Raw genomic sequence first — 288,358 nt, 5'->3', positions numbered from 1 at the left:
ACAAGCACGATTCCTGCTCTGGTTTACATGGGTTTTACAGCTATTTTATTGTGAGAAAGCAATTGACCCTGCCCTTAAAGTCGCACTGCCAAAAGAATGTCCTTTTGCTGTTTCACGATGTGTTCGCGTGACAACATCACACAGTCATGACTGTAGAGTCAATTTTCAAGTGCATGTAAACCAAGCCAATGTCAGGCAATTCTATGGCACATGAAATTATAAAAGTAACTCTCGTCTAAAATGTTTGTATAGGCAAGCTGTTTTGTTTTTGTTTTTTTTAAATGGGAAAATTTTAAAAATGGTCTGTCAAGCTTTAATTCAATGCCATTTTGACTACTCTTGTTCATCTAGGTATTCAGACCTTACCCAAAAACTGAAGAATAAGTTACAAGTGGCACAAAACAAAGTAATTCGTTTTATAAAAGGCAGGGACTCTAGGTCACATATTGGACAGAAAGAATTAATTAGTATTGGAATTCTCAATGTCAACGACAGATTCAATCAGTTAAAACTAAATCATGTTTTCAAAATTTGTAATTTATCGTAGTCATTTACACTTCTACTAGGAATAGTATTTATAACTTTATTGTGCCAATGGTAAATAGCTCAGCTATGGATACTTTTTATTTCACTGGCATACACATATAGAATTCACTTCCAAACCATATTAAGAGTTTGAACAGCATGAATATTTACGGAGGTAAGAAATGTTTATCTAATCGGAGACCTCAGATGGAAGAAACATTCCTGAATGCACATGCGACCCACATTATAACATTTTCATTTTAATATGTAATTTATTTTTTATATACAGTTTCCACCCTTTTCATTTCAACAGGACCCCAATGGAAATAAGTCAACTTAGTTGACTTTTTGAGTTATCCTGGGTATGAGGTCGACATATTATCTATCTATGTTTATGATTTGTATGTATAGTGAGCATCAAAAGAAACGTATCACTTATATTTGAGCATCAAAAGTAAGTTATCACTTATATTTGGATAAAATTTTCTAGATGTGATCGAAAAATGACAAACTGTTTTAGAGCAGGTGCAGTGACTTTTTATTGTGCTGATTAACAATTGATATCACGAAGATGCTGCAAAATGATCTGTCGATCTTGGGCAGGTGTTGTGACTCTTGGTCTCCCAGTTCGTGGCCTGTCATTCTCGGAGTGTGTCTGGTTATACCGTCTCTCCAGGTTTGAAATTGCTAGCTGTGAGCACCCAAGACGGCGAGCCACAGTACGCTGGCCCTAGTTCAGCCTCCAACATTCCGATTGCACGAAGGCGCTACTCTTGACAGACGTGGCATTTTACTTTGTTTTTTCTGTGATTTTCTTCATTGCTTTTATTAAAGCTTCCAATTCAACAGCTGAAAGTATCCAATCATCTGTCTCACTAATTAGGTGATTAAGTGCATATGCATAGTCACTCAAGCGTGTCATGGTCAAGGATGAATGACCGAGTGATTTAAAAAGAAATCAAAAACAATTCGTCAATGTCCATCATTGAATACCTTATTTTCTTCAAAATAAATGGTGTTATAATAGTGATACGTTTCTTTTGATACTCGGTATACATTTTTGAACTGTAAGAATTGTCTCACTGCTGATCAATTTGGACTTTTTACCTTTTATTCAATATTCTGCTTAATTTATGAACATTGTATGTCGACTTTTACCAAATAAAAACAAACAATGTGACTGGAGAAAATACGACCGATCACTATATTTAGCTTCAGAATCACACATTAAACGAAAGGCTACTACAGAGACCGCTAAACAGAATGTAAAACAAGTAACAGCTTTCAGAAAATAAACTTGGAAGTCAGCGCATATAAAAAGTATTCCTGTCGGTTGTATCAAAGTTAAATCAGTACTACAGATACGACCTAGCACAGTCACATCGGTTCAAACAACCTGCGGTGCAGTCTCGATGTATGGGCAAGTCTTCACAACACAGAGACAGATAATGTCGGCAGCAACTACTTGGGATGTTGCATGCTTGCCTTTAGCTCTCCGTTTTAATAAAGAAGCAAGTACCACTATTTTAGGCTTTTACAGTGCTCTGAAATAGTATGTGCTTAGGTTTATTTAATGTTTAAACAGGTCCGCAAAATAATAATTTTGTTCCATAACCTACCCGCGAAAAATATGTAAAATATCCGCAACTTAAGTAACTTAGAGCCCTAACCATGACATTTCAACCACTGCTCGAATTAATGTTTTTCTTATGCGACTGTTACCTTTGGAAGACTGCATAACAGTTTGTCTCTGGTTAATTAACTCTTGTAATTTTGCTATTTAAAAAATTCCCCCCCTGCAGGTTTTGCATGTCTTTTTCATTGTGCATTATGGGTTGGATCCGATATGATCAAGACAAAGATCAGTAATACAAGCAAGAAAATTAATATATTAAATTAAATCAATGGAATTAGTAATACAATATTTACTGTAAGAGTCTATTAGCTAAGATAAGTTTAAATCACACAATGCATCAAAAATACAAGAACCATAATACTTTAAACCACCTTTTCTAAGCAACCTTAGTATACTTTCAATATTCAGTCGCAATTGCTTTTCAAAGTTTGACACTTGAGCGTCATCGAGTATTTGTGATTGCAAACTGCGAGGGTGACCGATTTTTTTCATGCATCTTATGTTTGTTCAAACCTGCGTTTTTTAGCATTGAAAACAGTTATTTGCGACCTAACAGGAAAATATATGACGTTTAAAAGTATAATGTCTGTTTTTCTTCAATTTAATAAAGCTAGATATTTCACGTTACCTATGTATGATACGATTTACTTGAAAAGTAAAATAAATAAATAAATAAATAAAAAAATAAATAAATAAATAAATAAATAAATAAACACAAGCATAAATAAATCAAGCAGGACAAATATGTTGATTTCCTATTAATAGCCATTGTCATTGAACGTTATACATTGCGATTTAGTATACTTGAAGTCTGAGAGGAAAAGGATTGTAAGTTAGTAGTACAGATTTGACACAAATTGGTCACTCACACTCCGACTGTCTACCACGGTATCTCGGATAATTAAGGTGAGGATATGGTGTTGCACAGTGTAGTTATTTATTTATTGAGGCATTTTGCATCATTTAAAACAAAAACACCACACTACATACAGTTGCCCTAACTTACCCGGTAAATTACCGTGATCTGCTGTTGATGCATGTGTTACAGTATTAACAAAGAGTCTTCTTATACCCAAACTTTATTGCTTATTTTTCAAAATTGAAAAAACAAAACAAAAACAAACGTACCTTTTGTTCCGGCGCCCATGGTTCACAAACTCACTTCAATCAGATTAATATTTAATTTTATTCAAACAATTCATAAACAATTTCTTCTCCTAAATAAACCACTTCTACAATGTGTTTTTAAAAAATGGCGGAGTTTCTAAATTGGCGCTTATCTAACCTGAAGTTACCCTATTGCAAGAGAACAGGCAGTCCTCTATCACGTGTAAAGACTGTCTGTGATTGGCCAGAACCTTGGCTTCAAAAATACGCACTTCCCACAAACCCACGTCCCAGAGAAACAAACAACACTAATGAAATGAAAGCCCCTTCGGTTATCCAACCAATAAGCTGTACAAGTGTGACGTCACGTTCCCAAGGCAATGAGGACTGTGGTTTTACAGAAACCGGGTATTTTCAACGGCGTAAGTCTACTGCAGTAATTCATGTCAGCATAATACGTTATTCACACTTTTTCTTAATATTAAACATTCATTATGGTACAGTGTTTTGCCACCGACTGCAACCATCAAAGTGAGAGAGAGACGTGTAAATTTTTCCGTTTTCCGAAGGATCCGAGACTATTAAGAATTTGGCGAGAACGATGCAGGTTTGTATGTTTTTTTTAAACTGTATTACGATTGCTGTATGATATTTGCTTTGTAAAATAACTAGATTTTGTGTTTCTTTGTACGTACTTATTTTAATGCATTATAATGGCAGCAACGTTTATGTATGTTCTGTATTTATGTACCGTTAGACTGTTCGACACCTCTGACTAAAGCCCTGGACAGACAGACAGGAGCGGCGCGGCACCGCTGGGCATTTACAAACCACAAATGTAATAACTGCCCACAAATGTAATAACCACCTGCCCACTAATGTAATATCTACCACAACTGTTACAACCACCTGCCCACAAATACCTTCCACAAATGTAATAACCACCTGTCCACAAATGTAATAACTACCCACAAATGTAATAATCTCTACCCAAAAATGTTATACACATCTACCAACTTTCAGTTATTATTCATTACAAAAAAAGTCATAATTAACTAGAAGGGTATACACTTTAATCATTGGGCAGTCATTGCGGGTATATGAAGTGCTTTTTTTAAACCTTTATATCCAAAACCGGCACAAATGAATATTATTAATTATAAGTTAAACTGTTATTTAAATACATTAATAAATATGTGCTAAGTAATTCACAGGCATTATCATGGATGCAACATTTGTGGGAGATATTACATTTGTGGGCAGGTGGTTATTACATTTGTGGGCAGTTATTACATTTGTGGGCAGGTGGTTATTACATTTGTGGGCAGTTATTACATTTGTGGTTTGTACACTTTTCACTGTGCGATACCGCTAGTCTGCACCTGGACACACTGGCGCGGTATGCACTACGCGACTGACTTTTCTTCCTGGTAGTGGTACAGTACAGTAGTTGTCAATACCACATCGTAGGCTATGTACTCAAATATAATTTACATTGTGGCCAAAAGTTTTGGCATCACCTAGTAGAATATTAGGATGCAGACATAATTTAAAAAAAAAACAAAAAAAAAACTTATATATACACAATTTCGATATTTTATTTAACATCATGCAATCTAAGCAACTATAAAATGGTATCTCAAAAGTCTACCAGAAACTATGAAATGAGCGATCAACTTAGCAAAGAAACATACAATATGTTGCTGACAGCAAGTAGCCTACTACTAAAGTGTTAGAAAATATATCCTTTTACAGCCAGTTATTTAGTAAAAATAGTAGTGAACTACAGAAATAATAATAAAAAAGGCAAAACGTGATAACAATATCAAATTGGCTACAGGAAGGATGCTTATCAGGGGCGATGTATAACTGACTTGTCTGTCCTTGTATGAAATATGGGAGGGATGAAAGACTTCAGGGTTCTTGGACACCTCCGTAGACAACCATTTTATTCATGATTTTTCCTGTCAGCACTTGGCTGTGATTGGTTAATCCACCGACGATACCGCGCGGCAGTCAGAAAAAGTCGCTCTGGATTAGTTTTGAGCAGTATCGTCCCGCGCTGATCTGTCCAAAACCATATGAAAGCAATGGCAGCAATACAGGCGGCAACATGTCTTGCATGCCACGCCACGCCGCCCCTGTCTGTCCCGGGCTTTAGTCGAACACAATATCCACTTGCATTATGAATGTCTAGTGTTTTTCTTTATTACACACTGTGTGACTACAGCTTCTCAATGTGTTCATCTAATTTATTTACATGATTTATTGTAGGCTTTGTTTAAAATAAACAATAATAATAAAAAAATGAAAATATGTGAAATGTGTTTTTTTACTTTTTTAGACGCCAAGACAAGGAATCAAATCAACATTCAAGACTTTGCAGCTGTCACTTTGCGGAAGAAAATAAAGTCAACGGTCCTTCACTTTTCAAGAGGAATGCATCAAAGCTGTTTATTTACAAATCACCTGAGAGAAAAAAAGCTAAAATGAAGTAATAATCATAGTAATATTAAGAAGTACCGGTGTAGTGTTAGAAAGTGGTACATCATCAGAATGTGATACTCATACTAAAACTTGATCCATGTAATGTCAAAAAGTGCTACGCTGTCACACTGATAGTGGTACGCACTCAGATTTTGGTACAGGTGTGATCAGTTGTGATCTGATGGGTGTTTTGCTGTTGTCAAACAGAGGTACATTTACCATTAATTATACATTATTTTTTTGCAAACTTAAACTGGAAACAGACCATCAATTTCTCCAAAAAAAAAAAAACAATTCACGATGAAGACAAAATGAGAAGTCCACCGCAAAGTTACACAAGTAAAAAATGTACAAGACCCAATGTATTGCAAATTATAAATATTGCATACTATTTTCTTAATGGTGGAAAAATATGATTCATTACGTTAAAACGATATAAAAGACTGGAAAATGTGATAAATTCAATTTAAAAAAGATGGAAAAGACCGAAAACAGCATAACGTACCAGATTTGAATGGGCGCTTCCCTGCTTTCTTGGCTGAAGTTGTTTAGGCATGCACAAGCAAATGCAGTGCATTGCGTAGCACTTTTTAGTGCTTACCTGAAAATAACACTACACTGGTAGTAATGCAGTGTTAAATCTATAGGCCCTCCAGCAGTTTACTTTTCTGTCAGTACTCCTTTAAAATGTTTGTGTGTGTATATATATATATATATATATAAATAATTTAAACTATTTGAAATGGTCATTTAAGAGTATACATTTGTTTTTAGTATTTAAGTGACTCCAAACTGTGTGTCTACTACATAGGTTATAATAATCCCTCCCCTTGTTACTCTGCTATTATTATTATTATTATTATTATTATTATTATTATTATTATTATTATTATTATTATTATTATTATTTTGTAACGTGAAAACATGTATGCACTTTCCTTTCTAGAGTCCTTGCTGCTGTTATTACAGAATCCACTACATCAACCGATGCTGCTGAGCATGCACAGCCTTTGACATCTGAACCCAAGTTTCCTCAGGAATCAGAAACTTTTATTTTGTCATGTAAAAATGACACACTAAAAGAGGAAAGCTGACACCTGGAAAAAAATCTTGCTTACAAAGCTAAGAGGCTAACCTTTTCAGATATTGAAGGACATTATTAAAAAAGCAAACTCTCTCCAGAAGTTCAGTGAGGATCTCTGAATGATCCAATGTTGACCTAAATGACTAATGATGATAAATAGAATCCACCTGTGTGTAATCAAGTCTCCGTATAAATGCACCTGCACTGTGATAGTCTCAGAGGTCCGTTTAAAGCGCAGAGAGCATCATGAAGAACAAGGAACACACCAGGCAGGTCCGAGATACTGTTGTGGAGAAGTTTAAAGCCGGATTTGGATACAAAAAGATTTCCCAAGCTTTAAACATCCCAAGGAGCACTGTGCAAGCGATAATATTGAAATGGAAGGAGTATCAGACCACTGCAAATCTACCAAGACCTGGCCGTCCCTCTAAACTTTCAGCTCATACAAGGAGAAGACTGATCAGAGATGCAGCCAAGAGGCCCATGATCACTCTGGATGAACTGCAGAGATCTACAGCTGATGTGGGAGACTCTGTCCATAGGACAACAATCAGTCGTATACTGCACAAATCTGGCCTTTATGGAAGAGTGGCAAGAAGAAAGCCATTTCTTAAAGATATCCATAAAAAGTGTCGTTTACAGTTTGCCACAAGCCACCTGGGAGACACACCAAACATGTGGAAGAAGGTGCTCTGGTCAGATGAAACCAAAATCGAACTTTTTGGCAACAATGCAAAACGTTATGTTTGGCGTAAAAGCAACACAGCTCATCTCCCTGAACACACCATCCCCACTGTCAAACATGGTGGTGGCAGCATCATGGTTTGGGCCTGCTTTTCTTCAGCAGGGACAGGGAAGATGGTTAAAATTGATGGGAAGATGGATGGAGCCAAATACAGGACCATTCTGGAAGAAAACCTGATGGAGTCTGCAAAAGACCTGAGACTGGGACGGAGATTTGTCTTCCAACAAGACAATGATCCAAAACATAAAGCAAAATGGTTCACAAATAAACATATCCAGGTGTTAGAATGGCCAAGTCAAAGTCCAGACCTGAATCCAATCGAGAATCTGTGGAAAGAACTGAAAACTGCTGTTCACAAATGCTCTCCATCCACCTCACTGAGCTCGAGCTGTTTTGCAAGGAGGAATGGGCAAAAATTTCAGTCTCTCGATGTGCAAAACTGATAGAGACATACCCCAAGCGACTTACAGCTGTAATCGCAGCAAAAGGTGGCGCTACAAAGTATTAACTTAAGGGGGCTGAATAATTTTGCACGCCCAATTTTTCAGTTTTTTATTTGTTAAAAAAGTTTGAAATATCCAATAAATTTCGTTCCACTTCATGATTGTGTCCCACTTGTTGTTGATTCTTCACAAAAAATTACAGTTTCATATCTTTATGTTTGAAGCCTGAAATGTGGCAAAAGGTCGCAAAGTTCAAGGGGGCCGAATACTTTCGCAAGGCACTGTACATCTGATAAGGAGATTGTGAAGGCATCTGAAATCCTAAGTAAACTTTCACCAGGAGATATCTTATTGGCTGACAAGGCATTCAACATGCATGACATTCTACCTCAAGGAGTCTCTTCAAACATTCCACCAGTCCTTACACATTCTCGATTTACACCCCAACAATGTGAAGTTACCACAAGAATAGCACAAGCAGGAATCCATGTAGAGAGAGCAATAACAAGAATGAAAGGTTGCACCATGCTAATCTCTGCACCATATAGGAAACTGTCTTCAAAAATATTTAAACTGTGTGCCTCACTTGTAAACCTTCAAAGTCCTCTCATAAAAGAGATTTATTTCTATCTTGCATAAAATTATATTTCATTTAATTTGTAGTAGATTTACTAAGCTTTTGCCCCAATGTAGAGCCCCCCCCCCCCCTCGTTTTTTTCATTTGTAATAATACTGTAAAAGTTTAATGTAAACATCTTATATTTTGGGGGAAGAATAACACAAATATGTAGTTGTACTGTGTAGTTTTCTAATCCATTATGTGTTCACATAAAATTTCATAATACTACAATTCTTTTACATATAAACCATCTTCCATAAAGATACTGCTTTCTTTGGACAGTTGATCATTAATCCCACTCATATTTTCCCAGTGCTCTGTGTGATTCCAGAACAAACAAGTGTTCTTTAAAACTTGGGCCTCTATTTACTAACAGTGCCTTTAGAAAGTCTACACCCCTTGAACGTTTTTCACATTTTGCTGTGTCAGTGCCTCAGAGTTTCATGCATTTAAATGAGGATTTTTTTCCACTTATCTACACACCATACTCCACACTGTTGAGAAAAAATATATATATTAAAAATACAAAAGTGAAAGATCATGATTGGATAAGTCTCCACCCCCCCTGAGTTAATACTTATTATTATTATTATTATTCATTTCTTAGCAGACACCCTTATCCAGGGCGACTTACAATTGTTACAAGATATCACATTATACATTATTTCACATTATACAGTTATCACATTATTTTTACATACAATTGCCCATTTATACAGTTGGGTTTTTACTGGAGCAATCTAGGTAAAGTACCTTGCTCAAGGGTACAACAGCAGTGTCCCCCACTGGGGATTGAACCCACAACCCTCCGGTCAAGAGTCCAGTGCCCTAACCACTACTCCACACTGCTGGTGTACTTGGTGGAAGCACCTTTGGCAGCAATTACAGCTGTGAGTCTGTTGGGGTAGGTCTCTACCAACTTTGCACACCAGATTTGGCAATATTTGACCATTCTTCTTTACAAAACTGTTCAAGCTCTGTCAAGCTTACCTCTGCCATTACTCTCTCTGTATGAACATCAAATTGCCAATTAACCATGTTCTTCAGAGATTTCCTGCAAGTGTGTATTGGGGATCCAAGAATCTTGGGAAGTTTTTGAAGCCTTCATCGTCAACAATTGAAAAAGGCTGGCAGTTCCTTATCTCAAATCAACCAGTGCATCATCTAACTTTATTTTTCTCAAGGCTGTTACTGCATAGAAAAATAAAAATAAATGTTTTTGTACAAAATAAAGGTAATGTATTGAGAATGCCATTGCACCAAATACCATACTTTTATAAAGTGATCAAGTTGGACACTTTGTAACAAACCACTTTAAAAAATACACATGCAAATATTCCTTGAATTAGGATCAATAACATTGCCAACTTTCACGACATGACGCCAGTGTGAAGTAGTGATTTCAATTTGCATGCAATTTACCAGGGTGTTGATTGCATTTGTAGCACTGCCACTTGTATGTTCTGCAGAGTATGCTTCGATCACAAGTGTCAGACCATTCCTGAAGCGTTTCTGTTGCAAGATAGCACACTCCCATACCAGAAACATTTAACCTCGTTAATGTCAAACAAGGTAAATGTATCCCACACTCTGGAGTGTTTTGGCTCATTGCAGACCAAAGGCAATTTGAAGGGCTGAAATAAAATACACTATATATAAAAAAAGTTCTGAATGATACTCTGAAATGTTATCCTTTTTTATAGGAACACATTAAAACTGTAGTCTGGGGATGGGGAGTGTTGTTGGTTTGATCAAGCCCTGGTCAGATTCAATTCTAATTCTGCTCTGAAGCAAGATCGGAATTTGAGATTTTGAACAAAAATAGAGCTCAGGATCAAGTTTTATCAAATAAGCACAAGCACGGAAACAAAAGTTTTGTTTATTAATGAATAAAGCACATAACCAAAGATATTAATATAATATATTTAATTGGCTGTGCTGTTTATAAGCTGTATTTCTGCGCATGCACCACACCATGAGACTGTGCTCAGAAAAAAGCATTTTTCATAATGTATGTACTCATAATTTGCCAATGTTGCTGATTTCTTAAAGCGACCTTGGGAAAACTTGAAATTCACTTCAAAAGTTTAATTCATTTTGTAAACAGCGAAATTCTGCAAAAATCTGGAAATATGACACGGGTCCATTGACTCTCAATAGAAAAAAAAAACACCCCGCCTCTCTATCTGTTGCGCGCAGTCGAGTACAGTATTTTGTATCGTGTGGTCTTTAAGTTCGTTGCTAAGGAAATGACGCATTGACTTTCCCAGGGTACGTAAGTTGCAAACAAAGCGGTCAAAGTAGAGCCGCGCTACATTGGTAGACTATTAAAATACCGTCCATTTCCTGTTGTGTTGGTATTTACAGAAGAATTTAGGAATGAGTAGGAAATGTAATGTGTCATGGGTAAAGCCTGGAGAGCCGGCTTTTCTGACGAAATTTAAAAATGACGTTGGTTACAAAGAAGGACCGACTGTGGATACGAAGGTATGGACGCAACACGAACAAACCATTTTGATTTTGCATTCTGTGTTAACTTCAGATCATAAATTAAGTGTCGCGATGCAAAGGGTTTTTTACAATTTTATTTCATAGTGTAATCGTATTTTACACTTTTAATTGTGTAGTCTTATTTCCTGACCTATCACATTGAATTTTATCAGTCCAATACATCATTACACTCACTAGACATCTACACAGTAGTATACATGCATCACTTCATTAAGATAGTCTGAGGTACAGTTACTTAAGTGTTTTAGAATCTTAAAAAACAAAGCACATACGTTGTCTTGAAAACATTAAAATGAACACTGGTATTGGTGTTTTACACGAGTTTCAGCAAAGGGGGTCTCATATCTTTATATCTAATATTATTCTGGTTGTGTCGGTGGTCTGTTCATAGGCATGAACAAATAGTACGGTAATCTGGCAGCAGGAAGACGGGCTTAAGTTACACTGGCGCAGAAAGGCCTTCTTCCAGCGCGTAAACAAAGTGGCAATAGGACCCTTGGTGCCCACACATGGCCAGCGCAGGTAACGCCTCTACGCGTTTCTTTAAGATTCTCGGTTTATGGTATCAGTATCAGTGGTGGGTCAAATTTTTTTTAACAGTCATAGCACCAAATCCTTTCGTTTTATGGGTGTCAGCCAGCTTTATTGTGGTACTCTATGACATCTATTGACTTCAGTCTGGTCGGTAGGGCATTCTTCAATTACTTTACTTACAGGTTAATCACAGTACTATGTCAATATATATGTGCACTTTACAATCATTTAGAAATCATTAAAAATAAAAAAGGCCTATATGGCAGATGTTACTACCAGAGTAAGATGTTTACCAGTGCTAAGGCTGCAGATTTTGCAACTGTGCTGTCACTAGCAGTGAAACATATTTTTGTGCAAACTACCCATTTTTGCTTTCTGTAAACTTTAGGCCAATAAAATACACATATGTATCTTTCTTAAAGCTACTGCAGCAGTCTCTTTGGAGTTTCCTACTGGCTGTTTTTACTGGTAACAAGAACCCCCCCCCAAAAAAGGCTTACTTGTAGATTTTTCAGCTGTCTCTGGTCATTCTGTAAATATATGTAAACTATTATAACAGTTTTATTTAGAGCTCAGTCACTGATTTAACTTATGACATTGTTAGACTGATGTTTGAGTTGATTGTGTGTCTCTCTCTCTCTCAATCTCCAGAGACAGGACCTGCCTGTTGTAGATGACAGTGGAGACAGCGATCGGGAGGACGAACTGCCCCAGGTGGTGGTTTTGAAGAAGGGAGATCTGTCTGCAGAGGAATTAATGAAGATTAAAACTGACACAGAAGGAAGCTCAAAAGAGGGCAAGTGTATTTAATCCATCAGCAGGGCCGGCGTTAGGTTGACTAGCACCATAGGCAGAGTTTGAGGTGGCGCCCCCTCCGAGTTAAAACTAAAGAACTACTGACAGTTGTGTATAGTATGGTTAAACTCTCATTTGTTACTGGTAGATCTTAGTGAATAGCTTTAAACTATAACAATCTAAATATTATTTTTCATATTGATGTAAAATATTAAGTGGTGTAAATAATGATCCTACTGAGGTTGTTGGGCTCTTAAAACTCTTTACTGGACAATTCATGCAGATCTCTACACAGCTAAACAGCAGGTACAGTCACCTCCTTTGCTCTCACACCCTTGCACTCTCTCTAGCCTAAACTAATGAAAACATACTAAACATTTCCCATAATAATTCTTTAATGTAGTTTCCCTACTCTCAGACGCATTTCAGTCCCACCCCCCCATTTATCCAATTATCCAGCCAGGCACAATAACAGAGAAACATAATAGATATTACCATACAGGCTGCCAATTAATTGCAGTTAACTTCCGCAATTAACACGTTCGTTTTTGGAGTGATACATTTTTTTAATGCACTCCTGTCTTGTCCCTCTTAGCATAGCATAATTAGTTTATGGCGGAACGATTTTAGTGCATGCCAGGGTTGAATGAGTGTAGTCGCTGTTTGAATATAAAATTAGTCACAGAACTACATTATGTAGCAAAGCACTCAAACTAAACGACTTGTGAATGGGATGTTTATTTTTTTAAACTTTCTGACAGTTCATTGGATAGAAAAAGGGTATTTGTATCTACTGTCAGAGTGAGTTCCAGTATCACAGAAGTGCATCTAGTCTGCTGTACCGCCTGCGTGCTAACATGCTTTGACTTCTCAAAATACACTCTAGCTACCCGTTAACATTGTAGCTTTGTTTTATTTCAATAACCACATTTTTAAACTATTATTTACAATTATGGAGGATATTACCGTTACTCTGTGAATGTTTTATTTAGGCAATTTTAAGTTACTGTATTAATAAGAGAATTTAACATTTATTATTATTAACTAATTGGAATGTTTGCCTGATATTATAAAAATATACTGAAATAAATATAGTAATAATAAACTGGCAATGCAGTCTGTCTTACTAATGTATTTATTTTAATAACCTAAGCAACCAGAAGCAGCACTCTACCCCACCCTATCTGTCTGATTTTCATTGTGCGTTTCCCCTGGACTGTTGCAGAAGTAGACGCCCCTGCAGGTGGTAAGATCATGTTCAGGAAGCCTGTCAAGCGCTCTGCAAACACATTTCAAGGCATCACAGCGACTTCAAGCAAAAAGAAAAAGGGTATTGAAAAGGACAGCGGCAACTCCAAAACCACCACGGAGAACCCACAGAAGAAAGTGAAAAATAGCAGCCTGCTTTCCTTCGGGGACGAAGAGGAGGAAGACTAGCTCACCATCAAGACTGGTGTCTTGCCCTGTAGCATTTTGATGAGCTTGACTATTGAAAGTTAATGTGTTTTTTGGCGGAATTAGTGAATAATTGGGCCTAGTCACTCGCTGATAACTGGTTTCACAAACCCTGATTGATATGTAGGGGGTTTTGAAACCAGCCCTTTAAAGGTGTAGTAACTAAGGTTTTAATATAATTTTGTCACCCTTAATTAACACCAGTATCTGTCACTGCTTCCTTATCAGTTTTAATTGCACTATTCATGTCTCAATAAGTTTCCTTAACTCTGAAAGTACCAAATGTGATAAAACTTTTATTAGAAATGAAGGGAGAGGCAGAAAAATGATCTTCTGCCTAATAATAGCAGTACATTTTATAGTACTGTTGTAGAATGTGGACCACTTGTACACTAATTTTGCCAGATAAGTTAAGACACTGCAGTCGATGGGAATGTGTGCTGACATGCAGGTTGGTGTCAGACGGACATTTTTATGAAAGAGGTGCATTTTATAAATTGTCCCTTTGGAAACATAGTTGCAAACAGTAAACTGAAAAAATGATAAGATTCTGTTAACGTACCATGCATAGGCACATCTTCAAGGTTAGTGAGGAGGGCTTTTTATATTCAGCTCATCAGATGTAAATACATGTAAAGCTTCTAAAGGCACTGGGGAGGTATTATACTTGATGAATTATGCAACATATCAAATTAATGTTTAAATATGTTTTTTTGTATTGTTTTAAAAATCTTGATTTTGTGATGCGTGTTTTATTTTTTTTATGTTGTTGCGACATGAATAAAGAAGCCTAATATTACAATACTGAATTTGGAATTGGAGAAATAGGAGCAAATGTCATTGGCAAGCATCTCCGTGGGTCTAACAGAACATAACGGGTTGATGTTTCTGTGTCAGGTAAAATGCCCTCAGGTTACTAGACAAACTGACATTTAATAGTTGCAGGTGTATGTTGAAATATATTATATTAACTTATTTTTTAGGGCATATGATTAATTTAACTTTTGAATACATTTGTAAGTTGTTATCTCTGGAATGTGGTTTGGAGTGGGCCAAGGATGGCATAATATCAACTAGTAGTTGTTAGGGTTATAGAAAGTTCGTGAACATTCAAGAACAAGTAGGACATATATAAAAAAAGGCTGAATAAGAGCTTGTGAGCAGAACTTATGAGCTGCCTGTGGAAATGCTGGCCTAGGTCATCCTGCTATTGGATATTTAGGTGAGGATCTTGCATCTTCTCTTATCTGTAATCACTGGTTGCTTTAATAAACAATACAATGTATTTGATTATCTCTGAAACCTTCCCTTCAAATGTATTAATGATAAATTAAGACTGACTTAGTGAGTGATCCCTGGTATCTATTTGTGTTTTGCAACATAGCTCATTAGGTAACAGGTCTGCATGTATGGAACCCCTAAAGGGACATGGTGTCAAAAAAAAAAAAAGGTTAGTATCTCGTGAGCACAAGTTACTGTTGTTGACAGCAGCAGACACCTGGTGTTCTCGGTGGATAGGTTAGGAGACAATCACCGTATTTTCCTCATTGCATAACAACTATGCAAAACTGGCGTGCTTTTAGCATCAAATTGTATTGTCTTACTGTCTGGAACATTTCACCCGGTTACAAAAACATATGCAAAAGGAGTAATATAATTTGAGTCATGTTTTAGAATTTGCAGTAGGCTACGTCATGCAACAGTTTAGGTCCTGAAGACTTACTCGCAAGAAAAAGCTATTTTACCCCCATTCAAATCTTCAGGTTAAGGAGTAAATTGAGTCGTGTGTCTCAGTAATTTGTGAGTTATTGTTGGGACCGACACATAGATGATCAAGCCCAATCCTACTGTTCTCAGAAAGTGGGTGCAACTGCAACCAAAATGATGGCTCATCTACCAAAATGACAATATTATTATTATTATTATTTATTTCTTAGCAGACACCCTTATCCAGGGCGACTTACAATTGTTACAAGATATTTTTACATACAATTACCCATTTATACAGTTGGGTTTTTACAGGAGCAATCTAGGTAAAGTACCTTGCTCAAGGGTACAACAGCAGTGTCCCCACTGGGGATTGAACCCACAACCCTCCAGTCAAGAGTCCAGAGCCCTAACCACTACTCCACACTGCTATAATATTGCAAAGACAGAGAAATTACAAAAGAAGAGAAAATCAAATGAGGCTACCACAATCTCTTACAAGTATTTAGATACTGACCTTTTTTTAATTTGAGGGTTCTGTATGAATCATGCCTGTAATAGCGAGGACATGGTTAAAACTGATCCAAAAGATGACTTTGAGTGCCATCTAGTGGATATTATACAACATATACATATCATTCTCCTCATCTCTGATGAAGAATTTGTTGCAACCATGGTCTTATTTGTTTAAATTAGTCAATTACATCATTGGGCCTGTTAAACCTCCAGGACCACGGGTTGCCCATCTTTCATTATTAAAGTGTACAGAAATGTAAGATACATCCATATGCGAGTATGGACAGATAAGATATATTTGGAAAGAGAGACCACCAGACGCCTCACAATGACCATTGTTCCCCTTGAAACTAGCAAACTCAATCCCTGCTAACCCTAAGAACATTTGTTTCTGGCAAAAATCATATTAATAGGACTATTACACACACAATAGACAGGCAAGGGAGTAACTGAGCTTTTATTGCAACAAAAAAATAAGTGTTTCATATTAACAGTAAGTATTAGTTTAACAAAATCGTTAAACCACATTTATTATGCATTGAAAAATGTAGAATATATCTAAATACTATAATGGTGCGCAACCTTGACCTTTCCAGCACAGATTTGTAATACAGCCATGTTGATAATTATTATATTGACTCGATTAAAACCTATGACCAAGTTCTAAAAAAACAATACAAATCATTTGATGGTATTTACTAAAACAGTAAAGAAATGGCCCTCCGGACCTCAGTTGCCTCCCACTATAGTAGATTATATTCAGTATCAAATCGGATGCCATGATATTAAAGTAACGTTAGTTCACAGCACTACCAGGAAAGTGGTCTGTGCCGTCTGAAGATTATATCAAAAATTAACTTTCTAAGTAAAATACAGTCACATCGAGGAGTATGACTTGCAACACTTATATAATAACATACCCATATATCTACAAAGGATAAAAATGGTACATAACTTGATGCTAGAAGATGTGATAGGACAGGCATAATTATTTGTAAATTTTGCTAAAAACTAGATATGACTAAAGATAAACCTATCTTTCTATTGTACGAGAAGTATTTACAAACCTTATTAAAAACAAAAACAAAAAAAGAATATCACGTCTAATATTAGCACTTTTCCTATATACAACAAAAATGCATTGGCTTTTTTAATTAGTTTTTTACCTTTTGTTTCAGTATACTGAAGTTAAACAGTGCCCTTTCAGAGTCAGATGTTTTCTGTGAAAGCTCTTTACCTGTGTGGTCTAGTGGTTAAAGAAAAGGGCTTGTAACTAGGAGGTCCCCGGTTCAAATCCCAGCTCAGCCACTGACTCACTGAGTGACCCTGAGCAAGTCACTTAACCTTCTTGTGCTCCATCTTTCGGGTGAGACGTAATTGTAAGTGACTCTGCAGCTGATGCATAGTTCACACACCCTAGTCTTTGTAAGTCGCCTTGGATAAAGGCATCTGCTAAATAAACAAATAATCATGATTCAAGATAAGGTTGTTTGGATTTTCAGAAACCTGGATGACCTCAGCAGCCTACTTTGTGGGAGGAAACCAAGGGGAGGGTGCAGTTTCTTTGATCCTGCATTAAAATGGTCATTTATGGGGCTAAAGTCGACAGAGGATGAAATTAGAAAACTACAAAAAAAACTTCCAGAAGGTCAAAACTGTGTGCCAATTTAAATGTTAATAATGACACTGTGGCCCTCAACTAATATTCACATGACCTATATAATCCACAATCATTACGTAACGTGATTGTGAATGGAGTAAATGGCAGTCACGGGGTTTCAACGTGTGTTGATCGTGCTTTATCATCAGGTAGTCGGGACAGGACATAATAAAATGCTTTGTTTGAGATGGCAGAACCAACTGAGAACAGGTTCTCGCCAGCAGTTGTGGACGAGGGAACATGAGACCTGTATAAGAAAATAGTGGAAAATTAGCCAACCAAGAGTTTATTGAACTGAATTAGCAATGGTTAATAACTCTAATTTCCATGACATATATTTCACCTTAGTTATGGGGCATTGATTGAACATCGATTTAAGAAGATTGCCCCATAATAAGGTACTACAGTTTGACCACTTCCTTAAGTAACCTGATTGTTCTTGGGGGTCCAAATACAGACGAAGTTCAATCTAGCACAGAGGGAAAAAAAAGGTTTCTCCCTGCCAGGCCCTATTTTACTTAACTGTGATGACAATAAACAAACAAATAAATAAATAAATAAATCATATGACAATGCAATATTATGAACTATCCCCACAGCATGAATTACCACAGCTCTTTCCGGAATTTTTTATTTTTTTTTGTATTTGTTTCTTTTAAATTATTATTATTACCGCATTAGCAACAACGGGGTGTCTCAGCAACAATACTTGAAACGAATACAATCATACAGTGAGCAGGCCCTCTACAGAGATTGCAACAGATTCCCACACAAGCCAAATTACTGTAAAGTAACGAATGTACATATGCTTACTTTCAACTGCCTATTCAATACTGAATATAAAGTAGACGCTTGAGTAAACAATCCGACAAGGCGGCACTACGATGGGGTTTCCAAAAACCAGAAGCAACTAGACATTTTATTATTATTATTATTATTATTATTATTATTATTATTATTATTATTAATGTACTTTGCTTTGCTTTACTTTAATTTGATTTGATTAAAAGCCATATCTGTGCTCCAGTCGAGCGGACAGTCTGTAATTGGCTCTCGGCAGTTGCAGGTAGAGTATTGGCTGCTTTCGTCGATGCAAAGTATTGATTTGCTGGTTTTGGTGGATAATAATTTGGACCAATTGTGTCTTTGTTTAGTATTTACTGTCCAATAGTGAACTACGCTTAAAAATACAGCAAGTCAAAAAGAAAAAGCCAGCACATGCGCAGATTGATTTTTAATTTGATTCACAGCTGGTGCTGATACATTCCAACGGGCATCTACCGCTAGAACTGGAAGCTGATGGTACTGAATCAATTTAGAATCTGAAACTGGGGGGTGGGAGGGGCACTGGACCTAAACTGGACGGGCCAGGCCCCCAAAGGCCTGCCCCTTAACATCGGGACTGCTCCCCGCCTTCCAAAAGTTTCTTCTCCTTTCCCAATTCTTCCTTCTAAGCAGGCATTTCATTTTTGATAGAGTTTTTATGACACAAGATTTATAAATTCACAGCTGTTCAGAATGAGCTGAAATGCTGGTTGTAAATGGGTATCTCTTGTGCACAAAGAAATACAGCCTCAGGCAATCATTCACGCTATTCAGCATCTCTAATGACAGAAGAAACCAGAGTTTCTGACAAAGGCATTTTAAAAACCTGGAAACTGGTGACAGGAACCCTCAAAGACAAGCAAATAAAATACAGAGTGGTGCGTTTGTAACTTTGATTCATTCAGGAAATAAGCTTTGAAGGTTAGTGTTTACTGTGTTTGTTCTACCCTCTGAAGAGAAGCTGCTAGTCTGCTGTCCTCTACTCTGTGCTGTTAATGCATTTGTCATGAATCATGAAACATGCAGGTAAAACATTCTTATATTTTTTTGTGTGCTTTATCGTGCGTATATGGAGTGCAACTGTCAGGGTGCAACTAGTAGTTAATGGTTGTTCTCTATTGAGTACCCCCATTCGTATGAAAGTGATCCTCCTTTCAAGACCCTCATTTATATGACCATGGATCTATGATAGCAGTAGCTAGGATATTCTACCTTGTAAAAGGGGTCTGTGATAAACTCTGAACTCTAGAAGCTGATAATTAGTCCAATACACACCTCTAAGTAAGCTGAGGTGGGTCATGGAAGCGCCCTATTATTTGCTACACAGTATTATGACTGCTCCGATTGTGCAGCTTTGTTATTAAATAATGTTTCTATGTCGTAGTAATCACATGTTGCAAAACAATGAAAGTGGACTGTTTTACAAAAACACATTACAAATAAAACATTATTTAACCGAATCTGGTCACATTATCTAAAATAAAAAGTCAACTATGGTACAAATATTTAAGGATAAACTGATAAAAAAAAGATGTCAATGCTGGGATACTGTGATCTACAGATGTTATGCTTAGCTATCACTGCCAAAAACAAATTCTGATGAAGTAACCTGTTTAATTCTTTTCACAACACTGCTATCACATAACTTATCTGATTCTACTGAACATTCTTTACTGTAAGAGCAGAACTAGAATTGTGGCAGTTATTCAAGATGGCAGGTCACATGTGTTCAGGGTGACTCTGCAGACAGGAAATCATTTCTTGGACTGGAAACCTAGAAGCACAAAGAGAATGAGACAGCATTATTACTGTTCCAGTTTTAAAACACCTCCAGGGATGGACAAAAAATTTAAATGCCTGCCATAGCACTGTCAGTAGGGTGTAGGCCAGGGTTTAAATTTGCATGGTTTAGAGTTACAATTGTTTGTTAAGTTTGTTCAGTTTGGATATCGATACACCTGGTAACCGAAAGCCTCTTCTCAGACATATATCAACTCTGTCAGAGATGGCGTCTTGTTCATTGTGGCCGAAACTAATTGGCAACAGGGAGATGCAACTTACATAAATACATTACATAATAAATGTAATTTAAATGACCAATTAATCAATCTTGGTGGTCAATCCATTGACACAAATGTCCAGTATGTGCTGTAAATAGCATGTGTTTCTGTAACCCCTCTCCCCTCTAAAAACATGGGTTTGACAGCGGGGTCATACTAAAAGAAATGTAAACAATGTAATCACACATATCTTTACGGAGGACATTGAAAAACACTTCAAGCCGAAACATAGTTGTCATTGAATTTATTACATTTCTCTTAGTCTAAATTTGACCATGATAACCCGCCCCCCCCCCAAAACAAACATTCTACTCTCACAAAGGAAAAGCTTAGCCCATGAGCACAAACTGACTCCAGCTGAAACACTTTTCAATGCAATGAAGAGCACATGAAAACAGATACTCACTTGTCAACCAGGCCCTTTTGTTTCAGAATGTTATACACCTCTGCAGAGGTCTGCGGTCCCTGGAGCTTCTGGCCATTCAGAATCTCCTGCTCAAGCTCCTCGATACTCTGCGAGTTGATCAAAATGACACAGCACACTCAAAAGTATTCAACAGCTGTTTTATTTAACTGCTGACAGTCCTAGGTTTCAATATGCCAACAGGGCAGCCAGTAAATAATTTAATAAACGTGTTGCGTAGGGGTGTGCTTTTGGTACATTTTAATGAACGTTGTCAAGAGCCACCAGAAAGTAGGGGAGGAGGCAGACACGGCCCTGGGGGAAAAGAAGTTCAGACGCCAACCGGCTGCACGGTCACCTCAAGGCGCGGCCATATCCCCATAGAGATAAGTAGCAGTTTCTGCTGGAAGGCAGTGCGTTATGGGGATATAGGCCAATAAAAGGGTGATGCGTGGATGCTTAATACAGGCGAAAAAACTATTGCTGATGCACTCAGGGTCGTGTTTGTTTTCCTTCCTTCTTTTTAGGAGGGGAGAGTAAGAGTGGGTCGAGCGAGGACATCGGATACAGTGCAGTGCCAGGAGCAAGGGTAGGAAGAACCATCTTTGTTTGGTGGGAGTTAGAACTGGGACAGTGCCCGGCGCAGTTGCTTGCAGGAAGCCATCTATAAACAAAAAAACTAGAAGCCAGCGGCATCGGGTAGAGACTGAGGGGATTGGGGGGTTATGGGACAGCTGGGGAGTGAAAAAAAAAAGGTGTGTTTCATCTAATATATATATAATATTTTTATGGGAAATTGGAGTCACTTTTGTAAGGGACAATTGCCCTTTCTGATATATATATATATATATATATATATATATATACACACACATACACATACGTGCTCAAATTTGTTGGTACCCCTCCATAAAAAACGAAGAATGCACAATTTTCTCTGAAATAACTTGAAACTGACAAAAGTAATTGGCATCCACCATTGTTTATTCCATATTTAATAGAAATCAGACTTTGCTTTTGATTTTTTATTCAACATAATATTGTAAATAATAAAACAAATGAAAATGACATGGACAAAAATCGTGGGACCGCTAAAGCGAATCACTGCAATCAAACGTTTTCTGTAGCTCTCAATGAGACTTCTGCACCTGTTAACAGGTAGTTTGGCCCACTCTTCCTGAGCAAACTGCTCCAGCTGTCTCAGGTTTGATGGGTGCCTTCTCCAGACTGCAAGTTTCAGCTCTTTCCATAGATGTTCGATAGGATTCAGATCAGGACTCATAGAAGGCCACTTCAGAATAGTCCAATGTTTTGTTCTTATCCATTCTTGGGTGCTTTTAGCTGTGTGTTTTGGGTCATTATCCTGTTGGAGGACCCATGACCTGCAACTGAGACAGAGCTTTCTGACATTGGGCAGTATGTTTCGCTCCAGAATGCCTTGATAGTCTTGAGATTTCATTGTGCCCTGCACAGATGCCAGGCGCAGCAAAGCAGCCCCAAAACATAACCAAGCCTCCTCCATGTTTCACTGTAGGTATGGTGTTCTTTTCTTTGAAACCTTCATTTTTTCGTCTGTGAACATAGAGCTGATGTGACTTGCCAAAAAGCTCCAGTTATGACTCATCTGTCCAAAGGACATTCTCCCAGAAGGATTGTGGCTTGTCAATATGCATTTTAGCAAATTCCAGTCTGGCTTTTTTATGTTTTTCTTTCAAAAGTGGAGTCCTCCTGGGTCTTCTTCCATGGAGCCCACTTTCGCTCAAAAAGTGACGGATGATGCGATCAGAAACTGACGTACCTTCACCTTGGAGTTCAGCTTGTATCTCTTTTTCTACCATTCGCACTATCCTTCTGTTCAAACTGGGGTCGATTTTCCTCTTGCGGCCGCGCCCAGGGAGGTTGGCTACAGTTCCATGGACCTTAAACTTCTTAATATTTGCAACTGTTATCACAGGAACATCAAGCTGCTTGGAGATGGTCTTGTAGCCTTTACCTTTACCATGCTTGTCTATTATTTTCTTTCTGATCTCCTCAGACAACTCTCTCCTTTGCTTTCTCTGGTCCATGTTCAGTGTGGTGCACACAATGATACCAAACAGCACAGTGACTACTTTTCTCCATTTAAATAGGCTGAATGACTGATTACAAGATTGGAGACATGTGTGATACTAATTAAAGAAACTAATTAGTTTGAAATATCACTATAATCCAATTATTTATTATCTTTTCTAAGGGGTACCAACAAATGTGTCCAGGCCATTTTAGAATATCTTTGTAGAATAAGCAATAATTCATCTCTTTTCACAGCTTCTTTGCTTTATTCTATGACATACCAAAGGCATGCAAGTATACATGATAAAATAGCTTTTAATTTCATCACTTTTCAGGAGGAATTAAGCATTATTTCAATGAGCTGTAAGGGTACCAACAAATTTGAGCACGTCTGTATATAGGGGCATTAGTTGATTAATCAGTAGATTCATCCGTGCACATTTTTAATAAAGCCACCGATTTTATAGCGGCTGTCCTGCATATAATAATAAAAAAATCAATAGAATCTAAAAACAATAAATAAAAAATAAGCCCAATGGGAATTTAGTCTTTTTAAAAGTATTTGTATTATTATTTCTTAGTAAATGTCTCTTTGTATTTGTGGGCACAAAGTCAATAAACAAACCAAACTTTCTTTTTTTTATATTATATTCAAAGAACAAAACTAAACCAATAATAATAATACAAAATTAATTTAAAAAAAAGCACAGCTGCATATGTTACAAAATCAAATGCACAGATTTCAATACATTGTTATATTAACTCTACTGTTCAGGGATTTTTTTTAATATCCCCTACTGTTGACAAATTACATAAAGGACTTTTAAAAAACAAACAAACAAACAAAAAAACGTATGCGTTCTTTGAATTAATATTGAAACAAACAAAAACACAACTTCAGTTTAAAATCATGCTATATGTATTCACAGGGATGTAAGGGCTAAATAAATGTCAACCGCCATGTGCAGCCTTCTGTTTATTAGGGTTGTTTGCTTTTTATTGCCATCACTAACTCCATCCACAGTCATTTTTTAATATTTTCATTTCAAATAGTGAAGCATTTAACATGTTTTTGTGGTACGGCAGTTTTGTTTGGCAATTATTTACATACAACGGTTTTCTCGTCCGGTTCCTCAAAATATTTCCAAACGTGACTTTGCTTCGTTGCTTTGTTTAGAGATACCATTTAAATTTTTTTTTTTAAAAAACACTTAAACTTCAGAAAAAAAACGCTTGTCATTAACTTTATTACACCTTGGGGTTGATGCCATACACGCCTACTACAGCATGAAAAACAGTGCACCAATGAAGTGCCAGATAGACTGATAATAAAACCCGCCCCAGTGTCACTCTTTCTGTTGCACCAATTAGAAAAGCTACTTGGAGGCAGTTGCCAAACCCCTTCGTTTTTGTATTATCTGTCCTTACTCTGGCATCACAGCAGTTGGCTACACGACGGACTGGTGTATAGGACAGTAAATTACTAAAATTAAGACATTAAAAAATCTGCATTTAGTGAAATTTGTCACGTGACGGATTATACGTCAACATATTATTCAATGTTTAACCACTTCTATGGAGTTTATATACATTTAAACGTTTAAAATTCCCCATCCCTAGTGTTTAGTGGCGGCTACAATCCACTTTGTGTGCACACGTATAGTGTCAATGTTTCGATATCTCGCAAAACTGTCTCACTAACCTCACTGGGGGCGGATCATTTGTAATCACACCAACCCAGGGCTCACGCAGCATGTATGATGATATTTATTTAAACACTTTAGTCTTCATACACTCTGAAGTTTCTGCTAGCTCTGGAAATCAGATCTATTCTATGGAGTCATTTGGTAATAAGTTTGATGCTAATAGTAGTCCCAGTCCTTCATTTGACATTTTCTATTAATTTTTAAATTGGGTTTTTAAGCATACAGATTTAAAAGCAGCAAACTGGATACATGTATGCTGTTTGTTTAAGTCTGGTTTGGTACACAGTTATATACAAAGTTGCAATTTTCAACTATGGTATTTTTGCATTGCTGCGTGTTGCAATTATACAAAAGCGTTGCAAAGATGTAAAATCTTACAGACAATGTAACTTAACAAAACTGGCCAATTTCTTTGATAGAGAACTAGCAGGAACACTAGTTTGCTATCTATATTTGATTACATGTTTTAGTTATGGGAAAATACATCTGAAGAACATTTTGTTAAAGATGTGGTTGCAGGTAGTTTTCAAACCTTGACTTTTCACTGCACAGGGGAATCGTTAAGGCAAATACATTGATTGAGCATCTTTTTCATCCTGTATTGAAAAGCTTGTTGCCTTTTGAACTGTCTCTGTCGTATCACTTTTACTGCCCACTTACGTCGCACATTGTATCAATGTTGAAATAAAACCTTAAAACACAAGTGACAGACATAATAAAAAAATCCCCAAACTCCATTATTATTCGCCATTTTCTACACACATCAGTGTAGAAAAATACAGTGCAGCATAAAAATCATCTAATCTCAGACACAGGGCAAGATCTGTAACAGCAGTGTATCACACAACACTGCCCGATACACTAATAAAATAAGCAGTCACAAAGTGGACAAACAACTGGAACATTTATAGGTTATATTTCAACGTTTAAGCAAGTGGGTAAAAGTTGAAATAATTAGAAACTTTAAATAACATTGATTGTTAACAATAGAAAATGAATGGCTGCTTTGTGTTATCTCCAGAGCGGAGCCCGTCGCAAAACCCAGCTCCAATAGCCACTATATTATATATATATATTTAAAAAAAAAAAAAAAAAAAAAAAAAAAAAGGGAAGAATATTTTTCTGATTTAACTCAAGTGGCCTGAACACCATCAGATCACCTGCCGCTGTGCTTTCAGGTACGAAGTTCAAGTGCCTCGATTGAGAAATGGCCATGCAGCTGAATGCGGTCTCTATTTCAAACTTAATATGCAACCGAAACTACCCAAGACATTGTCTGCTAAAGATATTTGCATTGTTCACATAGCACAGCTGTGTGTAAAATCTGTTATTGTAGCATGCTCAAAGAGGGCAATATACTGTATTTAAAGCTACATTTCACTCATAATCATAAAAGAAGATTGGCAAACAGTATGTATGTAACAGTATCAGATCTGAAATGGAATTACTTTTATTCTGATTCCAGGCTGTTATTTTTAGTGCTGAACCACACAACTGTAGATTAGTCATTGCCACCAACACATGCATGTAAACCAGTGAAAAATGTACAACGCTAGGGGATTTTGCAGGTAAACTGACATTCAAGTTTTCCTAACCATAGAACAAATATTAATCTCCAAATGGCTCACTTTCTTCTGCAAATATTTTGAACTGATTAACTTTGTACACAAAGGCTCCTCAGAGTAATGCAGCATATTGCTCTTCTCAGTGCACTGCATTTAAATACAGCCAGGATCCTGTGACCTAAAAGTCAGAAACAGAGGAGGCTGTGTGCAGAAGATCAGTACAATGCAGTCTTCTTATCAAGGTGGCAGTCAAATAGGCAGAAGCTATATCGAGTGTGTGAACATCAAAGATTTGTTTAGCTCAGATCTGCCTAGGTGTCCTCGGCTTACCGCACACCAGCGACCCCTCTAGACTGGCCGGGCGCCTGCAGGCTTGCCTGTAAGCTGCGTTGTCCTCTGACGCTGTAGCTCTGGGTTGGCTGCATGGCGGCCTGCAGACTGAAAAAAAGCGGTCGGCTGACGGCACACGTTTTGGAGGACAGCATGTGTTTGTCTTCGCTGCTCCCGAGTCAGTGCAGGGGTGGTAGCGATGAGCCGAGCCTAAATACAATTGGCCATTTCAAACTGGTAGAAAAAAAAAAAAAACAGGGTAAAAATCAATTGGCGACAGTAAATTTAACAAAAAAAAAAAAATGTATTGCCATTTGTTAACTTGGTGTGGCTGTCGCGACCTCTTCTACTTAACTGTACAGGTCGCTATCCAAACTACGCCATCTATAGTTTAACGTGGATGAGAACCTCCAATAACCTTATCTATATACCACCAATATTTAGGTACCCCACAGAGCCCCTCTCAAATAATTGAAAAGACAAAAGAATGGAAATTGCTTGTGCTCTTTGAGCACAATCTTTTATACAAAAAATAAGAAAACTAATTTGCTACAGTGCAACATAATAAAAACACAATCTTAACCATACATCTTGCAGTAAAAATAACTTTTTACTTATTGTCCCCAGAGACACCTAGAGAAACGTCAATCCAATTGATAAATAAATAATGTTGGGCTACTCCACCCACCAAAGCCCAGAAGGTCAGTTATTTGTTTATTTAGCAGTTAAGCACCACCTGTGATAAAATAAACAAAAAGAAACCACCCGTAAATAATTAAGTAAATATATTAAAGTGTACCTACAAAACAAATCTCCACACCAGACTTAATGCACAATACAAAAGAAACACAACCCAGCACCCGACTGAACGTCCAATGCTCTGTAGAGCAGCCACAACAGCGACGCTCTCCCTCGCAGCTCCTATAGACACACACATACTAAAAGCTAGCTAAACGCCACACTGTACTATTAAAACTATAAAGACAAATAAAACCGTGCATATACACAAACTAAAACGAAGGGGACAATAATTACAAAAGCAGTGTGGACGATATAAACACAGGGAAAGAAAACTACCAGAAACAGTGGCTGGCGGCGTTCCACTTCCTACAACAAATAAAAGAAACCCGGTAATGCCGCACCACCACAACACATTTAACACAGCAATTACATTAAAACACTGTTTACATTACCTCGGGAGAGTCTGGAATACTGAAATCCAGAGTATGTCTGCCCACTCGCCCTGCAAAATACCAATAAACAATACAATAAAACTAGGAACACAAAAATGGTAGCGCATTCAACAACCGTTCCGGTGCCGGCCTTTATAATGCTGGCAATTCACACTTCCTAGTTTCCACGGTCCCACCCGCTACATTCGGTTTGCCTGTAGTCTGATATTGATGACTTATCAGTTTAACAAACATTTTCATAGATTGGCCCTCCATGGAAAACTGCAAACCGGTAACCTAATCTCATCTATATCCAAAACACCTCGTAACTGCAAAGTCTGAATGTTTATTCATGAGAACATAAAGCAGCAGGAGTGAAGATGGATGTAAAAATAGCTGTAAATGCAGGGCCACTTACTAACCAAAAGGGAATCTTTCTATAAAGCTACGTAGTTCTGAATTATAAGAATTCACTTAATGATGTCTCAACTAATTATTCACAGTTCATAACGAGATCCAATCTTGAAAAATGTACTGACACAGAGATAATTAACAGGGAATGTGACGAGCATTACCAAACTGTCCTGCATTTACAGCTATTTTTATAACATCCATCTTCATTCCTGCTGCTTTATGTTCTCATGAATAAACATTCAGACTTTGCAGTCACGAGGTGAAAGCCATTAGTATTCATCTACAGCCTTGCAGATTTCCTATCTGTTTAGTTTACTTGTTATTTCAGAGAGAGAGCTGTGCACGTGAATAACAGAGTGCTCCCATCAACGTGGAATCACAAATCAGCCGGACTTTAAGCCAACTCCAAAACATTATTTACTGCAAACAGATATTATGGTGAAAACCTTTTAAAGTAATAATATTCATAAACATTCAATTTGATAAAGACGTTTTATATTGGTTTAATAGCAAATGGAATTTCTGATTAAAATATGCGGTCGATTCAATGAACAAGTAACCCTATTTAGTAGTTTTCACTGTATGAGGGGAAAGCATCCTTTATTTATATCTAGTAAGTGCCCTTTTAGAGATTAGACATTAAAATGACTTGTCGTAGCTCTTGTTAATATGTACAATGTAGGTGACAGCTACAAAACTATTAAAGAGTCTTTGAAAGCTGCATTGCCCCTCAGCCATTCTCACTTCAACACTCCAATCAAACTCATTTGTCTATTACATTATTCAACAGCTCAGAACAGGGCTTTAGAATCGTGAATCTCACTTTAAACGGTGACATACATTTCAAGCAGACTTAAGAGACAGTGGCAGGGTGAAGCCGTGCCGGTGCACAGGTGTGGGTGTTGTGTGGGGGGAATATTGGGTTGGCAGGGAGGGGACTAAATTCCTCCATGCAGAAACACATGAGAATGTGGCTGGAGCCGTAAATTGAATAAGTGATGATTAGGCTCCAGTTACAGGTGTATAAAAAAGGTCATCACAGGTGCTAACGTTAGATTTAATGTTGATGAAGCGGAAGCTGAAGCTGTGTGTTGCTGTGGTGGTTGTTCGTTATGTCTGTAAGTTTTTTGTAGACCTTTTATTTTTGCCACTGCGTCTGTTTATTTGTTAATGTGTTTTGTTTGTCTTTTGTTATTAAAAGAGCGCACTAGTGCATAAACTTGAAGCTTCTGTGTCCAAGTCTCTCTTCCTGCCGGGAACAACTTGGGCCATGATACTACCCTGTCACAGTGACCCAGACCGAAATCACTTTGAAAACAGTTTACATATACAAAAACTTCAGTTTATAATAGCATTAATATCCTCTGTAGCAGTCATTACCTGTATATAATTGACCTTTCATTAAGTTGCATCGCCTTGGGCTCGGGATACCTAAACCCCACCTCTCCGTCACATTCATTCACGGCCTTGAGCCTGACTGTCCGATTGGTTATAATCCATATTGAATTTGCATCACATTAGAATACATTATCCACAGACGGTGGCTGTACTGAGGACTAGCTCAATTGAGGTTTTTGGGCTGATCAGCCAGTTTAGGGCAAAACTGATAACATACAACAGCCCATGCATGTGAGGTCTAATGACTGGTGTGTGTTTAATAGTACTGAATTTCTATCGTCAATAAATATGCTGTCGTACTGTAGGAGCTGTGAAATACTAACGGTGTGCAAACGGAAATATCAATCACGCAAATAAACTTCAGAGAACACAAAACCAGTGGGAGATGCTAGCTTTCGTTTTTCTTTTTCAAATTAAAATAATAATAAAAAATAAAAAATAAATCTGTAGCAGTGTGTTTCTCCATATAGACCACAGTATGATTGCATTTGAAAAAGACTCATGATGAATAATACATTTATTAATAAAGATAGTGGTCCAATATTGGCCCCTAGGTCCTTACGTAATTACTTCTGAGGACCATTTATGCAATTTTAATTTCTACAAATGAGGGCCATGTTAAACAAGTTAATCTACAGTACAACATCCTATTACCTTTATGTAGAGTAGGATTAACCTTAAGAATATCAAAAAAGCTCAGCAGAATGTTTAAACTGTTACTATATTTGACTAAACTGGCCCAATTTTCAAAGTGTTTACTCCAGGCTTTAACTCCTAGGGCCCGATTTTGACAGGGCACACCTGTAACGCGTGGAGCAAATGCATTTGCCCCCCATTTTGGGGCCCTGCAAAGCAATTTTGGTGACATTTTTTGCCCCGTCCTTTTTCTGTCTGACGGCACAGACAGGGCCGACCGCATCTCAAACTAACCAGGTAAGCGGAGTTTTGAGAAGCAGTCACTGTCGATTCATTACGGAACAGCAAGCGGTGAAGGAGCGAGTGAGAGAGAAAACACACTTTATCCAAACAATTTTCTATGTTATATATTTCTTATATTTAAAAATAAACAATACATAATATAGATGTGATGTGGAACATGCCTTTGTTAACTTTAGGGCTGCTCTGAAAAAATATAGATTCATATGAAAAAATTAATACACATTTATATCATACTTCAGAATGACTGGAAGTAATTAATTCCAAAGTGTTTTACATTTGAATATGCACGTAATCATTAGCTGTGCGGCATCTTTCGAAATGTACATGTTTCAAACTCCACACAAAACCAAAAATATTCTCTAAAAAAAAAATACACAATCTGGAATACATTATTTCACACAGCTACAGAGTATTATTCAAGGAAACAGTTTTTGTTTGCCAGAATTTTCCAGCTCAGAATATTTTCTTCTTGAGTGTAGTTTAAAGCTTGCAAATTCAGAAAAAGACAATGTGAAGTAATTTACCCTAGATAATCAATATTAAGTTATAAATATCCACCACAGCTAATGACTGGAAGAAATGACTTCCCGTCATTATGAAGTATGATATATATATATATATATATATATATATATATATATATATATATATATATATATATATATATATATATATATTTATATTTATTTTTTCTTTTTTCTTTTATTTTTTTCTCCATCAGTCACTTTCTCCTTCACCACTTGCTGTTCCCTTTTTGTAATGGGATAGACCTTGTCTGCATTTCAAATAGGCCTCCCCTTGCCTGGTTAGTTTGAGATGCAGTTGCCCTCCGTGTGTGCTGTCATCAAAATCGCTCACATATAACAAGCAAATGAGGCCACACCAAGAAAGTTATGCCAACCAATGGCACTAATGCAGACGGGAAAGGAAGGGGCACCACGTTTTCTTCATTGGTCAGCGCTAACAGAATTGCATCAGTGCCCAGCTGAAGCTTCCTTCAAAATCACAACATGAAGGGGATGGCAAAATCCAGTGCAAAAGTAAAGCTACTCAATCAGGCCCCTAGTTTTTTGAAAGGAGAAAAATTGACTTTAAAGCTACATGAGAAACAAACAATGTGTTGGTACCTGTGTTGATTGGTTCCAGGTTTGTAAAATTAAAAGGTTTTTTTTTCCTAAAAAAAAAAAAAACGGGTTAATTCAAATAAAATCTTCAAAGTATTTCCCTATAGGAATTCAAGGGTTATGAAATGTAATCTATGACGTACTAGCACTTAAGAAGCAAACCAGGCACACAGGGTATTGAGTGAAAAATCTAAAATACAAAAAAAAAAACAATGAACCTTTTCATTTCAAACCAATTATCTCAGAAATCCCAGTACAACAGCACAATTAAATGTTAAGATGTATTCTAATTTCGTCTGGCTTAATAATAGGTTGTTGAAGCCAGTTATTTGTGGAAGAAATTGGCCCAGAGGCCAATGTCTTACAGTAATCTCTGGCTAAGAGATAACCCCTTGGGATGCATGCAAAGTGTTCTCTTAGGTGAAGTGTTCTCTAAGACGGAGTTGACCACCAGACACAATATGAATCAATAAATAAATACATATTTATTACTGATCATGACACAAGTGCATCAACATATGAAATGAACTGAATAAGTAAGAGAATAGGCAAGTGTATGTTAAACTTTTAGACCAAGTGTTCTCTTAGGTGTTCCAAAATGCAGAGCCTACTGTACCCCCTGATTTCCTCCAACAGTTGTCAAGTGATCTTTGCCCATCCTGGGCGAGCTCAGCTGGGAGGCAGCTTCTCATTCCAGAGGGGGCCTGCTTCAAGACAATTGGAGAGTTGACGGGCAGACGAAGGGTGGTGCCTAATGTACATCCGCCAAATCACACAGAGGATCCCTGACTGACAATATCCAGAAAACAGGCTCAAAAGTCAGGTGGGATTGTATTCAATGGCCAGGTGGGATTGTATTCAATGGTCAGGTGGGATTGTATTCAATGGCCAGGTGGGATTGTATTCAATGGCCAGGTGGGATTGTATTCAAAAATTTGTCCCACACATTTTTTTGCTGAATGGCTGCCTCTTAAATTACTAATTTCAGAGAATAGACTTGACTGCAAATCTCAAACTCCCAGAAACATCCACGAATTTGATGCTGTGATCATTGAGGCTTTATTATTCCTCCTAAACAATATTAAAGCCTAACAGACTTGATTAGTCCTAGCTGTCTAATGTTTTGTTCAACAATTACACTAAATTCATTTATAATTCTTCCATAGTCTTATGTGCACTTATTTATAAAACAGACCCATAGGGAAACCAGCTCCCCCCATTGAAACCTACTTGCCCCCGTCACTTTGAAATCCAAATAGACACAATCCTGACATCTCCAAGCTCTATTATAACTCAGGAAAGCAACAAACTATCTGGTAAAAATAAAGAATATGAATTTGAATATAAAATTCTGAGCAACTTATTTTTTATGCTTGAACTAACACTGCAAGCAGTTTCCATTAAATTAAAACGATTTGTGCCAGTGCCGAACATAATAATGGGGTGAACTGAAGTGTGACATTCTAGATTACAAAAGTGCTTTTGTGACTGATCTCTTTTCAGGATAATATCAGTTATCCATTCCAATGGATGGAAATGAATTGCTGCTGTTTTGTATCTAAATAATAATTGTCTGACACATAGGCTTTGTTTAGTAGGTAGTATGATTAAAACTCACATAATATCTCATACAGCATGGTTAAAAATAATACATTATTTAGTACTTAAAATCAATTAAAATTGTGGAGAATATATCTGTTGTTTGTATTGTCATCATTTATACTTGGATTGTGGCCAGCTCGGTTAGTTTAGCTCACTCGGAACTTGCTACTAGGTCTGCAACAAGAGAAACGTTTCCACAACGTCCTAGGATGCATTAGCAGGCAGATGCATGCAGGTGGCGTAGCTTTAAACTAGGGATGCAAGTCGGTTATGATCGGTTTGGTTTTTTATCAACTCTTTCAGTTGTTTTTGACATCCAATTACTTTTTTGTAAAACCGAAATGAAAAACGGACTGAATTTGGGCAGCCAAGGGAACAGGGCACACCATTATTACACAGCAAAGAAGCTGAATACAGTGTTTTAACACCACTCCTACCAATGTATTATACAATTAGACACAATGCAGAAATAATAAAATAATGTGTTAATAGACATTTAACTTTTGAATTTATTATTTTCCTGTCGTGGTTTGTTGTAAGTGGCAAATCACATAGAATTGCAGCGCATGCTTTTCAAAATGAAAATTATTTAATCAATGTTGGCTTAAAAGCAACTGAAATGTTTGTCAGCTTTTTAAAATAGTTTCTAATGAAGAAAAACATCAAATTTAAAATGTGACAGTGACAGGGAGGACTCTGTCGCTGGTTCAGCTACCCTGCTGCTTTAGCTACCTTGCTGCTTTAGTAAACAGGAAGGCTTGCCTAGAGCTCAGCTAATTAGGAGGTCCTGATTTCCTGGGGGTCGTGCCCGGGGAGATTACGTCTGTTTAAGAAGACAGCAGTGCCAACGTTTGAGGCTACTGCAACGCCATGGCTACACAGATGGGCACTGAGAGAAAGCTTGCTCTGTGTACATTGAGGAGGAGAGCATTCCGCTCCAGAGGAGAGAACTACCTACAGAACCCTTCCACTCCAAGACGGTGCTCGTGAAGGCATTGCCCAGCCGAGGCCGTCAGGAAGAAGCCGGAGTCGCCAGGAGGGTGCCGGGACTTCACTAGGTTAGTTTAGGGGATTTGATCCCAAACAAGTTGGGACCCGGATGGCTTGTGGGTGATGTCAGACCAGGAAGTAGACAGACAACAATACTGGGGTATGGATGCGCTGATGCATTTTAACCCCATCCAGGCTGTAAAACAATAATAATAAACCAGTGTTTTTAACACACCAAACCATACATTTCAATAATAAGAATACAACACAAATACAAAATAATACATATACACACAGGGGCGGGGTGTACCCCGTCACACAAGTATAGAGAGCTTTCGTAGTGTAGTAGGTTCCTGGAGTGGGATGTTTCTTTTATTGAGGCTAGCGCTTGCCTTGTGTGGCAAACTTTTATTTTTAGGTTTGTTTTGTTTTGTTGTCTTTATTAAATTTGACACTAGGACTAACATTGCTGGTACCCTAGCGTCAGGCCTGTGTCGTTACTAAATCTGTGTGTCTAGTTTGCTAGTCTCCTGGGGAGGCCTGCTTGTCGTCGCCTGGGGAAGCCTGCTCACCGTCGCCTGGGGGAGCTTGCTCACCGTCGCCTGGGGAGGCTAGTTCGCCGTTGCCTGGGAAGGCCTGCTTGCCGTCACCTGGAGTCGCCTGCTCGCCGTCACCAGAGGTCGCCTCTTCACCTGGGGCTGCCCGCTCTGCAACGTCTGGGGTTGCCCGTGCGCTGTTGCCCGGAGATGCCTGCCCTGGAGGTCGTTTGCTGCTGTCTTTTTCTGGGGCTGGAGGATCCAGCCTGGGAGCCGTTGATGGCTCCGCTGACAGCATTTCCGCTGTCAGCTGAGAAGCTGCCGGCATTGCCACCAGCAGCCGATCAGTGGCAGGAGTGTGCCACCTCGCTGTCAGCATTACCGCTGACAGCATTGCCACAGACAACATTGCCGCACATGGGCCCCTTAAAGCCTCTGTTCTTGGCCCAGGACTTTGAGTAGGACTTTTGGGATTTTAAGGGGGGAGGTGGCCTTTGAGGCCATGTGTGCTGTGCACATAGGAGGAGATATGTGGCAGGGTGCCCTGCCCCTGTGCGTATTTTTGTGTTTTTTGCGTTTTTTCATTGTACAAAAAGTTTTATCTTTCGTTTGTATCATTTGGTTTGGAATTTTATGAAACTGTTAGTTTCGCTAAAGTTTCGCTATGGGAAAATCATAACCATCTCTACTTTAAAATTTGAGCAGGCTCTGTAAAAAATCACTTACCTTTAGCCAGTGGCGTACGTTTGGGCAGTTTCTGTAGCTGATGCATGCATAAAGATTATTCTATCTGAAATAATGAAAAAAGTAAGGGGGTGTTGTCCCCTGTGTAAATTACGCCTATGCCTTTAGTGCTCCGCAAAGTTCCACAGTGTCTGCATCATCCACCACGGTGATGCGGAAGTTTGGTGTCTGCAGGAGTTCTTTGAACAGAAGGCCATGCTCCGTGTTTTTGCTGCCTGTGAAGAAGAGGCCATTAATAATTCACATGTTGTTTTTTTTTAAAATTTATATTTAATTTGCCAAACTGCAATTAATGCAGGGTTGCCCAAATACTCTACAGGGGAGTGCAGACTGAGTGTGCATTCTTTATGAAATAAATACTTTCTGACATAAATATAAACTGTAAACAGCACTGCAGTCAACATTTTTTGTATGGAAGTGTCATTTCACACCATTAATGCACTGACCTCCTCCACGTGGAAGACAAACTGGTATAGCCACACATTTCAATTAGGTATTGGTGAATATAAAACATCACTTTTTTGTCAAAAGCCATTAAAAACTAAAAGTTTTGGATTGCATATCAATGCAAAAAAAAAAAAAAAAAAAAAGGTTTAACTCCTTTAACTTGACAGCAGCAGACAACCCCACAAAACATAGACTGCTTACAAATTAAAGGGCTGGATAATTTGTATTTTGTTCCAGGCGATCTTTGTTTCACAGGCAGCAACGCCCCCACCGCTCCCCGGGTACAAGAATTAATTTGAGTGACATGCGAAATTCTTTAGTCAATCAAAAAATCTTTGTTGTAGTTAGGAAACAATTGATCCTTACAGTAGTTAGTAACTAGCGCTTACTTTTAATAAGACTTTGAGTATTATTAAGGAGGGTGTGTGGTCCAGTGGTTAAAGAAAAGGGCTTGTAACTAGGAGGTCCCCGGTTCAAATCCCACCTCAGCCACTGAATCATTGTGTGACCCTGAGCAAGTCACTTAACCTCCTTGTCTTTCGGGTGAGACCTAATTGTAAGTGACTCTGCAGCTGATGCATAGTTCACACACCCTAGTCTCTGTAAGTCACCTTGGATAAAGGCATCTGCTAAATAAACAAATAATAATAAAATACATATTATATAATAACATTTTCCTGTTGCACACCAGTTTCAGTCACAATGGGCAAGATAGGACTGCAAGTATGTGCTCAGTTGGCAGGTTCTTGCTTATGTGTGGAGGCTGTGTGGTCCAGTGGTTAAAGAAAAGGGCTTGTAACCAGGAGGTCCCTGGTTCAAATCCCACCTCAGCCACTGACTCATTGTGTGACCCTGAGCAAGTCACTTAACCTCCTTGTGCTCCGTCTTTCGGGTGAGACGTAATTGTAAGTGACTCTGCAGCTAATGCATAGTTCACACGCCCTAGTCTCTGTAAGTCGCCTTGGATAAAGGCGTCTGCTAAATAAACTAATAATATTCACAACATCAAAAAACACAGTGGTGTGGCTATCGCTTTCAGCACATGGCATCTCTAATCCAGGCTAAGAATACTGCTTTAGCTTTCCCACACTTCCCTGATGGAAGAATCACGTATCCCTCTAGAACAACTTAAACACCTTAGTGTTTTAACACCCGTACCTCTAGGAGGACTGAGAGGATTTCAAGTCACTTTCACCCAGCTGGTGAATCCTATTTTTTGCGATTTCTTCACCTGACAACTAGGGTACTGAGCAATAAGAGAACAGCTCCAATGCACCTGGTCCAGGGTGAAGCAGTATCCAAAATGACAAAGGAAAAATACCCAGTTCTTTATGACAAAGATAATCGCAATTATAAAGATACAGAGATGAAAACAATACATGGGAGTCCACTCATAATTTCAATAATAATCATAGCTAGCACAGAAGACATGCAGACACTGCATCAGTCTTTATTGTATACTGCCCAGGTATACTGCAGTCAATTTTGGTAAAATTAACAAGAGAGGCTTCTTGCAAAATTGGCCTGGATTTCCCCTAAGTAAGTTGAGTTTAAAATGGCTCTTCGTTGAAATGAAACGTCCCAGATTAAAGGAAATGTCATATGAACAACATTCATTTAAAAGCAAAAATAAAATAAGAAACAGGTTTAATTCCAGAAAGTGTGAGTCACAAAATTATTACCTTACAAATTAAACATCATATCTTATCATTAGAGCGCAATGGAGAATGAGGTTTGTTGTTGTTGAAGATACTGCAGCAGTACTTTGTACTTTGCTAGGATATTCAGTACATACAACAGTTAAATAATATTTTTTGATGTAGGTTGTTGTGTTATGCCTATTACCCATTACCAAATAGTATTAGTTTGATTTTCAGTTGGGCTGCAGTACATTTGCATTTGACAATATGTTACAGCTTGAAAGTTTAATTAGTCAATTGTTTAGAAAATAAATGCACACAAAAGGACACAAAAATGCCCTTGGATGAAGTTTACCTATGGTAGTTTCACAAAACTTCTCTGCTGCCACTTCAGTGTCGATATTGGCTCCCATTAACACGCTTACGTCAATTCCCATTTTCTCTTGGATTATCTCAGAAATCAATTTGACTCACTTTGGTTCTTCATCTATTCCCTGGCGTGAAAAGAAAATTGACTACTTTGTTTTTCTCCCCCCCAACACAAACAGGCAAATCAGTCAAAACATGATGCAGAAAAACAATCACTGTTTCATCTCTCCAATCATGTAAAATACAATTGTTTTATCAATCACAACCTGACTGCTGTAAAATACCTTCGCGCCCTGGGAAATATTTTCGCATAGCAGAATAGAAAAGCATGTTCGATTTTTCTCAAACTTTATATGAATCAAGTGGGATAACAATAGCCAAAAAGGTGCTACTAAAAGAAAGAGAGTCCAGTAAAGGAACTCGATACGAGTATGAACGATCTCAGTTATCCTAACCAATGCATTCTTATTTTTGTTTTTTGAATGACTTTGTATGGGACTTTCTATTTCAGTCATCGCATCCTGGTGACTTTTTAAAATTTGCAACCCTGGTCCACAATAGAGCTCTCGAAGCTCTCGTCCATTTGGTGCAACACTCTGCCCCTAGTTGGTGTAAGACATACAAATGTGGTAGAGTTGCAGGGTTAAGATTAATGGTTTTGTCTGCTCTCCGAGTACCAGATGTACTCTGAGAAGAAACAAAACATTTGATTTTTAAAAGGTCAGTGGGATGTGATGACTGAAAGCAAATTGCTTCAACAACAAAAAGAAAAACACATTAAAGATAGTTGGGATAATTTATACCCACACAAAGTAGCTCTTTGAGGATTGAAACCATCCCAGTAGACCACAACAGATCTTGATAAAATAATGGTTTGTATGTATGAAACATTTCTAATTATTCCAAAAAAAAAAAAAAAAAAAAAGTCTAGTGGAATTTCATGAGTATCAAACTTTGTTTATATCGATCAAAACTTTGTGAACATAGCTTAAGACAGTGTGCATCCTGACTAGAGAATAACAGCTTATCAGTGTGCAATGTTATTATCACCTCATTTGCAAGCACATACTGGCGCCAGCACTTATGTATAGACAGGAAACATGAGACAATGCACAAAAAGCATTATCATCACTAAAGTACAATACAAAGCTTTCCGCTCACTCCAGACCAGAGACAGACACAAGAAATACAAATCTAAATCAAACGTTCCTGAATTATTGTCCCGGTTATCACATGCTCAGCAGTGCAGGATAATCAAATTGAACTGATAAGGTAGCTAGAGTACCTAGTGGAAATTAACACATACTTGTACTGCCGATTGTAAAAGCGCCACGGTAAATGTCAGACTCGGTGGACCTCCAGGATGATTGATTCAATCAACTACCCAGGCAGGGATCATGTCTAATCTAACCAATCCCCGTCCACAGAGCTTGTGTCGTTTCAAACCTATCGCAGCTCAGCAGCGGGTTTTAATATCGAATACATTTTGTTCACAAATAATAATAATAATAATAATAATAATAATAATAATAATAATAATAATAATAATAATAAAAAACTAGATTTAGATACACCTGCAGTTTATATACGGGGGGGTGGGGGGTCTTAGCTTTCAGTTTAATTTACGGGTTTTGCTGCAGAATGTAGAAAACAGACAAACAAGGGTGCAACATTTTATTAAATAAATCTTTCATAAAGTTATAATAAAAAAAATTCACCTGGACAAATATTATAATTACTATCCGTAATTGCAATAACATTAATAAAAAGACTAGTCACTTATTAAAATGTTGCACCCTCGTTTTTTCCCAGTGGGCAAAGTTGGTTGCAGTGATGTCGTATTGACGTCAGATTCCGACGTTGGATATTGATCAGAATAAGGTTGTATATGGAAGTTTTTCTGACATCTGAACCACAGCGTTGTATCAACGTTGCAATCTGAACATTATACCGATGTCTGAATCACAACGTTTTATCAACGTCGCAATTTGAACGTTATAACAACGTCAGAATCATGACGTTTTATCAACGTTGCAATTTGAGCGTTATGACAACATCAGAATCATAACGTTGTGATTAGGTCAGAATCTGACCTAAAAAATATTATTAATTAATTAATTAATTAATTAATTAATTAATAATAATGACCTAAAATAGCTTTCATATGCATTAATTATCCAACCATAATCCAATGTCCGATTCCTAACCTATATATGAATATATCAATATTGACAGTTTGGAAACTGATTGGTTTTTAAATCACACTCAAAGTACATCATGTTGACCAGCCGCATAAACTACAAATAGAATTTAGGTAGTTATTTCCTCTTCTAGGAAAACAAATCTTTGTACCCCTATAAACACTTAAGTGACTATAACAAAATACCTTTAAAAGGTGGCTCATATGTATTAAGCATAAATTATATTACCCACACTTTGTATAGGAATTTTAAGCTTTATGTAAACAATAAATAAAGAAATAAGCAAACGATAGACACTGGTTTGCTTGCAGTGCAGTTAGGAGCAGCAGTAATATTCAGAACATCCTTTGCTTTGCATTGAAACATGCACCAGATCTGTTTTCCCTGAAGCAGACAAAGTAAAAGAGATAAACATTGAAACCAAAATGTATACATTGTTTTTACAGCATATAACTAGTAAAGAATAATTTGAATAATTCTAAGAATTGCAGCCCTTAAACATTTAGCAAGAAATTAGTTAAAACAGGATAGACCATGCACATAAATGTGAAGAGAACTAGTAAATTAAATGTATTAGATAGAAAGAAAAGCTTAATTAAGAATAGGTGGGTAAGATGGGCGCTATGTGTAAAACCATTCTGTCCTGAGTTTGTGCTGAAAGTCTTGCCATAATAATTATGTACATTAAAGATAAGTAGTACTGAATAACTATTCTGTTATGACTGTAATATTTGCTGATATATGCAATATAAGCAAGTATTAAAAAAAGGGATACATCTAGACCAGTCTAGTCAGATTTAAGGTGAGCCGTCTGCAGTAAATGTAGAACTTGAAACGTTCTGTGGATGAGAAGATAATCACAGGTCAGAGACATTCATTTTGTGGAGTTTTACCATTACTGAGCAGTTTTCAGCGAGACCCCTACTTGTGATAATGCGACTGAGGAAAATTACAGGGTTTCGCTTCCCTCACCACATTTTCTGGTAGTTTGTATCCTGGCAGGTACTTCACATTCTCATGGTCTGTGTTGATGACTTCAGTCAGCTTCCTCCCATTAACAGTCTCCTCAAAGACCCACATCTTTATGGTGGACGCAAACTTCTGCATGCTCTGAACATTGCTGCCTATAATCCTGGCAATAGCAGAACCCCTGGTAAAATGCAACAACAAGATGTGTAAATCATTATCGACCAGAACAACACACTTGTTTTGTTTTGTTATAATATTGCTTGATTAGAGGGGGAGTCCAAGTTTTTGCATGGATGCTGCTTGCTGAAATACTGGTACTGCAACAACACCTACACAAGTATATACTTTAGATTTGCAACTGCTAAATTAGCTGTTTTCATCCCTGTGTACATCTGTCGTTTCATGGCCATTCATCTGAGAAGAATTCAATTTGCAACTCTATAATATAGCAGGAAATCTGATTGTAGCTCTCCATGGGGAGAACCTAAAAAACCTCATTCCAATGGTGTTAATTTATGATTATCCCATTTAGACCATTAGACCCTATCATATCACCTGACTTTGAATGACCTTGTATTCTCAAACATTCTCTGCATTAGGGTCTGTACGGAGCTATTCTCACTGAACATTTCATAACAGTCACAATTTCGTAGAATGCAACACAGTAGGATGGGATCAAGATGGGCGTCATTGGAAAATCAATTGACCAGTCTAGCCAGCCTGCCTGCCCTTCGTCAATGCGAGGCAGAGTACCTCAATGTCTCTGTGGATGGGCAGAGATACTAATAATACTTTTTTTTGTTGAAATTATACAGGAAACCTGTTATTTCCATACAATTAACACATTCAAGAATGGCCTTTTATGTTAAGTGTATTGTAGACTCTTTGTATGCTTACATGACAATATTTTTCTCCCAAATCATATTTTACTGTTACAGTGACTAAAATATAACTTCCCAAGCCTCACAGTAATAATACACTCTGTCATTATACTGTAATAATAAACTCCCTGATATTGATGTGATAGATACAGTCATCTGAAATTTGTGTCAGATAGGTTGTTATCAGACAGATTGTATCTGGTACAAATGACTTCACATTAAGATTAGCTATACTGTTTTTTTTTTTTTATTATTATTTTGGTAGCATATTTTGATTTTATAATCAAAAAACAACCAAAAAAACCCAAACATACAGTATTGAACACAAGCTGATTTTGACCCTATCAAGGTCAGAGCTATCAATCATGGTGTATTTTATTTTTACCGCTATGTCATATTCATATAGACAATTTGCCACAGTAGGTGTAGCAAATCCCATGCAATGATTACAATTAAAATTAAACTTTTGATAATGACGTACATTTGCAGCGTCACCTTAGTTGGTCAATTCAAACACTGGCTTCCAGAAAAATCATTTCCTGTACAGCATTTTAAACCCTGGAAGCCACATGGTGCATTTGTTTGTACTGGGATTTTTAAATGATGAGTTCATCTTCTTATCCCATATTGAGTGACAACAGAATCTCAAACAACAACACAACAGAGATTACAAATCCACGCTGTGTGCCGACTCTGTACAGAGAAGCCCCTCTACACCAGTTGTTGAAAAAGGGGGAGGCCTTTCTATGGACGGCTGCACATCAGACTGCCTTCAACGCTCTGAAGAAGGCACTGACCCAGTCTCCCATGCTTTCTCCCCCAGACACACGCCGGCCTTTCGTACTGGACACTAACGCCAGTAATGAGGGGACAGACCAGGCAGCACTGCAATGGCTCCTGAGCTTCAAGGAGCCGGAGGGACAGGTCGCCTGCTGGATTGAACAGCTCCAGTCCTTTGACTTCAAGATCCAGCTCAGGGCTGGAGTTCGCCCTAACTAGCAGTTTCCAGTCAGTGGCCAATGGAAAGGGTAGGGGTCGATGTCCTGGGCCCCTTTCCCCCGCTCAGAAAAAGGAAACCGGTTTGTCTTGGTGGTGCTGGATTACTTTACTAAGTGGCCAGAAGCATACGCCAGTCCCAACCAAGAAGCCAAGACGGTGGCAGAAGCACTGCTGGAGGGGTTCATCAGCCGGTTTGGGGTCCCTGAAGAGCGCCATTCTGATCAGAGGAGGAACTTTGAGTCCCACGTATTCGCACAGATGTGTCGGCGTCTGGGGATACTCAAGACCTGAATGACTCCCCTTTACCCCCACAGTGATGGACCCATAGAGCAGTTCAACCGCACACTCGCTGTCCAGCTGGCCATTACCACTACGGCGTGATTGGGACGTCCAACTCCCACTCATTTTGCTGGCCTTGCCGCTCCGTGGTCCAAGAGTCCACTGCCTGCACACCTGCCCTCCTAATGCTGGGGAGTGAACTTCGCACTCCTCCAGAACTGGTTTTCAGCCGGCCACCAGAGCAAGACCCCAGACCAGCTGACCCTGAATATGCCACGAGACTTCAAGAGCGCATGGAGGTCGCATGGGGAGACACTTTGAAGCGGCCGAGCTGGTCTGGTCTAGAGGCCGGCGAGTGGCCCTACACAGGGATCACCTGGCCCCTTACCAAGGTAACACACCGATCCAGCACAGTCCAGCGATTCCTGTCACGCCCTTACCTGGACCATCCACTCAAGGATCCGATCCTCCTTCCCCTGCTACACCAGAACCGGCTCACCCTGGGCCCGAACCTTCCACCCCCAGCAGCGCTGTTAACACAGGATCTGATTCACCACATGGGCGTGAGGGGCCCCGACTTGTCCGTTCGGCCAAGACGCCACCACTGTCGACCTCGCCGGTTTCTTGACTTTATCAGTCCCCTCGGGACGCTGGGACTTGAGGGGGGAGCTGTGTAGTGGCGCCGGAACTAGAGAGCCAATCCTGTCCGGGGGTGGCAGCAGCACCCTCCCAAATAGAGGGTCACGGAGTAAGAGAGCAGCAGGGATTGGAGGGGTGCTGGAGGAGAGGAGGAGTCAGCTCTTCTTAATGAATTGACCATTTTTGAGAAATGACAGGCTTCATTCCAGGATGATGCCAATGATCTGACAAACACTGTAGGAAGTGGCAACATATACCATTTTTGCCGAAATGTAAAAACAAACTGGAGGTGTTGAACAACTTTAAATAAAAACTTCAGTGCATTAATTCAAAGGCTGTCATGGACATTTGTTATTTCTTGTTTAATTACCAGTTGTTTATCTTTTTAGTTTTTAAGTTTTTTTTTTGTTCAACTGTACCACTGTCTCATTTTCATAGTTTTTGCAATGATTACGCGTGTTCCATATTACCTACAGATCTTCTGTTCTAGTTGCCTGACATGCACATATGTAACTCAGAGCCAGCACCATCTAGTATGATCAGGTACAGTACTAGGATCAAGTATCTCTTTGTACTGTTGTCAATACACAGCTGACACTAGAAGGTGTATTACAAATATAGAGGTATCTGGTTGAATGACTGCAAACAAAGCAAAAAATATCAACAATGGACAACAATGGTTTTAGACCAAGCTGGTTTGACTAGTTTTTAGCCAGGTTACTGTACGTATTCAGGAACCGGTTATGCAACGTTTAAGGTTTTGTCTTAAGGTTAACTGACTTACACCAACGTCCTCTGATGAGTACAAGACAATAAAGTCATTTCTCAACGGCATACTCTTTTTGCCCAGCAAATCAGTGGATTGCTCCGGATAAGCGGCCTTTGAATCGCCGTGGACAGTCTCAAATTCTCCAAGCTCCTGGACATACACTGTGCCAGGGCTATTCCAAGCAGTTACCAGATACATGTTGTAAAACTGTAATGTATTACATTTCCTAGATTTTTGATAATTTCTAGATTTCAATATTTTTTTTCCAACATTTATAATCTCTTGCTTGCAAAAAAAATAAAAAATAAAAATAGAAAAACAACAAATTGTCTTCAAAGTTATTTTTCCTATCCAGACTTACTGTCCAGGTTCACTTCCAATGTGGCAGGATGGCTGAGGCAGGTAACGTCAGACCAGAAAATGAAACCACAACAAAGGCAGTACTTGAACAACACAAGCTGCAGGTTTTTTTTCCCTGTGACCATCTCCGAAGTAACACTAAATGATTCAATTCGGAGATGGTCACATTCTACATGAGTTTACCGGGATAGAGATTTTAACCCCATCCACGCTGCCAAACAACAAAGAAAAACATTGTATTTTTACAAACTAAACAATACGTTTTAAATAAAACGTCACAAGCAGATACTATTATGACCTAACCTGATCCCATATCATATTCATAGCCCTATTCATGATGCATTACCACATGAGTTCGTTTAAAGGTAAGTAGCTTCAAATGTCATTTTAATTGCTTGTGTATGTTTCCCTTTATATTTGAAGATATTTGCAATCATTCTGAGTTGATTTGGGTTCTGTTGCTCTGTTGAGTTATTATGCCATGAATCTGCCTTTACCTGGCTTTCAGCTTGCCTGGATAATCCTTTGTGTTGGGACTGAGCAAGATTCCTCATTCCATTCAGATGATGAGACCATGTGACTTTTCAACTCTGCCAGCTCACCTACATAAATATATAGACAGTGAGAGAAGGTAGGGGTTGTATAGTTGATCAGTGATTTTAGTATAAACAATAGGAAGGAAGACCCTCGCGCTTATATAGATAAACCACCCGAAGAAAGAAAACAACAGGTTGTGTGTGTCTGCTTCATTTATCTTCCCTTCGGACCCTGATCTGAAGCCCATAACTCTAGTAGAATTGAAAGGTTAGATTTTCACATATTATTAGTTCTGGCACATCTCCAGACAATTACACTTGAAGCTACTTACTTTGGTTTTGACCAATTCAATAAAGTTTGATATTCATGAACATATACTGTGTAGTCGCAGCCCTTTGTGTCCATTCCACTGTTTTCACCAAAACAGACAATTTTGAGTCCCAATGTGCAGCACAGAAAGAGAATTTGAGGGTCAAAACCTGTATAGGAAACAAACTTGTGTTGCAGGGAAATGGGTGTCACTTGAGGCAAATTGAAATCTAAGCAGTCTACAGTACATTCAGCCTAAGGCAGGGGTTCCCAAACTTTTTTTTTACCTGAGGCCCACCTGTTCAGCTGCATTAGGCACTGCGGCCCACTATTAGCACTCCTTGGGAAAATGTCAAATTAAAAAACATTTTATATGTTTAAACCTGTAACATTATAAATAAATCTAATCTAAACGGTCCTTTATTCATTTGAATACATATTGTGAAAGATAGACATCACATAGAATATGCACTGAGTGAAAATAAAACACAATTGAAACACTTTAATTTTAGTAAATAAAATGAATTGCAAAAACTAAAAAGACATGTTTTTTTTTTTTTTTTTTTTAATCAAACCTTTAAATTAGGTACCTTTGTATAATTTAACATTTTAGAAATGTAGTTATTTTTCTTGGTCATAAAACAAGAAAGAAGTGCAGGTCTCTTATTATTCTCATTTATAAATACCTGAACAGGAATCACTTTTGAGTAAAACCAGTAGAACGTGCACAAAAACATAACTTAGATCCTAATTTCTGAACACTGTTTAATTAAAAAAGTCCAGCAGTTACCTCTCATGCACAAAAAAATGAACGCGCACAATACAGAGGGAAACGAGAGCCTTGCATGTTAGTTTTTTCGCCACTACTCTGTACAACCAAATACAACTTGCAAAAGCACATTCAGTTGGTTCGCAACATCACCCTCACCCACACAAAAAACGTTATTATTATTATTATTATTATTATTATTTTCCAACAAAACGTATTCTAGCGTTATTTTAAGACGACTGTGAACGAGCCAGTAATCAATTAAATAGCAGTATATCCAAACATTTTAATAAATCAATTACCGGTATGTAACAAGATTTATTAGTTTGATTAATAACTTGATTTAGTTAATATTGAAACATACATCAAATACTCAATAGTTTGTTAATAGCTAATTAGTCACAACAACGTATTAATCATAGCACCAATTTAATTTTTAAATTAATGTTATCAAGTACAAAAGTTAGTATGAAAACGTTTCTACAAAATAAAAATAAAACATTCCAGCACCGCAAAACTGAGCCCACGGTACAAATGCATTCAAACTCCTGTAGCTGCCTTTTTTGTTCTTTATACTTTGCAAAACGTATTATTTGGCAGCGGATTTAATTTTACTAATACTGAACACACTTTTTACATATGCCAGCAGAGCACATGACCTTAACACTGCCCTACTGTCAGAGGGTGCGTTCACGGAGATCATTCTGCGCAGATTCTGTGCAGAATCTGATCAATTTAGCCAATGATCTTCTAAGAATGATCTCCGTGAACGTACCCATTGGCTAAATTGGTCAGATTCTGCACAGAATGATCTCTGTATACGCACCCCGAGCTATCGCTCTACATCCGGCCTACAGGTAGGCAATCTGTTAGCTCTGATTTGTGAATTTCTGCTTTGATTGACAGTCGCCAATACTCCCTTGCTACACTTTGTTTTTCTACAGTTACAGCTGCCGCAGGCGCCTGCTTTTCATTGTTAATAGAAAAAACACCATAGAATGTCATTGCTCCCGCGGCCCACCCGGGACTGTGTCGCGGTCCACCTTTGGGCCCGGTGCCACAGTTTGGGAACCCCTGGCCTAAGGTACATAAGGGGTAACGTTATTATAAGGTTAGAAGGTATTGGTTGGAAATTGCTGGAACAACGTGAAATACATATAAATTAACCTTTAATTAGTATAGGGTTTTGTATAGACTTATATACTGCAGTGAGATTAACCTACTGCTTGTGCACTGTGCTTTATCGCTTAGTACAATTAATAATGTATGGCGTCTCCTCGGGGGTTGTGGAAAATAGCTTGGGATGCAATAACACAGTGCAGTGCCAATTGATTAATTGTTGACACAACTAGATTGACTCGCAAGCAGTGATGACTGAGAAGCTGATTGAGAGACATGGCATGCCAGCGTAATTTAGTGTATCTGTTTTCACAGTATATGTTCTGTGTGTATATGTGTCTTGTCTGTGTACCTAGCTAGTGCAAAAATTAAAAGGCACCAATAGTCTAGTAAATCTGTGCAAAATTTCAAATTGCTGCATTGTCTACAGCACCTCTAGAAAGAGAATATGGGGTGGTGGAATTATATGGTTGGGACGCTGCAGTTTGGGTGATAAAGGAAGTGTTGAATTATTATGATATTACATTAGTGTATTAACAAAGCACACAGTCAAATGTTTGGGATTCCAATGCATTTACTGGCACACTATTGGTTTACATATACTGATATACTGCTATTGAAAGTATGAAAAGAGATATGGAAATACACAGTAATTGCACAAGGCAATTCCTTATTCAATCATTCTCTTGTTGATGGCGTATAAATAATGCATTTAAAAAATTACTTTTACAGTACGGTACTGTTGTCAATGTTACTGGTATGTCTAATTTCAAGGGCACACTATTAGCATGTTTTTCTGGCTGTAAAGTTGCATGGCAAATAGAATGGCGAGATAGATGTCCCGCTGCTGGTTTGGTTGAGATTTGTGAATAAGATGTTTCTGTTACAGCAGCCAGTAAGTTACAGCATGCTCGATTGACAGCGTATGTGCAGGTTCCAAGAGCTGCTGTACTCAGTGATGATGTGTATGTATTCGTTTTGTGAAATCCAGTTCAACTTTCTCAAGGCCGTACTGTTTACCATGGTCCAGGGGCTCAGGTGATGGCACTCCCCAGGCATAAAGGCTCGACTTCAGGAGCACTAGTTCTGATGAAGTAGGACACAACTGTCGCCATTGGTGGCCAATCTGAGGGCGAAAAACCACTGAAAAGGAAGATTCTTGATGAAGATAATTACATTGAGGTGGGTAGTCCTAAAAAAAAACAAAAAAAACTACAGGAAGTCAAAGAAGGATAATTGTTAATTTATTTTACATTTGTAATTTTGGCAATGAATGCAAGTAGTGAAATATAGTTCCTAATTAATAGGCAAAAGTAAGTAATAATAATAAACAGATATAAGATAATAGACCTTAATATGCTTGGACATTTAACTATTAACACCGTGTGCTACTGTAAATACAGTGAATGACCAATAAGAATCAGAGGGCCATTTACTTAAAAGGTTATTTTCACTACAGAAGGTAGGAGTGTTTATTGACTGCAGCACCCAGTGCATAGTGTACATTGTACGCACACTGAATGCATCACTTCACTGCAACATTTACCAAATTGATCTTGTTGAGTACATTTTTATATTCAAACAGAGCCTGGAAAACATTATTCAGAGGGATTTCTTCCCAGATGTGGAGAAACTACAGGCTCAGAAGGAGTATTTAGAGGTTGAAGAAAATGGAGACCTGGAAAGGATGAGGGAAATAGCAATAACATTTGGTTCATCACTGGGAAAATCCTCTGCTTGTTCCTCTGCATCGTGTAAGCAACAATAACCCTGTTTTTCTATTTTTTTGTTAAACACAGATGAAAAAGCAATTTGGAAAAAATAGTTTCCATTGCTGTCTATCACGGTCTGATGAATAAATGAATGACACAATAAATTAAGTCTGTATTCATATAACAATTTAGATTTTTAGTCAGATTTTACACTTTGTTATATCCTTCATCATTTGTCAACACAATGTGAGAACAGAAAGAATTAAAAGAAAAATCATTAGCATAACATTCTTCCTTACAAATTCCTGGTAAGCACTAAATACATGTTTCCTAACTTCTTAGAAATTATAATTTATTACTGAACCCTAGATACTATAAATATACTAATAGAATTAAGCAGTCTTTGTTTTTTTTCTACAACTGGTATGTTGATATGCTCTTTTTATCTTCATCTATCAGATGTCACTCCAGCTACTTTTGAAACTCCAGAGGGTCATCTAGGTTCACCATCCTCAAAAGCCAGACACAGAGCAAGAGTTACAGAAGAAAGTACATTTATAAGATTTCTACTCATTTGGTTTTGTTATTCAAAGGCTGCATATGCAGTTGACCCATAGAATGTTTTACTAAGCACACATTTACCATCATTGTCATAATTGCAGCGCCTGCCAAAGCCAAAATCTGAGAGTGAGGTTGAAGTCCTTGTCCAGGATCAAGTTCTCACACTTCAGGCCCTTGTGGACAATTTCCAAGTCATGGATGTATTTAATTGCCGGTGATAGGTGTCGTAACAGAGTCTGGCAAACTTCTTCAGGCAAAGCCCCCCTAAACTTAATGAACTCGAGCAGGTCTCCTTGAACTCCGAGTTTCATGATTATCTAGACCTTTCTGTCCGAAGTTTCAAATATTTCGTAAGTATTCACAATGTTGCTGTGATTCAGGACTGCAAGGATCTCCATTTCCTGTGCAAAAAATCTGTCTAAGAAATCGGTGGGAGCTTTCCTTCTGTTAATGATTTTCACAGCGACGTTGAAATCGATGAGAGCTTTCCATCTGTAGATGATTATCACAGCGACGTTGAAATCGGTGAGAGCTTTCCATCTGTAGATGATTATCACAGCGACGTTGAAATCGGTGGGAGCTTTCCATCTGTAGATGATTATCACAGCGACGTTGAAATCGGTGAGAGCTTTCCATCTGTTGATGATTATCACAGCGACGTTGAAATCGGTGGGAGCTTTCCATCTGTAGATGATTATCACAGCGACGTTGAAATCGGTGGGAGCTTTCCATCTGTAGATGATTATCACAGCGACGTTGAAATCGGTGAGAGCTTTCCATCTGTAGATGATTATCACAGCGACGTTGAAATCAGTGGGAGCTTTCCATCTGTAGATGATTATCACAGCGACGTTGAAATCGGTGGGAGCTTTCCATCTGTAGATGATTATCACAGCGACGTTGAAATCGGTGGGAGCTTTCCATCTGTAGATGATTATCACAGCGACGTTGAAATCGGTGAGAGCTTTCCATCTGTAGATGATTATCACAGCGACGTTGAAATCGGTGGGAGCTTTCCATCTGTAGATGATTATCACAGCGACGTTGAAATCGGTGGGAGCTTTCCATCTGTAGATGATTATCACAGCGACGTTGAAATCGGTGAGAGCTTTCCATCTGTAGATGATTATCACAGCGACGTTGAAATCGGTGGGAGCTTTCCATCTGTAGATGATTATCACAGCGACGTTGAAATCGGTGAGAGCTTTCCTTCTGTAGATGATTATCACAGCGACGTTGAAATCGGTGAGAGCTTTCCATCTGTAGATGATTATCACAGCGACGTTGAAATCGGTGGGAGCTTTCCATCTGTAGATGATTATCACAGCGACGTTGAAATCAGTGAGAGCTTTCCATCTGTAGATGATTATCACAGCGACGTTGAAATCGGTGAGAGCTTTCCATCTGTAGATGATTATCACAGCGACGTTGAAATCGGTGAGAGCTTTCCATCTGTAGATGATTATCACAGCGACGTTGAAATCGGTGAGAGCTTTCCATCTGTAGATGATTATCACAGCGACGTTGAAATCGGTGAGAGCTTTCCATCTGTAGATGATTATCACAGCGACGTTGAAATCGGTGAGAGCTTTCCATCTGTAGATGATTATCACAGCGACGTTGAAATCGGTGAGAGCTTTCCATCTGTAGATGATTATCACAGCGACGTTGAAATCGGTGGGAGCTTTCCATCTGTAGATGATTATCACAGCGACGTTGAAATCGGTGAGAGCTTTCCATCTGTAGATGATTATCACAGCGACGTTGAAATCGGTGAGAGCTTTCCATCTGTAGATGATTATCACAGCGACGTTGAAATCGGTGGGAGCTTTCCATCTGTAGATGATTATCACAGCGACGTTGGGTTAAAGGCAGTCATAGCGTAAGCAGATTTGACTCTGGCAAGGACCCCTCTCCCAAATTGGTACCCAACTTGCAGCCGGTGCAGGGGGGTGGGGAGGGGGGGTCATACGCATCATACACATGGGAGGAGTCATATGCAAAAAAGCACTCATTATAGATGTATCCCCCGCAACTCAACACGACTATCATGACAGTAAAAATAGACATAATGAAGCGTTCTTACCTTTGTATAAGTTATTGATCAGCAGACAGCCGCACGAAGAGCACAGCGTGTGGTTTTCACTAACTCTGCTGTGCAGAATAATTTTTTTTTCTATGGGTAAATATCAGGACTTTCTTCCTATGCATCGGGACACGGGATATTTTCTAGGAAATCGGGACTGTCCCGACCATATAGGGACTATTGGCATGTATGGGCTACTATATATACAATATTTAACCAAGCATTTTTAGATCAAACACAGAAGTAAAACAAATGACACCAGTCTAGAGTGTCATGTGAGTTTTCTTTTCATGTAAAATTCCTCACAGATGCGCTGGAATCTTCTGAAATGACGCTCGTTTTAGTGAATCAGGAAACTGAACTAATGATGTGCATTTGAGGAAAGTTTTGGAATCGGGTCCGAACCGGGTATCTGTCATTGGAACCGGGTAAAAAAAACCTGTCTGTATGTCAATACACATATAAGCACTAGTGCTACAGGTCTACGTCAGCATAAACATTAGAAAGACCACAACAATCACAGAGCAAAGAATAAGTCAAACTAAACTCATCACAGCCAGGGTCAGAGAGTAGTCCAAAACAAGGACAACAAAACGCAAATATATAGTCTAGTTAGTGCGTGTTTATCTTTTTTTTCTAAATATAAACGTGTCAATTCTAGTTATCAAATGTTTTTCTTTTTTATCATTTTAATGTTTTGATTTTTTTTAATACTGAGTTTTATTAAAAACATACTTGTACTCAGTGGAACCGGATCCTTGATATTTGAACACATCAGGGTCATCGGTTCCAAAGCAAGAACCGATTCGCACATCTGCTTCCACAAATATTTTATACCCCGCCGCAGCTCCTCCTCTCTGGTTTCAGCGGATTGACTGAGTGGCGTGTTTGGAAGTGTTGGAGATTTTACTCTAATATCCGGGTTATCGGAATTATCCCTGGTTAGCATAGAAGACGAGGGAGTGACCTTACGGAGATTTTCACAGTAACGCAGAACAGTGCAGCAGCACCAGCACGAAAGTGGCTATGCAGTTTCTCTGGCTGTAACTATGGAAATATGACAGTGAGGAACCGACGGTGACAGAGAGGCAGAAGGACGAAGAGATATGGATACAGCATAGTTCACATTTTGTTTATTCTGGTTTTAATTCAAGAAATACATTTGACGTCCAGTGTAAATAATGGAGAAGAGGGCGTTCAGAAGCTCTCACCCCGTGAATAGTAAAACAAGCTCGGGGTCCTCGTCTTCCTCAGAGCGGGGAAATTCTACGAGGAAGACCGGGAGAAGCGGCTCTCAGAGCCCCGGCTCGGGATCGGCTGGTAGCCCTGTTGGAGGTACTGGGAGACGCGCTGGGGGATTGGGGAACAGCGGCGTTGTCCAGCACCAACACAGGCAGCAGCTGGAAGGAGTGTTGAGTAAATACACAAACCTGCTTCAGGGATGGCAGAACAGGTAATAATATCTGATATTAATGCATAATAAGAATACAAAGTGTATTTAACTTAGTCGCATGGCACTATAATTCAAACATAGCGATGTTAAAACAACATTGGTAAATCACATTTTCTTTTTGGATGTGTGTGTGTGTTTTTCTTGGACTGTGTTATCAGTTATACTAGAAAATACCATGGATGGTTGTTACATGATGTGTGTGTGTGTGTGTGTGTGTGTGTGTAGTGGTGGGATTTGATTCCAAAACTAGGGATAACGCATACATTTCATAGTCATACATTTTAAGTAGATTGAAAGGTAATGTTATTAATACAGTAGGCATCCATTCCTAACACGTTTTTTGGGCAACAGATCATCGCTGTATTTGCAGGATTGCAAAAACAAACAACAAAAATAATAAATGCAAGTTCATAGCACAAAATAATTGCAGGTGAAATTAAGTTATTATTAATTTAGATTGTCTTAAAAACATTAAGTAAAAGCTTTCGAAAAACACATAACCTTGGGAGCTATTGTACCGACATTCATTTGAATTTAGCTGTAATATTATCTTCAGGGTTTACCGATCGCGTGAGCCACAAAGTTCACCATCTCTGCACTCGCTGGGGAGGTGTCCTGTTTTTCCCATTACATTTACTGGAATATTACGTGGTGCACACAATTGTGGCCTAAGCAGGACACCTTGCTTCTAATACATTAAAAATGATGGATATTGTATTTTGAAAACAAGTCTTACTGTACTGTACATGGGAGGTGTACCTAGTGCAATGTAGTGATTTGAGAAAACCACTTGTAGTAGTAAATAATAATAATAATAATAATAATAATAATAATAATAATAATAATAATAATACATATACCTGCCATTTACAACACATACTTTTGTGTAACTAGACTGCCCCTCCTCAGACTGATTAACTTTTTGCAAACATTGGACCGGATTTGTTTAGTCTCGCCACAATTACAATTTGCTCAGTTTTTTTTTTATATTAAAATAAAAATAAACTGTTAACGTTACATTACTCCTAACAAACAATGTCGGCATCCATTTGAGTCCACAATTTAACCTGCAGAGTTGTTTGTGAGAATAACCGTTTTGTTTTACTTGGCCCACGGATTCCAGACGTGTTCTGCAATATGAAAATAACGAGGGGTGTGTTAGCGTACTCGAAATAATTATAATTACTCGAGCACTAATCTATTGATCTAGTACTTTAAAAATTAAATAATAATAATATCTCTTCATGAATGTAAGTTCAATATATTGTAGCGACCCGGTCGGTTCAGGTCGGCAAGACTTCTGTTTTGTCGTTTGTTGATCTTGTTTCGTCTGGTCCTGTGCATTTACGTTATCTGTATTGTTCCGGGGAGGGACCATACCACTGGTTTCGGTAGTGTGGGTGGGGGTGTGTGTGTGTGAGCCGCTGTTAGGTGCGGACCATGTCTATAGCCCTTGCACTGCCCCCCCATGAAAGTAGTGGTCCGCTCTCTTCTCTGTGTGTGAGGGGACTGATAGCCCTATGTTGAATAGAGCGAGCGAGATAAAAAGTGAGCGAGTTTTTAGCATAGACAGGAGAAAGGATTTATTGTTTTTGTGGTGTGGTCCTGACCCAAACACGTACCCTGTTTAACGAAGTAGTTTTGTTGGCGCCTGAATCCCGTCTCCGTCTCCGTCTCCTGCTTTGAGCTTCAAGACCAGGGGTCGCGTTACAATATTTTATTCACGTGTACCACCTTAGCCACGGAAGTAATTTTGACGGTTCAAGGTTTTCTCTGCGTGTCTGAAGTTATGTAGTTGTCCGTTTGAGACTTTTCCTAAATAAATACAATGTGCAAGGTATCCACCAGGTGAAATATCCGTAGGAGAGATTTAATCTTGAAGCTAGCGAGAGTGCTTCGGCAGAAGCATTTCGATCAGAAAACTGCAAAGCAGTGCTGCAGCTCAACCTGTATTCTGTGCTGCACCGAATGACACACGCAAGAGCTGACATGTTACTTTCGTTTTAAATAATAATAAACTACTTTTGTTTTTACAACTGTGTATGTACATATACCTGTTTACACACTAGTTTATTTTTAAACGCTTTTTTAAAATTATATTTGTTTTCATTTTTTCAAGTAGTGCTATATGTGGTAAGTTAGAAAATAAACCCTTTTATGTTTAAACATTGTTCATTTAAATACGGCGTTTCAGCTATGCAGATGTTTGATATGATGTGCTTGAATAAAACTTTGGAGTTGTATCGGATAGTTGTCTTTCATTTTAATGTTGATGGTGTTTAAATAAATTAAAATATACCGTCGTAATGACTGCGTGCGGCGGTTTTACTAGGTATAAGTATAACCTCTGCGGTTCTAGTGTTAACGTGTGGTAATTTTTGTGGCGAATATGTACAATAATTGTCTGACTGATGGAGGTGTGGTTGCAAGCACTCAGATTGCAGGTGCTTCTGTATCTGCCAGAACTAAAGACTGAATCCCGATTTCAGTGGTGGGAAAATACACAAGTTCTGCAAATGAAATGTGTTTTTCTACAATTACCATGTACTGTGTTCAAGTCGCCGATTTTACATAGAATAGGCCAAGCTTTTTATGATATGGAAAAAAAGTTATTCCAATAACAATGTTGTATTTTTCTTTTCTGAATGTTTGAAACGACTTTTCAAATCAGAATTACTTTTTCAGAAAACTACGATAATTTTTGTTTTCATGTAACTCCACCCTGAAATAAATTTCAGAAATGACCAGACCTGAGGAAATAGGTCCATTAAATTCCTTTACTGTAAGTTCTAAAGCCAGTGGTTTGTTCACTGCACTCTATAAGCTCTGACTTGGATCTTATATACCCACTGGGTGCCATGCAATTCATAACACTTTGCTGGTCAACAGCTCGGCAACAGTGGCTGGTATTTTCAGCAGGGCAGTGATTGTAGGTCTGTAGATGAGTGACTCGAGTGAGACTTTTTACTGGTTGGATGCCACATCCACTTTTTTTTTTCAATGAGAACACACGCTGTCCTACGAAACGTGTGCCGTCAGCCGACCGCTTCTTTTTACTCTGCAGGCCCGCCATGCAGCCAATCCAGAGCTACAGCGTTGGAGGACAACACAGCTCTGGGCAGCAAGCCCGCAGGAGCTGGGCCAGTCTACAGGGGTTGCTGGCGCGTGGTGAGCCGAGTACACCATGGCCAACCTCAGCCCCCCCGGCGGCGCTCGGCCAAATGTGCGCCGCCCATTGGGAGCTGCCGTCCACGGTCGGCAGTGGAATAGCCTGGGCTCGAACCGTCGACCTCCACACTATAGGGTGCATCCTGCACTCCATATGGAGCGCCTTTACTGGATGCGCCACTCGGGAGCCCCATCATCCACGTTTAACTTGTGATAATTGTGTATTATTTTGGTAGTGTGAATAAGTTTTAGTCTCAACAAGATATTTATAACATAACTGGAAACTGGACCAGTGTATTTCTACACCCCTGCTGGTTTACAGTAGAAATCTACAATTATTAAAACTTCATACATGTTTTTATACATCTGTACTGTTCAATTTGTAACATTATGCAGCATACCGATTAGCACATTCAAATTGTGTTTTTAAAAGTCTCAGAAATCATGGTAGGTATCTCAGTTTTTGGATGCAAAAGCAATTATTGGACCTGTTAGTACAGCACTCTAATTTTATACATAACGTACCTGTACTGTGCTTTCAATCACTTTGATATACAATTAGGAGCATTTGCTGATTGTGGACTGTTTCAAGTGATGTAAGTGTAAATGCACCTAGCTATGTAGAACGTATTATCATTTATCTACTGTATGTGTGTATATATATATATATATATATATATATATATATATATATATAAATATATAAATATATAAATATATATATATATATATATATATATATATATATAATTTATATTTATTGGCAGTGGGTGGTTGTACATTTCATTGTACACACTTTATAATATGTTGTTTTGTAGCTAGAGTAAAGCAATTTACAATACTGATTCTTTAGCATCAAAAGTGAATGTATAGTCTGGTGGCTGGAGAAGAGAAAGTAAAGTTTGGAAAGCTAAACAAAAACTACAAAAGGACAAGGTGAGGAAATGTATTCAGAGTGCTCGTTATAATATCTTTTTAATCAGTCTTACAATTTTAGACATTGTTAATTTAAACAGAACCATAATATAATCTGATCCATAGAGTCAGTATTTCTGTACCACGTTAAACACTTGGATTTACATCAACAACATCATCATTGCACCAAGGTCAAAACCAAGGTCCTCTCAAAGCACAGAACAAATAAGATAAAAAAACAAATAGTTTAAAATGAATAAGAAATATGTTAGTTGTTTGTCAGCTATTTAAAATCAACTCACAAACTTAAGGCAATGAACCAAGAAATGCCTTTTCAGAGAGATTTGGTTTTAAACGAGATTTAAAAACAGGGACAGGCTCTTGTCAGATGAAAGGGAGTAAGGAATTCCAAAGCCTATGGGCGAGGTAAGAGAATGTCCTTCACCCCTGGTATGCATTTCAGACCTTGGAAGTCACAGCAAACTGGCATAGTATACAACCTGGGATGTAATTCTGTGAGATATAATGGATCAAGACCATGTAACCCCTTATACTGTTGGTAATGAGTAAGATCTTAAAATCAGCTGCACTTGCTTTAGAAGTAGATGAAAACATTAGAAATGGATGTGGAGGTTATTCAGCCCATCAGTGCTCGTCTGGTTCCTAGTAGTTGATTGATGTTAAAACATTTTCACATGGGGCCTTAAAAAAGCTCAGCATAAACAACAAGCTAAACTCCCATAGCTATTTACTCCAGTTTGTCATTAGCATTTTTTATTTTTTTTTTTCGTTCAGAAAGCAGAATTGCACTCAATAAAGTTATCAAACCAAAAAAAAAAATCAGGGGCTTGAATGAAGTATTAAGTTGTTTCTTATTTATTTATTTTTTCAACTTTTTTATCAGTGTTTTGTCTATATTCAGAATAAAACTGAGCGCATGACGATTTAGAGTAAATAGCTTTGCGAATCTAGCCCAATGTGGCTTTGTAACCCATCCTGAATGCTCAAGTACTATGGAAAGTCACAGTTAGTAACAACAATAACTCTTTTTTTTTCAAAGCATGTTCTGCGCTAAGCGTCAAGTCCCAGAACAGTGATGGCACAGCTATATGTCCCCCTGTGTTCTTGTGGCACATAGATCTGTTCATCTTGTCTCAGAGTCAGTCTGCAAGTGATGTATGTGCAATGGAAAACAATGCCTGTTTAAAAAGGAGTATTTAGTTCCAGGTCCAGGGTTGAAAACAAACAGCATATTGGTCTCCTCAGTCAATCAGATGACCTGGAAAGTTGGCATCTGAGTTGATGTTTATTTTATCCACTGGTTTTGTGGCAAAGCAGGGAGTTTTCTATCTTGAAGTGACACAATAGCTGTGGTATGAATGATGGAACCCAAGGAATAAGCAATCTAATGTTGTTTGACAGCCTGTGTTATAGTTAGAAAATCAATCCATGTCGGTAGTCTTAACAAACAAGGCTTAAAGGCTGGTCAGCCCCAGGGTAGGAATACTATTATCTAAAAAATATTAACATTCATGAGACTTTCACAGAAGATTAGTTTCCTATGCCTAGTTGGTTAGTTAGCACTGATTATACATCTTTCTAGATTTAGTTACATTATTGAAATCTAGCCTTTTTTCATTTCAGATTTTCATTGAGAAATAAGCTATTCATCAAAGACTCCCATCTTTTCCATTAAAAAAATCCTATATTTTTTATTTTCATGTATTTTTCTATTTACCTATAGAATAGTGTATGGGTCAGAAGCACGGTAAATAAGGGAAGTAATAATACATTAAATATAAAGACATTGTTCAAAGTCTTACCCATTTTTCTTTTTTTACTGATAAGATGAAATTCGAAAGGAGTTTGTCTGCACGTGGACATTAAACAAAGGTCAAAGATTGCCAATTGGTAGATACAAATATCCCTGATACAGTATCCCCTGCCAGTAGAAACATTGATTTCAAGTCGTCACTTGGTCCCAAAGTCTTATGAAAAACCTCAAGACATGATATACAGTGATAGCACTGACCAACGTAGGAAAAAAGAAGAAGTTGTATTTTTCAGTGTTATTCCGCAGCAAACAGATTCCTAGGATCTCTGGTGACTTGCGTAAATTCGTTGAACTCTTGAAGGAGCCGAGTCTCCTGTGGTTTCGCAGGCTGCTGTTGCAAAAAAAGCTGGCGTGTCAACATCGCAGGTGCCTCACCTTGTGATAAGATGTGATTTAATTAGTTTTCATTTCATGTAGAAATAAAAAACAGCGATTCATTTTGTTTAGGAATAAAACTAAAAAAATTGACTAGAATTTTAAATTATGTATTTAACATTTAATCATAATGTGATGTGATGTGATTTCATTCTTTTTCTTTTCATTTCAAAACAAAAAAGTGTGACTAAGGTCATCTCAAATGCCTCTTGTTTAATTGGGGCAGCTGCTTATTCTGGATATTTCTACTTCTTCCAAGGCGTCCCAATAATAAAATGGCGCTGACTGTACCATGGTCTTCAATATATATATATATATATATATATATATAATATATATATATATATATATTAGGGCTGTCACTCAGTTAATCTATGGGCATTAATTGATTAATCGGTAGATTAATCTGTCCACATTTTTAATAAAGGTAATGATCTTTCAGCGGCTGTCCTGCATAGTAATTACTTGTGTCTTTTTGTAGGTGAACAAGCAAACGAAAACTGCAATTTAACTAATTAAACACTTCAAATAAAACAAAAGTGGAAAGGCCATTGTAAAATTAAGGCGGAAAAAAACTCAGTTTTATTACATTCCACATAACAGAAAGTTGCAACAAAAAATATATAATATATCACTAAAGAACATTTCCAGCAAGTTGGGCACTGTTTAAGCGAGGCATTTCAAAATGACGTGCTTGCCTTTTTTCTCTAAGCAGCACAACGCTTGTTTGACCTAGATGACTTTCCATAGAGATCACTATGCAAGCGTGCGCATAATCTGGTTTGTTTACTTTTTGCTGTCTAAAACTTTGAAATAGAGGCTCAAGAGCTAATGATCTTGTGTGTTTTTTTTAATATAATATTCTCACATATCACACAGAGCTTTTTTTCATTTGCCATTTATTTTTAATTGTCGCACAATTTTTGGTGAGGTGGTAAATAAGTGCAAGGTATTTTTGTCATTTCTAGTGAATACGAACCTCTGATTTTTGTATCCGAATACATGTAAAAAAATATTCGTTTGAATATTCGGATATTTGTCCAAGCACAAATAGAATCTAAAAAAAAGCCTTTTTAAAAGCATGTTTAGTCTTTTATTTATTTATTTTATTTAGTATCAAATGTAACAGATTTTCACAGAACAGCCACAACCGTTCATTCGGGCCATTGTTAGTCACATACCTGAAAACAAAAGACAGCTGAGCTGCGTTTCTCATTACAGCTACAACTTGACTCCCTGTACTTCTCCTTTTTATTGCATCTAGCAAAACCTGCGACACGAACAGATTAAGTCATTTTGTGTCTTGTTAGAGGTACCTGAGAATACTGTCGCTATTGACAAGTGATTGCTTAACAGGCTGTCATAGAAAGTATCAGAGAAAGTAATTCCACAGAATTACCTCTGAGGAATTGGGTGCCTTCATCGTGCCCTCTGAAAGCTAGTTCTTGCTTGCTCATTGTGATGTATTGTATCACTTCTGCTTATCCATTTTGAACATCAATCCAAAAGTTTTGAGTGTAACAGTGGCTCGCAAGTGACTTTGGGAACGCTCATGTTTTTGTGCTGACTTTGTTAGAGATCCTAAATTGGTGTAGCCAGTGCAGTTCCATATCACATTTTCTGTACTGAACAAAAGAGTATTCTTTAATTGACAGCTTCTGGTAAGCCACGGATACCTTTAATAATTAAAATTTTGGAAGTGGCGAGTATATCCCTTCCCTTCCTGTGTCGGTTCGGGCATTTGTGGTATATACTGTACTTCCCTTGTAACAGTCTCCATTTTAGGAGAAAGTTCTTTAAAATTGATTTATAACCAAATCAACTACGATGCCTCTGTTGTCTGACTACTTTTATTTTTTTATTTGTAAAGTAAATCTAAATATTACATCAACATTCTCAATATAATTCTCAATAACGCTCTATAATAAGCACTATTGCACAAAATTCAGCTATCGTTACAATGCTTAGGGCCTAGTATATTTGTCCCACCTCTGCTCACTCATTATTGGACAGCTGCAAAACCAGGGCAGATCTTTGACTATCTGTGACAGGATTGAAAGGAGTCCCTGTTGTAATTTGCCCTCCCGACCATCTTGGCCCAAGGTGGAACCATGTGGCCGCCGAATCCCATCATTGCAATCAGCTGTGCTGTGCTCGTCGATTGGCTGATGTGGGGCAGCGTGCTGATTGCAGGGGTGGGACTTGGCAGTATTTAAGCAGCGTGGTTTTGCCATTCGGTCTCCCTGTCCTGAACTGAAAACACGGAAGAGACGCGCTGTGCTTTGTTGTTTTGCTTTTACAAACCTGCTGTAATTCACAGAATCCTGAAGCTTTGGAAAACCCTGGTGGATTACCGCGGTGGAAAAAACCCAGGACTATTCTTTATTCCTCGGAAAGGAGCCAAGAGGCAGTGAGAGGTAACCCACTGCAGCAGCACGGAGAAACCCTGTGCTTCCTTTGTTGTTGTTTTTTTGTAACCGCGATGGTTTTGTTTACTCGTTTTATTTGAAACCTGAGTTTACCATTGCTGGTATTCCAGGTAGTTTTCTTGTTTATTTTCTGCAATACTGGACTGTTTATTTTCGTTGTGTGTTAACACTAGAAGGACCGGAGATATACTTATACCTAGAAGCCCCGCAGCCGTCTTTCTGAAGACTGTATTCAAAGCACTGTAAATAGTATAACGAAAGGAGAAACAGTTGGATGTAATTAGTTTTTTTTTATTCAGTACATCATAAACATCTGAACAACTGAAGTGCTTATATATATATATATATATATATATATATATATATATATATATATATATATAATATATATATATATTATATACACAGACGTGCTCAAATTTGTTGGTACCCCTCCACAAAAAACGAAGAATGCACAATTTTCTCTGTTATGAATTATAATGGGTACAAGTAAAGAGTTGACTAATATGAAGTGAACTGGATGTAATATCTAAATATGCATTCTTATTTTAATGTGTTCTATGTAATATATATATATATATATATATATATATATATATATATATATATATATATATATATATATATATATATATATATATATATATATATATTATATATATATACACACACAGTACTGTGCAAAAGTTTTAGGCAGGTGTGAAAAAATGCTGTAAAGTAAGAATGCTTTCAAAAATAGACATGTTAATAGATTATATTTATCAATTAACTAAATGCAAAGTGAGTGAACAGAAGAAAAATCTACATCAAATCCATATTTGGTGTGACCACCCTTTGCCTTCAAAACAGCATCAATTCTTCTAGGTACACTTGCACAAAGTCAGGGATTTTGTAGGCATATAGTCAGGTGTATGATTAAACAATTATACCAAACAGGTGCTAATGATCATCAATTCAATATGTAGGTTGAAACACAATCATTAACTGAAACAGAAACAGCTGTGTGGGAGGAATAAAACTGGGTGAGGAACAGCCAAACTCATCTAACAAGGTGAGGTTGCTGAAGACAGTTTACTGTCAAAAGTCATACACCATGGCAAGACTGAGCACAGTAACAAGACACAAGGTAGTTATACTGCATCAGCAAGGTCTCTCCCAGGCAGAAATTTCAAGGCAGACAGTGGTTTCCAGATGTGCTGTCCAAGCTCTTTTGAAGAAGCACAAAGAAACGGGCAACGTTGAGGACCGTAGACGCAGTGGTCGGCCAAGGAGACTTACTGCAGCAGATGAAAGACACATCATGCTTACTTCCCTTCGCAATCGGAAGATGTCCAGAAGAGCCATCAGCTCAGAATTGGCAGAAAACAGTGGGACCCTGGTACACCCATCTACTGTCCGGAGAAGTCTGGTCAGAAGTGGCCTTCATGGAAGACTTGCGGCCAAAAAGCCATACCTCCGACGTGGAAACAAGGCCAAGCGACTCAACTATGCACGAAAACACAGGAACTGGGGTGCAGAAAAATGGCAGCAGGTGCTCTGGACGGATGAGTCAAAATTTGAAATATTTGGCTGTAGCAGAAGGCAGTTTGTTCGCCGAAGGGCTGGAGAGCGGTACACGAATGAGTGTCTGCAGGCAACAGTGAAGCATGGTGGAGGTTCCTTGCAAGTTTGGGGCTGCATTTCTGCAAATGGAGTTGGGGATTTGGTCAGAATTAATGGTCTCCTCAATGCTGAGAAGCACAGGCAGATACTTCTCCATAATGCAATACCATCAGGGAGGCATCTAATTGGCCCCAAATTTATTCTGCAGCATGACAACGACCCCAAACATACAGCGAAAGTCATTAAGAACTATCTTCAGCGTAAAGAAGAACTAGGAGTCCTGGAAGTGATGGTATGGCCCTCACAGAGCCCTGATCTCAACATCATCGAGTCTGTCTGGGATTACATGAAGAGAGAGAAGCAACTGAGGGTGCCGAAATCCACAGAAGAACTGTGGTTAGTTCTCCAAGATGTTTGGGCCAACCTACCTGCCGAGTTCCTTCAAAAACTGTGTGCAAGTGTACCTAGAAGAATTGATGCTGTTTTGAAGGCAAAGGGTGGTCGCACCAAATATTGATTTGATGTAGATTTTTCTTCTGTTCACTCACTTTGCATTTTGTTAATTGATAAATATAATCGATTAACATGTCTATTTTTGAAAGCATTCTTACTTTACAGCATTTTTTCACACCTGCCTAAAACTTTTGCACAGTACTGTATATTTATATATATTTATGTGTATATATATATATATATATATATATATATATATATATATATATATATATATATATATATATATATATATAAATAATATGAACATTTATTTTACAAGTCAAAACAAGAAAATGTAAATAAATAAACATCTAAACAGACATCGGTTTACAACATACCTATTTATAAAACTGAAACGATAGGAATACATTTTTAACTTTAACAGCAATCGGTTTATTATCAGATGAGCAAAAGCAACTGAACAACGTAGATACATAAACTTAAAAAAAACATTTTACAGAAGCGCACAACACAAGAAGTTATAAAAAAAAGAATCTGATTTATTTCTTTTTTTCGACAAAAGGGTATTCATTTACCTTGAGTCTAAGGCTGTTCACAATCAACACAGATAATGTGCTTCTCCACGCCGCCTTTCTGCACAGGGAACAGCTGTCCAAAGTTTTATTTTTATTGCACTTGCCAACCTGGCATTGGCGTCTCTTGCGGCTCTCAGCGGGGATTGCCAGCTTCAGCTGTGGGTACTCGCTTGGCAGTCTCCCTCTGTTCCAAATGCTTCTTGCGAAGTTCCTGTGCTAACTGTAAAATATATTCTCTCCTTGGTAAATTCTTCTCCGTGCTTTCTTTGTAAAGTACACAGGCATTGATGGCTGCTAGGTCCAATACATTCTAAAACACCTGAACAGAACACCGTCGGGAGCCAGCTTTCACGGAATACTTCCATATCATCTGATCCAAAACATCAACTCCATATTTTGTTACTTTGTAAAACTCCAGTCTTTGGTGTTTATTTTCACTAGTCCCGATGCTAACTGAATGACCAAAGCAGTGCAGCTGGCAAACAGGCGCCAAAAGGCGATTGAAAAACAATAGACTGTCAGAACGAATGCACACCCCCATATGTTACACGACTGGAGAAAATTACTTTTTAAAACCAAAAACCGCCAAAATGACCGCTGCAGGGCTTCTAGTGTTAAAATAAAATCCTGTCCAGATACCATTGTTGGTAAAGGGCTCCAGGACTAAACGTCACTTCCGGCTCCTGTGTGCTGCGGCTTTCTGGTCCTTCCCTAAGCTCCGCCCACTATCCTCCCGCCCACTACCCTCCTACACTATCCCATTGGTTAAACTTACTCAAGACTGTCAGCCGAGGCAGAGAATACCTTCAATAGTTTATGGCCCTCCTCCACTCACTTATGATTGGACTGCCGCAGAGAAAATGCAGATCTTAATTCTGCACGATTAAATTGTAAAAAAAAAAAAAAAAAAAAATCTGCAACTCTTCAGTTGATTAATACATTATATATATATATATATATATATATATAATATATATTAGGGATGTAACGGTTTTACGGTAAACCACAGTATAAATTGCCACGGTTTTGAAACCGCAACCATTTTTCTATACCATGATTACCGAGTTCACACAGTTTAAGGTGATATGGGCGCGTTTTTTTATTCACTGTTTGTCCGTCGATGAGCCACTGTGTTCATTAGAACTAACTAATGAACACAGACATCTCAAGTCCTGAAAACTGCCATGCATGAGATTATTCGAGTAGGCTATTAAATAAGTGACGTCATATTTAATATAAACCGTCCTACTAAACAATGATCGCTAGCAAACGTGATTGTCAGTAAATGAAACACAAATACTCGAGAATATCAGCAAGAACAAGGCACTGTAACTTTTCATCACTGCCTTCCTATGAATTTACCAAACCAAATAAGTAACAGTAGCTATTATCTAGCGTATCGGTCAAGTGAAACGCAGTAAGCACACACCAATGCAGATAATCAAAAGTTCCCTAGATGCTGCTTAACTTTGCAATGGTGTCATACTCACCTTAACTTTTCATTTGTGGTCGTTGCTGTCTTCTCATCATTACATTTTACACTCTGCTGAGAGATCAGTGGGCGGGCACTGCATGTCTTAAAACGCATTCGATTGGCTATTGCTAGGTAACACTTTGCTTCTGCCATCCAAACTGATAAAGATGAAGAGGGTATTCAGTTGCAGTGGTCACATCCTTACCCCCTGTTCCAGACTGAGCCCAGAAAATGTTAATATTTTGGTGTTTCTCCACAGTAATTTGAAATAAAGCAGCATTATTTTGCTGAGCCTGTGTGAGCTGTTGTGAACACTACTTTAAGTTAGGTAGTGCCTGATAGAACTGTAGTACCAGTGTGTTGCATTTTTTTTAAAATATTAAATTAAAGTTATTTTTCTTGTTAAAAAAAAAAGACTTGACGAGTGTATTTCTTTAAATAGCCATTTAAAAACGGATTACAAAAAAATGACATTATACCGCGGTACGACGATAACCGTGGTATATTTTTTGACGGTTACCATACAGTCAAAATTTGATACTGTGACATCCCTATATTAGTACAGCTCTATATCCAAGGAGAATCTGGATCGTACTCATTAATCACCAGAAATACTTCCTGAAGAAGAAAAGCAATTGAGTACATTTATAACTCACTATTTTAATAATTAGCCACCATGTTTCAGCTTCCTCCTTCTTCAGGTAGAATGGTAGAAATACTGGTGGAAGCTAAAACATCGTAGCTAATTATTAAAATAATTGTATCAATTATATATAAATAGGTAACGCATGAACAGAAAAAGACGATCAGTGAATGCTGGTATACATAATAGCCATAATAGCCATCCAACTGTGTATGTACTGTATACTGCAGCTCACTGCACTTTGGTCTATTATGGAATATAAAGGAGCTAATCCTTGATGTATAGGAAGCTCCATTGCAAGGAACACACGCGGTAGATGACCATGGAATATTCGGATAGAAAAAAAGTGGCATGGAAGGAAATGAAAACATTTACATTTTTTGGAAAATTAGAGATTTTAAATGTTTAAAACAACAGCAAAGGCACTATTTTCCAGAATCCCAAATATAACCTTATTTGTCGGGTATTACTGTACCTTGGTGGTTGACCTGGTCCGTACATAACTTCCAGATGCAGTCAACTAATGCCCTCTAATCAGGGTTCTATTGCTTAAGTAATACTAGAAGAACTTATGGGGTTATGCATGAAACCTTATATTTTAATTGTAATGTTACTTTGAACTACTGTACAAAAACTTGGTCTTACAATAACAACTTCCCTCTCCTTATTTTCCCACCTGAAAATTATCCAACAATGTCTTTTTTGCACCCATTTAGTCCTGCATTAATAATATTATTGTCCAGGAAGTTTCAACTCTCAAGGCAGTTACCTACTGCGTTCACTGAGTCTCCTCCCAATAGTACTAGGCAGTTAGTTTTTATAGCTGTTTTGTGCAAATGTTCCTTTCTCAGTCTCTTGTGCTGCCCCTTTCCAAGTTGACAGACATACTCCCTAAAATAAAAAAAATAAAAAATAAATATTAAAGCATCCGTTTTACACCTCTCTGGATAGTTTACCCTACTTCATTGAGATCCTTTAAGACCCAACTTGACAAATCAGCTACTAGGAATTGGATGGCTGAATGGTCTCCTCTCATTCGTAAATGTTCTTTATGTTCTTAGCTGCTTCAGTGCACTCCAATGTGCGCCACAGCCTCATAACTCTCTTCCTATCACTGCACCAACCACTCCTTCGACCAGCCAATACACACATGCATACTTGTGGGTGCTAGGCCCCCAGCTCAAAGAAACACAAACCAGTGATCTCCAGTATGCACCCCCAAGTGACTTCACCCAAAACAAACCACTAAAACCACAACCACCCACATGGGACTGGCGTGAGACTCCATCCAAGTATAGCTAATGTATCCACAAAGAGTGAAGCAAGTGATGTCAGTCACAGCACCAAGCTTCAATATTGGTTTATTTAGCAGACACCTTTATCCAAGGCGACTTACAGAGACTAGGGTGTGTGAACTATGCACCAGCTGCAGAGTCTCTTACAATTACGTCTCACCCGAAAGACGGAGCACAAGGAGGTTAAGTGACTTGCTCAGGGTCACACAATGAGTCAGTGGCTGAGGTGGGATTTGAACCAGGGACCTTCTGGTTACAAGCCCTTTTTCTTTAACCACTGGACCACACAGCCTCCTATAGAAACACTGCTTCCGCAGTCAGTCAGCACTTATACCTTAAATGTCAATATAAGCCCAAATGTGGACATGATCCCAATGTCTACCGAATGGTGTATGTAACTTTTTTTGCAGCTTTTCTATATTTTTTCTCCTTTCTCCTTATCTGCTATTTTGATACATGCATGAATACTAGCGTATGTCTTTGCTTGGAAGAGAGAAAGTGTATGGGGGGGGGACTACTTTATTTTTCCACCCACTCTTTTAGTTCTTGGCAGTTCAACGCAATAAAATGCATTCAGCCATAGGCAGCAAGCTGCTACAGATTAAAAAGTAATTAGTTTGACTACAAGAAAAAAAAAGGAATTTTTTGGACTGAATTTAAGAATGTTTTTGGGGTGACTGATCCTGTGGTCATGAGAGAATCAAGATTTTTCAAAAGCAAGAACTGTGTGGGGGTTGGATTAAGCTGTGTACATGGGCATGTCCACGTCATTTTGACCATGATGGCACTACTCCAGTGGTCCTGAAAGTTTGTTCACTACAGGCACATTTGTGTTTTTGTTCGAGGTTCGAAGTTCGAGGGCACAATCATTTTTCTCTAGTATCTAAATGTGACCTTCCAAAGTAGGGGGCAGGGTTCTACTTGAGTGTTCGGAATGGGTTACCAAGCCACCTTGAGCTAGATTCTCAAAGCTGTTTACTCCAAGTCGACGTTAGTGAAGGGGGGAAAAACACCAATTAAACGTACTCCAAAATGAAAAAATAAAATGACAGTCAATTATCAAATGGCACAAAGGCAGAGTTGGAGAATACAGGGTAGTTGATTGTAATGGCTTCAGTTCTACTAATAAACTGTCAACATTGCAGATTATGTTGGTTTATTTGAGTGGCTACTAATATTCCAAATATGTTAAAAGTTTAAACCCTTAAGTGTGTTTAAACGTAAAGTTTTGTATTTATCTATGGAAGATAACAAGCAGTTTTTTGTGAAAAGCAGTCTAATCTAGTCTAGTGAATAGTGCTGAAGGAAGTTGGCTGCAGTTGCAAAACAAATAAGGCTCTGACTAACAACAAATGCAATGTTCAAACTGTAAAGGAAATTACTCAAATGTTCCTATGGCTGACCAAACTCACATTTGAATTGCACCCCCCCGACACACACCGAATCGTACTAAGGGTGAGTTGTGTTAGTCATTGAAATGTTGCCCTCACTCTTCACATCTTATTTGGAACTATAAAGTTTTGTTCAATTCAGCAGGATCTTCATTCCTGAACTTACTGATGTTGAATTACACTTTTCCTGCATATTGCTGACTCTTGACACTTGTCAGCACCTTTCTTAGATGTACATTAGTCCTGTTTTGCCAGCAGTGTTAAAACAATAGAAAAAAATTATTGCTCTCTTTTGGCTGGCCAACTGTGTGAGTTATTTGTGTAAACAGTGCTTGCCAATAGTGCGGGCGTGCAGTGGATAGAGCTTCACGGCAATACAGGGAGCCAAGTGTTTAGAGTTGAGAACTGTAATCCCACATGGAGCATACCCAGTGCATAGGATTGTGCCATTGAAAGTCATTAAAGGGATGGGGTGTTTTAAAGATTAATAATAAATGAAATATCTGAAATGCATGCTTGCTTTGTTATAGTTATCAGCATGTCCTGACTGCTGCGCTGTTGCATGTTGTGCCATTAAGCTCTCACGATATAAGCAAAATGACTTTGCAGTGCGATAGAAATCTGGAAAGCTCCATAGGAGCGCTAAGATGTTTTTTTCTCATTCTTGAAACTTGTGTGGACGATTGAACTCTCACCAAACCAACCCGTTTTATCTAATTCATGAATTTGATATTGTCAGCTTTTTCTGGACTCTGACCTCAAACATAATGATTGAGAACAGACAAGTCAACAACGGCTGTTTATGCCAAACAACTGCATGGCTTTGTTGAGTAGATTTATAGGGCAAGAACCAACATTCCTACCCAATCTGACGAAAAACACGATGATGATGATGACGACGAGGATAGTTTATCAGTAATCCTATTTTCCTTAGTAATTGGGGCAGCAGTGTGGAGTAGTGGTTAAGGCTCTGGACTCTTGACCGGAGGGTTGTGGGTTCAATCCCCAGTGGGAGACACTGCTGCTGTACCCTTGAGCAAGGTACTTTATCTAGATTGCTCCAGTAAAAACCCAACTGTATAAATGGGTCATTGTATGTAAAAAAAATAATAATGTAATTGTATGTAAAAATAATGTGGTATATTGTAAGTCGCCCTGGATAAGGGCGTCTGCTAAGAAATAAATAATAATAATAATAATAATAATTGTGTGATCCGCATTAGAAAGGAAGGTGTCATATCTTTCAAAATGTAATTTTAAAATATATTTCCTGTTGTTACTCAGGTACTTTTCAATGTAGTATCCCCTGTAAACACCCATAGCTGACTAATAACTAATACTAACCTACAACCAAGAATCTTGCCTTAGAATATTCCTTTTTTTTAAAGCATACCTGTGAGGGGAGTTTGTATGAATATGCAAGTCTGCATCCACCGCCCTACCTGCTGTTCATCTCATAAACCATTAATATCTCATAAAACATTTCAGCTAACAGCTTCACATTTTGAGTGCTATGGAAACTCCTATGGCAAAATCTAATGGCACCTTCACAATGACCTGTGACCTAAGATGGTCGTCGTATTGGGGTCAAATGACTTTTTGGGTAGTGGCTTCATACTCCATATAAAGCTGTATTTTAAACCTTTCATGCCAGTTATTTTATAAAACTGCCACAGCCACAGTGTTAAGCCCTTGTATCTCAGAAACCATCCGAGGTAGTGACCTCATATGTGGAGTGTTGTATAAACTCTATATCAATGTGCTGGTGACCATGACCTCTGATCTAATCTGGCTAACATATTGACTTTCTGCTCTGCAGAGTATTTTGAGTTGTCATTTTATTTCGGGTTCACAAACCAATTTGTCGGATATGAGATTCCCTGTTGAATATGCCCCCGGGGATCTTTGTTCTAATAAAACATCACAATAAATTAACCTTTAAAGACCTCTGAATTTCCACTGTATTAAATGGCTTGCAACCAGTCATGTCAATCCAAATTTGGTTTTGCAATTGAAACTTGGCACATTTTTTTTTTCTTCAACACCTGCTTAGCTTTGGGTTTTATTTATTAAATTATTACCATTAAACTACTTTTGGATACATTACTTTAACCCAGGGTGGCCAGATAAAACCGTTCATGGAAGGATTTACAAGTCGTTTTGCAGTCTATGTTCTTAACTTTGGTCTGAAGCAATTTGTGATGTTTCCAGTCACATAAAACATCAAACAAGTGGTTTGGCCATTTTCTGGCACAAAAAACAAAATACTATAGTGTAAACAGAATTATACTTTTTGTGTGGGTGATCCAAACCGTAATCATCATATTTTAATGACCACACAGAAAGGCAGTCACAAGAATGGCTTAATTCAGACCTCCCCACAGCAACTGCAATTTTTAATCTGTAACACAAAAATACATTCCATAAATTATTATGTAACCATTTTATTATATTATTATTATTATTATTATTATTATTATTATTATTATTATTATTATTATTATTAATAATAATAATAATAATAATAATAATAATAATAATAATAATAATAATAATAATAATAATAATAATAATCTATTTTTATATAGCACCTTTCATAGTGGACCACCATCACAAAGCACTTTACAAGATACGAGACTAGGGCGTGTGAACTATGCATCAACTGCAGAGTCACTTTTACAACAACGTCTCACCCGAAAGGTGGAGCATTATTCCATCGATTTGGCGTTTTTCTTTTTCTAAGAACCCGATTTTAATAAATGTCAATAGCTATAAATCAAGAAACAACACTATATCCTGTTTTCATAAAGTGCATGCATCATCTAATTAAGAAACAGGGCCGTCTTTAAAGGGATACACACCTAAAAACAAGCTTAACACACACACAAAAAACATAACGAACAGGAACATCAGCTTATATAATTTGATATATGATTATATCTGTTTTTTTGTCTTCCATTCAGAACATGCTTACAAGGTACCAAACGCTATTTGCATGCTGTATTAAGCACTATTGGGATTATTTTGAGATATACGCATGTGACAGTGTGGTTAATTTAAAACATCAAAACACATCAACATTCAGCATGACACTGTATTTTAATAGTTTTAGATGTGTCGTGCATTTACACGCAGAGAAGATTAAACTACTTCCGGATTGGCTAGCCTGCGCAGTGAAGTATAGAAATATTTTGGTTCTGAGGTGACTGATGATGGAATAGTAAAACAATATAACGACATTGTTTTTCTCCATGGATATTGTGAAGCTAAGTTCAAGTAAGTTTTTTTCATATGTAAATATCTTTTAACATCTATATGTTTCATATTGCAAAGTGTTATTATATTTACCTGTGTTATTATATTTACCTTTGATATTATCGATATTGATTTTGGAATACGTTCACGATATCGATATACAATTTTCATATCGATACCCACCCTTAACGTAAATGGTTAATTACGTGTGGTATAAGCAGACAGCACAGTGGTTCTTTGTGGGTAACTAAAAAAATAATACATTCCTGAGTAAAGACAAAAACAACACAGGTCTTGGTCCCTCTGTATTTGTGTCTTCCCTCACTAATTGTTTATTTTTAAAATTCATTGATACCTGCAAGGGTTTTCACTACACCCTGTAGACCTGGAGAAAAGAGAACAGCAGGCAGCTTAATCCATGCAGATACAGGTCTTTTGGTGTCTCCAGTATCTCTCCCGTTGTCTCTCTAAACCCCAGGCCAGTTAATCCTTAACTAATAAGTAGCATTCCACAGTGACAGTTTGTCAATCAGTTCACCAGTGGTCACAAGATCTTTAGACCGACTTCCACTCCTCAAACGTCCAGTTTCTGTGTTTTTTGGCCCAGGCAAGTCTCTTCCTCTTATTCTGCACTCTTAACAATGGTTTCTTTGCAGCAATTCTTCCAGTTAGGCCAGCTTCACGCAATCTCCTCTGAACAGTTGATGTTGAAACACTTGTACTTCAAGTAGCATTTAGCTGAGCTTGTATTTCAGGGGCAGTTAATCGCTGGTTTCGCAGACTTGTGACACGAATTAACTTGTTCTCTGATTCTGAGGTCACCTTTGGCCTGCCTGACCTTGTTCGGTCCTCATGAGTGCCAGTTTCTTCAAATCGTTTGATGGTCTTGGCCACAGCAGTTACAGACACTTGCAAAGTTCTTGCGATTTGTCTTAAAGATTGACCTTCATTTCTTAAAGTAATTACAGTCTTTTTTCTTTGCTTAACTGAGTGTATTTTGCCATTTTCTGCTCCCTTACATTCAGGAATGACAAACTTGTGCCTATGCTACCTATATTTATAGTAATCATGGACCCTCACCTGTTAACAATAATTGGTGACAAAAGGTTAATTATGTAACATGCTAGTTTACTCGGAGAACATCTAACAAAGACACTTTTATACTTAGGCCAGTGTTCTAACACCGTGTTATTCACATTACAGACTTTTAACTGACTTGGGCTTCAGACTGAAATCCCCTTGCTTTGGGGGACCATTTCATTGAAATTGACAAGATTTACATTTTAATTTAAAAATAAAATTTTTGAATGCAATTCACTTATGATTATCAGCTTTTATAAGTACACGTATCATATAATGAAATATTAAGTGTTTATAGACAAGTTTATGCAGTTAAAAGCATAGGATAATCATGAAAAACCTGGTTTCAAGCAGGTGTACTCAAACTTTTGACTGGTACTGTATGTATGTGTATATATATATATATATATATATATATATATATATATATATATATATACACATACATATACAGTGCCGTGAAAGTATTTGCCCCCTGTCTGATTTTCTGCATTTTTGCATATTTTTAACACTGAATGTTATCAGATCTTCAACCAAAACCTAATATTAGATAAAAGGGACCCTGAGTGAACAAATAACACAAAAATTTGATACATATTTCATTTATTTATTAAAGTTATGCAACACCCAATGCCCCAGTGTGAAAAAGTAATCGCCCCCTTAGACTCAATAACTGGTTACGCCACCTTTAGCAGCAATAACTGCAACCAAACGCTTCCTGTAGTTATTGATTAGTCTCTCTCAGTGCCGTGGAGGAATTTTGGCCCACTCCTCCATGCAGAACTGCTTCAACTCAGTGACATTTGTGGGTTTTCGAGCATGAACTGCTCGTTTCAGGTCCTGCCACAACATCTCAGTGGGGTTTAGGTCTGGACTTGTTCTTCAACCATTCTGATGTAGACTTGCTGTGTGTTTCAGATCATTGTCTTGCTGCATGACCCAGCTGCGCTTCAGCTTCAGCTCACGGACGGATGGCCTGACATTCTCCTGTAGAACTCTGATACAGAGCAGAATTCATGGTTCCTTAAGTGATGGCAAGGCGTCCAGGTCCTGATGCAGCAAAGCATCCCCAAACCATGACACTACCACCACCATGCTTGACCGTTGGTATGAGGTTCTTACTGTGGAATGCAGTGTTTGGTTTTCGCCAGACATAACGGGGCCCATGTTGGCCAAAAAGTTCCACTTTTGACTCATCTGTCCATAGAACATTGTTCCAGAACTCTTGAGGATCATCCAGGTGCTTTTTGGCAAACTTGAGACGAGCATTCATGTTCTTCTTAGTGAGGAATGGTTTCCGCCTTGCTACTCTGCCATGAATCCCATTTTTGCCCAGTGTCTTTCTGATGGTGGAGTCATGAACACTGACCTTAGCCGAGGCGAGAGAGGCCTGCAGATCCCTGGATGTTGTTCTAGGGTTCTTTGTGACTTCCTGGACGATTTTATGCATTGCTCTTGGAAAGATTTTGGCAGGACGGCCACTCCTGGGAAGAGTCACTACTGTCCCAAACTTTCTCCATTTGGACAATATGGCTCTGACTGTGGTTCGGTGGAGCCCCAGAGCATTAGAAATGGCTTTGTAACTCTTTCCAGACTGATAGGCATCAACAACTTTTTTCCGGAGGTCTTCAGGAATTTCTTTTGTTCGTGGCATGATGGGCCTCTAGAACCTGTGTGCTGACAACTTCACTCTGATGGTAAGGACCAAAGTTAGTCAGATTTATATTGGGTAGGGCTGGCCCAAATCTGGCCTGGTTGTTAACCAAAGTACTCAAACAGCTGACCCTAATTATCCCTTTAATTGGGTTGAGTTAACTAGGGGGGATAATAACATTTTCACACTGAAGATTGCATGTTTGATTACCTTGCACACCAAACAAATGAAGGAAGCACCAAACTTTGGTGTCATTTTTTCTCTCAGACTCTGCACTTGCACTTAGGCAATTGTTGACTCTAACAACTTTACCCTTCTTATAAGGTGCAAACCATTGTAGAAGCAAGTAATTAAGAGCTGTATAAAACCACACACCTTCAGAAACCTGTCATTGGCTTCAGGGTGGCTGCTGTGGTACACTTTCTGATGTGGCGACACTTGGCTCTTGTTGAGGAGAGGCAAGAATACGTTCGGAGGAGAAGGGCAAGACGAAGAAGACCCTGTATATTCAATCCCAGGATCACTTTGTTTGGGATTCCAGAGGCGTTATCGTCTTACTCTGCTGGTAATCCAAGACCTAATAGCTGAATTGAGGGATGTGCTAGACCACAGCTATCCTTACACATGTGTTCTCTGCACTACTTACCCTCTGGTTCCTTTCAGACCACAGTTGGAATGTCTGGAAGGAAAGCCCAATCCTCCTTTTACAGAATGTTAGGCACATTTCTGGATGTCATGCTGAAAAGGGCAGGCCAATACACATCATTTCCTAGGGATACTAGCAAAACTGATGTTGGCTGAGGCTTTTCCAAACAACTCTGTTTCATGCTGTGTGACCTCAGCCGGAAGGACTCTCAGCTCCTCAGAAAATTTTTCTTTTGTTTTCCTTGCGCCATAAGGACTTTGCTGTCCTTACTCTGACATTTTTTTTCGTTTGTATTTTCGTGCTCCACAAATGTCATACAGCGACTACTGCTCTCTGTACTCCTAACTCTGTCACCTCGGGGCTGCAAGTGCAGCCGCTAAATAGACCGATGCGCTCATTGAGACCCTCGTTATCATACTTGTGGATCATTATTTGTGCGTGTTGGGTAATTTGCATTGCTCTTAAGCTTACATAGGGCACAGTGCAAAATAATTTGAATTTTGCATCCGCATTTATTTGCACTGCACCTATACTTACTTCGACCCCTAAGTGTATCCCCTTAAAAGGGTATCAAAGTACTGCACGTGAGTGATCATTCTACTATCTTGGAGAGGACAGAGTCAGAAATGCACTGAGGAGTTTGATTTTAATAACATTGGTACACAAATTTAAATCATCTGTTTAGATCAATTGAGGATGGTTGAAGAACCAGCATCCATTCCTTTAAATTGGGTTTTCCATTTACAGTATGATTTTCAGTAGCAAAATCTGGAATGTCTCAATAGAGCATGTTCCAGCTATATACTGATATTGGTAAAAACAGCAGCCACATGTAAATCGGGTAACTGTTACTCAGTCCTGTGCTAACTGTGCTTGTGTCTTTGCTCTGTAGGTACTTTGTGTTGGATATGGAGTCCGGGCTGCTGCAGTATTTTGTGAATGAGCCCAGCAAGAACCAGAAGCCAAGAGGAGTCCTGCCGTTAACTGGGGCCACTGTCTCTCTCAGTGATGAAGCCCCTCACATGTTTGTAGTGTACTCTACCAACGGCGAGCTCTACAAACTCAGAGGTACAGTGCTGAACATTTTTTTATACTCATTTGGTACAGTGTTTATCTAGTAAGTTTATCTAGTAAGATCCAAAATAGAAAATTACCTATATGGTAACAATATCCTGGGAGACAGTCAGCATGGTTTTAGGAAAGGGAGATCGTGTCTAACTAACCTACTTGACTTTTTTGAGGATGCAACATTGAAAATGGATAATTGCAAAGCATACGACATGGTTTATTTAGATTTCCAGAAAGCTTTTGACAAAGTCCCGCATAAAAGATTAATTCTCAAACTGAACGCAGTAGGGATTCAAGGAAATGCATGCACATGGATTAGGGAGTGGTTAACATCTAGAAAACAGAAAGTACTGATTAGAGGAGAAACCTCAAAATGGAGCAAGGTAACCAGTGGTGTACCACAGGGATCGGTATTAGGTCCTCTGCTATTCCTAATCTACATTAATGATTTAGATTCTGGTATAGTAAGCAAACTCGTTAAATTTGCAGACGACACAAAAATAGTAGGAGTGGCAAACACTGTTGCAGCATTCAGAACTGGGCAGACACATAGCAAATGAAATTTAATAGAGAAAAGTGTAAAGTATTGAATGCAGGCAATAAAAATGTGCATTATAAATATCATATGGGAGATACTGAAATTGAAGAAGGGATCTATGAAAAAGACCTAGGAGTTTATGTTGACTCAGAAATGTCTTCATCTAGACAATGTGGGGAAGCTATAAAAAACCCTGTGCAGGTATGCTGACCCCATCCTGTAGCTTCACCTGGGATTCTGGTCATTGTAGTTCTCCCGGGTGACCATTTTGTCTTTTGTAGGCACTCTGGTGTTGGACATTTTGTGCGAGGCCACAGTCTCCCGTTGATCAACCTGCCCCTTGGTCTGTCACATATCTTCCCCCTCAGCTTTGACCCCAATGGGTTTAGCGACAGCTGCAAAAAAAACCATGAACACTGGATAGCCAATCTGCATTCCCCATGTCCTTTGTTCTAAATTAAAATGAAAGGGTTGTAGGCTCAATAACCACATTACCCTAGCATTCTTTTCTTTTGATATTTATCCATGTAAGCGGGGCATGATCACTGATCAATGTAAAATGGTGGCCTAGCAAATAATATTTTAAACTTTCCAGGGCCCACTTCACTGGCAGGCATTCCTTCTCTACTACTGCGTAGTTGACTTCCTGGGGCTCTAACTTCCTACTTAAAAAGAGAACGGGTTGCTCTGTTCCCTCTGTCTCTTGCGATAGGACAGCTACAATAAACAATAAACTCTTTGTTGAAGTCAGGGACTGTCAGAACCGTGTTACTACCCAGCACTTCTTGAAGCATCTTAAATGTGTGTGTGTGTGTGTGTGTGTGTGTATATATATATATATATATATATATATATATATATATATATATATATATATATATATATATATATATATATATATATATATATATGTGTGTGTATGTATAAATAGTACAATGTTTATTTTAAACAGTATTTTGTTTTTAAATCAAAAGACAAGGTAAATCGTAAATTGCTGGCAAGCGCTTTGTTAATGAAAGCTGTATATTTCAGCATAACACCTCATGTTAAGTTTTAAAGACAATGGGAGGTGGGGGGTGTGGCAGCAGCAGCAGCAGTTGACGCTGACTTGAAAATGTTCCTGTCAGCTCCAAAAAATAGCTTGAAGAATATCTTTGGGTCTTGACCAAATCCTGCGGCGCACGTTGTGCGCATGTGCACAACTATTTTGCAGCCTTGCTGGCAGGTATGCAGTGGGAGAGGTATTGCATAAATGAAGAGAATAAATACTTTGCATGTACACTACTGATCCAGTTAAAGGGGGCAGGGAAGTAAGGGAATGCAGCCATCCATTGCATTTAAATAATTCATGTTGAACATAACCATTTTTCCTTGGTGTCCATATGTTGCATATATTTTCTGCTATTCCTAATATATTCTTACTGATTTCTACTGACGTGAGCTGGAAGCCTTCACAACTTTATTGCATGTTCACATGCATGTCACTTTTTCTACCCGTCTTTTCTGTAAAGACAGACTTTGTTTTAATACCCAGATGAAACTATGAATAGTTGTATTCTTTCCTAAAAACTTAATTATATTTATTCAGAGGGACATTCACTTGAGGTTGTTGTCTATAAACAAAGGTTTTGGTTGCCATAGCGACATCAAGTACAGTAGTACTATCAGTAAGTGCATTTCCACTTTATTTCTATATAAAATAAAATAAAAAAAACTACAACTGTAAACAAAAAATAGATAGGTGACATTTTAGTCAACAAAAAACACGTAGTTTGAGACCTACAGTATATTCATATACCATCAAATGACTGCCGCAGATCTATTTAGTTTGTCCACAAGAGAATCCAGCCATAACATATGACTGTATAGAACCTTGTTTATTGTGTGTTTTTCTTTTTAGATAACCTAAAATGAAATGATAAAATATTTAGTTAGGTTTTTGGATTAATTGCTTACCTTTGGGACAGTATATGGTAGGAAGAGAACTGTTAGTATTTGCACTCTACAGTAATTTGGGTTTCATGTAGTTATCTGAAATAGAAATGATAGTTTGATTTGTATAAAATGAAAATTAAGTCATTAGGGTTAACAACTTTGGAGTAAGCCAGCCTCTAACTCAAACCGTAAGAGAAAAAAAAGTAATAAAATAAATAAATAAATAAATAAATAAATAAACTGCAAAAGAAATGAACAAAAAAGAAAAACAACCTGAAAGATTCATACCAAGATGTTACACACCATGTTACAAGATATCACATTATTTTTACATACAATTACATTATTTTTACATACAATTACCCATTTATACAGTTGGGTTTTTTACGACCCTCCGGTCAAGAGTCCAGAGCCCTAACCACTACTCCACACTGCTGCCCCTAAACTAAATTGTTATAGTAGTACAGTACATATTACTATATACATGTAGTAGCTGGAAGGACCTGTAAAATGCTTAAATTCTGCTGACATTTTTGCTGGCTTTTTCGTGATTCAGTGCTGTTTGTGGTGCTGCAGGATGTGGCTCCCTGCCCTCCCGTGGCTGTTGGCTAAATAAAGTGGAGACACAGCTGGTTTGTAGGGATGATGTAATGCACACTGTCTGACTGGAATATGTTACCACTGGCAGCTTCATCAAAATGTTGCTATGTATAAGTGGAAGATACCATGTGTTGGGCAGGTGTGTTAATAGTTTACACATTTAAATGTTATCCATATGTCTAAACATTTAAACGTTATCAGAAATCTGATTGTGAAAGATTGGCATTAGTGTTTTATACAGTAGTAAGTATACTGTTTTTTTTAATTTTTTTATTGAATGTTCAGTCCTTATTCATAGTTTATTCCATGTATACTACACACACACACACAATCTTAAAGTGTAAGCATTTAGGAAATTATATGTTTCAAACTTAGAGTACAGTTATCAAAAAATTCCATGAAATGAGAAGCCCGCAGACAATAATAAAATAAGGTTGTACAGATCTTTTGTTACCGTATATATAAACAGTTTCTTATGCCACATTGGTACATGACTCACAGCTACTGTAAGAGCTGTCTGGAATTTGGACTGATAAAGCATCACCAGGTTTTACTGCATTTACTCCTTCTGTCATTATGTCCTCCCTTTCAATTTTTCCCAGTTTGGAACAGGGAGGGTGTGTGGTCCGGTGGTTAAAGAAAAGGGCTTGTAACCAGGGGGTCCCCGGTTCAAATCACGACTCACTCACTGACTCACTGTGTGAACCTGAGCAAGTCACTTAACCACCTTGTGCTCCGTCTTTCGGCTGAGACGTAGTTGTAAGTGACTCTGCAGCTGATGTATAGTTCACACACCCTAGTCTCTGTAAGTCACCTTGGATAAAGGCGCCTGCTAAATAAACAAATAATAATGATAATGATAGAATTCATACGTCATTAAAATGTTGCTGGGTCTGTTTTTAAGCACCGTCAGGAAAAATTTCCATGGAAACCAAGCTTAAAATACATGAAAGTGCAGTTCAAGGTTCAATGACAAGGCGTTTATTTTTTATTTTTGGTAAATTACTTTTAGTGGCAGGATTCCAAAATACTCTTAGTTGGTAATCTGTAAAGCAACTTTGCATACGGGCTCATTTGTTATCGTTTTTACCTTTTTATTTGTAGCAGTAGTAGTATTGTCATAGTATAGTATAGTTAATATAAGTGTTTTTATTATGCACATTCAATTATGTGACCAGCTTTTCAAAGAAATCATACTACAGACATTGAAGACGTCAGCAAAATCAACAAAAGGCCTTGATTTCATTTTTTTTTCTGAGAAGGAAAGGGAGAAATTGTTAGAGGTGAAAAATGATACTGTGTGTGTGTTAAAACATGCAACAACTATGAATAAAAAGCTGTACAGTAATTGCAAGCCCTATTCACAAAACTTTAAGGACAGTACTGTATTGTGTATAAGGGTGTACATGGTTACAAGGTTATAGTAAAATTTATAATTCACTCTCTTCTCATTTGTGTCTATTCTTGTCACCAGAACCCCACCATAGAAATGCAGGCCTTATTATCTACACTTCTGTGTTCATTGTTCCTTACAGTATATTATAATTACTAATATTTAGCAGTATTACTGCACATCATCCTTATGAGTATGGCAATAACTATATTGCTTCTTGCTCAGAATGTAATGAGTGAAGCTAAACATGTGTGCTGTGCAGTTGTATAACTGTTGGGGCCTGTATAGTTACCTGCTGTGCTGGTTTTGTTTACATATGCACATGCATGTTTTCATAGCCCTCTGTGAAAAGTGAAAAGGACTTTAGACCCTAGAGAAAGCCCGAACTATGAAATACACATTACATTACACAATTAGCAGCCATTGAAATAGTGATTTTTAATTCAATATTGCAAAATTAGATAAAAATACTGACACAAATACAATGGGAATTACAGTACTTAAAACTAATTTCTGAGTTGATATGTTTTACCTTAATAGTCAGTACCCAGACTGGTTACATACTGTTGGAAGATCTGGTTTATATGGTGAAACAAAATTTCTATTTTTTTTTTTTTTTGGTGGCAAAGTTGAGTTATACAATGCAGTGATACAGCACCTACACATACGCTACAGTGGCCCCAACTGGACTGGCACCTGGTGAGCTCGAGTGGATACCTCCAGGGCTGGTCTTTGTCCTCCAATGTCTGGTAGCGCTCCTGGGTGTAAATCTTGAGGGAACATAATTGGACATGAGAAAGACGGGTAAAATAACGATTCATAAAATAAAACCCTGCACAATGTCATGAGGTATATTCCCTATGTGATGCCCTGCAAAACATAAACAAATGTGGGTGTATCTAACACTAAAACAACTGTAAAATACATGTTAACACTTTGACATTAAAACATTTGGGTGGCCTGCACCTAAAATAATTGCAGTTTTATATGATGTTGTGTTGTTCTTTTATGAAGATTCCAGCAGCAATAAAAGCATAAGTGTATAAAATGGAGCCAAGTCACCTGGAGAAGAATAATTGTCTGGTTTGTCATTTCAACTATTTGTATTGACGTTGTTTTTTTCCTTCCTCAGCTGCTGATGCCAAGGAGCAGCAGTACTGGATAAACCAGCTGCAAGCCTGTGTGAAGTCCCACTCTGAAGGGAATGCTAAGGTACAGTATGCATTCCCATACATTATAACCACACATTCCTGGAAAATGTACAAAGGGGATAAATGCTAGAATGGAGTAACTCACGGCACTCAAGTTGTTACAGAATACTGATTTTTTTTTTTAAGCAGTCCAGAGGAAAAAAAATGCTGCAATTAATTAGGTGTTTTAATGTGTGTGTGGTAGTGGTTTCTTTAAACATGACTTAGCGCTGAATATCATGAGTTTACACGGACCGTCTCTTCTATTTGTGAATTCACCTTCTTATCAGCCCGTAAAGTTAACAAATCCTTAACTTATTCCAGACTCCAATTACTACCACATTCTTGATCTTGATGGCGATGTGGTTCAGAGACGGCATAAAATATGACGGCTCTGTGACGGTATAAGCAATTCACACAGACCAAAATGTCACTTCAGTGCCGGTTCTGAGCCGTCATAACTCGTCTGTGTGAAAGGGGTTATAGTTTCCTAAGGACAAATCAAATTGTACTGGACGCAATTAGATTAACAAAAGAAGTACCTTAATTAGTTTTTAAACTAACATTTAGACGGTAAGATATTTGTTATTTAATCACATACACGTATAGATTTAAACTCTACAGTATATCATGGCTCACCTCTCTTATTTGATAACCTGAATAAGCATGAATCTTAAGAATACTTGCGTGAAATCTCAGTTGTGTAATTAGCATCCTCTCAGGTAAAGCAGTAAGGCAACAAGACTGGGTTCCTCCGTACAGCAGTTTGAAGGCCGTGGTGCAGCAATAACAGCTTGAAGGCCATTTTGAAGACACATTTTAGTGGCTAAAGCTCTTGTTTGTGATTTTGGAACAAAGGAGACTAGAGGAAATTTCTTTTTGGCTAGTTTATATCAGAGTTTACATGTCCAAGTGGTGACAGTGTTAAGCACTGTCTCCTTTGTCTGTATGAATTTCAGAATGATTTTCTTAAAATCAGTGCTTATAACTTATAACTTTTAAATAAAACTTGCCTTATCACAACTAGTTGTATATGAGGTCTTATGTATATCTTCCTATAAAATATATATTTTTTATGTTTTATTAGCCGTAAATGTTTCTCCATCATAGATCATTTAAAACATTTGTAAATAGACACATGAAGAATTTTTAAATACTGCCACTGTATAATACTTTTTACTTGCTAGCTCACACAAAATAATAATAGTACATTTAAATAGTCTTCACTCATAAACACTAGAAGCTTGTTTGAGCTTTGCTCTCCATTGCTTCCTGTTTCAGGGGATTTTTCCAGTCTTTTCTTTCTGGGTGTGTGAGCCAGACATTTGTGCTAAATTATCTCCTGAGGTCTGTTTTTAATAATAAAGTAAATTGAAAATTGATGTCACTGATGTCAGTAAGCAAGCAAATATACTGTACAGCCTTCATTTCCAAACACCTGTATTGATTGCTTACACTGATTGCAATACAATGTATTGATTACTTATGGAAATGAGCTTGAAAGATATTTGTTTTAATAACAGTTGTACCAGTATTTACCCATATACAGTAACTGATCCATGGCCATGCTGTTGATTTTTCTGTTTTAAATAAGCCCTTTGTATTTGCATTCTGTTTGAATGTGGAGTTTAGTGTGTTGTTGGTTCATTAATGGTGATTTAAAAATCCAATTTATACAGTGGCTTATCAGTGGCATTGCCCAATCTGTACCCGCTTTTAATTACCTCTGTTTTACACCAGTGTCCTAGCATGTTGTGTATTGGGGATGCCATATTTTTAAGGAGTACAAGCTAGACAGGTAGATGGTCACCCAAGGTCTTCATTCACCTCAACATTCACTGTTGTGCATTCACTATTGTGCAAAAGCAGATTAAAATGGTACATATACATGTCACTCCCTGGCACTTTGGCGAAGGCATAGGAACAACTTGATGGCGATCTGGGGATTGTACTTGTCAAGGAAGATGGAATTATGTGTCTTCTGTTGCAAATCAATACCAGGGAAGGACACTGTCATCTTGAGGCGATCAGTCCGGTGGGGCAGATATTTAGCATTGTTGGATCAGCAACCAGGGATGTTATTTGACTTTCCAGAAGAGTCGATGGACCAGTGTATATCAGGAAATAAATAACATTACAAACTACTTGAGAAAATGGACAAGGCAGTCTATCAGCAGGATGTTGAGTGTTGTGTCAATCTACAAACCATGACCTTTCCAGCATGGAGACTCACAGTACAGACTGGACCTGGGCAGGAGTCGACATAAGTGTTTTTGTGTCTTGTTTGCGTTGGGACTTCTATGTTGCCAACAAAAAAAAACAAAAAGATGAGAAACACTGACCCGTGTCTGGTCCTGATGATTCATGAAATGAGGATGCCTATACTGCCACAAATGTCCTGTGTGCTTGATCTTAATGGAGAAAAAACTGTTCAGCAAATTGAAAATGAGAAATGCATTACAAATGAATGTGTTGTCTGCAGTGTTTTGTTATTGTATTAATTTAAGCATGTGTGTGCTATAGCATGTAGCATATAATCAGATAGTTTTAATGCACTTGTCTTTGGATTCAGATAAGAAAATTGAAGGAATCAGATGAAAACCTCTGTGTGGAGAAGACTGGTAGCAGCCAAGATGGGCTGGTGAGTTTTCATCTTAATCAGATATTGAAAGTGAGCAGCGGTCTCACCTTTCTAAACATTTAATTTACAAAAAGCATTTAAATAATGAGACTTTGGCTATGGATTGGGTGCCCCTCCCCTCAACCAAATTGTTTTGTTATTCACTGCACATATATATGTATGACCCACATACATTTTTACATCCTGGAGAACCAGTGAAACTTGATTAGGACATTTGTTCTGAATATCAAAATCTGGGAGATGCCTGTCCATCTGTATTCAGACATATATTTTTACTAAGGTTGTCAAACGATTAAAAAAAATTAATCTCGATTAATCGTGCGATTAAAAAAAAAAAAAAAACTATATTACACACTTTTAATCGCATTTTTAAACAACAAACTCCCCTTTTAAATAAACGTTTTGTTTAGAAAGAGTTCATTATGAAGTAAAAACCTCCCAAGAAAGGACCATCCCAGCTCTTTTCCACGTTGCTCTTTATTACATTAGGATGTATAGAAAGATTTTTGCTTAGCTTGGAGTTGTTGGGTTTTTTTTGGGTTTTTTTTGTTTACCATTTTAAATATATTGGTTTCAGTAGCGATACAGAATACAAGGTATACAATGCTCAATTTACTTTTGATCACAAATGTTTGCATTGTCAAAACCCTTATTTTTTCCAATTCACTTTATATATGCCAACTGGATTTTGCTTGTATCTCATGTAAACACAGCGGACATCCGATAATTCGTGCTGATAGGGATCGAAGTGTGCCAGAATAGGTGAAAAATACAAATTAGTATGCGTAACAATATATCCCTGTGCCGACAGCCAAAAAAGTTACATTACGTACCTACCGATATATTATATACATTGTTCAGAGGTGGAGGGAGCTGGTTTAAAAAAGTCACTGATCTTAATTTGAGAGTTGAGCCTGCTTTTTTTTTTTTTTTTTTTAATTTAGCCGTTGCCAATTATTTTTTATTATTTTCTCCCCAATTTGAAATGGCCAATTATTTTTAGGCTCAGCTCACCGCTACCACCGCTGCGCTGACTCGGGACGGCGAAAACAAACACACGCTGTCCTCCGAAGCGTGTGCCGTCAGCTGACTGCTTTTTTTCACACTGTGGACTCACCATGCAGCCACCCAAGAGCTACCACGTCGGAGGACAACGCAGCTCTGGGCAGCTTACAGGCAAGCCCGCAGGCGCCCGGCCAGACTACAGGGGTCGCTGGTGCACGGTGAACCGAGGACACCCTGGCCGACCTAACCCTCCCTCCCCTGGGCGGCGCGTGGCCAATTGAGCGCCGCCCCCTGGAAGCTCCCGTCCTGGGTCGGCAAAGGAATAGCCTGGACTCAAACTCGCGACGTCCAGACTATAGGGCACATCCTGCACTCCATGTGGAGCGCCACTTGGGAGCCCCTTAAGTCTGCTTTCTGATCGCTTGTCACTGGTTTCCAAAGCAGTGGCAGTGTCCATGAGTTGATGAACTCCACGAAGATCACTGCTGCCTACTTTGATCTAGTACCGGTGCCTGTGGAATAAATAGACCAGGGAAAAAGTGCATCGCTGTCTAGAATTTAAAAGGGAGGTTCCATTGTTTGTAAGGTTTACGCCTACTAGTGCTACGTCTGGCGAATTAGTAGATCGAGCCCAGGGAATAAGTTGATCGGATATAAACTAAAAATAAATCATTTAAAATGAATTTAAGTGTCATTTATATGTCTGTTTGTTTAACAAACGTTATAGCAACTTGAGATGTTTTTCTTACATATTTAACGTGCAAGCAGCACTGCAAGGATAGGTATGCAAGCGATTATAAGTTAAAACACGATTTTCAGTCATGGACAAAATTGAGCTCCATGCTGCGGTTCCTAACTCATTTATTTTTACAGACAGTACTCGTTTTTATTTTCCAACCTAAGTACATATGCTACATGACAAAACTCCTGTTCCTGTTCAAACAAAAAAAAAAAAAACGAAACGTGTTTACTAATTTAGCTATCATGTTTGATGTCTTTTTTTTTGACTAGGATGTTAACATTTCGTCTTTGTAAACTGTGATAGTTAACGCTAGGCCTACTGACAAAATAATAGACCTTGCAATACCTCAATAATATTGTATGATTGTATGTCATTAGAATATATTACTAAAACATTTTAATTTTGATTAAAGATTGACATTTTGACGTGTGAAACCTTTTAATATACAGTAAATAAATCTTTGCGATCACACATCAACTACATCTGATTAACAACATTTTTACAGGCAGAAAAAAGCTGACAAGCGTTTAACACAAGGCCTAGTATAAAGAGAGACGTAAGTTACAGTATAACTGAACACTTTGCATCGCACATATATTTTACAGATCGAAAATAAATAAATAAAAAATAAAGTGGTGTGTGAACACATTTCCATACGATCTGGCAAATAAAATAACCAGATAGAAAATGTTGATTCATGTAGTTAACCTCCCCTTTAATCAAACTGCTGCCGCACCTTTCTTTTGCCTTACTGCGCTTGTGCGATCCACTTTTTCCTCGGTCTACTAATTCCCTACGACAGCGGTACAGTACAGTACACTGTTTTAAAAGTAACCTACTGTAATAAAGTGTGCATATATCCACTCAACAGGCGTGGATTATAGAAAATCCAATAGACAAATGTAACTAATACATAAACACATTCACTTGTGAAATGGCACACTTAATTGGTGCATCATCCCCTTCTGTTTCATTACCACCGATAATGTGATTTTCATAAACAGATGCATAAAGCTACAGTAGCTATACAGGAGCCTTATGTTGGCGATACCTCATTTGTTAGGGGTGTCGGTGGAATTATAACTTCAGCAATTACCAGTTCAAGGATTAGTTGCTTGCTGATTGATGCAGAGCACTATTGTCCATGACCAAAAATATGACCAGAATATTTTCAACAATTAAGTGATATTAGAGATAATGAAAAACAAAATGTAAGGCAGGCTGAAGATTCCATTGCACATGTGCATCACGCAAAGCAAGAAAACATGTTTTTCAGCAACTAGAAAATAAAAATGGCACATTTTTAAAATGTTTCACAGCTCAGTTGCTGAATGTAATGATGATCAAAGCATCAAGGAATAGGAGTCACCTATTTTTCATGGCTATTACCGTATTCCTTCGCATTTAAGACGCAGCCCATATTTCCCATCCTAAATCTGAGGAAAAAATAAACATAAAATAAATATGCATCTACAGATACACCCTCAATTACGCATATGGAGGCAGTCCGCTATCACACAGAGCATTACAGTATGTGCTGCTTCTCATTTCCAGTCGTGATTACTCACACCTGTTTTTCTCCCAGTTTGAACTGTGGTATTGCTTGGCATGTCTCAAAATATCGGGGTCTGATCAGCATTTCTGATCTGTCCAAGATGGTACAGTTTGTTAGAAATGCTGAAATTGTAAAAGTTATCTGTGAATTCCACAGGAAGCTAATGACACTTCTTTGAAAATGGTTACCTGTATGTCATAGATGATTTGAGATCGGGCAGTAACGTTTTGGTTCGTCTTTTCTCGGCAGTAAGTCATGTTACTGTTTGTGTACTGGGGTAGTCACGTCTTTTGTTGGCGATTTTTAATACACACATCACTGCTGTACTTGAATTTAAGATGCAGGCAATTTTTGAGAAGCAAACAATGGTTAGTCTTAAACTCGAAGAAATACGGTAATTTGTGAGAGGCAGCATTTCCTCAGGGCATAGCAGTAAAGGAGTGTACGATGCATGGAAACGCACAAAAAAATAACACTTCTTCCAAAGACACCTGATGCCCCCCAACCACAACTTTTAACCCCTGGTTCCTTCAAAGCTTCCATTAGAGGTTACATCTTCTGCTTAATCTGCTAAATTGTCTTTGCGTGACTTTTTGCAGCTTTCTAACTGTTAACAACATTTTTCTATTTTTTTTTTTTATGTTTCTGGGTGTTAACTTTATCAATGTGCTGTTTTTTTTTTTAAAGCAACCACACAAAAGGGGCTATGTTGTTCTTGTACAGTACTGGGACACATTGGCTGTCTTTGACCCTTTTTATTATTATGTGGTTGTAAAAGATATTATAACCTACATTTATATAAAAAAAAAGCCATGCTTAATCACTACAGCATAGTGGGGAAAAGGGGGACTAAGAAAATATAAGTTATTATCGAAGTTGTCCCAGGTTCTTAAAACCGAAAGAACACTACTGCAAGTGAACAGCTGAATGATAATGGACAGGTCTACTGTAGCTTACCTCACACTGCTGTGTACTAAAACAGGGACATTAAGTGACCTTCAGCATTGCAGTGTGCAGAGAACTGAAGTGAAAGAAAAATGAGAGTGTGTGACGGAGTGCATTCAAAAGGGAAACACACTCCATCACTCCGATCGTACGTCATTGTATAACAGAAGGACAATTTGATAAAATCCATTTTAAAGCTCAGACTTAGTTTTTTTAAAGAACATTCTTTGTTTTGAGTTAGTGATGTTCTCATTCAGGTTTTTAAATAAGAAAAAGAAAAAAACAAACAAGATTGCAACCTTAACTTCTGTTGTGCGTCTGCTTCCCTGCAATTGCATCTATGACCAATGTGGCGAACCTCGGTTCCTGCAGGCAGGGGCTTCTCACAGGCAGAGGTTGGACGTGAACCTGGGGCCTCCCATTTTGAAGCACAGCACTGATACCGCTGTACAAAAGAGCCAGGCTCCCTTGCAGGAGTAGATATCGGGCTTATGTCTTCATGTTTGATTGCGTCATCTACGAGCCCTGACCCCCTACCCCTGTGCACACTACACTTTCCCCTGCCAGCCTCAAGTCTGCCCTCGGACTTGTTCACCAGGCTACAGGCTTCCCAGTGCATGCCGGGTTACCTGCGTCCACTTCTGACACCAGGCCCTGAGCCATCACCACATTTGTTGGCAGCGGTGGGATCATTCTTGTACCACTCCCACAGTTACTAGAAAGGTTTGATCTTGTATAACCAAATACACATCTGCTGTGGGGTAAGCTCATTCTTCTCCATGGGAACACCTAATGCCAATAGTAACCCCTTCATTAAAACATTCTCTTGGAACAAAGGTATCCCTCACTAATGTCTGAGAGCTTCCAGTTCAATTTTTCCTGGCAGACTGGGCCTGCGCACATAGGTAAAATCAGCTGGCTTAGGTTTCCTCAAAGGGCAGTTAGGGTTACTATTACACTTATAACACACTATTTTGCTCTTACTAGGTTTACCAGTTGCATTGGGATACTTTCAGATTCCACATACTTGTTGTATGCTCTGAGCACTCAGGGAAGATGTTTAAGGAGGACACAGATGTTTTGGACTCCTGTAAGTGGATTGTTCATGCACTGGCTTACAATATATCCAGACAACTTTTAAGTAATTAAGTTAATCACACAGACCCATTCAGGTTTGGAGATTTAATGAATCAGAGCAGTAGTATTGCTCCTTCAGGTTATTAAATGCTTAAAAATGGATCGATTGGTTACAGACCACGTCGGGTCCCAGCTAATAGGCAATCTGGGCGATCCAGTGCCTTTACAATTTTAGCAGCATTAAGACTTGAATACAATTATGCTTCTCACATGTTTCACCCTTAGGCCAGACATGCGAAGCGCCCACCGATAAATCCTAAAGCATTCAATATGCCACACTCTAAAGCTAAAATATAATTTCTATCCCTTAGCAATGCTTCAATATAAGTGAGATATAAATTCAAGATTATGCGTGCCTCCCAATATATGGAAGTGTAGTGTAGGATATAAGTAATGACAAGAGTTGTCTTCGAAGGCAGAGGGATCTGAATACGACCAAACAGCACTCAGCTTTTTAAATTTAATTGCATATGATCTCTTGTCTGTTACTTCTAATCTCCAAAATATGTGAGGTAATCTTCAAACTGATGATATATTACCGGTACCACAGTGTCCTTATTAGAGAGAGAGGGAGAGAGATTTTTTAATATATAACACCAGCTCATTTCATGTATAAATGTGCTTCAACGAAATGACACTGGACAAAGACTGTCAGAAATTTGACATGAGCTTTTGTTTATAACCACTAAGTCTTCTAGTCGCATGTCTAATTATTTTCATTTAAGTCCAAGCTAATATTCAAATCAAAATAAAACAAAAGATGAGATCTCTCTCAGTTAGCTGCTGGAACATCAAGGGCCTGTATTCCTCAGCTTTCGGGCTGAAGAGCACAGACCCTGAGTTTATCAACAAAAATGGCTAAAAATAAACAAATACCTAGCCCTGAGATAACGACATATACCTGTGTGCAGCCTACATGCCCCCCCCCCCCCCCCCCCGAATCCCCATACTATAATGAGGAATCCCTTCACAACCTCCACATAGAGATCGGCCATTTCCAGGCCCTGGGGAAAGTGCTGTTCTGTGGGGATTTCAGTGCCAGGACAGGCACGCAGCCTGACTGCATTAACACTCATGGAAACAACCATGTACAGACTCCTCTGTACGTCACACCTACCACAGTACAGAGAAATAACTCAGACTTAGGTCTGTACATCATTAATGGCAGGATCAGAGGAGACTCTTTGGGTAGATTCACCTACTGCTCATCTCTTGGAACTAGTGTAGTTGACTATGCCATCACTGACCTGGACCCCTCCTCTGTTAATGTATTCACTGTCAGGACACAAACCCCCCTGTCAGACCACAGTCAAATCAACTGTGTTCCTGAAAAGAACAGACCAGCCCAGCAACACACTGATACAACCCAGCAAGCTGTACAATCTAAACCACACAGATAGATGGGCTCCAAACAGCACAGATGAATTCAACAAAGCAATTGGATCTATTGAAATTAGTAATCTTATTAACGCCTTCCACAACACACAGTACCAACCTAATGGGAGAGGAGTAAATCTGGCTGTTAAACACATAAATGAAATATTTGAAAAAGCAGCAAAAAAGACAAATCTCAAAAAAAGAAACCCAAAGAAATGGTTTGATGATGAATGTAAAAAACTGTAAGGAAAAAACAAAGACAAATATCCAATCAGAAACATCATCAACCACACAACCCTAGACCCTAAAACAATGCAAACACACCCTAAAACAGAAAAAAAGAAAAACACATTCACAAAACCCTCACAGACATTGAAGAATCCATATATTGAATCAATATGTAGCTGCCTGTCACAGCCTGCGGGACACGCAGTGAGCACTCTGCACTGCTTTGGGGGATTAACCAAAGTTCAGTGTTAAGTTTTATTTACCAATGGTCATTGTTATGTTATTTATTATTTTTATTTATTTACTTATTAACAATTTATTTTATTTAGTAAATGAATGTTCATAATGTTTACATGATATATTGTTTAATGTATTATGTAATTGCTTTGGCAACACTGCTAATTGTTAGTCATGCCAATAAAACACCATTGAATTGAAAAAAAAATTGAGAGCGAGAGAGAGATATTAAATATATAATACCAGCTCTATTTCATGTATAAATATGCTTCAAGAAAATGACACTGGACAAAAACTGTCAAAAAATTTGACATGAGCCTTTGTTTAAAACCACTAAGTCTTACAGTCGCACGTCCATTTATTTTCACCAGAAAGAGATGTTAGCTCGTTATTGTTCAGCTTTTTGTCTTCTCTCTCTACCTAAAAAATCCTGCTTCAACAGTTTTCAGACAACCTGTAGACAAGAATTCAAGGGGCCCTGCTTGCTAGCCGTAGTTACTTTTTTAATTAATAGGAAACTACATCATAAGCACTTTTCCAAATCAATTGCATGAAGTCATGATTTGGCCAGACTTAAGAAACTACCAACACGTTATCTTCACTGATAAGAAAAAGGCGTACATGCTTATTTTATAACTAAGCGCTCATTAATTTTATAGATACTTTATCATAGTGAGGTAATGGACATCAGCTCATTAACTTGGTTTTTTAGTATCATGAGGTACTTTTTGTTAGTGGATATAAAGATTATACATAGTGGCTTACCAATAAATTCAGTTTGGATGTAAAAAAATATTCCACTTATCTCCAAATTAGAATACCTGTGTTTAGCTTAAAGACTGCTTCCAAATCAAGCTTACCTCTTCTTCTAAATAAGAAACTCTGAACACACTCTCAAGCCAATTAAATTAGATGCTCGTTTTCTTCCTTTACAGTTTTTCTGTTACAATACTTGTTTTCTATTACGGTAAAACTTAAATAGGTGCACCACTTTAAAATGTAATTCTGCCAAAGATTGCTTTCTCTTTGCAGTACCTAAGAGACTTTGTGTTTTTGGCTTACAAACTTCTTCCCAATAAAAGTTACTGCTTTTCTGATATGAACTTTCACTGTGAACACTTTTCTAATTTAATTAAATGAAATACACGTGTCTGCTTTTCTCTCACCTCTATGCAAATTTAGCAGAGAGAGGGAGAGGGTTATGCTGTTGCTTTAAGTCAGGTTATCCTGCATTAGGAAGTTTCATTTTCTTTTGTAAATAGTGCTTGAATGTGTTTATTTTGTTTGTGCACTGATTATTTGCTTAATAATAAAACAAGTATTTTGGATTGCAATCGACAACTTCTGTTCCTGTCTGCTTCCTGCTTACATCTATCACCAGGCCCTGGGCCATCACCACATTTCCAGAGAGACCCTTTTATGATTAGGCCTAATATGTGGTTGTAAAATATATTATAACCTAGTTTAAAAAAAAAAAAGCCATGCCTAATCACTACAGCACAGTGGGGAAAAGGGACACTATGAAAATAGGCATTATTATCGAAGGTGTCCCAGGTACTTAAAACAGAAAGAACACTACTGCAAGTGAACAGCTGAATGATAACGGACAGGTCTACTGTAGCTTACCTCACACTGCTGTGTACTAAAACAGGGACCTCAAGTGACCGTTATTGGTATTGCAGTGTGCAGAGAACTAAAGCGAAAGAAAAATGAAAGTGCATGCATTATGGTACTGTAAACTGAACCCTAAATAACCTGGAGATGTTAATTGCGGACTTTACAGAAACCGATAACGGAAGAATTAAATCTAATTTAGTGATGTTCACTTTGCATCTGAACTGCTGGAAAGAAGCCTTCGGACAGCGCCGTATTCACGAGAAACATTTATAACCACGGCACAGTCGTGATCCAGGGGAATGAGGACAGTCTGCTCAGATATGAGCACTCATTCACCGCTATTAAACGGTGCACCCAGCAAATAACCACCGAACGAACCAATGTTCCTGAGCCAACCAAGGCACAAACACTGAGCTCAAAGTCCACAGATAGGCTCCAACACAACACTCTCCCAGCGGACTACGATACCTACCGCCCACACCAACCACAAACCACCTGAGTCCCCCTCAAGAGCAAGAGCCATCAACATTGTTAAAGACTGTGGCAGTGCGGTCGAAACAGAAGAGGAGATTAACTCCCAAATGACACATTTTGAGCAGCTCAAACAAATAAAAGGCAAAGTACAGAAAATAAAAAATGAACAAAAAGTAGTAACCCAGGAGCAGCGTGATGAAATCCACAACAAAACAAGCCCCATCGATGTAGCTGTATTAATATACTCAAACGGAAAATATCTTAACGAAAATGCCTTTTCGCTAATCAAAATAAAAATACGACACCCTACCATGACCTATAGAGCGGGATGCCTACATCGTCAAGCAGTTACATCAAATAGCGGAGACGGCAACACACAAATTCCCATCAGCAAAAATGATAATATCTGTCGTGCTTCCCAGGCATGACACGCCTACCCGAGTCATTGAGAGGATCAACGACTCATCAGTGCATGGTTGAACTTCCCCAATGTCCATGTGGTCCAGTTCCACACCATCGTACCTGAGAATCACCTGTACGACAGCTGGACATCAATGATATAAATGCACTGACAGTAAAACCTATCAGACCACTGTCAGACTGTCCTCTACCTAAACAAATCCCAAAACCACAACACAATAACCCCTCTGCAAACCTCCACAGTACAGCTGGAATCAGGACAGCAGAGAAAAATACCAACAAGCCCTAAACACTCCAAAGTAAAAGACACGATTAATACTTTCCTGAACAAAAACAGCAATCAGACCCAAAATAAAAAACAAATCTTGCAGCTACTGATTTAAACACCATATTGAAAGCAACTGAAGAAAAAAAACCCCAAAAAGTCTTAAGAAAAATGAAAAGAATCCAGAATAGCAAATCTGGACAGAACATTTCCAGTGCCTGTATAAAGGAATCCAAACTGACACCCTCACACCCCAACAAATTGACATTCTAAACAAACTGAGCTCCCTGGAGGCAGCCATTTAAAGACTACCAAATCCCCTTAGACAACCTGTGGCAAGGATGGCGTTGTGGTGCAAAATAACCAAGGCAGTCCAAACAATAATAGGTTTTGTTAGTAACCTGGCTGTTTATTTAAATCAAAGCAACAAAAGGTGTGTTAACTAATAACAAACGCTGCCGGTTACCAGCAGTGGTAACTTGGTAGCAAAACAATGCTCAGTCCCAAAATAACAATAATAAATAATCCTGCTGCTGTGCAGCTCTGCTCCTGTTCCGCGATCACAGCTGTGCTGGTGCAGTCCAGGTTTAATGCCACAGGGTCTGACCATACTGTGCAGTGAGGTGCTGTGCTGTGTTGGGCTGTGCAGGGGAAAGTGCAGTGGATCCTCTGCTGGCTCCGTGGCGTCAGCGTACCATTCCTAATCCTCTGCAATACACAAATCAACCTGTGCTCCGGCGAATTAACACACAGCCTCAAGTCAGTGTAACTGCCCCCCTCTTGAAACACAAAACTCCCTGCAATCAGACTGGAGCCACGCTGTATCCAATCGGCACGCAGCACCCAGCTGATTACAATAGACATGTTCGGTGTTACTGCAGCTACGGCCCGCCTCTGAGATGACCGACTTCCGGTTCCCCCCCAGCCTTGAGTTTGGCCATCTTCAGGAAAGCGCAACAATGACTTTATCAATGCCCCTTCTGGTTGGGAAGTAGTCTTACAGCTCGGATCCCTTCGCTCTCTGTTACACCCCCCCATTACCACTGATGAGATCAGAGAACACATTTCCAAATTGAAATCCAGACAAGCAAGTGGCCCCGATCAGATCCTCAATGAGATGCTGAAGCATGGCAACTCTGACCTGCAGGCAGCTCTGCTGAGGCGGTTTAACCTTGTTTTGCTCTCTGGACACTTCTCTAAGCAGTGGGGAGAGGGGCTCATCACCCCCATCTACAAGAGTGGAGACCCTCAATCCACACAACTACAGAGGGGTCTGTGTGGGGAGTAACCTCAGCAAACTATTCTGTAGCATCCTAAATCCCAGAATATCCCAGTTTCTAATGAGTCAAGATATTATAAATAAGAGCCAGATTGGATTCCTTCCAAAACCCCACACTACTGACCACATCTCTACTCTAAACACACTGATCAACAAACACGTACACAACATCAACAAAGGCAAGATATTCGTCTGCTTTATTGATTTCAAGAAAGCGTTTGATTCTATTTGGCACCTGTACCTCAAACTGTTAGTCAGGGATTGGTGGAAAAGTGTACGACACAATTCAATCTATGTACTCAGCGATACAGTGTAAAGTAAAGACTAATGGAAAGCAGACAGGTCCCTTTAGGCAGGAGAGAGGAGTGAGACAGGGCTGTAACCTCAGCCCCACCACAGCCCTGTTCCTCGGCCACACTGAGGTGAAGTGCCTGCTGTACGCAGATGACCTGGTCCTCCTGTCCCCCACACAGGAGGGTTTGCAGCACAACCTGACACAGCTGGAGACCTATTGTAAAACATGGGCTCTAAGCTCAACCTGAACAAGACCAAAATCATGGTGTTCCAAAAAAAGCCCAAAACAACCAGAAATTGACTACAGCCTCTTATACAGCTACCTTAAGCGCATCAGGAGGTTATAATCAAAGCACTAAAAGAGACAGCTCTCAGAGCATACTACACCATTAAAATAACACTGGCTGCAATTAATCTTTCGACACAATTATTACTCCAGCTGTTTGACAGCATAATTCAGCCAATCCTGCTCTATGGGAGTGAAGTCTGAGGTACAACCATGAGTGCAGATTACTCAGAGTGGGATGAAACCCCCACAGAAATCACACACCTTCTGTAAAGGAGAATCCCCAAACAACTGGGGAGAGTCCCTCTGCTAATCCCCATACAGAAAAGAACTCTTACATGACATCCCTCTCCTCCAAAACTGGCATTAATATCCAGAAGAGCCCTGGCACTGAGCCCATCACACATAAGGCACTGAAAAAAACACTAGGCTGTGCCCTGGTAGAAAACTACACCTTCTACTGGAGAGAACAAATTATCTCTGCAGTTTTCTCAACAGAGAATACACCCTGGCAAAGTATCTAATTATCATCACGAACCCCCAAAACAAACACCTATTAACTAAATACAGAATCAGTGACCACAAAATGGCTATTGAAACAGGAAGGCACAGAGCACAGTGGAGACCCAGAGAGGAGCGACTCTGTACCCAGTGCCACAGTGGAGAGATTGAGACTGACCCACTTCATCCTCCACTGTGAGAGATACAGAGAGCCGAGAGAGAGATACTCCCTCAGGCTGGCAGGCATAATACAGGGCTTCAGCTCCAGAGCCAAGAGGAGAAACTGCAGTTCTTTCTAAGGGAGAGGAGAGATGGAGCAGTAATAGCTACAGAGTTTGTAGTGTCCTGCCACAGGGCCAGAGACACATAAGACAAGCCTGACACATATATAATTGTTTATTTCATGTCTGTTCCTTTGTGTTCATGCATTGTATCTTTGGCAATACTTGTTGAACTTGTCATGCCAATAATGTATTTGAACTTAGAGAGAGAGAGATGTTTGGCTTATACATTTATTATTATTATTATTATTTATTTCTTAGCAGACAACCTTATCCTGGGCAACTTACAGTCGTAAACAACAGTTAGATTACTTTACACATTTTGTGTTGAGAGAGAGAGAGAGTAAATTATAAAACAAACCAAAAACTCCTATCTGGAACACTGGGACACAGAAATAAAATCCCAAAATAAACTTGATTGCTATCGGGCCCTAAAAAGAAACTACAGCCTAGCAGAGTATCTCTCCACTGTCAGAGATACGAAGCAGAGACAGATCCTGACCAAGTACAGGCTCAGTGACCACAGCCTGGCCATAGAGACAGGCAGACACAGGCAGACCTGGCTGCCCAGAGAAGATCGGCTCTGTGGTCACTGCGAGACAGGAGAGGTTGAAACTGAGATGCACTTTCTCCTACACTGTATAAAATACAGCCATATCAGAGAATCATTCTTCATTAAAATACAAGAAAAATATCCTCTTTTCAGACAAATGGCAGACTCTGAGAAACTTGCTGTCCTCCTAGGGGAGGGACACACAGCTCCACTGGCTGCCAAATATGTAGCCACCTGCCACAACCTGAGGGGCACGCAGTGACACGCCACAATTTAATAGTTTCAATATTATTATTTTAATATTTCAATTTCTGTATTATTATTATTTATCTTCTATTTTATTTATTATTATTTTGTTACCATTGTTCCTTGTTTGTATATATATGCATCTGTTCATAATATGTATGTATTTGCTTTGGCAACACTGTGGAAAATAAGTCATGCCAATAAAGCACTTTGAATTGAATTGAATTGAATTGAGAGAGAGAGAGAGAGAGAGAGAGAGAGAGAGAGAGAGAGAGAGAGAGAGAGAGAGAGAGAGAGAGAGAGAGAGAGAGAGAGAGAGAATAATTGCATGTGCAATGCTGTCAGGCATCCAGCCAGGAGTATAAACAACTATGCCTGAGTTACACAAGATCAATACAACAGTTTGTTTTTTTTTTACAGCAAAACTTGAAATGGAAGTTAATTTGTTTAGCTGAGTATGTTTTTATTTTGGGGGCTTCTTGTTTGATTCGTTTCTGTGGCATGGTTCAAATTTATATCAGTATCATTTTGTTTTTTCACCTGAAATGTCCTATTTTGTAAACAGATTTTCCAGGCCCAGACATTAAAGGCACTGTCTATATTGTGGACATTATAGATCTCAAGCCAATGTAAATTCCTTCCTTTACTGATCCGCCTCCATTTCCCTGCCATGTTCCCCAGGTCAGCAAAGACAATGAGAACCTGTTCCCTGTAGTTTCCAAAAGGTAAAATTTGATATTGAAATTCTTTGGTTCAAAGTAAACAATTAAAATGACTGTGCAGGAAAGAGGGGTCTTTGGGGTAATGTGCTGCTAAAAGTATTCAGATTAACGTGCAAATCAGCTAATTATTATTATTATTTGTTTCTTAGCAGACACCCTTATCTAGGGCAACTTACAATTGTTACAATATATCACATATCACATTATTTTTTACATACAATTACCCATTTATACAATTGGGTTTTTACTGGAGCAGTCTAGGTAAAGTACCTTGCTCAAGGGTACAGCAGCAGCGTCCCCCACCTGGGATTGAACCCATGACCCTTCAGTCAAGAGTCCAGAGCCCTAACCACTACTCCACACTGCTGCTTGAGTTAAAACACTCAGATATAAATACCAAAAAACAACAGTGGTCTTGTGGTTCATGGTATTTTATTTTGTTCATCTGTCAGTGTGCAAGGTTTGTTGTACAATCAGGCCTAGTAAAATGCAACATTACCTTGAAGTCATGAGTACTTAAAAAAATACTGTACATGCTAACTTATGGGGTTATGCATTAACTACAACCTTTTATTTAACTGTAATGTTACTTTGAATTACTGTACAAAAACACGGTCTTACAAAAACAACAATAATTATTTTTTGATTTTTTAACCACAAACAATACATAAGAACATAAGAAACGAGAGGAAGCCATTCAGCCCATCTTGCTCATTTGGTTGTTAGTAGCTTATTGATCCCAGAATCTCATCAAGCAGCTTCTTGAAGGATCCCTGGGTGTCAGCTTCAACAACATTACAGGGTTCCATACCCTCACAATTCTTTGTGTAAAAAAAGTGCCTCCTATTTTCTGTTCTGAATGCCTCTTTATCTAATCTCCATTTGTGACCCCTGGTCCTTGTTTCTTTTTTCTGGTCAAAAAAGTCCCCTGGGTCGACATTGTCTATACCTTTTAGGATTTTGACTGCTTGAATCAGATAACCGCGTAGTCTTCTTTGTTCAGGACTGAATAGATTCATTTCTTTTAGCCTGTCTGTATACGACATGCCTTTTAAACCCGGGATAATTCTGGTCGTTCTTCTTTGCACTCTTTCTAGAGCAGCAATATCCTTTTTGTAACGAAGTGACCAGAACTGAACACAATATTCTAGGTGAGGTCTTACTAATGCATTGTAAAGTTTTAACATTACTTCCCTTGATTTAAATTCAACACTTCTCACAATATATCCGAGCATCTTGTTGGCCTTTTTTATAGCTTCCCCACATTGTCTAGATGCAGACATTTCTGAGTCAACATAAACTCCTAGGTCTTTTTCATAGATCCCTTCTTCAATTTCAGTATCTCCCATATGATATTTATAATGCACATTTGTATTGCCTGCGTGCAATACTTTACACTTTTCTCTATTAAATGTCATTGCCATGTGTCTGCCCAGTTCTGAATGCTGTCTAGATCATTTTGAATGACCTTTGCTGCTGCAACAGTGTTTGCCACTCCTCCTATTTTTGTGCTGTCTGCAAATTTAGCAAGTTTGCTTACTATACCAGAATCTACATCACTAATGTAGATTAGGAATAGCAGAGGACCTAATACTGATCCCTGTGGTACACCCCTGGTTACCTTGCTCCATTTTGAGGTTTCTCCTCTAATCAGTACATTCTGTTTTCTACATGTTAACCACTCCCTAATCCATGTGCATGCATTTCCTTGAATCCCTACTGTGTTCAGTTTGAGAATTAATCTTTTATGCGGGACTTTGTCAAAGGCTTTCTGGAAATCTAAACAAACCATGTCATATGTTTTGCAATTATCCATTGTCGATGTTGCATCCTCAAAAATATCAAGCAGGTTAGTTAGACACAATCTCCCTTTCCTAAAACCATGCTGACCATACAACCCCTGTGTCAAGAGACTGTTGCATGATCTTGGTTAGCGGTTTGTAAATAACTTCTTTCATTTCTTTGAGTACTATTGGGAGGATCTCATCCGGATTTGTTTATTTTAAGAGCTCCTAGTCCCTTTAACACTTCTGCCTCTGTTATGCTAAAGTTATTTAAAACTGGATAGGAACAGATCGATATGTGGGGCATGTTGTCCGTATCCTCCTTTGTAAAAACCTGTGCAAAGTAATGATTTAATATATTTACTATTTTTTTTTTCTTTGTCTATGATTTTGCCATTTGTGTCTCTTAGACATTTAACCTCCTCTTTGAATGTTCTATTGCTGTTATAATATTGGAAAAACATTTTGGAATTGGTTTTGGCCCCCTTAGCAATGTTCATTTCTATCGCTCTCTTGGCCTTTTTGACTTATGATTGCAGTTCCAAGTACTCTTTCTGTGTTTTTGGTCCCTTTTAAACACCCTTTTAAATACGGCTGAAGCAAATATACACAGAAAGACATTTATTTTTAATGACAATGTTGCAGATGGAATATACTAACAAAAGGCCTGTATTCATATTCTATATATTTATAAAGAAAGAAGCATGTTGTATTCCTTATTGATCACCTTGCTATAGCAATATAAAGCATCCCGACTCTCCAAACACAGAATATTGTATTTATTATATAGATTTATCTTCCAAAAGTTCGGTTGACAGATAGGTAAATTGTAGGTTAGTTGAGGGGCACAAAGAAATCCAAAATCCAGAATTCAGTCGCTTATTCATCATTCACAAACACGCATTGCAAGTGAGTGAATTTGTACGTTTTTTTTTTTTTTTTTTATAAACCTGGATTTAATTTCTGTCAATTAACCCGCAAGCTGCAATTAGCAGTCACAGCATTTCTATGATCTAGTCTCTAGCTATTGCATGCATTATATTCACAATTGACCATTGAGATGACGGGAACCAACAAAGTACAAGAAGCTTGATAACATGTGAACTCAAACTGTTCATGTGCAGCAAAACCTGCCTCTGTACATTTTTAATTGTATGAACTGTCCTACTAACTTGTTGGCATGAGGTTGACTTTTGTGCCCACAGGGTCAGAAAATAATTTTTTTGGAAAAAACTTCACTGTTCGGAGGAACACAGCCGTCCTCACCAAGACCGTAAAAGAACAATTGAGCGATTGTCAGACAGGAGGTAGCTATGCACCCGAGAGGCGGCGAGATCCCTGACCGGGAAATTAAACCTCCCCATCGGCAATCTAGCCAATTGCCACTGGGCAGCCGGCCAGCCCATCAACCAGCAGCATAGATTCGATTCGAGCCTGTGAGGACGTAGCTCCCTGCACAGAAGGCATTGGCTTTTACCTCTATGCCATGGGACAATTTTCTTAAATTTTAATAGCACACATTCTACACAGTTTAACATAGCCTAAACTCTTAAATGTCATTCCCAAGTGTAACATACAAAATGTCGAGGCACTGTGTTGCATTTATGGATGAACTGAAAAAATATACCTTATTTATTTATTTTTTTAATTTAGTAGTCGCCAATTGTTTTTTTATCTTTTTCTCCCAATTTGGAATAGCCAATTATTTTTAGGCTCAGCTCACCGCTTCCACCCCCGCACTGACTCGGGAGCAGTGAAGATGAACACACGCTGTCCTCCAAAGCGTGTGCCGTCAGCCGACTGCTTCTTTTTCACACTGCAGGCCCACCATGCAGCCACCTCAGAGCTACAACGTCGGAGGACAACGCAGCTCTGGGCAGCTTACAGGCAGGCCCGCAGGCGCCCGGCCAGACCACAGGGGTCGCTGGTGCACAGTGAGCCAAGGACACCCTAGCTGACCTAAGCCCTCCCCCTCCCGGATGGCGCTCGACCAATTGTGCCCTGCCCCCTGGGAGCTCCCATCCACGGTCGGCAGTGGAATAGCCTGGACTCGAACCAGTGATGTCCAGGCTATAGAGCACATCCCACACTCCACGTGGAGCGCGTTCACCGGATGCACCACTCGGGAGCCCTCTAGTATACATTATTTTTTATCATAATAAAGACAAGTAATGATAATAAACATGGTACTGCAATGTAGAAAAGTATTTAAATAAGGGGATAATGGCAATTGAACCATATTCAAGTGAGTTACAGTAAATATATATATATATATATATATATATATATATATATATATATATATATATATATATATATATATACAGATGTGCTCAAATTTGTTGGTACCCCTCCACAAAAAACGAAGAATGCACAATTTTCTCTGAAATAACTTGAAACTGACAAAAGTAATTGGCATCCACCGTTGTTTATTCCATATTTAATAGAAATCAGACTTTGCTTTTGATTTTTTATTCAACATAATATTGTAAATAATAAAACAAATGAAAATGCATGGACAAAAATCGTGGGACCGCTAACCTAATATTTTGTTGCACAACCTTTAAAGCGAATCACTGCAATCAAACGTTTTCTGTAGCTCTCAATGAGACTTCTGCACCTGTTAACAGGTAGTTTGGCCCACTCTTCCTGAGCAAACCGCTCCAGCTGTCTCAGGTTTGATGGGTGCCTTCTCCAGACTGCAAGTTTCAGCTCTTTCCATAGATGTTCGATAGGATTCAGATCAGGACTCATAGAAGGCCACTTCAGAATAGTCCAATGTTTTGTTCTTATCCATTCTTGGGTGCTTTTAGCTGTGTGTTTTGGGTCATTATCCTATTGGAGGACCCATGACCTGCGACTGAGACAGAGCTTTCTGACACTGGGCAGTACGTTTCGCTCCAGAATGCCTTGATAGTCTTGAGATTTCATTGTGCCCTGCACAGATGCCAGGCGCAGCAAAGCAGACCCAAAACATAACCGAGCCTCCTCCATGTTTCACTGTAGGTATGGTGTTCTTTTCTTTGAAAGCTTCATTTTTTCGTCTGTGAACATAGAGCTGATGTGACTTGCCAAAAAGCTCCAGTTTTGACTCATCTGTCCAAAGGACATTCTCCCAGAAGGATTGTGGCTTGTCAATATGCATTTTAGCAAATTCCAGTCTGGCTTTTTTATGTTATTCTGTCAAAAGTGGAGTCCTCCTGGGTCTTCTTCCATGGAGCCCACTTTCGCTCAAAAAGCGACGGATGGTGCGATCAGAAACTGACATACCTTCACCTTGGAGTTCAGCTTGTATCTCTTTGGCAGTTATCCTTGGTTCTTTTTCTACCATTCGCACTATCCTTCTGTTCAATCTGGGGTCGATTTTCCTCTTGCGGCCGCGCCCAGGGAGGTTGGCTACAGTTCCATGGACCTTAAACTTCTTAATAATATTTGCAACTGTTGTCACAGGAACATCAAGCTGCTTGGAGATGGTCTTGTAGCCTTTACCTTTACCATGCTTGTCTATTATTTTCTTTCTGATCTCCTCAGACAACTCTCTCCTTTGCTTTCTCTGGTCCATGTTCAGTGTGGTGCGCACAATGATACCAAACAGCACATTGACTACTTTTCTCCATTTAAATAGGCTGAATGACTGATTACAAGATTGGAGACATGTGTGATACTAATTAAAGAAACTAATTAGTTTGAAATATCACTATAATCCAATTATTTATTATCTTTTCTAAGGGGTACCAACAAATGTGCCCAGGCCATTTTTGAATGTCTTTGTAGAATAAGCAATAATTCATCTCTTTTCACAGCTTCTTTGCTTTATTCTATGACATACCAAAGGCATGCAAGTATACATGATAAAATAGCTTTTAATTTCATCACTTTTCAGGAGGAATGAAGCATTATTTCAATGAGCTGTAAGGGTACCAACAAATTTGAGCACGTCTGTATGTATATATATATATATATATATATATATATATATATATATATATATATATATATACAGTGCCTTGCAAAAGTATTCAGACCCCTGACCAATTCTCTCATATTACTGAATTACAAATGGTACACTGAAATTTCGTTCTGTTTGATATTTTATTTTAAAACACTGAAACTCAAAATCAATTATTGTAAGGTGACATTGGTTTTATGTTGGGAAATATTTTTAAGAAAAATAAAAAACTGAAATATCTTGCTTGCATAAGTATTCAGCCCCTGTGCTGTGGAAGCTCCCAGTTTACACCGATGAAAGAAATTGCCCTAACGAGGACACAATTACCTTACCATTGGCCTCCACCTGTGAACCATTAAAGTTGCTGTCACATTTTCTGGATAAAAACCCCACTGTTGAAGGATCATTGGTCAGACTGTGAATCTGAAGGAAAATGAAGACCAAAGAGCATTCTACAGAAGTTAGAGATAAAGTAATACAAATGCATAGATTAGGGAAAGGGTACAAAATAATATCCAAGTGTTTGGATATCCCAGTGAGCACAGTTGGATCAATAATCAGGAAGTGGAAGCTGCATCACACCACCCAGGCACCGCCAAGAAAAAGCTGTCCCTCAAAACTCAGCGCTCAAACAAGAAGGAGACTTGTGAGAGAAGCCACAGAGAGGCCAACAATCACTTTGAAGGAGCTACAGAGTTCAGTGGCTGGGAGTGGAGTAATGGTGCACCAGTCAACCATATCAAGAGTTCTGCATAACACTGGCCTGTATGGGAGGGTGGCAAGAAAGAAGCCGTTACTCAAAAAGTACCATCTGAAAGCACATCTGGAGTTTGCCAGAAAGCATGAGAGTGACCCAGCTGCGATGTGGGACAAGGTTTTGTGGTCAGATGAGACCAAGATAGAGCTTTTTGGGCAAAACTCAAAGCGCTATGTGTGGCGCAAACCTAACATTGCCCATGCCTCAAGACACACCATTCCTACAGTGAAGTATGGTGGTGGCAGCATCATGCTGTGGGGATGCTTCTTATCAGCAGGGACTGGGCATCTTGTTAAAATTGAAGGAAGAATGGATGGAGCAAAATACAGGGAAATACTGCAAGAGAACCTGCTTCAGTCCGCTAAAAAACTGAAGCTTGGGAGGAAATTCACCTTTCAGCAGGACAATGATCCCAAGCACAAGGCCAAAGCAACATTGGAGTGGCTCACGAACAAAAAGGTGAATGTCCTACAGTGGCCCAGTCAAAGTCCTGATCTCAATCCCATTGAGAATCTGTGGCACTGTTTGAAAATTGCGGTCCACAAGCGTCGTCCAACCAACCTGAACAACCTGGAGCAAATCTGCCAAGAAGAATGGGCCAAAATCACTCTGACACTGTGTGCAAAGCTGGTACATACTTACCCCAAAAGACTTAAAGCTGTTATTGCAGCGAAAGGTGGCTCTACCAAATATTAATGTGTGGGGGTTGAATACTTATGCAAGCAAGATATTTCAGTTTTTTATTTTTCTTAAAAATATTTCCCAACATAAAACCAATGTCACCTTACAATAATTGATTTTGAGTTTCAGTGTTTTAAAATAAAATATCAAACAGAACGAAATTTCAATGTACCATTTGTAATTCAGTAATATGAGAGAATTGGTCAGGGGTCTGAATACTTTTGCAAGGCACTGTATATATATATATATATATATATATATATATATATTAAACCTGAAAAGGTTACTTACAAGTGGTTATTTTAAACATTTTCCATAAAAAAAATAAAATTTTAAAAAATTGCAGAGTGCAAAACCGTCTACTTTTTTTTTCAGGAGTCTTCTGAGATGGCATAATTACACGTGGTGGAAATCCATGTGCTTGAAGGGTAGTGTTCGTTGTTTGTTTGTTGTTTTTTTCTTGCTGATGCGACTTAACCACACAAATCACGTAATCATGGTTTTGTTTTGATCCAAACACTTCCTAATTTGGTATGTGCAGGCCTCTCGAGTTGCTGTAGCAAAAAAGGGCACTGCGGCCATAATTGCCGTGAATCAACATACATTTTGATGGGCATTATGGCAATTGCCGCATGGCCGGTGCTAATTTCTTGCCCTGCAATAGTATCTGGTATTATATAAGATGTTTGTAGTTCTGACCGCACCTTGTGATTTCCACCTCCCCCTATGTAGGATGAGGTTGGCATTACAGTATTTCTGGGATACAACCGTTATATTAAACACATGTGGGGGTCTCAAAATAAAAAAGTGACAAAATCTGACCTAAAGAAAAGGCTCAGCACACTGTACACCTATGACCTGACAGAACGTACAGATAGATTGCAACCACGAAAAGGCGGCTGCATTTTATTATTATTATTATTATTATTATTATTATTATTATTATTATTATTATTAGCAGAGGTTACAGTTCTAGCCCTGCATTCTATCGTCTGCTGCTGTTGTGTGCTTTTGCTTGCGTCAGCTATTTATTCTTTTTCTAATCTTGGACACAGTTTGTATCTTATCTGTCTCTTCAGTTAATGTTTTGTAACTCAAAAGATAACTGTATGGGGTGAAGGGATGGGTGCCTGAAGAAACAAAACACACATATTCTTCGTTCCTATATTGATCACTGCCCGTGCGCAGAAAGCAAGTACTACTTAGATTTACATATTTTTCATAGCATTCCATCTACTGAGAGAGGCAGCTCAAGTAATTAAGGTAAATTATATATTATTTTAAGTCCCCCAACACATACGTGTTTTTACTATTTATACCGAAAAATACATATTTGTGTCAAATGGGATTGTATTCTTGCAGGCTTAGTTAGTTCAAGAGGTTGTATTTTAACAACTACAAATAAATTGCAAGAAATATGTTCCTATTTTTTAATCCGATTTTGCAGTGAAACTGAGCAGTATTGCATGACAGGCATGATTTTCCAGTCTAGCTGCATTTATTTTTTTAGTTTAAAATAATCTTTTTTTACGGTAGAGTGTACTGTTTGAGAAACCGATTTTTGACATATTATTATTCTGTGTATTTGAATGAAGTGTGCACATATTTGCACACTGGCGAAATACAGTAGCAAATAATAACAAAAAATCTGCCACTTAACAATAAATTGTATTTTAATTTAACTGTGCTGTCTTTCTGTACCATTTGACATTTAACCAATTGCCCTTGTATTACTAACCACATTGGTATCAGAAAATAACTTTATAGGCCCAAGAAAAGTTTTAAACATATGAGAAAAATAACTGTAGCTTGCTGACACTCCATTTCCTTCTCTTCACTGCTGTGCACCGCAAAGGAAACATATGTTAACATAAAGAGGATCCTTTTTCTCAACCAGAAGTAAAATACCATGAACTGTTTCATCTCGGCTCTCTACAGTACTTTTGTATAAATGCATGCGAATATTTCAAGCTATATAGAAATGTCATACATTTTGTTATCAAAAAGCGTACACTGCCCTTGACCACCCCCCTCCACCCCAGCACAAGTTTTGTACGCTTTCAGAAAATGTCAGTCATTTTCAATGGCCCCTAAGGTCACCAGACAATTGAATCATCATGCCTTGGATTTTAAAGTGTTATATTATGCAGCTTTTTTAGATTCATAGCTAGCTGCTAAACGTGTCTTTTTGTGATTTATGATGGGGGACACTGACTCGTTTCAAGATGCACTTGCTCTAAATAACTATAAATTTGGAAAAACAGCAGTGTTTTTCACATTGGTGGCCTGTGATAAATTGGTCTAATTCCCATGCTCTGATCTAGCTTGATTTCAATATTGTTTCCATTACACACCAGCGATAAAACAAATCAACTGTAGATAACCAGAAGTAGGGCTGGTCTTGGGCACAAGTAGTTGGCCTGGAGTCCAGGAGTAACGAGTGAAGGTCAGAGTCAGATAGTTGAAAGTTGAGAATTGGGGGGGGGGGGGGGGGGGTTAGTGGGGGCAGGAAGGCAGGGTGTGTTCAGGTGGGGAGGGGCTAGTGTAAGCTGGCCTGGTATGATACATTACTGCACAGCACTGATGACCTTGAAAAAGCCATCAGAACTAAATAACTAAATCGGGTAAATATAGGACCCGACTCAATTCTATTTCTAGCTTGAGGCACACATCCTGATGGAAATTATAAGTCCAATTTTGAAATGACTTGGCAAGAAAGCAGTTTTGTGATTGTTGTTTAATGTTGTTTAAATTCAAGAACATCCTTTTGTAATGCATTTTTTGTGAAATATCCAAGAATCTTTGGTCATAAATAACTGTAGGCAGATTAGTTTCAGGCATACATACCATTTACGCATATCCCTTTCCTGCTTCCTTTAGTGGCCTTCGAATACAATGGCTGCTGCCTAACTCTCACACATAAGTCCAACTCCCTCTCTCGCAGTATGTCATAGAGGGTGCTGCAACAGTAACTACTTAATATAACATTGGGCCTCATTTACAAAAGGCTCTTAAAACTATCCGGCCGTTAGTTTGTCAATTTGTTTGTCAATTCGTGAATTTGTCAATTTGTTTGTCAATTCGTGAATTGGTCAATTTGTCCAGAAATTCGTCCATAAATTTGTCAATTCATACAGTAATTCATAAACGTATTTGTTAATTCATCTAATAATTCATTAATTAATTTGTCAATTCATTAATACGAAAGGCTGTACGGACCTGCAAATTTCCAATCAACCAGACAAACTTCCCAACAAACAGACAAACTTCCAACTGTCAATCTCGCACTGTGCCGAAAACACTGCAACCTTTCTAGCCAATGGGAGCACACACTGATATTTTAATCAATGAAAATCCAGCCTCACTCAAAACTGCTTCAGCCAATAATATTTAGAAGGGCGTTTCAAAAGATATTCTATTTAACAAGATACTCGACTCTGCTGATTTTCAATGGAGACTTCCGTCACACTGCGCGCAAAGCATTGTGGTATATAGAGAGTTAGGCAAAAAAAATGATATGTAGAGTTAATGCAGGCGTACAAAATGTATATTGAATGTCTGTGCTAAATGAGTACACAGATTTGTGAAATCCAGCAGCACCACTGGATGCTGTCTCTGTATACATGTTATTCAATAGCAGAAATCGTTTTTCAAGGAACTCTTCTTTTAGATGAGTCATAGGATTTGAAAGAGCATCCTGCAGGACACTTTTGAAAATACTATTGAAAATAATACTATTGAAAATAAAGCAATTACATGACATTTCTTTAGCCTATACTGAAGCATACATTTCAAAGTTACAGTGCCAGCAATCATTTTTTTAAAGTGGTATGCTAAAAAATGTTGGTGTCTGTTTGAAACATTCTTCCACTTTATTATAAAGCAAGCCTTTTTGACATGACAGTTTGCATATGTAATGGGCAATGTTGTGTAACACACTGTCGTTACGGATTCTTCCCCTGAGATGAGATGAGGATAAAAGCTCTTTAACCACGAATGCAGTTGATCCTGGCTCTTCTGCATATTGATTAGTGTAAGATGCTCGCTTGTGGTGTGTGGGGTCTCCGCTTTGTTACGTATATACGACCAACAGAAATACAGTAGTTTTAAGTGGGGAAACAAGCTACCTTGAAGATATGCTCGCCTCCATGTTGTGTCACTCTCTGATTAAAATACAGTCAGTGCAGTACTTCTTTACCCAATCCCTCCTGTCACCTACCAAAGTGACGGACAAATGAAATTTGTTTAGCATCACCAGTACTGAACCGGTCCTGAACTAGTAAATACACCGACCCGGTACCGTCCAGGGAGCGACCTGGTTTCAGCCTGTTACTGACCGGTGCCAAGGTCACTGGTCCGGTACCGAGGTAACCAGTCCGGTACCGAATCGGTCCCGCTTGGTCGATATCTATAAGCAGATTGAGGCAGCAACTGTTCAGCTGCATACTGCATTGTTTGCGCCTTGCATCATGCGCAGGTCCTATCCCTGTGAGACATCCAAGGCCAGTCTGCCTATTGAGGACAAGCATGGTAGGTGGCCTTCCTGCCTGGGACCAGAGCATGCCAAGGAGCACTGGCTAATCGCAGCTTCTGCAAGTTTTGTTCCCCTTTCTCCAAGGACAAGCTTGAGAAAAGGTTATCCTACCACTCCAGAGCACACGTTTGGTCCCCCGGTGGACGAGATGCTGCAGCACTCTCACTGCGCGTGGGAATCCACCAAGGAGCTGGTTCGCCTGCTTCCCAAGCGACAACCTCCAGTACATAAACCAGCAGAAAACTGGTGCCCTAGGTACCAGCAGCCGCAAATACCGGCACAGCTGGCTGTGCCTGCTGCCAGAGGTGATGTTCAAGACTGGCACGCAGCTGCTCGCCGCAGAGGCTTTAATAGGTTCTCTGTGCAGGCTCAGCCAAAGGCTAAGTAGCAGCTCTAGACATTTGCTGCCACAGGTCCAGGGCCCTTCACAGGGAGCCATCTGGACTATTGGTGTCAGTGCACCACAGACATTTGGGTGCTTACTACCGTTCAGATTGCTGCAGTTCAAGCACGGCCCTCCCCTTTCGGAGCATGACTACAACATCAGTCACGGACCCACAGCTCTGCTGCAAGAACTGGCTATTTGGATGATAGACCCCCTCCCAGTTGGAGGAAGGGTTGTACTCCAGGTACTTCCTAGTGCCAAGACAGGATTGTGGCCTCAGACCTCAGGCAGGTCAACCTGTATCTGAGCCAAAGGAGGGTTATAATATTAACAATGCAACAGCTGTTGCAGTCCATCAGGCCAGGTGACTGATTCACCATGGTGGACTTCAAAGACACCTATTTCCACATCCCCATAGAACCAGCGCACAGGAAGTACCTGTGGTTCACCTTTCAGAGAAGAGTGCACAGAATAGCTGCCTGTTTGGAGCTCTTTTACCTCAACAGAGCACTCACGGTAGTAATGTTCCAGAAACTTCTTGGCCTGATGGCAGCAGTTTCCCAGACCCAGTCTGACAGGGAGCGGCAGCTCCATATGCTCTGTCCAGTGTGGGCCCTTGTGTATTATGTTGACCGGACAAAAAGTTGGAGGCAGTCCAAACTGTTTTTTGTCTGTTACGGGCGAAGTCCCATGGTCAAGCCCTGTCTAAACAGAGGCTGTCCAAATGGATAACAGATAAAGTCAGGACTTCCTATTAGTGAGCCAACTTGCTCTATCAAGAAAAGCTCACTGCCCATTCCACCAGGGACTACTTTGTGGGCTTTATACTAGGGTGCATCTGTTACAGACATCTGCAATGTAGCGGTGTGGGCTACTCCCAATAACTTTGCGAGGTTCTATAGACAATGTCGTGGATCCACAAAACCCTGGCTTTGGAACTAGAGTAATAAGGGCGGCTTCCTGGTCTACCCTTGCAACATAGATATAAAGGTTAGTTTCTCCCTCATTTTTTTAGTCCTAGCTACTTGTACTGGGGTTCCTAATGGTAATGTGCAAGGTAGCCTTTCCAGTCATTCTGCAATATTGCCTTGCGACGGCTTGGGTATACTCACCCATTAGGTAATGGTTAGATTTCATACTTGATAGGGAACGTTAGGTTGTTATCAGTGGCGACGCGTAACTGTTGATAGTGGGGGGGCACAATTTAAAGTTCCTGGTGGTATGCAGTGTTCAGGGTTAGTAGACAAAGTAGTTTTAATTACCCCAAATCTCTTGGGTATTTGTTAACCACATAGCAAGTTTTCCAAAAAATAACACAGCGATGACTGCACCACAGTAATGAGACGACTAGCGGGTGTGATTAATCAGAAAGAAAACAGAGCGACTTCCTGGGTTGTCGTGTGCTAACTTTCCATTCATAATAAACATAGCCATGCCACCTTGCGGCTCCCAATACGAAATGCTTTAACAAACATATGACCTAATCCTATTTTTGTGACAACTAACCATTATCTAAAAAATAACAAATGTAAATGACAATAACAAATTCAATAACAAATGTACATGCTTTAAAAACTTTACCTTGTCAAAAGAATTGTAGGAGTCGGTCCTTTCTGTTTGCAAACCTTGTTACAACATCCAGTATGTTAACAGCGTGTCCTCCTTTTTCAATCTGTAGTATTGCCAGGTTAGAAACACGAGCATCTGTCATTGTCGTCCTCAGGTAAGTTTTCAGTTGCCGCAAAGAAGAAAAGCTTCTCTCAGCCGATGCTGTCGTCACTGGGATAGTTAAGTAAAGCACGCAGAGTTTGGACAGATTTGGAAGGGTGTCACGCAGTGCCATTTCACGAAAGAATCGCAGTCTTTTTTCCAGCTGGGTGCGCTCCTCTTCCTCATTACTCTTGTCAGCAATGCCATCTTTGAACATCCGGGAAAACAAATTGATTTCAGAGTTCAGATCTTCTTGATCGATACTGTAAGTGGTGGAAACAGCGCCAACACTTTCATCTGATGGGCTTTCAGAAGAGAGAACGTCTGCAAGGGACTTGAAAATGAACAGGTCATTCTCGGAAAAGCGGTCTTCTACCTCCTCAATAAGGGTATCCAGAGTGCTGTACAGTATTTCAGCCCTGTAGTAGTCCTCGGGCTTTTCAAAAGAGGACTTTACCCCTCCTCCAAGTTTTGTGGGAATAACCCATTTGCGTGGCACACAAGGGCCAGAATAACTGTTTTTCTGGCACAGTTCATTGACGTGATTAAAGGTTTGGGATGCAAAATCATCACTTCTTATTTCCTTTAGTACAGACACTGTGGATTTAGCCATCGCCATTGCTGTTTGATATGTAAAGTCTTTTGATTGAAGAAATTTGGACAGGTGGTTTGTTTGCATTAGCACTCTCCGCATAAAAAACATGCAGTACAGAAAGTTGAAGTCTTGCACATTTCTGAGAAGTGCATAAGCTTCAGTTCAAGCTTTTGAACCCCCATGTGCAATTTCGTTCAGAGCTTGAACCATTTCATCAAAATTTTCCAATACAGCTCTGATAGCCTCGACTCGACAGTTCCAACGAGTGTCGCTGAGTGATTTAAGAGTAATTGGCCCCGCAGAATACGTTTTTTGTGACGTAATTTTTTCAAACACAGCATGTCTCTTTGAGCTTACTTCAATGAAATTTCATAGAGCCTGGAGAATTCCAAAAGAATTTCGGACAACTGGAATGCAGGAAACCATGTCCACTACGCACAGATTTAATATATGAGAATAACAGTGAACATAGTAAGCTAGAGGATTTTCGCTAAGTATCTGTGTGGCCACACCTTTGTAGGGTCCTCTCATGTTGGCGGCTCCATCATAACATTGACCTCTTAGAGCTGAAATATCAAGTCCCAAGGCTGATAATGTACTCTTGATCAGTGTGGCAAGTGAAGCCCCGTCCGTCTGCAGCGTCCTGTAGAAGCCAATAAACCGCTTCTGTATTTCAAATGACTGGTTTACGTAGCGCACTATGAGAGCAACTTGCTCGTGTCTTGACAGATCCATTGTTTCGTCTGCAATGATGGAAAACACTTCAGCTTTTTTTACTTCATTTACGATTGAATCTATTACTTGTGAAGCCATGATTTCGATTATTTCATTCTGACACGGGCTGTGTAGGTAGGTGTAGTATTTCTCTCGGTTAACCATAAATCGTTGAATCAGTTTGTTGTCTGTACTACGCAGTTTCATCAATTCCCGCAAATTGCCTTGATTTGTGGAATCCATTCCCTCTTCGTGTCCCCTCAAAGGTATACCCTGGCGAGCGCAAAATAAAGTACTCTCTATTACAGTTTGTAAATATGCTCGGTTGTCCGCCACTCTTTTTTTCTTTTGACTATCAAGCTGGGACGCAACACTCCCTGTTTTACAGGACTGCAGCCTACCCTTCCATTTAGCAACGGCTTCTAGATGAGCTTCACACTTTGAATGTTCCCGAAATCTTTCATTTGCTTTCTTCCATGTTTTGAAAAACCAGTAACTCGAAATGCCAGGTCGCTGTTTGGCCCATTGCCAAATGCTCGACAGCAAAAGCGGAAAGCTCTGTCATCATGTACACTGTATTCAAGCAATTTATACTCATTGTACCACACTTGCCTGAATTTTCTGGTTTTGATCCCACAGGCACTGGCTGGAAAATCAATTACTGGCTGATACGGACCTTCTTCGATATATTCCAAAGCTGCATCCGGTCCAAGGCAAGGGTCTCCCTTATCGACAGACTCGACAGTTGCTGCACCCGCACTAACCTGAGCGTTTGAAATTGTATCGTCACTCTCGTTGCTGCTAACATTCTGAACTACAGAAGAGTCAGGTTCGGTTTCTGTTGATGTCTCTGGCGTTGGTGGTTTAGATTTTTTGCTGTAGAAAAACTCCAAACTTAGCTGTCTTTTTGCCATTTTAACATATTTTCAAATGCCGCGCTGACTGAAAAAGTGTCTCACACGAGAACAAGTATAACGGTGAACGATCAGACACTCGTTCTCGCGAGAACAAATATAACGGTGTGGTTATGTTAAGGTTTGAAAGTTTGAAATAAACTACTGCGCGCTCACATATTCTCTACCCACTTATGAAAAACATTAAAACAAAACAAAAAAAATAATATATTATAATATATATAATTTTTTATTTTTTTTAAATAATAAAACCTGGCAGAAGTCTGGAAATCTGGGGGGGCACGTGACCAGGCGTGCCCCCCCCTACGCGTCGCCACTGGTTATTATCATAACTAGTTCCCTGAAATAAAAATGTAACCATTAACCTTCAAGGTCGCTGCGTCCATTATTGCAGCAGGCTTGAAGCAAAAATGATGACGAGATCTGTGCGTGCAGTCCTTATATGCCCTTGGGGGCAGACATGACTGCGTCAGAGGCTCTGAGGAGCAGCTTTGATATATTTAGTCAGGTTTCAGGGTCTTTAGGAGGTAAACACCCATTCGGTAATGGTTACATTTCTATTTCAGGGAACCAGGGTTATGAGAATAACCTAACGTCTAATGCTTGTGTTCCAGAGCAACACTGCTGCCAGAACCAGAAGCTTCTCTCTGCTCCCACACGGCGGCTCCAACTCTGCATCGCCGAGCAGCCAGAGGCACCTGTCTCACAGTGGCGGGCAGAGCATTGTCACCATCACTCACCACAAGTCTCCCGCGGCGGCAAGGAGAGCCAAGAACCAGTATCCGGGAGGGCTCATCGAAGTCAAAGAGGTAGGAGATGCACTGTTTCCTGGACTCTCAACACTGGTGAACATGACTGCAGCAAATGGGCTGCATTGAATAAAATGTACATCTATTTTTGAAAAGTAAGTTACTGAATCATAGGCTTGGGATCATTTATTTAGTCAGTTTTACCATTACACAGTAAAAATCAAAAGAGGTTATAATGAACGAAAGAGTTATTTGCATATTTCCAATTACAGTGTTATCCAGAAAGGCGTATGCTCTCGGGAAAACTTATTTTCAGGAGGTTTGCTAGGGGGATGTGTGGCAAGGTAGCTTGGCTGTCAAGACAGAGAAGCGGCCTGAATAACAGATGAAAGACAGACTCAGGGGTGGTTAAATGTTGGGGAGCACACTTTTTATTTTCCAAAATAAACAAATTAAACAAAATCCAAAACCAAAGGTACTGCCTGGTTAGGCAGGGTGAGGAGCTTGTAGCAACAGATAGCTACCACAGTGACCAGGACAGAGCACAGACACCTTCTCTCCTTCAATCCCAGGTTAAATGAGGAGCTGTCTGTCTAGTTCCACCTTTTATATAAGAACCTAAGAAAGTTTACAAACGAGAGGAGGCCATTCGGCCCATCTTGCTCGTTTGGTTGTTAGTAGCTTATTGATCCCAGAATCTTATCAAGCAGCTTCTTGAAGGATCCCAGGGTGTCAGCTTCAACAACATTACTGTGGAGCTGGATCCAGACCCTCACAATTCTCTGTGTGAAAAAGTGGCTCCTATTTTCTGTTCTGAATGCCCCTTTATCTAATCTCCATTTGTGACCCCTGGTCCTTGTTTCTTTTTTCAGGTCGAAAAAGTCCCCTGGGTCGACATTGTCAATACCTTTTAGAATTTGGAATGCTTGAATCAGATCACCGCGTAGTCTTCTTTGTTCAAGACTGAATAGATTCAATTCTTTTAGTCTGTCTGAATACGACATGCCTTTTAAACCTGGGATAATTCTGGTCGCTCTTCTTTGCACTCTTTCTAGAGCAGCAATATTATTTTTGTAACGAGGTGACCAGAACTGAACACAATATTCTAGATGAGGTCTTACTAATGCATTGTAACATTACTTCCCTTGATTTAAATTCAACACTTTTCACAATATAACCGAGCATCTTGTTGGCCTTTTTTATAGCTTCCCCTCATTGTCTAGATGAAGATATTATTGAGTCAACATAAACTCTTAGGTCCTTTTCATAGATTCCTTCTTCAATTTCAATATCTCCCATATGATATTTATAATGCACATTTTTATTGCAGTACCTTACACTTTTCTCTATTAAATGTCATTGCCATGTGTCTGCCCAGTTCTGAATGCTGTCTAGATCATTTTACTGCTGCAACTATTATTGTGTCATCTGCAAATTTAACAAGTTTGCTTACTATACCAGAATCTTATTATAGTTTTGGATCTTATTATTGTTTCCATAAGTTTACATATAATAGAAGTCAGGTTTATTGGTCTGTAGTTACCTGGTTCGGTTTTGTCTCCCTTTTTGTGGAACGGTATTACGTTTGCAATTCTCCAGTCTGTTGGTACAACCCCTGTGTCAAGAGACTGTTGCATGATCTTGGTTAGTGGTTTGTAAATAACTTTTCATTTCTTTAAGTACTATTGGGAGAATCCCATCCAGCCCAGGGGATTAGTTTATTTTAAGAGCTCCTAGTCCCTTTAACACTTTTGCCTCTGTTATGCTAAAGTTATTTAAAACTGGATAGGAACAGGTCGACATGTGGGGCATGTTGTCCGTATCCTCCTTTGTAAAAACTTGTGAAAAGTAATCATTTAATATATTTGCTATTTTTTGTTCTTCGTCTATGATTTTGCAATTTTTGTATCTCTTAGACATTTAACCTCCTCTTGAATGTTCTCTTGCTGTTATAATATTGGAAAAACATTTTGGAATTGGTTTTAGCCCCCTTAGCAATGCTCATTTCTATCTCTCTCTTGGCCATTCTAACTTCCTTTTTGACTTGTGTTTGCAGTTCAGGGTACTCTTTCTGTGTACTTTGTTTTTGGTCCCTTTTAAACGCTCTGTAAAGTGCCTTTTTTCGCTGAATATTTTTTTCAATTGATCTATTAAACCATTTTGGCCATTTTGTTTTAGACTTAGATTTGTCTGCTTTTGGGATGTAATTGTTTTGCACCTCTAGTACTACATTCTTTTAAAAACAGCCATCCTTTTTCTGTGGATGTTTTCTCTATTTTACTCCAATCTTCTTCTGTTAGTCTCTTTTTCATACCTTCATAGTTTGCTTTTCTAAAATTGTAAACCTTAGCTTTAGTCATTAAAATATGTGGCAAGGCTAAATTGGTAATCAATTATCCAATTTAGCCTGACCACATTCTCATTTGTTTAGGGAAAGGAGTCGGAGTTTTGACACTATTCCTGCCGAATAAAACAAAGAAAATGCTTGTTAATGTTTTGAGAAATACAGCAACAAAACAGGCTTACGAGTTTTAGGCTGGCATTTAATAGGATTCACTGTAATTATGATAAAGTGGATCAACAGGTCAGCCTTTCTGCATTGCAATCTGCTGGAGTTTACAGTTGCATTACATCAAAGTGCCATCAAAATTCTTAAATGGGATGATTAGTACTTTGTCAGTAATTCACATTGTCAGGAGTTATGATTGACAAGGGGTTCAAGAGTCCTGACACATGACTGTTAAAATTAGAGAAGTCAGTCCCCTGGGCACGTTGAATTCCAAACAAAAAAAAAAAAAATACTGTACATGGTTAGCATTATAAGGTGGTCATTTGAAGCTGTTGCCAAATAGATCGCTTTTTAGATCTGAGAACTTTTTTTGAGGCTGCTGTATTAGATTTAATGGAAAAATAACTTTTAAAATTGCAAAAATGTAAAACAAAATCTTGAAATTTATTTTAAAAAATGGTCTTGAATTGGTGAAGGGAAAACTGCAGCTGAGCTGCAATGATCAGATTCAGGTACCTATTATATAAGAGTGAGGTCTTCAAAATATACAAGAATTTGTCAGACCACATTGTTAGTCTTTTTGTCCCTCTGTAAAAGCAGTTTGTGACTACAAACACTAATGATGTTATTACATTTCTGTAATTTGTTAGGTTAACAGTACATCAGCCCTTCAAGAAACATTGGGCCACTCTGGTTGTGTAGAATGTGCTTTATCTCATCGGAGACAGGCCCATATACAAAAGTGCAATTGCTTTGCAACCTTTTGTGACAGATATTGACTTACAAGTCACCCTCTATACATTATGCTGATTGCTTGTCTCTGGCACAGTCCTCAAGCAGGATATTTATTGTTATAGTCCCTTGGCCAGTACTGACAGTGATGCATCTGTCCAAGTGTTCGGCCTCATTTTGGGGATATCTGAAATGATCTGTCATCCAAGTTCTTTACTGTCTTTTTTTACCAGGTGGTTTAGACTTGTTCTTAGTTTCCCTGATCCTATTCATTTAATAAATTTGGCAATAAAACTGGGAGACAATAACCTTTCTTTTCACTCTGGGGATCCTGTAACCCTTAAGATGGGTGTCCGTCAAATCATTCTGTTTTAATTTACCTATAAAGGGGAAAGTGATAAAGTGTTCACAGTTTCTGCTCAGGAAGTTAATAAAAAATCCTAAACTGCTTTCTCAGAAACATGCTCAGTGGGTACAGTGAACCCATTTGGGAAATGGTATTGGTATTCTATAAAATGACTTGGCTGAATTGGTAGTAAATTCTGGACCTTTTATTTGACCAGCAAAAAAATAAAATAAAATACACAAGCCAACGATTTCCTATATACTAAATATTGTGTATTTTATTACAGAGTTAGTAAAAAGAATCAAACTGCACATCACTAGTTTTCATCCCAGAAAAAGAGGTTTAAATAGCGCACCTATCAGTGGTTAAAGCCTGGTTTCCAGAAAAACTAATTATCGCTCACTTTAAGGTGCACACTACAGTTGTCGCCCTTTAGTAAATACGGTGTGAATGAAGCTCATCTCATTATTTAGATTGGGGTGTCTCATTTAAATATATTATCATGCATTACCATACACATCACTATTCATTCTGATTACCATACTGTGGTACAATAAATTTAGTGTGCGCCATAATATGCCCACTATTTCACGCGATAATGAACACAATTGCAATGGTAAAGACCGCAATCATAAACGTGCACACTAATTTAAATTATCACGCAGCATAAACTTTAGTACCCTTTCGTAAATGAGGCCAAATGAGTGTTTATTACATTTGCTAAGATGAAAAAAAGACAGCTTTTAGAGTAGACTGGATATGACAGTTCAAGTGAAGAATCACAGTAGCTGTTCATCTCACAAAGGCTGCCTATAAAATGAAGGAGAACATTAACTTTTGGGACATCAACACCTGAGGCTCTTGTGCTGTGTAACGTCAACTGCTGCAGGGATTGTGGGAAGCAAATTTTACATATGATGCAATTACTAAGCCAAAGCTTGTGATTGGATCAGAAGTGGATCATATAGTGATCTCTTCCAAATATAAAACCAGCAGTTTCACCGTCCTTGTGAGAAAACAGACTGAACATTGGGGTATTTGAATATGAAACTGCTTTTAGAATGGTAAAACCCCTTGAGGTGCCTTGGAATAAATTCTAGATAAGGCAGTTAGCAAAGAGCCAAGGCAAAGGGTCAGGCATCTGGCAGAAATACAGCATGCTGATTATACACACAGGGTAGGGTGTTACACAATCTAGATTTTTAAAAGTTTCTTGATTGCATGAAAATATTCATTTCACATGGTATTGCCCAGAACACAACACTAAAATCAAAATGCCGTGGTCGGGGCCATGTTTCATTGGGAAAGTGAAGTAAAGAAAAGTGCACAGCAGCTTGTTTCTGTTTCAGTACTCGGGTATTATTTTTCACAGAGAGAAGTGATGAGTCACTGTTCAACAAAGACCATCTTTGTGAGAGGCCAGGATAATGGTCTCATTTAAATTCACTGTGCCTGATGTAATGTAGAGGGTTCTTCAGAAAAAAAACAGGTGTGTTTGTGGAGCTGAAACAAAGCACCGCAGGGTGTTAAAAGTTCTATAAACTGTGATTTTTACATGATTTATAATAAGATTGTAAGGAAACTAATATGGTGTCTGTAAATGAGTGAGCACAATACAGATTCATGTGCTTCCTTTATTGATTCCAATACACAAAAGTTACACACATACTGTATAGCTTAAACTTGCACCAGGTCAGGTCAAGGTCAAGGTTAAGGTCAGTTTGCTCTGTTTATTGCCACTTTCTCAGGCAATAAAACATCTTCTTCTGACTTTGCACAGATAACAGCATACTTTGCACAGCTGCCTGTAGAATGTGAAAATATATTCTCATTAATCCTTTGCTAGCCTTACAATGTTAATCAGGAGCATTTGGTCAGAGCTACTGTATGACAAGTAAAAATAGCACTTTTTCTGTTTTGTTTCTTTGATATGAGAACTTCAGCACATTTGAGGCTGTTAGTAATAACTCGTATAACTCACTGTCTTTTATTTTATCAAATAAAATTGGAAAATTGGATTCTCCACTCTGGCACGCACTTGCCGATTCTTCCTGAGCAACATCCGATTCTTCCTGAGCAACATCCGAAGAATCCGACCCTTCCTCACCAACTACGCTACCCAGCTCCTGGTCCAGGCCCTGGTACTCTCCCGCCTAGACTACTGCAACTCCCTCCTGGCTGGCCTCCCTGCGTCCGCCACCCGTCCGCTCCAGCTCATCCAGAACTCTGCTGCCCGCCTGGTGTTCTCTCTGCCTCGCTTCGCCCACGCTACTCCACTACGCCACTCGCTCCACTGGCTCCCGATCACCGCTCGCATCCAGTTCAAGACTCTTGTACTAGCCTACAGATGCCTTGACCAGACTGCACCCAGCTACCTCCAGACCCTCATCTCTCCCTACACCCCCACTCGACCTCTCCGCTCCGCCTGCACTAGAAGACTGGCTCTACCTCCGCTACGCTCCCCTGCCTCCAGAGCCCGCTCCTTCTCCACCCTTGCTCCGCAGTGGTGGAATGACCTTCCTACAGATGTCAGGACTGCCCAGTCCCTGACCACATTCCGGCGCCTCCTTAAGACTCACCTCTTCAAACAGCACCTGTAGAACTCCTCTGTTTGTATCCTGGGACACTATCACCCTTCATTTAAATGTGCTTTATTTTGCTCTTATCTACCCCCTATTTTACTGCATTTAATCCTGTACTTCAGAATACTGTAATCTGCCTGTAAAGTGTTTAACCTGTAGTATTTTGTATTTAATCATATCCTGATGTAACTATCACTATTTAATCATATCCTGATGTAACTATCACTATTATCTGCTGTATTATTGAATTGTGGTTTGTCACACTTGAACAAAAGTTATTGTATTTCTTGCTCTTATTGTATTACTTGTATTGTAACACTTGAAATGTATTTGCTTACGATTGTAAGTCGCCCTGGATAAGGGCGTCTGCTAAGAAATAAATAATAATAATAATAATAATAATAATAATAATAATAATAATAATAATTCATAGAAACAGAAGAGCCTGTCCATGCATGAAGAACAATCCTTATTAGATGAAAGTCTTCACAATGGCTCATAAACAATTACAGCATTTATGTTTTTTTTTTTTTGTTTTTTTTTAACACTGGAGTTAACATTTACGATCTTTTGTAAATCCTGCCCTGTATGTCTTACCACACACTCTAGAGTGGGATATTGCACGTCTAAAATGACTGTGTTTGTTTTATAAAAAGAAAACAAGAAATGTTGAACTATGTAGTGTATCCTTCCGCCAGTACAAAATAGTTTGTGTACTTTTGCTTTAAAGCCACAAATTTGCTGGAAAAACATATTTGTTACATTTTTTAATTTTTTTAAATAGATATTTAAGGTTTGTAAAACAGTATATAAAATATATAACTGATTTTTCTATATATTTTATACACTTTAAGTTAAATTTACGTTAACATAATCGTACTCTGCATCTTTATTTTATTTTATACATAGTGTTCTGCATTTCCAGTTTATACTGAGAGACAAGCAGTTCATTTATGCGGGTTTTACACGTGCTTTAATAAAAAGAAAGCTTTGCTGGACAGCCACTGTTTATTGCAGAGAGGTATGTATTAGTGACTTTGTGCAACAGTACTGTCTGTCCATCAGCTAAAACACTGCCTAACGCCGACAATCTTAATCGAAAAATATTTGACAGAAAATGGTGATGTTTTAGTTGGTAAACTTATGGAACGCATTGATGGAAATGTCCAGTGTGATTTTTGACGCATCTCCTGATGGCTGGCACTGCCTAGTTCTGTCAGTGTTCTTTTCTATTTATGCTTGTTTTGTGCTGATGTCATGTTCATATTTGCTGTAAGTACTATTTCCGTCAGCACAGTGTTTGCACAAGTGTTCGCAAAGTACCAGCTAACTTTGGAAAATGTGGCTTCGACTTTCACAGATTATGATTCATCATACATGCCAGGGACATTATAATCAGAAACCAGAATATTCCAAATGGAAAGTGTGTATACTGAGATTTTTTCATCCCTATTTTAATATATGTAAAACAAACTCAATTTTGTAAAAATGTTTTTTTTTTTTTTTAAGATTAAAAACCAAGACCGAGGAACACTATTTATACACCAGTTTAACTTCTCCAGAATCTGCCAGACAGTCAACCTAAACAAAACTGTTCACTGCCTTATAATTAGGCTTGCTACTAGTTTTATTTTTTTGCCAAATCGACGATTAATATCGACGTTTATTTTAGAAAGAATTTACCGTTATTGTTCGATCTTATTTTTCAATTCAAGCAGAGAATGTGTGAAATCGACCTTTGTGCTTTAAAAAAAAAAAAAAAAAAAAAACTTTTTATGCCGTTGGAAAACGTCTCATTTAGCGAAACCCCTACATGCAACAAAACCATGGTTACCAACATTCTAATTGAAATAACGTTTGGTCACAGCTGAGCTACACATTTAAAAAATGTCTCAAATAAACCGTAGTAAACGCAGCATATAAAAGTGTATTACACACACCTTTATAGAATAGCTTTATGAGTACAAATAATATGCACAGAACAAAATATTAGATAGTTGAACAAAACTAATATTATTTGGAGTCTGAGCTCCCCTCCTGCTTGAGCACATCTGGAGTCACAGTCAAGGCAGATGGGCCCACTACGTCCTGCCGCGGAGACTTCAGCCATCGTTCAGGGTATTGTGCACAATATTCATTAACTGTTTTTCTCTTGTGCCCAATTTTCAAATCAAACTAGTAACTGTCACCGTATACCTAAGCAAAAGTTTACATACATTAACCTGCTAATTTCAAAGTAGGCGCTTTGAATGACAGGCGCTGTAGCTGGCAAATGAGAATATTCTAACACTGCTTCAGTCAACGAGATCTGTCAGAACAGGGTAAAACTACAGTACTAACGGACCACTGAGATGACTTACAGCAACCCCCAGGCATTCAGAGCGGAATGGAGACGGGACAGACAGCAAGTATAAAAACTACACAAACTAGAGATGATTTCTAAATTATTATTTTTGGTAAGAAAATAAAAAATAGCGAGTGGTTTTACCGACGTTTATCGTATATAAATTTATTTCAGTCGAACTCATATTTTTGGGGAATTCGACGTTTAACGAGCTTTACCGATTAATATCGAAAAGTAGCAAGACTACTTATAATACACACAGATGTCTGCAGTTGCCATAATTTAGTTAACTTTTTATATCATATTCTTGAAAATATGAACCTTGTGTTTTTTTTGTCATACGCTGTTCCTTTGTTGTTAAGGTCCTATGCAACCGATCTCCACCCCAATTTCAAATCCTGCAGTCTGCCAGAATTTAGTACTCCAACCTGGGGCTTTACAGGAACTGTCATTGTGGCCAGAGATCAAGATTTTGAGGTTTTAAATAAAATAAATTCAAGAAAATGGATTGATCTTCAGAGGTGATGTTCCCCTAGCCATGTGCATAAGACAATTCTTTCTGCATGGTCATGTGATCTTGTTCAGCCAATCATGGTGTTTAATTTAACCACGCCATTTTATAATACAGTAATCCGTCGTGTATCCGCCCGTCACATATCTGCCCAAACCGTTTATCCGCCATGATCAGCCTCTTCAGCAGCGTTAGTTTATTATTGAACAGAGAAAATTAGTTCAGATATTGCAGATCCTACCAGAGTTTTCGTACACTGTGTTGTATGTGATCTGTGCGCTGCCATTGCTGGTAGTGTCACGTGAGCTGTTCAGTGTATTGATATGTAAATAAATCCTGTTTGCCTGCGGGGCATATCAACTTCAATCTCCGTCTCAATCTCCTGCCTGTCACTCAGCAGCAAATGCACGCACCCACCCAGCAGACTGCTACCCTGTCACAAGCATTAATACCCTGTATCTTTCTAAACAAGGGATTTAGGGGCGCTCCCTAATAAAATCTGAATCTCAAAACAATAATTGTGTGAATATAGTAATTGTTACAGCTGTGTATAATGGTATTTAAAACAGAATTCATTCATCTGCCTTTTTACATATCCGCCCTTACTGTGGTCCCATCCTTATTGTATGGCATATATAATAAGTTGCTTCATGTTGACGCTCGCACTGAATCCCGCCACACTTCTCACTGCTCCACAGATAGTGTTTATGCGCTACTCTAGTACCGCCTAATAGCAGTAGTTGGAACGCCTGAAGAAAAATTCACAACTTTTCAGTTTGTTTGCTGTGCATTGAAAATTCTGCAAGTAGTGGCTAATTCCGTGTTTTTTCCACAATCACTGAATTACATTTTCTGGAGGGACTAATCAGTGTACAATAATAAGAGCTCATTTCAGTATCTTATTATTTTGATTAGTTTTTTTTTTCTAGTGCCATGTAGCACAGCTTCCAAACCTTTAGTGATTTTTTCTATTGATATGTATACATAATCTAGTAGTCAAAATTAGAAACCATGCCAAGCAAGTTTACAATAATGTCCTCACTGTAATTTTTCCGGGTCATGGGATGCTGTGATATTTCAACTTCATCTGCTCGTTTGTTATATTTTAATGCTAAAATCTTGAGCCTTGTAAGGGGTGATTCTCATTAGGCTCATGCTAAAAAGCTGGAATTGCTCAAAGTCCTAATATTATCCCTGTTGGAAGCTATTTACTTTGCTTTCTTTTCAGGGGCATAAGTAAGTTGCCAAAGCCATTAAATCACCAGCGTATTCCGAATTAATTATTGTGAGTGTATCAATATCGGTGCACACATTATAGATGCAGTCATTATTTCTAGAGGTTCGCTTCATTTGTTTTTTGAAAAGTTCAATGAATTGCGAGCAGAGGCCAGTTTTGGGTGTTCTGTCAAGGGAGAAAGCAGGCCTGGGCTGTGCTCCTTGTGTAGCAGTTAACTTTGGTTTTAAAGCCATGGACAAGTGTCAGCCTCTAACAAACAGTTTTTTACATGCTGAAAGCGAAATAAAAGTATCAGCTTTGACCGGCAATCAAAACAATCTGAATATCTATTTTTTAAACTGCTGTGATGTGGACAGCACCGGATACAGCAATGGTAAAATAGTGCATGTCTTGTAAACCCTCCTGGGTGTTCTGTAACACTCCAGCCAGTACAAATCCGATACTAATCTGGAACATCTGAACATGCAGGGTGTTCTGTAACACTCCAGCCAGTACAAATCTGATACTAATCTGGAACATCTGAACATGCAGGGTGTTCTGTAACACTCCAGCCAGTACAAATCCGATACTAATCTGGAACATCTGAACGTGCAGGGTGTTCTGTAACACTCCAGCCAGTACAAATCCGTTACTAATCTGGAACATCTAAACGCCTGTCCTCTGCAATAAGAAATTAATTAGATCATTAAAAAGCAATCAAAGAATCACAATGATATATTGCTTTTTAATCCGTTAAAATTGAGAATGGCATTGCCAACTGAAAAAAAGGCCCCATGACCCCAGATGCCCCGGCATGTCCCTTCTTTAATTTCAAAGAAAGAAAGGGGAAAAAACTATATGCAGCACCTACAATTATTTAAGGATCGAATGTCACAAATGTGACAAGGACAATGCTTTTGAAACCTATTAATGGTTTTTATTGTAAAAAAAACCAAAAATAAAACGCTGACCTTGAGTTGTTTTCTATCTGCTTGCTAATGGGTCAGGAGTGTATAGTTGAATATTATAAGCAACCCAGAAAATCCTTCAAGGATATAATTAAAAAACATCACAGGCACCAGGTGGTAGAACCTCTGACCCCAGTGCACCTGCATTTAAGCTCAAGTACTTTAATATACAGTGAAGGGAACACAAACTAATTTTATTCACTAAAGTATTATTTAGACTGGAGCTGAACTTTCTAGTTAATTACTGTAGTTGAAACCACATCAATTGATTCTGTTATAATGCATTCACTAGTTTGTACCAGATAGTTTGTTCAGTTCAATTACATTGTATTTATTTAACCAGAACAACAGTGACAATGACAGCAGGAAGAATGATATATTGTATAAACACAAGGAAACACAAATATCAGGCGTTCGTTAATAAAGAAACTTAATGTGACTGAGTCATGTCAAAAGTTATACCACGTGCCTCCCAGCAGTTCTCATCCGTCAAAAGCTGAAGTGGAGTAATGCAAATCTTAATAAAGTAAATTGCCAATGAATTATTCATTTTTAATTTATCTTAATGAACAACGGGGTTGAAAGTAGAGAATATAGGAGGAAAATGTCTCAGCAATGTTAGCAACAAGATTCAAACTATTGCACACGTATTGGCAGTGCAGTGGGGGACTTAACTCCTAGTCCCGGGGACAGGTTTAAAAAATATTTGCAATATGTTTGCTGCTAATATATGCTGTTCATTCCGATTTGCTGTTTTCTGTTCAAGACAATTGCTATCACTTAACTTGCTTCATAGAAAAACCCTTAGTGCTGTTTTCGGTGTATCCAGATCTCACTTAATAGAAAACAGGCTGTTTTGATAGGTCTCTTACCAGGAACTCACTGGTTGTATTGAGTTACAGTATGTTAACATGTACCACAATAGATATTATAGTAATATTTACACATTTTTTCCATAACATTTCAGTTTCTTTCTCCTACACCCATACATTTACCTACTCCCCAAATGTACCTCAATATTCACCATGGTCAGCTACTTTATGGTAATGCTTGCTCACCAGAATTGTATTGCTTAAGTATTGGTTTTCTATAGAAATGTTTGTTTTATACAGTATTTCTCAGATCTTGGCAGCAGTTCTCAAAATAGAGGAAACACAGAGCCTGTTTGTGATTTCCGAAGGCGTCTTCACGGCTTTCCTTGAACTGCAAACCAACAAGATAAATCCAGATTGAAAGAGATGTGTAGTTCAGCACCGCACAGCAGTATGATAAGTCACATCTCAGTGTGCTTTCTTATCTTTTCAGTTGATGTTGTTATAAAAAATGATTTGTAGCAGCAAAACTTTCAAGTCATGCACGCACACACACACACACACACACCCACACACACACACACACACACACACACACACACACACACACTTACAAATCAATGGTTTAAGTCCAGATGAAAAAAATCTCTTGTAGCATTTCACTCCTCAAGGTTTTAAAAAGTTTAGTTTTTTTCATAAACCGTTCAAAGAAGGATAAACTTGAAATTACCTTTTTTTTGACAATTTCTGAAGAACATTTCAAGGTCGTATAACATGACTTATCTTAGATTGTAATTGATCAACATTACTAAAAGAACAGACTTCATATGCAGAACATCTGCAGAACTGTATGGTGCAGGCTTTTACACATGGTAATTGTTTTTGATAACCTACAAAAACAATTACCATGAAACTTTAACAATGACAAGGAGAGCCAGTGAAAGCTGTACATAATAAAAGGAAATGCTCAATAGCAAGCACTGTTTTGTTTTTTTTACGTTATCATGCATGAACTTTTGCAGTTCTTTATATTCATGGCCCTTCTGATAATAGAGTTATTAAAAAAAAAAAAAAAAAATTAGAACTTTGTTCCAACAATATATATTTTAGAGTGGCTCAAATATTTTCCCTTTAATTGTTAATTAGGTTTTACCTGTTATGCATAGCGCTACCTGGCAGCATAGCATTATTTGTTTAAGATAATTAACTTCAAATCAAATGAAAGTGGAACCTGCTTTTTTGTGAGTTGTAATTCTGATTCTTCATTGTCTGCAGTAGATGGTGTTGCTAGTCCTGAACTTGACCTCATTTACAATAGTGAAATGTTATACCATACAGTAGCTTCAGTCCATGGCCGTCACTAGCTATGAGGACACTGAGGTCGTGTCCTCGGTTGTCTGTTTGCATCATCAATGCTGATGCTCATGTAAAAATTCTGGTAAAGTACAAAAGACACCGTGTAACATAGATTTGGAGGTTGAATAGTAAATACCAAGCAGTCATATAAATACTGCCAGCTAGAGCTTGAAACCTAAGTGTGACCTCGGTAGAATGTCAGCTCTGGTTACAACGCTGCTTCAGTCATGTAGTTGATGGGGCATTCTTGTCCCACAAGAACATCCAGTCAGAATTGTGAGCTATAGATAATGATGATCAATGTGATTTTGCATTGCTGACTTAGAAATGATCTTTTCATCATCCAGTTTTAAAGTGCTGTATCTCCCTTAAGAAATCAAAGTGGGTGTTGGAATTTGTTCAGTATTATTCACGTATGGTTTGTGATTAATGTGTGATAAATAAGTAGGTCAAAGACATGTCTTATGTACTGTACCTCCCTGTTGCTGCTTATTTGCAAATGTTTTAACCTGGGAACATCATTCACTATGACTAAGACATCAAGTCTTCTGAATTTTCAATCTTTTAAAACTAAAGTGTTTAAGGAACATGGGGTAGTTATTTACTGGAAATACATTCGCTCTCACAGAATACTGCTGATCATGTTCAGATTCTCTTTTGTTCAGGAGGTTCCTTGATGACTCAAACCGTTCCAAACACATTCATTGGTTGAAACAATTTAAAAGACAAAAACAAAAAAAAGTAAAAAAAAATGTGTTGTAAGACGAAAGCTTTGAGGTATTGCATATAGACTTTTTTAAATGTATCCTAACAAGTTCTGACGCATGCAGATGACTGCAGATTTCCTGTTTGTTTTAAAGTGCTGACGCACGAATGACTCAGGATTAGGTTGTTCCAGTTCTTGATTGTTCTACGGGAACTGGTTCATGGAGTGAACTGTCAAACACCCTTATCTGAGTAATCATTTCCTTTCAAGTACGACAAGTCACCATTTTATATCTGTATATATTGAGTATTTTATGTGTTTTTACACATTTTTTATGTGATATTAAGCGAATAGTTAAAATATTTTTTCTATTTTTGCATGTTTGTGTGCACTACTGCCTTTTGCTGTTTACGTCCTGCTGCGGCCTTGTGCCCCGCGTGAAGCCAGTGGCTTGAGTCGCTCCTTCCCAGGGACCCAGCATCATAGGTCGGCTGACTTTGTGCTCTACCCCCAGGCTGCATAGCTCCCGCTGGTGCTTTTTCTTTGTCCCGTTTTTGTTGCTTTTGCCAATACGAGACGGTTATATATATTTAATATAATTGTAATTGTTTAAACTACTGTTTTTTGAAACAGAGAAAAAAATAATTCTCATTGTTTATTTCTGCTTTACAGATATTACGTGCAGGCCTGTCTGTAACATGGTGCTTGACATGCGTACAGTAATAGCAGTTGCTGGACCGAGATAGTAGCTTCGGCTTTTTTGTTGGTTGTATTACACCCACAGTATCTCGATTGCCGCTTTGTTGAACAGCTATTAGCATCACCATTGCGAAGGCGGTTAGTTTATTCTGACAAACAGGCTTCTCTCAGTCTCATGTTGGTACTGACTGAGTGGTTTTGCCATTGGCTTTTACAGTGCATTGCCACCTGCGGTAACTGCAACCAGCTTGACCCGTACCACCGTTACCGAGGTCACCGACCCGCTTCCGCTTCCTACCCGGTACCGTACCGGAACCGAAGTTACCACACCGGTACCAGTACCGACCCGGTGCTAAAGCCAACAAACCAGTACTGACCCAGCGCTATCCCAGTTCTGACCCGATGGTAAAGTCACCGAACCGACCTGGGACCGTCCCTGTACCGACTCGGTGCTAAAGTCACCGAATCGACCCGGTACCGACCCTGTGCTAAAGTCACCAAACCAACCCGGTACCGACCTGCCTCTAAAGTCACCGAACCTGTACCGATCCGGTTCTGAATGGTGCCAAAGCCATCGATCTGGTACCAAACCGACCTGGTGCCAATCAGGTTCTGAACTGGTACTGAACTGGTTCTGAACCAGTACCGATCCGGTGTTAAATACACCAAACCGGTACAGACACGGTACCATCCCGGTACCAACCCTCTACTGACCCGGTGTCGATGTCACCAGTTCCGCTCGGGTCTTGAGGTTGTCCCGCAGCTCTAAAGAGTGCTCTGCGTCTCTGATTCCTGCACAACGTTGTTCTCCATCACCCTCTCATAGAGAGGTTGCTGCATCCTCACCCCATGGATCTGCGCCAAGGGAGACCAGACGACACACCTGGATGATGAAGCTGTTTCCCGTTGGGGAACAATCCTCATGCAGTTGCTGCAGGAGGACATACTGTCCATCGCCTCTGAGGAGGTGGGTGATCAGGAGCTGATGTTCCGTCTGAGGATGTGGAGTCAGACAGCACGTCCGCAGTGGTAAAGCTCTCCCTGTCAGCAGAGCTCATTCCACTACTCAGGAGGGCCACAGCAACTTTGCAAATGCCTTGGCCTACAGCAGGGGAAACAAGGCAATCCATCTGTGATGAGGAGCCTACTGCTTCCGCTGTTGGACACCGCAGATACATTTTTAGCCGTCTAGGACTTTCCAACAAGGTTATTGACACCCTGCAGAATGCCAGGGCAGCATCCATGCGTTCCCAGTACGGGTACAAGTGGGATGTTTTCAAGACAAGGTGTCTGCCTCGTGGGTTCGACCCCACGACTTGTCCCATGGCAGTAATACTGCAGTTTTGCAGGACCTATTTGACGAGGGGAAATCCCCCTCCACATTAAAGGTCTTTTGAAAGGGGCTCAGCGGCTTCGGTCGCCTATAAAAGAACATTGTCCCTCACTGAAGGTTAATGTGGTGCAAAATGCACTCATGAAGCCTTCATCTGAGCCCCTGCATTCAGCTGAGCTGAAATTTGTATAATTTAAAGCAGCTTTCTTGCTTGCTATCACCTCCACAAAGCAAGTGAGTGAGATGCAAGCATTCTCTATTGCGAAAGCCTGCTTAATTCTTAGAGGCCAGGACAAAGTTCATGCTCTGCACCAATCCTGCCTTCTTGCCGAAGACTATCTCGGTGTTCCATGTAAACCAGTGTGGAATTTGAGGCTTTCCAGTTTCCAGTTCGGGCCCTGACGTATTATGTTGACAGGACGAAAAGTTGGAGGCAGTCTGAACTATTTTTTGTCTGCTATAGGGCGAAGTCCCTTGGTCAAGCCTTGACTAAGCAGTGGCTGTCCAAGTGGATAGCAGACACGGTCACGATTACTTATGAACTGGCCGACTTGCCCCCTCCAGAAAAGCTCATTGCCTATTCCACCAAGGGCCTTGCAACTTCGTGGGCTTTATTCCAGAGCGGTGGTGTGGGCTATTCCCCATACCTTGACTAGGTTCTATAGACTGAATGTTGTGGATCCTCAAAACCCTGGTTTTGGAACTAGTGTATTAAGGGCGGCTTCCCAGTTGACCCTTACAACACAGACATGGAGATGAAATTCTCCCTCAATTTTTTCACCCTAGCTACTTGTTACTGGGGTTCCAAATGGTAATGCAAAGGGCAGCCTCTCGGCTTAGCCTTGTAGCATTCCAGTCGTTCTGCAATCTTGCCCTTGTGGCGGCTTTGGTATACTGACCCATTCGGTAATGGTTACATTTTGTATTTGAAAAGTAACGTTAGGTGTAACTTATTATCATAACCCTGGTTCCCTGAAATAGAAATGTAACCATTAACCTTCAAGATCGCTGCGTCCATATTGCAGCAGGCTTGAAAGAAAAATTACGCTGAGATCTGTGAGCGCAGTTCTTTTTATCCCTCGGGGGCGGGGTCACGACTCCATCACAGGCTCAAAGAGCAGCTTTGGTATACAATACTTATTATTCAGGTCTTTTTAAGAGGTAAATACCCATTCGGTAATGGTTACATTTCTATTTCAGGCAAATCATGGTAATAACCTAACGTTCCATTATATTCACATTATATGTGTTATCAGACCCCATAGTGCAGTGAATAAAGCGAAGAACTTCAGCTAGAACTTCTGAAGCAAGTGCCAGATTAGATATTAAGTAATTTATCAGAAATGGTACATTAGCAGTTCCCAGAAGGTAATTTTAAACTAAAGTACCTTACACAAGCTGAGGTGAATTAGTGGAAGTAAAATAATGAGAAGATTTAAGAAGATCCACCATCAATTTTATTTACATTAACTGTTTATGAAAGAGTCAAAAGGCAAGAAAATGTGCCGCAATAAAGGCTGTACTCTGTAAAACAGGATATAAATTTGTGGGCTATACAGTAGTCTGATTTAAACATATTTAAAACAAAAGCAAAAATGGGAGACAAAACTACAGTAAGCGTTTAGGACCAGAAGCCATCGCTGTTCAAACTACCTATTTGTTATGACATACCCTAAACTACAATGGCCTAGAATCTTGCCTACAAAAATAAAATATTTTCTATAGAAGTGGTTTCATCTTTAATTTAACTACCACAGGGATTACTTGCATCTTTAATAACTTCAATCTTCAGTATGTTGTTTGGAATTATGTGATAAAAACTGCACAAGGGGGCCTACATTGGATTTGATACACATGGGGAAAGAATTGTTCATTTTTTAATTTTGTTTTTAAAAATATATATATACACTGCTGTGCAAAAGTCTCAGACATGTTGCATTTTTCTACTCTGAAGCATCATGAGCATCAACAATTTACTCAACGCCTCCACTAGTGTTTTCTACTATTATAACCACCTTGACTTGCATAAAGAAGGAAAAACATTGAGTGAAATAGCTTGCATCACTCAATTTTCTATTTTCACCACAAGGGTGTTTAGGCAAAGTGTTCTCTTAGGAAGTGTTCCTATACGCAGAGACTACTGTATGTATATGTGCGTGTGTGTGTGTATATATATATATATATATATATATATATATTTATAATGTGTGCATATACAGTGGTTTGCAGAAGTATTCACCCCCCTGCAAAGTTTTCAAATTTTGTTGGCACCTGAGCGTACTCCACAACGCTTTCAAATTAGACTTTACATGTAGAATCTACAAAGTTAAAAAATGAATATAGAATATAAATAAGTAAGATTTACAGAGAAAAACAGATTAATCTCAGTTGCATAAGTATTCAACCCCTTTGCTACTGCAGCCCTAAATCAGCTCAGGTGCAAATGATTTGTTTGAAAGGTCACAGAATTTGTGAAATGGTTGCAGCCTGTGTGTACTCAAAGTGGTTTAACTTGTAGATAATTTCCCTCAGGTATAGAAAGACTTTCAAGCTTCAACTCACACAGTGATCCAACAAAGCAACCATGAAGACCGAGGAGCTTTTGAAACAAGTCAGGGATAAAGTGGTACAGAGGCACAGAGCAGGAGAAGGGTACAAGAAAAGGCGCTGAGAGCAGGCTTATCTTTCGGATACAAATTGAACATTTGTGAAACTGCAAGAAATATTGTAATGACTGTAATGTATTTTAAAGAATATAAAGTCAGCAGAAATATTAAACAAATTGTTAAAACACACTATTCAAAAAACATGTTATAATGTATTTGTCTTTGTCTATGAGAATATTGTAGGATTCCATATTCCTGTTTATTCTAGTATAACAGTAGAACAAATATTATTAGTGAATGTGCAAGGTCAGGCTGACCTGATGAAAGTTCTAAACCTCCCTTATCAGGCAAAAGCATCTTTTTTTAATTAGATTCAGAACCTAAAACATTCTGATCCAGTGAGAACAGAATAGCAAACTCTATTGAGCACAGTTAATATGCCAGAAATAATTGAACTAAAATAGGTTTGTGTTTCTACTATAGTAAGAAAAAACGAAAAAATAAATAAGAAAACTGAGATTTTAAAATAAGAAACTTAATATAATAACTTTAGTAAATGGATAAGGATGTTAGTTTGTATGAAAGTTTGTATCCGTGTGCCCTGGACCCCCTCCCCACTCACCTCTTTCAAGCTGCTGCTAATTCTCTTCATCTCCTCCCTTCTCAACACCTCTCTCCTTTCTGGTCTCTTTCCCTCTACCTTCAAACAAGCCTCTATCACTCCCCACCTCAAAAAACCTCGACCCCACCTCCCTCCAGAGCTACTGTCTTGTCTCCCTCCTACCCTTCCTCTCCAAAACCCTTGAGCAGGCTGTACACCACCAGCTCTGTGCTTTTCTGTCCAACCAGTCTGTGCTCGATCCTCTCCAATCTGGCTTCCGCTCTGCTCACTCCACTGAAACCGCCCTCCTGTCTGTCACTAACTCTGCCCGAGCTGCCTCTCTCTCCTCTGTTCTAATTCTCCTCGACCTCTCTGCTGCCTTTGACACTGTCGATCACTGTATTCTACTATACTCTCTTGCTGACCTGGGAATCTCTGGCAGTACTCTGGCCTGCTTCTCCTCCTACCTCTCCAACTGCACTTACCAGGTAACCTGGCGTGGAGCAACCTCCACACCTCGCCCTCTCTCAACAGGAGTCCCCCAAGGGTCAGTCTTGGGTCCTCTCCTGTTCTCTCTCTACACCCGCTCCCTGGGCCCCCTCATCGCATCCTATGGTTTCTCATACCATTTCTATGCTGATGACGCTCAGATTTTCCTCTCCTTCTCCACCTCTGACTCCACCATCCTCTCCCGTATCTCGACCTGTCTGTCTGCTAGCTCCTCCTGGATGGGTCCGACATTGGCAGGGTCCGACATTGGACCGGATAGGAATAATTGCAATGTCGGACCAGGTCCGACATAGGACCGCAAAGGGTTAAACTGTTATACAAATAAAATAAATATTGTTGAAAGAACATATTACAGTTAAAAATAAGAGAAGTTCATAAACTAATTGACACTGTCAGAATACTGTAATAAATTTACTGTGTTTTAAAGAATATAAAACCAGTATAAATAATATTGCAGCAAATTATGAACTGGTTACAAGGATTTGAACTAAGAAAACTGAACAAGTGTCATTGTTAAATTAATAAGCACTACTGCTCGCAGAAGCCTGTGTTAGAAGCAGGAATCTGGTTTAATTAGCTTGGAAATGAAGTCATAATTTTTGGGGAACTAAACACAGAGGCTAGGTATTACAAATTAACAAAAAGAAAAAGCAACCCTTTCTAGACAGAACAATGTTTATACCTATTTGATTTTATTACAACTAAGCACAGGGGTTTTAAAAAGTATTTTGATATAATAAGGAACAGAATATTTGAACTAACAAGTGTTTTTGCCTGTTTGGGGCTTTAGTCTAATCAAAAATAGTAATAACTACAGAAGTCTTAATAATGCTGCTATATTTCTCAATATTAACAAGCCTATAGTTTAATGGATTCACAGTTAAGTTCCTTATTCAGAAAAGAAGTAAGCTTGATCTGAAAGTAGTCTTTAAGCTAAGCAGAGGTATTCCAGAATAATTCAAACAGAATAGAAGTGTAAATGTTTTATTACAACAGAGGAAGTGTTATGTTTGAATATAAGATAATAAAGTGTAAATTGTATTTGATAACCTTTAGTACACAGTGGACCTACTGAAGGAAAATAACTAATTTGTGACCTCTTCTTTACCTGCCCATAGCAAGGTTGTGCTGGGCATGAAAAAATAGGTTTTGGCAGTTGAAGCGGGATTCGTTGGTAATAAGCAGTTTTGAATCCAAGGTCTTTCTATAATGAGCAGAATTAACTAATGAAATACCTTTTGGTGCCAGAATAAGAGTGTATTATGGTGTAATGTCCATTCTCTATATTATATTATAGAAATTAATGAAAACTTGGCAGCCGAAGCGAGCATTTCATTTAAATTAGGAAAGTTGTCTACAGTATCGGTTCTTATCAGGATGGTAGCGACTTTAATTGGGATGATTTTTGTGAGCCAAAAATAAGGAGGCTTTTGTATTACAAAAGAAAAAGCAACTGTTGGACAGAATTACATTTAAAACTAAAAAGCCACAGTGTTGCATTTATTTAAGTTTTACTGCAGTAGTATACAGAGGTATTTATTTACAGGGAAACTGTAGAGCGTAAAAGTAAAAGAATTAAAAGTTTGTCTCAGACACACAATATAATTCTGGAAGGGCATTAGACCTTCAAAATATAAGGCTTAGTCTTTGGCACCTCAAAGCAGAATTCGTTGTTGGCTCTTAACACTAGCACCGCCATAGCCGCTTTTTGAACGGCTTTTGCAATTCAAATTTAAATATCTCCGCGTATGTGAATATCTCGTGCATGTCCGTTCTTAAGTGTTACTAAATATTTGAATTAAATACCCATACAGTGTTTCAGCTGCAGAATCGTAAAAATGAATGTTATAAGCACTTGCTTCTTCAACCGCCAGACCCGTAGTTTATGCGGCATATTGAAATCAATACAATATAGCCGACAATTTAGTCTGGGCTTTGTAATAAAATCAAAGTCATTGTGAAAGAATATATTATATACCGTCGAGTGCTGGAGTAGTGGTTAGGGCTCTGGACTCCTGACCGGAGGGTCGTGGGTTCAATCCCAGGTGGGGGACACTGCTGCTGTACCCTTGAGCAAGGTACTTTACCTAGATTGCTCCAGTAAAAACCCAGCTGTATAAATGGGTAATTATATGTAAAAATAATGTGTAAAAAAATAATGTAATTGTATGTAAAAAAAAATAATGTGATATCTTGTAACAATTGTAAGTCACCCTGGATAAGGGCATCTGCTAAGAAATAAAATAATAATAATTCTACACATCATATATTATTATTATTTATTTTATTAGCAATTGTCACAAAATATACACATTGAATCACAGTACAGTGTGATATAGCTGCGCTACTTTATTCTCGTCTGCCTGTCCTCTGAATCAGCTCAGTAAGTTTGTAGTGTCCTTTGTAATTCAATCTCGAGAATGTTGCAAACACCTTGATCAGTCACCTATATGCTAATTATTTTGTATTAGGTTTAGGGCTGGTGACAGGCTGGCTGGTGTTAGCATTTATTAGACTCTGCTGTGGGCACTCCAATTCATTATTATCTGTGTACTGACTGAGAAGATGGTTCAAAGAAGAGTACGAGGACGAGATGAATACGGAAGAAGTGCTTGAACTTTTACATGATTTGGCTGAAGGAGATTCTGATGGCGGGGCGAGTGATAACGACAGTGACACATCCTGGTCTGTCGAAACCAGCAGTTCCAACAGTGAAAGTGAGGACACCGAGCCGGATTTACCTGCAGGTCAAACACAACAAGTGCCGACTAGGGATAGAGGGAGAGGTCGTGGCCGTGGCAGATCCAGATCCAGATCCAGTACTGGAGAAACAGCTGCTGTCCCTGCGGCTCCTCCTGCATCTGCTGCTTCAGCACCACCAGCACCAAGGACAACTACACCTGCTGCATCAGCTTCTCCAAGCGTAATTCAGGAGACAGGCAAAGACAGGACAGTTTGGAAAATTATAAATCCCGGTGATGAGGCTTTAAGAAAACGCACATCAGAAAATGTTTTGTCTGAAGCTTCAGGCCCAACGCTGCACACAAAACAAAACATAGATACCCCACTCAGTGCATTTCTGTTTTTGATCTCTATGCAACTGCAGCTTCATATTCAGCACTACCGTGGCAGAGGCACAGTGGGTACTGAATGTTAACCCCTGGGAACTGTCTTTGGAGGAATTACAAGCTTTCATTGCAATCCTGTATGTGCATGGCGCATATGCGGGCAAAACCATTTATGTGGAGAGCTACTGGTCACAAGAGTGGGGTCTTCCCTTCTTCAAGGAAACAATGTCACAGAATCGCTTTCGGTAAATCCTGATATTCATACATTTTGATTTGAGAACAACAAGAGCAGCCCGACTTATTACAAACAAATTTGCCAGGGACAGCTTCATCACAAACAGCATTACCTGCTATAAGCCTGAACCTAACATCACCGTGGATGAGCAGCTGTTTCCCACAAAGGCACGCTGTCGCTGGACACAGTACATGGCCAACAAACCAGATAAGTTTGGCATCAGATTCTGGCTTGCAGCTGACGTGGATTCCAAATACCTTGTAAATGGTTTCCCCTACCTGGGAAAGGACGAAACGCACCCTGCTGGTGAGAGACTGGGAGACAGTGTTGTTCTGAGGCTGATGGAGCCATACTTGGGCAAAGGACGAAATGTCTCCCCATTTGGCCAGGGAGTTGAAGAAAAAAAAAACCTTGGTAGGGACTGTGAACAAGGCAAGATGAGAGTTCACAGCTCAAGCCGTGCGAGCCCCCCTGCACTCCACTATACTCCTCAGGCAGAACGACTTTGCCACCCTGAGTGTCTGCACAAATCAGTGACCATCGGGACTGATGCTAAACGAAAGCCAGAGACAGTTGCATTTTACAATGAAACGAAGTACAGTGTGGATATACTGGATCAAATGGCACGGCTGTATTCTGTCAAAGGTGGTACTCGCAGGTGGCCTGCGGCTGTTTTTTATAATGTTTTGAACCTGGCAGCCATCAATGCTTTGGTTTTTTTACAAGGAGTGCACTTGAAGGGACTTCATTTTGCGGCTAGCTCTGGAGCTACGGCAGAAACATTTTGATAAGAGACATGAAAGCCGGCTGGCAAATGCCCCTCAACTTTCAGCCAGCGCTGCGCCCACTGACACATGGAATAAAAGACAATGCCAGGTTGCAATGAAAACAGAACTTTTGATGTCTTTTGATGTCTCCGCCCATTGTGAAAAGGCAGTCTGTGCAAATGCACTGGTACAGTTGAAAAGTGTGTTTTCTGCGTAGATTGTACTTAGAAAGCTGTAGTAGAACTCGGAACAGACAGACAGAACTCTGTTTCACTCAAAGCACTTTTTATTATTATTATTTGTTTATTTAGCAGACGCCTTTATCCAAGGCGACTTACAGAGACTAGGGTGTGTGAACTACGCATCAACTGCAGAGTCACTTACAATTACATCTCACCCGAAAGACGGAGCACAAGGAGGTTAAGTGACTTGCTCAGGGTCACACAATGAGTCAGTGGCTGAGGTGGGATTTGAACCGGGGACCTCCTGGTTACAAGTCTTTGTCTTTAACCACTGGACCACACAGCTTTCATGTTGCATAAGTTATGATATATTTTTGTTTTATGCTATTTTCATAACTAGTTATTTATGTTTTATAATTTGATATGTGCATACCCCTTTCTACACCTGTTTACACAGAAGTTTATTGCGTAAAGTTTATTTAATTGCAGTTTTTCATGTTTATGTATATGTGCTCTTTTTGAAGAAAATAAGAAAAATTTCAATGTAAATATGGAGTTTCTGCTCTGAAAATGTTATGTATGATGTTCATAAATAAAAATATTAAATTGTATCCGATTGTTTGTTTTTCATTTTCATATCGACGCCGTTTTAAAATGGAGCCGCACATTTTGTGGGTGCGTCGGTAGTAGTCCGAAATCTCGGCGGTTCTAGTGTTAAAAGTGGGATTTGTATTTGCTATGTATCAACTGTGAATGATAACCAATGGAAGGTGCTTTAAGAAAGACAGGAGTATGTACCTCATTATATTAAGAAAATAATGAGAGCTTAGTTATAAAAATTGGGATGTAAGCTTTTTGCTTAACCGAAAAGATACCGGTTCGAGGCTCTCTTGAATCTGGCAAAAAATGACTTCATGCGGAGAATTTGAAAAAGCGCTTTCAGTAGAGTTTCATATTAATTAAAAAACTAGCCTTGGCAGGTAAATAGGGTCTGAAACCTGCTTGTGCAGGGGGAATTTTTAGAAACAGAGAGAGGTCAGGCTTAGTCCAAGCATGGTACAGTTAATATGAGACTATTAGCATGTCCATTATGGCCTGAATTTAAATGGAAATAACTGAACTGGCCACTGTATGCTTAGTGGTTTTATTCAAAGGCTCAGTGATAAACCCATACAGTCTTTGTCCAATATTTTGTTAAAACACATCTATACTTGAAGCAAATCTAACCTAATGAGGGAAATATATTTTAAACCCGGGTTGGAATGATTAAACAGAGTGGGTGTTGTATATTAGAAAACATCTCTCTATATGTATTCTCTATATATTCATACATATACTTTAGCGGTTTGCATTTTTACATTCCCCTAACTGTTATGGTGTTTGCAGGCATTTGAGTGGTTGGGCTGGTAGAAAGGCTATTTAGTGCCAGAACTCAGGCAAGCTCAAAGCCAGGTAGAGAGAGATTATTACAAAATAATTAAATCATAAACCAGTAAGGCAAACAACAAATAAAAAGGAATTTTAAAGTTGAGATGAGTAATAAAAGGTATGAACATTGCAAGTCAGGTTTTTAGCAGAATTCTTTTGGATTATGTGTAAAATTGATTTTGATTGGATATTTCTGTTTTCCTCTAAACTCTTGCTGCTGGGTTTCTGCTTCCATGGTTGTACCCATCTGCACTAACTGGAGTCGGCAGTATGTATTCAGGTCTGTTCATACTCATTACTTTCCCTGTTCAGTGTAGCAGAATATATTTCATTGTGGATTTCCTTATGCTGCAAGAGGCAACGATGCTTGTGACTCCTTCAGCTTTTAAAAGGAGGCTCTTAAGGCCAATTATCCGTATATTACAGAAATTGGGCAGACGGCCTTCTGTTTCTTTGATTTATTATCAGTGCCCTGGTTAAGTGTCAATTAATCAAGCAGTGGTACATTATCTGCTACTTTACACCTCCAGCCATGAGATTGTTTTCACAACTATGGGACGCATATATTTTGAGGCAATGCATTTATATTCATGCAAGTTTGATTGGCATCAAGCTTCCACTCGGTTTGCTGTACATTCAAGGATACAAAAACCTGAAGACAATGCTACCAAAGCAGTGATCTGGACACCCAGCCTGTCAGTTTGGAAAGGCACAGGTATATTACTTTCTAACTAATACAAATATGTATCTGAAGGTAAGATACTGTGGGCTGGGCTTTCCACTTTCCATGTATTCATTTCTGTTGAAATGCCCCTTGATTTGAGTTAAATATAAATGTTTAAGGGGCATTCAATATGAAAATAAATATAATTTAAGAGTAAAATGAAAATGTCATGTCTCATCATTAAAACAGTGGAAACTGGGGCCTATTATCTTAAAGTATATCCAAGGAGACCCAATATTGATATTTATATAGTATGTTCCTATATGGAAAAACCCCAGTTGACGTACCTTAGAACGAAGGACATTGTTCATTTGTATTTTTTGTAACAGTAAATCAATGGTAAAAGACTCGGCTGATTTGAAATGTGACTGGCGGATTGTAAGTGAACACTTCATCATTAAGATAAAGTAAAAAAGCGTGCCCTTTTTTCCATACTTAGAACTCAGAATGCCATCTTCATATTATGTCATATGGAATGCTCTGATTGACGGAACATAAAGCAGCCATTTGAAATGCAAAACATTGACCTGTCTGGTCGCCTGTAAACACCAGAGGCATAAATAATAACGGCAGTGAAAATATGCAGTGGCGCTGTGAGGTTTTGCAGTCTGGTGCAGTGGATCAGAGAGGCTTCATCCAGTTCTGTATTATCTCAGGATCATTTTTGGGCCTTACTAAATTTAATAAATAATACCTCATCTTTCCGGCCCACTGGAAAATTGGGGCCAAAATATTTAAATGCTATTATAAATCATTACAGTAAATTACTATCAGCCAATCAATCTATATTCACTGAAAGTGACATTAAACAAACATTTCCAAGAGGTGGTGGGAGAGTAAGGTAAAACTTTAAACAAAAAATGCCTGCTCTTCCAAAACGCCTTCAATATTTTCCTACTATATGGCGAGTCCTTCTATTTGACTATTGTGACACCTGTATAATTCCAGTAATGCTACTCACTGGCAGAAGTGCTTTGAAAATTGTTTTAAAAACTGAAATGGTCCTTGTAGCAGGATAGTGTCAGAAAGGAGACTCAGAGGCTTGGAAAGCTGCAGTGAAGCGCCTTTTGCGCACGTTTATTATATAAACAACAAAGACAAACAAACACGGCACGAGAGCCAAAATAAAGATTTTAGCAAAAGAACAAAACACTTGCAAGCTGGGCATTAGCCTTCACTAACAAGTTATCAAATAGTGCAAACGCACACTCACACACAAAGGATTTGCCCCCCTTATATACATGTGGCCATTCTCCAATTAGCATTCAGTTACCTAATTGGGGAATGGCCAGAACTGTGATTGTTGGCAGGGACATATTTAACCCCACCCCTGCCAACCTTGCATTCCCCAAAAACTTTTTACAGCAGCAGGGCTTCTGCCCTGTCACAGTCCTTGGGAAAATGTGCTTGTTGTTTTACAGTATCAAAAATGGCTTTTGAAATTACTTTGCTTTCTTCCTTTTTTCTTCTCAGGCAAAGATATACAGTACTCTGTCTCTCCTGTCAACAAGATAAAGCACAGAGCAGGGGTCTCCAACCCTGGTCCTGGATAGCTACTGTGGCTGCTGGTTTTCGTTTCAACCAATCTCTGTTACTTAATTGCATCAATTATTGGCGTAATTAGTCCAGATTAACAGGTGTTCCAGATCTTTATCCACTGATGATGTAAAGACACCTATAAAACCTGCTGGATAGGGGCTTTCCAGGAACAGTGTTGGAGACCCCTGGCATAGAGGGTTTCTTTTATAACACATGACACTGGAACATTTAAAAAAAATGAATGAACATGTATTTGGATAAGTCATGCAGAAGAATTATAAATAGACTCCTGGCACCTTTTGCATGGTTTTTTTTTTTTTTAATTTGTAATTACTTCAGTAGTGTACATTGATGTTTGTATTTAAGAAGGCAGTAGCATTTGTGTGAAATATCTTACTAAGAGTTTCTTCAAACAGGAACCACTCGGGGGGACTCCAGGTTTAACAAAATCCTATTAGCAATTTACCAATGTACACTAATTGTCATGTTAACACTCGCTACCTGATCTACAGGGCGAGTACTGAGAAACTCATTGCATTTCCAGCTTAAAGAAGTTGTAGTTTTTTATTTTTTTTACTTATGCATCTATATGCTTTTTTGTTGTACAGATAATGAGCCAGGCAGAGGGCCAGCAGAAGAACCTTGTGCACTCTATTGAGTCTCTCCCAACTAGAGGGTCTCTGTCAGCCTTGGATCAGGACCTGCTGCTCCTCAAAGCTACCTCAGCTGCTACACTGAGCTGCCTTGGGGAATGCCTGAATATCCTGCAGCAGAACGTGAGCCGAGTGACCCAGCAGAGCAAGCCACTGCCTACAGGTGAGTGGGAAAAGAGCTGCAGAACTGACTGGACAGCAGAGGCTATGGGAAGGATGGCAAAGCAATGAATCGTTAAGAGCGTGGTCCGTTTACACTGAGCAACTCTTTCTGAAATAAGGTTGGAAAAAATGGTATTAAAATTGTGTTTTATAATTTTAATTAAAAGGGGGAGCATCATAATCCTATGCTAACTATAATATTCAGGAGTACCTCTTAAGTAGACTGGTTGCAAAACTAATTTGTTTTACACTGGGTACCACATTACAACCCCTGTGTCACAGGATCAGCCGGCACAATTGAGATACCGCTGCTAGTCTACCTGCTGCTTCTGATGAGAGATGTTATGCTAATTAATGCACATTCTCGCATTTAACTCTTTACTGGCAAGTTGATAATGTACCTGTGGTCCTCACTTGTGACTTTTAATCCATTCCAGTCCAGGACCTCGTTCCAACTAGCTCCTTAATTATTGAATGGAGAAGTCCAGAGGCTTGTTTCATACAGGTCTTTACTTGTTTAATTGAACCTAGGTATTCAAATACAAAATTAAGGACCTGATTAGAACACAGTCCTGGATTGGAATGAACTGTAAAAGCCACAAATGAGTGTCACTATATATTATATAGTAAAAGATGTGCAGATCATGAAGCTTCCTTTTTAAATAAAAATAATAAAAATAATAATAATAATAATAATAATAATAATAATAAACTTAAGCTATAAATGCCTTTTTCATTAATCATTAGTAAAGGAATTGATTTTTTTTTTAACCCAGTTTTGCTATTGTATTTTTATGTGTGTTTTTTAAAAAAAATTCTTCTTCAGGTCATGTCTGGTTTTCTTTTATGTTCTGCAGTTACAAAGTGTTGCAACACACACAAGTAGTCTGTCCAGAAGACTACTGTCCAGCAAGTATAAAAACACCTCCCTGCACACCCTTAAACATACTGAACACAAAGAGTTTAGCAATGCCTGCTTTTTCAGCATGTTTCATTACAGTTACAGTTTGCTGTAGATGATCAGATGAAGACATTGCTTTTTTTCTCAAAATAACAGAAGCTCTGAATTAGCTCTGCTAACTGCCACACAGAGTGATGAAGAGTAACTTACCTGTTGTGCAGATATGCCAAATACTCACAATCAGGTGCTGGATCTGACGAAGAGGAAAGACGTTGCACCTGCAGTGCATGTGTCTCCCAAAGTCATCCCCCACATGGGTTCAATTAGATGACTGGTCATAGCTTGGGCTGGCCATGGCAGGACGTTGTTTGTTTAGATCTGATGCTGTTCCTGGTTACGATCAATGGTTGGTGGACTTTTCCTTCGTGGCATGATGATTTTAAATCTGGATGTATTTCATCTGTCCTTCCATTCAAAGACAGTTCCTTATTCTTTCATAGCCTTAAAATGCCTGCTCAAAGATGACTGGTCAGCATCTGTGTAATGATACCTTACTCTGCATGGGTAGAGTGTCACAGAACCCATTGGGATCACAGATCTGACTGGATGTTAGCTCCGCCATCTACTTTAATGCATTTGCCTACTTCAGTAATATACCAAATCCTTAAAGATGTTGCTAAACTTTTTTTTTGTTCAGTATATATGTAAAGAAATATATACAGGGACTGTGAACAAATATTGCATTTTATTACCATTTGCGTTCCATGTGGTTAAACTGTTACAATTTAAGGCATTTGTGTGTGATAGAATTCCCTCAAGTTAATGATGAGTTGTAATTAAGAGTTAACAAGTTGTTACTCTGACAAGGGGCTTGATACTGTAACAGTATCTGCTGAATGCCACTTACTTACAAGTGAATGTGGCCTATTTACGTAACTGTTTAAAGAAATGTTTTGTTAAGAACTTTTTTTTTCAAGCCCATTTTGAATAATTAAATCCCTTCATGAAACCTTTTTTCCATGCACAGTTTAATTCAATGTTAATAAATACTCTTCAAAAAAGTCCTTAAAGTTCTGTGAATAGAGACCATTATAACTGAAGATATGATGTAAGGGCAGTGATGGCTTCAGGTGTGCAGAGTAGTTTTCATAGAAACTTGTATTATGCAATGTGTTAATAGAAAGCATTAACTGTGATAATGAAGACAAATCTATCAAACACCATACAAGAAAGGTACCGAACAGATAACTGTTTTCAATAGACAGCTATTCAAGTCTGTGGAGCTTTACATATAATTTGTAACAGTTCAACCAAATAAAACATTCAAAAGTTTAAGAATTATAAAAACTAGTAGATAGTTCAATGTCATGCAATTGCATACAGTGGTGGCCTTGAATATTGCATGACCTTGAACTATCTACTAATTCTTATAATTCTTAAATATTTGAATTAGATTGTGATTTAGAGCATGGGCTAAATCAATGTAATCTTGCCCACATTTTTTTAATAGATTGTCTCCCCAGCTACTCTAATGAATGTTGTGTTACTGTTGTCCCAGCTCCCACTTTGAAATTGTAAGCTGAAACAGGTATGTTCTTCACCAAGGAGAGCTCTGGTGTGCTGTGTAGCTTACAAAAACCACAGCAGTCAGTTTTAGTTAGTATGACTCTTTTAGACTGTGGGGGACTGGTTCGGACTATCTGATTTTATTAAAGCTCTTTGTCAGTGCGGAACCGCTCTGGCAATTCTCCAGTTGGGTGTTTCAGTAGATTCACCCATTAGCATGTAATGAAACCCTCAGATAGTGGGTGGTAATCTGATGCACAGGACTGCACTGCACTTACTGTCACACTGATTAATTATTAATGCATACAGTCTACTAAGCTGTAAATTGGTAATTGAACAAGAAAGAAGAAAAGAAACAAGTTGATATAATACAGTCAAACCCGCTTAATATCACACTCTGCTTATTATCATCAATGTCCCGACCAAAATATAATGGGTGTCAATGGAAACAAGCTCCTGATGATATCACTTTGGTTACTATCACACTCTGCTTAATATCAAGGAAATGTCACTTCAAAATGCCTGCATCAACTGTACTGTATTTTGACACATTCTGTATACAGTTACATGATCACCCAGTTTTACTCATGGAGATCAGAAGTGTGTGTTTAGTGTTTTATGTAAACATAGCCACGTAGGCTGAAATAATTGCTCTATCCAAAAAAAAAAAAAAAAAAAACGCACCCGTCACTGATCTCAAAGATTCCTAAAAACAAGAATGCAATTTGGAGTGCTTCTCACAACCCTCAAGTGGCTTCTACTACTAAAATAATCCGTAAAGGGAAGTACAATGGCTTAGAAGTAGGGCTGCAATGAAGGGTACATTTTGACCTTCAAAGGTTCGGAACACATTACCGACAGATAGCCAACTTTTCAGATCTGAAAGTTGCCAGATCGGCCTCAGAAAGTCAATACTTTAAAGCAAAAGTCACCAAACAATCATAGCACATAGACACACCAACAACTACACATAGTAATGCAGTGGTGTAATTGGTGTAATCCTAAATCAAGAAGTACTGGAACGCTGGGGGGAGGGGGGGGGGGGGGGGGGGGGGTGATAGAAGAGCGAGCATAAACATGGATAAGTTCATGTAATATCATAACTACTTCAAATATCGAAGCATATATTTATAATAATAATAATATGTTTATATTTATATAGCGCTTTTCATAGTGGACCACCATCACAAAGCGCTTTACAAAGGTAGGCTGTGAACTGTGCATTATAGGCACTTACAGTAGTCTTAACGTGAATGACAACAACAACAATAAACAACAATATTTTTAGATTTTTCTTAAAGAAGTCATTCCATGTCTTGTGTACAAAAACAGCTAACAAAAATTAAAAACGGTAGCCTGATATTTACAGAAAATAAAACAATAACGGAAGCACCGTCTTTAAAATATTACATTACAAGATTTTCACAAATTATTCATAGAATGTACAGTTAAAGGAAAGGTTAGCCACTCAGCTTCACATTTAAAGTTGGTTTGAAATGTCTAGGTGATATGGTTTCGAATATCAAATGAATGTCGAACTTCAAACCAACTTTATCACTGGCGACGCCATGTTGCTGGTTTGTTTAGAACCAGATTTGTGGTTGTTAAGCCCGTTGCTAAGCAAATGACGCATTGACTTTCCTTATGTATTCTAAAAGGATGTTGCTAATACAGGATAATCTAAACATTTTGGCGATTTTATATCTCTGAAATTCTCCGATGACTGTCCTGGAAATCGCTAGATTTGTAGCTAGTCACTTTTGACAAAAATTGTCGCCAAGTCAGCCCTTAAAGTCGCTAGATTTAGCAACAAATTTGCTAAGTTGGCAACACTGACGAAGGAAGGTTCTAACCTTCGATGGTACTAATTTGCATAATTTACTGATGACATCACCATAGCTACTTGTTTATATTTGGTTTGTTGGGTCATTGATGAACTCTTGATAATGTCACTTCACTTATTGCCACAATGTATGCTCATTCCCTTTGAAGTGATATTAAGCAGGGTTGACTGTATTTTCATTTATAAGCAATATATTCTATTCAAATCATGTGACAATGTGGCCTTTCAACTCTTGTCAGCTCCACCTATGCCTACTCCCTACTATCTACTGTATATAGATGTAGAGTACGAAGGACTAGCGAAGTTGAAAGCTCACATTTTCATATGATTTGAATGGTGCTACAGCTGAGGATTCTCTAGACCAGATCAAAGCCAGGTAAAGGCAGATTTAAAGATAAATGATAAGTCAGTATCGATGCACCCTAACACAGAATGATTTCAAACACCATAAAATTGAAAGGAAATGCAATAAGAGAATTTGAAATGGCTTGAAGCTACCAACTCTTTTTCAGACTGAACTTCAGTACTAGCATGAACAATGCTAAGCAGACCCCACAAGTCAGTGAAAAACAAAGTTCCCTAACACTCTCCTCCCCAAACACTCAAACCCCTGGCTATTGCTAATGCATTAGGATTAGAAATGTCTAATCAATGTGCAATGGCCCTTTTAGGAATAACTCAATACTCAATGTCCCTGGCTGATTAAAATGGCCAATTTCCTTTTTTGGTATTTGTATTATTGGTTGTAAAATAAAATAAAAATGAATATATATTTTTTTATTATGATTAGTCGTCCTTCGCCAGTCTGTGAAAGCAATGTGTGAAATGTTGGTCACTGTAAGAATTAAAACTGTTGCCCTGACCTCCTCCTTCTCGCATGATTTAGAATTGCATGCCTACAGACACACACAATGCATTTAGCTGTGCTTCCAGCGCATTCTGCGTGCTTACCATACATTCTCCTGCTGCTTCGCATGAGCAAAAAAAAAAAAAAAAAAATAGATAGTCTGAACAAATAATCAAATGCAGGTGCATTGTTGTCAAGAATTTGTTATTGACAGTCATTTTAACACTCAACTCTCTCTGAAGATTTCTAGATATCATACTCAAAGCGCTAACTATATATACAGTATATGCAGCCATAATAATAATGATAATAACAATGTAGTTGTTTGTCACTTGCACTTGTGCATTGAAACTCATGTGGAACATTGAGGGACTGTGAGGTACTGTACTGTGCTGTTTAGATTGGGTACATAATTATGGCCCACCCTTTACCTGTCGCGATACTGTCGCAGCACGATAATGCAAAAATGTTTTCTGACTATTTTAAATCAGCTGCACTTCATTAGTCCTGTATATAAAAAGTGTCAAACAGGGCGTAATACTGGTCTAATGATTAAAGCCATAAAAAGAGCAGTACGTACAGTATATGTACTATTGCAGATTTTAGATACCATTATTATGATGTACTGCAATACGTAGAACAAGGAGTTCAATATACCAGTTTCACCTTTCCTTAAAAGTAAAACTTTGATATTCTCTTTAAAAAAAAAGTGCCTTTGGCCTTATATCGAAACAAAGATCAGTAACACCTTTAAAGGGCAGGTGATATTAGGTACAGTATTTTCATTTGTACTCAGCCCAACCCTCTCGGTATGATCCAGGTATACTGTTTGTAAAACACTGTTATTTTAAAATGTGCCCTCAAAACTAGTACAGGTTTGGCTAATAAAAGTTTATTTGACTTATTTCAGAAATTGTTCCAGGATGGCCTGGACCAAAGTCCAGCTCTGCTGAGCAGCTAAAGAATGGCGGCTTGACTCCTTTACCTTCTACCAGTGCCAACCTGTCCTGGTCGACTGAACCTTCCCCTTCTCAGAGCAACAAAGGACTAAAGCACAGCTTAGAGGTGAGTGTCTGCCCACATTAACTTGCATTTCTAGTACTCTATGGACAGTACATGGTATCCAACGTCTATGGGTGATCTAGATAAACTGAAAAGAAAACTTAGTGCTTGTCTTCTATATAAACAAAGTCAGTTTTCAGAATAAGTGTTAAAATGTAATTCCTTATTGTCTTTTTATTACATTTTTCCTCATAGCCTTCCATGTCAGTCCACCCTACCAGTTTGATTGCATCCTCCATTCTGTGGACAAAGGTTTACTATTCACACCAGTGTAACAATTACATTGTAGAAGTTACGTAGAAATACAATATTGCTTTGATGTTTTTGTTGTACAGTACTTGTGTATGTATGTATGAAAAAGAAAAAAATGAGTAGTCTAACCTCCCTTGAGATCTTGAAGATGAGCTTGGCACTTCTCCAGGAGATCACTTCAAAACGCTTTTAAGAAAAGTGCTTCATGAGGCATGTAAAATAGGTTACACTAGATTACAAAATTCTGCTGTTTACCGGCTTTCCAGTGAACTGGATATTTGTGAACAGATCCCTGCGAACAGATTCTTACAGCTGCAGTGGAGAAACCCTTCAGGGTTACATCATTTCATAATGAGGAAACTTGCACTTTCTCAGAAACAAATACGTTATGTAAAAAAGGAACAATATGAACATATGAAAAGACTTAAAAGCAGTTGATAATTTTTTCCTTTTTTTATAACTGTCCCCTCCTCTTTTTATGATTTCTGCAATCATAAATTTTGCTCTGCGATGTCTTATCGTGGCAGATTTTTCGATTACTTTATTATTAAAGTCAGTAATGTCAGCCAACATGGCTTTTTCAGTTGATAACATGGCTAAAGCATATAATCGTTCGGTTTTCATACTGTTTCTTAAGAAGGTTTTTATCCGCTTCAGTGTTCAGAAACACCTTTCTGCCTCTGCTGTAGTCATGGCACTGGTAATAACTATCTTAAGTAGTTTTGTAATCTCTGGAAATGCTCTGTCCAAGTTGTTATGGATCATCAGTTCAAGTATACTTAATGCATTTTCAGCATTTTTAAAATCTTCTGTTTCATACACTGTTTGTAAGTCAATGCATAAGGAAGTCTTACTAAGCATTGGATATGCTTGAACTGTTTCCTCTAGTACACCGTCCAGGAAAGCTACCTGATATTCATCAAAACAGTCACTCTGCAGCAAGTTTACAGAGACAAGGTTCTTTCTGAAGGCACACCGTTCCTTTGCGTGAGAGATGATGATGTCACAAATTTGCAAGGCAGCTGTGTCATAGTCTTCTGTGGTATTTGGGCCCCTTCATCTTGTTGGCATTGGTGGCAGGTTCTCAGGGAGGCTGGATTCCAGTGTTCTAACAGATGCTCGGATGTCCTGAATGCTTTGAACAAATTGAGTTACCGCTTCATTTGCATCAACAGATGTAATATTCCTTGCCTGGAGTTTCCCATACAAAATATCCACCTTCACCATTATCTTTTGGAACAGGTAAAGGAAGTACAGAAACTCTCTGTCCATGAGGCTATGGCAAAAACCATTAGCTTCTCTAACTGACACTGTCAAAGTCTCCTGAATCACTAATTGTTTGAAAACACTCTAACAGGTGATTGCGCTGTTCAAACACTGTCCTCACTGCTGCACTATGAAACTTCCACCTTGTTTGAGGAGCAGTTGGTTGTCTTTTCTTTACAATTTCATCCAAAACAGCAGTTTTCTTTGGAGAGCGAGAGAAAACAGTTGAAAAACCAGAGAGGGTCTGGAAATAAAAATCAAACCTCATAAACTTGGCTCACTGCTTGTCCCATTATTAGATTTAGTTGATGGGCACAGCAAATGACAATAATGTGCATTTGGATATTTTTCCCTTACAAACTTCTGGACCCCACCAGTCTCGCCACGTATTACACAAGCTCTATCGTAGCTCTGTGCAATTATTTTAGCCTTTTCACTTTCTTCTGTGAATATGGCATCTAGCTGTTGCATTTCCACGTTGCAACTCAGTAAACCCCAAAATTAGCTCAACAACACATCCAACATTGTGAACAATGTACCTAAAAACTACTACACTTTGGGAAATATTTGTAATGTCACTGGTTTCATCAACTTGAATAGCGACATAATCAGTCTGTTTCAGTTCATTCACAATATTTTCCCTGCAAACCTCTAACATGCAGCCTAGAAGTTAATTTTGAACTGTCTTAGAGGTGCCTTTTAAAGACTGTGGCCTTCCTCAAGTCAATCAATCAATCAATCTTTATTTTATATAGCACCTTTCATAGTGGATCACCATCACAAAGCACTTTACAAGATGCAGTAACAACAAGAAAATTCATAATACTTTAAATACAGAGACATGCATAATACATGATATACAGTAAACAAATGATGCATAATACAATACAGTGAAAATGCATAATACATGATAAAGTAGAATAATACATTAAATAGAAGCAACAACACAGCAGCTAATAGCAGATATCAGGCTTAAAGTGTGTTTCCATTGCCTGATCAAGCTTTGAAACAAAGCTTGATCTACCAGTCCAAGAAACACAACAGAATTGGAAGATGTTGATGATTCAAAAGCTCCATATAACTTTATGCATTCACTGATGTGTGTAAGTATGTGTCGGTTTTTAGACACTTCTTCATTGTGCTTCTTTATGGCGTTTTGGTAAGCAGTGCTGAGCTGGACAGCAATATTCACTCTCCCTAACATACCTAGACGCATTAACTGTATAATGTTGCAGGTCTGTAACTCTGGTTCTTGACCATGCGGCATCACTGTCACCCCGAGCTTTAGCAAAAGGGAGGCAAGGAAAGCAAAACAGTGCATTGTTTTTTTCACTTGCACAACCCCATGGCCTAAGCTTATACCCCGACTCGTTAAAGGTTCGAGTGTATGCCCATCCTCTGTCACTATTCACCTGCACTAATGTTATTGGAGGTCTGCTGGGTCCCAACCTTTTGATCTGCAGTTTCTGCACTTCTTCCATTGCAGCAAAATTATTAGCAAGCAAAAATTCTACTGTATGCATGTCTTTTTTTGATTAACTTAGAATATTAAAACCTGGCAATATACCAACAGAAAAAAGATTAAAAAACTAAGACACACCGAATGTACTTAAATTTAAATGTGTATTTATTTAAAGTTAAGTTGTCCCTGAATCTAAATCAATCCCAAGTTCAAAGACCAAGAACAGGAAAAAAAAAAATAAGACCTTAAATGGAAGTCACAATTAAGGCCAAAGGGAAAAAAACACTGTAATTAACGACATAGATTTTTTTTTTATTTTCAGGAACCAGCAGATTATTTTATATAGACCTAATAAAAGACTGATCAGCTACAAGCAAACAGTAAAAAAAATAGTAATTTAAAAACACCTAGAAAAAAAAGCATGACACGGCTATCAACAAAAACAAAGAAAAACTGCCTAACACAGCAAGATATTACTGAGCTTAAGTTAAACACTGCTGAAGAGCAGCAGCCTCGGCAGAAAAAGGGACAGACGGCGCAAAATAAAAGCAGATTAAAACTGTGAAAAGAACGAAGTTGAACAAATAAGAGTATTCATAAACATTCATTTAAAGTTAGACATTTAGACTTGTGAAGATTTAAATATTTAAACAGCTTAAACATTTTCTGTCTTTCTGCAAAGTAACACACCATGCAATACTGAGAAGAGAAGAAGTTGTGCTGCTCATATTTATAGCCTTTGTTGTCTTGGCACATGCGCGTTGATCGCCTGATCATCGTTCGCTAACCGGCTGTGTTCCAGCCAGACATTTTTAAACCAATCACAGTAAGTCCTGACTGACGGCTGGCTGCTACTGCGCATGTGCACACCGGATTTGGGTGCTCGCATTTCTGAGCGAGCACAGCCTGACTTCAGGTCATTAAACAGATGGCATGAACAGCATTGTTGATGTGCCAGTGTCACGTGAGAGGGAGGAAATGAAACGCACATCACCCAGAAGTGCAATTCATTAATAAGAGAACAAAGTTAACCTGTCGCCCCTGCCACTCCATAGTAAATGCATGATATTGGCAATTGTCCCACAGTGGAAAATTGGACTTAATGAGTTTTATTGATATTGTCGTATAGCGTGAATAATGAGCATCTAGTGCTTATGAAACTGTGCAAGCTGCTGGAGATCCATCTTAGACACGCTTACTGGTAGTCATGGAGGCAGTCTTGTACAACACTTACCAGAATAGGGTAGGACAGTAACTTCTGGTATCTTGAGCTGTGTGATTCAAAACAGCTAAAAGCACTTTAGTGGGGCTAAAATATTAATAAAACTATTTATTTGAGAAACAACACTCAGACATACTCAGGGCGATCGCAAACATCAAAAAGTAAGCGGTCAGGAAAATATATCTGTGGTATTTCAAGCTGTTCCCACAGTCGAAATCCTGTAGAGTAGACAAATGAATGAACATTGTTTTTTTTATTCTACACACTCTTCATATACCTTTACTTTTTCTCTGTAGCGTGCTTTTATTCGGGGTTGACGTGTTATCAGATAAGGTATCCTGCTGCACTTGTTTCATTTGTTCTGCTTCTCGGTTCTGGTAGGCTCAGGCACTTATTTATTTTTATTTGCCGTCGCCCAATAAAATATTTTTCATTGGATTTATATCATGGCTTTGAAAAGCGCACGAACTTGCTGCTGTATAAATATTGGAAAGGGGCATCAGATTGCTGGTTTACATGTACAAGGTTTGACTTGGGCTCAGTTAATAAACATTCAACTTGTGCTCAAGTTGCTGAAAAATCCTTCTGCAAATTTTGCTATGTAACATTGGTTTATCTTTTGTCGAATAGGACTTTTGTGTTATCGATATACTGTACAGTATATGGCACAAAACAAGATCATTACACTTGTGGAATTTTCTATTATTGTTCTAATGTGTTCATTAAGGTTTCTTAGAAGCTAGGTTGCAGTTCATTGCCTGCAAATGGCTTGCAGTTACCATAAATAGAGCAGAGATTTTAATAATGATAGATTTAGAATGGACGACAAGATTTTATACTGCTGTAAGTCACAGGCCACAAACCTTGTCACAATAAAGAGGTGCATTGAAATAGTCTTTGTCTGCAGTTCTGCTCTACCGAGTGCACAATTACGATGCAGTGTTTGGGTGTAGTTTCTGATGAAGTTACCTTTTTAGCAAACTCAAGGCACTTAATGAGCTCCAGTGCTGTTTGAAATAATGTGTTTCAGCACATACAGTTTTAAGAAAGTAACTTCCTCTAGTTATTTTGTGCAGGGAGAGACTGCTGTAGGGCTGTACCAGAGAAAGAGACACATTTTTCAATGTTTTCTACAACCATTTCTTAAAGTACAAAAATAACAACCGATTTAGAAGGTTAAGGATGCAAAAATCTGATTGCATTGTTTGTTTCTAGTTTTGTTAAATTAAAAAAGACTTGAAAAAGAAATCCTGTTGATATGTGTTGTGTATTACACTAAATTTAGCCTAGCCTATATATCAATGTGTCTGTGTTTATTGCAACTTGCTGCCCCTTGCCCAAAGACTTACACACGTAGCACATCTATACTAAAATATAATCCACTGGTTCTGTTTACTGCATTCCTTCATGCAGTTACTACCATGTGCTCAACTACAGTACATTTGTGTGTGTGTTTTTTTTTTAATGTGCAGGAGCTTAGCATGTATTTGGTATGTTAAAATGTCAGTCCTGCTCTTAAATAATTATGATTTGGTTATGATGAGAAACATGCTAAAACAGGGCAGGGTTTCTCAGATTTAGGGTATCTCTCTGATTGATTTATTAAGTCTCTGGCTGCGGCTTGTTTGGCAAACCCTTTCATCTCAGGCTAATGGTTATTGTTGAGGACTGAAGCCAAATAATGCTTTATTCGAAATAATCCTCTGAGAGGGGGAAAAAGATTTGAACAGTGGGTGAAATTCCTTAAATTTGTCACCAGGTGGTGCTGGAATTCACAAGTTGTAATTGCAATTTATCCTGCTTGGGATTTAGTACAGGCTGGTGATACAGTCCTGCATCAGGTCAGGTACCCTCGGTTATGATCAGATTTGGGTTTGGGTCGGAATGTTAACTTTTGAGCGATTCGGGTGCTGGTCAAAAAACGTAATATTTGGGTCAGGCTCGGGTCTGAATTTGATCCTTTTATCACGTGTGCCTGGTGATATTAAAAATGCATGTGGACGAGGTGAAACAAAAGATAGCACAGGGTTTATATCATGTGGTGGATAATAGTTTGAGAGGTAAATCAGAGGTGTGGAATTATTTTGGAATCATGAAAATAATAAACATGTGATTGGATTCGTTGCTTGTAAAACCTATGACAGCCACAAAACTGGTTCATCATCTCTGTGAAAGCACAGGTGTAGCTCCCTTTCAACTGGTGGCACGACAGGAATAGACAGGTATTTTATAGTAAACTAAGTAGGATAGTTAATATGTTACAATGTTAAAATGTACCCAGACTGTGTTGTCCTGTATACCTTTAGAAACCTAGGGTTCATTAACAACTTCACAATGAATGAAAAGAAATAACTTTTATTAACGTGTTAAGTAACACGCTGTTTCAAACACTCCAACATACTCGGGAAGCCATCTTCAATGTCTGCTCTTAAAACCAGGGCTCCTCTATAAACTCCTAGATACATGCAATACGTCCACAATGGACTATCTACAAATGATCATATCATTACACAGACCACTAGAGAAAGCTACCATGCGGTATATCCTATTGTATAATCTGTGTAGAACGGTAGAGATATCTCTGTGTGAATGTGAGCGCATGAGGCGACGCAGGCAGTAGGTAAAAGGACAAACACTTGGGGTTTGGGTCGGGTTGCACTTACTTCTTAATTAGCTGGTCACTAAAGGGGCTGCTTATTCAAGATGCATGTATTCCGTTAGCTGGCTGATAATAATAGGTGACATTTTAGTTCAGATAGATGCAGTTCAAAATGTAGGCTTATAAGGTTACTGTATGCTAGCCTCTGTGGGAATACTTTAATTTACTTCAGTCTGCACTGGGGATTCCACTGATGTATTTCTAGAGGAAATGAAGTCATTTACCACTGATCTAAAAATTACTATTGTGCTTTACAACAACTTGAACTTACAGTGCATAGCGCTGTTTACAGTTTCTGTTTAATTGTATTTGCACTACAGAGTTTAAATATGCTGGTGGCCATTTCTTGTAAATTTGAATTGGAGTTTGGGTGACACTTATTGCAGCTGTTGAGTTTGTTCATTTTGAAATTTTAAAACGTTTAAGCCATTTAAACTGTTTAGAAATGCAGAATCAAAACCCTTGTGGCTGTAAGTTAATCATCCACTGTACCAACGTTTTTAATAAGAAATTGCCAGCAGTCTAATAATCTGAATATGTTATTCTCCCCATGTGTTTGACACATTGGTAGTAATGCAGCGTTTCTTCCTGTATTTTGAAGGTTGACAGTTAAATGACAGCTAGGCCTAATTATCTTGATCATTTTGAAATTACGCTTATTAAAACAATTTGTAATGCCAGCATCAAGCAGTTTTTTTTTTTTTACTTACTGGTATATCCCAGTTTTATTTTTTTAAGATTACAGGATTCAGGGTAATTATTTAGTAATTTTCAGAACAATCTCACTGGGGAGTGTACTTTAGGTAGGAATCAACAACTCACTCAGCTTACTCCACTCGTTCCCCGAGTGAGCATCTTGGCCGATGCCAGACATGAATGCACAAACAATTATAGAGCTTGTCTAATCTGCAGGGCTCAGAATCTACAACAGCAGTGGATCACATGTATAAAGGTCTAAACTAATGGGAAGATAAAGACTGTGTTCTATACCATACCCAGCTGCAATAGTCAATACTCATCTTTTAAGGGATAGAGATCATTGGTGATTTGTTCAGCTGGGAATCCTAATAAAGGCAGTTTGCATGTCTTATGACCTATTGCACACGCCTGTGTCTTTTATTTCCATTTTGTCTGATTCAGCACCTCAATCCCTGCCTACCAGGGAACCGTTTAAATAAATAATACACAGACATTGACTGATACACAGTAATAAAACTCCATTTGACATATGATAAAAATCACTTTTATTAGGTCTGGATATTACATTGTTAAAGTGAGAGGTTCTAGATAACATTAGAAAACCAGGTTATGAAAAGCATTTTTTATGCTGGACCCAGCAGCAATTGCTTTAGTTCCACCCGCTTGTATTGACCCTACTGTATTCAGGGCTTTGTTGAAGCACTTCTTTAACAAGTCTCATTCATTATCTTGGGCCTCATGATCTCATTTTTTTTATGTTTGTGTCTTTCAAGAAAACCCCTTGCATTTAAAATGTTTTATTATTTAATTTTTAAGCTTTGGGAAGTTTATTTATTTCGGAAAATAAAATCATAACTGTGTTAATGGCAATTTGGAGAACGTAGGTTGGATAATCTAGCCCTATTTTTCATACCATAAAAACAGAATTAAAAAAAAATGCTGTCTCTCTAGCGCTAGTTTTTAGGGTGATTTTGCTGTTTATTTGGGGGATACAGAGACCCAAAATGGGCACTGATGTCACTTAAATACCTAGACATTGTGACTGAAACTGGCTTGGAAAAAGGGAGATGCATCTTTTATATTTTCCAGAATAAATATTGGCATTACCACAGGAAGGTTAACAATGAAAATGTTAGGTTGTGGTATATACTGTAGTAAACAAGGTAGATGTGTTCTTGCAAATGAACTGCACTTGGCTAATGTTCACTAAATGCTTGTATTTAACATGTTTTCTTGAATTATTTTATGTTAAGTTTAGGGTGCCAATACTTTTGTCTGTGACTTGTATATATACTGATCTGGTGTTCTATAAATTATGAACTATGCATCAGCTGCAGAGTCACTTACAACTACGTCTCACCCGAAAGACAGAGCACAAGAAGGTTAAGTGACTTGGTCAGGGTCACACAATGAATCAGTGGCTGAGGTGGGATTTGAACCGGGGACCTCCTGGTTACAAGCCCTTTTCTTTAACCACTGGACCACACAGCCTCCATATGCTGGGTTTCAGTGCATTTGTCATGTTGGGTTTCTCACGAGTAAAAGAGGCAGTGTCGTATTGGTGAAACCAGGTCAGAGAAGTGCGAGAACATAGTAGAACTGAGTGGAATGTTTTCTTTATAAACAGCAATGCAGAGCAGGAATAGAACTATAGTGAGGATGCTTACTATTTTCTGAGTCAAGCACCTTCTGTATTCAGTTTGCTTGATATGCCTTCCGGCAGCCTCTGTCATCCGCAGCAGTTGATGGTTTCTAGCACACTTTGGTCATCTAAGTACTGTTGGAATGGCATAAATCACAACCCTGATAGCAACCTGTCATCAACTCTAGTGCCTTTACCTTCCCACTAAGAAAGGTTACCCTAAATAAGCAACTACATTCTTTCAATGTCTTATTTAAAGTTCTTACAAGATTAGTTTACTTGTATGTGCTGTTTTGTAGGTACTACAAGTGCACTCCACTTATAACAGACTCCAAGGGACAATGGAAATCAGTACTTTATAAAAAGTCTGTGGTAAACACAATTCAAAATGCTGTATGCGAACAGAAGTACATTAAATATAAACAATACAAGAAAGCTTAACTGCCAAAGAACGGGAGTTTATTATTTTTACAAAAGATGCCCCGGTGGGCCGTACAGTGTAATAAGTAGTACCATTTTACTAATTTATATTTTTGCTAAATGTAATTAAAATTGTATATGTTGTTTTAAACCGTACAAGAAAAACAGAATAAAATTAAACAGCAACTTCCTGCCCGATGTCACAAATGCTGCCGTGACTGTCACTTACTGTCCTGGATGTACCTTACTTGCCCAAAATATCTACCTGTGGAACAGGAAAACTGTATCTAATAAAAAGGTACTGTATGCATTAAACTGTACGTATTAAACACAGAAGACCTCCCTGTGGAACATGAAAACTGTACATATTAAATGCAAAACACCTGCCTGTGGAACAGGAAAACTGTACCGAATAAAAAAAAAAACGGTACTGTATATATATTATATACAGTAGCATTTTAAATACAAAAGACATGCCTGTGGAACAGGAAATGGGATGCATGGATTACTGCAGAGAGATATCTTTGTGGGTAAGCAGATTGGATTGGATTGCTGGGAGAAGAAAAGTGACTGCTGGCAACTCTCTAGGAGCTGTTACTTTCTGTTCTTCATTAGTATTCCAGCTCCAAAAAAACAAAACCCTGTGGGAGCTGAGGGGGATTTCGCTGTGAGCCTGGCTTCACACACACCAGTCAGGCAACTCTGAAGAGGTGACGCTCCACTTCTTTTGACAGCCAGTTCCTCCACTTCTTTTCACTACCATTACAACTGCACAAACACACACACACACACACGTCACACTCTTCGGATTGCTGCTTTCAGAGGATTACTAGACCTCTTCTTTTTTTCCCCTTTGTTTCCATCCAACAGTTTTATAAAGGTTTATGCTAGCCATACTACCACTACCATTACAACAGCACACACAGCTGTGGGGACTCTCACTGTATTTTTATTTACTATTTCTAACTCCAGTCAGACAAAACTTCTCACAGGGTGAAAGTCGACAACAAACTAAATATTTTGGCACTTTTTTTTTTTTTTTTTTTAAAGGCATCTTTAATTCTTAAAAAAAGGTGTTTTACAAAGTGTGGACGTCCCCACAACGTCGTTTTTTCAGGGGTTACTGTCTTTTTGGGGACATTTTCTCAAATTTTGTCCGCACATTGATAGTAATACCTACACACACAGACACAGACACACGCACACACACATCACTCTCCCGATTGCAGCTTTACAGGATTGCTAGACCTTTTCTTTTTTTCCCATTGTTTCCATCCAGCAGTTGTTGTTTTATAAAGATTTATGCTGTCCTTACTGGTAAGTGCAACAGAACAAAAGGGGAATAAAACGAACAGCTGGGGATCCATTAAGTATGTGCTTTTGTGATCTTTGCATCTCCCTTTTAAAAGTAGAAGCGACTGGGACATAATGTGATTCCTGTGTAATTGATTTGCTCCAGCCTCCAAGGATTATTTCTTTTATTTATGAAAGGACCCGGGGAGTCATCTGTGTACTTTTTAGTCCTTTCTTACAGATGCTTTTTTGATTGATGCTCATATTGATTTTATTTTTTTTTTCAAATGGACAAAACATTTCTCCTCTCTCCATTATAACTGTAATATCTTGAGGGAAGATGTGCTTTCAGCAGCCAAAGAAACAGTGTTTTAAATGTCTGATTTAGAGTTAGCATGAGAAAGACCCCCTGGAAGATGAAGGCTTTAAAATAACTGCACATTGTTGCAGATATGTGTTGTCGGTGAATAGCGTGGACAGAATTTTAGGAAGTGAGCCAAAAAGAACTGCTTTCACCTGGTTAATGGAGTCTGTGAAGTTGAGAAGCTGACCTAGAAATAGAAGCCTCAGTCTCAAGATTACTGCCTGACGAGATCAGAAATCTTAATTCAAAATATATATTTTAATGCAGTCGGGGAGTGAAGTTTTATGATAATGCTTTGAAAGCAAATGATAAGTGATAAAAATGATAAAACACAATGATAAGCCTTTTTGATACTGTTACCTTGGCATTTGCCATTTGGGTTCTGGTTGGACTCTTGGGATGCTACAGTGTTTTTTCTGCAACATGTGCAGACAAAGTTATTAACAAATATTGCCAGGTAGCCAAAAAAGCTGTTAACTTTTATACCTGGCAAACAAACATGCAGTTGCTGCTTTTGACTGCTCCCGAGTTCAGAAAGAAAACCTGTAACAGCACATGCAATTAGCTGCCATATCTGTAGGGGTGGCTTTTTGTATTTATTGCAGGGGTTTCTTGGTGAGGAAAGGGTTAGTCTTGATTAGGAGACATTTGGGAATATTGCTGCCTTCGCTCTTTCTGCTTCAACACCGTTTATTGTGGCGTAGTGTTGATTAAAGGAGGTAGCAGCCCCATGAATTTTAGACATTTGTGTTTTGTGTGTGGTTTTACAGACCGACATTAGCAAACCTTTTGGAACAGGATGGGGAAAATACAATGGCGTGGGGCAGTTTTACTGCTTTTTGAACTGAAAAAATGAGTAGACTTTCCTCCACTATGCCATCCACCCACGTGGATAGCCTACATGAGTAAAAATTTGTTTGAAAGCCACCCACCAGGACAGGTTTCAGAAGAGATGGTATCTTCTGCGGTAGTAGGCTTGTTGTAATTAAGCTGACTGATCCTGGCTGTCACATGACCTGAGGCCGGGGGTGGAAGGGGGGTGGGGGCAATTTAGGTTTGGGAATAGGCAGCATCACTAGTTTTCAGCCCACGTGAAGAGGAACAGCCAGCATCCAGCTTCAAGCAGCACACTCTCTCTCACTGTCTCACACACATGCTGGATGACTCTCCCTGCACTGACTATCGCAGGCAGACAGCACTGGCAATGAGGTCAAGCTGGATGAAAGGGAAGCCCGTTGTTACTCAGGCATATCATGTAAGTTTTACAAAAAGTGGGGATGCAACTTGGCAGTAACTGCAAGGGGATGAAAAGCAGCTCTGTAAGGGGATGAAAAGCAGCTCTGCAAGGGGGTGAAAAGCAGCTCTGTAAGGGGGTGAAAAGCAGCTCTGTAAGGGGATGAAAAGCAGCTCTGCAAGGGGGTGAAAAGCAGCTCTGCAAGGGGGTGAAAAGCAGCTCTGTAAGGGGATGAAAAGCAGCTCTGTAAGGGGATGAAAAGCAGCTCTGTAAGGGGGTGAAAAGCAGCTATGTAAGGGGGTGAAAAGCAGCTCTGTAAGGGGATGAAAAGCAGCTCTGTAAGGGGATGAAAAGCAGCTCTGCAAGGGGGTGAAAAGCAGCTCTGCAAGGGGGTGATTTGGTTATACTGTAGGAGGTTCCATTTAAGCCAAAAGGGCAAGTTAACTTAAGGTTGGAGTAAACTTTTATTTTGTGTTAGTTTTATAGGGTTTTTATTAGAAATTGCACTGTGATAGGGGAAATTATATTGATTGCACATGTTCTGTGTAGTTATATTGTGGAACAATCTTTTTATATGTATATATATATACTTTTTTTTTTGGAGTGTATCTCTGTACAGTATATAGGTAGTACTAAAGGTGTGTGTACAACTCTGTCAGTTTTTAGTCAAGCACTTGCAAATATCCACACAAAAAGGTAGACCTGCCAGTGTGGCGGCTTACTTTTATTTCTTGATACCATACGCTGGTGGTATGAAAGTTTAGATAAAGATTGTCTGTATGTCCCACATTTTTAAATGTATCTAGAAAACTGCTTGTCCAATTCTGATGAATATTGCTAAGGACATTCTTTAGCACACACTATTGAGTGAATCATAATCTGGGGATGTACACTATGAATGTTTACATGTGCGTATAGTGGATGGTGATCATGGTAATCTTCTTTTTCATGTTACTGATAGATCTAATTTTGTATTTACAGCGGTGGTGGAGAATGAATGGCTCTGACACGCTTGTTTTCACAAAGTTCCTCAGTAGTTGAGCAGGGCATGATAACCCTTTTAAAATCAGCAGAATTCAATTTAATATACAGGAACAAACCGATGTGATGGTGTATTGCCTGGGGATAAATTGATATGAACAGTGTGTGTTGGTATCCTAATGAAGGAGCTATCCTTAGGACAAGACAAGAAAGTCTCCTCTGCTTTGTGGATAGTTAAAATCTCACAGCACTTGTTGCAAGAGTCACAGTTTGGATCATAGGAAAATAAAACTACCCAATATAAAATCTGTAAGATTTTTTATTTCCTAAAAGAGATTTAAATTGATTGATAACAGCTGGGCTGTTTAACTGTGTTTGGCTGCACAGTACTGTAGTGTATTTATCTCTCATCCCGTTCATACTGACCTGTCCTTTCTCCCTGCTCCAGGCCCCAGGTTCAGAGGTGATTAATCTGAATGAGGAGGTGACTGACACAGAGGACAATGAAGAGGAGGATCTAGGAGTCATGGATGACCAGCGAAGCATCATCCTTCATCTCCTCTCCCAGCTCAAGCTGGGGATGGACCTCACCAGGGTAGGTTCAGCACAGCATTAGAGGAAGTGCAGTAGCAACACCATACAGGCCACAGCAGAACTACTCTCCCTTACAGAGTTAAAATTGGAATACCTTTAAAATACAGTTAGCATTGCCTTAATGGAAAACTGATCCTCATCGTAAATAGCCTACAAAGTGAAGTAATGACATCTAAAAGACTAAAAACATTAAAAAAAACCCCAGTAAATTCTGTCCTTTTAAATTAGATCCCCTTAGTAGGGGATGACACTCCAGATAAGCTTTTGGGTGAGTGAGTAATTTATTCTCCAATTTAAACACCATGGGGCTGATCTAAGAATACGTGCAACGTGATCTGCGGCTGCAAAAAACCCATATTGTTGCCAAAATCTGTGTTTTGCACCCGCAGTGTTTAGCACCCGTAAAGTGGGAGTTTAGCAGCCACTAAAAGTGTGGTGTATGTAAAGAATGGTTTTCACCTGGCGTTCTACACCCACTATCAAATTAGCAGTTTGCCATCATTAATCTGTTTAAAATGATATTCAAATGAAGAAAAGAGCATGGAATTGTGTGGGTATCTGGAATACTAACCGGTGCAAACATTATACAGTCACACCGCTTTATCGGGATGCTTCGGGAGAAGTAAAAAATATCCTGAATAAGTGTCTGTCCCAATTAAACGAGGCATTTGAGACAACCTTAGTCACACTAAATAAAAGAAAAATAATTAAATTACATCAACTTATGATTAAATGTTAAATACATAATTTTAAATACGAGTCAATTGTTTTTTTTTTTTTATTCCTAAACAAAATAAATCGCTGTTTTCTGTTTCTACCTGAAATGAAAAAGAATGAAATCACATCTTATCACAAGGCGAGGCACCTGCAATGTTGACACGTCAACTTTCTTTGTAACAGCAGCCTGAGAAACCACAGGAGACTCAGCACCTTCAAGAGTTCAACGTGGTTTACACAATTTACACAAGTCACAGAGTAATCATGTACTCACTGCATTGTGCTATGAGACCTGTCTTGCTCTGAAAAACGATCTCCGTTCATCAATCTCAATGAAACTGTATCCCAATTAAACGACATAAATAGCATTGAGAAGAACTGTCTCCGAGAGTTGTATCCCATTTAAGAACAAATCCTGATTATCAGTATCTCCATTAGGATGCGCTGACTGTAATGAGATGTAAGAATTTAACTTGCACTTGGGCAGTTGATGACCTTCCAAAAACTATGCACCTCCTCTTACAAGCAGAGCTGTATAAAAACACACACCTACAGAGACCTGTCAATGGTTGCTAGGCAATTTGGATTTTGCACTATTTCTGTAAATCTTCCTTTCTCAGTCTCTTGTGCTCTCCCTTTCCAAGGCGACAGACATGCTCCCTAAAAACTTTAAAACAAACAAAAAAAATGACAAAAAACATTTTTAACTGTACCGATATTGCACTAATGCAAATAAAGAAAACGAATAATATAGTGCACTCCGTTTATAAGAATTACTGATATAAGAATCAACCTCATATAGTGATCAGAACCACTGGGATCAAATCATTCCTATACTAACCATGCTAAAATATTCCACTTGTAAGAATCAAGCAAGTCGCTTACATGAATCATTTCGGGGGAAAACTGACTGCATGTAATACGATACTGCATCAAGTGCAATGACGTGTACAACCAATAAAGCTGTTTTTGAATTTGAATTTGATCACATCTCGCGTAACTAGGCACGCACTCAGCATGTATACAGTATAATCCCTGGTCCGCAGAGACTCCCAGTAGAAAAAAAGCAAGTCGTGCAGTTTGTGTGTCGACAAGAAAGATGCACGACTGCATTGTACAGGTACTTTTTGTGTTCTCTGTTAGTGAAAATTTGTTTTCATAAAGTGAATACACATTCATTGAATACATACTGTGATATGCATGTAGAGGTAGGGGGATCACCGCTTAGTGAAAAACTGACATTTGCATCGCAACAGAAACAAAGCAAGCCACAGATGCTAAACGCAGTGGTAGTCCTGAGCAATAAAATACTGTACTGTAATGACATTTTAATTCAAAGGCCATTAAATGTAACACCGCACGGCAGTTAAACTAGGCACCCTCACGAAACAATCACTTCTCAAGTATACTGTAGTAAAATAGGATTCTGCAGCCTTGAGTTAACATAATCATAATCATATAACAAGTTGCTTACCCACGAGGACTTGTTTTGGTTGTTTTGATGTATTGTCCTCAGTGATTGAGCACCATTGATATTTCTATACTGTATTTAAACTGCTGATGCGCGGAGGCATGCTTTTGCTAATTGTAATCATATCTGTCCGCTTTTAAGAATCATCCACTTATAAGAATCAAATCATCCGGGACGGATGTGATTCTTGTAAACGGAGTGCACTGTATCATATTACTTATTGAATGTCCTGGGCTACTTTGTGGGGAAAAAATACAATTAAAAAAACATCAATGTCCGTATCAGTACTTGCAAGCTTTGTCTCATGTACAGCTTTTTTTATCAGAGCCCTGCTTTGCCTCAGTTACTTCAGAAACATTTTGCTCTGATGTTCCTTGCTCCGCTGACATATTTGTAGGACATTTTCCCAACATAGCGTACAGCAGCTGGTTTAACTGTCAATGAGAATGAGGAAATCTAGTTTAATGGATCATCTAGTGAAAGTGCAACAAATTTTTTTCACATTTTCATCACTAGGCCTGCTTTCAGCTGCATTTATGTTTGTTTAATACATTTGGTTTAAACTCAACAAAATGTATGTGGTCTAGAGTGCATTTTTTACTTAAACTATTAGCAGTAATATGGGTCAAATTCATAAATTTGTCATTCATGAGTCATTGAGTATGTTTTGGAAAGTTCTGCAAATTATTACTATGTCTTTAGTGAAAATCTAAAGCTTTTTTAACAGCTTACAGATGCATATGGTTTCAAAAGTACTTCCTCAAATTAACCAGTTTATTGTTTAATTGCTGATCAAGAGAGTTTTAAAGGTACCTGTAGTGATAGTGAATATAGAATCATTTCAATAGAAAACGTGGCTGAAAACTTCTGACACAATTTAAAGCCGCTGCTCGGCCAATTTATGATATAAAAGCATTAAAACAACGTGAACCTTCTATGCATTGGGGCTCTCATGTGGCACACAGGATATGACGTCGGGTTGTTGATTCCCCTATTTCCAAACGCTGTTAGTCTATAGCTGCAGCTATCAAAATAATTTGCATCAGCATTTATCCATTTATTACGGATGAAAAAGGTAAAATAAAAGGGTACTTTTATGAACCGTTGAGGTCCGGCTGCCCCAGTTTAACTTTGTCAGGCAGCGATAGTGAATATTCAGAAGAGGATAACGAGGACGAGTCTGCAACCAGCCTAATCCGAGAAAACTGAACCAAGAAGGCTCCAATGCTTGATGCATGTGTAGTAAATGTGTTTTATGGAAACACTGCTGTAATAACTTTTGTCCATGTGTAAATTATTTTTATACAAAACCTGCATACCATGTGCATAAAATTGCAGCAGAGAGTAAATTATAATTTCTGGACAGGAGAGTGAGAACAGAGAAAACAGCATGTGAGTCTGCTACACACATACGCGAAAACAGCATGTGAGCCTGCTACACACATACGTGAAAACAGTGAAAAACTGAAACTTCCCAAATGGAAAACGATCATAAAGAGAAAGTAGAATACTTCTCTTTTTTCTATAATTCATACAAGTGTTCTACTTTTTCAAGCTTTCCTAAAGGGCTACAACTGATAATAAATAAAGTACATCAAGGGCCTCATTTATGAAAGAGCGCTAAACTTTATTGTGCGCGATAATTGCAATTATTGTGCACGTTAATGATTTTCGTATTTACTATTGCAATTGTATTAATTATTGTGTGAAATAGTGGGCATATTATGGTACACACTAATTTTATTGTGCCATACTATGGTAATCAGAATGAATATGTGATTTGTATGGGAATGCATGATAATGTATTTAAATGAGGCACCCCGCTCTGAATAATGAGATGAGCTTCATTCACACCTATTTACTAAAGGGCGATAATTGTATTGTGCACATTAAAGTGAGCGATAATTAGTTCATTTAGACAGGCTTTAACCAGTGATGGGCGCGCTTTTCAAACCGATTTTTCTGGCCTAAAAACTAGTGATGTGCAGTTCGATTCTTTTTACTGACTCGATTCGTTTGATTCATTCAGTTTAGTGAATCAATTCAACAGATTCGTTGGTTTGATTCACTGATTCACAAACATGAAATAAATACATCTTGCTGAATTACTTGGTGTGGCAAAGTGGTTGCTGATTATGCACAGGTGCAGAGGTGGTGCAGTGCAGGAATAAACAGACAGAGATTTGTAATCCGGTATGGAAAAATGTACGTTTTATTGTCTTTATAATCCAGGTCTGGTGACCAAATAATAAACTCTGGTTATACACAGCGATGCGTAAAACACAGAGAACAGTAACAGGGATTGCAGCCCTAAACAATAAACACAGTATCTCTCCCACAATATACAACCACGGTCACCAGTCCTGGGTGTGTGCTGTAGTGCTCGTGGTGGGTGATACAGTTTAAAGAGTGACAAATAGTGCAGTGCTGTTCCGAGTTCAGTGCTGGCTCTTAGCGACAGCATCCAGAACGTGTTAGCCATCTATAAACACACAAGTAACAATTATAGACAAGACAAACAAAACAAACACTCATGATACTTTTAATACACAGTGCACGGGTCCTTCTGGGTCTATTTCGAAACCAAAAACGAAGGAAAAGATTTACAATTCTCCAGCCCCTTTTATGTGATTATGCATGACCCCTTGGTAAATGATTTCAGCTGACTCTATTGCCTGCAGCTGCTACCTCATTTACCTTCCAGGTCAATACATTCCCGCACCGGAGTCTCGTCTTTTTCCAGGCTGACTGACTTCCCGACCCAGGGAATGAACTGTCAGGACAACCTGTCCAAAGCCTTTCCCTTTCGCTACTTAGTACCCTCACAGGTCAAGAGGGAGATTTACAACCAGAACTCATTATATTTCCGTCACACTTGGTTATGAACATTTGTTTGAATGGAAAAATCTGGCAGCAAGGGCCATCAAAGTTAAGACTTTTCACATGGTGGACTGCACCGTAAAAAATATATACACATATATACATCGTAATGTATGTGAAAATCTCTGTATAAATTGTATGTAGGCCAATATACTCAAATATACTGCTTTACACAAAAAAAAAATAACTAGAAGCAGCTTTCCTAGAACACTGACCAAAAAACTCAATATCACAAATATAATATAATGGATGAAATAGAAGAGTATTTTACTTTCAATGGAAATCTCAAACAGTAAAAAAAAAGATGTCAGAGTATATTATGCAAAGTCTCAATATTTAACGTATATTCCAAAATGTAACATTTTTAACAGCACTGAAAAAAAAAGAAACTGACAAGCTGTGAAAATGTGAAATAGTAAACAGTACCACTTTGAAATGTATCTTTTCATCACTTCAGTCCTGGCACTTCTTTTCTCGCATACTTGATCACAATGTTCAAGACGTGTTCTAATTCTGCAACTTTTCCACATAATGCCTGTTGATGCAGAATACAGTGTAAGAAAATGGGTACTTCTGCATTTCTTTCTTTATTTTTTTCCAGCACTCTCCTAGCCAATCCACAATATATGGTGCACCCTCTGTTGTAATTCCACCAGTTAGTTTCTTTCAAGGTAATTCTGCACTTTCCATGGCTTCTTGAAGTTAAAAAAGTACTGCCTCTGTGAGCTGTGATATGAGGGAATGTCACTCATACAATGTTGAATACACGTGTTATATTAAGATCTGGGTTGTTTTAAGTAATTCCAAAACAATACAGTACATTGATGCCATTTTATAAAGTAGCGGGCGGGAGCCAAAAATTGCCCCGCTGGCCGTATGTTTGACACCCCTGCTTTAGAGTATTAACTATTTATTTTAAACTATGTCATTCAGCTTTAACTGCAACCTATTTAATAAACTGTGATTTACACAAAAAAGCCCTGCTAAAGCTCACAGGGAATTGTATTAAATTTCCCACAGAGGACAGGTTTACAGGACGTGTGCTATTGATTGTACCCACATAGCACTGTCACCCCGATCCATGGAGCCTGCTCTGCAGGGTGACAATGCCGACAAGGAGGACATTGAGGCTACGTCTCATCATCAATATTTCTCGAGTGAGCAGAACAAAAAGAAAAATACACCATTGCACAGCATTACTTGTATATGCATTAAAGGAGAAAGGAAAAGGGCTTTTTTTTACATCAGACAAGGAATGTTAAAATTAAAAGGTAAGCAGTGCAGTTTCACTTTACGTTGCCTCTGCCTGTCCTGCTGCTGAGTGCTGTGTCTGTTGATTGCTCGTTTTTGGTCAATGTAAGCCATCTCCACATTCACAATAAGCTACTGACCAAAAGATACGCCTGGACTGTTGGGGCTTTTGATATCACGGTGGTCACGGGTAAGTCTCTGACATTATCGCGCATATTAAATTATCGCTCACAATACATGTAGCGTACATGTATGGTATATAAATTAGCCAAATACTGTGCACGTAAATCAGTGCGTTCTCTGTTAGTAAATGGAGCACTAAATTTAGATTTATCGCGCACATTAGGCTCACTACTTTACGTATTAATGTAATGCCCTTTCATAAATGAGACCCCAAGTGTGAATGAAAAACCTGTAATACTAGTATTTCGGGTTTCTGGTGACATTGACCTTCGGTCTCGTTGTTTATCTAGCCCACTGTGATGTAGTTGATTTCTTATTGTTAATAAATAAAATGGAGTTACCTTTTGATGATTTCGTCATGCTAAATGATGATGCCCTCCTTTGCTGTATGACATTTCTTCTTGTTGTGGGCAAATATTGTTGGCATCGCAGCAGGTTTTAGCCTCGTCTTGCATTCATACCCCAGAAGGGTTCCTTTCGTAGCGTTCAGGTTCAAAGTGGTCCTCACACATGACCGAATAGAAGAATAGGTTTTCAGTGTATTCTCAAATTATGTAGTCATTTTTTCTGCTGTGATCGCCCGTTCTGAATTAATAGGCTTTGGCACACAAAATAACTGGACAAATAAATTTAAAACATTGCTAAACACGCGATTTGTTGACCAAATCAGTGCAGCAAGAAGCATTTATTGGATATGCAGAGCACAAAGAGAGCTTTGTTATTTTTAACATACAGTAGACTGAGAATCACTAATAACCTACTAGTAGTGCCATAATTTGTTGCTCACAGAGTAATATTTTATGACAAATTGGTGGAGGCCAGTCTATCAGACCTGTTCAGTTTGCGTGATCACATGTGCAAACTACCGGCTGAGATCAGAAGTAATTCACGCTTACTGGTGATTGGAGTGATGTCTCTGCTAACGCTTGATTGGTAACTTAGTAACCACATCACTTGCTTGGAACATCAGTGCTCTTAAATGCCTTTCTTAGCCACCTTACTTTGTTGTTCTATATCAAGGTAATAGGAAATGGAGGGACAATGGATCCTGATATCTGTGAATCCTTATTGGGCACAAATCACAGCTGGCTCGAAGTGCCATACCTGCTGCCTTCTCAATTTGAAAACAACCTTTCAAGTCCATTGTTGGAAATAGTAATTGTTGGTTCCCTTGTGTCTTTAGATTTTTCAAGCTGATAATTGTAAAATATAAAAAACGTTGCATAGATAAAATGCAACGGCGATGTGTGAAGTGATTGGATATCTAAATGTGAAGAAAAAGAAGATTGAACTAGGGACAGCACTGGCAGTCATTGTTATTAAAGGAAAATATGTGAACAGCAACAATACTGAGTATTTGAAAAACAACTGTAATAAAATGAACTATGATGGTGAGGCTCTGTTGATGTGGCTCTATTAGCACAGCATTATTAGCTGTCAGTCTTGAGTGCTTGTAATCATTTCAAGGTAGTTTGCAAGTGAAGGTGGGTCATACTTGTCAAGTCTCTAGTCATGTAACTCTCTGGTCGTATAAAGGTGGTGCTGTCTGGGTTTGTTTTCACTGAGCTGCTGTTAAAGCTGCTGTCAGACTAAAGTACCCGGCTGACTGACTTCTCGTAAAAAAAGTATAGTGTCGTGTGCATTGGGACTAGTATTGAAAGTGTGATGGGGCATTGTGACAGCACGGTGAGGCAGAGGATGGTAGAGCATGGTAAATCGTTGTAAACTAATAGTACAAGGATGGTAAACTGCAAATTTGTTATTACTTTTTATAAGGATTGTAGTCCTTTTAATACAGTACAGTATTAAGAACTGTGCACTCTGAGTTTCCTATGCTTGTCTGTGGATTTATACCCAAGATGAAGGTAAGCTTTTTAAAACATGTGAATCAGGGACTGAAGTTTCAAGGGAGTGCAGAAAGAAGTACCTGTGGTTTATCAGCGCTACTACCCTTGGGAAAGAGTTGTGAGGTTTTATTACTGAAATTAGCGGCTGAAGAAGTGGAAATAAAATAACCCCCTTCCTTTTTTTTCTTGTTAATATAAGTAATAAAACATGCTCCCTGAGGAAGGGTTGTCCATTAAACATGTGGGCTATTTTAGGGGCATTTTGTTCTGTTTAGGACACATTATTTGAAGGCTTTATAATATTATTCTCATTTTGATATATCCCAGTGGCTCAGAAGCATAATGTTATGATCTATATTGTAATGCTAGAATTATAAACACATGGTTGTTATTTTGTTATTTAAGTTCTATTAAAATACTGTCTTTCCATTTTTCATAATCACAATAAAAAGGTGTGTTTAAAAAAAATATAGCAAAAACTGTTTTGAAAACTGTCCAAATTGCTTATTTGAGAGCTAAGAATGAGAAATCTGCAAAAAAAAAAGGAGCATTTAAACATGGAAATTAAAAAAAACTATTGATGTCAATATGAGGTGAAATCCTATAAAACATATGTAAGTGTGTACTGATGTTAAATGCATTCAATTTGAGTGTTTTATAGAAAGTCATAGCTAGATTATACATAATTGCATTTTATTATTACCATCTGTTACTGTGTGTGATAATGTAAATCTACAACAAATTTGGCTTGTGTCGTAATGCTCATGCACAAGAAAACAGCTTATTTATATGAAAAACCATGTAGCATTTTAGAGTAGAAAGAGAGCACTGTATATTTTCTTTGGAGGTTTTATAATTGTTCATTGAAGTGTGCCAGAAGACTATTCGCATACTGTATAATACACTTACTAAATGAAGCTGGGGACTTTTTCTTTCTGATGGGAGTTATATCGAGTCGAGTTGGAGAGATATCTTGAAGAATCGCACAGAAGCCACTGATCCAAGAAGAGAGCCTATGTTGATTCCCTCTAAAATCCCACCTGTTAGTACACCAGAATACCAAATGGAAGACTCTGCTCCTAAGTAGAAGCAAGTGAAACAAGCCGTTTAGAAAGCAAGGGCTTCATCATCGTCTGTGCGTGGCGCATAGCAGGAGGGATCTTTATCTGAGTTCTTCAGTGTACCCAGTACTATAACAGAATTATTGAAAGCCTACTTTGGGGACTTGCAGTTCTGTTTTTCAGCTCTGAGCCAGGTTCGCTTCACTTGGCATCATGACCAGGTGCTGAGATGCTTGGCATTAGCACTGGAAGAACGACTTAGTAAGATCAACAGCTCGCTGCCAATCAGCAATAGCTTTCCGTCTGGGAGCGCAACCAGCAGGAAAGAGAACTAAGATTTGCCTGGGACAATTGGAGGCTAATAGAGATGAAAGAATGCAGGTAGATGTAGGTCAGCATCTTATTTTCTCACCCGAGACTGCTACAACAACCCTTCAACCTGATATTGTCCTGTGTTCAGTCTCAGCATGCCTTGTTCTTCTGGTGAAGCTAGCAGTGCCATAGGAGGATTCGTGGATGAGGAATACGAGAGGAAGTAACTCTGGTATGCTCATTTAGATGCTGAGGTAGAACAGCGGGGGTGGAGAGTCCAGTAGAGGAGGGTTGTCTGGGATTCCTTGCACAATCCATCACCCAGCTTGTCAGAGATACTGGATTCAGTGGACAGGAGTGTGTAGAGGCTCTATCCGAGGAGACAGAGAGAAGTAGCAACTGGCTGTGGTTCAGGAGGAAAGAGACCGATTGGAGACCTCAAAAGAGATGATGGAGGAAGTTAACATCAATAGTAAGGAATGAATGGCTAAGGTAAGTAAACAGGGCTGGATTGGGTAGGGGATGTAGGAGGGTGGTGCTGCAACACCAGCATCACTGTTGAGCCTTCCTGAGGTGTCATGTGCCCATCTGATGACCCCTGCGAAGTGCCCCTCCCAGCCCATTCCAGACATAAAGGGAAGCCTCACTTTGGTTGATCCCAGGAGTCAGCATCGTCACCATGTGTGTGCTGATGCACGAGAGAGGCCGCAATAAAATAAAAATGTGTATTAATAAAAATGTGCATTATAAATATCATATGGGAGATAGTGAAATTGAAGAAGGGAACTATGAAAAAGACCTAGGAGTTTATGTTGACTCAGAAATGTCTTCATCTAGACAATGTGGGGAAGCTATAAAAAAGGCTAACAAGGTGTTGAATTTAAATCAAGGGAAGTAATGTTAAAACTCTACAATGCATTAATAAGACCTCAACTAGAATATTGTGTTCAATTCTGGTCACCTCGTTACAAAAAGGATATTGCTGCTCTAGAAAGAGTGCAAAGAAGAGCAACCAGAATTATCCCAGGTTTAAAAGGCATGTCGTATGCAGACAGGCTAAAAGAATTGAATCTATTCAGTCTTGAACAAAGAAGACTACGCGGCGATCTGATTCAAACATTCAAAATCCTAAAAGGTATAGACAATGTCAACCAGGGGGACTTCTTTGACTTGAAAAAAGAAAAAAGGACCAGGGGGCATTCAGAACAGAAAATAGGAGGCATTTTTTTACACAGAGAATTGTGAGGGTCTGGAACCAACTTCCCAGTAATGTTGTTGAAGCTGCACCCTGGGATCCTTCAAGAAGCTGCTTGATGAGATTCTGGGATCAATAAGCTACTAACAACCAAACGAGCAAGATGGGCTGAATGGCCTCCTCTCGTTTGTAAACTTTCTTATGTTCTTATGTTCTTATGTTCTTAATATCACATATTTCTAACAGTGTGTATAGGGTAATTTTAGGTTGGTGTTGTTTTTGCTGGGAGATATGTTTAAAAAAATATGTGTCATGAAATTTCAAACATCATCCAAGGCGGGTCACTGGGTACAAAGAGTTAGCGACTTATATCGCTTTGCAGTTTGCATTAATAGTCTCCAGGCTTCATGAACAGGATATGCGGGGTGTTTTTTTTGTTTTAGACAAAAATTTGATTTTTGCCAGTAAATATCTATTCCTAGCTATGCCCTTGGTACTATCACTTGATTACAATTTTGCGATAATGTGCAGTGAAAGGTGAAGCCTACAGTACAGTAGGTGTCTTAAATGTTGACAGTCCAGGTCCTGGTTTGGGATATTTGAGTCGGATACTCTGCATGCTGTGCGTTGTTGCTCAAGCTTGAGAAGCACCATGAGGCAATGATTAATGTACTGTACCTGAACTGACAGTTTCTATGGTCATGTTTATTGACTTGTTTATTATTTTTATTATTATCAGTTTTATTATTTCTATAATTTATTATTACTGTACTGTATTTTTTTATTCATTTGTTTATTTTACTAATTACAGTACAGTATTATTCAGTACATTAATTACATGTTTTTTGTTATTTTTTATAATTAATTTATCTGACTATCTTTATCCAAGGCAACATAGAATTACTGTATTAAATCATTAAAATACAGAATGTTACACACTGTATAGTAATGCACAGTACTAGTTACATGTTACATTGTTTTATATTGTTTCTTCTGTAATAAACCTTTATACTACATACATTGTATATGTACATGAATCAATTAGTACTGTACTAGGTTTTGATTTTTGTGCTGATTTGGCAGTTATATGCATGTATCTGGTTATTACATACCTCGGTTATAACATTGTTTTTACAGTCCCAAGGCAGTACGTTGTATCAGGGTTTCACTGTATATAGAAATATAAAACAAGATTTTATTTAAGAATAAAAAGGGTGCACAACTAATCTACAGGTAGTGAGCAAAAAAATGGACACTAAATATATTGAAAGCACACAGGTGTGGCTCATGTGTTAATTAAGCAAATAACATCCCAGCATGCTTAGAGTCAAGTATAGAAATGCTGGACAGGCCTGGTTGCCTATAATTATGGCTAGCATGGCTGCAAGAGGAGACCTCAGTGACTTTGAGAGAGGGGTGATTGTTGGGGCGTGTTTGGCAGGAGCTTCAGTGACCAAGACAGCTCAACTTGCTGATGTTTCACGAGCAACGGTGTCTAAGGTGATGTCGGCATGGAAGTCCGAGGGTAAAACATCATCAGCAAGGGCAACAGTGGGCGGAAGCGCATACTCCATGATCGTAATATCCGTGCATTAATTCGAAGTGCAAAACAGGCGAGCAACTGCTGATCAATTGACTGCAAATTTCAACCTGGGGCGCGAGCAGCCAGTTTAATCAAAAACGGTCTACCGAGAACTCCACAGAGCGGGATACCATAGTGGCCCAACGCCCTATTAAGTGACTTTACATTGGTGTTTCCATTTTTTTTTCTATGAGCAGACGATTACAACGACCACAACATTATTAGCATACATGGCTAATATACTAATATTAATTATGGCTAATCACACAAAGTGTCTACTTTGCATTAGTATTTTCAATACTTGTTTCTCATAATCAATCATATTATGGCGCATCCAGTAAAGGCGCTCCGCGTGGAGTGCAGGATGCACCCTATAGCCTGGATGTCGCCAGTTCGAGTCCAGGCTATTCCATTGATGACCATGGATGGGAGCACCCAGGGGGTGGCACACAATTGGCCGAGCACCGCCCGGGGGAGAGGGGGGGGGGGCTGGGCTTAGGTTGGCCAGGATGTACTCGGCTCACCTCACACCAGCGACCCCTGTGGTCTGGCCGGGCGCCTCCCGGCTTGCCTGTAAGCTGCCCAGAGCTGCGGTGTCCTCCGACGCTGTAGCTCTGAGGTGGCTGCATGGTGAGCCTGCAGTGTGTAAAAGAAGCAGTTGGCTGACGGCACACGCTTCGGAGGACAGCGTATGTTTGTCTTCGCCCCTCCCGAGTTAGCGCAGGGGTGGTAGCGGTGAGCTGAGCCTACAAATAATTGGACATTCTAAATTGGGAGAAAATAATAAAAATAATTGGCGACGACTAAATTTAAAAAAAAAAATGCACGAGAATGAATTAAACTTCCAATTCAGAACAGAAGCCAACATTCCAATAAATAATTTATCAAATTAGTTTTACCGTGTTAATTTAGTTTAGACGTGATCTACCAAACTGACAATATGTTATCAACCTCAATTGATTCTATATTCAAATTAACTCAGGAATGGGGCAATGATCAAATTATCTGCATTTATTAGGCAACTCCTTTTGAATTAAACATTTCAACAAACATTTCATTGCAATTCTTTGGTGTGACTACAGGACCTTCCAGATGCACAGCTGCTGGCTAGTTGCTTCAATTCGTTTCGTGATTGATTTCAAGCATTGAAATAAAACAAAGACCCGTTTTCGGATCTTTGTTGTGTCCTGTTTCCTGGTTCAGGCTTTCGCAGGGCAGAGAGCAGGGCCCTTTTCAGAACTGATTTCAGCCTTCTCAAGACATGATTTCAGATGCATTTCAGAACCATTTCAGTCCAATTTTCTGACCATATTCCTGCCTGCTTGTCCCAGTCTTTTGAATTAAACCTCGACCCGTCTTGATTGGATCGTTGAATTCATGGGTGGTGTTTAAAGTCACGCAACGTGCCTAAACACTGGTCAGTTCATCTCTGGCCACTCCTTGGCCTTGCCCACAGCTCATGATTGACAGTTCGCTCAAAGATCCTTTGTCCTGTCGAAAAGCATGATTTACAGAATGAAAGCAATTACGAGGCCTACTGGAGAGATTCTATCTCAACAATTTACCTGGTGATTGTTTTTTTTTACATTGTGTTTCAGACTGGGATCTCTTGTGACATTCTACCAAAATGTATGCATACATGTGCACACACACACAGCAACAATTCTTCTCTCATGTTATCTAAATTAGTATTCCATTGCTAAAAACAAGTCCGAAAAAAAACCAAAAACATATAACTTAACCCGCTAAATTATCGATTTTATTTGTATCAATTCTTTTTAAAGAAAACGTAAAGTGTTGCAGGTCAGTCTGGTCTTTGCTTAATTTAACCAATTTGCATGTCTCCCACGCTTCCAGGTTGTGCTTCCTACCTTCATCCTGGAGAAGAGGTCCCTGCTGGAGATGTACGCTAACTTCATGGCACACCCAGACATGTTCATCACCATCACGGCCGGTTCCAGCCCCGAGGACAGGATCATCAGCTTCGTGGAGTACTACCTGACCGCTTTCCATGAGGGGCGCAAGGGTGCCGTGGCCAAGAAACCCTACAACCCCATCATCGGCGAGACCTTCCACTGCTCTTGGGATGTGCCTAAAGACAAAGTCAAACCCCTGAGGACTTACAACATGTCCACCATCCTCAAGGACCAGGCCAAAATCCAGGCCCTAGAGCCTTCCGGGGACCAGGCCGACTGCTACAAAGTGCGCTTTGTGGCGGAGCAAGTGTCCCATCATCCGCCTGTGTCAGGGTTTTACTGTGAGTGCAAGGAAAGGCAAATGTGTGTGAACGCACACGTCTGGACCAAGAGCAAGTTCATGGGGATGTCCATAGGAGTGTCCATGGTTGGTGAAGGTAGGTTTAATGCAGTATTTGTTGTCTGTTGTGACTTTTTATTATTTAACCCCCATGGACAGGAATATAATGGATATAGTCAACCAAACACACGTATGTTTTATATACAGAGAATCACTTATCCAATTGAGATCAAACTTGCCAGGAACAGAATCTGGGGTCACATGAAGACTGTTAGTCTGCTGTCTGTCTGTCACACTTAATGTTTTAGAGATATCTAGAAAGCCGCTTGTCCAATTAGGATAAATCTAGCTAAGGACATTCATTGATTATTAAGAGTTTCAGAATCTGAGGAGTGGGAGGATTACTACTTATATATTTACTACATCTGACATTATTTTGGCTCAGAATTGATGTGGGACTGCAACACAATTATTATCCCCAGTAAGAGAGGCGTATCCTCTGCAACAAGGGTACGGGAAGCACACACGTAACACTTACATAATGCATGATCCATAAAGTACTTAAAAGAGTTTTAAAGAAGAACCTTTATCAGTTCTGGGTGGAATTTTGGTCAAGCTTTCTTATAAAAAGTTTGGTAGATTATTGTTTTGTCATTTTATTTGTTGAAAATATGAGAAACACCTCAGATCCCCATTATACAGGTACTCTGGATAATTGCATTGGCTTGTCTTCTTACCTAGTTGATTGCAGCTAAGTAAAGGCAACTGTGTTGTTACAAGTTGCTGTTAGCAAATTTGTTGTATGAAATCAGAAAATCACAGAGCTGCTTACTTTTTACTGTTTGCTCCAGTAATACCACGTTCAAGTAACCTCAGGGTGCTCCCCAGGCTTTTTCAGCAGGGTGCGCCGCCCGGCAAAGTGGCTGCCACCGCTGGTCCATCGCTGATCCGTCTGTCCGTCTTGCAGATGCTACTGTGCCTTTAACATCAAGGATTGATTTCGCTTCTAGTAGACTAGATCACTGGGTGAAAAAAAAAAAAATCTTGGAACCACTTGACAGCTGTGTTATGTTCTGACACAACATTTAACCAATCAGAGAGTTGAAGGGGCGGGTTTTCTTTGTTAAGCACTTTGAGAGGCTAAAGCATTAAAATGACTGCTAAAAAATAACTGATTATTTTCAAAGCAAAAATAGTGACAAAATAAGCCGGCGATTGGCGCAATCCACCGCCTAATACTATATTTGCACCGGCTACTATATTAAGATTATTTTCGGGAGTTATCATTCAGTCCATTTTTTGTGGTATTATTGTACTGTAAGGTTATATATAGTACATAATAGCTGTACATACACACCAAAAAAAAAAAAAAGCGTATTCCTTTTGTTGTGTTATAGTAAAAAATATATATAAAATAGGTGCTTATGAGATATATTGTGGGTTCATGCATAGAGGCTGTACGTCTTTAAGAAGAAAGGCATGATGGGATATCAGCTGAACACTTGTCAGCTGACATACAAATGCTTAAGTGCAGAGGTGCTGGATTATTACACTCCAGTTTTCATTCAACAGTTATGATGGTGACCAAACAGGTGTGAGGACTGTTGTGTTAAAAAAAAATGGTTAAAATGAACAGTTGCATTCAAAAAATGTAAAACAGCGAAAAACTAAAATGGACGTGCATTAACAAAATCGTAGAGTGCCTAAATAAGCACAGTTATTTACCATAATCAAATTCTTTGTCGTATGATATATTTAAGGTAAGGCAAGTTTATTTTTCTGTTAAAAGTGCTCCCGGCTATATAATATTCTGCCACCCAGCTGTACAGATTTCCTGGGAGAAGCCTGAACCTATTTTCTGCACTGAATGCCTCTTCATAAGAAGTGTTACAAACTAATTGGTTATTAAATGCTCTCTAAAACTGATACCTTATTTATATAAATGTTTGTGGAAAATCATTGGAATGAAAACAGTATTCACTTATTTTAGATGCATTACAAAGGACAGTTGTCTTTGCTGAGAAAATCAATTTTTTTTCCACTGAAGTGTTTTATTAAACTAAACATGTTCACAGTATTTTAAGAATCCATGAGGGATTATTTACCCAACAGACACTTTTAGCCTAATTACAGCACTGTGCACTTCCTGCTTCACAACACACAACAAAGCACAGTATCTGTTTGATTATGTAAATGAGTATGCAGGCAAACCACGAGAATGTATTTTCCCCCCCAAAGAGTAAATCTTGTATTTTGGATGAGCGTGACGGTACCAGTATAATTTGTAGTATCAATAGCTTGGTTTATATGCATCTTAGAAACTCCAGATTTTCTCGCCATTGTCATGAGAATGTGATGTAGCACACACATACCAAGCACATTCCTCATGCTATAGCAAGTGTGCAGCCAAATCATGGTTTGGCTAAAAAGGATGGGTAAATTCTCATGCAAAAAAAGAAACACAAATTGACCAGTTTGAAAGCCATACTACAGCTATGGTCAAAAGTTTTGCATCACCTACAATTTTAGGATTGAGACATAATAAAAAGTTAATTCTGTAGGTGATGCAAAACTTTTGGCCATAGCTGTATATGTTCATGAGCTTTCAGCAGTGAAGATCCAGTTTGTGACGTAAACCTTCTCAGCTCTTTCCATTAAATAAATAAATAATGAAGCCCTCTGTAAAACATAGAAAGATATTTTTTTATCCTTTACACTTTTATTATTTTCATGTTTGGTAATCGGATAGCTGATTGCTTTAAGCTGAAACGTTTCTGTTCTTTAGAAATAAGATGCAATTCATGTTACACTAGCCTTAAGTAGCATCTATCATGGTGTGACAGAGAGCGAGTGAATCCGAGACAACAATCTCCCTCCCGACCTGTGAGGGCACGGTATAACAGGAACAGTGTGCCCCGGACTGGATGGTTTGACAGTTCATTCCGGTCAGTCGGAAGTCGGCCATCCAAAAAGGGGGCGAAGCCACAATACTAGAAGTCAGCGCCTTACTGGGGTAGGTGATGTGTCAGTCATGGATTGGAGGAGACGTGATTGCACTCGCTACCAAAGGGGGCGTGACTGAAGGTATATCAGTGTGTGGCCGAGCGATCTGTTCCTCTGTTACGGTTACGGAATGACCGTTAGGAGTGAAACGAAACCGTGAGTGTTAAGTGTTGTGTTGTCTGTCTCATTAACTGTTGTTATTTGTCACTGTAGACGGCTAAATCGTTGTGTATAGTAAATTTATTGAAGCCCTGGCAGACAAGGGAGGCCTTATTTATATCCTCAGGCAAAGTAGAGGATGATTTAGGCCCCTGTCTAAAGACCCCAAGCACTAAAGTAATTTTGATGGGGGAACAGTTGGTTCCAGATCAGCAACGTGAGCTGTGTAAGCTTATTGAGGAGTTCAGCAATGTTTTTTTCTGACTTGCCCAGCAGAACTAACCTTGTTGAATATGACATTATCTCTCCCTCAGGTGTCACAGTATGAGAGAGACCTTACCAGATCCCAGAAAGTCGATGAAATGGTGTTAGCAAAGAGGTATGGGCGATGCTCGAACTTAGGCTGATTGAGCCTTCCAAGAGTGAGTGGTGCAGTCCAATTGTGATAGTGGCCAAAAAGGATGGCACCAGCCGCTTCTGCGTTAATTTCCAGAAGGTAAACGCTTTTGCCGAGTTTGATGCCTACCCCATGCCTCAGGTCGACGAGCTTCTAGATAGCCTGAGAATGGCGACGTTTCTCTCCACTCTGGACCTGACAAAGGGATACTGGCAGATCTCCTTAACCCGCAGTTCTAGAGAGAAAACCTCATTTTCAACCCCTACAGGGCTGTTTCATTTTAAAACCATGCCGTTTGGGCTACATGGTACGCCCACTGCCTTTCAGAGACTGATGGACCAGTCTTACGCCCACATCATGAATATGCAGCAGCGTATATTGAGGATGTGGTTGTTTACAGCTCCACCTGGCGAAAGCATTTGGCTAGGGTTACGGCCGTCCTTCAGTCTCTAAGGGTAGCCTGGCTGACAGCTAACTTGGGAAAATGTGCGTTTGCCAAAACAAAGTCTCAATATTTGGGATTTTTAATGGGGAATGGAAGGGTGAAATCCGTTGTCACCAAAATCCAGGCTTTGGTAGACGCGGCGATCCCCAAAACCAATACTCAGGTGAGGTCGCTACTGAGGTTAGCCGGTTATTACCACTGCTTTATCCTCGAGTATGCCACAGTGGTTAACCCCTTAGTAGACCTCACCAAAAAGGGTGCATCAAATTTAATTAAGTGGTCAGTAGAGTGCCAGGGGGAGTTTGATATTATGAAGCGAAGACTCTACCAGGCCCCCACTCTCATCCCACCAGATTTCACCAAGAGATTCATCTTCCACACCGATGCATCGGATGTTAGTTTGGGTGCAGTCTTGTCTCAAAAGCTAGACAGAGAAGAACACCCAATATTGTGGTCGAAAAGGTGTTTGGCCATTAAATGGGCTACTCACTCTTTGCGATATTACCGGCTGGGACATTCATTTAATCTTGTCACAGACCACGCCCCACTCAAGTGGATAAGCACGATGAAGGACAGTAATGCCCGGATAACTCGGTGGTATCTGGCATTGCAGCCCTTCATGTACCACATGGTACACCATGCAGGGAAAGACCATCAAAATGCAGTTTATTTTTCCCGGGAGGGGGGAGTAATGGGATTCAGTCGAGTGTTCCTTCGGCTCCACTCTGAGCAGTGGGATATGTGACAGAAATAGAATGATTCTTGGTGGTAAATCTTCCTCCCGACCTGTGAGGGCGCTAAGTACAATATTAAAAGCCTTTCTAATTCGATTATCACTGTCTTGTCTTCTAATTAAGCACTGCATCACTTTGGCACGTGTACACTGTTAACCACAACACAGGCCTGAATTCAGAGTAAACAATTACATTATTAAATTAAATCTATTCTTCAGATGAAAAATTGAAACGAAACTGCTGTATTATTCTGAAACAGTATTTAACTAAAGATGGTTTATAGCCATGTGCAGTTGTAAAGAGCCCATTGTAAGCCTGTGCTGTTTGCAATCATAATAGGCCTACCTTTCAACATTATCTGGGTGACAGACCAGCACAGCTGCACACTCTATCAGCGTGCTTTCTACCCAGCTTTCTACACAGCTGAAGAAGGGCTTTTGTCCAAAACATCTTAGTTTTTTTCATTTTTGTACACTGCAGTTATATCTCCATTCAAAGTTTATATATATAGACTTTACATAGAATCTACACAAACTACTCCACATTGATAAAGTTAATAAATGCATATAGAATATAAATAAGTAAGATTTAGAGAGAAAAACAGATTAATCTCAGTTGCATAAGTATTCAACATCTTTGCTACTGCAGCCCTAAATCAGCTCAGGTGTAAATGATTTGTTTGAAAGGTCACAAAATTAGTGAAATGGTTTCAGCCTGTGTGTACTCAAAGTGGTTTAACTTGTAGATAATTTCCCTCAGGTATATAAAGACTTTCAAGCTACAACTCACATAGTGATTCAACAAAGCAACCATGAAGACCAAGGAGCTTTCAAAACAAGTCATGGATAAAGTGGTAGAGAGGCACAGAGCAGGAGAAGGGTACAAGAAAATTTCAAAGGTGCTGATTATCCCTCTCAGCACAGTGAAGTCCATCATTAAGAAGTGGAAGATGCATCATACCACCCAGACACTACCCAGATCAGGTCGCCCTCCCAAACTGAGCAGCCCGGCAAGCAGGAAACTGGTTTGGGATGTCACTCTGAAGCCAACAATAACCTTGAGAGATCTGCAAAGTTCTGTGTCTGAGATGGGAGTCAGTGTTCACACATCAACAATAAGCCGGTCCCTACACAAAGCTGGCCTGTATGGACGGGTGGCAAGAAAGACGCCATTACTCAAAAAGCCTCATCTTAAAGCACGTATGGAGTTTGCGAAAAAGCATGTAGATGATATTACAGACATGTGGAAAAAGGTTTTGTGGTCAGACGAAACAAAAATTGAACTTTTCAGTCTAAATTCCAAGCGTTACGTCTGGCACAAGCCCAACACTGCACATCACCCAGTCAACACCATCCCAGCTGTCAAGCATGGTGGTGGCAGCATCATGTAATGGGGATGTTTCTCTTCAGCAGGGACTGGGAAGCTTGTCAGGATAGAGGGGAGAATGGATGGTGCAAAGTATAGGCAAATCCTTGAGGAAAACCTGTTTGAAGACTCTGAAACTGGGGAGGAAATTCACATTTCAGCAGGACAATGACCAGAAGTACAAAGCCAAAGCCACACTGGAGTGGTTGAACAAGAAGAGAATTAATGTTCTTGAGTGGCCCAGTTGAAGTCCTGACTTGAATCCAATTGAAAATTTATGGTGAGACTTGAAGATTGCAGTCCATCGACGATCCCAAACAAACTTATCAGAACTGTAGCAATTTTCCTGTGAAGAATGGGCAAAAATGTCACCATCCTACTGTGCAAAGCTAGTAGAGACCTATCCAAAAAGAGCAGTAGCAGTAATTGTTGCAAAATTTGCTTCTACCAAGTACTGACTTAAGGGGCTGAATACTTATGCAACCAGTAAATTTAATTTTGTACATTTTCTTTGCAGGTTTTGCTGACATTTAACCTCCTCCTCATATAACAGTGTTCAGTTTAACCACTACAGCTTTGAATAAAAAAAGTGTGTTTGAAAAACTGTGCATACATTATGTGTAATTAAGAACATAAGAACATAAGAAAGTTTACAAACGAGAGGAGGCCATTCAGCCCATCTTGCTTGTTTGGTTGTTAGTAACTTATTGATCCCAGAATCTCATCAAGCAGCTTCTTGAAGGATCCCAGGGTGTCAGCTTCAGCAACATTACTGGGGAGTTGGTTCCAGACCCTCACAATTCTCTGTGTCCTTGTTTCTTTTTTCAGGTCAAAAAAGTCCCCTGGGTCGACACTGTCAATACCTTTTAGAATTTTGAAGCTATATCTCCTATATACAATTTAACTTTACAGCAGTAATAATTCACAGGCTTACATTAATAAAGCTAAATGCAGGCAAATCATGCACAACACCACAAAACACGCACTGGCATGTTATAATTATTTGCACTGAGTGATAGATATGCCTCTCAATCTGTACCATTAAAATCAGTTGTTGAGGTATCCAGGGCATATCAATAAATGATGAGATTTCAAAATTCTGATAAAGTAATAAAATGTGGAGCCCTGGTCTCACATTGCAAGCAGATAATTAGCAAATCATCAGTGGCATTTAAGGGCATGGAAACAGTAACAGAGTGAACATATGAAAAGTGAAGTATGGGGGTGGAAATGTTAATTGCATACTGTAACGTGAAAGTAGAGGAAATGATAACTTTCAAAGGTGGTGGGTGCACTTGTTTATGATAGAATTTGTACTGCAAGACCTGTTTACAAGCCTTACTTAATCTGTCTGTTGATTTATTTGTTACATCTACAGCTTTTTGGTAAAAACTGATTATACAAGCTGTTTTAAATAATGCAATTGTAAGTCACACTGGAATTATGCCTCAAAATACTGTAAGGAAGGCTGAAGGCATAGAGCTGTTTCATAATCACATTATACTGTAGATCTATTCTACATTCAGGAAGAGATCTGGAGTTTGCAGCAGATACTTTATGCAGACACAACAGCATCACCCCCCTCCGTCCCCCACTCAACTCAGCCCAGCTTACTTACCCGTACATCAGTGTATCTTTCTTTCTATTGTGCTTGAGATCCCCAACCAGAATCTTTCCGTCTCAACCACAGCCAGTTGCTGCTCCTCTCTGCGGCTTCAGATAAGTTCTTCACTGTGCGATGCAACTTTTGGCCACTGAATCCGACGCCTCTGAGAAACCGGGTTGTAGAGTGTGCCACAAATCCTCAACAACCCACCTCCACTGGGTAAACCCGGACTTTCCATCCTCGCTGTTCCGCTTCAGTGGCTAATTGAGCTTACCGCAGTTTCTTCCTCTTCCTGCCAGCATTTTCCAGTCTCTAGCAGCATCCAGTTGTCCTTGGCGAGGCTTGGTTTTAACACCTTTTCTTGGTGGTTGCTCTCCTGGGCGGAGGAATATTGTCTTTTGTGTGTAATGTTTTGATGGAACTGGTGTCAATTTATTGGTCATGTTACGCTTGTCTTCAAATGCTAAGGCCAAACATCGCAGCACCTGGTCATGGCGCCAAGTAAACCGTCCTTGGCTAAGAGCCACCTTACATCCTTTCAAAATGTGCCTTAATGTTGCTGGTGATGAACACAAAGGACATGAGGGATCCTCTCCTACCCAGAGGTTTAGGTTCTGTGGTGATGGGAGGACATCATATGTTGACCTGATGAGGAAACTGATCCTGCTCTGTTCCATTGACCATAGGTCTTGCCAGCCAATCTTGCGTTGTTCCACACTCTCCCATCTCATCCATTCTCCCTGCTTGGCCTGGGAAACGGCCTTTATGCACCTCATCATCTCCTCATCATCTCCTACCAGCTTCCTCTGTTGAGCTGGAGCTGCCTTGTGCCATGTAGGAGGAGCTGAACTGAGACCAAGACCCCCTCTTCCTTGCTGAACTTGCCCCATGATATCACCAATTCGAAGGGCAGCCTTTGCATCTTCCACAGCTTTCTTTGCCGCCCACTTTCTTCCAGTTTTCAACACAGGTGCTGCCTCCCTTACGCATTTGTCGCGTGATTCTACTAATGTCATTTCCAGTCGGACCTTGGCGCACTTAAACTCCTCGGTTAGAGCGGAGACTGGTAGTTGCAGTATTCCTTTACCATAAATTCCCACTCTGCTGAAGCATCGTGGAACTCCCAACCATTTCCTGATGCATGAACTGATTAAAGCTTCCAGCTTCTCTACTGTTGTTAAAGAAACTTTGTACACAGTCAGTGGCCACAGCAGCCTCGGCAGTAGACCAAACTGAAAGCACCAAGGTTTTAGTTTGCCTGGTAAAGCGCTGCTGTCTATGCTCTTCAACCCTTCCACTGCTTGTTGTCTAACTTCTCCCACACGAACTGTGTCCTTTAGATCCTCGTCGTACCATCTCCCAAGACTTTTCACTGGCTTCTCAGACACTGTTGGTATTGCCTCACTGTTAATGTAGAACATTTTATCTACTACTTTACCTTTATAGAGATGCTCCTTGATTTAGTGGGCTTGAATTGCATTTGTGCCCATTCAATTGTATTGGTTAATTTGCCCAATAACCAATTAGTGCAGGCTACTGTTGTAGTCATGGTTGTCATGTCATCCATGTATGCTCGAATTGGTGGTAGTCACATTCCAGAAGCCAAGCGCTCTCCTCCCAATACCCATTTTGATGCCCTAATGATTACTTCCATTGCCATGGTAAAAGCCAGTGGAGAAATGGTGCATCCTGCCATTATTCCAACTTCTAGGCATTGCCATGTAGTGCTGAATTCTGAAGTTGAAAAACTAAATTGCAAATCTCCAAAGTAGGCTTTCACTAAATTTGTTATTGTCATCGGTACACTGAAAAAATCAAATGCTGCCCAAAGAAGTTCATGTGGCACTGAACCATATGCATTAGCCAAATCCAGGAATGTCACATGGAGCTCCATCCTCTCCTTTTTAGCTGATTGAATTTGTTGCCAGATCACATTGATGTGTTCTAAGCATCCTGGGAAACCTGGAATGCCCGCTTTTTGTACTGAAGTGTCAATGAAGCAGTTCTTTAATAGGTAAGTTGACAATCTCTGAGCAACAATGCTGAAGAAAATCTTGCCTTCTACGTTTAATAGGGAAATAGGTCGAAACTGACTGATGCTTGTAGAATCTTTTTCTTTAGGTATAAAGACTCCACCTGCTCGGCGCCATGCTCTTGGCACAACCTGTTTTTCCCATGCCACTTTCATCAATTTCCACAGGATTCATAGAACTCCTGAAGCACTTTTGTACACTCTGTATGGAACTCCATTAGGCCCTGGAGATGATGAAGCCTTTGCTTTTTTCACAGCTTGCTCTACTTCTTTCCACTTAGGTGCACAGTCCTCCATTTGGTATTCTGGTGACTTGATAGGTGGGGTGTCTGAAGGAATTGACATAGGCTGGTGAATAACTTCTTTACAAATTTGAATGGGTCTTTATAAAAGTTAGTTCTCACACGCTCTTTCTTTTTGTAGCGTTTCCGTAGGCGCTAAGCTCTGCGCAATGTTGCAAGCTTATCTTTTATGACCCGTTGTAAGAGATTGAGTCCCTCCTTCTGACTTTGTTCTGCTCTTTTCCATTGCTTCCTCAGCTGCCTCCTTTCTCTAACTAAGCATTCAATCTCCTGCTGCCATCTAGACTTTCCAGGAATAGTTTGTACTTTTCTCTTCCTTTTTTTAACTCCAAACCTCTCGCTTCCATAGGCATAGATGATGTCCCCAAATTTATCCATCTTCTTTTCAACTGTTCCACTTAACCTTTCCAACGCAAAGCAGAGATCTGTGTTTACTGTGTCCCACGCAGTTTTCTCACAAGCTCTTGGCTATTTAACTCCAGGCTTGTGCCCGTTGAGGTTCTTTTCTTTCCTATGCTGGTTTGTCTGACCGGGTTCACAAGGATCATTAGGTTCATCACTAACTGTATCCAGGGATCAGCTTATTATAATGAAAAATAAAGATATCTCAAATTGATTTACAGATATCTTTAAACCATGTGGATATTACTAGTATAGTACGCCAAACTGTCATTTAAAATGAGGGTTTTAAAGAGCTCTCTAAATCATTTGAAGATATCTCTAAATGACTTCCTGTTCATTTGGAAGCATTCTCAGATGAAGCCATTTAGAGATATCTCAAAATAACTTCCTGTTCATTTATAGATATCTAAATCATTTACAGATATCTCGAAATGAACAAGAATTCATTTGACTTGCTCAGGGTCACACAATGAGTTAGTGGCTGAGCTGGGATTTGAATCAGGGACCTCCTGGTTATAAGCCAGTTTCTTTAACCACTGGACCACACAGCCTCCTCAGGAACTCCTTTTGAATGGACTTCCTGTCCATTCAAAAGGAGAGAGATCTAAATGATTTAGAGAGATTTCTAAATGACCAGGAAGTTCTATAGAGATATCTCTAAATGGTTTAGATATATTTAAATGAATAGGAAGTTATTTTGAGATATCGTTAAATGATTTAGAGATATCTTTAAATGAACAGGAAGTTATTTTGGGATATCTCTAAATTATTTAGATATCTGAAAAGTATGTAAAGATATCTTAAAAAACATTTTGAGATATCTTAAAATGATTTAAAGATATCTGAAATGCATTTTAGATATTTCATTTAAAGCTCCTTTTAAAGATATCTGGAAATCATTTTGAGATATCTCTAAATGTATTTTAGATATCTTAAAATGATTTCGAGATATCTTTTAATATTTGAGGATATCTTCAAATATTTAGAGATATCTCTAAATGATCATTTGGCGAGAGAGAGAGAATTTGTAGTGTTACTAGATGTTTATGTGTTTATGGATGGTTTAATTGCGTTCAGAGTTGTTGACTAGCAGGTGACGCAATGCTTATACACAAGCTTGTGACGCATGGGTTTGTATCTGGCTCAAGTTACTTATGAATTGAGGATGGCAGACTCAACCTTACTTCCCAGTGGACTGTCGTCCATACCCACAAAACCACCACACCATTTTTGCACAATTATCTTTGCCTGAGAGAGGCCCAGGTCTGAAAGCAGGTGGGTGTTTCTGTCAGGAGTGACAAGCTGTTGTAGGACTTTCTTACAGTGCATAGCCAGTGTCAGTGCCAGTGCCAGTGTCATGGTCCCCAGTATTTAAATAGGAACTAAGTTAACACACTTACACAAAAAAAAAAATTAAAAAAAAAAACAATACCAAATGCAAACATTGGTTTCCTGGATTTGGCTTGTTGGGTTGCACTGTGGTTTTGTTCTTTAACCTGTGCTGCCAGGAGGGTGCCTTCAACACTACTATGCTAACCCTCACCTTTAGATTGTCGCAGTCCCACGTGTACAAAGGCATATTGTCTGAGAGGAATAAAATAATGACTTTCTTGCATTATATAGACTCCCAGCCGCTGTATGACAGAGCAGTTCCGAGCTCATTCTGTTAGACTTTGATATTATCTAATAGCATGACTGGATAAGTGTGGAGCGCTGAACTGCAGGTTCCCTTTCAAGTACGAAATGTAACCATTACCGTATGGGTATTTACCTCTTAAAGATCCGAAACCTGAATAAGATGTATCAAAGCCGCTCGACCAGCCTGTGACGCAGTCATGGCCCGCCCCCGACGATATAAAAACACTGCGGTCACAGACCTCTACGCCATTTTTCCTTACAAGACTGATCTGACAGGGGAGCCTGGTATCAGATAAGTACTTATTGCCTATGACTGTATAATTTTCGCTAATTATTGTGTTTTACATAAATTATGCGATATTACATTTACACTGTAATAGTTTAAAAAGGCCTGTCTGAAATGTGGTGCTCAGCAGTACTGTGCAGGACCGAGATACTCGATTCAGTTGTTGTTGCTTTAAGCCATTTCAACTACAGTATCTTGATGCCGTTTTGGTGACAGCTTTTAACATCACTATTGCGAAGGCATTCTAACAAGCAGGCTTTCTCAGTCTTGTGTGTTACTGACTGATTTGGTTTTGCCCGTGACCCTGTACGTTGCCACCTGCGGTAACTGTGAACCGGTGCAGGTACCGAGGACACCGACCCGCTCTGTTCCCGACCCGGTGCCATTCCGGTGCTGTTCTTGTATCGACCCGGTGCTAAAAGTCACTGCACCGGTACCGAACCGACCCGGTACTGTCCTGGTACCGTCTTGACCTTCCCGGTCGATACCTATAGGCAGATTGAGGCAGCAAAGGTACAAATGCCCGGGACAACAAGATTTGTATGAGGGACAACAAGTTTTGCTGTTATACTTTGCCCGTTGGACAAATAGTTTTTATTTATTTATGTTTGTTCTGTTGCTAGAAAAACACTCAGGGTACATTTCTAGAGAGCCACGCAAGTTTCTGAAAACTGAATTCCAGAAGTCTAGCACCTACACACAAACATTTTAAAAAGTGTTTATGTCCCACCCCTATCACTTCTGATTGGCTAGCTGTGGAAAAAGCTGATCTTTTATTGGTTACAAAGAAACTCAGAAATGGCTGACAAGAGAGCCTCTGGCAAAGCACAAATCTTTTAAACTTAAGGTATTCTTTTTGAAAATTAGCAAATAAGTAGATACTGCTTTTTAATACATGAACCTGACATATAAATGCAGCAATATAGTAACATTACAAAAAAAAAAACACCATAGGTATTAGCGGATTAGAAAAAATTGTGTTGGGGGCTTGAGTGGTGCATCCAGTAAAGGCGCTCTGCGTGGAGTGCAGGATGCGCCCTACCTGGAGATCGCAAGTTCCAATGCAGGCTATGTCATTGCCAACCGTAACCGGGGGTGGGGTACAATTGGCCGAGTGCCGCCCGGGTAGGGAGGGCTTAGGTCGGCAGGGCAATACACAGTTCACCGTGCACCAGCAACCCTTGTAGTTGATAGGGCGCCTGCAGGTCTGCAGTGGAGACATTCAGATCTGCGTTGTCCTCCGGCACTATAGGTCTGATGGCTTCGCTGTAGATCCGCAATGTGAAAAAGGACGGCTTGGCAGGAACATGTTTCCTTAAAGTATGTTATACATTTGTTGAGGTGAGGTGGGGTCACAGGGAACCTTTTGTGTAGAGCCCTGATCTCACTGTTAAATAAATCCAAAATACAAGTTATACTATTCTTTTGTGTGTGTGTTTTGTGTGACGGGGAGGGGGCAAGTAGATTTTTCTAGTATTTCAAAAATTGCACACCCCTGAGCTGTATACTGTACACCGCATGGCTACTTGCATCATGCCTGGGTTCTATCCCTGTGAGACATGCAAGACCAGTCTGCCTATTGAGGGCAAGCACGGCAGGTGCCCTTACTGCCTGGGGCCAGAGCACGCCAAGGAGGCACTGGCTAACCGCAACTTCTGTGAGTTTTGTGCCCCTTTTTCCAAGCGCACTGAGAAACGGCTATCTTGCAGCTCTAAGAAGCACTCTGCGTCCCTTACTCCTGCTCATCCCTATATAGGGTGCATGATGTGGACAAGCTGGGCTTGGCCCATTTGCCGCCGGTTGAGGCTTCCATTGGTGCCTTGGTCCAGGTGCCTGATTATAGTGCTCCTATCCAAGGACGCTGCTTGACCTAACAAGCAGAGCCGGGTCTCTGAGGTGATCCTCAAGCGAGCCTATTCAGCTGGGGCGTTCACGCACGGCTAGGCATCCTGGTAGCCTACCAATCGCATTTGCTGCAGTCCCTATCTGAGAACCACAGGCCCTCACCACGACTGCTGGATGAGCTGCACTTGGTTAACAAAAAACTGCTAAACGGACAGGCTGTAGGTAAAAACCTGGCTGTGCTGGCAGCTGCACGTAGGCAGCTTTGGCTTTCCCAGGCACGTGTGCTTGACGGGGACAAAGCACCACGGTTGAATGCCTTGGGCTTACGGTACACAAGATGCTGCAGTGAATCATGTGAAGAGCCAGCTCACCCCTTCTATTTAGGAGTGTGCTTGGACTTCAGGTCCATGCTGTCCACTCTGTCAGACAGCAGAGTGCAGAGAATAGCCACCTGTTTGGAGCTCTTTGAGCTCAACAGAGTGCTCACAGTAGTGGTGTTCCAGAAACTTATGGGCTTGATGGCAGGAGCTTCCCAAACCCTTCTTTGGGTCTCCTGCACATGCACCCTCTGCAGGCCTGGTTCAACAGCAGGGTTTTTCAGCTAGAGTGTCTCATCACTGTCTAAAGGCACTCTCTTTGTGGAAACAGCCTGCCCATCTACACCTCGGCGTAGCGCTGGGAATTGTCACTAGAAGGGAGGTTGTCACTACGGACGCTTCCATCCTGGACTGGGTCGCTGTGTGGAATGACAGAGGTGCGCAAGGTGTGTTGAACCCCTCTTGGCATGGTGTCCACATAAATGTTTTTGAGCTGCTGGCAGTTTACCTGGCCTTGCAGGATTTTATTTGCAGGACATTCGAGGGAGACATACTTGTCCATACAGACAACACAACAGTGGTGGCTTATGTCAATCACCAGGATGGCCTCAGGCTTTTGCTCTGGGCACACAAAAACCTCCTCTCACTGCGGGCAGTACATCTGGCCAGAGTGACAAACTGGGCGACAGACCTTCTTTCAAAGAGAGTTGCCAGCGCCTCATCGTGGAGGCTTCACCACGAGGTGGTGAGCCGCATTTGGGAGAGCAGAGATAGATCTCTTTGCCTCCCCACCCACTGTCCCCTCTGGTTCTCCATAATAGGAGGCGGGGACCCACTGGGGATAGATGCCTTGGCACACCAGTGGCTGAGGCAACTGTTATATGACTTCCCACCGCTCGCCCTGCTCGCGCTGTGTCTGGAGAAAATCAAGCAGGACCAGGCCAAGGTCCTTCTGGTAACCCCCTATTGGCCCAGGAGACTCTGGTTCCCTTTCAAGTACGAAATGTAAACATTACCTAATGGGATATAATCTCTTATAGCCTGAATTACTTGAGCACTTATGTCAAAGCTGCTCCTTTAAGATCCCTGTCTGTGTCAGGCGTTGTCTCCACCCCTAGGAGATAAATACGAGGGGAGCATAAGGCTCAGCGCCATTTTCTCTTTCAGCCTTTGCCTGAGGAAGGAGTGAGCTCTGACTTTAAGTCAACTATGGAGAGAAGTTGATTTGATTCACTTTTTCTCTCATTTCATATTTTCAAATAATTTCACTTTTTAAGCGTATAATTCTTTTTAGCTTCTTAGGTTCTGATGAAGTCCCCTCTCCGGCCTTGTGCCCTGCGCAAAGTAGGCAGCTCTCCCCTCCCCTTCCCCGGGATTCATTACCTTGTTGCTGCTAAGTTCATGCTCTGTCCCTTGCTGCTCAGCTCTTCATGAGTCGATATTAAATTCTTGCTAGCACCTTTATGATTACATTTCGTACTTGAAAGGGAATATTAGGTTATTATCATAACCCTGGTTCCCTGAAATAGAAATGTAAACAGTAACCATCAAGGTCGTAATGTGCATAATTGGCTTGAAGGAAAAAGGACATTGAGGTCTGTGAGCGCGGTATATTTATGTCCTCGGGGGCGGGCTATGACTGCGTCACAGGTGTAGGGTCTTTAGGAGGTAAATACCCATTCAGTAATGGTTACATTTCTATTTCAGGGAACCAGGGTTATGATAATAACCTAACGTTTCTGCTTGTTTAGTGAGGAGAGTTCATTTGAAAAACATATTTCTGATGGTTGCCAAGCACCACTGCAGAGAAGACAGTCATAGGAGTGAACAGTGGGACATGTTTAAAAAACTGTGATTCATTAAATGTAGGCAGAACTGTACAAAACATCTAAAAAGAGAGAATTGGTTAATTGCAAGTGCTATGTTAGATGTCTATTGGGTTCGTGGTTATCAGTCACGACTCAAATAAATGAAGGCACGACTGAAATAAATGAAGGCAGTCTCTTTTTGAAAATGAAACTTTATTAATGTGCCCTCATTGTCGTCCCCCCCACCCCCAGGTGTTCTTTGCCTTATGGAGCATGACGAGGAGTATGTTTTCACACTGCCTTGCGCCTATGCACGCTCGATACTCACCATTCCTTGGGTAGAGCTGGGGGGCAAAGTCACAATCAACTGTGCCAAGACTGGCTATTCAGCCACCGTCACATTCCACACCAAACCTTTCTATGGAGGGAAAGTCCACAGGTATTTTACCCATTTACAACATTATCTTGTGTATGTGCGTGTGTGAGTGTTAATGCTTATGCACTGGACATTAAAACATATGCAACACAAGGGCAGCAGTGTGGAGTGGTGGTTAGGGCTCTGGACACTTGACCGGAGGGTCGTGGGTTCAATCCCAGGTGGGGGACACTGCTGCTGTACCCTTGAGCAAGGTACTTTACCTAGATTGCTCCAGTAAAAACCCAATTGTATAAATGGGGAATTGTATGTAAAAATAATGTGATATGTTGTAACAATTGTAAGTCGCCGTGGATAAGGCCGTCTCCTAAGAAATAAATAATAATAATAATAATAATTGTGTTATTGAAGAATGTATTTTTGAAGATGTTTGTGATTTCAATTACACTGTATATTGTGGAATGAAATAGCTGTTAAGGGGCGCAGTCAGTGCATCTTTTTAGCTCATTTCAGCCTATTTATGCTGTTTCTGTGTGATTGAGGAGTTCATATCAGGCCATTCATTTCATATGAAATACGCAGAGTTACATAAACGTGATACTTCTAGATATTCTCATTGTACGTTCCAATCTGTCTTTTTACTGACACAGCCATTCTGGGTGTGCTTTTTGTGTTGAAATATCTGTGAAGGAAGGATGACTGGCTAGTACCCAAAACAGCACCTGCAGTTAACTTATACACTTACTCTTTCACTCCCAACAGGGTGACAGCCGAAGTCAAACACAACCCTACCAACACCATCGTGTGTAAAGCACAGGGGGAGTGGAATGGAACTCTCGAGTTCACCTATAGCAGCGGAGAGACCAAAGTGATTGACACCACCAAGCTGCCAATCATCCGGAAGAAAATCAGGCCAGTGGAGAAACAGGGGCCATATGAGTCAAGGTGGGGCAGCATGAGAGTCCAGCCAGCCTGACTGCATTCACACACACAGTAGCAACTAGTCATAGCATGGATTATGTAGAAACTGTGTAGAAGGCCAAAGTTGAGGCTACATTAAAAAACAAAATTGCTAGATTAGGCAGCCCTGTAAAGCTCTTAATAAAGTTGTCCATGTAGAAGCAGCAGCTGTTGCTAAGAAGGGATTATACATGCAAATGTAAATTTGGCATAGGAAATATTTAAATCTGTACTATGCTGGCTGCCAGGTAATCTGTGCTTATGTTACAGAAATGTGTTGTCAGACAACCTTTTTTTTCTAGGATATTTTTTTATCAATCTCAATTTCTCTATGAACACACAAACACACTTACATATGTCTTATAAACACGTTGTCATTGTGACTGTAACTGATATGCAACAGGAAGATGCCGCTTGTATATATTTCAGAATATATGTCAAGGATGCTGTTTGACACAAAAGACATGTAAAGTAGGTAAACATCATGTCATTCTACTATATAATTGGATGTTAATGAAAAATCCCTCCTAACGAAGAGGCTGGCTGTTTTAATTGAAGAGTTGTATCTTTACTAGCACCCCATTATCATAACTATATATCAACAGGCAGGCTGAAATGTAGCTGCCCTGACGATTCACTTAATGCGATGGTGTGGAAGGGTGGTGGGCAATTCACTGACACACACGGGAGACAGAAGTTTTATTTGAAAACACCGCACTGGTGCACAGTTTTATTATTTTTTTATGTTTTCTTTTCGCCCGCAGAGGGCGCTGTTGTCCGTGGCCTGAGTACCGGCAACGGTACACAGGACCACAGGAATACCAATACTGGTAAACAGTAAAAGAACTGGCGCACTCACAGGTGCTCAAAATAATAATGAAAACAAAAGGCGAAATGAAAAGGGAAAATAAAACACAGTAATAAAACTACAAAATAAAGGTCCTGCTTGCGCAGTTCCCCCACTGCCGCTAAGCAGGTCAGCTCGGGATCTCCGTCCTACGCTGTTATGCACTATACACTGGGGTGGCCAAGGTTCCCCTATCACTACACACGTCCCCTCGGGTACGTAACAAGAGAGCTAAATGAAATTGTTTATTTATTGCTGGCTGTCTTCCTCAGCCGTGCTTGCCTGTTTTGGTCTCTCACTCCAACCACTGGCCTTCTCAGCCAGCGTCTCTGTGTGTTTCCACCCGAATGAACAACCAAGCGCAGTTCTTATGGGCCGAGCAATCTCCCAAGGCCTGCTACTCAGAGAGAGGGAAAACCAACACACCCTCTTCCCCACCTCTCCGTGTCATCGCCATGACTGACAGGCGGATCTTACAAGACTGCTGCCCTCTTCCTGCAGTACCATGCATGTGCCAGATAGTCAGCACAGATCTCCCACCCCATTACAGATGGGCAAATGTCAGAAAATATTACAAGATTGAGTAAAAACCCCAAGTGACTAACCGATATCTTGAATTTGCTAAGTGGTGCATTTCATGTGCATACATTTAACAACTGTTGCTTATTTTGTGATCAAGAACTGGTGTTTCAATTGTAGGATAGATCAAATATTAGGATGCACATAGACTCTTTCTTTACAATGCTTACCATGTTTTCACTATGCTGTATTACACTTTGCTGTGCTTTTACTGTGGTAAACTTGTATAAGGGTACACACACACACACATATACAAACAGTGGAGTTGTTTGTCACTGAATTGCTGCAGAGGTGTGTGAGAGTGCTCTTGTCCTACTGTGTTGCAGACACCTGTGGCAGCATGTCACCAGTGCGCTGAAGGAAGGGAACATCGACACGGCTACTGAGCACAAACACATCCTGGAGGAGAGGCAGCGAGCCGAGGAGAGGCAGAGAGCCGCCTCCAACATGGCCTGGAAGCCCAAATACTTTATAAAAGAGGTGAATCCACAGCATCTGTTAACTACGCATCTTTCAGATACATCAAAGATTCTCAAAGCTGGAAAACCAGGAAATAGTTAACAAAACTCTCAACAACCATTGTTGAGATATGACCCTGAATAATGAACTTCTAAAAGTGCTCTTCCTGGAAAAAATAGTTTGAAAAAATGTCTGATATTTCTAGGATTCAATTAGAATTAGAAAAAAGATAAGTCATTCATGAAACCTTTCTTGACTGTTTTCAATAAGGTTTTTTTTTTTTTTGTAAACTTATACAAAGGTCAGAAATTTGTTTAAAAAAACGTTAAATAAAAAAATGTAAAAATGTGATAGGGCCAAAGGTGTATTGTGCAATAATTGGATTGATGGGATTTTTTTCCAAGCATACAGATTATGACAGATTTTGTTTCAATTTTTGATCATGATTAGAAGAAACCGCTGATGACCATTAAGCACTCTATAGGAATTCATAACAGGTTTATTTCCAGCAAACTTTCAAAAATATGTCAGTATTGCTGCCTTGTTAAATATGCTTTTAAACATGTGTATTAAAAAAGATGAAAAGACCTAATGATCATAAAATGATTGACTGTTGTATCTTTCTGCTAGGGAGAAGGCTGGATGTACCATAGTCCACTCTGGAAAACACAATGATGAGAGTCCATCCATAAAACAGCCTGGCCAGCAACAGGAGCCATCTGGGGAAAAAATAACAAACTACTGGATACAGAAATGTCAGATACAAACCTCTGAATAGCGAGGAATTGGATGAAGGCAGCAAGCTCCAGATGCCTTCTAAAACAAAAGCCATCCTTGTATATACACTCCTAGTATTATAACAGCGATAACGTTCGGTGGGGTTAGGGTGGGTGGGAGAGACAATTTTTATTATTGCAAGTAGAATATTTCTATTTTTCACTTTGCCAAGACCTCTTTTGCACTTGTACAAAGTGAATTAGCCACTGACGTTCCTTTTTCTTCTTCTTCCTCGTCTTCATCATCTTCCTTTTCACACCATGTACTGTATTATACAGCTCATCCTGCCAATGCAAAGCAAGCGCACCTCCTTTAGGTTGTGAGAATACTCTGCAGCAGCATGAATCCCGTCCCTTCCGAGAGAAGCAATACAAAACCGCTGCAGTGTGTTGGATTCCAAAGAACCTTCAGTTCTGTCTTTTTGTGTACGCCTGTTGCACATTGTTTAATATTGATCAATATGTGTCTTGCCTTACGATTTATTTTTCTTTCTTTCTGCTGATCAGTAACGCCAAATTCATTCCTGAGTTATTGTTATGTAAGGGTCTTTGGATTCGTGCATTTGCTTTGAAGTCTTCCCCTTGATGTATTGAGCTGTCCTAGTGTTTATACATGAAAAAAAGAAATCCCCCACTGTACTGTACAGGTGAATTACTATACAACAGTCCCCCTCAAACACAGCTTCCTATTATTTAGCCCTGTTATTGTCTACGGACATTTATTTTGAGACAATACGGCGCTGTTGTATCGATGGCAGTGCTTTTGTTTTGTATTTAATTCAGGCACAGTAGTGGTCTACACTGGTCAAATAAAAAGCAGACAAGGATTTTTCTTCAGCAGCTGTAGGTTATGACTGATACTATTTCTAAAACTGGCTTGCTTCCCAGAGATTACTCAGCATCTGATTGTTTTTTTTTTTTTTGTTTCATGGAGACAAATCAATTTGGCTTCCCATATAGTTTTATAGTTATACAGATACATTTCTAAAATATGGCCACATGTTTATAATTATAATGAATTCCAGTGGGATATGATGGGAAGTAGGAATCTTCATAAATGTACATGAATTCTCCCATTATTGCATATAACCAGTGTTGCCATTTAATGCAACTAGGACCTGAATATTTCGATTTTCCCCAGCCCAATAAAGACATAAAAAATAATACTTGGAGCTGGAATCCAGAGTGAAAATATCCTAGGTTGCATTTTTTTAAATGTAGTTTCAGCTATAGGGACCTGTCTAGGAATCCTCCTTACTATATTTCCACTCAGTGAGCCACATAGTCATACTCCTGTAATTACATTCAACATTAGGATAAGATAAATATTCATGTTAAAATCATAAAGCAAAACAAGTGGTGTTATTCTGATAATCAAATTAGTCATTCAATTTAAATGTATTATTCACCGATTTTATTCACCAAATGTATATTCACACCTGCCCCGAATTGCCCTATTTCATTTTATGACCACCACGTACATCATTTGAATTATCTTCCAGTGCATACATTTTTCATTTTTGTGAGTGCCTCCCATGTTTCCTTGGCCTACAGAAAAGAACAGATACCAATATTAGATTTTAGATTCTGGTTTTTCAAAACAGTGTTAATGTTCACCCTGGAAATCCCGGAATGGAAAATTGACAATGAAATATTTTTGTAATTATCGTTGCTGGTATTAATAAGACCTGCATGTCTCAATTTGTTTAACACGTAGAAGTGGCAAGTGTAGCATTTCCTCTTCATTACTGAATATTGTACCTCACAATGGCGCACTTGTAAAATGGTGGGCATCATTTTCCAGATGTCCAGAGTTGTGTATGCCATTATAAGAAAATGAAAAAAAGAATGCATGCAGGAAAAAAATGTGTGTGGAACTACAATCCTTTTAATTGCAGTAACACCCTTTACTAACGCTGGAATTTGCCTGTCTGTAAGTGTTCAGTAGGAAAGGTTAACTTCCGACAATATATTTAGAAGTACTTAAAAGAAAGTCAAACATTAGACACGTTTCAACAAGAAGTCATTATCAATGTCTTCATGTAGACAAACGTTAAAATGTAGTCTTATGATTTTATTCAGCTTCTTTTTAGTGCTTCTGTGTTTTTCTTCTTTTTAAAGATAGTATGTGTCTGTGTATGCTCTCGGTTAACTTGCACTTAATTGATTATACATAAAAGATCACCAACCTGCAAGATGAAAGCACCATCTCTGTAAAATATCAAATATAACATAGGTACCCTGGCAGGCATCGCCATAATAAACCTAAAATTATCTTTTCAAAGTAGAAATATAATTAATAACACATTCTTTGGCTAGATTCTTCTTTGAAATCATTTGTGTGATGATTTTCTTTGGCAAACTCAATAGTGAGCATTTGTAATTTGCCCTGCCTTAAGTGTTTTCTTTTTGTTTAATTTTGTTTTACATTTGTCCAATAGATTGGAAATGGAATGAATAATAAATCTTGGGTTTGTCCTCTTAATCCAATTTCTGATTAAAGCATTGCCCTTTTCTGTATTGGTCACTCTATGTGCAGTTAAAATGCCAATTGTTTTGAATGTATGTGGACACTACGATCAGCTTTGCAGTGTATTGAAGAGCTTGAACCAAACTCTGTTCACCTGTGTAGAACCTATGCAACACTTATTTGTTACACAATAGAGTATATAAAAAAAAAATAATTAAAAAAAAAAAAGTTTCTAAGTTTTTTTGTTAAAATAAATATACCATGGCGACCACATTTCAGGTGTCCTGTGATTTGCACAACAGTCCATCAAACCAGCGTTATTTATTAAAGATGATTTTTTTTTCCCCCCTGAAGGTTGTAGCATTCAGTTTATTTATTTTTGTATTTTATTTTAACAGACCAGGTCACTGAGGTTGATTTAATACTGTGCTTGTTGCCATGTTATATTATATGATCTAGGGGTAGATGATAATGACATTATCGATTTCTTAGCTTAAAATTATTACAGTCATCATGATTATCTTAACGTATACACCATCATAACCTTTACAACCAATCACATTGCTCTGATGCTGTAGCATATGTCATGATACACTTCAGCTTATTTATGTAGTTTATGAAACTGAACTAGTTTAAGCTGAAAAAAACCCCATTCATTCACTACCGCAACAGTGCAAGCTACCACGGAAGAGAGCATAAAAATTTAATATAAAGTAATGGTGTATAGTAATACAGTTCTCCCACAATAGAGGGGTGGGAGGAACTGTCTTAAATACATTTGCCAATGCCCAGTTCAATTACATTGTAGGACCACAAGAGCAGTTAAAGAGTTAAACCTCTTTTTAATTGCACCATCACCTTTGAATTGTAAAAAGAAAGTTAGAGATTTAGAGACCACCCTGGCCACGGTCTCTATGGTAATTAAAGACAAGTATTTGAGGCCCTATACTTAACTGGGCAACTCCCTAGATCTAGGATTCCAGATGTCTGGGTGCATTATATTACTGAGGCAACAAGATATGTGTAGGTTTTGTAAAAACAACCTGACGGTCACGAGAAAGAGCAGTCTTTGTTTCGGTGAGTTTAACACAGAAGAGGGCAACAGACAAGAATATCAGATCTCAATTAAATCCAGCTAAAACACCCCACATAATTCAATAAACTTAGAAGAAAAACTAAATATTGTTTAAGGACTTAAATAGGAACTATATCAACCTGGATTGCATTTGAAGAAAGGAACAGTTAACAATTGATTAATGAATTATGGACTGAGTGTCCTGCCATGTTGGACATCTCAATACGAAGAGGATTTTCTCATTAAACAAAGGCCTGAAGAAGACAACGCCCAAAGTCATCGCTCTACAGATCAGTGCTGCGAAACAAATTGAGTATTCTCCATTAAACTAACGAATATAAAAGAGTTACAGAAAATACACTTGGAGGATATACTGTAGCTGTATATTTGCAGAAAGACTGGTGAATGATCAGTCTTTCTGAATGATCCCAGGGTGTCAGCTTCAACAACATTACTAGGGAGATGTATTCTCATCTTGCGGTTACCATGCAGACTTGCAGACCCAATCTTAACACTAGAAGCGCCAAGCTGGTCCATTTGACCGTTTTGGGTTTTAAAATTTAAATTACTCTGCGTTCCGGAATGTAATGCACATGTCCGTTTGTGACTTTTCCTAAATATATGTATTAGATATACTGACGGCGTTTGAGCCGCATATTCGAAAGAAATTGAGAATTATAAGTAGGCTTGCTATTATTCGATTTTTATTTTTTTGTCAAATCGATGATTAATATCGACGTTTATTTTAGAAAGAATTTACCATTTTTTTCAATCTTTATTTTTGAAATCGACCTTTATGCTTAAAAAAAGCCAATGACTTTTTATGCCATTGAGAAACGTCTCATTTAGCGAAGCCCCTTCATCATATTCAACACGCAACAAAAACAGTGACTTACAGATGAATGTTTTAAGAACACTGTGACATCAACAGTTCCAAGGTGAAGTTGAAATCAGTCCATGTGGAAATCAAGACAAGTCTGATATTCTGGAAGTTTTCCCTTTTATCCATCACGTTAGGATTGCACTTTCTATTGGGAGAATCTTCATATCCGAAAGGTTGTGGTTTTGAAAGCCGAAGTGCTTAGCAACAGGTTGATCCAGTTTGTGGTAATTATGGATAGCTTCTAAAACGCGAAACGCGTACGCAGGTCACTAATGGTTTTATCCACATACTGGTTCTTGTAGTCAGGATGTTTGCACTGTATACTAGATGATATTGGTAGATCTACAGCAGATGTTCTGTTTTATACTGTAGGTTCTACTTGTTATAGTATTATTGAAAGTAAGTTTCTTCAAGATGATCACAGGTAGTGGATCTGTTTGAGGTACAGCAGTGAGAGCCAGGATTTATGACCAGTAGTTATACAGTATACATTTACATAAAAAAAAAAAAAAAAGTTTACTGCACTCTGCTTACTTATCTTTCTACACAGCTGAAGGGCCTTTGTCCAAAACCTCATGAAATAAAGGATTTTTTTTATCATTTAAATATTTTGTGTACATCCAGAAAATGTACAATGTTGTGCAAACAATAGTTAAGCAGTTTTTTAGTTGCCAAACTTGCACGTGTGTAATAGATGCAGCGCTCCAGATAAGGTTTGGGGTCTGGGAATAGCATTCAAAATTCTAATAGGTATTGACAATGTCGAATTGTGAGGGTCTGGAACCAACTCCCCAGTAATGTTGTTGAAGCTGACACCCTGGTGATGTAACTTAAAAAAAAGGATGTCGAAAAAGTAGATTCGAGAAAATGCTTTTCTTCAATCAGTTGTTAGGTTTATTGAAATATGCAGGGAGTCTGGTCCCAGGTACAGGACAAACAGAATACTCGTTCTTACAATTGTTGCATGACATTAAATACCCCTCTGTATAGATAGTCCACCTCCTCTTTCTCTGACACTTAACCAATAGAAAAGGTACAACACATTATTCTGTTACCATATATTTAATTTAGTGTGTGTGTGTGTGTCTGTGTGTGTAGTCTTGTGTGACGACCTCTGAACTCAGTGCATTCTTCAGACCCCTGGTGCCAAAAAGGTCCATACATCTTGCTTTTGTTATCTTCTTGAGACCCTTTGATTCCAGTGGCATTATCTCTTTGGATCTCTCTGAAGTATTAGAGCCTGGCCCCTTCTGGTCCACAGCATTGTTATCTTGTTAGCTTGCAGTCAATGTTGGGCACAAAGCTTGTAGACGCAAGGTCTCTTATCAATTGTCAGCAGTACATGCAATTTGAACCAAACAGTCTGCTATCTGCAATATTAGTCTCTTTTCAGAAAAGAACACCAGTATAGCTCTGCCAGTCCACATGCATAGCAAACTGCTAATCAATTCTCGATCCATGTTTTCCAACACCTGGGATCCTTCAAGAAGCTGCTTGATGAGATTCTGGGATCAATAAGCTACTAACAACCAAATGAGTATTTCGGATTTAATGCGTAAAACACGTCAAGTATGCAGCTACTGGACTGCTGAATATGTATATTAAAAAAAAAAAAAAAAAAAAAAAAAAAAACACAACACACACTTGATTTACACAAACTTGAACTTTATTTTGTCTACATTTGAACAGGTCTGAACAAAGTCTTTAAGCAACAATGTAAAAACTTAATCTTGGGTGAAGAAAAAGCTCCCAAGAGTACTGCTCAATGTAATGAGAATGGGAGATGCCTGCAGCATGAATTCACCAAAATATAAGGGAGGGTGGGGCAGAAAACTAAAGCTGTTAAAAAAAAAAATAATAATAATTCAAAAGAATATTCTACATCTTCAGAAACAAAACTCATTGATAAGGCTATAACAGATAACTTCATTTAAACTTTTTTCTTTATATATTCAAAAGGTTCATTCATCTTTTTATACCACCATTGGCTTTTTTATGGAATAAACATTGAAAACATAGAAAATTACAATTTTACATCTTTTACAGGATGTCATTAATATTTCCCCCGCTAAAAATCTGAAATTGCTAGTCTTGCTATCTGTTTAAACACTTGCTTCAAGGACATTTCAAGTTGTTGACTGAAGCAAGTGGTCTGCTGGAGAGTTTGTAGTTCCACATTTAGCTATTGCTGATCTCAGTCTGGCATACTGACAAATTAACAATTAATAATTCATGTTATTTTTCTTAAAAAAAAACATGTAGCCAGTAAACAAAAGAAAAAGGCTTATATATATATTATATATATATATATATATAAATAATGAGCACAAAAGAAACCCCTAAGAAGTTAACAATATTGAATTGGAGAACATAATTACATTAGAAACCCTCTATTTTCCTATGCAGTGTGAGATTTGTAGACTTGTCACCTTTTCAAAAATGGACAGCTCTTTTGCTATTCTAATATACAGACGTGCAATATTCATGGGGACAGTTAGACTTGCTATTAAAGTTGTTGATGGAAGATAGATACACTGTACGTATTAGTCAGACCCTGTTTGGCCTGCTATTTTTTAGGTTAACAGATACTTCCTTTTATGTAATAAAAATGCAGCTTTCAAAAGCACACCTATCTAGATTTGATCAATATTAATACATTTCACAGCAGCAGGTTATGTAGAGATGTATCATTATTCCACTACTTTGTTTTTGTTTTTTTTTCATTCCAGCAAGGGATAGGGGAGCAAGCAGTAACTGCCACCCTAAAAAAACTAAAAACAAACACACTATTGTGAAAAAAGCAACAAATATTCTGTATGTTTAAAAAAAAAAAAAAGAAAATGCTACAACAATCCAATATATTATATAACCCCTTTAGAGATTTCTTTATAACATATTTACATTTGGTAAACATTTTAGAAAAGACTAAAACTTAGAAGTACACAGAACAGCTCTATCACTCGTACGCTCCTCCATGCCGTATATTGCTTTGTCTGTACACGCGTCAGGAACTGTAACGCATCTTTTTAATGAACCTCTTTAGTTTTTTATGTTTTTATTTAAAAAGGTAACAAGTTTACATGTGCCGAGGACGAAATAAGAGAGGGTTCTTGGTGCAATCTGTCCAAATTATTATTATTTTTTATTAGATTTATAGGATTATATAACATTTACCACAAATTATTGTGGTAAAAGAAAGCAGCTTCCTGCCTTGCCAGCACATTCAAGTTCAAAAAAGAGGAGAGAGAGACCCCCACACATAGAGAAGTCTTCTCATTAAACCAATGCATTTCAGCTCCAATCTGAATCTCCATATAAACTGTGAAGAGATGATAGTTCTGTATCCCACTGCTCTGTAGAATAGGACTTTAGCTCAAGGCAAAGACTGTCAGGGATTCCAGATGACTGCTATTTTTTATATTTTTAAACCGTTTTTTTGTTGGATCTCTTGCCTTTCTTCAGAACTAGTTTATTCTTGACGTATCCACGCTTCCTTTTGGCAATCTAAAAAAATACAAATAAAATAAACAATTTAATTTGTAGTTAAACTGCATACACCACAACACTCAATTTGTTCAAATATTCTGCTATTTTACTTTTTGGACTACTTCTCCAGGAAACTTAGAATCCAATGCTTTTGCGAGATGGACTAAGCTTGGAAGGATTTTAATATGATTGTTTATTGTATACAAACAGGTAATTGGAAATGCTCTCCATCAGCAAACTTGCAACGTCAATTAGTAATGCTTCCAGGGAAAAAAAATATAAATCTCACCCGATTGTCCATAAAGAATACATTGATAGGTCAGTGTTCATTGATGGTTTTAAAATGCTTATTGATTATGTAACAGTGTGTGTGGAAGATGCAACATCCAAATCACACCTGGGACATTGAAATTTGCCAATTAAGTTTTTAAAACCAATAATAAAAAAATAAATAAAAACGTAATACTACAACTTTTATGAATTTCTTCATGTCTGATTTAAGGTGTTTTGAAGAAACACATGGAACAAATATAAAACGCCCAAACTCTTTCCCCACGTCAAACCCACCTTCTTTGATAAATACTTCTGTTTGGGAATGGTGTTGGTGATTCGAGGTTTGTGATCCAGAATCTCCCGGTTGTCCAGCTTCTTCACTTTATAAATCCTGACTAGCCAGTGCTCCGAGGTGAAGGCCTCCTCCAGGTGCTTGAATCTGATGTCCTTGTTTCCAATCTCAGCGTTCCTCGTGCGATCGAATCCAGGGGGCGTCCGGAAATCAAGCTGTGAAGGGAAACGCTAGAGCCATCACAAATTTTCAAATCGCAACATGTGTGTCAGTCAGCAATAATACGCTCTCAGTACACTCTCCTGTACTCAGTGCCTATAATCAGGCAAAACAACAAAACTAATGGCCCCGTATCCAAGTTCATACCTGCATCTCTCCAAATCTGTAGTAGGACATCTTGTACATTAAGCAGTTCAGCAGGGTGGGGGAGCCAGCCTTATCCACACGGAACTCTCCCTGTGGTGTAAAATAGTCACTTTCCTGTAATGTAACAAAAAGAAAATCATGTGCTTCAACTTTTATTAAATTGGACCAATTATAACCACAAAGACAGCAAAACAAATTTATACCAATGCCAAAAGCTTATTATGCTATATCATGGTAAACAATAGAATATGCAACAGAATATTAAACCCTTAGATTACAACGTGCTGTGTCTGCAGCGGAGGCTAATAAACCCAATGGTAAACTTTCAGTGTTCAAGCTTTACAAAAAATTCTAAAATCAAAAGATGACTATTAAAAGAAATTTAAAAATAAATAAAAAAAACAACAACAATCATTGTGCTGTCCATACGGGGTTTGAAAACAAAACACACACAATTAACACCCAATATCTATCACACTGCAAATGGATGTTCCCTCACATGGACTAATCTGCTGTTTATTTCTCTTCCCGTTTTCAGTTCCCAATATCAATACTGTCTGCAGCAGGCATGGGATCTTAGACACAATAATGCATGCTGATACTTCTGCTTGAAAACTGTTATTTCCCCTTGAGCCAAACTATCAAGGTAGAAGACACACCACACCCGACTCATGTACTGGCTAACGTACATGATGTCCTGGTACATCTAGTGATCAATATTACATGAAAATAATGACATTGTTTCCCACCCTGATGTCTTTGGGGTGTTCTCCTTCTGCTATCCTGACCATCCACAGAAACTTATTGATGTCGTCCCCAGAGTATCCAATCACTCCCCCGAAGATGATCAGCACGTAATCCACATCCAGGCTCCGCATGATCTCGTAAGCCGCACTCTCATTTGAAGACATGGCCTTTCCAACCTGGGAAGCAAAAACAAGAGCCATGAGAAACAGAACAAGTTCACTCAATCTCAGAGCCAAACTCCGGATCTGCACACAATCCACCCACTTCATCTGATCTATTCCAGGTCTAACAGGGATCATGAAATGATTAAGTGCTTTAGGACCTGACCGTGGGTTTCATTGATTACATTTAAAAACTAAGGATGCGTCTGGAATAAAGACCTGGACTGGAATGCTCCAACATTACCTGTCTTGCATCACAAAACTGAAGAATGGTAAAGACCCAAATATAGGGATGGCCATTCCTTTAAATCCAACCTGGTCCTAAGTTTTAAAAGAACATTGCAATTTAAAGGGTACATAAGGACCCTTTTATTTGATTGTGTTACATGTTCCCATGTGTTGCTACAACTGATTACATCAGGTGTGTGTATTGTTTTAATTTAAAAGTTTAAAAAGTGGTCAAAATGTAAAAATATATATATATATATAATAATAATAATAATAATAATAATAATAATAATAATAATAATATCACACACACACCTTACGTAAACTGTTGTAGCAACACATGGGAACGAAGTTTACAAACGAGAGGAGGCCATTCGGCCCATCTTGCTTGTTTAGTTGTTAGTAGCTTATTGATCCCAGAATCTCATCAAGCAGCTTCTTGAAGGATCCCAGGGTGTCAACTTCAACAACATTACTGGAGAGTTGGTTCCAGAGCCTCACAATTCTGTGTAAAAAAATGCCTCCTATTTTCTGTTTTGAATACCCCTTTATCTAATCTCAATTTGTGACCCCTGATCCTTGTTTCTTTTTTCAGGTCAAAAAAGTAACATGTAACACAATAAAATAAAAAAGGTCCTTAGGTACCCTTTAAATACCGACAAACCTTGGATGAAAAATGACTAGCCCCTTGAGATATGTCTGCAGTGGTCTAATTAATACCTAGGTCCAGCTCAGCTTACCAGCGCTATGTGACTGTTATTCCAAGTGTTGTTATCCACCAGAGTTGTCCTGTTGGCCATCCCTGCTATCTGATACCCATAGTCCCACCATGACATCACTCGTGCATGCTCATCTGTGTTCTGTCGAAGCCAGTAGTACGCTTCCCTAAAATCATCCAAGATATTTCGCGTGCTGAAAAGGAATCAAAATGGGGAATGTCATGTTCTTTCTATATACCAGTGGTTCTCAAAACAGTAGTTTGCAAGTACCTTTCAATAGGGTCACACATACTTATGCAATTTTAAAAGGGATATCACTTTGTGTAATACAGGTTCATTCTACCCAGTTTCCGTTTTAGAAACGGGTACATTATTCCAAAAAGTTGCTGTAACAGAAACTTATCACCCAAAGAGACTTCAAAATTGATGGTTTATTGAAGAAAAGTGGTGGAAACGGGAATAATGAAGGGGAGTCAAGTTGCACTGCAAGCAAAGAAGGGCTGATAGCGAGGATCCGAACAGCAGTGAAAAAACAAGCAGCTGAAAATATGATCCAAAATATTTGGAGTTGGGTTTTACATGGGCTGGTTGCGAGAAGCCACTGCCCCAGTGTGTGGTATGTGGTGAAGTGCTGGCAAAGGAGAGCTGAAAACCATGGACAACGTTGTGGCACTTAAACAAAGCGAAGTTCTCTTCAAGGAGAACCTATCAATTTTTTTCAGCCAAAGTTGACAGTACAGGATCAGAAGAAAGTACTAAAGATGGGGACTGCAACTAATGAGAAGGCTCTCCATGCATGTTATACTGTGTCACACTGGACAGCGAAAACTGGTAAACCCCACACTACTGGAGAAACCTTTTCCTACTGTGTGCCAATGGTTTGCATTATGTTGGGGGGGCAAACGCAGTCAGTTGACTTGATTTGATTCCCCTGTCTAATGACACTGGTGCCAGGTGTATTCACAGTATGACTATTGACAGGTATGAGCAAGTGATCGTCAAGGTAAAGCAAAGTATTTTTTTTTGCTATTCAGGTGGATGAAACAACGGACGTGCTGCTCAGATGGTGACCTGCCAGCCATTACTTCAACGTGCTGCAGGGGAATAGCTCTTAGCTGTTTTGGATGGTTTTGTCTGATGCTGGCATGAAATGGCTGCACAGTGTAGGTATTTGCAGTGTTGGTGCTCGTGCAGTGACTAGGAAAACAGCAGGTTAGTCACCAGAGTGCAGACTGTTGCACCACAAGCCGTCGACTTGCTGCATGATACACAGGCAAGCCCTTGTTGCAAAAACAACAAGGACAAGTTACATCTGTTCTTTCTCTCACTAACACTGAAGTGGACCTTTGCCTTTACCTCATCAGCACACAGCCCTGTCTGACGGACTTGGGTTCATCCAAACAAGCTCACCCCTCCCATTACGCTAGTAATGTAAAATGTTTTCTTTTTACTGCTGGCTATAAAATTGTCTTGCAATTGTTTTGTGAATTAAAAAACCAAATGACTAAATATTCTTTTTGTTGATACCGATTTGTAATGCAGGTTTTATTTATCAATACTAAACTATTCTGCAATAACACAGGGTAGTGGGGTCCTGTAGTAATTTTTGTTGTTAGAAGGGTGGGTCGCAGTGTAAAGAAGTTTAAGAACCGCTGCTATAGACAAATAATGAAATGGTCCTAGACAGTCATGATATTAATTGTGCTTACTTTATATTGTTTAATCAGCGTCTGCATGTTTAGAGGATGGATGAACAATAGACATTTCAGCCAAAATAAGCTTTCTACAAAGTTGTGTCATAAATCTTATTGGTTGTATGCCAAGATTCCAATATATGTTCCAATATGGGCTGTAATACACTTCCAAACCAGCTGTTACACCTTGTGATTATTCATTTTACCAATACAGTAATACATGTTAAAGAAGCACTTTATATGACAATTGCTCAAAACATGAAGTATCAAAATGACACGGTACTTACTGTACACAAGAAAAAAAAAATCTGGAACCTAGAAATGATATGCAATGCCTGATTTCAGAGGTTTCCTGGGAGAAATAGTACGTATACTTTAAATTACTATAGCAACATTCCTATTTAATAGCCTAGCTTCCTGCATACAAAAAGATCTACCAGGCTCAGCTTTCACTTTGCAATGAAATGCATGAACTATAGAGAAGGTAAACTATGTCATATCACCAACTAAGTTATAGACAAACATTTTGGCTAGTTAAACTGAAGGCAAGCAATAGCCTTAGTTACTTGCAGTTTTACTCATAGTTATCACCTTTTGAAGTTGTAGATGAACTAGCAACTGCCACACACACACACACACACACACACACACACACACGATGCCTTACCCATCATGATTATAAGATGCCAGGACGACACTAGGGCTGGAATAAGCGTTGCTAGTGACCCAAGTGCAGTGAACAGCAAACATCATCAGCAACATTAGCATCAGCATGGTGACTATGCTCTTTATGTTGGGGCCTAGTCCTTCCTCCATCTTCTCCTGCTCAGACACATGCTTTCTCACCTTGCCAGCCTGCAGAGGGAGACATCGGCATTATTCATTCATGGGAAAATATAACAATCTGCAAATAAATGGATCCACATTGTGCATACTTAATACTTGTGTTATTACTGTAGGCTAAACCTGCAGACACTATTACTGCACGTTTGTTGGTTTCACATTTATACCATTTGGTAAAACTGAAAACATTACATACCAGTTCCACATTCTGCCATACTGGTTATGCACAAATCAAAGAATCAAGAAACAGTGGCTTAATAAAATAAGGCTGTCTACCAAAGACAGGGATGACTTTGGGCCAAACAGCATTACGATGTTGTTGATAAAAGTGGGTGTAGGGGTGGTGTCAGTAGATGTGCTTTCACTGTCTATGTCATGATTACATCCGGTACAAGAGCAGCAGCTTAGCAAGAACACTTCTGAAATACTACTTTATCATGTGACAAAATGGACTGAGAAATGATGTAACAGTATTATGCATGTCAAGGGCTATGTTGATCAAAGAGAAGCACTGGTCATGAAATACAGTATTGTTTTTAAACAATAAGTATCAAGAGTTTACACCTGTCCCACACCAAACTGCCTTACAAAACAAAGGCTTTACCTAAATTGATTATATATAAAAAGGCAGGCTTACTGAACAGGGGTTGTTTATATTAATGATGCACTTTTGCTAAATTAACCTAAATTCTATATTCTATTTTCTGGCAAAAATAGATTTTGAAAGCAATCTTTGTTTGTCCCAGCACTGGTTTTCTTTGGCAGCACAGAACTTTAACATACACTGCGAAGTGCATTGCGCTTACCTTATCGTACAGGTTTCCAGAACTTCTTTTGTCATCTTCATCACTGCTGTCCTCTATGGGTGGGTTCTCCCTCTTCAGGTCATCCCCCAGATAGTGTTCGAAGACGTTGGAGAAAGCGATGGCAGACAGCATACACACCACTGGGGTCAATGTGAGCATCAGCCGCACCATCACTCCAGCAAAATACACTGCGCTGATAGCATACAGGGCAACTGCAATGGGAAAGCAAACTTGTCTTTTTAAGCAATAATGGACACTACTAGATTATTTTCTCAAAATACATATTTATAAATAATAATGGAATGAATAACTATCTTATCAGTAATAATGAAAAGAAAACATAACTGATATAAATGTTGTTCATGAAATATGATCTGCTTATATCCACTAGTTTCTGTATTTATAAAAACATATATTAAAACACATGACAGAATAAATGTTCTGATATAATTAGAAGTTAAATACATTGGATGTGTAGTGCTTTTCCAATGTACCTATGAGTTCCCAAACTAATTAAAATGACAATTATCCAATCCCTATTCTCTCCACTAACACCATGCAGTTAAATAATACACAGAAATCAATTAAAATCAGTTTTCATGGCAAATCCAAATACATATTTTGCCTATAAAAAAGGCAGGAATTGCTTCCCACTTTAAAATTACATGAAAATAAAAGCATGTTTTGCACATCGGGTAAATTATTATATATCTTTAACAAGAGCTGGCAGTGCGCAGAAAGACGGGACAGTAAAATCAAAAGCAAAAATGTTTTACTTGCCTTACGATTTCAGGTACGTGCCTTTAAAGTAAGATGACACTGGCTGCGAAAGAAGGACTGCGACTATTGACTTTTTTTAAAATAAAAAATAAGCTTACTTGACTTGAAAAACTAAGCAAATTCCTGCTTGGTTTGATTGAATGAGTAGTACACAACAAGCTTCAATATTAAAAGGTGAAAATTGATTTCAATAAAACAAAACATTCTAGCCAGACACTGTAGTCAATAACGCAGGGAGTGGACAGCAGTTACTTTTCAAAGCAAGCAGCCAGAAGCTCCAAATGCACTGTGCCATTGTACATTGAGCAGTGCACATTTAAAGTGGCACTGTGGTACGCAACGGATTGCTTTGTATGCTAGTACTGAGCAATGCAATGCGCTTACATAATGCAACAGGCTACTGTTTATACAGGACCAAAACTGCATATCAATGTGTTTGACTTAAAAGGTTTAACCTAAGGTACCCCCCACCTGTGCATAGACTCTGTGCTTTAAAACAAAGTCTATTAAAATCTGTGATTTGCGAATTATTTTTAAAGTCAATAAATCACATTAGCCGACTGACTGAAAGTTAGGGGTCCTGTTAAATTTAGTTAGCGCTACAAATCAGGAGGTAGGATTTATTTGGTTATTTTGGATTTTTTGTTAAATGAAGCAGTGTTTCCACTGAAAAGGGGCACCACGGAACAAACACACTGGTGTCGTACTGTTTAAAAACTCATCCTTTGGTTGTCAAGAGTGCTTTATCCACCAAAGACAGGTGTTGAAAACCCAAGAACTGTGTTCAAAGACATACATCAATGGGGTACTGTGACTTCAGTATTGCCAAGAAGCATAAGTGAAAGTGGCCAATGCTCATTTTGACTGAAACTCCTGGGGCAAAACCAATCTTTTGGCTGGGGGCCCACCTAGGCCCCCCGAAGCTCTGGGGTTGTACATGCTCTCAGATGCACGCTGAGCCATTTTAGACCACTTTCAGAAGCAAATCTGACTTTGTAGAGAAAGAAAATTCAGAATGTACTTCTTAAAATGTCATTTTACCACAAGGATCAACCTGATAAATCACACAAGGCAAGTTAACAAAACAAACATAGTTTTTGAAATGTTACTCAAACATTTTCCATGTATGCCCATTTCATATTAATTTTATAAAACCTCAACTGTAAAAATAAGCTGCTTAACTCAATTGGATGTCATATACAGGGTTCATACAGTTTTCTGATACATTACTAGTGCTTAATAACAGTAACAACATTTTATTTAGTTGTTATTGAACTTAAACCGTTCATGGCCCCGCAGCAACAGGACCCTAACTTCCTTATTTAAAAAAAAAACCCCAAAAATTATTATTATAATTTAATGATCGTCTGGTTCTCTCTTGCCTTTTTTTATTGGATATAATGTAATTAATAGAGAATAAAACAAACTAAACTAGCCACTACCTAGCCTATATTTAATTAAACATATTTTGTAGTCTCCTGTTGCAGTCACACCGCTGCTAAGGTTAGCTGTTGTAAATACTCTAGTGCAGTGCGGACTATGGGCCAAACCACTGCTCGTGTCATTATCAATAACAGACTTCTAGCATCTTCTGAATGACTCTTTTTTTGTTATATTTTAAACAGTTTAAAAGGCAAAATCATAACAAAACATATAATAGTGTGAATACACTGAGCAAAAAAAAAAGTGCCGAACATCAAGAGCGAAAACATTTTATAGTTTTACACGATAAATATTTACCCCATTCCTTTTTTTTTTTTTTTTTTTTGCATTTCTACACAAATCATTGGGACAAGTCATTTTGATGGAATTCCGTCAGATGGAAAACTTTCACCCATGAAAAAATGAAATTTAAAAAAGAGGAAAACACAGCTAGTTTCTTTATATGCTGGCCTGGGAGTGGACACTCAGTGCCTGCTGTTAAAAAGCATGATGACAGATAGGACAGCCAAACCACAGACATTCATATTTAATTGGTGCGCAACATGCTTTTTGGTATGTGAAAGTAAAACCATGTACATCCTTCTTGGTGATATGACCTGTATACAGCTCAAGTAGAAAAAGCGTGAGGATAAGGATGATGCAGTATCCATGTGAAAGCAGATTATGAAAGAAATCCTGCTCTTACCAAAGACCCTTTCATCATTGATGTTCTTGATACAGAACCAAAGGCCTGCAGGGAACGTGCACACCAAGATATGCAGATCAAAAAAAAAGGAAACCCAGGTGGTGGGCTGATGTTCAGACACTGAAGCGATGATCGGAATATGAATTTTGGCATACCTGAAAAGAGATAACAGAAAATCAACAGCTGTGATGCTTGCAAACTGGTAGGTTAAAACGTTTAAATTGGAAACAACCTGAGAGTGTTTTGCACTGTAGCTGCTAGTTTTTTACCTAAAGAAAACATATATAAATGCAATTTGTTGACACAGCTACATTCACTTCTGTTAGAAACCTCTACAGTTGCATCTCACAAAAACAAGCAATTTAACAAGCCTATAAAAAAAAACAAAAAAACGGGAAGGACAGTTTTAGCCATCAACAGGCCTTAATTCAGAATGAAGATAAATAGGCTGCAAAAGCAGCATAACAAAAGGACCCCACTGGAGCGTAGCGACCATATACGATGTAGTGCATTTACATTCCAGGTCAGGACATGCAGTGAAGCAGCAAGTTTCTTTTGTTTGTAAAGAATTAAGTTACTTATATGTGCTGGAATGGCACCCAAAGTTACATTTATCCAAAGAGCAAGGACGGCACTAACTGTACACTGTTATAGATCTTTTCAATGGAAATCCATACCATACATAAATTATTGGGATCCTTCAAAACCTGACCCAAGTTAACCAAACAACTGGCCTAATAGCCTGCTGTGGTTCGTAAATTCTTATGTTCACCAGATCACTAAAAAATACTGTTACTATGTTTTTACATTACTGCTGTTACAACATTATGGTCACATTATAGTAATAGTAAAACTATCAAGGGATGCCAAACAATTAGCAGCACACATGCATACAACTGAAAAGCAAATGAATGCTGTAAATCCACATTTAAACCTTAGGATTAAACTCTTAAACCAACATATAACATTGGGAATGGGAACTGTCCTGCATGAACGCAACAGCTGTAAAAGCTGACCTACCTACTGGGATTCTTGAATGTAAAATCTGATTTCTCACTAAGGATAGCAGAATAACCCATTGATGTAAAAATAGGTTAGGAAAGTACATGTATAGTTTGAAAAGGCCAGTTTCTATTTGAAAAAATCAACTTAATTATTTCAGCCATTATATCTGGTGCAGTTTGTGATATCGTTTTGTCTCGGCTAGTCAGTTTGGTGCTCTTGAGAATATATCCTTCATTACATACCCCTCTACTGTGGTATCTGAGACAAAGCACACATTTATAGGGTAAAAGAAACACACACCTAAGGTACAAGTTAGGTAAAATAAATGCAGTCCTGGCTCTTTCAAAAGGATTTGAATGTGTTATGTGCTGTGTATGTAAAAACAGCAACAGAATTGATTTCAGCAGCTAAAATTACACCCCACAGTAATGGGCCAAAATGACTTGCCTGCTTACTAAACACACTGGTTGTGATTACAAAGCAAAACTTTAATTACCCTTTAGGAGCAAACAAAGGCAATTAAGAAAAGCAGAATTAATTGGGTGAAGGTGTAAAAGGAGGGTAGGAGGGGGTAGAGCTGGTTTAGAGGTTAAAAAAGCAGCTGAATGAGGTGAAGATTCATTTTCATTATTGCACTACTGCATGCAGAGCACATAAAAGGCAGTCCCACAGAATAAATAACTTTCACTTTTACTCAAGAGCCTGCGATAACCAGGCTTGACAGGAATGCTGCCACCGACCCTGCTGGAAAATGCTTACCCCGTGTCCCACAGCGAATAGAACCTGCCGCTCCACGGAGCAATGTACCCTAAACAGAGACAAAGGGTTAAGCTACTGCCTTTCACAGAATGTCATACATCTTACCCATCAGCCAATCTGTCTTTGTTCATAGCCGCTAGTCTTCAAAAACATGTAGTCTCGTTTTTTTTTTTTTTCAAATCTATTTAAATTCTCTAAATTCACAGAAAAGTTTGGGAAGACAGGATATGATATGCTGACCTGAATTATTATTTAAAATGCCAAACAGGAAGAGGTCTTAGCAAGAAAGGTGCTTTGATTCTGAGGTTGAAAACCAAAGTTGATGTTATTTCTCTCAATTTTCAAAGGTTTCAAACCCAATTAAACTAGACGGGGAAACGTAGATAGTGGGTTACAAAAGTTGATGCTCTGGAATTTACTTAAAATGCATGATGCGAAGGCCTATCGAGAGTGCGTCGACATACAGGAGAGAGCCCCCAGTCTCAGAATAACTCCTTTTCAGAGGATTTGTTAAGCGTCGCTAAACTAGAACAGCAACAAGGTTGATTATCCTGAACCACTTTCAAAGTTAAAAAAACGTTTTTTCAAGCTTCAAGGAGTTTCACCAATTCATATTCTACAACAATTATTTTTTTTATTTCTTAGCACACGCCCTTATCCAGGGCAACTTATAATTGTTACAACAAGATATCACATTTTTACATACAATTACCAATTTATACAGTTGGGTTTTTACTGGAGCAATTTAGGTAAAGTACCTTATTCAAGGGTGCAGCAGCAGTGTCCCCCCGCCTAGGATTGAACCAATGACCCTCCGGTCAAGAGGCCAGAGCCCTAACCACTACTCCACACTGCTGCACATTGCATACCAAATGTCTAAAGTAGTGTTTCCTGAATCAATAATACTTTAGGAATTAAACTATTAAAACACTGAGGTGCTCTTAACTTGTAGCACAGAAATTATATTTTAAAATATTAGTCATTACATATTAAATGTAAAACTCAAACAATTAGCAATTAAGACGTATGCAAGATTTTTTTTTATATATTTGTTTTTGCTCTTAATAAAAATGTAGATAAACTATTTAATTGTAACAACCTGGTTTTCAAGAGTGTCCCAGGAGGACTTTCCACAAGCAGTCACCTGCTTCTCCAAAGAGGCTTACCTGTATAGGTCAGGTAAATGACACTTAGGAACACCGCTCCGGCAGCCAGCGAAACTCCCAGGAAAAACAACGTCTGAAACTCCTGTTTAGTTAGCCGGTCTTTAAGATACTGCAGGAAGGCATATGCTTGAAGTAGAGCAAATACACCTGGTTTGAAAAAAAAAAAAAAAAAAAGAAAAGTTGAAGGCTTAAAACAAGACTTAGAAACCCTTTAAAAAGCATACTCTATTATAGTCCTGATTTTTTCAATGTTTTCTTTCAAACTCCCAGAGAAAGGCCCATTTATAAAAAAAACTGGTTTGTATCCCTGATTAGATCAATCAACCCTCAACTAAATGTGCAAAGGCCATTGATGAACAAGGGGTTTGATTGGGTTAAATGGGCAATTACCTACTTCAGTCGTTTGTCACTCCTAGAAATATGCTTTTTGAGACTGCTTATTACAAAGCGGAAGTATTACCTAATCCATGCAAGATATTTAGTAGGCAAGTGGTCCAGTTGGGGTTTAACAGGCAACAAATATCATACCTCTCAGCATTTATTTTATTTTTTACAGCAGACCAGAGTAAGTACCTTTCAGAACAAATACAAAATCAAACTACCCAATTGATGCAGGGGTGATGCCGGCCAGTTTACAGGCCTACCTAAGCTCAACCTTTAAAATTATGCTAACCTACAGTACTGTAGCTCTTGCATCAATTTCAATCTGCCATGTCTGAATGCATATCAGAAACAATCAATATCCTGCCCTATATAAAAAGAGAAACACTTCTGAACCTTGGATAAACAGTTTTAAAGGATTATCTGAAATCCACAGCAAACAATCACTCCACAGTAACCTTTCCACATATTTAGAAACAGGGCAACTGCAGTGTATTGGAAAGTACATTTGCATTTGCTCAACCGTATTGCTGTATTCTTAAATTGCCTGGAAGTGTTAGTTATGAATGCCTGTCTCTCTTTTCACATTTTATTATAGCTGGAAACTGCAGTGCGTCTCACAGGTCGAATGATTTTTCTGTACGCTTTACTGCCCACATTGCAGACATGTGTCAATTCAGACAGTGAGGTTTTCTGCCAGCAGTATTGCTAGCCTTAGGCAGGAACAGTTTGTTGTCAGAGTGGTAGTCTTACATTACCAACATGCCCAAAAGGATCTTGTATAATAGCCATTAACATTCCCTGAAATAGTTGCATCTTCACAAATATGTTCCTTGTCCCTCAATTATCAAAAGCCATTATCAAATCATCAAGTAAAACTGACTAAGCCTACAATGCCCTTTTTAATATGGCATTTGATCACTGTACAGGAGGACATATAAAACAGTTACAATAGGACATCTGGACTTCTTTGGGATTAAAGAATTCAGGACTAGGCAACAAATAGAAATCTACAAGGTACCTGCGGCTGCCATGTGTTCACTTGTTCTTATAGGTTGGAACCCAACAAACGGGATCTGCATAGACAGCACCAACCCTACAATGTAGAATGTGCTGTAAGCTGAAAGAAAGACAGAAAAACACATGTTAAGAATACTATATATATATATTCATTATTCTTTTTAAAAACGTAAGAGGCTGCGTTTTCAGAACTAGCATTGTTTTACTTGTATAGCCTATATTCTCAATTACTGTTAGTCTTTACAAATGACCACTATGGGGCAAGGCCATAATAAAGAAAAAAAATGAACAAAAATGGTGTCTACTGCATTCTATTTGGATACTTTCAGACTACAGGAAAGTTTTCATCCTTTCACCCTTTTCATAAATTAACTACCTTTTACTGTTAACATTTTCTTATTCAGTTATTGACTATGTTAATGAAAACTAATGGGATGGTGCAGAGACAAACTCCTGTGACCATCACACTGAGCTTCTCCTTATTTGGTTCTGAATATTGGAATCTAAAAGATGCAAAAAAAGGTCTACAGGTCTATTCACAGTACAAACACAAAGAATATTAACCATTCTTCACACATCTTATTCACAAGGAGCTACTGAAAACTGTGGTTTTATCGTTATCCAGTTTTATACTCAGAAGGAGGTAGGAAGAGGGGGGAGCTCCCGAGTGGCGCATCCAGTAAAGGCACGCCACGTGGAGTGCAGGACGCGCCCTTAGTCTGGAGGTCAACGGTTTGGGTCCAGGCTATTCCACTGCCGACCGCGGCAGCGCACAATTGGCTGAGCACATCCCAGGTGGGGAGGGCCTAGGTCGGCCAGGGTGTCCTCGGCTCACTGTGCACCAGCGACCCCTGTAGACTGGCCGGGCGCCTGCGGGCCTGCCTGTAAGCTACCCACAGCTGCATGGTCCTCGGACGCTGTAGCTCTGGGATGGCTGCATGGCAGGCCCGCAGAGTGAAAAGAAGCGGATGGCTAACAGCACACGTTTCACTGGACGCGTGTGTCCGTCTTCGTCTCTCCCGAGTCTGCGTGGGGGTGGCAGCGGTGAGCCGGGTTGAAATAGAAATAAAAGTTGGACATTTCAAATTGGGGAGAGAAGTAAAGAAAAAAAAGGAAGAAAGGAAGGAAGGGTTTCTAATACATTTCTTTGAATCACCACGATGAATAATCGCCCTTCAGCTGCCTGTGACATAAAACCTCCACTCTTGATACAAGCTCTCCAGTTTTATTTCTCAGGCCATTTAAGTTAGATTTCAATATCAACTTGTGATTGAACAGTTCAGCACAGTAGAATATACATCACATAAGACGGAGTCCACTATGAAGACACTGGTTAAAAACAAACTGAGTCAACTAGGACTGTATTACACAACCTAATGCTGGTAGAATAAGGTGTACTTCTTTATTTATAGCCACAATTGTGCATTTAATAACCTTGTATGTTATAGCATTAATCTATTGATGATTACATTTGGATATTACACTGCTGCAACGCACACACACACACACAAATGAAACTTCAATGTTATTTCTGAACCAGTGTACACACCAAGGTCTTCAATCTCATTAGAAGTGGATAACAGATACATTTGTATAAAAACAGTTGAAAATCAGGTTAAATCCAAACGCAATCCGAGAGTTGCTAGTCTTGAAATCTGGGGGAAGATTCAAGCAGTCCAGTGTTCACAAACTAGATGGCGACAGATGGACATGTGCATAAGAGAATCTACATTTTTAATGAGGCTCTACAAATAATTCCAATGCTTTATAATACTGGCAGCTTTAGATGTTGAGCTGGATAAGGCCGACCACCGCTTCAGATCCATTATCCACCACAATATAAACCCTGCATCTTTTGCAGTAGGACTCTACTTCGAAACAATAAAAAGCAACTGCTCCATCTAGTGGAACTACTGAGAGAGCGAGAGATGTAACCTAGCGAACACTATTTAGGTAACTGAAGAATAATGTAATTTATGGAGTGCGATTTTATTTTAGATAGCTCAAGAAAAAAGTACAATATAGCTGAAAAATCAACTTACTTGGGACTAAGATGATTGAATAATTGTGCAGTACTGTTGTGAAAAGAAATGCACACTTGCAAGTTGCAGTCTTTCGTTCATTCTGAGATAGTGAAATATTGGATACATCTTCCAGTTGCCCTTTTGCCAAGGTCTTTAGTACCCCCCACCATTTTTCACGAACCACACTCAGACAAGATCAATAATTAATTGATCAAAGTGTGATTAATCATTAAAATATATTACAAACCCTAATACAGTCCTTTTGACAACAGATCAATTTGTTTTACTGAAAGCTAATTTCTTTTCCAAATTACAAAATGTGTGTTTGCAGTGTGTGTGTGTGTATATGTGTGTATGTATATGTATATATATATATATATATATATATATATATATATATATATATGTATGTATATGTATATATATATATATATATATATATATATATATATATATATATATATATATATATATATATTATATATAGCCCTGTGTGCCACATGGGAAATCAAGAAATTCAAGGCATTAAAAATGACAGAAGAGACTACTGAATTTAGAAATCACGGCTTTAGCACTGTGGCAAATGTAGAATCAACTACAGCAAATTCCAATAATGTTAAAACAACTGGGGAGTTTTAACTTGGGATCTACTGTTACTGTACTTTAGTCTTTAGATTTCAAATAAAACCTGCTCTAACACACAGAACATACAGCAGAAGTGTGTTTTGAAACATCAAAAAATGCAGAAACTATTCAGTAAGGACACAAAAAAAAGTTTGAGAAGCTGTTGGCCAGTTGCAGGGGTTGTGATAAGCAGCTGGACAACATTATCCATAATTTAAACCTCACAGCAGGGCATGTAATTGATTTCATGCCCAGCGCTCTTCAATGCATACTTCTGCGAGTCTGACTGCCTTAAGATATATACCGTGGTAAAAGCAGTTTTCAGAACAATGGTCCATTTTAAACAAAAAACATGCCAATGCAACACTATGGAAGGAATACCACAGAGTATATTATATTTACAGTGGTTTGCAGAAGTATTCACCCCCCCTGCAATGTTTTCACATTTTGTTGGCACCTGAGCGTACTCCGTGACACTTTCAAATTAGACTTTACATGTAGAATCTACACAAACTATTCCACACTGATAGTTAAAAAATGCATATGGAATATAAAGTAAGATTTACAGAGAAAAACAGATTCATCTCAGTTGCATAAGTATTCAACCCCTTTGCTACTGCAGCCCTAAATGAGCTCAGGTACAAATTATTTGTTTGAAAGGTCACAAAATTACTGAAACGGTTTCAGCCTGTGTGTACTCAAAGTGGTTTAACTTGTAGATAATTTCCCTCAGGTATATAAAGACTTTCCAGCTGCAGCTCACACAGTGATCCAACAAAGCAACTATGAAGCCCAAGGAGCTTTCGAAACAAGTCAGGGATAAAGTAGTAGAGGCGCACAGAGCAGAAGGGTATAAGAATTTAAAAGGTGCTGATTATCTCTAAGCACAGTGAAGTCCATCATTAAAAAGTGGAAGATGCATCACACCACCCAAACACTACCCAGATCAGGTCGTCCTCCCAAACTGAGCAGCCGGGCAAGCAGGAAACTGGTTTGGGATGTCACTCTGAAGCCAACTCTGACCTTGAGATATCTGTTCTGTGTCTGAGATGGGAGTCAGTGTTCACACATGAACAATAAGCCGGTCCCTTCACAAAGCTGGCCTGTGTGGACGGGTGGCAAGAAAGAAGCCATTACTCAAAACGCCTCATCTTAAATCACGTATGGATTTTGCGAAAAAGCATGTAGATGATACGGCAGACACGTGGAAAAAGGTTTTGTGATCAGACGAAACAAAAATTGAACCTTTCAGTCTAAATTCCAAGCGTTACGTCTGGCGCACACCCAACACTGCACATCACCCAGTCAACACCATCCCCACTGTCAAGCATGGTGGTGGCGGCATCATGTTATGGGGATGCTTCTCTTCAGCAGGGACTGGGAAGCTTGTCAGGAGAGAGGGGAAAATGGATGGTGCAAAGTACAGGCGAATCCTTGAGGAAAACCTGTTTGAGTCAGCCGAGACTCTGAAACTGTGGAGGAAATTCACATTTCAGCAGGACAATGACCCGAAGCACAAAGCCAAAGCCACACTGGAGTGGCTGAACAAGAAGAGAATTAATGTTCTTGAGTGGCTCAGTCAAAGTCCTGACTTAAACAATCGAAAATTTATGGCGAGACTTGAAGTTTGCAGTCCATCTCCAACAAACTTATCAGAACTGGAGCAATTTTGCCGTGAAGAATGGGCAAATATTTCACCATCCTACTGTGCAAAGCTAGTAGAGACCTATCCAAAAAGACTGATAGCAGTAATTGCTGCAAAAGGTGCTTCTACCAAGTACTGACTTAAGGGGCTGAATTCTTATGCAACCAATACACATCATTTTGTACATTTTCTTTGCAAGTTTTTCTGACATTTAACCTCCTCCTCATATAACAGTGTTCAGTTTAACCACTACAGCTTTGAATAAAAATGTAAATACTTTAAAGACTGATGCAAATGTTAATCTGTGTTTACTATAAAAAGTGAGCAAAGGGCTTTCAGTCACTTACCTATATAGACTCTGCGGCTGAACCTCTGCATAAGCAACAGCACAAAGACATGCAGAGGGATCAGGTTGATGATGAACACATAACCACCCCATGCAGAGACCTACAGAAATACATACAGACTTTAGATTTTAGTATCTTCAGTTAATGGCGTTTCCTACTGGTTACTGTATGAGACATCTTAATTCATACAGCACTTGACGCATTCACATTTACATTTTCTAATTAATCCTAAAAACTGGCTTCATTTGAGTTTGCATGAATGAGTTTTTTTAATGGCCTTGAATAGTTCAAGGCAGCAAATGCTCCATTATTGAGGAAGCTTAGAAGACAGTATGGGGAAAGGAGTGGTGGTTGCCGATACTGCTGCACGTAGGATTTCAACATTTCTAAAAACGGAACCCAGGTGTAAGCTAGCTCTCAGACTGATGCATCATTTGTTATCCTTGTATTTCACGTATGTACAGTGTGTAGAGCTGGTTAATTGCAAGGCACTAAGAAAGCAGAAATAGATTTTAAAAGAAACACATTGTATTGCAGTGTTTGAGTATGATAGAATACAATGTACTACACTGTCTGTAGCAACAGCAATTCTGTTTGCAAATGTAATACATTTTCATTATAGCACCAGATACCAACCAAATTGTGTACAGACAATGAGAGTTTCCTTTGGAAATGAAATGCACACCCACATACATATACACACACATTATATATATATATATATATATATATATATATATACACATATATATTCCTAAACAGTGTGGAGTAGTGGTTAGGGCTCTGGACTCTTGACCGGAGGGTCGTGGGTTCAATCCGGGGACACTGCTGCTGTACCCTTGAGCAAGGTACTTTACCTAGATTGATCCAGTAAAAACCCAACTGTATAAATGGGTAATTGTATGTAAAAATAATGTGTAAAAAATACTGTAATAGTATGTAAAAATAATGTGATGCCTTGTAACGATTGTAAGTCGCCCTGGATAAGGGCGTCTGCTAAGAAATAAATAAATTATATATATATATATATATATATATATTATATATATATATATATATATATATATATAATCTCCACAATTCGGGTGTTGCGACATATAAAACCAATACAAGAGTAAGCAGTTAATTGTATTGCCAGGTTTGATATTTTGGTATGCCAAGCTGCAATTCTGAAAACTTACCATGTAAAAATAGGAGAGACAACAGCCTATCGCCCAGAACATGGAGCCAGTTTTTACAGACTTCACCTTTAGGGAAAATAAATAAATAGCGCAGAATGAGTACATTTGGCACAAATATATTCAAAAAATTGTATTTAATAAAAGAGCACACAGGAGAATAAACTTAACTTAGCTTAAAGTCATACTAAAATTAGATGCCATTTAAATCCCAAATGTTCCACCAATTACCTGAGTTTTAACCGGCACAGGGGATACAGGCTTTTAAAATGGTTTACAGAAAGAAGAAAAAAAAAGGATGACCCCTGCTGTATATTTAGTTTGAGTAACAAAAACTCAGAGGGTGCCCTCATTAGAGATGTAGACACGCTTAAGAAAAAGCAGTGCACAAAACATGAGCAAGTATATGTGTTGCCACTGCTTCAAAACCTGAAAAATATAAAAATGTGAACATCCAGCTTTTCGGATACAGACAGGACTAAATTATGTTAATTAGAACATAACAATTAAAAACAAGGAGGAATATTTGTATTGGCATTACATGGTTATTAATTGTTATACGACAGTCTCACTTAAAGCTATGAGAATGACAAATAGGTACATCAGAATTATTTTTTTGTTGGTAAATATAAGAAATAGGTAAATATATGAAATACAATACCACAGTAAATGCTGTGCATCAACTATAAAAACACTAGGTCAAACCTTTAATGGTCTGTATCATTAATATTTATTTATATTTCAGTCCAGGATAGGCCAGGAGGTTAAAACAATGGGTTATTTTGTTACAGGACACCACCAGTACTGGAATATAAGAATCAAAAGAACACTGCTGTATACCAAATAGACAATAACTGTCTTTATACAGTACAAACTTAAAAAAGGTACATGACTGGAGGTCACACAAGGTCAATGTCACTGTCAGCAGCACATTTAGCATGGAAGATTTATCAAATGGTTTCTGAGATATGAGGCACTGCTTCCACCGTGTAAAATTCCTGGTACGAAAGATTTCATTTCTTTTGAACACCACGATTGAACGTGACCATGAGAAGGAGGTTCACTATCTGGAAAGCAAAAACTTACATGACCCAAATATGGCAGCCATCTTAGGTCAAAGGTCAAAATGAAGGGTGTAGTTAGATTTTGTCCGAGGACACTTCATAACACTGGGAATGTGTTCACACGCTGAAATGGCTTATAGGATATTAGCAGTTGCAGGTTTATTAATTCATTCAAGTTGCCCCTCATAGGGATGCTTAAGCAACATAAAATCACTGGAGCAGTATGTGTTACTCTAACAATTAGGCTACTAAATGATGTTTGAATGGGCAATCTGCGCAATCTCCTCCTTATATTCTATTGCGTGATTCTTTTTCACCACAGATCTGTCACATAAATAAAACATGTACTTGAGAAAGAGGCAGTGAGTGAATCAGCTGTGTCATCTGAATTAGAAGATCAGCTAACCCTTATTTAGTAATAAAATAAATGAAGGGGGAGCTACATATTTATCTCAAGAAAACATGCCCGATAAACAAAATGCTATTGACTTTTGTCAGACCTCATTGTTCTAGCATACTACTCCCAACCAATTGGGACCAAATTCCAATGTATGGCCCTGGAGGCTTTGAAAATAGCAAGTAGCCTATATCCAACCTGAAACTGCACTTTACCCTTTCAACACTAACAAACTACACAAAACTTTATTAAAATAGAGTTTAATTAATTAACAGATACAGAAAAATGGATATATGGTCATACCAGATACCATTTTACTGGAGTTTTAGTTCCTACCTCTGCACTGCTTTGCTGAGCTGAAAAAGGAGTACATGCACAAAGACCATCATCTTGAACACTCAAATCAAGTTTATCTTACTGCCTCCATGTATGCAATTTAATCGCCAACTAAAACTGTTGCACAAATTCCTCTAGCTTAATGGATAATAAAATGACGGGAACCTTTACAGTTACAGGTGTAATGCATCTGTCTACCTGATCTCACCAATAGTGCTGTGTAACAGCTGACTCAGACAAGAGTGATGAAATATGGGCTGACCTGACAGAATAAATCTAGCACAGATTAACACAACAGGTCTATAATTACAAAAAAAAGGCACATTTGCACTATCTGGACAGAAGGTTAGCCATTCATAAGACCAAAATCTGCTCAAGTAAACCATGTTCAATTGCTGAATCATTAAGATGCTTTAAGACCCAATTTAACAGGTTTTCACAATAACCAGCTACTGGGAAAACAACAAGCTCTGTTGGGCCGAATGTTCTCTTCTCATTCCTTATGTTCTCACGTCATGATTTCACCAAATGCCAACTGCTGGGGTATTAAACTGACCCATGAGAAATATGCTGCAAAACTATATTGCCCTATTGACACACTACATATGTGCAATCATGATGTTTTGAAACAGGGAAATTAACTAGCAGCAAATGCATGCTGTGCCATGTATTTGTTAAATTACAATAAATTGCCTTTACAGTAATTTGTTTTCATGATTTATACAGAGAGGGAGGAAGTCACATTAACACTAAAAGGACCGAAATACTCATACCTAGAACCTAGAAGCCTTTGTAAAGTACCCAATACATTGTAAAACACCTGAACAGACCACTGTCGGGAGCCAGCTTTCATGGAATATGAGCCACCTGATCCAAAACATCAACTCCATATTTTTTTGTGATGTAAAACTCCACGGTCTCTGGTATTTATTTTCACTAGTTGACTGACCAAAGCAGCGCAGCTGGCAAGCAGGTGCCAGCTTTCAAAAGGCTGATTGAAAACAATACTGTCAGTCATTAAGAACATAAGAAAGTTTACAAAACGAGGGGAGGCCATTCGGCCCATCTTGCTCGTTTGGTTGTTAGTAGCTTATTGATCCTTGTTTCTTTTTTCAGGTCGAAAAAGTCCCCTGGGTCGACATTGTCAATACCTTTTAGAATTTTGAATGTTTGAATCAGATCACCGCGTAGTCTTCTTTGTTCAAGACTGAATAGATTCAATTATTTTAGCCTGTCTGCATAAGACATGCCTTTTAAACCCGGGATAATTCTGGTCGTTCTTTGCATTCTTTCTAGAGCAGCAATATCCTTTTTGTAACAAGGTGACAAGAACTGAACACAATATTCTAGGTGAGGTCTTGCTAATGCATTGTAAAGTTTTAACATTACTTCCCTTGATTTAAATTCAACACTTTTCACAATATATCTGAGAATCTTGTGGGCCATTTTTATAGCTTCCCCACATTGTCTAGATGAAGACTTTTCTGAGTCAACATAAACTCCTAGGTCTTTTTCATAGATTCCTTTTTCAATTTCAGTATCTCCCATATGATATTTATAATGCACATTTTTATTGCCTGTGTGCAGTACCTTACACTTTTCTCTATTAAATGTCATTTGCCATGTGTCTGCCCAGTTCTGAATGCTGTCTAGATCATTTTGAATGACCTTTGCTGCTGCAACAGTGTTTGCCACTCCTCCTATTTTTGTGTCATCTGCAGATTTAACAAGTTTGCTTACTATACCAAAATCTAAATCATTAAAATGTAGATTAGGAATAGCAGAGGACCTAATACTGATCCCTGTGGTACACCACTGGTTACCTCGCTCCACTTTGAGGTTTCTCCTCTAATCAATACTTCCTGTTTTCTACATGTTAACCACTCCCTTATCCATGTGCATGCATTTCCTTGAATCCCTACTGCATTCAGTTTGAGAATTAATCTTTTATGCAGGACTTTGTCAAAATCTTTCTGGAAATCTAAATAAAACATGTCATATGCTTTGCAATTATCCACTGTCGATGTTGCATCCTCAAAAAAATCAAGCAGGTTAGTTAGACACAATCTCCCTTTCCTAAAACCATGCTGGCTGTCTCCCAGGATACTGTTACCATATAGGTAATTTTCCATTTTGGATCTCATTATAGTTTACATATAATACAAGTCAGGCTTATTGGTCGGTAGTTACCTGGTTCGGTTATGTCTCTGTTTTTGTGGATCGGTATTACGTTTGCAATTTTCCAGTCTGTCGGTACAACCCGTGTCAAGAGACTGTTGCATGATCTTGGTTAGCGGTTTGTAAATAACTTATTTTATTTATTTGAGTACTACTGGGATGATCTCATCCGGGCCAGGGGATTTGTTTATTTTAAGAGCTCATAGTCCCTTTAACACTTCTGCCTCTGTTATGCTAAAGTTATTTAAAACTGGATAGAAACAGGTCGACATGTGCTATGTTTTTTTCTTTGTCTATGATTTTGCCATTTGTATCTTAGACATTTAACCTCCTCTTTGAATGTTCTCTTGCTGTTATAATATTGGAAAAACATTTTGGAATTGGTTTTAGCCCCCTTAGCAATGTTCATTTCTATCTCTCTCTTGACCTTTCTAACTTCCTTTTTGACTTGTGTTTGCAGTTCCAAGTACTCTTTCTGTGTACTTTGTTTTTGGTCCCTTTTAAACGCTCTGTACAGTGCCTTTTTTCGCTGAATATTTTTTTAAATTGATCTATTAAACCATTTTGGCCATTCACTCAGGCAGAGAGTAGAGACTAATTGGATTACAGCTAAACACATTGCGGACTGGTAAATAAAAATAATAAAGTAGAATACCGTTCTGTATAATCAAAATACAATTGTTTTCTGTGTGGCCGTCAATGTGACTGCTCCCGGGGCTTTTACGTATAATGTAATATATCTCCTTTATTTCTGCACTCCCATGTTTCATGCTCTGTGAGAATATTTAACACATATAGACAGAAAGGTACATGAACACACAGCCTCATATGTGTTACACGACTGGAGAAAATTACATTTTAAAACCAAAAACCACCAAAATGACTGCCACGGGGCTTCTAGTGTTAAAGGCTTTTTATAATATTGGCAAACATCCCACCAACAGTATTGCTAGGCAGTTGTTATTTTTCTCAAATAATCGTACCTAAAGTTCATCTTAAAGTATTGTAGTACAGATCATTGGATTTAAATATTTTCTCAATATATTTGATAGCAGCATGTAGCAATAAATCAAAGACTTTCAACCAGCTACAAATCACTCTGCGTTTACTGGATAGCTACCAACAGCACTTCACTTCAAAACAGTTTAAAAAGATAGAATGCAATTTAAAATTAAAAACACAAAAAAAATCCATAAGGAGTATTAATGGAAAGCATTTACATCAGATGGCTAGATTACTTTTATTTTATCAAAATAAAACAAAAAGCAGGCAACTACTTATTTAGGATGCAAGTCAGCCTATTTATTTATTTTTATTTATTTATTTTTTTTTTAAAGTAAATCTTCCAAAAATCACAGCGTAAAAGAAATATCATAATTAGTTGACTTACCCAAAGGTAATACGTGAACTGAAGTGCAAAAATAGCAATGCCTTCATTATCAAAAGATCCTGCGACTGAGCGGGAGATGTAGCCTGGGACTATAGCTATGAAGCAAGCAGCCAAGAGGCCAGCTCCCTGGTTCCACAGTTCTCTAGTGAGCAGGAAGGTTGAGATGGATGTTAGGCCGCTGAAGACGGGAGCCAGGAAGACACACACATCCCGAATGTGGACAGTGAGGTGGAGGAGGTTTAACACATAATGGATAAGGCCTGCTGTAACCATCAAACCTGGATACACCTACAAAGGGAGGGAGAAAAAAATAAATAAATGAGGCATTCTCATTAAAAAAGCCTTATCCTCCCAGTTTAGGTTTTGTTTACACAACTCTCCTTAGCTTGATTAGATGTACGCATATCCAGTACAAGCTTCATTTATTAATGTTATCCAAACCAAGCTGTCCAAATAATTAAATATATTGCTTAGTTACATGCTACGTGCAGAATTAGCAATGGCAAGAACCACAATTTGAAACGTCTTGTCACATTGTTAGAGAAATGTACTGTAGGTTTGCTCCATAATGAGAAGGTAAGGTACATTTTGCAAAATTATACATCTATAGCAATGGAGGTATTGCTTACCAGAACTCTACCTATGCATCCCCTTACCTGGTTTATATTCATGCCTACAGCTTTGTCATGTAAACTCAACTGTAAAATCACACAACATACAAAAGGAAACTATTCTTAACTAAAGCAATACCACAGTGGCAGTTCAAAAATGGTTGCTTTAAAAAAAATAAAATAAAAAAAAAGGTATTTTATATGGAATGTAAAGGAAAAAACACACTTCTGCAAAGCCAGCATCACTGACCTCTAGCATTTCAAGGACAGAAACATGATGCTATAAACAAAAAAGAAGAATAAGCCACCACATGGTGACAATTAACCAAGACTATTATAGCAGCCCTAAAAAGCTCAGTGCCTGTAAATCACTGCCAATACCACAATGATTGCAGCAATTTACCAACTGTACTTACTGTGCCCCCTACGATCCTTCCCAGAGGATACCATGCTCGCTCATCGAACCAGTTTAAAAATTCATAGAACCCATTTGTTGTGAGGTGATGTGTTGATCTGTAGTTAAACCTGCAAGAGAAAAATACACACTTAATTACAAATAGATTCCTAAAAATAGACTGGTGTGTCACCCCCTCCCCCATTCCTAACCATTTCCATTTCTAATAATGCAATTGAGGGCACTCTATGTGTAAAATGGTTTCTGCCTGCATTTCAGAATAACGTATTGAAAACTGTACTGCGAGAAAGAAAGAAAATGTTTGAACACAATGTTTCTTTGGTTGTCTTGAAAATCTGACCAGATAATATATTCTTAATTTTGCATTTAAAAAGCACACTGTTTTCCCAACAGAGCAACACATTAACCCAGATGTTTTTATAGTAGTGATTCAGCTAAATTCTGCTGAACTAGTTTTGCATAAACACATTGGAAAGGTAGACAGGCATACAATATAAGCATTCAAACAAAACTGCTGAATAAGTCCTATTTAAATTGTAATGCATGTTTCTCACAACGCTTTGCATTTCTTGCTATACTATACAGTCAGCATCCAATTACCCCCCCCACCCCACCCTATTTCAGCACAATCACTTGCATCTTTTCCCTTCTGCTTACATTACACTTGGGGGCTAAAACCCAGGAAGCTTCCCAATTCGAACATATTGGTAACAGTTTAAGCATGTTGTACTGCACCCTCTTTCACTATGGCAAGTTTTCATGTTAATATACAATCTTACCTTTTCCAATAGATAGCCCTGGATAAGGGCGTCTAAGAAATAAATAATAAAAAAAATTGTAGATGGGCTCATCCCTACTGACCATAGAAAGTAATCTCAGGTCACATGCACATACCACCATAGCTCCTGTATAAAGTCTGCATTATGTCCTAAATGACAAAAGTCTGTAGTCCCTACATAAACAATCCCACCCACTTGACATTTAACCCTCACATTGGATTCCTGCCCTTGGCTGCATTATAGTAGCTGTGTTTAGGGGTTATATTGTCCTTTCAGTCCTGGCGGGACCTCAAGGTGCCCAGGGTGGCTTGATCCTGCATATTTAAGCATCAAGGCAATTTTGCAGCCTTGAAATAAACCGATGAGGCCTCCTCAACACCGACAATAAGAGCATAACCTCTATTATTCAAAGTACTTGGGACCAAGGGGTGTTCATTAAATCAGTACTACTGTAACATTAAGACATTTCCAAAATCAAGAAACCTTCAGAAATTACAATACAACTCTTTACATTTAAATATGTAATGCACACTTAACAGGGCAGGAGAGCAGTACACGCACATACCATGGCAAGTTGCCAGGAGGCTGTTCGGATTACAGAAGGGTTTGTTAAATCAAGGTTTTTAATTCCCCACGCAAAATCCAAGCATGATTCATACTGTAGGTTTATTGGTTTTGCTGAATACTGCAAGTAGGAGGACCTTTTTGCAGTTTAGCTGCCTTGACAAATGCTTGCTGTCCAAAATCCTAAACTGTGCCAAACTCACTGCATGAATACTCCCCGGGAGTGGTCATTTCCTGGCAGCGTCACTGGAAGTCATTCTAAGAGCAGCGGGTGATAACGGAAACAATTTGTAGGAAATGTCAGCATGTCAAGAATGTGGTTCACAGATCTTTGGCTAATACTGAAAACTGATGCACGACTACTGCAACTAAAATGAACTACCTTTGTAAAGTTGAAAATGGTTACAATTCAGTGGTGTTGTTTTTTAACTCTGTTTTCTTAGCTGTTTTTGGAATAAAGTCTTACTGTTCAGAAGAGCTGGTGACATTTAGAGCAAATATTCAGAGTGCACATAATTATAAAAAAGGAAAGTTTCCTTTAGGTTTTGCTGGCAATATACTGCTGTGCACTAGATGGTGCTGGGGCTTACTAACATTAAGACCCTTTGGTTGATCTAGCCTACATTACATACATCTGTGGCAGGCAACTCGAGCTGAAGGGGAACTTCTAGTCAAAACACCTACCGACAGACACACAGACCTAACAATATTTGAGCAAATCACATTAAAAACCAATGAATGATTGCAAAAATCATTAGCGAAGAGATTAATAGAAAAAATAAATACAATTTAAAGCTACTTAATCTAAATTTCAATCTGATTTTTCCCAGGGCATCCCTCAATTTACTGAATGAGATTAAGTCTGATTCTCTACACAAAACCTTTGGAGAATGTAAAAGGTCATTATAGAAGTGAGACTGTGGCGCTACAAGAAACCTCTGAAGCCTTCCACAGTCTTCTCTGCAGATAAGTTAAAACCGAATGCATAAAAGTCTTCATATAAGCAGGTGCCAGGCTAGAGATACAGTATAACGTAAGACTAAAGATTAAAATGGCAGCTGTAACGAGATTGAACAGCATCCTTTTTGAATTTCTTGCTTACTTTATGTATTTTGTCCAAAATGAACAAATTCAGTCCTGCTTCATCATCTTGAGTGGGGGAGGCAGGATGGTTCAATAAAAAGGAATTTCAATTTGATTTGTGCAGCCTAAAATCACACTGTACAGTAGCATGCCTACCAGAAGCAACCTAGTTAATGCAAATAAGCAGTACAGCAAGTACAAAAGGGTTGATTGCAGCCTGTTTGTAGAAAGGGAACTGTATGCTGCACTGTCATTTCAAGCTTATTTTGCAAGCATGTAGCCTGGGACTATAGCTGTGAAGCACCTCGAAACAGAAAAACACTACTATGGCTGTGAACTCATTTGAAATCTGTATGAACCAGTAGACGTTGAATAGAACAACTTTCTTGTAGTGTTTGTTTTAATGAGTTATAGGCAAAAGGTGTCCCTATAGGGAACATTTTTTATTCTCATATAAAAAGTTAACATAGTATTAGTAGAAATTGCTAACGTTGCCCACCGCCCCATTTCTGTCCTGAACTGTACCATTCACCAATATATGCGAAAGTTTATAAACACTGTTCTCATGTGTCTGGTATATATTTTCTGTACAGCCATTTCAGTTATGCCTCTAGTGCAGGGGTGGGCCCTAAATTACTTAATTGGACCAATTATTACCAATTACTGGTCTAATTAAGTAATTTAGAGCACAGTTGGAACAAAAGCCAGGAGGGACACCGGCCCTCCAGGACCGGAATTGCCCACCCCTGCTCTAGTGTCACACTTTGTCATTATTCTTTCTAGCTTTTACACACTTCTCATGCTGTATTTCTGATAGCTATGCATTTCGAATTTATTTTAAATTGCTGCGTACATCATGTTCTCCCCACCCCAAACCACGATTTATATATACAGTTGTGACAGGGAGATTCCTGTTGCTGGTTCGTGGTGGGTGTTTGTGCGTGCCTTTGAGAAAGCAGCTGTGACGCACAACAGGAGACACGTTGCTAAACGACCAGTTGAGCAGTGGGCTTGCCCTGCGCTAATTGAGAGATCCGGATTGGCTGGGGGGCATGCCCGTGGATGGGTGCGGAGCTCAAAAATCAGCTGCGCTACAGCTCAGGGCTACGGCAATGCCATTAGCACACAGATGGGCGCTTAGAGAGCTTCTGTTTGCATCAAGGAGCGGAGCGTCCACTCCGCAGGACAATTACTTCGAAACCCTTCCATTCCAAGACGGTGCTCGTGAAGGCATTGCCCAGCCGAGGCCGTGTGAAGAGACAGGAGTCTCCGTGAGAAAGCCGGGACTCCAGGAGCCCAAAAGTAGGTCAGTTTAGGGCATGTTGATCCCACCACAGTATAGAGAGTGTTATGTAGAGTAGTAGGTTCCTTGTAGTGGGACTAGCGCTTGCCATTTTGTGTGGCAACCTTTTTTAGCTTTGTTTTGTTTTCGTTTCTTTAGTACGTGACACTAGGGCTATCATTGCTGGTACCCTAGTGTCAGCACCTGGTGTTAAGAACATAAGTTAGTTTACAAACGAGAGGAGGCCATTCAGCCCATCTTGCTCGTTTGGTTGTTAGTAACTTATTGATCTCAGAATCTCATCAAGCAGCTTCTTGAAGGATCCCAGGGTGTCAGCTTCAACAACATTACTGGGGAGTTGGTTCCAGACCCTCACAATTCTCTGTGTAAAAAAGTGCCTCCTATTTTCTGTTCTGAATGCCCCTTTATCTAATCTCCATTTATAACCCCTGGTCCTTGTTTCTTTTTTCAGGTCAAAGAAGTCCCCTGGGTCGACATTGTCTATACCTTTTAGGATTTTGAATGTTTGAATCAGATCACCGCATAGTCTTCTTTGTTCAAGGCTGAATGGATTCAATTCTTTTAGCCTGTCTGCATACGACAGGCCTTTTAAACCCGGGATAATTCTGGTTGCTCTTCTTTGCACTTTGTGTTGTAAATAGATCCGCGTGCCTGAGCGGCGTGTCAACACCAATGCTCTGTCTCTGCCTCAGTATTACCCAGTGATCAACCTGTTATAACAGTATGTATGTAGGTGTGTATGTATGTAGGTGTGTATGTATGTAGGTGTGTATGTATGTATGTAGGTGTGTGTGTATGTAGGTGTGTGTGTATGTATGTAGGTGTGTAGGTAGGTATGTATGTACAGTGCCTTGCGAAAGTATTCGGCCCCCTTGAACTTTGCGACCTTTTGCCACATTTCAGGCTTCAAACAAAGATATGAAACTGTAATTTTTTGTGAAGAATCAACAACAAGTGGGACACAATCATGAAGTGGAACGAAATTTATTGGATATTTCAAACTTTAACAAATAAAAAACTGAAAAATTGGGCGTGCAAAATTATTCAGCCCCCTTAAGTTAATACTTTGTAGCGCCACCTTTTGCTGCGATTACAGCTGTAAGTCGCTTGGGGTATGTCTCTATCAGTTTTGCACATCGAGAGACTGAAATTTTTGCCCATTCCTCCTTGCAAAACAGCTCGAGCTCAGAAAGGTTGGATGGAGAGCATTTGTGAACAGCAGTTTTCAGTTCTTTCCACAGATTCTCGATTGGATTCAGGACTGGACTTTGACTTGGCCATTCTAACACCTGGATATGTTTATTTGTGAACCATTCCATTGTAGATTTTGCTTTATGTTTTGGATCATTGTCTTGTTGGAAGACAAATCTCCGTCCCAGTCTCCGGTCTTTTGCAGACTCCATCAGGTTTTCTTCCAGAATGGTCCTGTATTTGGCTCCATCCATCTTCCCATCAATTTTAACCATCTTCCCTGTCCCTGCTGAAGAAAAGCAGGCCCAAACCATGATGCTGCCACCACCATGTTTGATAGTGGGGATGGTGTGTTCAGGGTGATGAGCTGTGTTGCTTTTACGCCAAACATAACGTTTTGCATTGTTGCCAAAAAGTTCGATTTTGGTTTCATCTGACCAGAGCACCTTCTTCCACATGTTTGGTGTGTCTCCCAGGTGGCTTGTGGCAAACTGTAAACGACACTTTTTATGGATATCTTTAAGAAATGGCTTTCTTCTTGCCACTCTTCCATAAAGGCCAGATTTGTGCAGTATACGACTGATTGTTGTCCTATGGACAGAGTCTCCCACCTCAGCTGTAGATCTCTGCAGTTCATCCAGAGTGATCATGGGCCTCTTGGCTGCATCTCTGATCAGTCTTCTCCTTGTATGAGCTGAAAGTTTAGAGGGACGGCAAGGTCTTGGTAGATTTGCAGTGGTCTGATACTCCTTCCATTTCAATATTATCGCTTGCACAGTGCTCCTTGGGATGTTTAAAGCTTGGGAAATCTTTTTGTATCCAAATCTGGCTTTAAACTTCTCCACAACAGTATCTCGGACCTGCCTGGTGTGTTCCTTGTTCTTCATGATGCTCTCTGCGCTTTAAACGGACCTCTGAGACTATCACAGTGCAGGTGCATTTATACGGAGACTTGATTACACACAGGGGGATTCTATTTATCATCATTAGTCATTTAGGTCAACATTGGATCATTCAGAGATCCTCACTGAACTTCTGGAGAGAGTTTGCTGCACTGAAAGTAAAGGGGCTGAATAATTTTGCACGCCCAATTTTTCAGTTTTTTATTTGTTAAAAAAGTTTGAAATATCCAATAAATTTCGTTCCACTTCATGATTGTGTCCCACTTGTTGATTCTTCACAAAAAATTACAGTTTCATATCTTTATGTTTGAAGCCTGAAATGTGGCAAAAGGTCGCAAAGTTCAAGGGGGCCGAATACTTTCGCAAGGCACTGTATGTATGTACACACACCCACACACAGTGGTTTGCTGAAGGGTTCACCCCCCTGCAAAGCTTTCACATTTTGTTGGCACCTGAGCATACTCCATGACGCTTTCAAATTAGACTTTACATGTAGAATCTACACAAACTACTCCACATTGATAAAGTTAAAAAATGAATATAGAATATAAATAAGTAAGATTTACAGAGAAAAACAGATTCATCTCAGTTGCATAAGTATTCAACCCCTTTGCTACTGCAGCCCCAAAATCAGCTCAGGTGCAAATGATTTGTTTGAAAGGTCACACAATTAGTGAAATGGTTTCAGCCTGTGTACTCAAAGTGGTTTAACTTGTAGATAATTTCCCTCAGGTATAAAGACGTTCAAGCTGCAACTCACATAGTGATCCAACAAAGCAACCATGATGATCAAGGAGCTTTCAAAACAAGTCAGGGATAAAGTGGTAGAGAGGCACAGAGCAGGAGAAGGGTACAAGAAAATTTCAAAAGGTGCCGATTATCCCTCTCAGCACAGTGAAGTCCATCATTAAGAAGTGGAAGATGCATCATACCATCCAAACACTACCCAGATCAGGTCGCCCTCCCAAACTGAGCAGCCGGGCAAGCAGGAAACTGGTTCGGGATGTCACTCTGAAGCCAACTCTGACCTTGAGAGATCTGCAAAGTTCTGTGTCTGAGATGGGAGTCAGTATTCAAACATCAACAATAAGCCGGTCCCTACACAAAGCTGGCCTGTATGGACAGGTGGCAAAAAAGTCATTACTCAAAAAGCCTAATCTTAAAGCACGTATGGTGTAGGTGAAAAAGCATGTAAAGTGCCGTGAAAAAGTATTTGCCCAGTCTGATTTTCTGCATTTTTGCACATTTCTGAGAAAAAATGACAAAGTTTGGTGCTTCTTTCATTTGTTTGGAAGCAAGGTAATCAAACATGCAATCTTCAGGTGTGAAAGTTATTGCCCCCCCCAGTTAACTCAACCCAATTAAAAGGGATAATTAGGGTCAGCTGTTTGAGTACTTTGGTTAACAACCAGGCCTGATTTGGGCCAGCCCTGCCCAATATAAATCTGACTAACTTTGGCCCTTACCATCACAGCGAAGTTGTCAGCACACAGGTTCTAGAGGCCCATCATGCCACAAACAAAAGAAATTCCTGAAGACCTCCGGAAAAAAGTTGTTGACGCCTTTCAGTCTGGAAAGGGTTACAAAGCCATTTCTAAGTCTCTGGGGCTCCACTGAACCACAGTCAGAGCTATATTGTCCAAATGGAGAAAGTTTGGGACAGTAGTGAATCTTCCCAGGAGTGGCCGTCCTGCCAAAATCTCTCCAAGAGCAAGGCGTAAAATCGTCCAGGAAGTCACAAAGAACCCTAGAACTACATCCAGGGATCTGCAGGCCTCTCTTGCCTCGGCTAAGGTCAGTGTTCATGACTCACCATCAGAAAGACACTGGGCAAAAATGGGATTCACAGCAGAGTAGCATGGCGGAAACCATTCCTCACTAAGAAGAACATGAATGCTCGTCTCAAGTTTGCCAAAAAGCACCTGGATGATCCTCAAGAGTTCTGGAACAATGTTCTATGGACAGATGAGTCAAAAGTGGAACTTTTTGGCCGACATGGGCATCGTTATGTCTGGCGAAAACCAAACACTGCATTCCACAGTAAGAACCTCATACCAACGGTCAAGCATGGTGGTGGTAGTGTCATGGTTTGGGGATGCTTTGCTGCATCAGGACCTGGATGCCTTGCCATCATTGAAGGAACCATGAATTCTGCTCTGTACCAGAGAATTCTACAGGAGAATGTCAGGCCATCCGTCCGTGAGCAGAAGCTGAAGCGCAGCTGGGTCATGCAGCAAGACAATGATCCAAAACACACAAGCAAGTCTACATCAGAATGGTTGAAGAACAAGAAATTTAACGTTTTGGAATGGCCTAGTCAAAGTCCAGACCTAAACCCCATTGAGATGTTGTGGCAGGACCTGAAACTGGCAGTTCATGCTCAAAAACCCACAAATGTCACTGAGTTGAAGCAGTTCTGCATGGAGGAGTGGGCCCAAATTCCTCCACAGCGCTGTGAGAGACTAATCAATAACTACAGCAAGCGTTTGGTTGCAGTTATTGCTGCTAAAGGTGGCGTAACAAGTTATTGAGTCTAAGGTGGTGATTACTTTTTCACACTGGGGCATTGGGTGTTGCATAACTTCCTTTAATAAATAAATGAAATATGTATCACATTTTTGTGTTATTTGTTCACTCAGGGTCCCTTTTATCTAATATTGGGTTTTGGTTGAAGATCTGATAACATTCAGTGTCAGAAATATGCAGAAAATCAGACAGGGGCAAATACTTTTTCACAGTACTGTATATAATTTCAGTACTGCCCTTGAAAGCATAATTCAAGGTGTGTTCTCATAGCAACACAATTAGTTTTAGCCCCAAATGTCAGTAGTTTTATCTGTAGAAGTTTCTCGATGTTGAGGTTTTACATATTACAGTAAAATGCTACTGATCCAATATGTTGAGACTCTAATACTGTGATGTTGGCAAGCAAATAAGTACATTTCTGGCAAATAGTCAACCCATCAGCCAGGTTTAAAATTGCTTTCATACCAATCTGGAGGTGCAGTACACACACACACTCAATGTGCTAGTGCGAGCAAACGTTTTATAAACCAACTGGTTTCCTGCTTGTAAATACAAGGTCATGTCTGCATTGTCGGCACATCCAAGTTCAGCAATACAGATTTTTCTGCAAGGACATTGTGGTAATATGTACAGATTGTCCTTAAGTGATGAATACAGTATAAAGAAAATGATATTTACTCAGCACACAGCATTTGCAAGAGTTAGGGGAAGTTGGTCTTCACTCCACACTCAACAGGGTTTCAGCACTGAATATTTCAAGGGTGAATGAGAGCTTGATGGTTTGCTTGTCTGCCAAGAGCAGACTGGAATTTGGGCTTCATCGCTAAGCCACTGGCACCTCTTCTGTTCTAAGCTGGTATTGGGTGCTTTTCTGTGTGCTAATGAATGCACTACGGTACACAACACAGTGGTTCCCCTACCATTCTACAGTCCACCGGGTCAAAAAAGGCATCCGCCGGGCCTACAGCAGTGGATCTTCAGTAACGTTTAATGGCGTTTCAGCGGTATATGTCATCACTTCTTGTCTGATTAGGCTTTCCTTGGAGGTCATCTCTGGTTGCTCTCATCCACAAAATAACAATGCAAATGCTTGTTCTGTCTGCGTCTTGTTAACTGGCAAGTCACTTGTAGTTGTAGTGGCACAGTTCTTGTCGTTAGTGGGACTGCAATCCGTCAGCCTAACTAGTCTGGAAAGCATTGCTTCAACTAGAGTGGCTTTGGCTTGTTCTGATTGAAAATCCAAAATTGCAAAAATCGTGGATCAAGGAATGATGCGAAAAGCAGTGGCATAACTCCTTCGCCTGGGTCATTCAGTTGATGTAAACTAAATCGCTGTGATAAAATTACATAGTAGTTTTTCCTCGCAAACTTTGGGCATTTGGACTTTGCAAAGCAGGTGTTGTGTCCCCGTCACAAGCTTCAACGGGAACTTCGCTCAGTCTGTATTTTATCCCTGTTGCAACTGGGTACATGGAACTAGCTGTAGTGTTTCTCTGCGCTTAACAGTATTGTAGCTAATTCGAATGGCTGAAGTAGAGGGGGTACCTTGGCCATTAGCTTCCACTGCTCAGTAGTTAGATCTAAAGTAGCAGCACCAGATTGTCAAATCAGGGTTTGACAAAACTGCAATTACTGGCCACTTCAACTCAAGCAGACGTTCAAAACATGTAATATGCTGTGTTCCATCTTGTTTGCACATCCTGTATTAACTTTAGTGGCGCCATTACTGTGTGTTTTCTATTTAAAGCACTCGTTAACAGCTTTTTTTTTTTTTTTTTTTTTTTTTTTTTTTAAATGTGCAAGCAGTCTTCTTGCTGTTGCCACTAGTGTGTACGGCTTGAACATCCTCCAAACTGTTTTGCATAGGTTTATATTGTGCCCTTAAAAAGTTCCCCAGTATGATCGTTTACATGCGTAAGTAAAGGCATTGCTCTGCAAATGTTTCAACAGGGCATTGCGTACCCCTGAGCAGGACTCGCAATCAGATTTTTTAAATGCAGCTCCCTCCACGATGTATCAACATCCACTGTCAGATCTGTTATTTCTTTTGCTCTGACACTTTTTGGCTCGTTTTTCTTTCCACAATACGATGCCACTGTAGTAGTTCCTTTTGTTTTTTAGTACTCACATTGTCATTTTGTTGGACGGAGCCTCACTAAATGGTCCTGCAAGTTTGTGGTATTGCCGGAGAAGCTCAGCAAAGTTTCACAAATGTCGCATTTTACCATTCCATTTTGTTCTTTCGAAAAAAAAATTTCCAAAACGTGGGACGCCATTGTTAGTAATTTAACCGAGAAAGCTTTAATCCTGTAGCAGCTGTACTGGTATTTCATTGGGTTTGTTCTGTTCACACTTTTGACTGAGTTCCCAGGTTGATTCTAGAAAATGTTTGTATGTAGATGTGTGTGAGGGGCGGGGTTTTGAAAGAAATAGAAAGCAAACACTGCAACATGTTTCCACATCTGTAATGAAGCTGGTAGTGTAGCTGCAGTTAGAAGCTCTCCCCACAGTAAAAGGCAGTCAGTTTGAGTCCCTGAACACAACACAATAAGAGCAGCTTAATCTTACTGTCATTTTACAGTCGACAGTCACTTCAGGTTCTGAACGCTGCTTGCGCATATCTGGTCAATAGTTTTCTTCTTTTTTCTCTCGAGGAAAGAGAGTTAGCTACATTTGTTTTGAGCAAGGACACACCGTTACTACTATTTACTCTTAATTTTCATTGACACATTTTTTTATGATGGCAATAGCTTACCCCAAAAAACAAAAAAGCTACCAAACCTTGGGGCTTGAAAGGAGTCTAAAGTTGTTCCTTTTAAATACATTTAAGAGCTAATGGCAAATTGGAGTAAATAGATTTGAAAATCTGGCCCAAAGCATACTGTTGAAGTTTTTACTTCCACAGAGCTCCCAACAGTATTGTAGCTTAGTGGATCTAGACAGAGTCTCTATACAGGCTTTGCTCTCAACAAAAACCAAACTCTAATTTGCAGTGTACTGTTAGATGCCTCAAACTTTTTGTTGAGCATTTGTTGTTTTCTTAAAATGGGAAGCAGTATAAAAAAAAAAAAAAAAAAAAAAAAAACACAACACCACACACCCACCTGTGGACACAAACTGTAAAATGTGTCGATTTCTATACGCAACAGCCCGATTTACTCCTGAAAAGGACCATTTCAAACCAATTCCACAAACCATCAACAAAAAATACATTGTGAACAGCTTGAACCGCTCTCACTTTCTAGCCGATTAAAGTCCATTTCCACACTTAGAAGATATTTAAACAATGTCTTGACAATGAATCCAACAAAGCACTCTGGTCAGTAAATGACTGCCGATTCTTACTGTGCTGCTTTAATACACAAGCACTCTGCTCCTCTCTTACGCTAAATCCTCAAGCTAAACATTTTATATTGTTTGTGTTTTTAATAAAGTACTCCTTAGAATTTAACTTTTAACCTGATTAAATAGAGTACATCAAATCATGTGATAATCTTAAATTAGGTTTAAGACCAGAGCATGTTCTGCTGTATCGCCCAAACAAGAGCATGATTATTCACTTTCGGAATAAGTGGCACTTTGTTTAAATTAACTCATTTTGTAAAGAGGATATTCATCTCCTTTACTAAAAGACAACACACACACAAAGTACTTCAATAGAAGTGGCTCGTGAAAACACACTGTAGCTCACACAAACACACTACAGACTTACTGTATCAACAAACATGGTCAGAATTTTGTATAGAGAAGAAGTCGCTACTTGCAAAAGATAAAATACCAGGGGCATACACCAGAAGTGTATGACACAGCACATGGCTGCAGGTTCAGCATGAAAGCAAAAAAAATACTTGGTTTATTATAGTAGCCAGAGTGATTGTCTTTTTGTCTAATTTACTTTCTTTGAAAGATTTTTAACAACCAAAACGAGTATGAAGGGCCGAATGGCCTCCTCTCGCTAGTAACATGTCTTATGTTCTTATTAAGGTGCACTGGGGTGTTTTGATGGAGACATTTGACTTGAATGTGCTTGAACAGAATTCTGTCCTAATAGCACGTAAGAGGAAGGCATCTACATTAGTGGCCCATTTGTTTTAGAAATGTAGTATTAAATATAAAGCTTAACTTTGAATTTTTCACTATTGAATTGCATATGTGAGCAGTGTTTTTAGTAAAGCAGTTTTGCCAGAAATATGTTTTTTTATCCGCTGAACTAATTTTATTAAATTATTTGGAAGTGGTATGATTCTCAAAATATCTAACACTATACAAAATGATAAAATGAATGCAGAGTGTTTAAAAATAAGGAATACAACATGTGTGTATTCCTTAATGTAACACATCACTGTTTGTTTAAAAAGAATTGTTTCACAGTGCACATGAATCAATCAGGCTAGTCTAATTTATCATTATAAGATTCAGTCAGTCAGACAGTCTGTCAGTTTGTCTATCTATCTATCTGTACACACTTGTAGTCAAACGTTTACATACCCCAATGGAAATGTATAATTTAGAAAACATCTTTTGTAGCCTTTTTGTGGATGAGGAAAAAAAAAAAAAAAGTTAAGAAATATCTACAATTAGTATTTTTTTTTGCAAAAAACTCAAAAAATGCCAATTCAAAAAGTATTCATACCCTTTGATGCTATGATAGTACTGTCTACAAGGTGCTAGAAATTTCAATGATAAAGCAGAACCTAATTTTAGAAAAGTTTAGAAAATGTTGGATTGTAGGTGAACACATTCTTAGAGAGTATAAAAGGGTTAGGCATAGGATGATTTCTGTCATTACCAATAAGTCAATATAGCAAAAAGTAAAGAGCTATGTGAAGACCTTGGGCAGAAAATTATTTATTGTCATAAGCTGGAGAAGGATGCAATATTTCCAAGCATTTGAGTATCCCAGTTTCAACTATTGTTTCTATTACCAAGAAGTACAAGACTCATGGTACTGGCACAACGCTCCCTCAGTCTGCTTGTGCTACTCGGCAACTTTAGGTAAGTATTCACATCTCAGCTGGGCTGATGAAGAAATCACTCCACCATTTGCTACACTCTGTTTGAAGAATTTCCGTAACTTTTGGTTGTACAATTTTTCAACATTTGCGCAAACGCCTCTGTCAGGTCAAAATTTAATAAGTGGAATATGGAAGTCACTGTTTTTTGTTTCTTTGCAAGTAAAGCAGTCACAGTACTGCTCTGGATTTCCGCTTTTCAGTGAATCTAAATGCCTGTCAGACGAGTTTCAGTAGAGATCTACAGTAACAAACAAGAGCTTACCTCCATTGCTGTGTAAAACTCCTGCTTTACATGATCTGCTGCAGACACATTTTTAGCCTTTTTAGAGACATACATTTTTTTGTTTACAGTGTGTATTATTTTAAATTTCCTGCTTAGATTGCATACAGTGACATGACAATCACTGCACAGCACTGTGTGCATGGTGAATATTACACGCAGGCACATAGAGCTGTACAGTTTCGTTAATCTGATTTTTAAATGTTTTTGTATGAAATAAAATTAATTATGAAATTATTTGTATTTAAGAATATTGTAAAAATGCAGGTATCGGGCTAATTTCACTATTTCTGCGCAGCCCGTGAAATCGCGATTCACAGGGCCTTATCCACAGCATTACAAAAGATATTGGCCAATCATCTGAAACCCTCCGCTACAAAACTTGGTTTAAAGCTCAACTGGATGTTCCAACATGACAACAATCCAAAGCACACACCAAAATCTACAGAATGGTTAAATAAGAATAAAATCAAGGTTCTGGAATGGCCTAGTCTTTGGTATGAGTTGAAGAAGGTTGTGCACCAGAGAAGTCCTCGGAATTTGAATGAACTGGAACAATTTTGCATTGAAGAATGGTTAAAAAAAAAAAAATATATATATATATATATATATATATATATATATATATATATATATATATATATATATATATATTATAGGGCATAGTTAACAAATATACAGTACGACAAAAGGGGACTGAGCCATCACAGCTCTACCAGGACACATAATCTTAAAGTGAAGTGTAATAACTCAAACATTTATTTCAGATTAGTTTGAGCTACATTTTAAAAGGACATTCCACAAACATGAACTGTTAGAATCTAAACAGATTATGCAGAGATTAATAGAGTTGAATAGCTAATACTTGAGATTTCACAGGGTCGCCTCTGCAGGATCATTGTCGCAAAACAAGAAATCACATTCCGTCCACATTCCGTGTGTGTTGCAGCCTTTACACAGTATTTCCATCTTTCTCATGCTTTACTGTCAGACTGCAACAGAACAAATAAACAGTGAACGTTTTGCAACAAAGATGGCTCTCTGGTGCTACAGACTTGTGGATTTATACTGAATCCACCTGCAAATGGGCAAATAGGATTGAACTTCAAACCTAACTTAGTTGGATATAATTGACTTTGGTCAGTAGCGCTAGAAAGATTCACTCAGAACTCTATCACGGCTATAACACCCGCTGCAACCACTTGGGTAGAAGGTGGTTAGAGATCAGGGATAAGAAGTTAAAGCAGTCAAACTTTACTTAATGGGTTGAGTTTGCATTTTAGTCTTGGCTAATACAAAAGCCTTTTGGTGTTTTGTAAAACAGTAAAGTTTGCTTTGAATACACTTTCACAGATCTTATGGTAGTAATACAGTGGCTGCAGATGTGTTTCAGGCAGGCTGATTCTATCAATGCCAGGCAACGATTGCTTTTGGAGACTAGGGGAGGTGGAAAATAACACGTTTCTGCTCTCTAAATTCAGGTTTTTTGGAGTGGTTCTAAATGACCTACTGTACCTTACAGAGACTGTGGAAAATGTACTCAGCCTGGCTTTAAACCAAAGTACTGTACTTCAGTTTATATTAGTCATTTTAGAGCAGGACCATTATGATATATTCTATGAGCATCACCCACGATCTGGGAGGGGGAAAAAAAATATTATATATATATATATATATATATATATATATATATATATATATAATAATTTCGGGTAATGCATTCTGCTACGGAACACTTGTAAATGGAAGATACAGCCACAAATTACAAATCCCAAATGGTAATGCTACCTGAATAACTGTAGTACAGTACATCTGGGAATTTCTCAATTTTCATCTAAGGAAAAGAAAGGGGGTGTTACAGTACTTTGATGCTTAGTTTTGCATGTCACTTCCTAGCAATGCATTAACTCAATTTTTACAAATATGGAACATCTAACCACATGCATGCCTTCAAAGGATAAATGAATCGGAGCATTTTGAAAATCAATTGTTTCCTTTTATAACTTGCAGCAGACATTAGAGCCTGCAAAACTGAATACAGATTATAGCCAGACAGACTGGAGTGAGATTTCCTTGTTCATATATGTAGAGAGCCCAGTTTAGGTCTAATACTGCTTGCTAGCATGAGTCAAATCTCAACCAGAATGTGTTCACCATTGGGCTACAGTGGAGTAGCAGTAATAAATGTAGCACACTGAAAAATACATAGTAGATCCGGTTTAAAATGTTAAAAGAAACTTAATGGTCACTGGTTTGAAGACCTTCACATTTACCTATTGTATGGCAACAGTTTAGTAGACCAAAGAAATGCGTGACCACTTAATTGCACAGCCGTTTTAATCCATTCCTGGTTTTACTATGGAGTTTAAGACACACTTGAGCTTGTTACCTATACACTGTGGCTAATCAAGCTTGTAATACAAACTGGAATGGGTGAAACTGCTATGCAATAAGATTTTTATAGACCTCCAGGTAATTCTTTAAAAACAAACAAGGGCACTCCTTGCCATTTCACCTTCATAAAAGTTTTTTTTTTAATTTTTGGCTTCAGAGCTACAACAGCACCCACTGCACAGTAGTCAGAACAGGAGGGATGGAAGGAGTGAGAAAGATTCCCCCCCTCACCCACTCCCCTGTTTCAATATCAAGAAATTGGCACCTTCTGGCTTCACTCCATCCCCATCACCAATTGGTAGAGCTGGGATTCCAATACTCAACCTTCTTATAAGAGGTCAATGCACTGGAGAGCTGGATTCACAGCCTACTTCATGTTCTACTCTCCAGGATTTCAAGAAGTTCAGCGGGTCAAGCCTCTGCTAAGGATTTTACAGCTCTATGGGTTCCAACAGAATTAGGTTTTACCAGCAGTACAGCAGCAAAGATGAAAAAGACAACACACTCCACTAGGGCTGCAACAAAGGGCACATTGACCTTTGAAGGTTCGAACCTTCGATGGTACTAATTTACATAATTTACTAGTGACTTCATAGCTGCTAGTTTATATTTGATTAAAAATCCTATTATTTTTACAGGTAATCCATATAAATGGAATAAAACATTTCACATGTATTTTAAAATACATCATATAGAACTGTAATCATGTTTTTATAATTTCAATTTATGTACACGTAATTAATGCTGCTTGCGATATACTTAGGGCCAAAATCGCGGAATTCAGAGAAAAAAAAACGAATTAGGCACCCGAGGACTATCACAAAATCAGTTTAAACAAACACAATATATATTTTAAAAATTACATTGAAATAGCACGGTGTCTGTATGACAAGAGGCTTCAAGAAACACACGTCATGGGAATGCATGAAAACTATTGTTGCACCTCTCAGCCACCATACACGACCGTGAACTGTAAAAAAAAAAAAAAACAAAACAAACCCACAACAACTGCCTCTTGTGCCACTTCAATTGCTAGCTACCGTTATCACTGCAATTGGGGTGGGAGGGAGAGGGGAGAATAACCTACAAGTTATTCTGAGCAGATAGTACTGTAATGACTACTGCAGAATGTAGGGTCTAGTTGCTGCATTTTCTCTCAGGGAGATATTACTTAAGTGCCTTTTAATCAATTAGAATAAATCAAAATATTTATTTTATTTACATTGTCATTATTAATGAAAACATTAAATCTATTTTGAAATGTTATAGTTCAGCTTCTGTTAAAGAAAAACTACTAAAAAAAAGTTAATTTACAATGTTCCTAGTTTGTTTATTACATTGTGCCAATTTGTACCCTTTTTTTCTGAAAGCACTTTGATTAAAACCCGTTTAGAAATGTCATTTTTTCATGCATTTCTAGCTTCATCATTGCTGTCAATGTATCACACACTTGTGGTTATAAAAAACAACTAACAAGTTACAGATTTTTAAAACCAAAAACTCTGAAACAGTAAAAAATAAATCCGAAAATTCAAAATAATCAAACTGATTTCATAGGGCCCTATATACTGTATACAGTAAGCTTGCATTTTGGCAGCATCAACTGCGTGGACGGCAAAACAAAGCTTTATTGAAACAGTCAACTTGTGGTTGTCACGTGACCCCAGAGATTGGTTGTGCCTCCATGATACATCAAGCCTGCACAGTTTCCATTCAAATTTTTTTTTTTGGTCGTCTGGGCATTTAACAAAAAAATACCAAAAAACAGCAGAGGGCCGGCGAGACATTTCTTTCAGTACTGCTTAAGCTATACAAGGCTTTGCTGTCGAGATGGCAAATTAAGAAATTAAAGGTTTGCCTCTGGATAAACACGAGCTGGAGGGGGGAGGGGCGGATGGTGCTCAGTTTTCAAAATTCAAATTACTGTTAGCTTATATTTTGTATGTTTCAAAATATATTCTATCACTTATCTTACACTGTCTTGTACACTAGGTATTCAGTACATAGTTTACTGAAGCACTACAACCGCTATAGGTAACCCCCCCCCCCCCGTGCTTTGGCATACTATACCCTGCTCCATACACGGCAGCGGAGCCATAGAGCTGCTACGCATAACAATTTGGTAGTGGATTTTAATCCAAAAATTTTGGTTTAAGTAATTTGCATTACACAAAATCAAAAGATCAAATTTAATGTGTCATTTATAGTATTCACACATTGGCAAACTGTTCCTTTTAACAGAGAGGAAAAAAAAAGAAAAAGTGTGTGAATGCCGCTTTTTGAATCTTCGAAGGTTTAAAACTACCTTCAAATTCCTGGCTAGCGAACGAACCTTTGAACACAGCCCTACACTCCAGTGTGATTGGGTTATCAGCCTGAAAACAGACCAGAGAAGTCCCTTTAAAACTGCTGAACCAATGTACCAAGAGTTGCATTACTGCATCAGTTCTCTGTCAAGTGACATAGTAGCACTCAGGGAAGAGTTATATTTGTACTGTCCCATATTCTTAGATCATTAACAGCCAAAAATGACTCAATTTAGAACCAGGACTGCAATGTTTATAAAATCAGCCCTGTTTCCACTGTATTCTCCAGTATGTGTCTGCATGAACTATCAGAAAGGTACCTTTTTTTGCCCCACACGATTAACTAGTGTTTAACTAAATGATTAAAACAAACACCTAGATTATATCTGTCTGTGTATTTCAGTCTCAGTATACACGATAGCCTACGTGCAGTCTCCATGAACAAATTCATAGCAACTCCCAATTACACAGGCGATTCATAAGAACATAAGAAAGTTTACAAACGAGAGGAGGCCATTCAGCCCATCTTGCTCGTTTGGTTGTTAGTAGCTTATTGATCCCAGAATCTCATCAAGCAGCTTCTTGAAGGATCCCAGGGTGTCAGCTTCAATAACATTACTGGGGAGTTGGTTCCGGACCCTCACAATTCTCTGTGTAAAAAAGTGCCTCCTATTTTCTGTTCTGAATGCCCCTTTATCTAATCTCCATTTATGACCCCTGGTCCTTTTTTCTTTTTTCAAGTCAAAGAAGTCCCCCAGGTTGACATTGTCTATACCTTTTAGGATTTTGAATGTTCGCCACGTAGTCTTCTTTGTTCAAGACTGAATAGATTCAATTCTTTTAGCCTGTCTGCATACGACATGCCTTTTAAACCTGGGATAATTCTGGTTGCTTCTTTGCACTCTTTCTAGAGCAGCAATATCCTTTTTGTAACGAGGTGACCAGAACTGAACACAATATTCTAGGTGAGGTCTTACTAATGCATTGTAGAGTTTTAACATTACCTCCCTTGATTTAAATTCAACACTTCTCACAATATATCCAAGCATCTTGTTAGCCTTTTTCTATAGCTTCCCCACATTGTCTAGATGAAGACATTTCTGAGTCAACATAAACTCCTAGGTCTTTTTCATAGTTCCCTTCTTCAATTTCACTATCTCCCATATGATATTTATAATGCACATTTTTATTGCCCGCATGCAATATTTACACTTTTCTATTAAATTTCATTTGCCATGTGTCTGCCCAATTTTGAATGCTGTCTAGATCATTCTGAATGACCTTTGCTGTTTCAACAGTGTCTCCTCCTATTTTTGTGTCGTCTGCAAATTTAACGAGTTTGCTTACTATATCGGAGTCTAAATTATTAATGTAGATTAGGAATAGCAGAGGACCTAATACTGATCCCTGTGGTACACCACTGGTTACCTCACTCCATTTCGAGGTTTCTCCTCTAATCAGTACTTTCTGTTTTCTACCTGTTAACCACTCCCTAATCCATGTGCATGCATTTCCTTGAATCCCTACTGCGTTCAGTTTGAGAATTAATCTTTTATGCGGGACTTTGTCAAAAGCTTTCTGGAAATCTAAATAAACCATGTCGTATGCTTTGCAGTTATCCATTTTCAATGTTGCATCCTCCTGTGTAAACCGCATACAAATGACACCCACAGATGCTTTAGTACTATTACATTTTTAACTGCAAGTTTTAGAAAAGTGCACATTGATTTTGGCGAAAACATTTTTAAAAATATCTTGCACTATTGGCATATTCGGAAATTGAGCGCTTATTTTCTGTGCCTATGTCAAGTAAACCAATTGTGTAAAACTCAATTTGCAGGTGGTGAAGGCAGGAAATTCCCTAGCTTCATGTATTTTACCTCGGAGGTATGGGCACAAATCCAGTCAGACATTTGGTGGTGTCAACCTAGCTCACCACCGAGAAAACCACCATAAAAACTGGAATAAGCAGTCTCTATTTGAGGAAGCCATGACTTAAATCATTTAAACAGTTCAGACAAACAGGTGATACTTTATTTAACACAAAAGGCTATGGAATCACTTTATAAATGTACTTGCAAATAGGAGGCCAGACCTAAAATGTCAAGTGTGTACTAAAAAAATAAATTCCTAAAGCAGTTTTCCAAAACAGCAGTGGGAACATCTGCTGAACTGACAAACAAGCCTTCACAATCAGGATTTAAAAAGCCAAATATGTAAGGGATAATAGGAACATCTCTCTCGCAGCTGCACGTCTGTTCCTTGTTTATAAACTGTATCTATCCCTGCATTCCTTCGGCAAAGGAGATACATTTTTTTAATAAGTAAAAAGTAAAAGAACCTTAAAAGGTTGAGTCAAGTTCGATTAAAAGCAGAAATGCCTACCTGGCAAAATCCATGATTAAAATCTATATTAAGTTTAAAAAAAAAACACTATTTAGTAGTAGAGCCTTCAAAATAGTATCTTGTAACTATTCAGTAACTGTGTGCAATCTTAAACTGCTGTTGTAAAACTGAGACCTAGGCTACCCCATTACAACTAGGTTTGTTGCGTCTGTACTCAATTGTTTGTTGACTCATTCTGCGAAATGGTTAATCTATGCAGCTGATAACTGCAATGAACAGCATGTTTATATTTTAAATATTTTGCAAGTATTGTGTATGAAAATTGGTGACTGCAACTTTTAATTGTGTAATATGGGAAATGCAGTGTTTGCTCCAGGACTTACAGACTGAGGGTCAATGTGGGCTACTTTTTTTAAATCAATGATTCGTTTCACAAATCTACTGCACTTTGTCTATAAACTGTACTGCAGTACGCATTTCTCTCATTCACTTGCTAGGTCGCTCTATATCTCCAAACATCAGACAGATATTTTGTCTAACAAATAGATAAGTTTACAGCGGATGAAATTCACATTATTTAAGCACAAATATACTAGCATACATTTCAACAGTCACTGTCGAAGCCGATTACTTATTTGTGGTTGGGTGTAACAGGGATACAAGGTTATATGCGCCGGGCCATGTTGTTAACAAGCCTGATGTTGTCGTCCAGGCTTTACTGTGAAACTGACTGTAACCAGGGAGGGTGTGAGCGCATTCTACTAGACTGGAGAATTAATGGCACGGGAGTTTAATTATGAAAACGCAAGTGTAAACAAACAAGTAAAAAAGCTTGTCTGTCGTCAGACATGTCATGTTAATGCAAAATGCATTAATTTACATCGTATTGGTATTGCGTCTGTTCTGGGAAGGGGGACACACGGGTGCGTTAAGAGAAATTCAGCGGGACATTTTTTATTTCAGGGGGGCATTGGCGCAATGGCGTGGCCTAGCGCGAACACTGAAATGGCATGCTGCAGTTCCAATGCTCAGTATTTAATGAAGTCCTGATCTGACAGCATGGAACACAGACAGCTCTTATGATTACATGTTGCCGTTTATTTTTCCAGTAAAAACAAGTTTAAACTGTAGTGAAGTTGTGCTGCTATATTTGATAAATTCACCACAGGAAGCACATTGTCATATATGACATATTTTCAAATCAGCACAATCTGAGAGCTAAATTAGTGAATGGCTTTATTATTATTATTATTATTTTTTACTGCAATCAAGTAAGCTGCAGTTTATTTCTGTTTTCCTTGCAACAGCTGACCCTGCTTTAGTACAATGAGTACAAAACTCATTACTGTTTTACATAATGGTACTCTTAAATTACCATGCCTGCTTCTTTGGCTGAAGCGATATTATAACCTCATCATGTAACTAAGGAATATGCTGCACAATTAAATCATCCTTAAACTGTCGGCAAACAATGCAACTAAATCTATTATATCTGGGATGCAAGATGGAAAAAAATCAATTTGTGTTGACTCAACACTATTTAGGCACTCCAGATTTGACTGGCGAAAGATAACGTTGGTTTATTGGAGTTCACAAAAATAACAACTTTCAGGTGTGGTACGGAAACCTTTTCACTTCCTTTTTTGTTTAATTGTTGATCTTTTTGCTGCATTACACCCCTTCATTAATTATTTTCTTTATTTTAAGTTCCAGGGCATTTTGTTAATGGCACATGTGCAATACACAAACCATGAGTGTATTTTTATTTTTTTATGTTCTTGTTCTTAACCACTTCAACTCCAGATTTAAAAATGAAACCCCTTCCCAGGTACCAGATTTGGAAAATAATAATGTTTTCAAACCTGTAATTGCTATAAAATGTTAACATATGATGAATGAAACACCAATAAAATTACCTAAACTGTGTTTTTCATTAACCCTTTATGCTGCTGTGTACTACATACGCATATTCAATAGAGATAAAAACACACTTTTTTTTAATAATGAAAACAAAAACGCTGCTAATAATAAATCAGTAAACAGTAATTATCAAAAAAACCAAACATCAAAACGTGTGCTATTATCGACTTGCTCTGTGCCATTTATTGAAATGTTCAATACAATAGAACCCAGGGTTGCCGTCGCAACCACTGCACATTTTTCTTGTCTTCTCTTGTTTTCATTTATTTTGTTTTCATTTTCATAGCAGAACCTACCTTTTTTACAGTCTCTGCTTCACTTGTGATGGAGGGATAGTCACAAACGCATGTACACAGCTACTTTGTGTAGGCATTGTGATGGATCTGGCTGCCGCATTGCCTGTACCCAGTGCTGTGTTGTGATAGTGTTCTGTCACAGCACCGCCATTTCAAACCAAACAGCTTCCTGTTTGCAGCTGGCTTAACTGTAAAGTAGCTGCATGCTCTTGTTTGTACGGTTTGTACTGTTCTTGGCTCCACATCCTCACTGAGTGATAAGTCAGCATCACTGTCGCTGGTATCGAAATCCTCCGAACCAACTTCACTCCCGTTGCTCATTATAGAAAGACCGCGTACGTTGCCATGTTTAGCTTTCGCTAAAAAACGATATAAACTACAACTAAACAAGTAAAACTAATAATAAAACAAAAAAACAACAATTTAAAACTGTATCTATCTATACACACACACTTGTAAAAGTTGAATGGCTTCCCACAATATATCTCAGCCTTCTAAACGCCCACAGCTAGATTGGAATCGCTACATGACAAGCAATTGGATACAAATGTCACCTGACCCTCCCCCCAACTTTCCACTGCACATTCCACAGTACTAGCACTGCCTTAGAGAATGAAACCTGAAACGCTAGACTGAGAAACCGATCATAGAATAGAATGGGAAACTTGACGTACGCATGTACAGCATGGTACTGTAAGTGGGTTTTCATTTGACGTACATGCATACGTCATGGTGTTGAAGTGGTTAAATGCAGCTGCTCATTTTAAGCTACATTTTTACATAGTACTTGCACATAACTGTTGCAAGGGGTTTACAAGCATTTGTATTCAATCAAATTGTTACCATTCTTTTTGCACTTCTGTTCATTAAAAACGTGCGATATGAGGTGGTGGTTTTTTTTCTTTTTTTTTTTTAAATACAGACCGACGTCACGTCGCATTCATTAATATTGACACATGCTTTTAAAGGGAGAGGCAGCATTTTGATGTCTAACCCCAAAAAATGTTCATAACTTTTTTGTTGTCGCATTTGCAACCATTTCTCTGCAATTCAGTGGTACAAATTGATACAGTGCGATTGAGGGAGTATCATATTGTCAAAGAACAACTGCCGGTGTAAAGATTTTATTAATACTGAGAATACCTATATATTATAAAAATGAATCTGTGTCAGAACAATTCTGGTGAATCAGAATTGATGTCAGTTTTCTGCCAAAAATGACTCATCTAAATCATCTTGCCATCCTGAAATGAAATTCTGTAGAGTGGAAATGTTTCTATTATTGTGTGCATATCAATTCCTGTATATAAATGTAAATAGACACCAAATATCCTGTTATCAAAGCAGTATTTTTACAAACAGCAAGAACAGAATAAATAGTGCAAATTATAAAAAACTATTCTAAGAAAACAGACAATTGCCTTGCCATAATAAAGGTTTATTCTCAGGATCCTTATAATCAATAAATGGACACTACAATTATTTTCTCAAAATAAATATTTATAAATAGTTAATTCCATTATCAGTAATAATAAAAAAAAATGCTACGGATGTAAATTTAGTTCAAGAAACAGTATCTGCTTATATCCACTCGTTTCTTGATATTTATAAATGTTGTAAAAACATATACAGTGCACTCCGTTTATAAGAATCACGTACATAAGAATAAACTGCATATAATGATCAAAAAGCGAGTGTGCCACTACATTGTGCAGCTATTTTTGTGTTTCTCCACAAAGGTATTTCTCCATCTTTTTTTGTGAAACCGGTGTAACAAACCTACTCTTGGAATACCAATGTGGAATATGCAGAGTTAAGGCTGCTACCCAGCAGACGCGTTGCGACAAGCGAAACTGTGCAGCGATGCGACAAAATGAATAGAACCTATACCTATACTATACTTTCACACCACAGGCTACACGCAAAATAAATAGGATTGAATCCTACTTTTTGCAATTTGTCGTGCGACAACTAGGGCATTGAGTATTCAGAGAACAGCTTCAATGCATGTGATCAAGCAGCGTGAAGCAGTATCCAAAATGACGGAGGAGGAAGCAACAATACTTGCCATGGAAAAAAAACCAGAGTTTTGACAATGATCATCGCAATTATAAAGATACAGAATTGAAAGGTAATATATGGGAGTCCATTTCAAAAGGCACTGGTATGTATGATTTATTGCCATATATATTGAAATACCGTCACAGAAGGCACTCAATTACTACATCATGTTAACAAATACGTACCAGTCTTGATCAGTTTTGTCAACAGCATTTTTTATAGTTTTATTGATCTGGCAGTTTTCCCATTCTGTCACTTCTGGTGTGTATGGTCCCGTCGCTGTGATAGTATTTTGTCGCCCAATGAAAAAGTGCCCAAGCTGTTTGCTGCAATGCCTCTCAAATTATTAAAAAAATAAAATAAAATAAATTATACGGCAAAGGTTGCCTGCAAGCCCACCGGTCACTGCCACCAGTGTCCCTCAGCACCAGCACATCTGATCTAACCCATTCACAAACCTGCTCAGCGTCAGCTGGCCCGTTCTCGGTCTAATCTCGTCCAGCGAGAAAATGACTCATCATCATAATGTATTATTATTGCCATTCTTTTTACTGTGCACCTCCCAGCACTAAGCCACGAGAAAGACATTCTGTATCATTGGTTAATGTAGGGCAAACAGAGGGAGGGACGCTGTTAGACAGCTCAATATGACCGCGCTTCAAGGAATTGTCAATCACATGTGTTCACCGACAGTGTCATAGCGATTTTTCATCTGCGAGCACCTTGCTAATTCAAACGTTTAAAAAGAAAGAAAGGAGGAAGAGCTGTCTAAAGTGGCAGCAAAGTGTTCTAGGATTTACCTAATGTTCAGGTAAGAAATGGGTGCACAACAATTCATCCCCGACAATAATAAATTTACAGTTGTCAAGTACTGCAGAAAGGACGAGATTAGACAGAATTAAATTGAATTGTGACGGAACGGACTTAAATTGCAATACTTTAAAATGCAACGGTGCAATACACGAGAGAACATAATGGTGAACGAAACACAATCTTGAAGTGCATCGATTTCTGTAATACACATTCTCACTACCTTACTCAGTCCTGCTTTTTAACCAGTAAAACATGTGCTCACAAAAGGGGTAGGAATGTGTTTGCTTAAAAACAGCACACCTTTTTTTCCTGAAATAGTGTCCAGCAATGCACCATAACAAAACTGTAAATACTTTGCAATTGTGAATTTCAAGTACTGTGAAACTATATAAAGTCTCTCAAATGTAAACATCTAAGAATATGTACACCCAGGTGTTCATCATTGTGACGAAGTTTCTATTTTGAGTTTTATTTTTTTCAAAACGCGTTGTTTGTACAGGTTTTGTAACAGCGGTTAGCAAACTATAGTTGCGCAGACACTGCAGATCGAACAACTCATTTGACCTATCGTTATTAAACTCCAGCCATGGGTAAATCTTCAGCCAGTTTGCCTGAAAATCTATCTTAACTTTCCCCTTCATTGACATTGCTTATTTGTGCTGCTGTATCACTAAGGCTGTATCTAAGCCTCTAGTCTAATTTATGTATTCAATGGTGTGTGACCGAGTTTAGTAAAAAAATAAAAAATACCCTGAATATTTATTTTGCCAAATTACCCTTTGGATTTTTTTATTATGAAAGTTTGTTTTTAAATTGATTTAAAAAAAAAAAAAAAAAATGTATACCATTTTATTTTTGCAATGTAAAAGTGACAGACATTTTATTTTTGTAGCAATTGGTGTGTGAATAACTCAGAAAACATCGATTTGTGTTTGTTTGAATTAATTTCATCAACATCATAGGATCTCTTTTTGTGTTGTTTTATAAACTAGTATGAAATCGCCTTGGTGTCCCTGGGTTGGATTTATGTTTTGCCTTTTTGCCCCCCTAGAACTGCCTTGGTGCCCCTGAATCTTCACGCCCAACGAAGACAACATTGCCTTGCCCTTCATGACCTTAACTTCATGCCATGAATTATGATTGTAATAGAATTGTGTAGTCAGTGCATTACTTTGGCAGCTTCAAACTCGCAAGAATATCAGTTAATATTCCTGTTTGTATAATCGGAATAAGCATAAGCAAGTTACTGTATATCCGGGACACACACACACACACGAATAAACATGACCTGGATTGGTTTCACAAACGTCTGTCTGGAAGTGGTCTTCTTCCACCGATCAGCCGGCCACCGGTTGTAGCCAGGTTAAATCAGTACTACCAGGTACGATCTAGCACAGCCACCTCGCTTCAAACAACCTGCTGCTTACTTTTTAAATGCAGTTGGAATTACAGACCCGAACAGGCAAGTTTTCTTTGACTCTGTACTAATAAAATAAATGATTGGATGGGACAAATAACATGACAACGAATGTGCTGCACATATTGCCTTTATTAAAGAATGCCAGACGCCCTTGGGGGTTTTGGGACTGTTTCTAATCGATTTCCACATCTGTATAACTTGGCAAAGCTTTGCCTTACACTTCCAACCAATTCAGCAGATGCAGAACATGCAGTCTCAATGTATGGGCAAGTCCACACCAGACAGAGAATGTTAGCAACAACTGCAGGGGGATGCTGCATGCTTGCCTTTAACAAATGACAGCACTCTATTTTAGTAAGGGAGCAAGTACCACTATTTTTAGGCTTTATAGTGCTCTGAAATATTTAATGTTTAAACAGATCTGCGTAAATTTACCGCAACTTAAATAGAGCCCTAAGCATAACATACTGCTATGCTACGAGACACCCTGGGGTGTATATTACGAGTTGTTCTACTATCTAGGCTGGGTCCAGCAATAACCTGACAAACCTGAGAACTACTGTATCTCAGAGCCACCTGCACCCTCCATTGCTGTTCATGTATTATGCTGTTCACACATGACCATTATATTGATCTAATAAAAGTACTCAAGGATAGAATTTTACCTGTTTGAATGTATTTTTGAATTGACTGTTTGTTGTTATTATTTGTTATTACTATGTTCCTGAGTTTTTTTTTATGTTCTATATTGTGCAGGCTGCTATATCAAATGAAAGTTATTGTTATTAATTTAGACAACTTCCAAAAGCATTAAAGAAGTTTGTTTTGTACTTTAAATCAGTCAACCATTAATAATTCAACCCACTTTCTAAGTAAAGGAAGATCTCACTTTTCAGCTGTGCCTGAAGGGCTAGTTGGGATAATTTGCATATCTGGCTGAAAATCAATGACCACCTCCTCTATAGAAAAATATCTTCAAGTGAGTTATGAAGATTGGTTGAGAGAATATAACCTATTTTAGCCAGGATCTGTTCGTAAAATTAAAGTAGCCGACCAAGTTAAAGCTATTCACTATTTCAAGTGCAGTCCAGAGACGTGGCCAAAAGGCCACAGTTGGCGAGTGACAAGTGTAAGAAATGGATTACTAAGCCACAGTGGTGCTACCGAGTCACTGGCAAACTTCTGGAATTTAATTTAGTTACTAGAAACTGGCCAAGCTCCAATAGGTCAAATAGTCTCCTTTCATTAGTAACATTTCTTATATTCCATGTAGTGCGTTTGCTGCCGTCTGAATTTTTAGGACCCCTTTGAAATTAAGCCTTTGCTGGAACACACAGGTTTTCTTTATGTACAGCAAGTAGGTAAAAGGTTCAAGTTAGACAAACAAATTCTGAGCAAGGAAGCCCTCCAGTGTGGAGTAGTGGTTAGGGCTCTGGACTGGAGGGTCGTGGGTTCAATCCCAGGTGGGGGACACTGCTGCTGTACCCTTGAGCAAGGTACTTTACCTAGATTGCTCCAGTAAAAACCCAACTGTATAAAATGGGTAATTGTATGTAAAAATAATGTGTAAAAAATAATGTAATGTAATTGTATGTAAAAATGTTGATATCTTGTAACAATTGTAAGTCGCCCTGGATAAGGGCGTCTGCTAAGAAATAAATAATAAAAATAATACTAATAATACTAATAATAATAAATCAGCTGAGTTAAAGAAAATATCGCACACAGATTCACTGGGTAAAAGCAATATCCAACCACACAGATATACAACATACAAAACAAAAACTGGAAAAAATACAGCATCAATGGACACATTTAAAAAGTATCAACCATCAAGGATGAAAAGATAACAAATGCAAGTAATTTCAACGCTTTTGGAAGAGTAATAAACTGGCTCTACCAAAAGCAGACGAGACCGTGGGAACAATTCACTTTTATATGCAACGGATCTCAACTGATCCTCTGATTATTTAATTTTATAATTATACAAAAGGGCTGTCAAGTGATTTAAAACATTAAATCGCGATCAATCTCATTTGTTTTTTTTTACTGATATTATTTTTTATTCTTATTACTTATAAGGCCTTACAAGGTCTTGGAACGTCTTATCTTCAAGCTCTGCTGACCCCATATGCCCTGGTCGTTCTCTGAGATCGGAAAATGCTAACCTTCTGACAGTTACTAAAATTCGTTTGAACTCTGTCGGAGCCAGGGCATTTAGTTACAATGCCTCTCGTCTTTGGTACTTGCTCCCGATTCATATCAGAAATGCTAACACAACAATTTGGTCATGAGCAGTAAAACACATTATTAACCAAGCAGGCACAGGGTATTTTGCTTTATTACAGCAGCTTAGATTCAGTCGTGTACCAGTTCTCTGCGCATGGAAACCGTATTTTCACGAAGTGTCACTAGTAATCTTCAAAAACAGCATGAGTATTTTACGCATAGCTAATTTACATATCAACCCCCACATTTCCCATTTATTTGCATGACGTCGGGTGAAAAGCCAAGTTTACTCGAGTAAAATAAACGGAGCAAATGGAAACCAAAAAAAAAGCATTTTACAAGACATTTCTCGTGTAAATGTCAAGAGTTAAAAAAAAATTTTTTTAAAAACCACATGGAAACCCCATGATTGTCAGTATCTTTTAGAATTTTGAATGCTTCAATCAGATTGCCGTGTAGTCATCTTTGTTCAAGACTGAATAAATTCAATTATTTTAGCCTGTCTGCATAAGACATGCCTTTTAAACCCAGGAATTCTGGTCGCTCTTCTTTGCACTCTTTCTACAGCAGCAATATCCTTTTTGTAACGAGGTGACCAGAACTGAACACAATATTCTAGGTGAGGTCTTACTAATGCATTGTAAAGTTTTAACATTACTTCCCTTGATTTAAATTCAACACTTCTCACAATATATCCGAGCATCTTGCTGGCCTTTTTTATAGCTTCCCCACATTGTCTAGATGAAGACATTTCAGAGTCAACATAAACTCCTAGGTCTTTTTCATAGCTTCCTTCTTCAATTTCAGCATCTCCCATATGATATTTATAATGCACATTTTTATTGCCTGCGTACAGTGCCTTACACTTTTCTCTATTAAATGTAATTTGCCATGTGTCTGCCCAGTTCTGAATGCTGTCAATATATTATCTATATATCTATCTATCTACAGTGCCTATAGAAAGTCTACACCCCCTTGAACTTTTTTCACATTTTGTTGTGTCAGTGCCTCAGAGTTTCATGCATTTAAAATGAGGATTTTTTTCCACTTATCTACTCACCATACTCCACACTGTTGAGAAGTTTTTATTGAGAAAAAAAAAAAAAAAAAAATATATATATATATATATATATATATATATATATATATATATATATATATTTTACAAAAAAATACAAAACTGAAAGATCATAATTGGAAAAGTCTCCACCACCCTGAGTTAATACTTGGTAAAAGCACCTTTGGCAGCAATTACAGCTGCGAGACTGTTGTGATAGGTCTCTACCAACTTTGCACACCTAGATTTGGCAATATTTGACCATTCTTCTTTACAAAACTGTTCAAGCTCTGTCAAGTTCCTTGGGGAGCGTTGATGGACAGCAATCTTCAAGTCATGCCACAAATGTTTGATTGGATTTAGGTCGGGGCTGGGCCACACAAGTCCTCAAGGACTTCTCTGTACTTTGCTCCATTCATTTTCTCTTCTATCCTGACAAGTGCCCCAGTCCCTGCCGATGAGAAACATGCCCATAACATGATGCTGCCACCACCATGCTTCACAGTAGGAATGGTGTTCTTTGGGTGATGCGCTGTATTGGGTTTGCGCCAAACATAACGCTTTGAATTTAGGCCAAAAAGTTCCATTTTAGTTTCGTCAGACCACAAAACTTTTTGCCACATGGCTACAGAATCTCCTGAGTGTTTTTTTGCATACTTCAAAACGGGATTCAAGGTGGGCTTTCTTGAGTAATGGCTTCCTTCTTGCCACCCTGCCATACAGGCCAGATTTGTGGAGTGCTTGGGATATTGTTGTAACATGCAGACTTTGACCAGTCTTGGCCATAAAAGTTGCCATTGGCCTCTTGGTAGCCTCTCTGATCAATCTCCTTCTTGCTCGGTCATCCAGTTTGGAGGGACAGCCTGATCTAGGCAGGGTCTTGGTGGTGCCATACACCTTCCACTTCTTAATAATCGTCTTGACCGTGCTCCAAGGGATATTCAAGGCCTTTGAGATTTTTTTATACCCATCCCCAGATCTGTGCCTTTCAACAACTTTGTCCCGGAGTTTTTTTGTAAGCGCCTTGGTGCTCATGGTTGAGTCTTTGCTTTGAAATGCACTACCCAGCAGAGGGAACCTACAGGAACTGCTGAATTTATCCTGAAATCATGTGAATCACTACAATTTAACACAAGTGGAGGCCACTTAACTGTGTGTGATTTTGAAGGCGCTTGGTTACACTTGAGCTAATTTAGGATTGCTATTACAAGGGGGTTGGACACTTATCCAACCAAGCTATTTCAGTTTGTATTTTTAATTTATTTTCTACAAATTTCTAGAATATTTTTTTCACTTGGAAGTTGGGAGGTAGGATGTGTATGTAAATTTAAAAAAAAAAAACTATTTTAATGCATTTTAATTCCAGGCTATAAGGCAACAAAAGGTGAAAATTTGAAAAGGGGTGTAGACTTTCTATAGGCACTGTAGAGAGATAGATAGCTAGATAGATATAGATTTATATAGATAGATCTAGATATTCCCCTGCAATAACTTTAAAAGCTGCACTTTTGAAATCTTATTAGAAAAAATTATAATAAAATGCTCTGTACAGAAAACAGCTGAAATGCCAAAAGAGCAACAATCTGTAGGTCATTATTCATACTTGCTGGTATTACTATTGTTTTCACATTTGTATTGTGCCTCATTCAACCACACGCTGGATCTCTCGCACTTAAACCAAATCAATGAGCAACCCTCAATCTTGTCGTAACCCTGGTGGAAAAGATGTTGCAACACAGGGAATGGCAATAATTAAGACTGCACTTGCACCTACCAATTCAGTACTTAAATGCATTACTGTTAGCTAGGAATTATTCATTAAAATGGCAAGCTCTCTCCTGTAGGAATGCTGAAGAAGTAGGTTGTATTTTTGTAACTACAGTACAGGTTAAACACAATCAAGTTGATCATGAATACCACAAAATGTCTACAGTCAGAGGCATGATGTGTCCCCATTAACTGCTGCTCAATAGCTCTTAAACCGAAGGTATATATGCTTGAGCGCAACACTGTAAACACTACATGATTGACAAATCAGGTTAATCAACCTAGCAATCTTACAAAAAAAAGTTTCTTTAAACAAAATTACATGTAAATTGATTTACTAAAAACAAAGAGAGGCACATAGATTAAATATATTCTTTTGTAAGAAAAAAGGGAGCCTGAGCTGTTTGACATGCAAAATGTGATCAGTGTCACTGGCAGCTGCACATTAAAAAAAATATTTGCAGTTACAGGCAAAAGGAAAGTGGGAAAACTGGACAGGGTACAGAATTCAGGATAGTGTATTTTCCCCACCCTTATTTTATATGAACTTTCGCTTGCCCCAAGGGGGAAGTGTAACAATTTTATTTTCATGCAGGTCCCGGGGGAACACAGGCACTCATTACACAGGAGTTATTTTATGAAAGTACAGTGCAAAGTGATGCTCTACCAATTTCCTGTGCAGCTAGACTAGTGTAGTGAAACTGAGCTATTGCACAGGAAAGGGTTTTGACTTTCTTTAGCTTCATGTCTGAAATAAAAAAAAAAAACTGACCTTCAGTGCAAGGACAGCAATAACATTGCTAGTGTCAATAAAAGGTAAGAATCTAACACATTGGCAGGGCTCTGATAAGCCTGTTTCTTCACCAGCAGGATAGGACCAACTGGTCAACTTCTGACCTCACAAAATAGAATTTACCTACAAGCTGCCAACCTGCACATTTCATAGCTATGGTTTTGCCGAGTCGACTCCTAATGGGACCTACAAACTTCCACCTCTCAATCCAAAAGGTAAATATGCCACTTGCTTGACTTATACTAAGCAAAATAGTTTACGCTATGTTTTGTATACTAATACATTTCTGTGGATGGCTTTACTTTTGTAGGGTGCGGTGGTAAACTACACACACCATGGTTTTTCGAATGCCTTGTTATTGTATGTAGCTTAGGACTTTGAACTCAAATCACTTAAAATAGATACTGCTCTTGCTACTCAAGGGCAAAGCATAAATTAAATGCAGAATCCATCCACCAAGCTTTTATTCCACAATCTTCATCACTGCTCCTTGTGTCATCTCTGAAACCTGTATGAAGTGCCCGCAAGATTAGCTCAAACAGCATGTCTGACGCACAACTGTCAAACCAAATAGCTCCATCCTTTGCTCAGTTTAAGGTGGCGTTCAGTCTTAAATCAAGCAAAACATTTTCTGGGCAGCTTATTTTTATATTGGAATATCTAAATGCATAACAATATTATCCAGGAGATAATTAACATGTACATGAAAATTAAAAGGCAGGAATGGCATCTAATCACCAGGAAGCAGAAGCATCAAGTCTTGAGCACAGCTATGCTCCCCTGAATTACCAATATTCACATCCTAGATTCACTGTCCCTGGTCTCTTTGTGGAATACCAAGGATTGTTTTAATGCAGTGATGAAATATAGTTTAATGACAAACATGCATAGTTATCTGCAAAAACGTAGCTGTAACAAAGCTGCAAGTCCAAGCATTGTGTCATTAATAAAGCTGGGCACACTGAAATCGAAAAATACACAGCAGCTATGGAGGACTGTCAGGCAGTGACATTAAATGATTTATTTCAGTGTCCTCACTATTTAAAAAAAAAAAAAAAAAAAAGTATTTATCAGCCAAGACACATCACCTCAGCACTGCCACACTTCATGCATAGCAGCTGTGGGGGAAGCAGCAGCATGACTCCCCTGGGTGCATCTTCAAGGTTTGGACTCAGACATCTCAGCTGTAACACCTAAGGCACGCTGATCCATTTGGTGTGGGCAAGATCTTAATGGGGTACTCAACAGTTAGAGTTGTAGAAAAATGAAAGGGCTAAGAGTCATGCCTACAACATACAGTACCTTTATATTTACTATGCAAGCAACACTGAATAATTCTCTAACATTGAAGTGATGCGATTATTAAAATATGACTGACATAACACATACATTAAACCACTGCCAGATACTGGTGTGAGAAAGTAGTGCCTAAAATCTTACTAAATTAAGAAGCTCTAAAAATTACTCAATGTCAATTATAGAGTGACAGATTCTGCTTTGATGGTGTAAATCTCATCTCACAAGTTCTAAATGAGAACACACACACACACACACACAAAAGGACATCCCTGCAAACAACTGCTTTCTAACTCATTTTCCAAATGTCCAGGCCACTGTCAAATGTCAGGTAATTTCGGTTCTGAAACAATGTTCTCAATAAAATACAACAGGGATTACAGAGAGCCTGTTCATGAGCTAATTTCAGAAAACACCTTATTACTTCAACCTTTTGGATATTCTGAGATACGGGATTCCTCAGCAGAAGATTGAAAATAAAGAAATAAATGTTCTTCTAACGCAAATATATGGATTTTCTTCACAGATTTCGAACTTTAACTCAGAGCTCACTATCTAAAATTATTTAATTGGAATCATACAGATCAATCAAATTAAATACTTCTTCAGAGCCTGTCAAGTTTACACCCATGAATAAAACGCGTTTATAAAATTCGATTTAGAATAAGAAATGATTTCGCACAAATGATTCTGAAACCAGATCAAGCCTCAGGACTCCAATATAATTGTCATGTAAAAATCTGAGAATATGGTACAACGCCAAGAAAAAAAATAAACAAAAACTACTTACTAGATATTAAACAGGACAGTTTATTAAATTTGGGACATAGATTAGGATATGATACTGGAACTGTCTTCAGGTTTGTTTTTTTTTTGTTTTGTTTTTTTGTATTACTTCACGGCACAAAAGGAAAACAGAATGCTACAACTGAACAGTCATTCGTTTTATCTATTGGCTATGTAGGCCTAAAGCTTCAGTAGTACTTCGTAGTCATACAATACATTGGGTTTGATTTGTTGTGCTGAAAGAACATTCAAAGGCAATGGGATGAAGCACCGGGAGACCTGCTTTCTAGTCTGTGCCGAACAACATTCTGCTTAATTCCAGTCAACAGAATAATTTTAAACAAGCCTTAAAACCCCTATCCTGTAAAGGCCACACAGGGAAGGATAATCAACAGCTCGATGGAACATTTTGCGTGTCAAAACACTGGGATATTAAGTTGAAGGTTGAATTGGTTGATATTCATAGCTTGCATCTTGCATGGTTCAATCGACACATTGACAACGTTATGCAAATACGATCCCAAAGTAAAAACGGATAATTTTAGATCTGTAGTCATGCCTTCCCGCACCCCCAGGGCTTCCGGGTGGAGGGACCGTCGGTGTGTGACACTTGAGGTTTTTCTGTGGTGCAAAATACCGTTTGCTGCGATGTTCTGTCATTGACCGCAAGGGTCCTGTGACTTCTGCTTTATTATCACTTCTACAGTACAATATAACCATAAAGCAGAAAAAAAGGCAACCAAAAAACTGTAGGTTTGATATCCACGAGATGACGTATGTCAGTTGCATGGTTTCAGCACAAAGCCTAACTACACCTGCTCTGTCATAAACCGGTGTTAACTTACAACCAAATGAATGAATTGAATACATTGTTGGCGCTAATTAGGTGTTGCACCGGAACGTAAAGTCAAACCATCGAGTGATCGCAAATTATTTCCGTTGCAGAGCGTTTTTTCACCTGCCGGTTGATCCAAGAATGCAAAACCTGAGGCTGAAGTTGACTTGGAGGGTTAGAAAAAAGTTGCAATCACCTGCTTTCTATAAGACCAGATGTGGACTAATGTTATTATTACGATCTCTCAAGGTAGTATAGTGACTGTACTCACCAGGGGTCAAACTCGTGGATGATGCTCTCGAAGCGGATCACGGCAAAAAGTCTGGAACTGAAGCCCGCAAGCCAGGCCAGAAAGAGAATGGTAAATGAGAGTAAGGACTGCCAACCAGCCGGCTGGGTAAGACCACCGGAGAGGCCTCCAGCTGCAGCGGAGTTAGGCCGACTGTTGCTCAGCATTGAGTCCCCAGCATTCGTGGAAGCCTTGTGCTTGCTTTCGGTGACTGAGTGCTGCTCCGCCATATTCTGTGTGGACCGCTGTGAATCTGGATCGGAAAGAGAGCCCTCCCTGCCTCGCAGTCTCTTTCTCGCTGAGACTGACCCCTCCTTTCTGGATAACCCCGTTGGTATTTATTCGCAACGAATTAATGGAGTAACATACCAGCCGGTCACCAACAGTCAGGCACTCAGCTCGACTGACTCAGAAAAGGGAAGGGGCGGGAACAGTCGGGACTACAGGAAGAACTATCAGCCTCTCACAGCGCGACAGGTATCGCTGGGAGGACCACACACAAGCCATCCAACCAATCCTGAAAGCGGTTTCTGTAACCGACTGCGCTGTGAGCCAATGCGATGCGATGTAAAAAAGATTACCGACAGTGCAAAAAAAAACGAAGCATTTATTTACCCAAATCAACCAGATTACACACGAATCTGTGATTGAGTTCAATCTAGTCCTATCAGGAGCCGCAAATCAGGGGGGCGGTCAGTATGACTTGCACACCAATACAATAAATGAATTACAGCCTCTATGCAAAATAGGATAAACCAATGATGAAAAAAGGGAATCGGTTTACGTGAGAATGTATATATTATCTTTTAATCCAGTGATAATTATGTGAACTGTAACAGGCTGCATATCATATTGTATGCCAGCCAAGCTAAAACACAATCAAATAAAACTAATTAAAATGTTAAAACAGGACTACATTAAAAAATGTTTCCTTTTTTAATTAAACTGTTTTAATGCAGACACCACCTGGGTCGGACCTAGACCCAGGAGTCAGTTGAATTTGGTTTTGTGACTGACTTAAAGAAAATAGCTTAAATTCAAATTCAAATTCAAAATGAGCTTTATTGGCATGACAATGTTATGCAAGTATTGCCAAAGCATTTACAGAACAAAAATAAATTAGAAAATATATATTTACAAAAAGAGAAAATAAATTAATAATATTATGAGACATGGTTATTTACATTTTACATTTATATTTTGTGGCAATTGGTTATAAATTCCACAGCAATTTCAGCTGTTTCCTTCCCAGGATTATTTTTAATTGTGATTCCTGGTCAAAGTGATGGAAGGCAGGAACCCACTGGTGATGAATTTGGGGTAGTAAATATTTCTGACATTGTTGTATTTGCTGCAGTCTAGAGCAAAGTGTTTCTCTGTTTCTACCTCCCCACAATCGCACTGCCCACACAGGCTCCTGTCTCTTGGTTTCCAGGTCTGCCTGTGTCGGCCAGTTTCCACCTCAAGATTGTGGTCGCTCAGCCTGTATTTTGCCAGGGTCTGCCTCAGTTTGGGATCTTTTATTTCAGTTAAATATTCAGCTAGGGAATAATTTCTGTTTAGCATTCTGTAACATTCTACTTTATTTAGTTTTTTTTTTTAATTTGGTCTGTCCAATAGTTAATATAATTTTGTTTTTGGGAAGAGACTATTTTCCTGCGCTGAGGTGGGTGTGTTTTGCCCCAGCTGGTGTGAAACTCTGTGATATCGGTATGGCTCTGTTCACAGAACTTCAGGGCCAGCTGGACGGTGGGGTCTCTCTCTGGGCACTGCTCTTGTTTTTTTAGGGGTTTGTGGTGGTAGGAGTCAGACCTGGTCACTCTGCTTAAAATGCACCTAGTAGCAGAGGGCTCTTTTCTGGATTTTAAAGAATAGTGGGAATTGCCCAAGCTCTGCTCGACAGCCATTGTTTGGGGCATTTCTGTGGAGGTTCAGGATGTGTTTACAAAATTCCAGTTGGAGGTTTTCAACTGAACCCTTTTCCCACCTTTCGAATTGGAAGTTTAGAATGGGCCCCCAGACTTCACTCCCATACAGCAGGATGGGAAGAATAACACTATCAAAGAGTTTTCCCCAAATTTTTACCGATGGTTTTAAGTAATATATATATATATATATATATATATATATATATATATATATATATATATATATATATATATATATATATATATTCTTCTTTATAGAATAGTATGTTCTTTGTGCTTTTTTGGCCAGGGCCTTTATGGCTAATTTGAAGCTCCCACATGAGCTGATTAACAGGCCCAGATAGCAGTAGCTAGTTGTGTGTTCTAGAATGCTGTTGTTTGTTCTAAATTTGTATTTTTTTTCCTGAAGTCTGTTTTTCATAATTTTAGTTTTTTCTAAATTTATATCCAGAGCCCAGGTTTTACAATACTACTCAAGTATGGCCAGTTTCTGTTGCAGACCCTGCTCTGTGGGTGACAGTAAGAGCAGATTGTCCGTGTAGAGCAAACACTTTATTTGCGTGTCATCTAGAACAAGTCTGGGAGTGGAGGACTGCTCTAGTTCTGTAGCCAGCTGGTTGATATAAATGTTAAATAGTGTGGGACTCAGATTGCAGCCCTCTCTCACTCCCTGGCCCTGGGTGAAGAACTCAGTTCTTCTGTTATTGGTTTTCACACTGCATTTGTTTCCTGTGTACACTGATTTGATAACATCATGCACCTTGCCTCCTATACCATTCTGGAGGATTTTAAGATAGAGCCCTGGGTGCCAGATTGAATCGAAGGTTACTGCTTACACAGATTCCTCTGTAATTATTGGGATCTAATTTACCGCCTTTTTTATATATTGGGGTTATTAATCCTGTATTCCATGTTTCTGGGAAATAGCCGGTATTTAATACTAAGTTGAAGAGTTTTACCAGGGCGCTCTGTATTGCTGGGTTACTGTATTTGCCCATTTCGTTGAGGATGCTGTCCTGACCACAAGCTTTTTTAGATTTTAGGGTTTGAAGTTTCTCTTTGACCTCTCGCAGTTGATTGGGGTGTCTAGAGGGGACTGGTTGTCTTTAATTTCTTTTTCTAGTGTGTTTAGTTTGTTTAGAATGTGTAGCTGGTCTGGATTTAATTCTTTGTTTGGAATTGATTTGTATCATTTTTCAAAGTAATTTTTCCATGAGTTTCCATTTTGTATTTCTAATTCTCTATCTGTTTTTTTGGGGTTTAATTTTTGCCAAGTCACCCAAAAGGTATTTTTGTCAATCAAATCTTCTATTTCTGCTAGTTTAATGCGCTCGTATTTTCGTTTTTTCTGCAGAAGAGTGCTTTTATATTGTTTTCGGGTATGACAGTAGGTTTGGCGCATTTCTATGTTGTTTGTTTGGATATGTTTATGGTTTGATAGGGTTCTTAGCTTTTTCCTCATTAGTTTACATTCATTGTAAAAACCATTTTTCTGTCATGTTGCATTTTTGGGTGTTGCAGATTTTTCTGTTGAGTTTCAGGTTTGATTTTTCAGCCAGTGTTGAAAAAATTTGATTTAAATCTTCTAGGGCCTGGTTTACACCATTTATATTATGGGTATAATTTATTGATTGAAAATGTATTAATAATGTTTTAATGACTATATCATCAATAGTTTTTTCATATTGCTCTTTGCTGTTTTGTGCCAGTGTGTAGGTGGGCTGGCGCTTGTGCAGGTTTGACGGGGTGTTCTGGTTAATGTTGTGAAGATTTGCTGTGTGTAGATAGAGCACTGTTTGGCAGTGATCTAACAATACAGTTTGTGGTTTTATTATAAAAGCATTTATGTTGTGTGGGTCTAAATCTGTGATGGTATTGTCAACTACACTGCATCCTAATGTGGAGCTGTATGTATATTTACCTAGCAAGTCCCCCCTGGTCCTCCCATTAACTCTGTATACCCAGGCTTTTGCACAGGTGAAGCAGCTCCTTTCCATTCTTATTCACTATACTATCAAAGCTGTTTATCTGGTTAGTGATAGGGCCATGATATAAAGAGGTTTGTCCAAATAAGTGATTATTCCCATCTGTGGTAACAAAATCTCTTTCTCTGTTCTTGCATTAAAGTCCCCACACAGTAATATTTTTCCTTTTGTTTGGAAGTGGGCAACCTCTGCTTCTATATTCTGGAGGTATTCTTTATTATTATAAAAAGTCCGATGGGGGAGGTACACTAGACGTGCGCAAATTTGTTGGTACCCTTACAGCTCATTGAAATAATGCTTCATTCCTCCTGAAAAGTGATGAAATTAAAAGCTATTTTATCATGTATACTTGCATGCCTTTGGTATGTCATAGAATAAAGCAAAGAAGCTGTGAAAAGAGATGAATTATTGCTTATTCTACAAAGATTCTAAAATGGCCTAGACACATTTGTTGGTACCCCTTAGAAAAGATAATAAATAATTGGATTATAGTGATATTTCAAACTAATTCGTTTCTTTAATTAGTATCACACATGCCTCCAATCTTGTAATCAGTCATTCAGCCTATTTAAATGGAGAAAAGTAGTCACTGTGCTGTTTGGTGTCATTGTGCGCACCACACTGAACATGGACCAGAGAAAGCAAAGGAGAGAGTTGTCTGAGGAGATCAGAAAGAAAATAATAAACAAGCATGGTAAAGGTAAAGGCTTCAAGACCATCTCCAAGCAGCTTGATGTTCCTGTGACAACAGTTGCAAATATTATTAAGAAGTTTAAGGTCCATGGAACTGTAGCCAACCTCCCTGGGCGTGGCCGCAAGAGGAAAATCGACCCCAGAGTGAACAGAAGGATAGTGCGAATGGTAGAAAAAGAACCAAGGATAACTGCCAAAGAGATACAAGCTGAACTCCAAGGTGAAGGTACGTTAGTTTCTGATCACACCATCCGTCGCTTTTTGAGCGAAAGTGGGCTCCATGGAAGAAGACCCAGGAGGACTCCACTTTTGAAAGAAAAACATAAAAAAAGCCAGAGTGGAATTTGCTAAAATGCATATTGACAAGCCACAATCCTTCTGGGAGAATGTCCTTTGGACAGATGAGTCAAAACTGGAGCTTTTTGGCAAGTCACATCAGCTCTATGTTCACAGACAAAAAAATGAAGCTTTCAAAGAAAAGAACACCATACCTACAGTGAAACATGGAGGAGGCTCGGTTATGTTTTGGGGCTGCTTTGCTGCGCCTGGCACAGGGTGCCTTGAATCTGTGCAGGGCACAATGAAATCTCAAGACTATCAAGGCATTCTGAAGCGAAACGTACTGCCCAGTGTCAGAAAGCTCTGTCTCAGTCGCAGGTCATGGGTCCTCCAACAGGATAATGACCCAAAACACACAGCTAAAAGCACCCAAGAATAGATAAGAACAAAACATTTGACTATTCTGAAGTGGCCTTCTATGAGTCCTGATCTGAATCCTATCGAACATCTATGGAAAGAGCTGAAACTTGCAGTCTGGAGAAGGCACCCATCAAACCTGAGACAGCTGGAGCGGTTTGCTCAGGAAGAGTGGGCCAAACTACCTGTTAACAGGTGCAGAAGTCTCATTGAGAGCTACAGAAAACGTTTGATTGCAGTGATTGCCTCTAAAGGTTGTGCAACAAAATATTAGGTTAGCGGTCCCATCATTTTTGTCCATGCCATTTTCATTTGTTTTCTTATTTACAATATTATGTTGAATAAAAAATCAAAAGCAAAGTCTGATTTCTATTAAATATGGAATAAACAATGGTGGATGCCAATTACTTTTGTCAGTTTCAAGTTATTTCAGAGAAAATTGTGCATTCTTCATTTTTTGTGGAGGGGTACCAACAAATTTGAGCACATCTGTATATCAGTGGTGGAGGAAGAGGAAGATGGGCCCCACTGCAGGACCTTATTGTGGGCCCCCATCCCCAAACGTTAATTGAACATCAAACACACCAAATCAAGTGTTTAAATATATTTAATTGTCAGAATGTTAGCATGTATGAAACAGTGCATAATAACAATGTTTACTACTCACCTACTCAATTTTATTTTGCGTACATCTGTGTGTGAGAATAGAGAAAACTGTGCTAAATGAAGCCTTGAAAAGGAACCAGTCATCCTGTTTTTTTTTGGCATTAATTAGTCATTTAGCATGCGCTTTTAGCCAAAGAGACTTACAGCTAGGGGGTGCACCACTGAGGCCATCCTTCTACTCTGTGGCCCAGGAAGGTCACCTCATGTTGCAGGAAGTGGCATTTGTCTGGGTGTATCTTCAAGCCAGCCACTGTCACCTTCTCCAAGACCTTCTGCAGGGAACTCAGGGTGGCGTGAAAGGAGGCTCCATGGACTAGTAAGTCATCTAAATAGACTAGGCACTCCTGCGGTGGTATGCTGACGAGGACCCTCTCCAGCAGGCGTTCGAAGGTCGCGGGGGTGTTACATAGTCCAAAAGGCATGACTGTGAACTGCCACGGCCACAGCTTGATTGGGACCGTCTGCCCCGTGTCGATGGTGTGTTGGGTCAGGTGGGTCCTCCCAGTCTCTTCGGGGCTGGTAGCGAAGCTGTTACGGTACTCCAGCAACAGCTCCCACAGCTGGGCCTGTTGCTCTGGGCTGAGCCCCTTGCAGTTGCGACGCCAGAAAGCAGTCACTACGGCTAGAGTAGCACTTCCAGTCCTCCGGTAGGGGCTGCTGAGCCTTGGTGGCAGCGGCTAGTTTCAATGGAGTAGGGGGTGTTGTGTTGCATGGGGTAGGGTTGGAGCCGGTGGAGGCAAACCGGCCTGGAGTTGTCGAGTGTGGGGGTCCCCTCATGCTATCATGGGGTCTCCCTCTGGGCCAGTGATCGGTAGTGAGGGTCCCCCTCTCAGCTGTAGGGCCCCGGTCACCCAGGTGGCAAAAGAGCTTGTCCCCATTAGTGCCCTCCTCTTCATGGGGGTCAGCTCCCCCATCACCATCCTCAGCTGCACCGCCGTTGGCTCCAGGCTATATATTACACATGTTCCTTTCATCATTCTTACTACCTGTAATAGATTCTTTCCCCGATACCTTGACATACAGCGATGGCCTATTGCATCACGCTATAGAATTAACTAATTTTGCTTCATAAAGTCGAATGAAACCTGCTGAATAATGTTACGTTAACATATTGAATTACATACCGCTTTGAAGTTTTCCATATACTTAACGAAAAACTGAAAAAAATGGAAAAATGTGACATTTTGAAATCTAACATGAAATACTATACTCCTATTATGACTTCCGATAGACTTTTGCTATATCATTTTGTAGATTCTTTGATTACATGATGTTAAATCAAATGTTAAAAAAGTTTATTTTTTATTATGTCTCAATCCTAAAATTCGAGATGATGTAAAACTTGTGACCATAGCTGTATTTGCAGACACTGATCTGGTAGCCCAACTACGAAATTAAAAATAACCATACAGAGCCATGTGGATAAAAAAAAAGAAAGGGCTAACCGTTTACCTTTAGCTTTCATTTGTAGTTGGTGCCTTGGAGACTAGTCGAAATAGCTGTAATATTTCTAACAGAATTATTACTATCAGTTTACAGAATACACTTTTTTGTTGTTTTTTTTTTTTTTTTTGCAATGCCAATAAAAATGCAAACCCAATTAGCTTGTATTTATTACGTGTGCTTAGTTTCAGAGCAAAGCAATGCATAGGGAAATTACATTAAAGTTACTGTAAGAATTATTATGGGAAATGTGCTCATAGTTAAATCGTATTAACTGTCATTTTTTAAACAGCTAATATGTTAACTACTTGTGCAGCTTGTTAAATAATGTTAATTTAGTAATATTTGACTTGCTGTGTCTTTATTCTCGCAAGGGTGTGAGAATAAAGAAGGTGACTGTACCCACTGTTTATATTGTGTGTTGATTTGCTTGAATGATCCAGTAAAGAGTTTTTTAAGAACCCATCAACTGCGGCAGAATCATTATTAACAGCACTTAATATTCTACATCAATATGAATAATAATATTTTGAAATATGCGTAGTTTAAAGCTGTTAACCAAGATTTTGTGGTAAGTAATGGAATTTAACCATACAATACACAACAGTATTTTTCAATTTTTAACTCGGAGGGAGTGCTACCGCAAACGCTGCCTAGAGAAATATAGTATTACCTCATCTATGCCAAATATTAAATGCCATTCTACTTTAGGCTAAGATCCAGACATTCTAACACCTACATGCAAAACAAAATACTATGGGGTAGATGTAAGGATACGCACAAAGTGATTTGCTGGTGCAAAACCCCCATAATGCGGCGTATGTAAAGAATGGTGTTCACCTGGCGTTCTGCATCCGCTATCAAATTTGCACTTTGCCATCATTAATCCATTAAAATTATATTGAAATGCATTCAAATGAAGAAAAGAGCATGGAATTGGGCGGGATCTGGATACTAAGCGGGTGCAAACATTATATTGTGATGTAAGGATTTTGCCTTGCACTTAGGCAATTGCTCCAGAAACTTTACACCTCTTCTTACAAGGTGCAAACCATTGGAGAAGCGAGTAATTAAGAGCTGTATAAAAGCACACACCTGCAGAGACCTGTCATTGGCTTCCGGATAGCTGCTGTGGTACACTTCCTGGTGCGGCGACGCTTGGCTCTTGTTGAGGAGAGACAGGAACACGTTCGGAGGATGCGGTGCTAAAGCGTTATCATCTCACTCCGCAGGTCATCCTAGACCTAACAGCTGAATTGAGGCATGCGCTAGACCCCAGCGTCAATCCAGGGAGCGCTATCCCTGCACATGTGAAAGTGCTGTGTTCTCTGCACTACTTAGCCTCTGGTTCCTTTCAAAACACAGTTGAAATGTCTGGTGGGATAGCCCAATCCACCCTTTCCATGTACAAAAACAGCCATGATAAAAAGAGATTAGCCATATAAAGATATTATATAGTTTTAGTTAACCAACAGCAATGTAATGCAATAGTTTGGAAAAAAAAAATTAATTTAGTTGCCATACTCTGGCAACATTTCTGTGTCCAAATACTGCAGAATTGCAGTACTCTCTTTAAATAAATGTACAATACCCAATCGAGAGTAGCTAGCTGATATGTGTAATGGTTTTAATTAATTAGCACTCGCAATTATTAATTACTTCCAACCATGCTCAAGATTCGGAAAACAAATCACAGTCAAACAATAACAACACATCCACGGTTATATATTCAAAACATTTTATCAAAGTGAGTTCAGTAATACAGTACAGAAGTAAGAAAGTTAATTAGTTTCAAAATAATCAGTACATTAAGTTTAGTAATGGATACTATTCAGGTATACTTCAGCTTCAATGTGACATATCAAATATAAGTAAAAAATAAGCATTCATCAACATTTTTATTTGTCTTTCTATAATACAGTAATAGCAACGTTCTTAATTCCTTATCAATCATTTGTTAAATATATATCCTTTAATTAGAATCATGACACAAAAACATTTTATCACTCATTCATCTGTTCTTTAAGGAAAATAAGATTCAGCACCCCTTATTCAAGTTCATAGATTGCCTTGCAATTCTAGCCATCTAGCTATAATTCACTTTAATAGAAGATTGCAACTAGCCTTTCTTTTTGTAAGAAAACAAAATATAACACACACCCTTTTTACATTACACCACTATCAATTTGTCGCACATTTATTTAATTCCTGAAGTGTAGTTTCTGTAACCTTTTCTATTCTTTAGTTTAATTGGGAATGCTCATTTGTTTCGCAGAGTTGATGCAGTGTTGAGCATGTGTGACGTCTTGTAGAGCGGTGTCCCCTTACAGTCTTTGTTTAACAAAACATAAATTTACCCAGTAAAACTGACCATTCCCGATAGGTCAATTCAGTCTTTAAATCATTAGTTGTTCTCTTCTTTAATGACGATCCCAGGTAGTGATGTTATTTCTATTTTAATGTTCTTTAAACAATCTTGGAGTCTTCAAGTTTATTTATTGGATGTTTTCTAGATGTTATTCAGAGCTTCCAGTTAAAAATGTCAGATGCTGCCGCCTTCTGACATATTATTTATGTGGGTATTTTCTGGGTGGTACTAGCAGTGTTGCAGTCCAGTTATTAAAAGCAAGCTCCTTTTTCTCTGACTTACTCGTTCATGTTTGGAGCTGTTGGTTAAAGATGTTATATGAACGTTCCTTTTTTTCTGACTTTGCTTGCTAGATGTTGATAGCACTGCTGACTGACTGTCCAAACTCACTCTAACACAAAGACAGCCTCTTGGTTTCCCTTGAAGTTTTCCAAACTTACAATAGCTCTCATTGCTCACAATAACTATATTGAATTAGCCTCAATACCTGGCAATTCTAGGGAGCCTGTGGGCCTCACTTATCGGTGTAGCTATGGTTACCGAGCTAGGCTCACTGCTTTTTACCTCTTTTATTACAATTTTGCAGCTTCAGTACAATTAAAAATAAGTTTAAAACACAAAGAATAAAAGCTACACTCCTTATCTTTCTGGTTGTCATATGGACTAGGCCAGCTGCCTCTCCACCTATATGCTGAACCCTATGAACCTGTTATGTTCCTACAAGGGATTAACACAACAATTAAAGGTTCAAGTATAATATAGTATTTTAGATATTGTTTTTGCACTGTAACCTTGTATTGCCCTGTAACACCTGTAAGTCGCCTTGGATAAAGGCGTCTGCCAGACAAACTAATAATAATAAAGTAGGTTGACACCATTGAAGGAATGTCCAACTTGTTTCACCAGATGGCACTCATGAGCAGGAAAAATCTATTGGTGATGTGAGAAAATCTGCTTGACTGTCAGACCTTCCCCTGAGACAGTCCACTATGAAAGGAGCTATATAAAAAGAAAAAAAAAATAGTCATTCTACATAACGGGTCAGCAACCACAACGTAATCAGCGGCCGCTCTGGCGGCCCCCAAAACGCCTTGGGCCGCCACCGACAAAACTGAATTTTTTTTTAACTCAATTATCAGGTTGTAATACCTACACAATACCAACAAACTTACAGCAACACACTGGACAAAGCATGGAGTACAATTATACTGTATTTATTTTTTTTTAAATGGAAATCTTTGACAAAGACATTACCGCTTTACTGCTGCAATCGTCTTTTCTGTCAACAATATAAAACCACACAGAATTCACAATGTAAAACCACACAGCATTCAAACAGTGCTAACACTAATCTGTCCAACAGCAAAGATAAATAACTATTTAACTATTTAAACAACTATTCCCACCAAAAGCAACTATAACACACAAATGCAGGTTTAATCTATTTCCATTTAACATTGCATGCGGTTATTAAATTGTACATTTTGCTCCCAGCAAGGGAAAACAAAAAATTCTCTTAAGAAATTAAAACAAACACTTTATTTAATTTGGCCAACTTCACCTCTGTCGTTCCGCTGGCTCAGCACTTCGCATACAGTTACTGCATAAGCATTGATTACGTCCTTCCACGTGACGTTGGCTGCGTGCCTTGGAACTGTTGCCTAGCAACCATTGACAGACTGTGTGCTGTGTGAGAAAATCACTCCAGAAACAACACAGAAGTTGTATTTAGGCACTGGGAGAGAGGAGAGAAAAACATTTTTCAAACAGCACGATACTTGTTTGCCTGTTCGTCCACTGTTTGTTTGTTTGTCTGTTCGTTTGGCCAATGTGCTGTTTGTTTTGTGTCCGTGTTTTTGTTTTGTTTAAACCTTTTATTTTATTTGTGTTAATAAAACACAGTGCTGCTGCGTCTCAGTTTCGCCCGCAGTTGTGTGTGTCTTGGATTCCTGGCCTGATGTCATCCCTACAGCCAGCCTGTTCACAAAAATCTTTAAAAGAAATAAAATAAATGTGCTCTATTCAAGACCCTATTTGCAATAACTCTTGAATGACACAACCTTCTGCTCCTTTTGACCTACAGTACCACAAATGTTGTGTCCTCTGCCAAGTGCACCTGTAAAATTGAAGTGCAAAAACAGAAAACCATCTTAAACCACACATCCTCAAAGCGGGTTAGCTGAGAAGGAAATGAGGGGACAGCAAATATTTGCATTGAACTCAGTGAAGCTGGAACACATGTCCTTGAGCATGGCCTTAACTAGCTATAAGGACACCAAGGTCGTGTCCTCAGTTGTTTTTTTTTGTATCATCAGTGCTGATGCTCATGTAAAAATTCTGGTAAAGTACAATACACCTTAATTTTCTCTGTTGGTTTGCCGTGTAACACAGATTTGGAGGTTGAATAGTAAATACCAGGGCAGCAGTGTGGAGTACTGGTTAGGGGCTCTGGACTCTTGACCAGAGGGTTGTGGGTTCAGTCCCAGGTGGGGGACACTGCTGCTGTACCCTTGAGCAAGGTACTTTACCTAGATTGCTCCAGTAAAAACCCAACCGTATAAATGGGTAATTGTATGTAAAAATAATGTGTGAAAAATAATGTAATTGTATGTAAAAATAATGTGATATCTTGTAACAATTGTAAGTCGCCCTGGATAAGGGTGTCTGCTAAGAAATAACAATAATAATAATAATAATAATAATAATAATAATAATAATAATAAATACTGCCAGCTAGAGCTTGAAACCTAAGTTTGACCTTGGTAGAATCGGCTCTGGATACTTGAGTAAGGTGACCATAAAAAAAAGAGCTGTGTAAAAATGGTGTAAAACTGAGGCTGTGTGGCCCAGTGGTTAAAGAAAAGGGCTTGTAACCAGGAGTTCCTCGGTTCAAATCCCACCTCAGCCACTGACTCATTGTGTGACCCTGAGCAAGTCACTTAACCTCCTTGTGCTCTGTCTTTCAGGTGAGATGTAATTGTAAGTGACTCTGCAGCTGATGCATAGTTCACACACCGTAGTCTCTGTAAGTCGCCTTGGATAAAGGCGTCTGCTAAATAAACAAATAATAATAATTACTGTCTAAAAATTGAATTATCAGTACCGTGAAATACTGTTATTATAGGAGTGTGGTCCAGTGTTTAAAGTCTAGGGCTTGTAACCAGAAGGTCACCGGTTCACATCCCACCTCCGCCACTGACTGACTCACTGTGTGACCCTGAGCAAGTCACTTAACCTCCTTTTGCGCCATCCTGCGGATGAGATGTTAAGTCAATGTCCTATTGTAAGTGACTCTGCATATAATGCATAGTTCACAACCTACCTCTGTAAAGCACTTTGTGATGGTGGTCCACTATGAAAGGTTCTATATAAAAATAAATATATTATTATAAAGATATTATTATTGGTAAGTTGTTGCATCAGGTAATAAACACAGACTACAAACAGCAAAATCAGAAGATCAAAATTACTTCCAAATTTCAAATTATTTAAGAAAAAATTTAGATATAAAATACAGCAATTTACAAATTGAATATGAATGCCAGAACTGGAGGAACTGTTGAAATGCATTTTAACAAATAAAGTACACCCTACTGCACATGCAGTATAAGGCTGTGTTTTTTGGTGACTCAAGGTAGCACACTGATTTATGTCACCAAAAATACCTGGACAGTTAGGTGTACATACATTATTCCTTCAGTTAAATTCAGAATTTTAGTGGCGTGGCCTTATTTACATGTTAACTTGAGAGATTTAAACAAAGAGGTAGAATATTCTCATATCCATTTATTTTACTATTCTTCAAAGTCTGTCTGATTACATCACATAAGCCAACGATCTTCCACTTTATTGGAAAGGAGTACACAAATGTATTATTATTATTATTAAAAAGTTCAATACCAAGTTTTATATACTACAGTACTTCGAAGAACAATGCTTTCTTTATACAAAAATGTATACTGCAGCTGACTGTAGAAAAAAAAAAAGTGTTATTGGCAGTATCCCTGATGTTTGATTTGTTGATGTTATTGGTGTCATCCAATAAATCACCAAGAGTTAAGAATATTACTTAAAATTTAAGTTTACTGTAATCTGTGTACTGGTACTTTTCCGCTTCCTGTGCTCTGTATTTCATAATGATAGGAAAGATGTAACAGGGTACTTTATACACATTTTTATGGTCACCGATTCAGAACTGCATCCTAGAGTCTAGTACTCATAGAAGGAGTACTCATAGATACAGTACTCTGTTCTGAGACCGAGAAGAATGTTGTGCAAATTTCCTTTCTGATGCTCTTATATGGCAAATATACACTCCGATCGGAGGATTACTTTCTATACCCATTATTCAGAAGAAAAAAAAATCAGGTGGTAGATGCTTCAGCTATATTGCACCGAAATTATGGAATGACCTGCCCAGTACTGTAAGGGAAGCTCCCTTCGTTGATGTTTTTAAATCTCGATTAAAAACACATTTTTATAGTCTGGCGTATCCAGTTATCTAAAATGATATTCTCTCATCTTTATATGGCATATTGTACTATATTTACTTTTTAGCATTATTTGACTGTTTTATTTATTTTAAATACTTTTATCTATTATGGGTATTGTTCTTGTTATTATTACAATTATTGTTATTACTTTTTTTGTTTTTTCTTTTGTTTTTTTCTTCATGTAAAGCATTTTGTGGCGGCCCTCATCAAAGGCGCTATACAAAAATAAAGATTGATTGATTGATTGAATAACCCAAATTACAGGACATCTTAAAAATGCAGGTAACATTTCCGTATTAAAAAGGTACGCCAACAGCGTACCAGTCCTTTTTTCCATTGTAAACACAGCAAAACAAAAAGAAAAAGAGAGAACTTGAGCTAAAACACTAGTCACGACCGACCATTGAAAAACGAATAATAGAAATTTAAGGGAGGGAAAAGAGCTAATCTGATAACAGATGTACTTCCAATAATGTGTAGAATGTTCTAGTGGATCCACTGAGACAGGGGCCTGCATGCTTGCATCTCTGGTGGGATCCATGACTGGGAACTGATCATCTTGGCCAGTCTGAAGCAGTGCAGAATGTATGCATGCCATGGACACATACTATAATCCCTGCTCCAACAAAAATAATTTCATAACTCTTACCTGTCATGCACTTTCACTCACTATATAGGTCAGAAATGTACAGAATTGAAAGAAACACAAATTTAAAACGTGACATCTGGTACTACACTAGGTAAAACACATTCTGCAGTTTGGCTGACTTGCCTTACACAGATTAAGGAGTGGTGAAATGACTAAGCAGAAATATCTGGAGATATCAAACATGTGTTGAACTAGATATCCTGTTTTAAATTGAAAATACAATTGTGCAGTTTATTTCTAAACTGCACATTTGTGACTGCCGGGGTAAAATGTGTGTGTGTGTGTGTGTAGGGAATATTGGAATTGGGTGGCACGGAGGGGGTTAAATTCCTCCCTGCAAAAACACATGGGAATGTGGCTGGAGCCGTAAATTAATAACATGATTAAATGATCAATTAGGCTCCAGTCAGAGGTGTATAAAAAGGGTGTTAATATTATAATTAATGTTGGTGATAGAGGCGAAGGTGTGTTGCTGTGCTGTGTCTGTGAGTTCTTGGGTAGACCTTTTATTTTGGCCCTTGTGCCGTTTTGTTTTGTTAATGTGTTTTTGTTTAGTGTTTTGTCGTTGTGAAATAAACGTGCACAATTGCTGCAGATTTCCTGTCGGTCACAGCTTGGCCGTGACGCTAACCTGGCACAGTGACCTATGTAGAGAATGTATGTGCATGACGTGACAAATGTAGGGAATTATTTTGTTATCTACAATCCCTTTTAATCCATATCTTGTCTCCACAAAGAACATATATGCATCAATGACAAATAACTTTAGTGGAGTACAAACCTAAACTCAGTAGAAAATGTCTTCTTGTATTGTGTCTGATGCTCATATTAGTATACTTGTATATCTGCTTTCAGACTACAAAGCAATCAGGGTGTTGTCCAGTAAATCACCAAGAGTTAAGAATATTACTTGTAAGTTTAATATTTAAGTTTACTTTGTGTGTGACTCAGAGAGACCAAAATAAACAGCATGATGGCTAAAAGAAAAATACAAAACAGTGAACTAACCCCAAACAAGTACCGTGTTGGTCCTTCCAGCACGAGTAGCAATTTTTATTAGCTGTCCTTCTCTCTCCCGTTCTCCACTACGAACACAACAACCTCGAGTGAGTGATTCATGCCTCTTTATACACAGCTGTGCCAGGACTCGATTGCTAATCATTCAATCTGGTCCCGGCACAGTCTGCACGGGAACTATTTGTACATTACCCGTGTCCACATACAAATATACATTTTACATCAACCATGCTACATAACCCAAACTATACAAAATAAACCAAATACACCCAGGAGCGGGGGTTACCCAGTCACAGATTCCCATACTTTTGAAGCAACTTACTGTTCATGACATTTTCAAGCAATCTTCACAAGGATGGCTTTGAGGGCCATGGGTGGTGACATCAGCGTCCAGGAAGCAGTACACAGACAGTGGTACGGGGCTGAAACGGCTGCAGCCGTATATTTATTAAATAATAAAACAAAACACTTTTACAAAATACACAAAAGAAATGGGCACATTAGCCAAAACAAAACAAACACAAATAATAACTGTTGGTAAAACGAGTACCTTTCAACTTTGTAGCATTCCTTCTTTCTCCTAAACTCTCCATTTAATGAGCCCGGAGTGGATCCTTTTATATTCTGTGGCTGGGGCCTTAATGACCTATTAATCAAATAATTACCTTATTAAGGCTCCAGCCACATTTCTACGAGAATTATAAGGATGGGGATTTAACCCCATCTATGCCAACTAGACATTATAAGACCGTCTTTTTTGCCGGTCTCAGATAATAAATAACAGTGACGGACGGCCTTCGTCCGCCCGCACATAAACACAATATAACAATGATAATACAAATGAAAATAGTAATTAATAAATAAATAAATAAATAAAAAAATATACACAAGGGGAGGGCACCCCATCACAGTGATCAAAAACTTGCTTGATTTCAGCAACTTGTGTGGAGTTTGCAGAAAAGGATGCGTGATGTTCCATGGCCCTCAGAACAAAAGAATTCCAGTAGCACTTTAAGTATTGTGTATGGAACCCTAAAATGTAAAGAACCCATTCCTGTAAGAGCCCACAAATGTTATTTAAAAAGGTTCTTTAAAATTGGTATTTAGGAGAACATAGTAGAGATGTCCAAACAGGTGATTATCAATCAAGACGTGAATCCAATGATCACTGATAAAATGGCTAGGTCTTAATTGAACTGTCCGACCCATTAATGACAGAACTGTATTGTAGAGACAAGTACTCATCATCTGAGGGCAAGATACAGTAATGTGTCCTCAGCTATATTTTCCAGCTATATTGAATCCTGTAATTACTGTAATTCACACAATTTCATAATCATCATTAAATGTGGTGCCGTGCCATGTACACAGAGGCGTCAGTACAGTATAGAGCTAACCCTAAAGTTTCCACATGAAATCAGAACATGAGTTCACTATAATTTCCAATGTGTATCTTGTCCCAGAACCCCATGTCCATTTCCCCAGGTGCATTGTCTCCACACCATTAAGATTAATTTGTGTATCTTGTCCCAGAACCCCATGTCCATTTCCCCAGGTGCATTGTCTCCACACCATTAAGATTAATTTGTGTATCTTGGGAAGAACCCAGCTGAACTGTTGTCCAAAGTCAGCTCCCATCGACTTTCACTGACTAGCATCTGTTTACAGAATCCCAATACTGTCAAATATCTCCGGCCGTCACAATGCCAGGGTACCCCCATGGAATTGTTACAGCAGCTGAGGCTCTCTTTTGGGTGGGGGCTTTGTGAATTTCCATTGTGAGAACAGGTTGAATGGATATTGTGCCAGTGATAA

The 288,358-nt window shown here is 38.8% G+C and overlaps 4 protein-coding genes across 7 annotated transcripts in view; 2 read left to right on the top strand and 2 right to left on the bottom strand.

The window, feature by feature from the left end:
- kif15 (kinesin family member 15) overlaps window positions 1-3,468 on the bottom strand; it is a 45,145-nt gene extending 41,677 nt beyond the window's left edge. The window contains exon 1 of the mRNA XM_033998426.3: window positions 3,290-3,468. Coding sequence (XP_033854317.2) covers window positions 3,290-3,308 — 19 coding nt within the window. The 5' untranslated portion in view covers window positions 3,309-3,468. The remainder of the gene's footprint in view (window positions 1-3,289) is intronic.
- Window positions 3,469-10,923: 7,455 nt separating this feature from the next.
- On the top strand, window positions 10,924-14,750 carry LOC117399605 (uncharacterized protein KIAA1143 homolog). The gene is made up of 3 exons (XM_033998895.3): window positions 10,924-11,133; window positions 12,343-12,487; window positions 13,712-14,750. The coding sequence occupies exons 1-3, from the start codon at window positions 11,026-11,028 to the stop codon at window positions 13,921-13,923; spliced, it is 465 nt and encodes a 154-aa protein (XP_033854786.1). The 5' UTR covers window positions 10,924-11,025; the 3' UTR covers window positions 13,924-14,750.
- Window positions 14,751-53,109: 38,359 nt separating this feature from the next.
- LOC117400437 (oxysterol-binding protein-related protein 10-like) lies at window positions 53,110-203,365 on the top strand. Of its 4 annotated transcripts, XM_059022905.1 has the most exons (14): window positions 53,646-53,783; window positions 75,194-75,972; window positions 77,468-77,643; window positions 83,242-83,321; window positions 85,872-85,940; window positions 116,742-116,936; window positions 145,259-145,466; window positions 151,533-151,687; window positions 165,627-165,773; window positions 180,129-180,624; window positions 197,119-197,305; window positions 198,005-198,187; window positions 199,955-200,108; window positions 200,718-203,365. In XM_059022905.1, the coding sequence occupies exons 3-14, from the start codon at window positions 77,484-77,486 to the stop codon at window positions 200,760-200,762; spliced, it is 2,079 nt and encodes a 692-aa protein (XP_058878888.1). In that variant the 5' UTR covers window positions 53,646-53,783; window positions 75,194-75,972; window positions 77,468-77,483; the 3' UTR covers window positions 200,763-203,365. The 4 variants fall into 4 exon arrangements, with proteins under 4 accessions (XP_058878886.1, XP_058878887.1, XP_033856302.3 ...); XM_034000411.3 differs by lacking the exon at window positions 75,194-75,972 and having other exon boundaries at window positions 53,111-53,783; XM_059022903.1 differs by lacking the exons at window positions 75,194-75,972; window positions 85,872-85,940 and having other exon boundaries at window positions 53,110-53,783.
- A 3,574-nt stretch (window positions 203,366-206,939) lies between these two features.
- Window positions 206,940-271,067, bottom strand: LOC117400398 (dolichyl-diphosphooligosaccharide--protein glycosyltransferase subunit STT3B). Its single transcript, XM_034000296.3, has 16 exons — window positions 270,588-271,067; window positions 234,356-234,464; window positions 233,329-233,616; window positions 227,967-228,032; window positions 226,786-226,885; window positions 222,147-222,245; window positions 220,745-220,891; window positions 219,579-219,627; window positions 217,815-217,969; window positions 214,907-215,118; window positions 213,925-214,112; window positions 211,585-211,756; window positions 210,458-210,631; window positions 209,709-209,822; window positions 209,345-209,557; window positions 206,940-208,795 (listed from the first exon to the last, which is right to left on the bottom strand). The coding sequence occupies exons 1-16, from the start codon at window positions 270,833-270,835 to the stop codon at window positions 208,715-208,717; spliced, it is 2,415 nt and encodes an 804-aa protein (XP_033856187.2). The 5' UTR covers window positions 270,836-271,067; the 3' UTR covers window positions 206,940-208,714.
- Between the last annotated feature and the right edge of the window lie 17,291 nt (window positions 271,068-288,358).

Source organism: Acipenser ruthenus, chromosome 4 (genome assembly GCF_902713425.1).
Source record: "Acipenser ruthenus chromosome 4, fAciRut3.2 maternal haplotype, whole genome shotgun sequence".
Lineage (NCBI taxonomy): Eukaryota > Metazoa > Chordata > Actinopteri > Acipenseriformes > Acipenseridae > Acipenser > Acipenser ruthenus.
The sequence above is the reverse complement of the archived record's forward strand: the minus strand, read 5'-3'. Positions and strand labels throughout refer to the sequence as shown.

Coding starts and splice junctions, on each gene's coding strand:
- LOC117399605 (XM_033998895.3), top strand. CDS start 11,026: ATGAGTAGGAAATGTAATGTGTCATGGGTAAAGCCTGGAGAGCCGGCT. Junction 11,134..12,342: donor GACCGACTGTGGATACGAAG/GTATGGACGCAA, acceptor CTCAATCTCCAG/AGACAGGACCTGCCTGTTGT. Junction 12,488..13,711: donor AGAAGGAAGCTCAAAAGAGG/GCAAGTGTATTT, acceptor GGACTGTTGCAG/AAGTAGACGCCCCTGCAGGT.
- LOC117400398 (XM_034000296.3), bottom strand. CDS start 270,835: ATGGCGGAGCAGCACTCAGTCACCGAAAGCAAGCACAAGGCTTCCACG. Junction 234,465..270,587: donor ATCCACGAGTTTGACCCCTG/GTGAGTACAGTC, acceptor TTTCTCTTGCAG/GTTTAACTACAGATCAACAC. Junction 208,796..209,344: donor AGAAGTATTTATCAAAGAAG/GTGGGTTTGACG, acceptor GTATTTTTTTAG/ATTGCCAAAAGGAAGCGTGG.
- LOC117400437 (XM_034000411.3), top strand. CDS start 53,512: ATGGAGAAGAGGGCGTTCAGAAGCTCTCACCCCGTGAATAGTAAAACA. Junction 53,784..77,467: donor CTTCAGGGATGGCAGAACAG/GTAATAATATCT, acceptor TTTGCTCTGTAG/GTACTTTGTGTTGGATATGG. Junction 197,306..198,004: donor TATGGAGGGAAAGTCCACAG/GTATTTTACCCA, acceptor CACTCCCAACAG/GGTGACAGCCGAAGTCAAAC.